Source organism: Bufo gargarizans, chromosome 3 (genome assembly GCF_014858855.1).
Source record: "Bufo gargarizans isolate SCDJY-AF-19 chromosome 3, ASM1485885v1, whole genome shotgun sequence".
Classification (NCBI taxonomy): domain Eukaryota; kingdom Metazoa; phylum Chordata; class Amphibia; order Anura; family Bufonidae; genus Bufo; species Bufo gargarizans.
In genome coordinates, this window is record NC_058082.1 from 55,192,128 (window position 1) to 55,435,920 (window position 243,793).

Below are 243,793 nucleotides of genomic sequence, written 5' to 3' on the forward strand. Positions count from 1 at the left end.
GTTTCAGCACTTATCAAAACAAGAGAATTAAAAGGGTGCGTCTGTGACGGCAACCTTGGTGCATAAGTGTTAGGATATGTCGATGCTCAAGAAGGAGATCCCTTGATAATAACTCCTATATTAGTAAGAATAAAGATGTACTGTCAAGCAGCGGCTTTTAAGACTCATTCACACATCAGTGTTTTGGTCAGTGATTTCCATCAGTGATTGTGAGCCAAAACCAGGATTGGAGGCTCCACAAACATAAGGTATAGGGGATGATCTGCTCCTGTTCTGTGTTTAGAGCCGCACCTGGTTTTGGCTCAAAATCACTGATCGAAAACACTGACCGATACACTGACGTGTGAATGAGGCATTACTCTGGTAAACTTAAAGGGGTTGTCCCCATCTGAATACTTTTGTAATTGCATGTAATTTAAATTTTTGTATAGCCATTGAGTTATTCAACAAAATGTATCTGTATAGTGCCACTTAATTTCTCATTTCTTTGACCTGCTCACTGAGATGGCCGCACATGCTCAGTTTCATCCTTCAACTCCCTTCTGAGCTGTGATCGGGAGAGCTGAGACGCCCCCTGAGCTGCCAGCATGATATAAATCTATCACAGCAATGAATGGGGAGATCTCTGGATCCATGTATAAGGTACAGGGCTGGTTCTAGCTTTGTTAGAAAGAGTTTGTCATATTTTATATGATGTCTGATTTTCATTTTTTACATTATTCATGGGAGTACCTCTTTAAGCTGAGTCCCTACCTCACTGAATTCTCATCTGATGGCCCACCTGAAGGTCAGGCATAATGAATAGTTGGCTGCAGGGAAGCAGCTACAATGTGCTAGACTCTATACCCAAATTTTGAGAGAGAATAGACTTTCTGGCAGAGATGCAGAAAAAAAAAAAAAAAAACTTCTGAGAAAACTTACAACATGACCTGACAAATAAACAAATTGGGAGTGGGATAGAGGTAGAAAACACCGCCAGTAGAAAATACCAGACCAAACCCCCACCTCTTAAAGGGGTTGGGTTTAAAAATCTCAGACAAGCTTTTCACTAAAATAAAAAATTATGTTATGCTTGCCCATTTCCCTAGCGTCATGAAAACAAGCAGCAGCAGGTGGACCTAACTGCAGAGAACGGCACTGTAGAAAGTAGTGAGTGTAAGGCCCCTTGCAGACGAGAGTAGTCAGATTAGGTCCGAATGCGTTGCGTCTGCGATCAGGGAAAATCGTGCGAGTAGGTACGCAATTGCAGTCAGTTTTGACTGCGATTGCGTTCCAATGTTCAGTTTTTATTGCGCGGGTGCAATGCGTTTTGCACGCGTGTGATAAAAAAATTGACTGTGGTACCCAGACCCGAACATCTTCACTGAAGTTCGGGTTTGGGATCGGTGTTCTGTATATTTTATTATTTTCCATTATAACAGGAATTGAGACTGCAGACCAGAATTCTAAATTAATTGAGACCCCAGACCACAATCCAAAACTAATCAGACCTCAGATTGGACTATAAAAATAAACTGACACCCCAGACCAGACCCCTCTATTTACTGCTCGTTGCTCTGGCTTCTCTCCTAGGTGCCGCTGCAAACAAGGTCCTGACACTGATCATCATCAGGACACTGCATGAGCAACAATCTAACTCTGGCCTTGTGTGCCAGGCTATTAGAGATCTGATGTGGCTGGGGGCTTGTGGGCCCCGTATGCTATTGCGTCCGCCTCAAGGCCTGTGGTCACCCCACATGGTTGGCTGAACCTTCTCAGAGGCAGGACCCACGGTGATCAAATTAAGGCTAAGGCCACATGGAGATCTTGATCACACGACAGCTGTGGTGCCCAAATATCGCAGTGTAGTACAGCAGCCATAGAACTGAATGGGGTTGCAGCACGACTTGAATGTGTGCCACAACCACAGAATGTCAAGAAATCCAACCATGCTGGATTTTTTGTGATTATGGGGCCATGGCAAATGTGCTGCGACCCCATTCATTTCTATGGCTGCCCCGCTACACTGCCATATGTGGGTGCCACAGCTGTAACCCCAGCCTACATAGTACTACTGTTATGAAGCCACTTTAATCCACATTCTGGAATAGTGAGCCGATGCATGAAAATTGTCTTATGTTGTTTGCGGTCAACTATACATCCAGAACAGCAGATGTTAATTTTCCTTTCCACCACTGCGCCACCAATGATAGGACTTTTCCTGGGTCCAGACTTTAAGTATTAGGCTACACAGAGTGGCGCCCAGAGATGTCCCAGCACTTACTATTATTCCTGGGAGCCGTTCTGTTTGCCCGCTGTGCCCCATTACTGTCTCCTGCTCCATATGCTAATTACTATCGGAGCAATGGGGAGGAGACATCAGCTTCTCTCCTGGGCGTTCCTTCTCCCTGCGCTGCAATTGGACAGCGCTACAGCCAGGGAGAAGGAACGCCCACTAGAGAAGCTGATGTCTCCTCTCCATTGCTCCGATAGTAATAAGCATATGGAGCAGGAGACAGTAATGGGGCACTGCGGGCGAACGGAGCCACGCCCAGGAATAATAGTAAGTGCTAGGACATCTCTGGGCACCGCTCTGTGTAGCCTAATACTTAAAGTCTGGACCCATCATAAGGTGGTCTTTAACACATAATACAGGAGGCAGGTGCCGGCAGCAGAATCGCATAGCTGGTACCCTGCCTCTAACAGGGAGCTGCGATCAGCGGTAGTTAACCTCTCAGGTGTGGCACCTGAGCAGTTAACTGCCACTGATTTGCTGCCGCCTCCTGTATTAAAGGGTAATTATCATTGGTGGCGCAGTGCGCCCCCCCCATTAAAATCATTGGTGGCGCAGTGCGCCAGCCCCTCTCAATCCCCCAGTATTAAAATCATTGGTTGCAGTGGCCACAGGGTCCTCTCCCCTCCCCCTCATTGGTGGTGCAGTGGCAGCTTCTGATCGGAGCCCCAGCAGTGTAAGCCTAGGGCTCTGATCGGTTACCATGGCAGCCAGGACGCTACTGAAGCCCTGGTTGCCATGGTAACATCCCTGATGCTGTGTGCACAGCGCAGCAGAGACAATGTGAAGTCCTATTCACCCTAATAGAGATCTATCGGGGTGAATAGGACAAGGGATCAAAAGATCCCAGGTTCTGGCCCCTAAGGGGGGAAATAGTTATTAAATAAAAAGTGTAAAAAAAACAGACCAAAATATTAAGTATGAATCACCCCCTTTCCCAATTTCACATATAAAATATATAAACAATAAATAAACATATCACATATCGCCACGTCAGAAAAGTCCAAACTATTAAAATATTTTAAAAAATTTATGCGGTGAACGCCGGAACAGAAAAAATAAATAAAAACTGCGCGATTCGCCATTTTTTAAAATGCGGAATGCACGTGGCTTTTTTGGTTTATTTTTTCACGTGGTATCGAGTATCGCAATACTTTTTTATGGTATCAAAATCAAATAAAAAATGTTGTATCGCAACAACTCTACAAGAGACTACATAATAGCACTTATAATGGGGGTCATATTCAATTTTCCATGGCACCTTATATACATTATATTACTAACTGCACCTTATGTCTGAATGGAAATTGGCCCCCTAGCGGCTATTATGTCTGCTACCCTAGTAGTTATGCCCATGCAGCTATATGCAAGCTGGTCGAAATGGTTCTGCATTTATTAGGCCATATGGTATCTTTGCTGTACACCAGTGATGAGTGGCAGGGGCAATATTCAAATTCGCGATATTTCGCGAATATTCGTCATATATTCGCAAATTTGAGAATTCGTGATCTCGTCATTATTTTCTTGATTGCGAAAATTTGCTATACGAAAATTTGCGATCAACACTACTCCTTTAGGCAAGTTTCCTATTGGTTGCTAGGGATATTGCTAAATACTGATATTCGTGATAAATTCGCGATAAATTTGCGATTAGAATATTTGTGAATCTGAATATATAGCACTATATTCTAAATATTAGCGAATTCTCGAAGTGGCGATATTCGCGATTAAAATTTGCAATTCGAATATTCGCGCTCAACGCTACTGTACACCAGTTCTGCATGCATTGTCCCAGCAAAGCCAAAAAAAAATAATATCTTTTTATGTTCTGCTTGATATTGTAGAAGTGGGCAAACGTCCAAAGCTTACATTTTGATGGTCCTGGTTTGCAGTCATTTCTTTAGTTTCACTCTGCTGTGACCCTGGAATTAGAACAAATTAATTTTCAGAATTTTTAAACAACAGCAAATGGTCAAGAAGTTAAAGGGAACCTGTCATCTTTAATTTAGCTATTACACTTATCCTTTCTAACTTTGTGTTTCCCCAGTCATATAAATCACAATTAGAATTAAATCTGCTGCCGATTTAACTAACTGGGAGTCCAGAGAAGGTTATGGATGGATCGCTTGAAACTCTCATGGCAGACAAGATTTAAGGTACCTTTAGTGTAATATGTTGAAATATGGTGACAGGTTCCCCTTAAAGGGTATTCCGATCTGAACAGAGTGCTGGCTCGACTACTTCCAGCAGTCCAATAGCAGTGAATGGAGAGGTGGCTGAGTTTTTGAAGAAGCAAACATGCGAGTTGCACTACGACCCCATTCATTCCTATGTCTACACTGTGACATTTGGTTGTGCGACAGCTGTGTAGATCTACCTCTAAAGTCAATGTGCCATCAGAAAATGTTTGTTTAACAATAAAGAATTTTCATTCGATTTTTTTTCTAATTTTCATGTTACTATATATTTATTTATTTTTTATATAATCCTGTAATTTTTGCACTGACCACTACGTCATGATTTCATGTTCAGAATTACAATGACAAGACATCACCTCTACATATATAACACAGGATCCACCATTCATAATAGATGATATCACATCTCATCTACTTCCTCCTGACCTCTACACAGGTCACAGAGCATGCCTAGTAGACTCTCCCATAGAATTAGATAGAGTCAGATGCTGTCCATTGCATCTATGGATCATGTAGCTGCTCTCAAAGGACAAGTAGTCTCAATAAATTTTAGGGCTAGTGGCCAGCTCAAAAACAGCACTTTTGGATTATTTTAAATATAGGGACATGAAAATAAAAAGTAGAAAGAAAAAAATAAAATAACATAAAAATGTGATTTAAACCAGTGTTCCTCAACTCCAGTCCTCAGGGCCCACCTGCCGGTCATGTTTTCAGGGTTTCCTTAGTATTGAGAAGATGATATAATTAGTGTCAATGCATCAGGACTTATCACAGGTATTAATTCTGTGGGATATTCCCAAATCATGAGCAGCAGGTGGTCCCTGAGGACTAGAATTGAGGAACATTGATTCAAACCAGTGTTCCTCAACTCCAGTCTTCAGGGCCCACCTACCGGTCATGATTTGAAAGTGTCCCACAGAATGAATACCTGTGGTAAGTCCTGATGCATTGACATTGACACTAATTATTTCACCTGTCCAATACTACAGATATCCTGAAAACCTGACCGGCAGGTGGGCCCTGAGGACTGGAGTTGAGGAACTCTGATTTAAACACATTTCCATTAAATAACTGTTGTAGTCATCTATAACCTCCTCATTCTGCTGTGTGAAGACCTCCACTACTGCTGCTGTTTCTGAGGGTGTGCGACTAAGAATTAGAAAACAGGATCCCCTGTTTCTGCAAGTGTACTCAATGGGCGGATATCATACCAGCTATAGTCTACATCCCCTAGCTCAGACGACAGGTAAACTTTACTATACTTCATTCACATTGGTGAGAAAATAATGACCAGAATCCATTAACATCTGATGTATACAGAGATTTTCATGAGATTATTTACATAAAGAGCATTGTGAAAATGTCTCCGCTTACCTCCAAACTCTGAATATATTTGAGATAAAGCTGCCTTGTCCTCTGATCCCATAGTCTGCAGAACCTCTTCAAGCTGTCATTACAAGAACAAAAATGTTAATTTCTTCTGATGTAATTTCATAGCATGGGTTGACTAGGGCTGCACGTATAGCTTGTTGTAACTACACACACAAAAAAACCCTATCAGACTTGGGTAGGATGGTCTAAAGCAATGGAAGCAATCATTCTGTTTCCAGCTGTATGTGTCCTGCCAGCCTACAGTTAGAGACATTTCTCTGTACACCATCTATTGTACCATAGAATCTGAGTATATTGGTATCAGAGTCTTCTTTAGATCACGTGCTGGAGAGGGTAAAGGACCATCAATCAATTAAAGTGTACCTCCAGTTATAAAAAAGTTTTCATAAATGAATAGTACAAGTTAATATAAGAAACTTTGTAATATATTAAAGAATTATAAAACTGCATATTGGCAGCAATGTTTCTTGCAGAGCAGCGGCCTTCTTGCAATCCTGCAATGCACACCATTGTTGTTCAGTGTCCTCCTGATGGTGGACTCATGAATAGGCTTGAGCCTTCGGATAATAGATCCAAAGTTGATTCATTCAAATACTTACATTTTAATGATCAGTATTAAAATGTATTGTCTCCGCAGAGCCAAAGTTCTTCCTGCTGAAGTCACGTGAGGTTATCCTACTGTATGCATATCTGCGTATTGAAAAACTATTTAAAATAGCAATCCGAAGTGGGCTTTGGTAACGAGGAACCAGCCAGTAGTCCATTTTCTGAAAGCCATATATTTTTTCTGAAAGGGGCTCATTTTTTGCGGCTCATTTTTGTGGGAGACGTTTTTATTAGTATTATATTGGGGTACATATGATTTTTTGATCATTCAATATTACACTTTTTGGGGCAAGGTGACAAAAAATTGCTGTTTTGGCACAGTTGTTATTTTTTTACGGCATTAACTTTTTTCTCATTCACTCGCATTTATAGAGCAGGTTGTTACAGACGCATGTCATACCTAATATGTCTATTTTTTTACACAGTAAAAGTATACTTGAAAAGAAAAAATCTTGTTTTTGTGTAGCCATTTTCTGAAAACCATTATTTTTTTGGGCGATTGTCTCTGTAGGGGCTCGTTTTTTACGGGATGAGGTGACAGTTTGATTGGCACCATTTTGAAGTACATAAGACTTTTTGATCTTTTGGTATTACACTTTTTGTGAGGCAAGGTGACAAAAAATGGCTGTTTTGGCACAGTTTTTATATTTTCATGTTATATTTTTATTGAGCCAGTCGGACGAGGCGATACCTAATTTTGTACCTAATAATATTTTTCTTTTTTTTCTATATTTTACACTTATGTCTTTATAATATTTTTTTTATTATGAAAAACACTTTTTTTAAACTTTATTTAAACTTTGTATTTTTGTCCCATAGTGGGACTTCAACTTTTTGGGATCTGATCCCCTCTGCAACGCATTACAATACATAGTGTAATACACTGACAGACTGCCTGCAGGAGAGACCCAGGGGGCTGGATCCCCTAGGTTTCCGTAGGAAGCAAGCCCTGAGGCCTGTGTTAGGCATCGGGCTGCCATTCCTGCCATCGGGTCCCCATCCCCGCAGCGCGATGGGGACGGCGAGGGAGCCCGCACCTTCTGCAAACCCTGTGTATGCCGCGGTCAGCGCTGACCACGGCATACAATGGGTTAATACGCCAGCATCAGTGTAGTCACCAATGCTGTTGTATACAGCAGGGGCTCGGCTGTCAGGAATAGCTGGACCCTGCTGCTGATCATGTATGGCGCTGGGATCCTACAGGTTAAATAAAACAGGTCACACACTCACACCTGATTGTCATCTTATTGATTGAAAACACCTGACTAATTTTACCATCAAATTATCCGCTAACCCTAATGATTTACACACATTTGGTGTTTTTTTTTACTCTCTTTTTTGGGGGTTTTAACCCTTCAAACATAGCATTCAGAATTGATCTAGGGGGCTGTCTAGCTTCTACTTTCATAGTTACCCCTATAGCCTTAACCAATTGATCCTCATCTTAAACATCAAATAACATCTTGCCTCCCATAACATCTTCCAGAGATAAAAAATCTCCAACACAATTCCAGATTTTTCATCACTAGACACATCAGATAACCCGGAATGACGAGTTCTCGGCCCATCAAAGTTCTTCTTTAAACCCTTAAATGGTAAGTGTCATTTCAACAAACTATACATACATGAATAGTATACGTGTATAAAAGGACCATAGTACAGGGCTTGACAAATTTCCTTGGAATCTAGGAGCCAGCTAAAAAAGTTAGGAGCCAGGCAGAGCCACGTCTTAAAGCCCCCAGTAGATGCCCCCATAGTGCTCCCCCCGACTTCTCCATAGAGCCCCCCAAAAATGCATTCCAGTACATAGGGCCTCCAGTAGATGCCCCCATAGTGCTCCTTTCCCTCTTCTCCATAGTGCCCCCCATAATGTGCCAGTATATAGGGCCCCATAGTGCTTCCCCTCTTCTCCATAGTGCCCGCCCCCATATTGTGCCAGTATATAGGGCCCCCACCCCCCTTCTTGCCACAGTAAACTATAAATAATATAAACAATAAACTCATATACTTACCTTATGCCGCTGTCAGTGATGCGATGCAGGCCTCTTCCGGCCTGTGTCCCGCACTGTATGGCTCAGGCGGCGCGATTCGCCTCTCCCCTCCTCATCCGCACCATTCATCTGTATCTCTGTCCTGAGGACGTCGATACAGATGAATATTGTGACGAGAGCAATCTCGCCACATTGCATTGGAGAAGCTTGGTTGCCCGCCTGCTTCCTTTAGACTATGGCCCCATGTTGAAACGCTAGATTTTTCCCTGCAAAGACTATGTGAAAGAATTTGGCTCCATGGCAATTGAACTGTATTCGTGTAGTCTGAGTGCCATTCACCTAATAATTGAATGCATTCAGACCTGAGCTATCTGGGGATATGTTAAATGTCTATGTTTTATGCAATAGCTGCACAGTTAAATATTCTTATGTCTTTTATTGTCTTTTGCTACCATGTGGCTAATGAAGTTTTCCTCTGCCCTTGGAGATAAATTGGATTACTTCCCAATGGTCTCCAGGACAGAAGATAGTGTAAAACTGTGTATTCTCCTGCCTGTGATAATTACATTAACCCATTGTGTAAGGTAATTGTATCACAGGCAGAGGGGAGGATTTTGTGTGGGAGTGTATTGTACGGGGTTACTGGTTGTTTTACAAAACCCTGTGGGTGGTACTAATGTGTAAGAATGTGTAGATAAGAACAATAAACACACAGCTCTGGCTGTCCACTGCTTTACCCCCAACACAGAGCTTGGTCTCGTTCTTGGGGGGGTTGTATGCTGTTCCAATTCGACTGCTAGGAGTATAAACCTTTTATATGGCTTTTCCTATTCGGCTGGATGCAGCATTCATATGGTTTCCAGTTCAGGAGATTGGTGTCTTTCGTAGCTGCCTTTGCATCTAGAAAGGGAATATATCTCTTAAATGGCTTTTACCCCCTTTTATGCCCGGGGTGCCGTTACAAATATGGAGATGAGCGCTTCCACAATGGAGGCGCTCATCTCCACTCCTGCTGCCTCCGGACAGAACAGGCCCCCCTCCGGCTCTCCACACCCGTCGAAAACAGGCTGACAAATACCCAAGCGCCAGGACCAAATTCCTGATCGCCATGGCGAACTGGCGCCTGGGATTTGTCGAGCCCTGTCATAATATATATCTTATTAGAGAAAAATCCCTTCTCTTTACATAGATTTCTATGGAAAACATGTACCTCTGCCTCTTTAAATAAGCATTTTGTCTCTTCTATCTCACTGTGGCTCACTCCTCACCCTCCCCTCCCCATAGACTTTTATGTAATCTGATCCTTCAGTGAGCAGACAGCCTTCTTGTCTCTCCAGATGGACTTAGCAAAGAATGTTAGTTTAGGTGATGGATGAGGAAGGAGAAAGGAGAATTTTCTCTGACAATATATATTACAGATTATTTTGTACCTGTACTATTGATTTATGCAAAGCTTGTTGAAATAACAGTGAACATGTAAGTGAATTTTGTTACTTCCTCTGTTTTTAATACGGTTTGTTGTGGAGGCCACATTATCAATAAATGAGGAACACAGATTCTTAACATAACCAGACACCAGATTCCTTCTGCAAACTGCATACTCTTTGTTATGGGTCACAGAGGTGGCTTTTTGGGGGGCCTCCCTACACTGCAAATACAATAGGATAAAACAAGCAGCAGCAACAGAACACAGACAGAGCTCAAAAGAGCAAAACTAATTCATGCACCTCGTCCCGGGCAGGAGGGTCTGGAGTTTACTCTGCTCCATCTCCTGCAGCTTCTGACATGGTGGTGGAATTCAGCCAAGAAGTAATACACACATCAGCATACCGGTCCCCAGGATGCTGCAAGAGCTGTTCTGCTCAGTGAAACTAGGTAAAATACAGGAGTGCTGCTTCTACATCCCCCCTCCAAAAGAGGTTCCAAGCTGCCCCCTATAGAGTCTTATGATTCCCAGGAAACGCCTCTCTAGGGTCTATTCACAAGACTGTATTTCTGGGTCCGCAACTCTGCAGAATGGGTGCGGACCCATGCATTCAAACAGTGTGCTGTCTGCATCTGTACTTCTGTTCCACGGCCCCACAAAAAAGAGCGTGTCCTATTCTTGCCCGCAATTCCGGACAAGAATAGGCATTTCTATCATAGGGCTGGCATCCGGTATCCTTGTGAATGTACCCTAAATGGATCCAGGCGTAATGGATACATTTTCGCATCTGTTCCCATCTGATAAAAAAATAAAATCTGTCCAAAAATACTTATTTTCTTACTGATAACATTTATTGGTCCAGTAAAGTGCTGTAATAGGCATACCTTCTCATTACGTTTCCTTTTTGAATGATACTTTTTTCTTTTTGGAAATCCACCTTTGTAATGAAATACACATTATAAATTAAAATAATGGAATTGTCACTCATTTCTGTATGATGCAGCTAGATTTACACAAGTCATCCTCTTTTAAAGGGGTACAGTATATCGATAGGGTATTGCCAAAAATGTCCAACAGGTGCGGGTCCCACATATAGGACCCTCTCCTATTGAAAGAACAGGGCCCCGCAGTGAATAGAAAGGAAGCCGTGCATCTCTGAATATGGTCTGAATCCAGACTTAGTATATTAGAGAATGGAGTACCGCACACGGTTTTACTCTTCCCGATGCCAGCAAAGACCCGACGGTCATCCAACAATAAATATGCGGCACGCAGAATATTCTTTGCGATTTAATTTTATTTAGTGATTTTCACAAAAGGAGGTTCATGATCCAGTTTATAGGAAATTAAATGCTGCGTAACCACTATCTATATATGAGCCGGACGTTTCAGTCCATAGGGACCTTCTTCAGCGGCTTAGACTTTCTGTGGTCAGAGGTAAAGGGATATCTCTTTACTACGAAATCACAATGAGATAAAGTTGTCACCGTGATTTCGTAGTAAAGAGATCACAGAGAGGCACGGAGCATTATCAGTCATGTTAATGCTCCGTGCTTCTGCTGTCCGCATCGGGTCTTGGCTGTCATTCACGCAGCGGATGTCACGCACTGCATCCGCTCGTGTGAAACAGCCCTTATTGTGAATCCAGACTTTCACGTGGAGTGATAAAAATTTTAATGGAAGCCTCATCCCCAAACAAACTTTCACCAAAAGCACAAAATCTATCATCAGTAGAAAGAAATAGAATATAAAATACCCACTGAGAGAGAAAACTTTATTCACTTTTGGATTCAGTATAGAATCACTTTCTTCTGAAGCTGTGCCACTTTCTTCTGAAGCTGTGCCACTTTCTTCTGAAGCTGTGCCACTTTCTCTTGAAGCTGTGCCACTTTCTTCTGAAGCTGTGCCACTTTCTCTTGAAGCTGTGCCACTTTCTCCTGAAGCTGTGCCCGAGCTCATGCTGGATGTCAAATAACAATTGATAAGTTAATGGTTGAAAGAATTATAAAACGATATAAACAAGAGAACACCTCATACATACATACATATACACACACAGCTCCTCGTCACTGCCAGAAATGTGCGTGGTGCACTCAAGTGGCTGGATACGTTAACTATTTATCACTTAAAGGGGTTGTCTCACTTTAGCAAATGGCATTCATCATGTAGAGAAAGTTAAAGGGGTTATCAGACAAAAAAAACTGTCCCCCATCTGCCCGTGCCCCTCAGACTGAATCTACTTACCTGGCTCCTTGCACCGCTCCTGGTCCCTGCACTGCCGCAGCTGCTTCTCCCTGTGAGCGCGGATGAAAACATCCGGTGTCGGGGGGGAGCATCCAATGGTGGGCGGTGACGGGGACGAGCCTCCCTAGCATGGCGGGAGCCATGTAAGTAGATTCAGTATGAGGGGCCCGGGCAGATGGGGGACATTTTTTACTCTTGGATAACCCGTTTAATACAAGGCACTTACCGTATTGTGATTGTCCATATTGCCTCCTTTGCTGACCTGATACATTTTTCCATAACATTATATACTGTTCGCTTCCAGGGGTTACGACCACCCTGCAATCCTATCTAATGGCCGGGACCATGGGAGTGTGCATAAGCAGGCGCTTTTTCCTATGATGTGCAAGCATGGCCACCGTTACTGGATTTCAGGGTGGTCATAACCATGGAAATGAGCCCTGGAAAAATGAATCAAGCAAAGGAAGCAATATGGACAATCACAATACATTAGTAAGTGGCTTGAATTAACTTCATCTAGATGATAAATTCTATTTGCTGAAGTGAAACAACCCCTTTACGAGAACAGTACCTTATGTTCAAACGAGTCCACAGTGGAACCTTTGTTCAAAGCAGGGGTGCACAACCTTTTTTTTGGTCTGAGGGCCGCATTGTCAAATCGCTCTATTTCAAGGGGCCGCAAATAAAAAAAAATGTTGATTGGCGCTCATCTGCATCAGCCTATCACACAGGCCAATGTAAAGTGACTGGGGAGTCATTCCTCCTTAATTTAGTTATATTGACTATCAGATGGGCGGGCAGAGGAAGAGGCTGGGCGGGGATAAGAGCGGGGGACGCGGTGGACGCCGCCCTTGGGCACTTGCGAGCCCTCATTTACATATGCATCAAAGTTAGTTTTTCGCAGTTTTACAAGTCCACAAAAGCATATAAAAGTACCGTTTTAATCATCTGTGTTGCGGCTACAGCGCTATGGGAACTGTTAAAAAGGGGTAAATGTGCTGACAGACTCCCTTTAATATTTTTTTGGGGGGGTTTTAAACTTCTTTTCATTTAACTTTTTTTTTTAAATAACTATTAGCCCCCTTAAGGGCTAGAACCTGGGATATTTTAATCCCTTGTCCTATTTACCCTAAAAGAGCTTTATTAGGCCTCCTGCACATGAACGTGACTGTACATGTATATCCAGATATATTCCTATCAACCTTATGCTCAGAGGACACACTTTTAGCCTATGTGTTCACAACAGAAGACAACGGTTACCTTACAGTATACAACTCAATACTTTTTTGGTATACAGACATACTGAACATAGCTTCAATTAAATCTATGAAATAAATCTAAAACATAATTTACCCTTTATTACATAAAAATTGAAAATAATATTCCAGTGTAAGGACACGACCAGTGCTGCACCGCAGTGTATTTCACTTCTACAATTATACTTTTGAATTCAATAGAATCTGCAAAAACTTACTGTTGGCCAGACGAGGAGGGGCGAACTTCCTAGAAATGTAAAGCATATCATTTGTTAAACCCTGCTCCATACAGAGAGAGAATGTACAAGCACTTTCCCCACTTAGATCCTGTTCACAGAGACCAATATTTGCATTTGTATTTTTAGGCACAGTACAATAATAAAAAAATACTCACTTTTGCAAAAACTGAAATGAACACGGCTTAAAGGGCACCCATCAGCAGCTTTGTACCTATGAAAGCGTCTGACCTGTTGGGCTACTTTCACACTAGCGTTTTCAATTTCCATTATTGAGATCCCTCATAGGAAAACGCTTCAGTTTTGTCCCCATTCATTGTTAATGGGCACAAAACTGAACTGAACAAAACAGAGTCCACCAGAATGGACTCCGTTCCGTTTGGTTGCATTCCCATGACGCACACAAAAATGCTGCAGGCAGCGTTTTGGAGTGCGTCCTGGCAAGACGGATCCATCATGACTCACAATGTCAGCCAATGGGGACGGATACGTTTTCTTCAATGGTGTTCATGACGGATCCGTCAAGGCTATTTTGAAGATAATACAACGATCTGCACCATCCTGGTTGCTACACTTCTGGTCCTTTCTTAGGTGAGTCCCTCCTGCTTGTTTACTTTGTTCTCCCTTTTCACTTGGATGCTTACTGCTTTTCCAGGCTTGCGTCCAGTGCGGCTATCCACTTTAGATGTTTTGGTGTATCCACTTACGTCCATAGTATCAGTTTTCTGATATACATTGGTTCTTTGCAGTTGAGCAGTGACTCACCTTCCACTATGACCTTGTATATGCAGTGATCCTAGGTTAGGTCATTTTACTTTATATATGTTCCTATTGATCCTATACTGATGTATTATTGACCAGTGTGTTCCTCCCAGGGTGGCGCCGTTTTTTCCTTCCCTGTTCCCTTTTGTTTCCCTGTCTCCTCGCATCACATGCATTGATTTGCAATTTTACTCATCGTCATGTTAAATTATCGCTAATAAATATTTATTTATTCTCTACTTTTTGGCATTTTTTTGGCTCCTTTTCTTCTGTTATTCTGCCATTTGTACTTGGGAGCTTGTGCCGAGTTATTCTTCAGGGGTAGTATTAGTGGACACACTAGGTGGGCACTGCCCCCCTCCTCTCTATTTCCCAACCCCTGGGGTCCTCTTTTTTCGTTTGTCCAATATTTAGTAGAGCCTCCTTTTGCAGAAATTACAGCCTCTAAACGCTTCCTGTAGGTTTCAATGAGAGTCTGGATTCTGGTTGAAGGTATTTTGGACCATTCCTCTATACAAAACATCTTTAGTTCATTCAGGTTTGATGGCTTCCGAGCATGGACAGCTCTCTTTAAGTCACACCACAGATTTTCAATGATATTCAAGTCTGGGGACTGAGATGGCCATTCCAGTATGTTGTACTTGTTCCTCTGCATAAATGCCTTAGTGGATTTTGAGCAGTGTTTAGGGTCGTTGTCTTGTTGAAAGATCCAGCCCCGGCGCAGCTTCAGCTTTGTCACTGATTCCTGGACATTGGTCTCCAGAATCTGCTGATACTGAGTGGAATCCATGCGTCCCTCAACTTTGCCAAGATTCCCAGTCCCTGCACTGACCACACAGCCCCACAGCATGATGGAACCACCACCATATTTTACTGTAGGTAGCAGGTGATTTTCTTGGAATGCCGTGTTCTTTTTCCTCCATGCATAACGCCCCTTGTTATGACCAAATAACTCAATTTTAGTTTCATCAGTCCAAAATGAAGCTGGCTTGTCAAAATGTGCTTTAGCCCACTTTTTGTGCTGTGGGCGGAGAAAAGGCTTCCTCTGCATCACTCTCGCATACAGCATCTCCTTGTGTAAAGTGCGCCGAATGGTTGAACGATGCACAGTGACTCCATCTGCAGCAAGATGATGTTGTGGGTCTTTGCTGCTGGTCTGTGGGTTGACTCTGACTGTTCTCACCATTCGTCGCTTCTGTCTATCCGAGATTTTTCTTGGTCTGCCACTTCGAGCCTTAACTTGAACTGAGCCTGTGGTCTTCCATTTCCTCAATATGTTCCTAACTGTGGAAACAGACGGTGGAAAGCTCTGAGACAGCTTTCTGTATCCTTCCCCTAAACCATGATGGTGAACAAGCTTTGTCTTCAGGTCATTTGAGAGTTGTTTTGAGACCCCTATGTTGCTACTTTTCTGAGAAAATTAAAAGAGGAGGGAAACTTACAATTTACCCCCTTAAATACTCTTTCTCATAATTGGATTCACCTGTGTATGTAGGTCAGGGGTCACTGAGCTTACCAAGCCAATTTGAGTTCCAATAATTAGTTCTAAAGGTTTTGGAATCAATAAAATGACAACAGTGCCCACATTTATGCACCTGCCTAATTTTGTTTAAACAATTATAGCACACTTTCTGTAAATCCAATAAACTTAATTTCATTTCCTAAATATCACTGTGTGTGTCTCCTATATGATATATTTAACTGACATTTTTTATCGTAACAACCAACGATTTATACAGGAAAATCATGACGATTAACAAGGTTGCCCAAACTTTCGCATCCCACTGTAGTTATCAATCATCATTTCCCATATGTCTACTTTTTGGCATAATTTTGTAAATGTCATTTTATTTTTTTAGTATGTCAGATGGCTTTAAAATTTAGATGCAAATTTTAGATTTTCCAGAAATTTTCCAAAACCAATTTTTTTAAAAGAACCAATTCAGTTATTTAGCCACTTTTACGGGTTTACATGATATAAATTGACAATAAATGACCCTATTTTAGAAACTACACTACTCAAGTTATTCAAAAGTAATTTATCAAACTTTTTTAACCCTTTGGGTGTTTCACAAGAATGACATGAAAAGGAGATGAAAAATCTAAATTTTGCTTTTTTAGGCAGATTTTGCATTTTCATATATATTTTCCTGTAACACAAGGGTTGACAGCCAAACAAAAGTCAATATCTAATACCCTGATTCTGCAGTTTATAGAAACACCTCATTTGTGGCCGTGAACTGATGTATGGGCACACAGCAGGGTGCAGGGAGCAACATATGGATTTTGGAGCGCAGATTTCGCCAAGAATATTCCAGCGACGTGTCACTATTGAAGACACCCTAATGCACCCCTACACTAAAGAAATCTCAAAAAGTGACCCCCTTCTGGAAACTACACCCCTCAAGGAATCTTTCAAGGCATGAAGTGAGCACTTAGACCCCAAAGGTGTTTCCTAGAATTAGGAAACACTTGACTGTAAAAAAAAGGAACATTTTTTTTTTTTCTAGCAAAAGTGATTTTAGGCCCAAATTTTTCACTTTCACAAGAGGGAACTGGAGAAAATGCACCCCCTAATTTGTTGCCCATTTTCTCCTGATTACAGCAATACCCCATATGTGCCTGTATACTGCTATATGGGCGTACCACAAGGGTCAGAAGGAAAAGAGCACAAAATGGCTTCTGGAAGGCAGATTTCTCCTGAATAATTGACGGGCAGAAAAATATGGCCATAATTGACAACAACAAAAAAAAAAAGGGGGGGAGGGACAGGGAATCTGAAAATGCTGCAGATGAGCCAAAGATCACTGCAGCTGTTCCAGATATTGTTCTTCTTCTTCTCGTGAAAGCAGTGAAAAGCACCGATTTATTTGTTAGTACCACAAGTCCCAGCCGACAACCAGTAGCATATTGGGGAATAGGTCCTCTCTGCAAGCAGTCACCAAGCTAGAATGGCTGCCTGCAGAGAGGCAACAACTGTTATTCCAGCTGCATAGCGCTGCTATTGGCTGGAGCGTTGTTCTTCCGTTTTTTTTTTTTTGCGGATCCGCAATTTGTGGACCGCAAAACACATACGGTCGTGTGCATGTAGCCTTAAGCTTCACCCTTTGCAATTCATAGGATGAAATCTGCAGCACATTCTGTGACAAATCTGGATGTACCGAAATACGGACTGTAACCCTAAGATACTAAAGGTCACTTAGAAAATGACTGACCTCACTGTCTTCTATTTCAACAGTTGAATGAATAGCTAAAATGAAGTCTTCTGACCGTTCTTCGGGATGCACATTCTGCATGGCAGCTGAAAAATATGAAATAGGAAGAATGTCGTCTCATAGAAAGTGCCCCACATACAATGGTATGGGGAAGAATCACTCAGAAATGAAGAATTAGATATGCACTTATTCTGCTGAGCTGCATCAGTGTGTTCCAGTAGATCTTACCTAGAGATACCCAATTGTACATTCCCATTGCGGGGGTCTACAGATAATAGATGAATTGGTGGCCAGGGGTCAGCATACAGTGGGATGCGAAAGTTTGGGCAACCTTGTTAATCGTCATGATTTTCCTGTATAAATCGTTGGTTGTTACGATAAAAAATGTCAGTTAAATATATCATATAGGAGACACACACAGTGATATTTGAGAAGTGAAATGAAGTTTATTGGATTTACAGAAAGCGTGCTATAATTGTTTAAACAAAATTAGGCAGGTGCATAAATTTGGGCGCCCCAAAAACGAAATGAAATCAATATTTAGTAGATCCTCCTTTTTTCAGAAATTACAGCCTCTAAACGCTTCCTGTAGGTTCCAATGAGAGTCTGGATTCTGGTTGAAGGTATTTTGGACCATTCCTCTTTACAAAACATCTTTAGTTCATTCAGGTTTGATGGCTTCCGAGCATGGACAGCTCTCTTTAAGTCACACCACAGATTTACAATTATATTCAGGTCTGGGGAATGAGATGGCCATTCCAGAACGTTGTACTTGTTCCTCTGCATAACTGCCTTAGTGGATTTTGAGCAGGGTTTAGGGTCGTTGTCTTGTTGAAAGATCCAGCCCCGTCTCAGCTTCAGCTTTGTCACTGATTCTTGGACATTAGGGCTCTTCTCCTGACCGCCACGCAGGCCCCCCATCATGATATACTTTTTATGATAAGTATTTTGATTTTTTCATTCCTGTTGATGGATTACATGCACTTTACTGTTATCTATTAATTGATGTGGGGGTTTGCCCATATGTCTGTGGTGAGCCAGGATGGCATGTACTGATACATGGTTTACATAGCCTTGATTTGTTGTATACGACATTTTTAATCATTCTGTGTTGTGTCTGTCTTTTTCAATAAATTTGTAATATTTTAGATGTGCGGCTCCCGTTTCGGTATTCTTTTTCTTCCCTTTTGCATCGTCTATTTCATACCGTGAGTCGGCACTCTTTTTCTATTGTTGGAGGTGCCCCCAGCCATTTGTATCCCATGATTCTTGGACATTGGTCGCCAGAATCTGCTGATACTGAGTGGAATCCATGCGTCCCTCAACTTTGACAAGATTCCCAGTCCCTGCACTGGCCACACAGCCCCACAGCATGATGGAACCACCACCATATTTTACTGTAGGTAGCAGGTGTTTTTCTTGGAATGCTGTGTTCTTTTTCCTCCATGCATAACGCCCCTTGTTATGGCCAAATAACTCAATTTTAGTTTCATCAGTCCACAGCACCTTATTCCAAAATGAAGCTGGCTTGTCCAAATGTGCTTTAGCCCACCTCAAGCGGCACTGTTTGTGCTGTGGGCGGAGAAAATGCTTCCTCTGCATCACTCTCGCATACAGCATCTCCTTGTGTAAAGTGCGCCGAATGGTTGAACGATGCACAGTGACTCCATCTGCAGCAAGATGATGTTGTAGGTCTTTGGTGCTGGTCTGCGGGTTGACTCTAACTGTTCTCACCATTCGTCGCTTCTGTCTATCCGAGATTTTTCTTGGTCTGCCACTTCGAGCCTTAACTTGAACTGAGGCCTGTGGTCTTCCATTTCCTCAATATGTTCCTAACTGTGGAAACAACAGCTGAATTCTCTGAGACAGCTTTCTGTATCCTTCCCCTAAACCATGATGGTGAACTATCTTTGTCTTCAGGTCATTTGAGAGTTGTTTTGAGACCCCTATGTTGCTACTTTTCTGAGAAAATTAAAAGAGGAGGGAAACTTACAATTTACCCCCTTAAATACTCTTTCTCATAATTGGATTCACCTGTGTATGTAGGTCAGGGGTCACTGAGCTTACCAAGCCAATTTGAGTTCCAATAATTAGTTCTAAAGGTTTTGGAATCAATAAAATGACAACAGTGCCCACATTTATGCACCTGCCTAATTTTGTTTAAACAATTATATCACACTTTCTGTAAATCCAATAAACTTCATTTTACTTCTCAAATATCACTGTGTGTGTCTCCTATATGATATATTTAACTGACATTTTTTATCGTAACAACCAACGATTTATACAGGAAAAACATGACGATTAACAAGGTTGCCCAAACTTTCGCATCCCACTGTATTAGGTATGCATAACTCTATATTAACAAGGCAGGCTGTGTATGCAAGTATTCTAATGTCAAAGTTAGATATAAATACGTTATCAAACATGGGTACAAGCTAGAGCCACAATCTGTGTTTTGGCTGCAAAATGTCCAGAAAACCCAAAGGGGTTCAAATGAGTTGCCCAGCTTTTTATCATTTTTTAATTCCCAGCCTTCCCCCCGCCCCTTTCCTTTTCCACTGGATTTGTTGAGTCAAACACACTTACCTGATCCTCACCGCCTGGTTCCGGGTCCTTCGGTTTACTGCTCTCTTCGTTGCTCTCCAGTCCCAACATGTAACCTTTCAGCACAAACAGTGGTCACGGGTGACTTGCCGGAGCAGTAACGTGTGGTAGCACATGACGCAGTGATGTGCCACCCGTCATTGGCTGCAGCAGTGCATGTGACCCCCCCTGTCCATGATGGAAGTTTACAAGCTGGACCGAAGTGTGGTGGACCGAAGGAGCCAGTAGCAAGTGGTGGGGAGCAAGGAAGTAAGTTTGACTCCACTGGTCCAGCAGGAAGGGAGCGAGAAATTAAAAACGTATATGAAGATGAACAACCCCAAATGGTGAATAGGTCTGTTATAAAACACTGCAGTCAAGAATATAACATTTTAGGAAGATGAAGAATGATTTTTAGAAGACATCTCACCACTATCATCATGCTGCTTCTTTATATTGTTCTTCCTGTAACATAACACATACAGTAATTATCGTAACTTCAGGATCTCAAACCTAATCAGAACTACAAGTGTCACATGTGCATTTATATGTGGTTGCCATCCTCTCACCTTAAAGGGGTATTCCCACCTGGGACACTGATGGCATATAGCGAGGAGGTTCCATCAATGTCAGATAGGTGCCTGTTCCACCTCTAGGACCCTCCCTTATCTCCAGAATGGGGTCCCCGAAGCACAGGAAGAGCAGCTACATTTGCTCGGCTTGCTCTCCATTCATTCCTACCAGAACTCCAAAAACAGCCGAGTCAGAGTGGCCACCTCTCCATTCACGGATATGGGACTGCCGGAAATAGCTGAGCCAGTGCTCTGCTATTTTCAGAACTCCGATAGCAGAGAACGGATGATGACCGCACATGCACGGCTGCCCTCCCTGCGCTTTGGGGGCCCCCGTTCTGGAGATAAGAGTGGGTACTAGAGGTGGCACCCTGCCCCTATATGACACTGATGGAACATCCTAGCTATATAACATCAATGTCCCAGGATAGGAATGCCACTTTAATGGCATCTAACCAAAAACAGACAATACTAGGTAACACTAAGGCTGATTTTTAGAGAACTCAGATCCGTTTCCAAAAACTAGGATTTTGATACATTAACATAAAAAAAGTATTGTGATACTTGTAAAAAAAAAAAAAAAAAGGGGGTGACAAAAAAATGGAAAATCGTGTGTTTTACATTTTTTCTCTGTTACAGAGTTTAACACATAGGAGATATTTTTTAATATTATAATAGTTCAGGCTTTTTCAGAAGTGGCAGTACCTAATATGTTTATTTTTTAAATTGCTTATACACTGCCTGTCCCCCCAAAAAGTCACCACCTGGATTTAACTAAGCAAATAGTTATGAGCCTCCTATTGGATAATTACTGCACGGGCGATTATCTTTCAGCTGGCAATAAGTTATTTAACCCCAACTGGTGCAATGAGTTGCTTCTCATTTCTTAAACCACCATGTCGAAAGACACATCTCGTGGTTGTGGAAAATATGTTTTTCTGTTTCAGAAGGGTCAAATCATTGGCATGCATCAAGCAGAGAAAACATCTAAGGAGATTGCAGAAACTACTAAAATTGGGTTAAGAACTGTCCAACACATTATTAAAAACTGGAAGGATAGTGGGGACCCATCGTATTTGAGGAAGAAATGTGGCGGGAAAAAAATCCTGAATGATCGTGATCGGCGATCACTTAAACGTTTGGTGAAATCAAATCGAAGAAAAACAACAGTAGAACTCAGGACTATGTTTAATAGTGAAAGTAAGAGCATTTCCACACGCACAATGCGAAGGGAACTCAAGGGATTGGGACTGAACAGCTGCGTAGCCGTAAGAAAACCACTAATCAGTGAGGCAAACCAGAAAAAAAAGCTTCAATTTTCTAGGGAGCATAAAGATTGGACTCTGGAGCAATGGAAGAAGGTCATGTGGTCTGATGAGTCCAGATTTACCCTGTTCCAGAGTGATGGGCGCATCAGGGTAAGAAGAGAGGCAGGTGAAGTGATGCACCCATCATGCCTAGAGCCTACTGTACAAGCCTGTGGGGGCAGTGCTATGATCTGGGGTTGCTGCAGTTGGTCAGGTCTAGGTTCAGCAACAGTATGTGCTCCAAGAATGAGGTCAGCTGACTACCTGAACATACTGAATCACCAGGTTATTCCATCAATGGATCTTTTCTTCCCTGATGGCACGGGCATATTCCAAGATGACAATGCCAGGATTCATCGGCTCAAATTGTGAAAGAGTGGTTCAGGGAGCATGAGACATCATTTTCACACACGAATTGGCCACCACAGAGTCCAGACCTTAACCCCATTGAGAAGCTTTGGGATGTGCTGGAGAAGGCTTTGCGCAGCAGTCAGACTCTACCATCAATGCAAGATCTTGGTGAAAAATTAATGCAACACTGGATGGAAATAAATCTTGTGACATTTCAGAAGCTTATCGAAACAATGCCACAGCGAATGCATGCCGCAAAGGCGGTCCAACAAAATACTAGAGTGTGTTACCTTTTTTTTTGTTGGTGACGACTTTTTATTTGGACAGGCAGTCTATATTTGATATGTAAAATTGGGAAAGTGGGTGATTTAAACTTGTAATATTTTGGTGTTTTTTTTTTTTTACTTTTTATTTAATAACTATTAGCCCCAGGGGGCTAGAGCCCTTGTCCTATTCACCCTAATAGAGCTCTATTAGGGTGAATAAGACCTTACACTCTCCCTGCTGCCCTGGGCTTTGTGCACGCAGCCTATCCTGTGGATAGTGGTTAACTTCAAACAACCGGAATACCCCTTTAAAGCCGAATGCACATGGCCGTGAGCGGTCCGTGGTGACACGGCCTGGATTCCTGCTGAGAGTGTATTACTGTAGTAAATCACTGAAAAAAATGCACCAAACAGATATGTCACTGACTATACTAGCTGGTCATACAAGCAGATATTAAAAGCTGAGACTTTTGCCAATACATTCCTGTCAGGAAGATATCGGAGCCCATCATGCACCACGTCACGGTCACTCAGCATGGCAAGGGGTCCTACCACTGCGCTAACTCTGGTGCACTAACTATGGTGTGAACACGGTCTGAAGGTGATGAAATCCAGCTCACAGCCAAGCTTCCACACAACCGCACAGCAGGACAACTAATGCAATGTGAACATAGCAAGACTGTGAGCCACACCCATATCAGACCGTGTGATGGAGGTCTCCAGGTGCAAAAGAATGCACACATTAAATACATATAAACAAAACTATAGTGGCCAATATGGGGGAACCGCCCAAGCCCCAAACACTGTAGCGTGTTTTTCATTGGGCGAGCAGTCCCACCACATATGGACCACAAAAATACAGTGGCAAGTATGGGGGAGCTGCTCAAACCCCAAACACTGTAGCGTGTTTCTCATTGGGGGAGCAGTCCCACCGCATGTGGACCGCAGCAAACGACCATCCCGAGCAAATAATGCATACAAAGGAGGACGCCAGCGCGGTCCACATGCACCACAAAGGCATCCTACACAGACTGGAACATTGTGCGGATGAAAATACAATTATATAAATCACTGAAAAAAATGCACCAAACAGATATGTCACTGACTATACTAGCTGGTCATACAAACAGATATTAAAAGCTGAGACTTTTGCTAATATATTCCTGTCAGGAAGATATCGGAGCCCATCGTGCACCACGTCACGGTCACTCAGCATGGCAAGGGGTCCTACCACTGCGCTAACTCTGGTGCACTAACTATGGTGTGAACACGGTCTGAAGGTGATGAAATCCAGCTCACAGCCAAGCTTCCACACAACCGCACAGCAGGACAACTAATGCAATGTGAACAAAGCAAGACTGTGAGCCACACCCATATCAGACCATGTGATGGAGGTCTCCAGGTGCAAAAGAATGCACAGGTGCAAAAGAATGTGTGCATTCTTTTGCACCTGGTAACCTCCATCACATGGTCTGATATGGGTGTGGCTCACAGTCTGGCTTTGTTCACATTGCATTAGTTGTCCTGCTGTGCGGTTGTGTGGAAGCTTGGCTGTGAGCTGGATTTCATCACCTTCAGACCGTGTTCACACCATAGTTAGTGCACCAGAGTTAGCGCAGTGGTAGGACCCCTTGCCATGCTTTCTACAATATAATGCAGGGGGGGGGGGGAGCAGCCAATGGTAGACGCGGATGGGGACGAGCCTCCGTAGCATCGCGGGTGACGATAGGGAGGCTTGTCCCCGTCTGCCATTGGCTGCTCCCCCGCCACACCGGAAGTTTTCATCCCTGCATAGGGAGAAGCAGCAGTGGCAGTATGGGGACCAGGAGCAGCACAGAGAGTGGGGAGCCAGGTAAGTAGAATCAGTGTGAGGGGCCCGGCATTTTTTAGTCTCGGATAACCCTTTTAAGGATTTAATAGCTCCCAGCTACTAAAGGAAACATCTGCTTCCATGCCTATTTTCAGTGTTGTCCCATTCCCATTTGAGCTGTAATGTTTTGTTTTTTTATTTTCAATAACATTTGAACTTTGGAAAAAACATGAAAAAATACGATTGTGAACCCCCTCCCCCAAAAAAACTGTAGTTGTGGACAGGACAACCCTAAGGCTTAATGCACATGGCCGTCGTTTTGGTCCGCATCCAAGCCGCTGTTTTGGCGGCTCGGATGCAGACCCATTCACTTCAATGGGGCCGCAAAAGATGTGGACAGCACTCTGTGTGCTGTCCGCATATGTTGCTCCGTTCTGTGGCCCCGCAAAAAAAAATATAACATGTCCTAAGAATAGGCAGTTATATGTAAAGGCTGTCTGTGCCATTCCGCAAATTGCGGAACGCGCACGGACACCATCCGTATTTTGCGGATCCGAAGTTTGCAGACCGCAAAGCACACCACAGTCATGTGCATGCGGCCTAAGGGCAAGTGGTCAGCAGAGCAAATCCAGATTATTCTTTTTAATGATAAATTGTATGCATGCAAATCTGATGTTTTTTAAGATACAAACCATTTTCAGTAAAATGTCAAAATATTTTTTTATGTATGTCACAAAATAGCACATATTTCTACTCATTATATCGCTTATATTCAATCCCTATGTGCACATGGTGTGAACGTCGACACAAGGCAGTGGGAAAGCATTCCCTAATATTCAATTAGGACATTTTTCCTCTATTCCTTGTGGCGCTATCTGATTATTTTTTTATATGTTTTTGGAGATTCCAAATATGATGTGGCTGAAGCATGAGCTTTAGGATCTTTCCTTATAGTTGCCTTTATCTCTTTAGTGTGTCATTGAATTTATATGACAAATAGATAGGCCCTAATTTATCACAAACCGGTGGCGTATGCCGGGCTATGATAACCAGGTAAGCCTCGTCATAAATTAGGCGCAGCATCTGGCAGTCTGAGATCTGTGCCAGCAACTATGCCTGCCCGTCCCCTTCCCTTTTGGAGAAAGTGGTAAGGCCAGTGGAGTAACCGCACTTGTGTCAAAAGCGGCGCAATGTAATGAGAAATTAGGCTCAAAGTTTCTTAGACTCTGGTCATGCCACATTTGAGTCTTATGTCCCAATTATATTTTAGGAGAGTTGCTCCATGTATACCTCAGATGGAAGGCTCCAACATATGGCACGATATACGCATACAGTGGCATATGTCCCCCATATTAAAATATACGTATACCGAGCAGTATGTGTTTTATACCAAATGTCTTTATAAAACATCAAAAAAAAAAGCCCAATGGATGCCAAAAGGACACTCATGGCCCTAAGGATACTTTTGAGATATATGGCAGGAGTTTTCCCTGAGTATATAACAAATGTATTGTTGGAGTGATGTGAACAAAGGCTTACAACTTTTGATATGAATTATAATTACTGTCACATTTTTTTACATAGTTAGTATGATAGTTTATACGGTTGAGAAAAGACATACAGTGCTGCCCATAATTATTCATACCCCTGACAAATTTTGACTAAGGCCTCTTTCACACGGGCGAGATTCCCGCGCGGGTGCAATGCGTGAGGTGAACGCATTGCACCCGCACTGAATCTGGACCCATTCATTTCTATGGGACTGTGCACATGAGCACTGATTTTCACGCATCACTTTTGCGTTACGTGAAAATCGCAGCATGTTCTATATTGTGCGTTTTTCACGCAGCCCTGGCCCCCATAGAAGTGAATGGGGCTGTGTGAAAATCGCAAGCATCTGCAAGCAAGCGCGGATGCGGTGCGATTTTCACGCACGGTTGCTAGAAGATGATCGGGATGGGGACCCGATCTTTATTATTTTCCCTTATAACATGGTTATAAGGGAAAATAATAGCATTCTGAATACAGAATGCATAGTACAATAGGGCCGGAGGGGTTCAAAAAAATATATATATAATTTAACTCGCCTTAATCCACTTGTTCGCTCAGCCGGCATCTCTTCTGTCTTCTTCTTTGAGGAATAGGACCTTTGATGACGTCACTACACTCATCACATGGTCCGTCATATGATCCATCACCATGGTAAAAGATCATGTGGTGGACCATGTGATGAGCGCAGTGACGTCCTCAAAGGTCCTATTCCTCAAAGAAGAAGACAGAAGAGATGCCGGCTGAGCGAACAAGTGGATTAAGGTGAGTTAAATTATTATTATTTTTTAACCCCTCCAGCCCTATTGTACTATACATTCTGTATTCAGAATGCTATTATTTTCCCTTATAACCACGTTATAAGGGAAAATAATACAATCTACACAACCTTGAACCCAAACCTGAACTTCTGTTAAGAAGTTCGGGTCTGGGTACAACATTCAGTTTTTTATCACGCGCGTGCAAAACACATTGCACCCGCGCGATAAAAACTGAAAAAAGGAATGCAATCAACCAGCAAGTAATTTTTGAGAAAAAAAAACATTTCTCATCATTTCAGAAAATAGTGAAGAAATATCCAGCTCAGTTCAGGTGAAGTATTGTAACTTTATTCCAGTGTTATAAAATCCGTATACAAGTGTAAGTTTACGCTTTTCAGACCTCCTAGATATGTGGGTCCTTCCTCATGACAAACATTCAACCAGCAAGTAATTTTTTGACAGGAAATGACACAGGTGTCTCCCAAAAGATAATAAGATGATGTAAAAGAGGCATTATTCTGAAAAAAAAACATTTCTCATCATTTATTTACATTTGAGCAAAAAATACAAGATGTTCCGCACTGTGGAAAATCTCAGAGGACGTGGTCGGAAGCCAAAAGTCACACCTGTGCTGGCCAGGAGGATAGTTAGAGAGGTGAAAAAGAATCCAAGGATCACCACCAAGTCCATCCTGGTGAATCTGGGCTCTGCTGGTGGCAATGTCTCAGGGCGGACAATCCAACGGACACTGCACAATGCAGACCAAGAAGGAGAGCTCACTTGGCCTTTGAAAAAGCTCATCTGAACAAAGAAAGAAGAAGACTTTTGGTCTTCTGTGTTATGGTCAGATGAAACAAAAATTGAATTCTTTGGTCCCAATTATGTTTCCTTCATTTGGCGTAAAAAAGGAGAAGCCTTCAACCCAAAGAACACCATCCCTACTGTCAAACATGGTGGTGGGAACCGAATGCTTTGGGGTGTTTTTCAGCCAATGGACCAGGGAACCTAATCACAGTAAACGGCACCATGAAAAAAGAGCAATACATGAGGATTCTCAACAACAACATCAGGCAGTCTGCAGAGAAACTTGGCCTTGGGCACCAGTGGACATTTTAGCATGACAATGACCCAAAACACACCGCAAAAGTGGTGAAGAAATGGTTAGCAGACAGCAACATTAACGTTTTGGAGTGGCCCAGCTAGAGTCCAGACTTGAATCCAATTGAGAATCTGTGGAGGGAGCTAAAGATCAGGGCAGTGGTGTAGCTATAGGGGTCGCAGCGGTCGCAATTGCGACCGGGCCCCTAAGTCAGGGGGGCCCACGGGCCCCCTCAAGCCAGGAGAACGCGGCCCCAGCTGATAACTGAGTGAAATCACAGGGGGCGGAGCAGAGGCCCTGCGTGACGCGCATTGTGCAGGGCAGGCGAAGGAGGGAGGGGGGGCGGCTTCAGTTGAGGTCGGAAGACGGAAGAGGAAGCTGTGTGGGACGGTGCTGGCTGCAACCTGCGAGTGACGTCTCACTGTCTGACTGACTCCTCTCCTGGCTGAGAGCTCTCCTCCTCCTATCCTGCCTGCGACCGCAACTGCCGACTGTCTGCTCAGGTGAGCGTGGCGCCGGCGGCGTTATAAACTGACTGTCACTCACTGTTACATGTTACTGGACCATCCGACTGGACCGGGGTCCTGGTGGTCCGGTCCAGACCAGTCTAAGTGTCAGACTGTGACTGTCCCTGAATGAGTCCAGGGGCCCTAACCCGCCTGGTGGGAGCGCCGGTGGCGATGACATAGTGATTAAGCAGCCCAGCAGCAGCCCCAGTCCCCAGACCAGTCAATACACCCTCCTTTAGGAAAGAAATCTCAGTCAGTACTCTAGTCTCATCAGATGTGACTGCAGGCAGCACAGCAGCAGGCCAGCAGCGATCGATCAGCCAGGATCAATGTGCACAGCCTGGGTGGGAGGCCCTCCTTACCCTGGCCTTAGGCTAGTGACAAACTGCCCCCCCAGCTTAAACTTAGGCAAGTGACAAACCCAGCTCTGCTACATCTACAATGAGCAACTACAACAAATGCAATGCCAAACTGCCCTTCCTCTATGTGATGCCTTGGATAGCTTCCACTGGACCCACAGCCTGTGGGTCCAGTGGAAGCTATCCAAGGCATCACATAGAGGAACTGCAGTTTGGCATTACATTTGTTGTAGTTGCTCATTGTAGATGTAGCAAAGCTGAGTTTGTCACTTGCCTAAGAATGAGGGGGGGCAGTTTGTCACTTGCCTAAGGGGGGCCTCCCACTGTGCACATTAATCCTGGCTGATCGATCGCTGCTGCTCTCACATCTGATGAGAGATTTCCTAAGGGGCAGGGGCGTAGCTATAGGGGGTGCAGAGGTAGCAGTCGCTACCAGGCCCAGGAGCCTGAGGGGGCCCAAGGTCCCTTGTGCCGCATGTGAAGACAATGGTATTATAGAAAGTGCATGCTATTTAAGTTACACCTCTGGCTAGACGTAAGGGGTTAGGTCAAGAATTTGCCATGGGGGGGAATGCCGTTTCAATTTTTGCCTCAGGCAGCACAAAGGCTATGTGCTTCCCGGCCCCTGGCGATAAAGCCCTGAGAGAAGGGGGGCCCAAACTGAACTCTTGCACCAGGGCCCATGAGCCTTTAGCTACGCCCCTGGACAGGGGCGGACTGGGCCGGGGGGCAGGGGGGCAATTGCCCCCCGGGCCTCTCTGTCAGCTCATTGTCCCGGCCGGCTGGGCCGGAATTATATGTGACTGCACACTGCAGCCTGCCCTGCGGAGGGAGACGGGGAGCTGGGGAGGCGTGCGGCCGGCAGCCTATCAGAGAGGCCGCCGGACCGGCGCAGGCGACGAGATGACGTCATCGCGCCGCCTGACTGAGCCGCTGCGCGGCCGTAAAGTAAGGAGCAGCGCTGGAGGCGGGACGGGAGTATTTCAGTGAAGGTGCTGGACTCGGCTGGAGGTAGGAGGTAAGTATAAGTCTGACTGGCTTTTTTCCTCCTTATTTCTGTCACTGATAGGGGGGCCTATCTGGCTACTGGCTACTGGCACATTATAGGGGGGGGGGCCCTATCTGGATACTTGCACATTATAGGGGGGCCCTATCTGGCTACTGGAACATTATAGTAGGGGGCCTATGGGCTACTGGCACATTATAGGGGGCCCTCTCTGGCTACTGGCACATTATAGGGGGGGTATGGCTACTGGCACATTATAGGGGGGTATGGCTACTGGCACATTATAGGGGGGTATGGCTACTGGCACATTATAGGGGGGCCCAATATGGCTACTGGCACATTATAGGGGGGCCCAATATGGCTACTGGCACATTATAGGGGGGCCCTATCTGGCTACTGGCACATTATCGGGGGGCCCTATCTGGCTATTGGCACATTATAGGGGGGGTATGGCTACTGGCACATTATAGGGGGGTATGGCTCCTGGCACATTATAGGGGGGGTATGGCTACTGGCACATTATAGGGGGGCTATGACTACTGGCACATTATAGGGGGGCCCAATATGGCTACTGGCACATTATAGGGGGGCCCTATCTGGCTACTGGCACATTATAGGGGGCTATGGCTACTGGCACATTATGGGGGGGTATGGCTACTGGCACATTATATAGGGGGGCTATGGGTACTGGCACATTATAGGGGGGCATATGGCTACTGGCACATTATTAGGGGGGCCTATGGCTACTGGCACAATATATGGGGGGCTATGGCTACTGGCAGATTATAGGGGGGCCTATTGGCTACTGGCAGATTATAGGGGGGCCTATTGGCTACTGGCAGATTATAGGGGGGCCTATTGGCTACTGGCACATTATAGGGGGGCCTATTGGCTACTGGCACATTATAGGGGGCACTATGGGGACATTAGCTCAACTGGAGACATTACAAGGGTGTATTTTTGACACTGTCTATTATAAGGAGAATTATTACAACTGGGAAGGGGGCATTATGGTGGGCTTTATTACTCCCCCATGGTATGACCCCCTAGTAGCAGCACCAGCCTCTCCCTGCTCTGCTATCCCTCTGCCCCTTCTCCAAATCCTTTTTTTCATTTTTCCCATTAGGATAAAACACATCAGCTCCGCCGAGCCCCCGGACAAAGTGTGGAGGTGTCCGAGATCCCCAAGGGCCAAGCCAAGTAATTGTAAGTTTTCATATGAAATATGTTTATGTTATACACACATAGCATATACCGTGCCCCACAATATACAGCTGACGAAAGTGTCAAGGGGGGGGGGGGGGGTCAGGAGGAGGCAGGGGAAATGGGTAAGCAGGAGGGGGGCTCAGTGGGCCTCTGCGTGTTACTTGCCCCCTGGGCCAAAAGTTGCCAGTCAGCCCCTGCCCCTGGATCAGGGTGATGGCAAGAAGACCCTCGAACCTGAAAGATTTGAAGGTCATTGCTAAAGATGAATGGGCAAAAATACCTAAAATACCTAAAAAGAATAATTTTGGACTGGACACTTTTTGCTCAAATGTAAATAAAAGCTGAGAAATGTTTTTTTTTTCCACAATAATGCCTCTTGTACATCGTCTTATTATCTTTTGGGAGACACCTATGTCATTTTCCGTCAAAAAATTACTTGCTGGTTGAATAAAAGTAACTTTAAAGGGATTCTGTCACCCCCCCTAAGCCAAAAAACGATTTTAAAGCAGCCATGAAGCACAGCTTACCTGGATTAGGCTGTGCTCTTTTATCTTGCAATCCGTCCAGCAGTTACTGCAAAAAACGACTTTTATTCATATAAATGTGTCCTGAAGGTGCCCAGAGGGGCGTTTTGTTCTTCTTAGAGAGCCCAGTACCGCCCCTCTTACAGTGCCCAGCCCGCCTTCCTTGCACTGTCTAACCGCCCCCAGCCTGCCACAGCCTCTCCTCCCCCTCCCTCACGCCGAACGAACTTTCGCACAGGCGCAGTACCCACTGAGGGCTGCGCCTGTGCGATCAGCAGGAGACTGAGGATAGGAGCTTCATCCTAGTCACTGGGCATGCGCCGAGCCCAGTGACGTCCGATGCTCGCTCTTCCCTGCTGACTGAGGGAAGAGCGAGCATCGGACGTCACTGGGCTCGGCGCATGCCCAGTGACGAGGATGAAGCTCCTGCCCTCAGTCTCCTGCTGATCGCACAGGCGCAGCCCTCAGTGGGTACTGCGCCTGTGCGAAAGTTCGTTCGGCGTGAGGGAGGGGGAGGAGAGGCTGTGGCAGGCTGGGGGCGGCGGTTAGACAGTGCAAGGAAGGCGGGCTGGGCACTGTAAGAGGGGCGGTACTGGGCTCTCTAAGAAGAACAAAACGCCCCTCTGGGCACCTTCAGGACACATTTGCATATGAATAAAAGTCGTTTTTTGCAGTAACTGCTGGACGGATTGCAAGATAAAAGAGCACAGCCTAATCCAGGTAAGCTGTGCTTCATGGCTGCTTTAAAATCGTTTTTTGGCTTAGGGGAGGTGACAGAATCCCTTTAAGTCAAAATTTGCCAGGGGTATGAATAATTACTGGCAGCACTGTAAGTCCATCGAGTTCAACCAAGGGATAAGTGTGGACGCGAATCCCAAAAGGATGTGAGACTCAGATTTCTACACATTTTCATAAGCAAAGAATTCATCTAAACCCTTTTTAAAATTGTCCACTGTTCCTGCTGTGACCACGTCCTGAGGAAGTCTATTCCACAGATGCACAGTTCTTACAGAAAAGAAGCTTTGACACTTCTGGAGACTGAACTTTTTCTTCTCCAGTTGGAGGCAGTGCCCCCTTGTCTTTTGAGGGCATTTTACATAGAACCGTTTTTCACCAAGTTTTTTGTATGGCCCATTTATATATTTGTATAGATAAATCATGTCCCCCCCTTAGACATCTCTTCTCAAGACAAAATAAATTCAATTATTTTAATCTTTCTTCATAACTAAGACCCTCCATGCCTCATATCAGTTCAGTCGCTCTCCTCTGTACTTTCTCCAGCTGCAGTGCGTCCTTTCTATGAACTGGTGCCCAGAACTGAACTGCATATTCCAGATGAGGCCGCACCAGCGCTTTGTAAAGTGGTAATATTACATCCATTTACCATTCTTAACTAATTTGCCAACTTACCTTACTTTACCAACCATTTTCTGCCACCTTTTCTTGTTGTATCTCTAACAAAGAAAAAATAATCTGTGACCAGGTTTTTGGATAAAAACATTTTCATTTACAAAGGTCTTTCAGTAGGTGCACATGACTGTAGGTGAAAATAGTCCCAAAATAAGAAAACAAGCAAAGGCCAAATCAGACCTTCCTGTCTCAAATTTTCACTATTTTTTAAAAAGGTGTGTTTGCCCCTTAAAGAGGTTGTCTCACGAAAAATATTCTATAGTTTTTAACCCAGCAATTGGTTTTGAATACTTTTGGAATAGCATGTACAATACCGTATTTTTTTGCTTTATAAGACACACTTTTTTCCCTCAAAAGTGGGAGGAAAATGGTGGTGTATCTTATAAAGCGAATACTAGTGAGCGATTTCACTATGGAAGCACTCACTAGTATGCAGTAGGCTCGGGCAACGGTAAGTAAAGCTCCATTCACCATTCCATGGTCTTCTCCGGGTGCCTCGCTGCACGTGTCCTGAATGTATACAGAGTCAGGACATAGTGTGCACACTATGACCTGATGCTGCGCAACGTCAAGTCACAATGCAGTGCAGGCCCGGAGAAAACGAGGGAGCGGAGAGTGCAGAGTTATTTTTGGTCTGATCTGATGTCTGACGAAGATTGGTTGACTGGTCTAAGGTCTGATAAAAAATTATCAATTAAAAGTTTAGTATAGTCGCTAGTCGCCAAGTTATTCCCTGAAATCTACCTGTATAACGCCACCTGCTGTTTGCTTTTTTTCTACATTCTTTGTCCAGCTCATTGAGATTAAAGCCCAAGCTTAGTTCTATCCTTGAACTGCCACTAGCTGCAGCAGAATGGACACACCCCGAGAAAGGAAACACACCCCTGAGCTGCCAGCTTGAAATAAATCTAGCAGAGCAATTGGAGTAATGAATGTGGAGAAGGTACAGGGATCCATGTAAGGGTCGTCTACTGTATTATGTCTGATTTTAATTTTTTACTTAAATCATGTGATAACCCCTTTAATTCTCAAGACATTGACATATTTTGGAAACATGGCTCTGGAAATATCACCAATCACCAAAACATTGACTAAGCAAATTTTCACAAATTAGCTGATCACTAAGCCAAAAGTAAAATCACTGTATCACTGTTGTATGCGACCCAAATGAATTGGTTAAAATGGAATCTGCTCCTTATGCTTTCTGCTCTAGGACTGATGTGGCAGCAGGGAAAATGCAAAAGAAATCCAAGAGGTATATAAAAAAGCAGTGTTGGCCAGCAGAGAAGTGAGGGACCAAACAAACTCTGGCCCGTAGAATCGTAGTTTCCCTACAGCCTTGTGAATGTATGCAAACCCCTTTTATGAGCTGGGTGACCATTGACAGTGGCGACATGGGCAGAAAAAGGGGAAGCAGGGTGCAGTTAGTGGTAGCCGCTTCCAGGAGTATGGGTTGGTCCTGATGTGCTTTCAGATACAGAACACTCAGAAGGATGATGTCCCTTGATTACATGATTCCGCTCAGGGAAGCAAATAGATCCTTTAAAGGACCACTAGGGGATCATTTGAAGCAGGTGGTTATAGAAAATATTTGGAAGTGGCAACATGTAGAATTTTTTCCTGTTTGAATGCTTTATTCTGGAGAGGGCAAAACAAGGGACTAGCAAGAAGGAGGAAGAGGAGAAAAGGAAGTACCGGTTGTTTCTTAGGACATTTTCTAACTCATTGCAGGCCTTTGTTATCCTGACCAGTTGGGAGAAAGGATCCAAGAATTGTATGGCCTTTTTTTTTGCTATATACAGTCAGGTCCATATATATTGGGACATCGACACAATGCTAACATTTTTGGCTCTATACACCACCACAATGAAATTTGAAATGAAACGAACAAGATGTGCTTTAATTGCAGACTGTCAGCTTTAATTTGAGGGTATTTCCAAATCAGGTGAACGGTGTAGGAATTACAACAGTTTGCATATGTGCCTCCCACTTGTTGAGGAACCAAAAGTAATGGGACAGAATAATAATCATAAATCAAACTTTAACTTTTTAATACTTGGTTGCAAACTTGCAATTTATTTGCAGTCCATTACAGCCTGAAGTCTGGAACGCATAGACATCACCAGACGCTGGGTTTCATCCCTGGTGATGCTCTGCCAGGCCTCTACTGCAACTGTCTTCAGTTCCTGCTTGTTCTTGGGGCATTTTCCCTTCAGTTTTGTCTTCAGCAAGTGAAATGCAAGCTCAATCGGATTCAGGTCAGGTGATTGACTTGGCCATTGCATAACATTCCACTTCTTTCCCCTAAACTCTTGCTTTTGCAGTATGCTTTGGGTCATTGTCCATCTGCACTGTGAAGCGCCGTCCAAAGAGTTCTGAAGCATTTGACTGCATATGAGCAGATAATATTGCCCGAAACACTTCAGAATTTATCCTGCTGCTTTTGTCAGCAGTCACATCATCAATAAATACAAGAGAACCAGTTCCATTGGCAGCCATACATGCCCACGCCATGACACTACCACCACCATGCTTCACTGATGAGGTGGTATGCTTAGGATCATGAGCAGCTCCTTTCCTTCTCCATACTCTTATCTTCCCATCACTCTGGTACAAGTTGATCTTGGTCTCATCTGTCCATAGGATGTTGTTCCAGAACTGTGAAGGCTTTTTTAGATGTCGTTTGGCAAACTCTAATCTGGCCTTCCTGTTTTTGAGGCTCACCAATGGATTACATATTGTGGTGAACCCTCTGTATTCACTCTGGTGAAGTCTTCTCTTGATTGTTGACTTTGACACACATACACCTACCTCCTGGAGAGTGTTCTTGATCTGGCCAACTGTTGTGAAGGGTGTTTTCGTCACCAGGGAAATAATTCTTCGGTCATCCACCACAGTTGTTTTTCGTGGTCTTCCGGGTCTTTTGGTGTTGCTGAGCTCACCGATACGTTCCTTCTTTTTAAGAATGTTCCAAACAGTTCTTTTGGCCACGCCTAATGTTTTTTGCTATCTCTCTGATGGGTTTGTTGTGTTTCTTCAGCCTAATGATGGCTTGCTTCACTGATAGTGACAGCTCTTTGGATCTCATCTTAAGAGGTGACAGCAACAGATTCCAAATGCAAATAGCACACTTGAAATGAACTCTGGACCTTTTATCTGCTCATTGTAATTGGGATAATGAGGGAATAACACACACCTGGCCATGGAACAGCTGAGAAGCCAATTGTCCCATTACTTTTGGTTCCTTAACAAGTGGGAGGCACATATGCAAACTGTTGTACTTCCTACACCGTTCACCTGATTTGGATCTAAATATCCTCAAATTAAAGCTGACAGTGTGCAGTTAAAGCACATCTTGTTCTTTTCATTTCAAATCCAATGTGGTGGTGTATGGAGCCAAAAATGTTAGAATTGTGTCAATGTCCCAATATTTATGGACCTGGCTGAAGATGCAAAAGGAGAAGCTGATAGGGTTTATGGGAGATAGGTAGTTTGTGCTTCGACAAACATATTCTTTCTAGGCACGGTCAGGGCAAAAAAACAAGGACACATGAACAGCAGTGGGGCATCCCACTGAAAACAAATGGAGATCTGGTGGAAGTCTGTGGGTTATTAATAGGGATATGTCGCATGGGTTTGCTCACTGGTTCCTTTCAACTAGGTTAATGGACTGGAAGTAAATTACATTGCTGTCGGGCCGACCGCCCACCTCGGATGTTTACTCAGTAAATGCTTATAATGCTATTATCTGGTTGGATGCCATGCTTATATTTTATGTTGTGTGCCTTATTGTGGCATGTAATATTGTATTAGCTGAGGCCCTTCAATAAAAAGGCTGCAGTGGCCAATAAAATCAACTCATTCTTTCATGTTGTTATTAGGGTGGAAGATTATGAGATTTAAGGTTCAAGGGGGTGTGTGTGTGTGTGTGTGTGTATTTATATATATATACACACACATATAAATACACACACCACATGTCAGTAGGTAAAATGGTCGGCTGCTGTAGAACCACGCTTGTCACCAGTCTCATGATATCTGTGGCATCTCCATATGTGCCAGCAATTTGAAGAAAACATTTTTTATGATATGCAAATTAACCCCTAGGCTCCACTCCCTGTCTACTATGCCACACCCACACCGCTTTGACTGAGGCCATTCACACTTGGCCCTGAAGCCGTGCCAGAGCGTGTCCAGCACATATGTTGTACAGGGATTCGAGACTTTAGGGTCTGGCATGAATATGTTTTCACTGCCTGACCTGTCAATCAAAATGGGTGGGGCCTGGTAAAGCAGACAGGGAGCGGAGCCTGTGGGTGCAACGGCACCGCCCTCGTTTCACCTTGGGGTAATTTGTATACCATAAAAAAGTATTTTTTTTCACCGGATTGCTAGCACATATGGAGATGCCATAGATAATCCGAAACTCTGCTGACAAGCGTGGATCTACAGTGGCAACAGTTTTATCTACTGGTATGAGAAGACAGATGCCCTTTAAAGGGGTTGTCTCATCATGGACAATGGGGGCATATCACTAGGATATGCCCCCATTGCCCTTTAGGTGCGGGACCCATTCCTGGGACCCGCACCTATATCGAGAACGGAGCCCTGCAAGGTGGTGGATGGAGGACTCTGGTCCGGCCACCACCAAGCCAGCTCCCCATAGAAGTGAATGGGAGCTTACAGCGCATGCGCAGCCCCCACTCCCATTTATTTCTATGGAAATAGCCGAGCCAGCCCTCTGCTATTTTCGCCGGCCCCATAGAAAATCAATAGAAGGCAGCTGCGCATGTGCAGTTCGCCCGCCTTCACTTGCGGGGCTCCGTTCTTGACCCACACCTATAAGACAATGGGGGCATATCCTAGCGATATGCCCCATTGTCCATGATGAGGCAACCTCTTTAAGGGAAACCTGTTGACAATTGCCTTCAATGTACCTGTATACACTTTTTAGCTTTTCCATGGATGTCCTTTGAGTCTGTAAAAATATAAACACAGCAGTGTTAGGTGACAAAACAGATAATGAATGGTAGGTGAAAAGAATTATTTAAAATCTATAAACAGAATAATCCACGTCTCAGTCCAGTCTAAAAAGGACATGACAATTCTAGAACATAGGTTTGGTGCGATAATGAGGAGATGTTTAAATAGTTTCATAAGAGACAGCAACTTACTTCATAATACAGACACATTTTCTAGCTTTTTTTACCCACAGACCTCACATTGGAACTTCGGAAACCAAGTCTAACAAAACAACTCACCACTCCTCATCTTCTCCTGGAGCCGTGCTGTGTCCTGACTGCGCACAGTGTCAAGACGTAGTGTACATAAGCGCACACTATGACCTGACGCTGTGCGATGTTAGGTCACAGAGCAGCGGAGCAGGAGGAGCAAGCTGGATCTCCCTAGTGGCAACGCAGTCCAGAGCAGGAGAGTTTAGTTATTTTATATCTCATTTGAGATCTGATGAAGATTTGGGGTCTGGTCTGAGGTCTAATGAGGATTGGGGGTCTGATCTGAAGTCTGATGAGAATTGGGGGTCTGATGAGGATTGGGGGGTCTGATCTGAGGTCTGATGAGGACTGGGGGTCTGATCTGAGGTCTGATTGAAGGGGTTGTCCGGGTTCAGAGCTGAAGCCGGACATACCCATAATTTCACCAAGGCAGTCCCCCTGACTTGAGCATCGGAGCAGTTCATGTTCTCCCTTGTCCTGCGCAGGATCGCGCAGGGCAAGGGCTCTTTTATTTACAATAACACACTGCCGGACGGAGGCTTCTGCCCAGCAGTTTGTATGGTGACGTCACTCGCTCTGATGGGCCGGCTTTTCCCGCTGCCCTAGTCGTTTTACAAGCTAGGGCAGCACTAAAGCCCGCCCATCAGTGTATGAAGTCACCGGGCTCACTGCTAGGCGGAAGCCTCCGTCTGGCAGCCCTAGAGGGCCCCATACGTCGCCGGAACACCACAAAATGCCTTTGCCCTGCGTGATTCAGCGCAGGGCAAAGGAGAGCATCAGAGCATTAACTGCTCCGATGCTCAAGTCAGGGGGGCTGCTGGGTGAAAATGGGGATATATCCGGGTTCAGCTCTGAACCCGGACAACCCCTTTAAGATTGGGTGTCTGATTTGAGGTATGATGAGGATTGGTGGTCTGATCCGAGGTCTGATTAAGATTGGGGGTCTGATCCGAGGTCTAATGAACATTTTTTAGTTTTGTTATTTTCTTCCTCTAAAACATAGGTGCGTCTTATAGAGCGAAAATCTGGTAAATAATATAGGGAAAAAAACACCATAAATGGCATTGGTACACATTCTACACTGTACAAAAAACAAATCGGTAAATCTTGTTTTTGTGTTGCCATTTTCTGACTGCCCTATTTTTTTTTATTTTTTGGACGATTGTCTTAGGTACGTTCTAATTTTTTACGGGATGAGATGACAGTTTAATTAGTACCATTTTGGGGTACGTACGTCTTTTTGATCGTTGAGGGAAATGGCTGTTTTGGCACTGTTTTTTTTATTTTATTTTTTACTGCATTCACCTGACAGGGTGGATCATGTGATTTTTTTATAGAGCGAGTCGATACGGACGCAGCAATACCTAATATGTATACTTATTACATATTACTTAATTATGGGAAAATAATGCTTTTTTTTTACTTGAAACGTGTATTTTTTTATTATTCAAAACTCAATTTTAACTTCTTTTTTTTTTACATTTTTTTTCCCAAAACTTTTGTAAAGCACTGGCTGTAAGTGTATTACCAGTGTAATAAACTTCCTGCCTTCCTGCCTGTAAGAACCAGGGGGCTGGATTTCACAGGCTAACAGGAAAGGCATCGGGCTGCCGTCCCAGCCATCGGGTCCCCGTCACAGCAGCTAAGGGACCCGATGGGGATGGGGAGGGAGCTCCTTCCCTCCACACACCACCGCGGCATAGTAAGGGTTAATGCGCATACAGCAGGGGTCCGGCTAATGGGAACAGCCGATCCCCTGCAGCTGACTGGGCGCATGCAGCAGCCCGATCAGCGCGCCGTAGTACTACGGCGCTGGTCGGGAAGGGGTTAAGTGTACCTCACAAAGGGTTCGGATGATATTTTCCCTCTCCCACACGTGTTCCTAGAATAGTAAAATATGTATTTTTTACTGCATCATTTCTGCCCAAATATGTTTTATTGAAAGAGTCCATTTTTGCTACAATACCATAACCTTTTTATTTTTTCAGTTTGTGTAGTCGTGTGAGGGATTGTTGCCGTAGAACAGGTTGAAATTTGTATTGGTATCATTTTGGGTTACATTAGTTTTTGGACTCATTTTTTATTTTGTAATTGGAGTAATGTAATAAAAACAGCAAATCCACACTTTTTTAAACGCCATGTGCTATATACATGTTTTATTTCATCCACAGGTTGCCAGATTGTTGCGATCTTTTTTACGGTAAATTATAAAAAAAAAACTTTAATAAACTTTAAAAAGTTTTTTTTAGACCCACTAGATTAGGTGACTTGCAGCTGCGATCCCTTGATTGATTGTACAATGTCTTGGAATACTTGGCCGATGTCTGACCTTTGGGACTTTATCACACTCCCATGGTAACCCACTGGCACTCGCCAGTGGGCTAATAGTGTGAGCCAGCTCCTTTTGTCAAAGATCTTAGGTGCTGCGGTCAAAATTAACTGTCTGGCTGTGTACAGAACACCGGCGCTCCCATCGCAATCTCTTGGATTCACTAAGCATGACTCTTTGCAAGATCTTTGTGACATACTGTATCTGTCAGAGAGCAGAAACTAGAAGGTGTGTGTATATCATCACTAAGGCTAGGTCTGCCTGGCGACATGTATTGAGCGACAATAAGGAAGCCATTACTCCGCGACATGTGTCGCCCACCATTTTTTGTATTTATAGACAATGGTGTCGCACTATGGATAGGTTATCAGTATCTGATGGGTGGGTGTCCAAAACCAGGTACAGCTGTTTGAGAAGGCACTCGCGGTTGCGCTATGGCCTTCTCTCAGCTTAGCCTATGTAAATAGTCATGATCCTCTACACCAGTGTTTCCCAACCAGCGTGCCTCCAGCTGTTGCAAAACTATAACTCCCAGCATGCCCGGACAGCCTTTGGTTGTGCGGGCATGCTGGGAGTTGTAGTTTTGCAACAGCTGGAGGCACACTGGTTGGGAAACACTGCTCTACACGACTGTATTTTTGGTCCATGTCCGATCAGCATTTTTTGTTGATCGCACACGGACCCATTCATTTTTAGGGGTCTGCAAAAAAAAATAATGGACAGCACACGTATGTCTTGCTAATATGCTAATATCCAAAATTAAGCAGCACTACTGTTAAGTCCAAATTGGACAGTCCCTGAAGTGGCAGTGCCAGTGCCTTAGCCCAGCAGTCCCCTGATAATCAAGGATTTTAGAGAAATACTGCAGCACTCAATGTCTTTAATGCAATTCCTAATTTATTCACTAAGAATGCAACGTTTCGACTACAATGAGTCTTTTTCAAGCCGAGTCAGTCTTCTTGAAAGAAACTCATTGTAGTCGAAAAGTTGCATTCTTGGTGAATAAATTAGGAATTGCACTGAAGACAGAATGCTGCAGTATTTCTCCCAAATCCTTTCGTTTGCTGCTTGCATCCGTGTGGCTGGGCCACAAATTATAGAACCTGTCCGTTTTGGGGACAAGAATATGCTTCATGGCGGACTACATCTGCATTTTGTGGATCTGCGATCTGCGTACCGCAAAACTGATACAGTTGTGTGCAGAGGGCCTTAGGGTTTATCCAACCATCTTTGGTATATCCACTGAGCACATGTGCTGGGAAATACCCACAAGGGGTACAATTTCTCCTTTCATAGAGATGTCACTGGTGGCTTAGCAGATATCCCAAGTCACATTTCAAGGCTCTTTAATAAGTAGGTCACTGACTTACAAGGAAGCTACCTATAGGTGGTATTAGAGAGACAGTCTTCTCCTTCCTCCTGAAGAAGAGGAAATTAACCTGACTGTCCATAAACTCCTATAGATCAGACTGAGGCCAAAAACTGCCTTCTTTGTTTCTTTAGACTTGGGCTACACGAATACAATAAGTTGCGTGACAAATAGGGCACAACTACACTGCAACATGTGTCGCGCAACAATTTTTATAATGGTAGTCTATGCTGTCGCACCGTGACAGTCGCAGAAAAATCCATCTTGAATGTTTTTTTTGCGACTGTCGTGTCGCAGTCGCAGCATGTCGCAGTTCAACAGCATAGACTACCATATAAAAAGTGTTGCGCAACATTGGTGCGACAAATGTCGTCGTGTAGCCGTAGCCTATTATAAGGCAGCTTATGAACAATACATACAGCTGCATACAGGGGGCGGACTGGCCGTAGACCCCACAGGGAAATTTCCCAGTGAGCCGATGCATATGTCAGGGGGTTATGTTCAGATCAGATTTTGGGAGATTTTCCTGATGTACAAACTGGATGTGAACATTGTTCAAGGTGGAAATATACCATTATAACCAACTAACAAAAACAGACAAAACAAGTAACAGAAACTGCAATAAAGACTTACCATTAGCATTTTTTTCCCTTGTATGGTGAAAACAATATACACTGCAAAACAGATTCATTGTGATTAGTTTATATTTAGAGAAATATGCATTTCATTTAAATGGAACCTGTCACCTGTACTGTCACCTGTACTGTGCTGTCCTCCGTGGTGGCAGCATAGTGTAGTGACAGACCCGCTGATTTCAGATATCTGTTACTGTTGCGGAATACGTGCGTTTTATAAAAAATTTTAGCTTGGATTCCAGTGTGGAAAAAAAACTGCGTATTACAGTACCAGCAAAGTGTATGAGATTGCACTAATCTCTTGTACACTTTGTGGATTTTTTCATGCGGAAATTGACCTGCTGTGCGGTTTTTAAATTTAATAGCATTTCAATTATATCACTGGCATCAAATCCGCACCAAAAAAACACTGTGGGACATGGCAGATTTTGGTGTGGATATGCCAAAGAAATAATATCCGCACAGAAATTTATATGGATCTTATGTTCGTTCACCTCCATCTGTGGGCAACTGGCCTTAGGGTGCCTGTATACAGTGCAGATTATGCACGTATTTTTTTCTGCACAGATTTTGTGTGGAAAAACTGCAGTGTAATACCGTACCAGCAGTGAGATTAGCCACATTTCATCTGCACTCTGCTTATTTTTAAGATGCGGAAATCGACCTGCTGTGCAGCTATCGAAATCCATAGCATGTCAATTTTTGTTTTCTTTTGCAGATTTGATCCTTTTCAAAGAAAGAATAAGATCTTCAGAAAATCCGCACAAAAAACTGCATAAAAACCAAACATAAAAAAGGAACACCTGCACACAAACCTGCACCATGTAAAGGTACCCTTAGAGTACTAACATGCTAAACCCCGCAATGTGCACCAGCACTGAAGGGGAAAGGAGTATGATGGGGGTTGCTGTCCCCACCTCCAGACAAGTCACAGGTTTAATTCCTATGCACACAAGGAAAGAAACCTGCCAGCCTTCGCCCGGAGGCGGAGAAAGCGACGGACTCCTCTCCCCTGCAGCGCTGACGCACAGTGCCTTAACAAAAATACACACAATTTGGCAATTTATTAATTGCATGGCTATTCCCTAGTAGTCTTGAAAAACAAGGAATTATGTGAATTTATGAATCACTACAGGAAGATGAGACTGTAGTCATGTGGTACAGAGGCAGGGCACCAATGTCTAGACGGGTGGTTTATTTCCCATGACACTGAGTGACGCCATTTACTTGGATTTACTTGTCTTACAGTCTAAAATTTTACCTGAAGAAGTTCTGACCATCTGAAGTGGGTGTGTACAAGTATGTACACATTAACCCCTTCAGCAACATGAAATTTTGAGTTTTTGAGTTTTTGTTTTTTTACTCCCTGCCTTCCCAGAGCCATAACTTTTTGGTATGAAGGCTTGTTTTTTGAGGGACAAGGAGAACATTTGAATGGCATCAAACACAATTCCACCACAGGGAAGACATCTTTTATTCACGTGAACAACTAAAAAGCTCAACCAGTATGTACTGGATCTCAGCCCACCAACTACCAATCAGTCATTATGGCATAAAACACAAAAAAACTAGCTCACATTCAATTTGCATATAATTTTACTATATCAATCCAACTGTATTACAAAAAACAATATTCCAATTAAAATAACAATAAAAATTATGTTAAAACATACTCTCTGTCCCTTTATATATTTCTGAATGCGGAGCTCACGCCTAAAAATGTATATATAATAATAATAATAATAAAAAGGCACGGCTTTGTTACGCTTATAATTCATTAATTAGGTATGCATGCTGTTTATAGAGGCTGAATGGTGTTTGTTAGCGTTTCTACTGGGACTTATAGTGCAATTAAAGTCTTGCTTTGATGTGGGATAATATTGAATTATCCTGATATCTGATATGCAAGAAAAAGACTTATCTTATCTTTATAGAGTCTTAATAATGTTCAATTTGCTAGCGCCCCTGGGCTTGTGATGGGACTTGTAGTGCTATTAGAATCTTGCTTTGATACAGGATATTTATGAATTTTCCCAATATCAGTTGCACTGTGCCCAGTAAGATGACTCCTTAGATTGTCTTGCAATAACTGTTAATGTTGGCAGTAATTCTGGGGGTTATAACTCACAAATCCTTCAGTGGTGTGGTCCTCCCTCTATGCTTCCATTGGCCGTTTGCTCTGCTCCGTGCCGGCTTAAAAGGTTTTACTGCGCATGCGCGGCTGGTGCTCAGCGACGCCAAAGCCAACGTGGAATGTTGCTGTATAGATAAACTTCAGGTCACTTGCAACTGTATACCTTCAATGTTCAACAAGCCGTACCCACCAGACGCGTTTTGGAACGTAATGTTCCTTCCTCAGTGGTAACAGATTATGTTTACTATAGGGACCCAAACTTTTTGTGAGTAGTATATATATACAGTACAGACCAAAAGTTTGGACACACCTTCTCATTCAAAGAGTTTTCTTTATTTTCATGACTATGAAAATTGTAGATTCACACTGAAGGCATCAAAACTATGAATTAACACATGTGGAATTATATACATAACAAAAAGGTGTGAAACAACAGAAAATATGTCATATTCTAGGATCTTCAAAGTAGCCACCTTTTGCTTTGATTACTGCTTTGCACACTCTTGGCATTCTCTTGATGAGCTTCAAGAGGTAGTCACCTGAAATGGTCTTCGAACAGTCTTGAAGGCGTTCCCAGAGATGCTTAGCACTTGTTGGCCCTTTTGCCTTCACTCTGCGGTCCAGCTCACCCCAAACCATCTCAATTGGGTTCAGGTCCGGTGACTGTGGGGGCCAGGTCATCTGGCGCAGCACCCCATCACTCTCCTTCATGGTCAAATAGCCCTTACACAGCCTGGAGGTGTGTTTGGGGTCATTGTCCTGTTGAAAAATAAATGATGGTCCAACTAAACGCAAACCGGATGGAATAGCATGCCGCTGCAAGATGCTATGGTAGCCATGCTGGTTCAGTATGCCTTCAATTTTGAATAAATCCCCAACAGTGTCACCAGCAAAGCACCCCCACACCATCACACCTCCTCACACCTTCACGGTGGAAACCAGGCATGTAGAGTCCATCCGTTCACCTTTTCTGCGTCGCACAAAGACACGGTGGTTGGAACCAAAGATCTCAAATTTGGACTCATCAGACCAAAGCACAGATTTCCACTGGTCTAATGTCCATTGCTTGTGTTCTTTAGCCCAAACAAGTCTCTTCTGCTTGTTGCCTGTCCTTAGCAGTGGTTTCCTAGCAGATATTCTACCATGAAGGCCTGATTCACACAGTCTCCTCTTAACATTTGTTCTAGAGATGTGTCTGCTGCTAGAACTCTGTGTGGCATTGACCTGGTCTCTAATCTGAGCTGCTGTTAACCTGCGATTTCTGAGGCTGGTGACTCAGATGAACTTCCCCTTCGCAGCAGAGGTGACTCTTGGTCTTCCTTTCCTGGGGCGGTCCGCATGTGAACCAGTTTCTTTGTAGCGCTTGATGGTTTTTGTGACTGCACTTGGGGACACTTTCAAAGTTTTCCCAATTTTTCGGACTGACTGACCTGCATTTCTTAAAGTAATGATGGCCACTCGTTTTTCTTTACTTAGCTGCTTTTTTCTTGCCATAATACAAATTCTAACAGTCTATTCAGTAGGACTATCAGCTGTGTATCCACCTGACTTCTCCACAATGCAACTGATGGTCCCAACCTCATTTATAAGGCAAGAACTCCCACTTATTAAACCTGACAGAGCACACCTGTGAAGTGAAAACCATTTCAGGTGACCACCTCTTGAAGCTCATCAAGAGAATGCCAAGAGTGTGCAAAGCAGTAATCAAAGCAAAAGGTGGCTACTTTGAAGAACCTAGAATATGACATATTTTCAGTTGTTTCACACTTTTTTGTTATGTATATAATTCCACATATGTTAATTTATAGTTTTGATGCCTTCAGTGTGAATCTACAATTTTCATAGTCATGAAAATAAAGAAAACTCTTTGAATGAGAAGGTGTGTCCAAACTTTTGGTCTGTACTGTATATATACTACATATATATATATATATATATATATATATATCGGTGACAGGGGGCGTAGTTTAACTTTTTACTTTATTTTTTACACTTTTATTAAAGGGGTTGTCTCACTTCAGCAAATGTCATTTATCATGTAGATAAAGTTAATACAAGGCACTTACTAATGTATTGTGATTGTCCATATTGCTTCCTTTGCTGGCTAGATTAATTTTTCCATCACATTATACACGTCTTGTTTCCATGGTTACAAACACCCTGCAATCCAGCAGCAGTGGCTCAGATGCTGTGGTCATAATTGACCACAGTATCTAAGGAGTTAAGTGTCTGCAATCTGCGTTATCGCCGACCGCAGATATTAGCCTTGGGTATCTGCTGTTTAAAACAACAGAAACCCGGTGGCTATGGTGCCCGCAGCGCTCGCAATAGGGCCACATTTTTAATGACTGGATTTCGCCCATACATGTACAGCAGAGGTCCTGAAATGGATTAAGTGCTTGCCCAGCCTATTTTAAGTGATGGCCTATCCATCACTGTAGCGCTGTTCCCACTACAATGTTTAAGGTGCCCTTCAACATTGTAGTGGGAGCAATGTTACAGTGATGAGCTGAGAGTGCCCTGTAGCTCCGGAGATAGAGCTGCACAGAACTGCTAATTGGCAGAGGTTCAGGGTGCCGGACCCCTGTCAATCGCCTAGTGATTGCTTGTCCTGAGGATAGGTCATCATTGAAAAAAGGCTGAACAAATGTTTTAGGATGATCATATACAATAACTGCAATTAGTTGAAAATGCATGCATTATCGAAGCACGTAAAAGCACCTTTAGCACAACATATTGTGTCGGCACTTGTGAATATGCATACACAGCTAAGAAAAATAACTTACACAAATTTTTGGGGATAAGAAGAACCTTTAGCTTTTAGTACACACGGATAGTGATATGTTCTCCTACAAGATATGACATCACAGCCGGCAGTCGCTCCTCGCTTCTTACATAAATTACATCTCTGTGAATACATACAATTATTATTATAGAAAACGTGAAACACAATTATGCTTCATATAAAAGACATTTAAAGTGGTTTTCAGAGTTATGTAAAAAAATAAACAAAATAAAAATATAGCACTGTAAGGCCAAATGCACGTGGCCGTGAGCGGTCCGTGGTATGCCGGCCTGGATTCCTGCTGACAGCAGGAGCGCACAGCGTCATTGGTTGCTATGACGCTGTGCGCTTCATGCCGCCGCTGCACTACAGTAATACACTCGTATAGATCATACGAGGGCATTACTGTAGTGCAGCGGCGGCATGAAGCGCACAGCATCATAGCAACCAATGACGCTGTGCGCTCCTGCTGTCAGCAGGAATCTAGGCCGGCATACCACGGACCACTTATGGCCGCGGAACACGGTCGTGTGCATTCGGCCTAAATCTGATGGTCAGCAATATATACATAAGCAAGATTTAGGCAAAAAATGATCTATTTCCTCATCTCCCTGGTTCTCCTCTGGCCTCTGTTTACCTGCAACAACAACAATCTCTGAGGTTTTCCTCATTAATATTTGTTCCCTTCCCCTTGTTCTGCAAAGGGAGTAAATAAAAGTCTGCCCTGAGTGAAATGTCTGCCTGCTGGGATACTCAGCAGCATGTTGTATGTGTAGGACTACAAGTTGTACAATGACACTGCTGATACTCACAGGATCTTTCCCCTACCTGTTCTTGTGCAATGCTCTGCAGAACTCCTCCAGTCTGTCAGCTCTGTGTCTGCAGGATAAGGAAGGCAGATCCTGTGTCTCTTCACTGCCTGCAGCTGCTCAGCAAACCCTCCAGCTCTGAGTCTGTGTGCTGGGGTTAATCTATCCTGAAGATTCCAGTGGGAGGGAGACACAGGGCAGACAGCAGCAGCCAGTGCAGGAAGTGTGGCCAGCGCAGTGTTGACTAGGCTTGTGTACAAGACTAGGGTTGAGCGAACCCAAACTGTAAAGTTCGGGTTCGAGCCGAACTTTAGGATTTTTGGACCCCGGATCTGAACCCGAACTTTTCAGTAAAAGTTCGGGTTCGGTGTTCAGCGAGTTAATGGTGCTTATTGAAAGGCTGCACAGCAGCCAATCAACAAGCGTTTTACTTGTGTGCCCTTAGAAGCCATGACAGCCATGCCTACTAATGGCATGGCTGTGATTTGCCAGTGCAGCATGTGACCCAGCCTCTATATAAGCTGGAGTCACGTAGCGCTGCACGTCACTCTGCTGTTACTAGTGTAGGGATAGGATGCTGCTGCTGTGAGGGAGAGAATAGGACAGAATCTTTAATCTGAAGTGCTTGTTAACTCAGCGATCTACCTAGATTGTGTTTTGTGGGTGCAGTGCACAATCTTTTTACCCTACTCTGAGCCCAGTGACCCAGAAAAATAACTCGTATCTGTCTGTTAGTTCGGTGGGCAGTGGCGGCGGCTATTTTATGCAAGTTCTGTGCACCAGCACAGCATATGTGCATTTGTGACAGTCAAATAGAAGCTTGAAATACTGCAATTATATTCTGGGTTTAAAAAAATCATAAATTTTTGGCAAGACCCTACATCTGTGGCATTTGCAGCATTTGTCTGTGTGCAATTTAGGCTTGAAATACTGCAATAATTGTCTGAAAAACACCTATTTTTGTCAATACCTTCCATCTGGGGCCTATGCCGCATTATTCAGTGTGCAATTTAAGCTAAAAATACAGCAATAATTTTCTGGGTTTTAAAAAACATATTTTTTGGGCAAAATACTAAATTTTACAGCCCTTGTTGCATCTCTCAGTGTGAAATACAAGCGTTAGATACTGCTGTCATATTCTGTTATTAAAAAAACATGCTTTTTGGGCAAAATACTAAATTTTACAGCCCTTGCTGCATCTGTCAGTGTGAAATTCAAGCGTTATATACTGCTGTCATATTCTGTTACTAAAGAAACACCAATTTTGGGCCAAATACTAAATTTGCGGTCTTGTCTGCATCTGTCATTGTGAGATACAAGCTTGATATACAGCAATAATATTCTGGGTTTAAAAAAAAACACCCATTTTGGGCAAAGTACTTACTATTGCAGCCTTTGCTGCATCTGTTAGTGTGAGATACATGCGTTAGATACTGTTGTTCTATTTGGTTATTTAAAAAAACACCCATTTTGGTCAAGATCCTAAATTTGAGAAATATGAGGAGAGCGTCAAATAAGGGACGTGGCCCCGATTGTGGTGCTGCTGGTGGAGCTCCTGTTGCAGGGAGAGGACGTGGTTGATCTGTGCCAGCTACATGCTCAAGTGACGACAGAACCTTCAGCGGTATTTGGCCAGGCCTAATGCGGCTCTACGAATGGTGAGGCCAGAACAAGTGCAGGCGATAGTAGATTGGGTTGCTGACAGTGCCTCCAGTTCCTTTACATTGTCTACCACCCAGTCTCTTGCTGAAAGATCAGAGTTGGCACCTGCAGCCGATGTCCATCAGTCTTTCACCTCACCGGCTTGAAAATCAGCCAAGCAGTCTCTTCTGCTTTTTGATGACTCTGCTAGCAGGGTTTCCCAGGGTCATCCACCTAGCCCTGCCCCAGAAGTGCACCGATGCGCAGCCACTTATGTTTCAAGAGGAGTACATGAGAGGACCACCGCAGCACGTCTCGGATGATGACGAAACACAGGTGCCAACAGCTGTGGCTTTCGAAAGTGTGCAGACCAACAAGGAGGGCAGGGGTAAAGACTGGGTGGAAGATGATGTGGAGGACGATGAGGTCCTCGACCCCACATGGAATCAAGGTCATGCGAGTGACCTGTGTAGTTCGGAGGAAGAGGTGGTGGTCGCACAAAGCCACCAGCACAGCAGAAAAGGGAGCAGGGTGCAAAAGCGGAGCGGCCATCCCCTAGACAGTACGCCTGCTACTGCCCACTGCAGCAAGGGACCGAGCACACCAAAGCCAGCTCCAAGGAGTTCCCTGGCATGGCAGTTCTTCAGACAATGTGCTGACAACAAGACACGAGTGGTTTGCACGCTGTGCAATCAGAGCCTGAAGCGAGGCGATAAACGTTCTCAACCTGAGCACAACCTACATAAACAGGTATCTAATTGCAAAGGACGAGCTGCAGTGGAGTAGACACTTCAAAAACCAAGAAAGGTCTCTGGCTCCTCCTGCTTCATCTTCTGCTGCAGTCTCGGCCTCTTCATCCACCTCTGGAGTGACAGTGCCACCTGCCACCCCGCGAACAGAGCACCTGCCAGCAACACCAACACCTGGGTCACCAAGCATCTCCACAATGTCCCTCTGAAGCGTTCAGCTCTCCATCTCCCAAACACTGGAGCGGAAGAGTAAGTACCTCTCTACCGACCCACGATCTCTGGCCCTGAATGCCAGCATTTCAAAATTACTGTCCTTTAAAATGCTGGCATTCCGTCTGGTGGAGACGGAGAGTTTTAAAAGCCTTATGGCGGTGGCTGTCCCACAGTACAACGTGCCCAGCCGCTACTACTTTTCCAGGCGTGTCATCCCTTCCCTGCACAACCAAGTAGGGGACAAAATCAGGTGTGCACTGCGCAATGCCATCTGTGGCAAGGTCCACCTAACTACGGATACATGGACCAGTAACCATGGTCAGGGATGTTATATCTCTCTAACAGCACACTGGGTAAATGCAGTGGCGGCTGGGCCTGAGGCGGATAGCAGTTTGGCGCATGTCCTTCCGAGGATTACAGGGCACTTCTCTTTGGCTCTTGTTGCTTCCTCCTCCTACTCTGCTTCCTCATCCTCTACCGGCTCCTCATCCGGTCAGCATAACACCTTCACCACCAACTTCAGCACAGCCAGGGGTAAACGACAGCAGTCAGTTTTAAAACTTATCTGTTTGGGGGACAAACCCCACACCGCGCAGGAGCTGTGGACGGGCCTTGAACAACAGACCGATGAGTGGTTGGTGCCAGTGAGCCTCAAGCTTGGCCTGGTAGTGTGCGATAATGGGCGAAATCTCGTAGAAGCTCTGGGACTAGCCGGTTTAACGCACATCCCTTGCCTAGTGCATGTGCTGAATTTGGTGGTGCAGAGGTTCCTTAAAAATTACCCCGATATGTAAGAGCTTCTGCATAAAGTGCGGGCCGTCACCCTGCTGCTGCTCGCCCTACTGCTGCTCGCCTGTCAGCACTGCAGCGTAACTTCAGCCTTCCCGCTCACCGCCTCATATGCGACGTGCCCACAAGGTGGAACTCCACCTTGCACATGCTGGACAGACTGTGCGAGCAGCAGCAGGCCATAGTGGAGTTTAAGCTGCAGCACGCACGGGTGAGTCGCTCTGCGGAACAGCACCACTTCACCACCAATGACTGGGCCTCCATGCGAGACCTGTGTTCCTTGTTGCGCTGTTTCGAGTACTCCACCAACATGGCCAGTGCCGATAACACCGTTCTCAGCGTAACTATACCACTTCTATGCCTCCTTGAAAAAACGCTGCTGGCGATGATGGAAGAGGATGTGGCACAGGAGGAGGAGGAGGAGGAGGAAGAGGGATAATTTTGTAGGGTTTACGGCCAGTCATTCACAAGTGGCTCCGAGGGTGGGTTCCTGCACCCACAAACACCAGGTACACAATTGTCCAGCCAGGGCACAGTTCTGGAGGATGACGAAGTGGAGGATGAGGAGATGGAGGAGGAGAAACCGTGTTCACAGCAGGGTGGCACCCAGACCAGCTCATGGCAATCACTGGTGCGTGGCTGAGGGGATACAGAGGACACAGACGATACACCTCCCACAGAGGACAGCTTTTCATTGCCTCTGGGCAGCCTGGCACATATGAGCGATTACATGCTGCAGTGTCTCTGCAACGACCGCTAAGTTGCCCAGATTTGAACTTGTGCTGATTACTGGGTGGCCACGCTGCTGGATCCCTGTTACAAGGACAACATACTGTCCTTAATTCAGTCACTGGAGCGTGATCGTAAGATGCGCAAGTACAAGCGCACGCTGGTAGACGCGCTGCTGGTGGCATTCCCACCTGACAGCGGGGGCATAGTGGAAGCACAAGGTGAAGGCAGAGGAGGAGGAAGAGGTCGCCAATGCAGCTGGGGCACCACCAGCACCTTAGAAGGCAGGGTTAGCATGACCGAAATGTGGAAAAGCTTTGTTAGCACGCCACAACAACCAGCACCACCAGCTGATATGGAACGTCTTAGCAGGAGGCAGCATTTCAGCAACATGGTGGAGCAGTATGTGTGCACACGCCTACACGTACTGAATGACGGGTCTGCCCCCTGCAACTTCTGGGTCTCCAAATTGGGCACATGGCCCGAGCTTGCTCTTTACGCCTTGGAGGTGCTGGCCTGCCCTGCAGCCAGTGTATTGTCTGAACGTGTGTTTAGCACGGCAGGGGGCATCATCACAGACAAGCGCAGCCGCCTGTCCACAGCCAATGTGGACAAGCTCACGTTCATTAAAATGAACCAGGCATGGATCCCTCAGGACTTGTCCGTACCTTGTGCAGAATAGACATGTATACCGGCCTTAACCAGCCATTGTTATACTACAGCGTAATTACTCATTGTTGTATTTTGGATATTTCACACTTTTTTGGAGTGTACCCTAAAAAAAAAAAAAGGGAAGCCAAAAACCACGTCCACCGCCTACTCAAACTCCTACTCCATATGGACCTCCACCTCATAAATCAAGTTGTTTTTTTTTGTACGTATTTTATTTTATGTCATTTCACTAATTTGTCTGTTACATATTCGGGTAAAATTCACCAATTTTTGGGAGTGATATACCCCTAATCTACCTAGCAGACAGGTAACATTTCACTAATTTGTCTGTTACATATTCGGGTGAAATTCACCTATTTTCGGGTGTGATGTGCCACTGCTATACCTAGTAGACAGGTAAAAAGATTTCACTAATCTGTCTGTTACATTCTTGGGTGACATTTGACCATTTTTGCCGTGATTAAACCCCTGCTCTGCATAGGTGATAAGGATCGTCTGTTACATTGTCAGGTGACATTTTACCAATTTTGCCGTATACAAACCCCTACTCTGCATAGGTGACAGGGAATTACATTTCTAAAATTCTTCTTTAATTGATGCGCGCGCCCTCCTTTCATTCAATGCTTAAACTTTAACAACTTGTCCCACATTTGCGCTTAAATAATTTGTCTCACTTTTCTGCTCGATCATATTTAATTTCAAGCAATTAACCTCTCTTGGATGTGGTCTCTCTTTCTCACGCTCCCTCTCTGGTGTGGAACCCTGATTCGCCGCTAACAGTGATCAACATGGCAGGCGCAGAAAAGAACATCGAAAGTTGATAGAGAAGATACCCAAAGGGATTGTGAACATCACGGGGACGTGCGACATGGTGGGGCAGTATGTGTGCACACGCCTACACGAACTGACTGATGGGTCTCTAAATTGGGCACATGGCCTGAGCTTGCCCTTTACGCCTTAGAGGTGCTGACCTGCCCTGCAGCCAGTGTATTGTCTGAACGTGTGTTTAGCATGACTGGAGGGGGTTATCACAGGTTATATTTCCCAATGTTTTGGGGTGTACCCTAATTTAATCCTCCTCCACATCCACTGCCTCCTCATCCTCCTAGATCAAGATTATTATTATTATTATTTTTTACGTATTTTGTTATGTAAAGTCATTTCCCTATCCACATTTGTTTACAGAGCACTTGCCATGCTCTTAACCACATTTTGCTGGCATTTGCAGCCCTCTAGCCCTTTCCATTACATTTTAAGAGCCATTTTAGTGCTCAAAAGTTCGGGTCCCTATTGACTTCAATGGGGTTCAGGGTCAAGTTCGGGCCCCAACTCAAACTTTTTTGTGAAGTTCGGCCGAACCCGAACATCCAGGTGTCCGCTCAACTCTATACAAGACCTCATCAGAGCAGGGAGAGAAGCTGACATAACAGGTCATGTGACCCTCAGTGAAATCTGAGAAAGGAGCCACTGCAGATTAAGTAAGTCAATTGTAAACTCCTTACATTTGATTAGATAGAAACATACAAAGTACAAAAAAATAACTCAGACAACTTTTTTAAGCCTATTAATTATCTTGCCAGTAAAATCAGCAGAGAAGCTGCCAAACTGATTTTTGTTTAAAAAGTATTAATACCATTTTTACGGAAAAATCGGAACACCAAATGAAAAAGGAACCATGAATCACTAGCACTGCACATATTAGTGCAAGTATGCACGCAGTACATGGAGAATGCAGAAGAGCTAAGACATGACAAAACGAGAGAGAGAAAAAACATGCAGTATCTAAACACACACTGGTGCTTCCAAGCCTGTGAACCCTTGAGAGTTTTCTATATTTCTGCATAAATTTGACTCAAAAGCACAAAAAATAAAATAAATGAGACAAAAATATTAGACTTGGTCATTTATTTTTTAATAGAATTTTTTTTATTTAATAAATGTTTTTTTTGTTTCTTGTTTTTACCACTTAATAGTCCCACAAGGGGACTATAACAGACAGTACTTGCTTTTAAAATGCAATGCATTATCCCTATAGTGCATTGCATTTTAATGGCAATGCTATTCTAACATTGACCAGCAGGCTGCACCACAGAGGCGCAGCCTGCTGAAAATTACTGAAGGCTGGTCTGGGGCTTACATCCGACCCCTGCCAGCCTTCACACACATCAGCACCCCGCGATCGCATTTGTGGGGTGCCGATGGGAGACAGAGGGAGTCTGCTCCCTCTATAAGCACTTTACATGCAGCAGGCGCAATTGCCCACGGCATGTAAAGTGTTAAACAGCCAGGATCGGCACTCCTGCCAGTCCGGGCTGTTAGAGCAGGGCCGCGGCTCTCATGTGAGCCTAAGGCCCCTTAGTGACCGCCGTAAAAAGGCGCATGGGTGGTCACTAAGGGGTTAACCTTTGTTTTGGTAGAACTACTTGTTTGCCTAGGGTTGTTGTCTTGCCGCAGAACACGTTTTCTTGAGATTCAGCTCATGGACAGATGTCCTGACATTTTCCTTTAGAATACATTGTTCCATGAATGATGGCAAGCCATCCTGGCCCTGAGGCAGAAAAATAGGCCCACGATACTAGTATCGTGGTGAACTAGCAAAACCATTAACAGATTTATTTAACCAATCACTGGCAACAGGAGTCGTCCCAGAAGATTGGAAATTAGCAAATGTTGTGCCCATTCACAAGAAAGGTAGTAGGGAGGAATCGGGCAACTATAGGCCAGTAAGCCTGACATTAATAGTGGGGAAATTAATGGAAACCATACTTAAGGAGAGGATTGTGGACCATCTAAATTCCCATGGATTGAAAGATGAAAAACAGCATGGGTTTACTTCAGGGAGATTATGTCAACTAATCTTATTGATTTTTTTGATTGGGTGACTAAAATAATAGATGGCGAAGGTGCAGTAGACATTGCTTATCTAGACTTTAGTAAGGCTTTTGATACTGTCCCACATAGAAGGCTTATCAATAAAGTGCAGTCATTGGGCTTGGACTCCCATATTGTTGAATGGATTAGGCAGTGGCTGAGGGACAGACAACAGAGGGTTGTAGTCAATGGAGTATATTCAGACCAAGGTCTTGTTACCAGTGCGGTACCTCAGGGATCTGTTCTGGGACCCATATTGTTTAATATCTTTATCAGCGAAATTGCAGAAGGCCTCGATGGTAAGGTGTGTCTTTTTGCTGATGATACAAAGATTTTTAACAGGGTTGATGTTCCTGGAGGAATACACCAAATGGAAAAGGACTTAGGAAAACTAGAGGAATGGTCAAAAATCTGGCAACTAAAATTTAATGTTGATAAGTGCAAGATAATGCACCTGGGACGTAAAAACCCAAGCGCAGAATATAAAATCAGTGATACAGTCCTAACCTCAGTATCTGAGGAAAGGGATTTAGGGATCATTATTTCAGAAGACTTAAAGGTAGGCAGACAATGTCACAGAGCAGCAGGAAATGCTAGCAGAATGCTTGGGTGTATAGGGAGAGGCATTACCAGTAGAAAGAGGGAGGTGCTCATGCCGCTCTACAGAGCACTAGTGAGACCTCATTTGGAGTATTGTGCTCAGTACTGGAGACCATATCTCCAGAAGGATATTGATACTTTGGAGAGAGTTCAGAGAAGAGCTACTAAACTAGTACATGGATTGCAGGATAAAACTTACCAGGAAAGGTTAAAAGACCTTAACATGTATAGCTTGGAAGAAAGACGAGACAGAGGGGATATGATAGAAACTTTTAAATACATAAAGGGAATCAACAAGGTAAAAGAGGAAAGAATTTTTAAAAGAAGAAAAACTGCTACAAGAGGACATAGTTTTAAATTAGAGGGGCAAAGGTTTAAAAGTAATATCAGGAAGTATTACTTTACTGAGAGAGTAGTGGATGCATGGAATAGCCTTCCTGCAGATGTGGCAGCTGCAAATACAGTGAAGGAGTTTAAGCATGCATGGGATAGGCATAAGGCCATCCTTCATATAAGATAGGGCCAGGGGCTATCCATAGGATTTAGTATATTGGGCAGACTAGATGGGCCAAATGGTTCTTATCTGCAGACACATTCTATGTTTCTATGTTTCTATCACGGTGTTTCACACATGAGATGAGGATTTTATGCAGCAATGCAGTGTTTTCCATTCTGCAGGCCTCCATAAGAAATGGATTTCTTCAGAGACCCAGATTATTGCAGAAAACAAACAGCTTCCCAGATTTCACCAAGGTGAAACCGTTCAGCCCCTGCGAGTGCAGCTCTACCGGGGAAAGCTGCCTCAGATGCAGAGTTCACAATTGACCATGGCATCTGAAGGGTTAAATGTATGTGATTGGCATTATCGTTGATCGTAGACATTATACCAGGGTGTCTGCAGCTTTTTTTTCAATTAGATAATTATTTTATTAATTTATTATAAACATTGTACAGAAATAAAACATAACAGCACAACCAGTATCAAAACCTTCTCCTTTCCCCACGCCCATACAAACGTAAAGACACTACATCTCAGATCCTGAAAGATGTCCATAGGCAAAGAGCCACAGTGTTATTAAGGTAAAAGACAACAAAACTGAATACACAAAAGGGATTTCAGGTTAGAAAATTTTGCACAGAAGAAGAAAACTATCGCTCACGGAACAGTACAGGTCAAGTAGACACCAGATTTACCTCTCACATACATCCAGACACAATAAGGGGTCCCATACGTAGTAACATTCTGACTCTAATATTAGATATTACCGATTTGGTATTCCTGGCATGTATAACCATTTGCCCCAAATAGCCTCAAATATGGTATCTGATTCCTTTTAAGGTATACTCCATGCTCCAACTTAATAACTTCATTCATTTGAGAAAGGAACTCCTGACCAGTGGGGGGTTCAGGGGCTATCCACCTGGCTTCAATCACTTTACGGGCTTGATAAAAAATCCTCTGAATACCTAGATCAACAGTTTCCTCCACATTATTGAGCTCCAGAATCCCCAGCAAACATAGCCGGGGACTCGGGGCCAAGGCAGTAGAAAACACTCATTAATAAGACTAGGGCTGCAACGATTAATCGATGTAATCGATTATATTCGATAACTGGATTCGTTGTCGACGAATCCAGTTATCGAATAATCGCCGATTCGTTGCTATGCGGGCGGGCGCTGCATCTTTATTTTACCTTTTTACAATGACGCTCCCGCTCCTGTAACAGCCAGGCAGAGCGGACGGCGGCGTAACGTCACTCAATCACGTGACGCGCCTGCTCCGCCTCCTTCATTCATGAAGTGGGCGGAGCAGGCGCGTCACGTGATTGAGTGACGTTACGCCGCCGTCCGCTCTGCCTGGCTGTTACAGGAGCGGGAGCGTCATTGTAAAAAGGTAAAATAAAGATGCAAGCGCCGGGGCTGTTAGGGGGAAGGGGGGTCTGTGTATAGCACTGCTATGGGGAGGGGGGAGGATCTGTCTATAGCACTGCTATGGGGAGGAGGGGGGGTCTGTGTATGGCACTGCTATGGGGAGGGGGGTCTGTGCACTGTTATGAGGAAAGGGATCTGTATCTGTGCACTGTTATGCCCATAACAGTGCACATATCCCCCTCTCCATAACTACGCCGTCCACAGATCCCCCATAATAGTGTCGTCCACAGATCCCCCATAATAGTGTCGTCCACAGATCCCCCATAAACGCCGTCCACAGATCCCCCATAAACGCCGTCCACAGATCCCCCATAAACGCCGTCCACAGATCCCCCATAAACGCCGTCCACAGATCCCCCATAAACGCCGTCCACAGATCCCCCATAAACGCCGTCCACAGATCCCCCATAAACGCCGTCCACAGATCCCCCATAAGTGTCGTCCACAGATCCCCCATAAGTGTCGTCCACAGATCCCCCCATAAGTGTCGTCCACAGATCCCCCCATAAGTGTCGTCCACAGATCCCCCCATAAGTGTCGTCCACAGATCCCCCCATAAGTGTCGTCCACAGATCCCCCCCATAAGTGTCGTCCACAGATCCCCCCATAAGTGTCGTCCACAGATCCCCCCATAAGTGTCGTCCAAAGATCCCCCATAAGTGTCGTCCACAGATCCCCCATAAGTGTCGTCCACAGATCCCCCATAAGTGTCGTCCACAATTTGTTTTAATATGGCCTTTGAACATAATTTTTCAAGTAAGATCATATAAACCTCTGTTTTGTAATTTTGTCGTTTTTCCCGATTAATCGATTAATCGTAGAAATTAATCGGCAACTAATCGATTATTCAAATAATCGTTAGCTGCAGCCCTAAATAAGACCAACCACTCTTTCCAAGAAGGACCAGATTCCCAAACCATATGCAAGATGTGAGCATTTATCATACCACATTTTGGACAACACAAATCTGAGATGTCTGGTGTGTAAAACAGAAGAACCCCGGTGGCTATAGCGCCTGCAAGTGGGCGACATCTTCAAGGTCACGGCTTCCGTTGTACATATGTCACACCTGTGACAGGTGTTAGAAGGTCTGAAAGACTGACTGCACATGGGTAATCTGACAGCCTCTTTTGGTTTCACTTTGTCTGTGTGTTGCTGGTATGTCCACACATCCGGTTCAGGTGTGGATCATGTGACCTTTACCTCTCCCTATTTAGTCTGACTTTACCCATCACTCCTTGCTCTGGATAGCTTCATTTGGTTTTGGAAAAGCTAGGGGGTGGTTCTTGTTGAAGTCCTGTTTATCCATCATCCTCAGAAGTTAAGTGTTCCGCTTGTTGTGTTTTGTATTTCCGACCCCCCCCCCCCCCCCCCTGGTTGTTTACTAGGCCTCAGTGAGACGCTGGTAACTTCACCAGGGAAGAAACTGGTTGTCTCTGCCCTGTCATTACCTTTAGGGCTTTTGAGGGTCACCAGGGTTTTCTAGGTTCCTGTGTATGGGCATCTCTACTATCGAGAGGTGCCCTTACGGAAGGGAGTTAGGACAGGAGCAGGGTTTTATAGGTGGTGACCCTTTTCCTTCCCTATCAGTGAGGCTTAGTGTCTTTCCCCTTCCTTGTTGTCTTTTGGTGTTCTCCCTTACTACATCCGTGACAACATATACAGCGGCGATCAATAAGGGTTTAAATAATAAAAATCGTTCTATTTCTTGTATTTTGTTCCATTAGCCTTCTGGCTCATCCATGTGATCTTTAGTAAACTGCAGATGGGCAACAATGTTATTTTTAGAGAGCTAAAGCTTTCTCCTTGCAATCCTGCCATGTACACCACTGTTGTTCAGTGTTCTCCTGATGATGGACTCATGAACTAATGTGAGAAATGCCTTTACTTGCCTAAAGGTTACCTTGGGTTCCTTTGTGACCTTGCAGACTATAAGCTTTGGTGCTGGTGTAATCTTTGTTGGTTGACCACTCCTGTGGAATAATTGTGTTCTTGAATCTCCTCCATTTGTGGAAAATCTGTCTTGAATGTAAAATGGTGGTGTCCAAACTCTGGATTTGTAACTTTTTCTAGCCTGATGAGAATCAACAACTCTTCATCTCATGTCCCCAGAAATCTACCTTTGTTCGTGCAATGATACACTTCCACAAACATGTGTTGTGAAAATCAGACTTTGATATATCCCTGTTCTTTAAAGAAAATGGGTCTCCCATTCACACCTTGTTGTCATTGCATTTATTAAAACCACCTAATTTTACTTAAAATTATCTGCCAATTCTCACAAGTACAGCAGGTGCCATAGCAGCCGGGTTTCTGCAGTTTCAAACAGCAGATGCCCGGGGCTAATGTCTGCGATCAGCCATAAGGCCGATCGCAGCCATTTAACCCCTCAGATGCCATGGTCAAATGTGACTATACCATCTGAACTATGAAGATGCGGGAGCCGCGTTCTCCAGGAGCCGTAGCAGCCTTCCCCGGCTGAGATCAGGGAAGCTGCTATATGGCAGTGGTAGCTCAGAGCTTCAAGCAGGTTCAGATACCTATCACTAGCTGGTGGCAGCACTGTTTTGGAATATAGTGAATAGTGTGTTCTGTGATGGATAAATACCCATCACAGAATACAATTGGTAAACTAATGATTGCTGGTTATAGTCACCTTGGGTGACTTAAAAAAGTAAATACATTTTTTTAAAATATTTTTAAAAATGATAAAAGTTCAAATCACCCCCCTTTCCCTAAAATTAAAATACACAAATAAAAAAATTATTATAGGCTATGCTGCATCCAAAAAGGCCATTACTATTAAAATATAACAATATTTATCCCATACAGCAAATAGCATAAAGGATAAAGATTCAAAATGGCCAATTCAGCTTTTTAATTTTTTACTTTACCTCTGCTAAAAAAATGAATAAAAAGTGATTAAAAAGTTAAACACACACCAGAATGGTATCATTGAAAAGTACAGCCCTGTATGGCTATCTGAACGTAATGCCCTACCCCAAAAAAATAGGTTAAAGAAGTTTTGTCACTTCAGAAAATAGCATTTATTATGTAGAGAAAGTTAATACAAGCCACTTACTAATGTATTGTTATTATCCATATTGCCTCCTTTGCTGGCTGGATTCATTTTTTCATCACATCATACACTGCTCGTTTCAATGGTTACGACCACCCTGCAATCCAGCAGTCCAGCAGCGGCGGTCGTGCTTGCACAACATAGGAAAAATGCTAGCCTCTCTGGTGGGTGGGACCATGGGAGCATCAACTGGCTTGGGCGGGGCTAAGCTCCATTTAAGTGAACAGAGCTTAGCCGCTCCCAGGCCAGTGATACTAGTCGTGACGTCACTGGGCCTGCGGTAAACAGCGAGAAGGCCGCGGCGCTCCTGGAGCGCCGCTGCCTTCTCAAACAGCTGATCGGCAGAGGTCCCGGAAGTCGGATCCCCGCCGATCACATGCTGATGATCTATCCAGAGGATAGATCATCAGTTTAAACAAAGTGCAGAACCCCTTTAATGAATGGAGCTATTCATATGGGCGTATAATTTCGGTCAGTATTTGAAATACGCATGTCCATGTTTTGTGCGTTTTTTTGTTTCCAAATACGCACATTACAGTCCGTGCAGTGCATAAATGATGAAGGAAGGAAGAAATACGCATGTAAATCCAGATGAAATCCTGAAGCAATCCTGATGGTATATTACCTGAGGCAGAATACTGACGGATTTCAATACGCTCACCTGAAAGCGGCCTGTCTGTATGACATGGTGCATTGTCCTGCCGTCATAGTTGGGGAATGTATGTGGCTTTGTATGTGGCTTGATTCATGTGTCCTTCACTAAGAAAAATCTGCCGATTCCAGCCTTGCCGAAACACCCCCACATCACCACCAAATTTCACAGAAGGTACAAGACACTGGCTTGTAGGCCTCTCCTGGTCTCCATTTAACCATTACACTACTTGGTGTTGGGCAAAGCTGAAAATTGGACTCATCAGAGAAAATTTACTTTACTCCAGTCCTCTACAGTCCCCTTCTAATGGTCTATGCAAACTTCAGCCTTTGCTACCCAAGAAGCTGTAATTGTTGTCAATGGGGCTTCAACTACTGTAAGTACTAAGTAAAGGGTCTGAGTACTTATGCCAATGCAAGATTTTAGGTTATCCTTTTCAATAAATTATGTTTTCACTTTGTCATTATGGTGTATTGGGTGAAGAATGATGGGGAAACCTTTATTTTTTTTATGTTTTTTTTTTATTTTAACACAAGGCCACAACATAAAAAAAAAAAAGTTAAATGATGTGAAGTCTTTCTGAATGCACTGTATTTGAAATATCAGACATGGGATTTCATAGTATGGATTGTTCTAAATGCAGTGAATAAATACATCTGTATAGTTTTTATATCTATTTTTCCTACACATTTTTAATGTGGCTGATTTGTTTATTTTACTTTCATTTTAGTTTTCATACATCTGAACACTTTTTATTTATCTATTTTTTTCCAATATTTTTTAGTCCCACAAGGGTATTTTAACCCTTGATCGTTTGATTACTTGCATAATACACTGAACTACTTACCGTATGTAGTGTTGTGTATTATGCCAGTCTGTTGGGGTATTTAAAGGGAACCTGTCACCTCCAAAAACCATCCCAAGCCGCCAGCAGTACCTGACAGTAGCCAGCAGCGTGTTTCCGACGATAATTTTCTTCCTGAAGGCCGATGCGGCTAAAGCTCAGAAAACGTTCTTTTATTCCCTGCCCGGCGCGCTTCTCTAGTCAGGCTTGAAGGCAAGGGGGCAGCGGCCTCCTTGCTTCAAGTCACGGTAACCACGCCCCCTTCCCTGTGACTGACAGCGCTTATGCAGAGAGTTCGGCAAAGCCAGCCAAACTGCCGGCTGTCAGTCACAGTGAAGGGGGCGTGGTTACCGTGACTTGAAGCAAGGAGGCCGCTGCCCCCTTGCCTTCAAGCCTGACTAGAGAAGCGCGCCGGCAGGGGATAAAATAACGTTTTCTGAGCTTTAGCCGCATCGGCCTTCAGGAAGAAAATTATAGTCGGAAACACGCTGCTGGCTACTGTCAGGTACTGCTGGCGGCTTGGGATGGTTTTTGGAGGTGACAGGTTCCCTTTAATATTGCAATGTGTTTTATTGCTTCATTTTATAGTTCTATATTCTGATACATGTCCTTTATTTCTACCATTAGTAAAGCAACTTACCAGCTCTTGCCCTCTTTCTATTTCACGTTGCACAGAGCCAATATCAAAATTAAATCCTTGTATATCCTCTTGTGAATCTATTGATATCACTTGTGGGGAGTATAGCTGAAAAAAAAAAAAAAAAAACATTAAAAAAAAAAAACATTAAAAAGGAAAATTTGTCAAACTTAAACATTAAATCAATTTTTTTTTCTTATTTTTCTAGAACTGCAGAGAGCCTACTAGCATAGTCAGCAGTCATGTAGTGGTGGTACTCGTGCATCCCAACATTTGAACTGCATCCTACATAGGAACTTCCCTAAAAATCCCTTGAAAAAGTATTTTTACAAACATACATAATACATATAACTGTTACACCTTTCAGCAAAAATCTGGATTGTCGGTAGATATAGGTGTGGTGGTGGTACTCCTTGGGTGCTAGCCTGGCCAGGACCCATTGTGATTGGATTGTTGTTGGCATGATGGATGCACATTGATTTTTATCACAGACTTCCATGTTTTCTCCTCTTTGTCACTGGCATACGGCCTGGCAGCTGCCGTTAGGTGACTGTTAGGCCCCTTGCAGACGAGCGTGTCCGGATTAGGTCCGGATGCGTCCCGATGCATTGCGGCAAACCCGTACGAGTAGGTACGCAATTGCAGTCAGTTTTGACTGCGATTGCATTCCGTTGTTCAGTTTTTATCGAGCGGGTGCAATGTGTTTTCCATTCGCATGATAAAAAAACTGAATGTGGTACCCACACAGAAGTTCAGGTTTGGGTTAGTTGTAGTGTAGATTGAATTATTTTCCCTTATAACATGGTTATAAGGGAAAATAATAGCATTCTGAATACAGAATGCAAAGTACAAAAGGGCTGGAGGGGTTAAAAAAAAGTTTAAAAAAAAATTTAACTCACCTTAATCCACTTGTTCGCGCAGCCGGCATCCCTTCTGTCTTCTTTTGTGAGGAATAGGACCTTTGGTGATGGATCATGTGACGGACCATGTGATGAGCATAGTGACGTCATCAAAGGTCCTATTCCTCACAAAAGAAGACAGAAGAGATGCCGGCTGCGCGAACAAGTGGATCAAGGTGAGTTAAATTATTATTATTTTTTTAACCCCTCCAGTGCTATTGTACTATGCATTCTGTATTCAGAATGCTATTATTTTCCCTTATAACCATGTTATAAGGGAAAATAATAATGATCGGGTCCCCATCCCGATTGTCACCTAGCAACCGTGCGTGAAAATCGCACCGCATCCGCACTTGCTTGCGGATGCTTGCGATTTTCACGCAACCCTATTCATTTCTATGGGGCCTGCGTTACGTGAAAACCGCACAAAGAGGAGCATGCTGCGATTTTCACGTAACGCACAAGTGATGCATGAAAATCACCGCTCATCTGCACAGCCCCATAGAAATAAATGGGTCCGGATTCAGTGCTGGTGCAATGCGTTCACCTCACGCATTGCACCCGCGCGGAAATCTCGCCCGTGTGAAAGGGGCCTTATAGAAACACATCTCACCCTTAAAGGATATTTAGCTTCTTCTGGTGGGTTCTCCCTCTGCCAAGCTGGCCAGCCCAAGCTAAACCCTGTTTCCAAATTAAGATAGTACTTTAATACCGGAAAGTCACAGAATATTGTAGAATTACAAAATACTGTTACTCTAGTAGCACCAAGGGCCCATGTTCTCAAAAACACTTTTTATCATACACCAGAAAACGTGCTACCAGGTCATCAGTCGGTAGAACGGCCAAGGTACTGCCTGAGGGTCCCCTAGTAGAAAAGGGACCACCAGCCTGTGCAGTGCAGGGTATTGCTTCTGCAAAATAGCTAATGAGAGTATTCATCTATTATTATTTCAAATAACTTTAAATAATTACCAGGTTAGTGCAGTGCAAGTATACTGATGATCCAAAAAAGATAATCGCCACTATTCGCGTTACGTGGATTGTTTGTAGCCATAATTACTATAATTCAACATTCTATGGAATATAATTGATCCAAGAGACTACAGGTATATTGAATGAATTACTTATATATATTTCTACAACTGTTTGTATACATTAGCATGTCAGCATTTGTTTTTAAATGTTTTATTCTAATAATCTACTCTTCATCCAGTAGTTAAAAGGTAAGGGTATGGTTTGTTCCATCCCCCAAACAAGTGCAATCAATGTTTGCAAATGTGAGTGAATTAGAGTCATTGGCATATAGAAGATCTATAATGAAGACTGTGTCGGAGATCGAAATGCGTAGGTCACAATTGCTGCATCTTTGCCTATGGAACGTCTTTATTAATAAAGTCTACATTCTTTTACAGTCCTGGTGCTGGATTATCTTTTTTTTATGGATCATTGATACTCACTGGAGCAGAATCCATGCACTGGAACACAATCAAGGTATCTGGCTAGTTGGCGTGTTTCCTTTACGCTTTGAATTCCAGTTGCTGCCATGCTGAACAGTATGATTATCCATAAATATACCTTTTGTTCCATGGCTAGTGCTTGTGATACAGGCTGTTTTGTGACTTACATACACTATAAGTTATAGATACCAATGAGGAACGTACGAGACAAGAAAAGCTGCACTGCTGTTTACAGGCCATTCTTCAACTCAGGAACATTTGGATTTAAATGTTAAAGAGGTTGTCTGGGCTCAGAGCTGAACCCTAACATACCCACATTCTCACCCAGGCAGGCCCTGTGATATGAGCATTGGAGCATTTCATGCTCAGATGCTCTCTCTTGACCTGCGTCGTATCGTCCAGAGAAAGGGCTTTTTTTGTTTGACGTCTCCAGCTCTGATGGCCGTTTTACAGGCTAGGGTAGCTCTAATGCCCGCCCATTTGTGCCGGTGGCGTCACCGGGCTCACTGCTGGGCGGAAGCCTCTGCCTAGCAGTCCTTATGGAGAGCCCAGTACGTCACCGGAACTCCATAAAATCCAGATCCAGCGCAGGGTAAAGGAGAGCATCGGAGCATGACATGCTCCGATGCTCATAACAGTGGGCTGCCTGGGTGAAATTGTGGTTATGAACGGGTTCAGCTCTGAACCCAGACAACCCCTTTAAAGAGGTTGTCCCACGAAAAATATTCTAGTTTTCAATGCACCTGGATCTGAATACTTGTAATTGCATGTAATTAAAAAATGTGTATAGCCACTGAGTTATTCAATAAAATGTATCTGTATAGCGCCACCTGCTGTTTGTTTTTGTTTTTCTTACTTCTCTGTCCGGCTCACTGAGATGGCCGCACATGCTCAGTTTAACCCTTCAACTGTTTCCTGAGCTGTGATAGGGAGAGCTGAGACACGCCCCCTTGAGCTGTAATAGGGAGAGCATGGACCCGCCCCCTGAGCTGCAGCAGAAAAGACACTCCCCTTGAGCTGTCAGCTTGATATAAATCTAGCAATCAATGAATGCGGAGATCTCTGGATCCATGTGAGGTACAGGGCTGGTTCTAGCTTTGTTAGAAAGAGATCGTTTTATGGTTTTATTGGAATCACATTTACAAGTATCACCAGCAGATAATAACAAAATAATCCAACTTTACATCATCTATCAGACATATCTCACACCAACTAGGCTATATAGAATGGGTAGAGCACCATCCACGGCATGTCCACGGTGCGGGGAATTGGAGGCGGACTTCTGGCACATGATGTGGAGATGCAGCCCAATTGCCACATCCTGGAAGGAGGTAATTGCCTTTCTTTCCAACCTAATGCCGGTTCAGGTGGCTTGCACACCTGAGATTTGCCTGCTGGAAATACTAAATGAGGATAGCTGGGATCATTACATGACAACATTTTTAAGGGAATCGCTATTTATGGCCCATAAATGTATTGCTTTGAGATGGTAAACCCCATTACACCGAACTTGGCCATGTGGAAATTACAAATAAACCAGAACCTACCATATATAGTGTTGGTGTATAAACACCCCAATAAACCTCAAAAATCTGACAAGGTTTGGGGTCTATGGTGTGGGTCACCCCACTCTATGTACTCATCCTTGAGACTGCAGCAAGATTTGTCAACGGCTCGGGGATTAATGGTTCAGACGGTTTAGTGGGGCCATCTGATTGTATAATGTAACGCCAGCCAAGGAAATAAGGGATTTGCAACTGGGCAGTGGGTTTTTGAAGCAATTGATAAAAAGGAAGCTTTATATCTGTCTGTATTATGACATGTAACAGGAATGTATGATGTCGATGTTATTTCTATTCTGTTAATAAAAGAGTAAATAAAAAAAATTAAAAAAAGACACATCCAAACGAAGGGTTGCTTTCAGCTCATCGGAATTGGATTCAGGTGAAACTGCATCAGACAACACAGATAAACACAGTGATTTCATTAAATCAGGTGCTACTCAAGAGAGATACATACTATAAAAAAAAGAAAAAGAAAAAAAACATAGAAGGGGTGGGTAGAAGCACAGACGAGTTCTCATTAGTACTGCCCCTCTGTCTGAGGAACAGATAATGGAAGCAAAGGGACTACATGTATTAAAGGGGTTGTGCAGCCAGTTATATTGATGACCGATCCTCATCAATATCTGATTGGTGGAGATTCATCTCCAAGCACCCCTGCCAATCAGCTGTTTGAAGAGGAGGCGGCGCTCAAGCAAGCACGGTTTTCTCTTCAAGATTACACTGCGCGTCGTCTCGCTTGCAGTGGCGGCACACAAGGGCTCGTTCTGCTCAAGTAAATGGAGCAAGTACTTGTAATTACACTGACACTTCAGAGACAACGCGCAGTGTAATCTTGAAGTAGCGCTTGCATGAGGGCCGCCTCCTCTTTCGCTGATGTCGGGGGGTGTCGGGAGTGGTCTGCTGCACTGTCACCAGACCAGATGGATGTACTATCATTAGGTCTCAATTTTGTTCCTGCTAGAAATTTTTACCTGTTTTCTAGCATAAAAGAAGTAAAGAAGTTTATGCCTAACCTCAACATTATACATCATTTTTTTGTGCAACATAATGAACATTGTGATGCTCTGGTTGTAGAGAATGAATATGACAATCTGGATTTTTGTGAACAAAGAGCCATCATGCAATTAGTCTGCAATTCACAGAGTCACATTTTAGTATCAGTCATGCGGGGTCCTGTAAAGAGTAACTAAACCTTTGTAACAATTTTTATAATATGTCCCTAATTAAACTATTTTTAATGTACTTTATTAATGAATTTTGTAATTTTCTTAGTCTTTTACCTCCATGAAGAGCACCATTCCCTGTGCGCTTAAAACTCAGTTCTCCGTACACAGCTGACATTTTATCAATGGAGCCGCAGCAGCGCTGTGAGTACTGGCAGGGGCGGATTACTAACTCCTGGCATAGTATATGGGTACTCTGCAACAATGTGCTATGCCAGGATTAGCTGAGCGGAGCGACACCTGCTTCTGCCTGCTCCGCCAAGCCAAGAGTCCTGCATGTCAGTGCTTACCTTAGTGAAGCAGGCACAGGCAGGAGCCCGCTCCGCTCAGCTAATCCTGGCATAGAACATGTGCTATACCAGGAGTTAGTAATCCTCCGGCTGTGCTGTGACCCCATTCATAAATTTCACACTCCGTACTCCGCTGAGCTGTCGGCGGTGTATGGAGAACTGAGTTTTAAGCGCACGGGGAATGTTGTCCTTCAGGGAGGTAAAAGACTAAGAAAATTACAAAATTCATTAATAAAGTACATTAGACAAAGTTTTATTAGGGCATTAGGGACATCTTTTTAAAAACTGTTACAAAGGTTTAGTTACTCTTTAAAGTGACTAATCAGTTTTTTATTCAGTTCAATCCAGGATCTGTGCAAATATCAGAACGGAACGTTTTTTGGCCAGAGAAAATACCGCAGCATGCTGCGCTTTTTGCTCCGGCCAAAAATCCTGAAGACTTGCCGCAAGGCCGGATCCGGAATTAATGCCCATTGAAAGGCATTGATCTGGATCCGGCCTTAAGCTAAACGTCGTTTCGGCGCATTGCCGAATCCCACGTTTAGCTTTTTTAGAGTGGTTACCATGGCTGCCGGGACGCTAAAGTCCTGGCAGCCATGGTAAAGTGTAGCGGGGAGCGGGGGAGCAGCATACTTACCGTCCGTGCGGCTCCCGGGGCGCTCCAGAGTGACGTCAGGGCGCCCCAAGCGCATGGATCACGTGATCGCATGGCACGTCATCCATGCGCATGGGGCGCTGTGACGTCATTCTGGAGCGCCCCGGGAGCCGCACGGACTGTAAGTATACCGCTCCCCCGCTCCCCACTACTACTATGGCAACCAGGACTTAAATAGCGTCCTGGCTGCCATAGTAACACTGAACGCATTTTGAAGACGGATCAGTCTTCAAATGCTTTCAGTTCACTTGCGTTTTTCCGGATCCGGCGTGTAATTCCGGCAAGTGGAGTACACGCCGGATCCAGACAACGCAAGTGTGAAAGAGGCCTAACCAATTAGTAAGCATGAAGTCAGGCACAGTGGCGGTAATGAACACTGAATTTTACAGAACTAGAGTAAGGCCGCTTTCACACAAGCAAGTTGTACACTCTGACAGGTTATATTTTTTCGACGGACTGAAACCACGGATCACGGACACGGATGACAAACGGTGCATTAGCTGAGTTTTCAACAGACCCATTGAAAGTCAATGGGTCCGCAGAAAATCACGAAAAACTGAACAACGGACACGGAATGAAACAACGGTCGTGTGCATGAGGCCTAAAGCTGACCATATACAGTCGTGGCCAAAAGTTTTGAGAATGACACAAATATTAGTTTTCACAAAGTTTGCTGCTAAACTGCTTTTAGATCTTTGTTTCAGTTGTTTCTGTGATGTAGTGAAATATAATTCAAAGGCTTTTATCGACAATTACATGACATTTATGCAAAGAGTCAGTATTTGCAGTGTTGGCCCTTCTTTTTCAGGACCTCTGCAATTCGACTGGGCATGCTCTCAATCAACTTCTGGGCCAATTCCTGACTGATAGCAACCCATTCTTTCATAATCACTTCTTTGAGTTGGTCAGAATTAGTGGGTTTTTGTTTGTCCACCTGCCTCTTGAGGATTGACAAGTTCTCAATGGGATTAAGATCTGGGGAGTTTCCAGGCCATGGAACCAAAATGTCAACGTTTTGGTCCCCGAGCCACTTAGTTATCACTTTTGCCTTATGGCACGGAGCTCCATCATGCATTGTTCTTCACCAAACTGTTGTTGTATTGTTGGAAGAAGTTGCTGTTGGAGGGTGTTTTGGTACCATTCTTTATTCATGGCTGTGCTTTTGGGCAAAATTGTGAGTGAGCCCACTCCCTTGGATGAGAAGCAACCCCACACATGAATGGTCTCAGGATGCTTTACTGTCGGTATGACACAGGACTGATGGTAGCACTCACCTTTTCTTCTCTGGACAAGCCCTTTTCCTGATGCCCCAAACAATCGGAAAGAGGCTTCATCTGAGAATATGACTTTGCCCCAGTCCTCAGCTGTCCATTCACCATATTTTCTGAAGAAGATCTATCTGTCCCTGATGTTTTTTTTGGAGAGAAGTGGCTTCTTTGCTGCCCTTCTTGACACCAGGCCATCTTCCAAAAGTCTTCGCCTCACTGTGCGTGCAGATGCGCTCACACCTGCCTGCTGCCATTCCTGAGAAAGCTCTGCACTGGTGGAACTCCGATCCCGAAGCTGAATCCTCTTTAGGAGATGATCCTGGCGCTTGCTGGACTTTCTTGGATGCCCTGAAGCCTTCTTAACAGGAATTGAACCTCTTTCCTTGAAGTTCTTGATGATCCTATAAATTGTTGATTGAGGTGCAATCTTAGTAGCCACAATATTCTTGCCTGTGCAGCAATTTTTATGCCACGCAATGATGGCTGCACGCGTTTCTTTGCAGGTCACCATGGTTAACAATGGAAGAACAATGATTTCAAGCATCACCCTCCTTTTTACAGGTCAAGTCTGCCATTTTAACCCAATCAGCCTAACATAATGATCTCCAGCCTTGTGCTCGTCAACATTCTCACCTGAGTTAACAAGACGATTACTGAAATGATCTCAGCAGGTCCTTTAATGACAGCAATGAAATGCAGTTGAAAGTTTTTGGGGGGATTAAGTTAATTTTCATGGCAAAGAAGGACTATGCAATTCATCTGATCACTCTTCATAACATTATGGAGTATATGCAAATTGCTATTATAAAAACTTAAGCAGCAACTTTTCCAATTTCCAATATTTATGCAATTCTCAAAACTTTTGGCCATGACTGTACAGTATATACTGTATATTTATATACTGCCCTGTCCAACATCGGTACACTATTGGCAGTAAGCGCTGACAGTGGTCTGCTATCTGTATGCTCAGGGCGCTCGCTAACTAGCTTCCGGGAGATGGAGGGGTGCTGCCAGTGATCTCCTGCATCTCCCAGCAGATAGTTAGCTAACGAGCCGGGCGTACAGATCGCACGGACACTGTCAGCACTCACTGGTGATAGTGTACCGATGTCAGACAGGGCAGTATAAATATATATATGGGGTCATTTATCAAACTAGTGTAAAGTAGAACTGGCTTAGTGTCCCATAGCAACCAATCAGATTCCACTTTTCATTTTTGAAAGCTCCTTTAGAAAATGAAAGGTGGAATCTCATTTGTTGCTATGGGCAACTAAGCCAGTTCTACTTTACACCCAATAGTGTTTATGGTCAGCTTTAGCCATACAGTGGATATAAACAGTCCACACACCCCTGTTAAAATGTCAGGTTTCTGTGATGTAGAAAAATGAGACAAAGATAAATTATTTCATAACCTTTTCCACTTATAAACTGTACCACTCAATTGAAAAACAAACTGAAATCTTTTAGGTAGAGGGAAGAAAAAAAATATAAAAATAAAATATGGTTGCAGAAGTGTGCACACCCTTAAACTAATGCTTTGTTGAAGCACCTTTTGATTTTATTACAGCACTCAGTCTTTTTGGGTATGAGTCTATCAGCATGGCACATTTTGACTCTTCTTTGCAAAAACACTCCAAATCTGTCAGATTGCGAGGGCATCTCCTGTGCACAGCCCTCTTTAGATCACCCCACAGATTTCCAATCGGATTCAGGTCTGGGCTCTGGTTGGGCCATTCCAAAACTTTAATCTTCTTCTGGTGAAGCCATTTAATTGTTGATTTGGATGTATGCTTTGGGTCGTTGTCATGCTGAAAGATGAAGTTCCTCTTCATGTTCAGCTTTGTAGCAGAAGCCTGAAGGTTTTGTGCCAATATTGACTGGTATTTGGAACTGTTCATAATTCCCTCTAGCTTAACTAAAGCCCCAGTTCTAGCTGAAGAAAAACAGCCCCTTGGCATGATGCTGCCACCACCGTGCTTCACTGTGGGGATGGTGTTCTTTTGGTGATGTGCAGTGTTGCTTTTGGGCCAAACATATCTTTTGGAATTATGGCCAAAAAGTTCAACCTTGGTTTCATCATATCATAACACCTTTTCCCACATGCTTTTGGGAGACTTCAGATGTGTTTTTGCCAAATGTAGCCTGGCTTGGATGTTTTTTTCATAAGAAAAGGCTTTTGTCTTGCCACTCTACGCCATAGTCCAGACATATGAAGAATACGGGAGATTGTTGTCACATGTACCACACAGCCAGTACTTGCCAGATATTCCTGCAGCTCCTTTAATGTTGCAGTAGGCCTCTTGGTAGCCTCCCAGACCAGATTTCTTCTTGTCTTTTCATTAATTTTGGAGGGAGGTCCAGTTCTTGATAATGTCACTGTTGTGCCATATTTTCTCCACTTGATGATGACTGTCTTCTCTGTGTTCCATGGTATATCTAATGCCTTGGAAATTCTTTTGTAGCCTTCTCCTGACTGATACCTTTTAACAATGAGATCCCTCTGATGCTTTGGAAGCTCTCTGTGGACCATGGCTTTTGCTGTAGGATGCGACTAAGAAAATTTCAGGAAAGACCAACTAGAGCAGCTGAACTTTATTTGGGGTTAATCAGAGGCACTTTAAATGATGGCCGGTGTATGCTGACTCCTATTTAACATAATTTTGAATGTGATTGCTTAATTCTGAACACAGCTACATCCCCAGTTATAAGAGGGTGTGCACACTTATGCAACCACATTACTTTAGTTTTTTTAGTTTTCTTCCCTCCACCTAAAAGATTTCAGTTTGTTTTTCAACTGAGTGGTACAGTTTATAGGTCACATTAAAGGTGGAAAAAGTTCTGAAATTATTTATCTGTCTCATTGTTTTACAGCACAGAAACCTGACATTTTAACACTGTATATGAGGGAGGCAGTAAGTGAGGAACGTCTTTACTGTTCAGTACTGCGCTGAACAGTGAAGATGGGCAACTCACTGACAAAAATCTAATTCAGGGTCGGTTTTTCATATAAATTACAAAATGAATCAGTAAATCATATAAAAAAAAAAAATGTTCATTATCACTTATCCTACAGTTACTATAAAACATGCTACCCGGGCCCCTCATATAGATTATACTTACCCCCAGGGCCGGACTGGCCATAGGGCAGACCGGGCATTTGCCCGGTGGGCCGGGCCGCCTGGTGGGCCGGGCCGAACACAATCAGCCGTTTTTTTTATTTTTATTAATGTGGCAGGCAGCAGCCAGCAACAGGACGGCCCGATGTGGGCGGAGCTATCATAGCCACGCCCCTTTTCTACCCGCGAAGCGATTCCTGCAGCCTGAACCTTTCCTGCCCAGCAGCATGCTGAACATCAGTTGGATTGTCACCAGTTAACTGCACCAGTGATGTGAGTGGCAGGGGAACTGGGGTTATATTCAGCTTTCCCAGACTGTGCACATGTGACCTGCAGTACAGTAGGAAAGCTGGGTGAATTATATCATGAGATGTCATCCAGCTTCCCTGCTATCCTGCATGGCACAAGTGCAGAGGCATTACAGTATGGGGGAGAGGCACAGCAGGAAAGCTGGGTGTCTATATATGTGTATGGTATATGTGTGCATCCATGTATATGGAGAGTGTGTGTATGTGTGCGTCCATGGATGTGGAGAGTGTGTGTATGTGTGCGTCCATGGATGTGGAGAGTGCGTCCTTGTATGTGGAGAGTGCGTCCTTGTATGTGGAGAGTGCGTGTATGAGTGCGTCCATGTATGTGGAGAGTGCATGTATGACTGCGTCCGTGTATGTGGAGAGTGCGTGAATGAGTGCGTCCATGTATGTGGATAGTGCGTCCATGTATGTGGAGAGTGCGTGTATGAGTGCGTCCATGTATGTGGAGAGTGTGTGTATGAGTGCGTCCATGTATGTGGAGAGTGCGTCCATGTATGTGGAGAGTGCGTCCATGTATGTGGAGAGTGCGTGTATGAGTGCGTCCATGTATGTGGAGAGTGCGTCCATGTATGTGGAGAGTGCGTGTATGAGTGCGTCCATGTATGTGGAGAGTGCGTCCATGTATGTGGAGAGTGTGTGTATGACTGCGTCCTTGTATGTGGAGACTGCGTCCATGTATGTGGAGAGTGCGTGAATGAGTGCGTCCATGTATGTGGAGAGTGCGTGTATGAGTGCGTCCATGTATGTGGAGAGTGCGTCCATGTATGTGAAGAGTGCGTGTATGAGTGCGTCCATGTATGTGGAGAGTGCGTCCATGTATGTGGAGAGTGCGTCCATGTATGTGGAGAGTGCGTCTATGACTGCGTCCTTGTATGTGGAGACTGCGTCCATGTATGTGGAGAGTGCGTTTATGAGTGCGTCCATGTATGTGGAGAGTGCGTCCATGTATGTGGAGAGTGCGTCCATGTATGTGGAGAGTGCGTCCATGTATGTGGAGAGTGTGTGTATGACTGCGTCCTTGTATGTGGAGACTGCGTCCATGTATGTGGAGAGTGCGTGTATGAGTGCGTCCATGTATGTGGAGAGTGCGTGTATGACTGCATCCATGTATGTGGAGAGTGCGTGTATGACTGCGTCCATGTATGTGGAGAGTGCGTGTATGAGTGCGTCCATGTATGTGGAGAGTGCGTGTATGACTGCGTCCATGTATGTGGAGAGTGCGTGTATGACTGCGTCCATGTGTGTGGAGAGTGCGTGTATGACTGCGTCCATGTGTGTGAAGAGTGCGTGTATGAGTGCGTCCATGTATGTGGAGAGTGCGTGTATGAGTGCGTCCATGTATGTGGAGAGTGCGTGTATGACTGCGTCCATGTGTGTGGAGAGTGCGTGTATGACTGCGTCCATGTGTGTGAAGAGTGCGTGTATGAGTGCGTCCATGTATGTGGAGAGTGCGTGTATGACTGCGTCCATGTATGTGGAGAGTGCGTGTATGACTGCACTATGGGGGCATCTACTGGGGGTCCTATATACTGGCACGCATTATAGGTGGGCACTATGGAGAAGTGGGGGACAAGAGCACTATGAGGGCATTATATAGGGGCATTTAATACTGGCACCCATTTTGTTGCCACTATGGGGAAGGGAGGAAAGGAGCATTATGGGGGTATCTATGTGGGGCATTTTATAGTGCCACATTATGAAGGGCACTATGGAGATGGGGAAGGAGCACTATGGGGGCATCTTCTGGGGGGACTATATAGGAGTATTTTATACAGGCACAAATTATAAGGTCACTATGGGCACCTAAGCTCAACTGGGCACTAAGTGTTTTTTGTAGTGGACACAGTGCAGGTCATTGGAACACATGAGGGCACTCTGGGGACATTGGCTCTACTGGGGGCACTAAGAGGAGGTGTTTCTTGTTTTACTGCCACACGACTGAGCATTTTTTGTACTGGTGCACATTATAAGGGGGGGGGGGGTTCTACTGTCACACATTATAAAGATAATTATTACTATCGGGGCATTATGGTGGGCTTTATTACAACTGGGGGACTATGGGAGCATTATTACTAGTGGGACACATTACTGACTTTGGGGGCACCCTGGCACAGCATCAGTTTAGCACAGTTCTTTTTGCAGTATAGCTTTGGGGAGCACAGCTTCTCGTTATTAGGGGTGCATGATGGGATGTTAATTGGAGGATGATGAAAAGTAGGAAACTAAGATGTCTGTCAAACTCTGCAGAGACGTGAGATGGCTGAAAGAAATGATCACCGTGGTCTGGTCTGAATGGAGAAGATGAAGAAGGAGAACATCTACATCAGAGGAGACGTCACTGGATATAAGAGGTATGGGGCGCTGTATGAGGCTACTTTCACATCTGCGATAGTGATCCTGGCGGCTGTTCCAGCTGAGAATTCACTGGATCCGGCACTGCTGGATGCTGACAGAATGCCCGCCAGTCCCATTAACTATAATGGGGTACGGCAGAGATCGGCCACAATCTGGGAAAAATGCAGAGAATCAGCAGGACATAAACCGCTGCATGCTGTGCTTTGTGTCCAGTCGATTCCTTGCATTTTCTGCCGGATTAGGTGGCCGGATCGTACTAAGACCCCTAATGTCACCTAGGGACCCCCAAAGAACCTTGTGTGTTGGCTGAAGCCTTCCTATCTTACTGGTGGCTGGCCCTGCCTCTTAATTGTGCTTCCGGTTTTGGCTCCACCCCTTAGACTGCAAGGGGGTGGGGCCTGTTGTGGGTCATGTGATTGGGCTGCTCAGTCAAAAATGCCCGGGCCTATTTTTTGTCCCAGTCCGGCCCTGCTTACCCCGCTCCCCAGCATCCGCATCGCTCCTGCTCCCCGCATGGCCGCCACTGCCTATTGCACACAACTGTATGGCTTTTTCAGTATTTTGCGGTCTGCAAAAAATACGGATGACGTCCGTGTGCATTCCGTTTTTTCCGGAACAGAACAGCTGGCCCCTGATAAAACAGTACTATTGTTGTCCGTTATGCTGTCTGCAAAAAAAACGGAATGTACTCCATATGCATTCCGTTTCCGTATTTCGGTTCAACAATAGAACGTCCTATTATGGTCCGTATAATGGACAAGGATAGTACTGTTCTATCAGGGGCCAGCTGTTCTGTTCCGCAAAATAAGGAATGCACACGGACTTCATCCATATTTTTTTTTGCGGACAGCAAAATACATACGGTCGTGTACATGAGGCCTATGGCTGGTTTCACACAAGCAAGTTTCATGCTCTGGAATTGCAGCGCGAGTATCAGACAGCTCCCATCCTGACCTCCCAGCACTACCGGGGTCGCATAGCATTATATTAATTTATGATGTTATGTAAGCCTTAGGCCCCTTTTACACGGGCGAGTATTCCGCGCGGATACGGTGCGTGAGTTGAACGCATTGCACCCGCACTGAATACCGACCCATTCATTTCTATGGGGATGTTCACATGAGCAGTGATTTTCACGCATCACTTGTGCGTTGCGTGAAAATCGCAGCATGCTCTATATTCTGCGTTTTTCATGTAACGCAAGCCCCATAGAAATGAAAGGGGTTGCGTGAAAATCGCAAGCATCTGCAAGCAAGTGCGATGTGGTGCGATTTTCACGCATGGTTGCTAGGAGACAATCGGGATGGAGACCCGATCATTATTATTTTCCCTTATAACATGGTTATAAGGGAAAATAATAGCGCTGGAGGGGTTAAATATAAATTAAAAAGATAACATGGTAAAAGATCATGTGACGGACCATGTGATGACCGGAGTGACGTCATCACAGGTCCTGTTCATGTAATTAATGCTCACCCCAGGTCCTGTTCAGCAAAGGAGACAGACGGAGATGCCGGCTACGCGAACAAGTGGACTAAGGTGAGTTAAATATTTTTATTTATTTTTTAACCCCTCCAGCGCTATTTGACTATGCATTCTGTATTCAGAATGCTATTATTTTCCCTTATAACCATGTTATAAGGGAAAATAATACAATCTACAGAACCCTGATCCCAAACCTGAACTTCTGTGAAGAAGTTCGGGTTCGGGTACCAAACATGCACGATTTTTTTCACGCGAGTGCAAAACGCATTACAATGTTTTGCACTTGCGTAGAAAAATCGCGGGTGTTCCCGTAACGCACCTGCACATTTTCCCGCAGCGCCCGTGTGAAAGAGGCCTTACAGTTCTGGAATGTATTGGATAAAGGGAATATGTCTTCAGAAAATGACCTATTTTTTAAATCACATTTTTATGTTTAACTGTTTTTAACCTCTTAAGGACACAGGGCGTACCTGTACGTCCGGTGTAGTTCCGATCACCGCCGCCAGGAGATCGGAACTGGGTGCCTGCTGAAATCAATCAGCAGGCACCCTGGGTCAATGCTGAGGAGGGTCCTGTGACCCCGCGTATCGGCGATCGCTGCAAACCGCAGGTCAATTCAGACCTGCGATTTGCTGCGCTTTCGGAAGTTTCTGATCCCCGCGTCAGTGATCGCGGGGATCAGAAACTTCAAAATGCTTTTTTTTTTATATTTATCCCCCCCCCCCTGCAGCCGTCTTTGTGCTGGGGCGGCGGGCAGGCGCGCGATCATCCGCCCGCCCTTTTTCTCAGGATGGCTTTGTAAAGTGAAAATACAGTACAGTACACTCTATAGTGTACTGTACTGTATTATACAGACATCAGACCCGCTGGATCTTCAAGAACCAAGTGGGTCTGGGTAAAAAAAAAAAAAAAACACATTTATCCCTGATTAAAAAAATGTAATTCCCTACACATGTTTGATATCACTGCGTCCATAACGACCAGATCTATAAAACGGTCATGTTACTTTCCCCGCACGGTGAACACCATAAAAAAAAAGAAAGAAAAAAATATGATGAAATTTACATTTTGCCCACCTTACTTCCCCAAAAAAGGTAATAAAAGTGATAAAAAGTCATATGTACGCCAAAATAGTACCAAACTGTCACCTCATCCCACAAAAAAATGAGCCCCTACATAAGACAATGGCCCAATGAAAAATAAAAAAACAATGGCTCTCAGACTAAAACATACGGTAATTTATTTGTTTCAAAAATGCTTTTTTTATGTTAAAAGTAAAAAATATATAAAAATGGACATATTAGGTATCGCCGCGTCCGTAGGAACCTGCTCTATAAAAATACCACATCACCTAAACCCTGAGATGAACACCGTAAAAAATAAAAATAAAAACGGTGTCAAAAAAGCAATTATTTGTCACCTTACATCACAAAAAGTGTAATAGCAAGCGTTTAAAAAGTCGTATGCCCCCCAAAATAGTGCCAATCTAACCGTCATCTCATCCCGCAAAAAATGATACCCTACATAAGGCAATTGCCCCCCCCCAAAAAAAAAAAAAAAAAAAAATATATATATATATATACCAAGGAAAAATGGCGGCACTGGTACACGGTCTAGTAAAGGTAGGGTGCACGTCTCCAGGGGAATAGGCTTCTTACCCCAATGTATAGTCCAGAAAAATGGGCGGCACTCCAAGGAAAAAGACAAGTGAACTTTATTCACCCAGGTGGTGCAACGTTTCGGTTCTGCACTAGAACCTTTTTCAAGCGAGAAAAAGGTTCTAGTGCAGAAGCGAAACGTTGCACCACCTGGGTGAATAAAGTTCACTTGTCTTTTTCCTTGGAGTGCCACCCATTTTTCTGGACTATATATATATATATATATATATATATATATATATATATATATATATATTAGGGCTGCACGATATGGGAATTTTGTGCGATTGCGATTAGGGCCCTAAAAATTGCGATAACGATATGCGATGCGATATTTTAAAGGAATTGTGCTAGAGGTCTATTTGCTTGGATTTTCCCATATGAGCCGCTGACGCGGCTGGGTATGACATAGTTATGGGGGATCTGTGGATGACGCTGTGTTGTGGGGGATCTGTGGAGGGTGCTGTTATATGGGGGATCTGTGGAGGACGCTGTGTTGTGGGGGATCTGTGGAGGGTGCTGTGTTGTGGGGGATCTGTGGAAGACGCTGTTTATATGGGGGATCTGTGGAGGACGCTGTGTTGTGGGGGATCTGTGGAGGACGCTGTTATATGGGGGATCTGTGGAGGACGCTGTTATATGAGGGATCAGTGGAGGACGCTGTTATATGGGGGATCAGTGGAGGACGCTGTTATATGGGGGATCAGTGGAGGACGCTGTTATATGGGGGATCAGTGGAGGACGCTGTTATATGGGGGATCAGTGGAGGACGCTGTTATATGGGGGATCTGTGGAGGACGCTGTTATATGGGGGATCTGTGGAGGGCGCTGTTATATGGGGGATCTGTGGAGGGCGCTGTTATGGGGGACCTGTGGAGGGCGCTGTTATGGGGGACCTGTGGAGGGCTCTGTTATGGGGGACCTGTGGAGGGCTCTGTTATGGGGGACCTGTGGAGGGCTCTGTTATGGGGGACCTGTGGAGGGCGCTGTTATGGGGGACCTGTGGAGGGCGCTGTTATGGGGGACCTGTGGAGGGCGCTGTTATGGGGGACCTGTGGAGGGCGCTGTTATGGGGGACCTGTGGAGGACACTTATGGGGGACCTGTGGAGGACACTTATGGGGGACCTGTGGAGGACACTTATGGGGGACCTGTGGAGGACACTTATGGGGGACCTGTGGAGGACACTTATGGGGGACCTGTGGAGGACACTTATGGGGGACCTGTGGAGGACACTTATGGGGGACCTGTGGAGGACACTTATGGGGGACCTGTGGAGGACACTTATGGGGGACCTGTGGAGGACACTTATGGGGGACCTGTGGAGGACACTTATGGGGGACCTGTGGATGGCACTGTTATAGGGGATGTGTGGAGGACACATAGGGCCATGAGGGGGGCCAGCTTAAGACATATAGCATCTTATGCTGGTCCCCCTCATGTGTCCTAAACTGGGCACATAACTGCCCTTTGTGTGTAAAGTGTTTTTACTAGTGTGTGTGTGGGGGGGAGTGAAACACTCTCTTTCCTAACAGGTCCGGCCTCTGTACTCACTATGAATGCAATGCACTGCAGTGAGCGGCAGCGAGGTGGCCGGCCGGCGCGTGACTGACGTCACTTAGTAACGCTCCTGCTTCCTGAAGTGGGAGGAACGTTACTAAGTGACGTCAGTCACGCGCCGGCCGGCCACCTCGCTTCCGCTTGCTGCAGAGCATTGCATTCAGAGTGAGTACAGAGGCCGGACCTGTTAGGGGAGAGATTGTTTCACCCCCACACACACACACACACACACTAGTAAAACACTTTACACGAGCTGGCCGGCCGGCGCCTGACGTCACTTAGTAACGCTCCTGCTTCCTGAAGTGGGAGGAGCGTTACTAAGTGACGTCAGTCACGCGCCGGCCGCCACCTCGCTGCCGCTCGCTGCAGAGCATTGCATTCAGAGTGAGTACAGAGGTCGGACCTGTTAGGAGATTGTTTCACCCACACACACTAGTAAAACACTTTACACGCAAAAGGCAGTTATGTGCGCAGGGCCCCTTAAATAATCGCGGCATTTTCCGGTCGGCCAAATCGCCATATCGCATTTGCCGATTATCGCGATTCGATTACTTTTTCGATTTATCGTGCAGCCCTAATATATATATATATATATATATATATATATATATAGCTCTCAGACTATGGAGACACTAAAAGATGTTTTTTTTCTTTGTTTCAAAAATGATATTATTGTGTAAAACCTAAATAAATTTTAAAAAAAGTATACATATTAGGTATTGCCACGTCCGTAAGAACCTGCTCTATAAAAATATCACATGACTTAACTCCTCAGGTGAACACTGTAAAAAAAAAAAGTGTCAAAAAAGCTATTTTTTTGGTTACTTTACATCACAAAAAGTGTAATAGCAAGCGATCAGAAAGTCATATGCACCCCAAAATAGTGCCAATCTAACAGTTATCTCATCCCGCAAAAATGATACCCAACCTGAAACAATTGCCTAAAAACTGAAAAAACTATGGCTCTCAGACTATGGAGACACTAAAACATGAGTATACATATTAGGTATCGCCGCGTCTGTAAGAACCTGCTCTATAATAATAGCACATGATCTAACCTGTCAGATGAATGTTGTAAATAATAAAAAATATAAATATTTTTTGGCAAATTTTCCATTTTAATCAATTTTTTTCCCGTAACAAAGCAAGGGTTAACAGCCAAACAAAACTCAATATTTATTGTCCTGATTCTGTAGTTTACAGAAATGCCCCATATGTGGTCGTAAACTGCTGTATGGCCACACGGCAGGGTGCAGAAAGAAAGGAACGCCATATGGTTTTTTTAAGGCAGTTTTTGCTGGACTGGTTTTTTGACACCATGTCCCATTTGAAGTCCCCCCTGATATACCCCTAGAGTAGAAACTCCAAATCAATCTGCAGGCACCCTGGGTCAATGCCGAGGGGGGTCCTGTGACCCCCCGTATCAGCGATCGCTGCAAACCGCAGGCCAATTCAGACCTGCGGTTTGCTGCGCTTTGGGAAGTTTCTGATCCCCGCATCAGTGACCGCGGGGATCAGAAACTTCAAAATGCTTTTTTTTATGTTTATCCCTCCCCCCTGCAGCCGTCTTTGTGCTGGGGCGGTGCTAGGGGGGCGGGCAGGCGCGCGATCATCCGCCCGCCCTTTCTCTCAGGATGGCCGAGCGGTTTTAGCAGAGTGTCAGCACATTGATGACACTCTGCTTGAAACGGCTGACATCTGTGCTGGCACAGATGTCAGCCGTTTAACCCCTTCCATGCCGCGGTCCGTAAGGACCGCTGTATGGAAGAGGTTAACAGGGAGGGGGCTCCCTCCCTCTCCCATCGCGGGCTGCTGTGCCTTTTCATGTCCCATTTGAAGTCCCCCCTGATATACCCCTAGAGTAGAAACTCCACAAAGTGACCCCATTTAAGGCTACTTTCACACTTGCGGCAGTGTGATCCGGCGGGCAGTTCCGTCGTCGGAACTGGCCGCCGGATCCGCCGATCTGCCGCTGACTGAAAGCATTTGTGAGACGGATCCGGATGCGGATCCGTCTCACAAATGCATTGCAAGGACGGATCCGTCTCTCCGCTTGTCATGCGGACCGACGGATCCGTCTTGTACATTTTTCTCATTTTTACCGATCTGCGCATGCGCATACCGGAACGCCGGATCCGGCATCCCGGTATTCTGAATGCCGGATCCGGCGCTAATACATTCCTATGGGAAAAAATGCCGGATCCGGCGTTCAGGCATGTCTTCAGTTTTTTTCGCCGGAGAGAAAACCGTAGCATGCTACGGTTTTCTCTTTTGCCTGATCAGTCAAAACGACTGAACTGAAGACATCCTGATGCAAACTGAACGGATTACTCTCCATTCAGAATGCATGGGGATATGCCCGATCAGTTCTTTTCCGGTATAGAGCCCCTGTGACGGAACTCTATGCCGGAAAAGAAAACGCAAGTGTGAAAGTACTCTAAGAAACTACACCCCTCAAGGTATTCAAAACTGATTTTACAAACTTTGTTAACCCTTTAGGTGTTCCACAAGAGTTAATGGCAAATGGAGATGAAATTTCAGAATTTCTATTTTTTGTTAGTTTGCCTCATAAAAAGTGAAATACATAGCAACCAAAAATCATATTTACCCTAAAATAGTACCAACAAAACTGCCACCTTATACGGTAGTTTCCAAAATGGGGTCAATTTTTGGGGGGTTTTACTCTAGGGGTGCATCAGGGGTTCTTCAAATGGGACATGGTGTCAAATAAAAAGGCCATCAAAATCTACCTTCCAGAAACCATATGGCGTTCCTTTCCTTGTACGCCTTGCTGTTTGGTCATACAGCAGTTTTACGACCACATATGGGGCATTTCTGTAAACTACAGAATCAGGGCAATAAATATAGAGATTTGTTTGGCTGTTAACCCTTGCTTTGTTACTGGAATTTTTTTTATTAAAATGGAAAATCTGCCAAACAATTTTAATTCTGAAATTTAATCTCCATTTGCAAATAACTCTTGTGGAACACCTAAAGGGTTAACAAAGTTAGTCATCAGTTTTGAATACCTTGAGGGGTGTAGTTTCTTAGATGGGGTCACACGGCAGGGCGCAGAAGGAAAGGAATGCCATACGGTTTTTGGAAGGCAGATTTTGCTGGACTGTTTTTTTGACAACATGTCCCATTTGAAGCCCCCCTGATGCACCCCTAGAGTAGAAACTCCCAAAAAGTGACCCCATTTTAGAAACTACAGGATAGGGTGGCAGTTTTGTTGGTACTATTTTAGGGTACATATGATTTTTGGTTGCTCTATATTACACTTTTTGTGAGGCAAGGTAACAAGAAATAGCTGTTTTGGCACCGTTTTTATTTTTTGTTATTTACAACATTTATCTGACAGGTTAGATCATGTGGTATTTTTATAGACCAGGTTGTCACGGACACAGCGATACCTAATATGTATACTTTTTTATTTATGTATGATTTCATTTTTTAAACAAAAAAAATCATGTTTTAGTGTTTCCATAGTCTGAAAGCCATAGTTTTTTCAGTTTTTGGGCGATTATCTTGGGTAGGGTATGATTTTTGCGGGATGAGATGACGGTTTGATTGGCACTATTTTGGGGTGCATATGACTTTTTGATCGCTTGCTATTACACTTTTTGTGATGCAAGGTGATAAAAAAATGTCTTTTTTTACACCGTTTTTATATTTATTTTTTTACGGTATTCACCTGAGGGGTTATGTTATGTGATATTTTTATAGAGCAAGTTATTACGGACACGGAAAAACCTAATATGTATACTTTTTATTTTATTTATGTAAGTTTTACACAATTATATTTTTGAAACAAAAAAAATAAATCATGTTTTAGTGTCTCCATATTCTGAGAGCCATAGTTTTTTCAGTTTTTGGGAGATTATCTTAGGTAGGGTCTCATTTTTTGCGGAATGATATGACGGTTTGATTGGCACTATTTTGGGGTGCATATGACTTTTTGATCGCTTGCTATTACACTTTTTGTGATGTAAGGTGAAATGGTTTATTTAGCACAGTTTTTATTTTTTACGGTGTTCTTTTGAGGGGTTAGGTCATGTGATATTTTTATAGAGCCAGTCGATACGGACGCGGCGATACCTAATATGTCAACTTTTCCTTATTTTTTACCAAGTTTTTTTTTCTTTATTTGGGGAAAATGACGTTTTTGTTAATTTTTACTTGAAACTCTTCATTTTTTGGGGGGGGGACTTAATTTTTTCCCTTTATTTTTTGTCCCACTTTGGGACTTCAACTTTTTGGGGTCTAATCCTTTACAATGCATTCCAATACTTCTGTATAGGCACCTTGTTCTGATCACCGCCCGCTTGCAGTGGTGATCAGAAATACACAGGACGTACCGGTACGCCCTGTGTCTGGAAGAGGTTAACCGCCTCCGGACCATGTAACGCACGGATGTGTCCTGGGATTCATTCCTCCTGGACGCATCCGTGCGTCATCTCGCGAGAGGCGAGACATCCTGTGAACGTGCGCACACAGGCGCGCGCGTTCACAGAATCGCAAGGTAAGAGACAGGATCTACAGCCTGCCAGCGGCGATCGTTCGCTGGCAGGCTGTAGATGCGATTTTTTTAACCCCTAACAGGTATATTAGACGCTGTTTTGATAACAGCATCTAATATACCCGCTACTTGGTCCTCTGGTGGTCCCTTTTGCTTGGATCGACCAACAGAGGACACAGGTAGCTCAGTAAAGTAGCACCAAACACCACTACACTACCCCCCCCTGTCACTTATTAACCCCTTATGAACCCCTGATCACCCCATATAGACTCCCTTATCACCCCCCTGTCATTGATCACCCCCCTGTAAGGCTCCATTCAGATGTCCGTATGTGTTTTACTGATCCACGCATCCATGGATCGGATCCGCAAAACACATACGGACGTCTGAATGGAGCCTTACAGGCAGGTGAACAGTGACAGGGGGGTGATCAGCCCATATAGACTCCCTGATCACTTCCCTGTCATTGATCACCCCCCTGTAAGGCTCCATTCAGAGATCCGTATGTGTTTTGCGGATCCACGCATCCATGGATCGGATCTGCAAAACACATACGGACGTCTGAATGGAGCCTTACAGGGGGGTGATCAATGACCGGGGGGTGATCACCCCATATAGACTCCCTGATCACCCCCCTGTCATTGATCACCCCCCTGTAAGGCTCCATTCAGACATTTTTTGGGCACAAGTTAGCGGAAATTGATTATTTTTTTTGTTTTTTGTTTTTTGTTTTTTCTTACAAAGTCTCATATTCCACTAACTTGTGTCAAAAAATAAAATCTCACCATACCCCTCACGGAATCCAAATGCGTAAAATTTTTTAGACATTTAGATTCCAGACTTCTTCTCACACTTTAGGGCCCCCTAAAATGCCAGGGCAGTATAAATACCCCACATGTGACCCCATTTCGGAAAGAAGACACCCCAAGGTATTCGGTGAGGGGCATATTGAGTCCATGAAAGATTGAAATTTTTGTCCCAAGTTAGCGGAAAGGGAGACTTTGTGAGAAAAAAAAAAAAATAATCAATTTCCGCTAACTTGTGCCGAACTCGCCATGCCCCTCATTGAATACCTTGGGGTGTCTTCTTTCCAAAATGGGGTCACATGTAGGGTATTTATACTGCCCTGGCCATTTTTTACAGATTTTGATTTCAAACTACTTTGCACGCATTTGGGCCCCTAAAATGCCAGGGCAGTATAACTACCCCACAAGTGACCCCATTTTGGAAAGAAGACACCCCAAGGTTTTTCATGATGGGCATAGTGAGTTCATGGAAGTTTTTATTTTTTGTCACAAGTTAGTGGAATATGAGACTTTGTAAGGAAATAGAAAAAATAAAAGAAATTCATCATTTTCCACTAACTTGTGACAAAAAATAAAAAGTTCTATGAACTCACTATGCCCATCAGCGAATACCTTAGGGTGTCTACTTTCCGAAATAGGGTCATTTGTGGGGGTTTTCTACTGTCTGGGCATTGTAGAACCTCAGGAAACATGACAGGTGCTCAGAAAGTCAGAGCTGCTTCAAAAAGTGGAAATTCACATTGTACCATAGTTTGTAAACGCTATAACTTTTACCCAAACCATTTTTTTTTTTACCCAAACATTTTTTTTTATCAAAGGCATGTAGAACAATAAATTTAGCGAAAAATTTATATATGGATGTTGTTTTTTTTGCAAAATTTTACAACTGAAAGTGAAAAATTTAATTTTTTTGCATCCATGGATCGGATCCGAGGAGGTAAAATTCATTTGGGTGGTAAGTTGCATGACCGAGCAATAAACGGTGAAAGTAGTGTAGTGCAGAAGTGTAAAAAGCGGCATGGTCATTAAGGGGGTTTCAGCTAGGGGGGTTGAAGTGGTTAAAAATCTAAATTATTTTTATATGCTCCTAACACCCCTCACCATCCATACATATGCTCCCAATACCTGTTTATCAAGTCTGAGCTTTCCTTCCCCCCTAGAAGACATCACATTGTCCTGGCAGATCTGTTTACTTTCTCCCCGTCTTGTTTTGTTGAATACATAACTTTATAGATACACAAGCCTGGCTGCACTGCGCAGAGATGAGTCACACGCAGGACACGCCCCCACCACACTGCTCTGCCTGCAGCTGCTACTCTCACTACAACTCCTGTGTCCATCTTCCTGCACAGAGATGTGAATCTACTTCTCAACCAGTGTCTAAATCCCATCACTGACCGTCCACAGGCTCTGCCCTCACCATCTCCAGAGTGTGATAAACACATCATATCCAATCACATCTGTATCTAATCCTACCCTGTGTGATACAGCCTGCAGAGCGGTGTATCTAATCCTATCCTGTGTGATACAGCCTGCAGAGCGGTGTATCGAATCCCATCACTGACATTGCTAAAATGTGTATCTAATCCCATTTTGTATGATCCTGCCTGCTGAGCTGTGTATCTAAACCCTTATGCATACGACCGTATCCATTTTGCGATCCACATTTTTGCAGTCCCATTGAGTTCGATGGATTTGAGGTGCTCATTTTGAGGACCAGGATAGGACATGTTCTGTTTTTACTGGAACTGACATACGGATGTAAGAAACACGCTGATGACGTCTCTGTGCTTTCCACATCCGTATGTCAGTTCTGCGAAAGACAGAACATGTCCTATTCTGGTCTTCATAATGCAGATCTAAAACCCATAGAACTCAATGGGACTGCAAAAAAAAATGTGAATCCCACACGGACAGTAACCACATTTAGTGGATCCACGACTTGCAGACCGCAAAACAGATACAGTTCTGTGCACGAGCCCTATAACTTATACTGAGCGCCCATAACAGGGACGTCCACAGTGCCCCCATAACAGTGACATCCACAGTGCCCCCATAACAGGGACGTCCACAGTGCCCCCATAACAGGGACGTCCACAGTGCCCCCATAACAGGGACGTCCACAGTGCCCCATCGCGTCCACAGTGCCCCCATAACAGGGACGTCCACAGTGCCCCCATAACAGGGACGTCCACAGTGCCCCCATAACAGGGACGTCCACAGATCCCCCATAACAGCGTCATTCACAGATTCCCCCATAACAGTGTGATCCACAGATCCCCCCATAACAGTGTCATCCATAGTGCCCCAATGACAGTGACATCCACAATGCCCCTCTTGTGCCATCCAGCGCCCCTTGTGCCATCCTGTGCCCCCTCGTGCCATCCAGCGCCCCCTTGTGCTTACATTGCGCTGTGCAGGAGTCAATACAGGCTTCACATAGAAGCCTGTACGATACAGACGGCGGTACTGCGCATGCGCACTAGCATTCAGCCTAGTGCGCTGTGTAGGCGGCCGGGCGGAGCTTTCCCCAGCAGGAGGCAGTGACGTCATTAGTGACGAACCGTCTCCTGCTAGAGAAAGGAAGAGTGGACCGGAAGACAGGGAGACGGACTTCGTCTGGAAAAAGAGAAAAGATGGCTAGAGGGACCACGTGACCAAGATCCAGATCGCAAGAACAGCTGCACTGTGGAAGGTAAGTATACTAGTAATACTCTTTCCTCCACCGGTTAGTTATTTTTAGCAAAAAAAAAGTTTTAGGCCGGAGAACCCCTTTAAGAACAGATCAAGCAAGATGGCCGCCCCCATAATCATGTTTAGGAAATAAAATACAGAAATTTACAATCAGAAAAAACCTGATCAGAGGACCAGGAGATGTGTTACTATTTGGTGTTAACGGGCAGATAACATTTTGCTGACACATTTCCTTTAACCACTTCAGCCCCGCTAGCTGAAACCCCCTTCATGACCAGAGCACTTTTTACACTTCGGCACTACACTACTTTCACCGTTTATCGCTCGGTCATGCAACTTACCACCCAAATGAATTTTACCTCCTTTTCTTCTCACTAATAGAGCTTTCATTTGGTGGTATTTTATTGCTGCTGACATTTTTACTTTTATTGTTATTAATCGAAATGTAACGATTTTTTTGCAAAAAAATGACATTTTTCACTTTTTAGCTGTAAAATTTTGCAAAAAAAACGACATCCATATATAAATTTTTCGCTAAATTTATAGTTCTACATGTCTTTGATAAAAAAAAATGTTTGGGCAAAAAAAAAATGGTTTGGGTAAAAGTTATAGCGTTTACAAACTATGGTACAAAAATGTGAATTTCTGCTTTTTGAAGCAGCTCTGACTTTCTGAGCACCTGTCATGTTTCCTGAGGTTCTACAATGCCCAAACAGTAGAAAAACCCCACAAATGACCCCATTTCGGAAAGTAGACACCTTAAGGTATTCGCTGATGGGCATAGTGAGTTCATAGAACTTTTTATTTTTTGTCACAAGTTAGCGGAAAATGATGATGATTTTTTATTTTTATTTTTTTCTTACAAAAAACTTGTGACAAAAAATAAAAAATTCTAGAAACTCGCCATGCCCCTCACGGAATACCTTGGGGTGTCTTCTTTCCAAAATGGGGTCACTTGTGGGGAAGTTATACTGCCCTGGCAATTTAGGGGCCCAAATGTGTGAGAAGATCTTTGCAATCAAAATGTGTAAAAAATGACCGGTGAAATCCGAAAGGTGCACTTTGGAATATGTGCCCCTTTGCCCACCTTGGCTGCAAAAAAGTGTCACACATCTGGTATCGCCGTACTCAGGAGAAGTTGGGGAATGTGTTTTGGGGTGTCATTTTACATATACCCATGCTGGGTGAGAGAAATATCTTGGCAAAAGACAACTTTTCCAATTTTTTTATACAAAGTTGGCATTTGACCAAGATATTTATCTCACCCAGCATGGGTATATGTAAAATGACACCCTAAAACACATTGCCCAACTTCTCCTGAGTACGGCGATACCAGATGTGTCACACTTTTTTGCAGCCTAGATGCGCAAAGGTGCCCAAATTCCTTTTAGGAGGGCATTTTTAGACATTTGGATCCCAGACTTCTTCTCACACTTTCGGGCCCCTAAAAAGCCAGGGCAGTATAAATACCCCACATGTGACCCCACTTTGGAAAGAAGACACCCCGAGGTATTTAATGAGGGGCCTGGCGAGTTCATAGAAATTTTTTATTTTTTTTTGCATAAGTTAGCGGATATTGATTTTTTTTGTTTTTTTCTCACAAAGTCTCACTTTCCGCTAACTTAGGACAAAAATTTCAATCTTTTATGGACTCAATATGCCCCTCACGGAATACCTTGGGGTGTCTTCTTTCCGAAATGGGGTCACATGTGGGGTATTTATACTGCCCTGGCTTTTTAGGGGCCCTAAAGCGTGAGAAGAAGTCTGGAATATAAATGTCACGAGGGTATCGAGAACCACGCCTGACTCCGTTATACCCGGGGTCAGGAAGTCGCAGCGGTTGGCTGCATGCTCTATTTAAGATAGGGCTGTTTTCCTTATGGTAGCTTTCTGGGTTTGCTTTGCAAACCCTTTTGGCTCACTCAGGGATCCGTAGCTCCTTCTCCTCAGCTGTTCCTTGTCCAGCACTCCCAAACCTCCTTATATTCCTCTCTCACACTTCTCTGGTTGCCAGAGATAGAGCTTCCTGCCTGGACATCTATCCTGACCCACTGGAGCTGTGTTGCTGCGTTCTCGGATGGTTGTTTCAGAACGCTACCCTCCGGATCCCTGTTGGACCTTTGTGGACAGTTGTTGTCGTCCACCTGGGTGTTTGTGTTTGTCTGTGTTTGTCTGTCCTCTCCCTGGTGTTTCCCTCTTAGTGCAGTGGTGAGGACTAGCGATCCCACCGGCCCGTTCACTATCTAGGGCTCATTTCAGGGAAAGCCAGGGTTTAGGCACGTGATCGCCGCACGGGTGAGGAATCCGTCTAGGGACGTCAGGGCAGTCAGGTGCCAGCCGCAAGGTGAGTTAGGGGTCACCACCTTTCCCTCTCCCTTAGGCAGGGCTTTCCCTGTTTTCCTCCCTGTGCGTGACACCGGTCATTACAATAAATGTCTAAAAATGTTTACGCATTTGGATTCCGTGAGGGGTATGGTGAGTTCATGTGAGATTTAATTTTTTGACACAAGTTAGTGGAATATGAGACTTAGTAAGAAAAAACAAAAAAACAAACAAAAAATTTCCGCTAACTTGGGCCAAAAAAATGTCTGAATGGAGCCTTACAGGGGGGGGGGGGTGATCAATGACAGGGGGGTGATCAATGACCCATATAGACTCCCGGATCACCCCCCTGTCATTGATCACCCCCCTGGTAAGGCTCCATTCAGACGTCCGTATGATTTTTACGGATCCATGGATCCATGGATCGGATCCGCAAAACACATGCGGACGTCTGAATGGAGCCTTACAGGGGGGTGATCAATGACAGGGGGGTGATCAGGGAGTTTATATGGGGTGATCATGCGTGATCAGGGGTTCATAAAGGGTTAATAAGTGACGGGGGGGGGGGTGTAGTGTAGTGTTTGGGTGCGACTTTACTGACCTACCTGTGTCCTCTGGTGGTCGATCCTAACAAAAGGGACCACCAGAGGACCAGGTAGCAGGTATATTAGACGCTGTTATCAAAACAGCGTCTAATATACCTGTTAGGGGTTAAAAAAATCGCATCTACAGCCTGCCAGCGAACGATCGCCGCTGGCAGGCTGTAGATCCTGTCTCTTACCTTCCGTTCCTGTGAGCGCGCGTGCGTTCACAGGAAATCCCGGCCCTCGCGAGATGACGCGTATATGCGTCGTCGTGCGCAGGGCTGCCGCCTCCGGACCGCACATCTGCGTTAGGCGGTCCGGAGGCGGTTAAAGGGGTTGTCCGGGTTCAGCTCCCAGATTTTCACCTCGGCAGCATGAAATGCTCCGATGCTCTCCTTTACCCTGCGCTAAATCACGCAGGGCAATGGCTCTTTAATTTACAATCACACACTGCCGGGCAGAGGCTTCACCCGGCAGTGTGCTCGGTGACGTCACTGGCTGTGATGGGCGGGCTGTAGTGCTGCCCTAGCCGTGACAGCAATACACTTCAGGTCAAAGTTAGGGTTCGGTACCCGAACACCAACCCAGACCCCATTAAAGTCAATGGGGACCCGAACTTCACTTTTTTACTAAGACGGTTATAACGGAAAATAATAGCATTCTTAAGACTTAATGGTAAATAAAATAGGGCTGGAGGGGTTAAAAATAATTTTTTAAAAATCCCCTCATGTATTTGATCGCGCAGCCTGGTATCCTCTTCTTTCTTCAGGACCTGCGATGACGTCACCGAGCTCACCCCGTGGTGGGGGCAATGACATCATCGCAGGTCCTGAAGAAAGAAGAGGATACCAGCTGCGCGATCAAGTTGATGAGGTGAGTGCCACAGGTATTGGAAATCAGCCTTCTGGAGCACCGAAGAGCTGGCCCCTCTGCTGAAAATACTGCACCCCCCCCCCCCCCCCCCTTGATTGACAGGTCTAGGCTCTGAGCACAAGAGCTGCAATCCTGACTGCGCATGCGCCCTGGGTGCACCCGGGAGTGGAGGCGGCGGCTTCGGGCCGGAGGAGCCCTGTCACCTCTTCCAGCAGGTGTAGCCAGGTGTCGGCAGGGCGCCTGGTGTCAAATAGCGCTGGACGGTAAACCGCTGCATGCTGCGTTTTCCTGTATAGTGCCCTCCGTCTATAGAGCCCTGTACACACCACAGCTGCGTGACTGCCCGTGCCTGGGAACTGGTGTGACTCTTACCCCAATACACTGGGGCTTGCGGTAATGTGAGGCGGCCTACAATTCACACCGGGCCATTAACCTGTCAGTTACCGCACACGCAGCCCCTGCGCCCTGTGCTCACCATGCAGTTGTAGTGCGCCACTATCGTCCCGTCCGGAGTCCTCTGCATCTCTCCGGTCACTTCATTCTCCTTTGCCGCCTGGCAGAAGGCGCAGGTGTTCGGCGGGGACATGGCTGAGGAGTCCGGGTGCAGCCTCTCCCGGGTCTGGCGGAGGAGTCCGGGTGCAGTCTCTCCCGGGTCTGGCGGAGGAGTCCGGGTGCAGCCGCAGCCTCTCCCGGGTCTGGCGGAGGAGACCGGGTGCAGCCTCTTCTTCCAGGTCTGGCGGAGGAGTCCGGGTGCAGCTGCAGCCTCTTCTCCCAGGACTTCACTTTCGTTTCTCTGGATTCCCTCCCAGTTTCTATTACACAATCACGTCTGTGCGGCCGCCGGCAGTGGGGGAAGTCGCAGGCTCTGTGCGCCACATCACAACGGCAGAAGCCCTGACTGCACAATATACCCTCGTGTGTGAACATGGCTTAGGGTTAGGGTGCGTTACATGCTGCAGTGGTGACCAGCAAAGTGAATGAGTGTCTGCCCTAAGGGCTCATTCACACAAACGTAATCTTTGCATCCGATCTGTGAGATGTGGACCCAAAAGATGCATCCGTATGTCCGTTCCATGGCATCTGCAAACAAATACAACATGTCCGCATTAGGATCAAGGATAGAACTCTATTAGGGACCAGATGTTTGGTTCCGCAAAATGCAGAACACACATGGCGGGTATTTGTGTTTTGCGGACCGCGTCATGTGCATGAGCCCTTAATCTGCAGCGTGCCAATTTATGCTGTGGATTTCACCCCGTGCAACATTGGCAGCATAATCTGCAGTGATTCTGCAACATTGTGAACATACCCTCAGGCCTCTTGCACACAACCGTATGTATTTTGCGGTCTTTTGTGTGAGCGCACATACGGATGCAGACCGCACAATGTATTTTGTCCATTCACGTAGCCGTACGAGAGCTTGTTTTTTGCAGGATAAATTGTACTTTCTAATTCCACCGTTTAATATGGCAGACAGCACAAAGCGGAAGAAAAATTCCAAATCTGGTGGAACTGGAAAAAAAACACGCACACAACTTTACGGGTTTTGTCTCTACAGCGTTTCCTATACGGTAAAACTAACCCGTGCCCTTCATTCCCCGGGGTCAGTACAATTACAATGATGCCACATTTATGTAGTTTTTCTTGTGTTTTGATACTCTGACCCCTATAACTTGTTTTATCGCTATGTCTACGGAGCGGTTTGGGCCCATTTTTTGTGGATCGATCTGTAGTTTTTATTGATACCATTCTGGAGTGTGTGACTTTATCACATCTTATACATTTTTGGGGTTAAAGGGAACCTGTCACCTCCCAAAACGCCAGCAGTACCTGACAGTAGCCAGCAGCGTGTTTCCGACGATAATTTTCTTCCTGAAGGCCGATGCGGCTAAAGCTCAGAAAACGTTGTTTTATCCCCTGCCCGGCGGGCACTTCTCCACACAGGCTTTAGGTCAAGGGGGCAGCGGCCTCCTTGCTTTAAGTCACAGTAACCATGCCCCCTTCGCTGTGACTGACAGCGCTTATACAGAGAGTTCGGCAAAGCCAGCCAAACTGCCGGCTGTCAGTCACAGGGAAGGGGGCGTGGTTACTGTGACTTAAAGCAAGGAGGCCGCTGCCCCTTGAGCTAAAGCCTGTGTGGAGAAGCGCGCCGGGCAGGGGATAAAACAAAGTTTTCAGTACTTTTGCTGCATCTGCCTTCAGGAAGAAAGGCATCATCAGAAACACACTGCTGGCGGCTTGGGATGGTTTTGGGAGGTGACAGGTTCCCTTTAAAGGCCGATTACTAATATATTCCAGTGCAGCACTGCATTGGAATATACTGAATCCTGTATTCTCTAATGCATATATATGAATTATAGAATAACATGAAATCATTAGGTTGCATCTTGTATAGTCACTTTAAAAAAAAAAAAAAAAACCCCGTCACTAGAATAAAAAAAATACAAAAACAATAAAAAACTAAATATTATGAGCATTGGCGCGTCCGTAAACACCCGTCCTAATAAAATATAAAGATATTTATTACATACAGCGAATGGCGTAACAGAAAAAAAAAAAATCTAAATGTCTGATTCTTAATTTTTTTTTCCTGTCACTTCAGCTCCCAAAAAAGAATGAATAAAAAGTGATCAAAAGTCATACACACGCCAAAATGGTATACATAAAAACTACAGATCATGACACAGAAATGAGCCCTCACACAGCTAGTAAACATAACAAAAAAAAAGTTACAGGGGTCAGACTATGGTGATTAGGGATGAGCGAATAGACTTCAGATGAAACATCCGAAGTCGATTCACATAAAACCACGCCCGCCTGTGAAGGAGCCCAGCACCCCCTATGTCCTCCGAATCTCCTCCTTTCGTCACTGTTAGCCATAATCTCGCGCATGCGCAGTGCCGGTATAGTGTTCCTTCCCTGTGCTGGCATCAGCCTCAGGAAAGGAACTGCGCATCGCGAGATTACAGCTATCTATCGATGACGAAAGGAGGAGATTCGGAGGACGCAGGCGGTGCTGGGCTCCTTCACAGGCGGGCGTGGCTGAGCACCAGGAAGGTTCGTACAGCCCCTTGGTCACCTTACAAGACTAATTTACATATCTCTAAAATCCTTTTTTAAAGAAAATAAAAGCACACAGCCCTATAGGACCGGTATATTGCGGACATGCTAGCGGCGATCTAGCCGTGCATGTCCGTAGCTCTATAGCCTAAAACTTGGTGACAGAATCCCTTTCACTTTTTGGCAGATTTTCCATTTTAATAATTTTTTCAGCAAACAAAGCAAGGGGTAACAGCCAAACAAAACCCAGACTAGATGGGCCAAATGGTTCTTATCTGCCGACACATTCTATGTTTCTATTTATTATCCTGATTTTGTAGTTTACAGAAACACCCCATATGTGGTTGTAAACTGCTGTACAAGCACACGGCAGGGCGCAGAAGGAAGGGAACGCCATATGGTTTTTGGAAGGCAGATTTTACTTGGATAATTTTAAGTTACCATGTCACATTTGAAGACCTCCTGATGCACCCCTAGAGTTGAAACTCCAAAAAATGACCCCATTTTGGAAACTAAGGGATAAGGTGGCAGTTTTGTTGGTACTATTTCAGGGTACATATGATTTTTGGTTGCTCTATATTACACTTTTTGTAAGGCAAGGTAACAAAATATAGCTGTTTTGGCACAGTTTAAATGTTTTGTTTTTTACAATGTTCATCTGACAGGTTAGATCATGTGGTATATGAGCAGGTTGTTACGGACGCGACAATACCAAATATGACTTTTTTGAAAAAAAATTTTTTTTTGTGTCTCCATAGTCTGAAAGCCATAGTTTATTTTTATTTTTTGGGCGACTGTAGGGGCTCATTTTTTTCGGTATGAGATGACTGTTTGATTGGTACTATTTTAGGGTGCATATGAATTTTTGATCGCTTGGTATTACACTTTTTGTGATTTAAGGTGACAAAAAATAGCTTTTTTTGACACTTTTTTTTTTACGGTGTTCACCTGAGGGGTTACGTCATGTGATATTTTTATACTGAAGGTTCTTACGGACGTGGTGATACCTAATATGTATCCATTTTTATTTATTTATGTTTTTACACAATAAAAGCATTTTTGAAACAAAAGAAAATCATGTTTTAGTGTCTCTATATTCTGAGATCTATATTTGTTTTTATTTTTTGGGCAATTATTCTAGGTGAGGTCTCATTTTTGGGGGAATAGATGAGTTTGATTGGTATGATTTTGGGGTGCATATGACTTTTTGATTGCTTGGTATTACACTTTTTGTAAAGTAAGGTGACAAAAAATGGCTTTTATTACACCGTTTCTTTTTATTTATTTTTTACGGTGTTCACCTGAGGGGTTAAGTCATGTGATATTTTTATAGAGCATGTCCTTACGGACGTGGCAATACCTAATGCGTATACTTTTTTTTATTTGTTTAAGTTTTACACAATAATATCATTTATGAATAAAAAAAATTAAAAAATCATGTTTTAGTGTCTCCATAGTCTGAGAGCCATAGTTTTTTTTATTTTTTGCGAGATTGTCTTATGTAAGGTATCATTTTTGCGGGATGAGAGGACTGTTTGATTAGTATGATTTTGGGGTGCATATGACTTTTTGATCGCTTGCTATTACACTTTTTGTGATATAAGGTGACAAAAAAATTGCTTTTTTGACACCATTTTTTTTTAGCTTTTTTATAGTGTTCACCTGAGGGGTTAGGTCATGTGGTATTCTTATAGAGCAGGTTGTTACGGACGCGGCGATACCTAATATGTACCTAATACCTACCTTCTTTTTACAATTACCACAATGAAAGCATTTAAAAAAAAATCATGTTTTAGTGTCTCCATAGTCTGAGAGCCATAGTTTCTTTTTTTTTGGGGGGGCAGTTGTCTTAGGTAGGGTCTCATTTTTTGCGGGATGAGGTAATGGTTAGATTGGTATGGATGTAGTAGAGTTAACACTCATGATTTATGAGACGTGTTATCTAAACTAAATGCGTTAAGCAAACACCTTCAATTGTTTTTCAATGGCTTTTGTCTCAAGATAACTCAAATTTCTTAACTCATTGCGTTAAGAGCTCGAGTGCTAACCCTGCTACATCTGTACTATTCTGGGAGGCAAAAAAATAATTTTTAAAAAATAAAAACAGCTAAAAAAAAACAGACTGTGTTCACCTGAGGGGTTAGGTCATGTGATATTTTTATAGAGCCGGTCGATACAGATGCGGCGATACCTAATATGTTTACTTTCTTATTTTCCCTATTTTTTACAATTTTTTTTAACTTTATTTTGGGAAAAGGACATTTTTTTTTACTTGAAACTTAAATTTTTTTATTATAAAAAAAACCCACTTTATATTTGTCCCACTGTGGAACTTCACGTTTTCAGGGTTTGATCCCTGTTTCAATTCAGTACAATACATTATGTATTGTGTAGGTCAGTAAGTGCCTGCACCAATTTGGAAAACTATGGTTCGGTGACGCATGGACCCGATCTCCCCTCAGATACCTACCTGTTATGAATTTTTTCGATCGCAAGAATCCAACAAAGGATTAAAACATCCAATCCGTTTGAACTGAACACATCAAGAAAACTAACAGCCCGGCATCTCTGTATTCACCCGGAGGACAAGATACCGCTGAAGCACACGTGGGACGCCACGCCAGGAGCTGGTGAGCTCAGCGGAAAAGACCAGTACGAATCGCTGCTGAGGACTCCGGATCCATTCAACAACTACAGAACGGGTAATGTAATAACACAAAGACTGAAAGAGCTGAGATAACACACATAGTGTTAAAGGGAACCTGTCATCTGGATTTTGTGTATAGAGCCGAGGACATGGGTTGCTAGATGGCCACTAGCACATGCGCAATACCCAGTCCCCATAGCTCTGTGTGCTTTTATTGTGTAAAAAAAACTATTTGATACATATGCAAATTAACATAAAAGAGTCATATCTTACTTGTGTGACCAGAGAAGAGTCATATTTTCAAGCTCTGACTCATCTCAGGTTAATTTGCATATGTATCACATCGTTTTTTTTTACACAATAAAAGCACACAGAGCTATGGGGATTGGGGATTGCGGATGTGCTAGCGGCCATCTAGCAACCCATGTCCTCAACTCTATACACAAAATCCAGGTGACAGGTTCCCTTTAAAGTCTTCCCTGTGGATGTAATAGCTGCGTATGCTGGCAGATCCATCTCTGTTTGGTGCATTTGTTGATGTGTGAATATCGGACATATTGATTGACATATGTGATATATATACACCTAGTCCTACTTAATAAATAGCACCCCTCTACCACTCAAGCAGCGATTGGTTGAATCCTTACCTCTCTATTCCATAACGGGATTATCAACTATACCAATATAGGAGGACTTTTTTAATGTAACATCAGATCATTTAGGAAGGAACACTAATACCCGCAATTAGATGTCATTTTATCCCGATCTCTTCTCAGCTTTCTAACTCTAAAGCAACAGCACCACCTACTGAACCCAATAGTCAAAAGACTATTACCCTGAAGATATTAGTAGATGGAAAACTCCCTATGAAGGGGATTGACTCTTTTTACAAATTACGGTAATAATATATTCTTTATTTTTCGACATTTCTTGTATTTTTCTTATATTTCATTTCTTATTTATTGATTTTTTTTAAATTATTATTTTTTTGTTTTCTATTGTAAGTTTTCCATTTAAAGAAATAGGTTTAATACATTTTTACAGCAATTTTTTATAGTAATTGTTTATAACAAATATAATTGTACCTATTGATGATATGCGCATGACGCCTTTTATTCAGCATTCTAGCAAATACATTTATATTGCACCCAGATCCATTTTTATCGTTCTATTGAACTACCTAAACATATTGTGATTATTATATACAGCCAGAGATATCAGCGTGCCCCCCACATCCATAATTAGATTGCCATTATGTATTGTAAAGAATTGAACTGTCAGCGTCTTACACAGTAAGGGCTTATGCACACGACAATATTTTGCGTTCAGTATACTGGACGTTTTTTGAGTTCAGTATGCGGAACATATACTGAACCATTCATTTCAATGGTTCAGCAAAAATCACTGAAGTGTCTCCGTGTGCATTCCATTTCAGTATTTCCGTACCTTGAAAAGATTACTTGTCTCCTTTATATTCTGTTCTTGCAATAGAAATAATGTAAAATCAATAAAAAGAAGATTGAAAAGAAAAGATAGAACATGTCCTATTCTTGTCCGCAAATCACGGTGCTTGGCTCCATTCAAGTCAATGGGTCCGCAAAAAAAACGGAACACATACGGAAATGCATCCATATGTCTTCTGTATCCGTTCCGTTTTTGCTGAACCATCTATTGAAAATGTTATGCCCAGCCCAATTTTTTCTATGTAATTACTGTATATGGCATACAGAAAGGAAACGGAAACAAAAAACTGAACAACGGATCCGTAAAAAACGGACTGCAAAACACTTAAAAAGCCATACTGCCGTGTGCATGAGCCCTAAGACGCTGACAGTTGCCTAGGAGACCCAGCCTGCCGGCTGGATCTCCTGGGCTTCCGTAGCTGGCAGTCCACGTTGCCTGTGTAAGGCATTGGGGCTGCCATGGCAACCATCGGCCCCCTGTCAGCTCAGCGTGGGGGGACGATGGAGTCAAAGGGAGTCCCCCCCTTTGAAAACCCTGCACATGACTGGGGCATGTGAAAGGGTTAATCCGCCGGCATCACCGCATACACCGATGCCGGCGGATGCAGCAGGGGCCCGGCTATCAGTAACAGCCGAGCCCGTGCTGCGGCCCGATCTGATTACATCATGTACATGCACATGGGAATGCAGTAAGGCACCACATTCCCCAACGTACAGTACAGACCAAACGTTTGGACACACCTTCTCATTCAAAAAGTTTTCTTTATTTTCATGACTATGAAAATTGTAGATTCACACTGAAGGCATCAAAACTATGAATTAACACATGTGGAATTATATACATAACAAAAAAGTGTGAAACAACTGAAAATAGGTCATATTCTAGGTTCTTCAAAGTAGCCACCTTTTGCTTTGATTACTGCTTTGCACACTCTTGGCATTCTCTTGATGAGCTTCAAAGAGGTAGTCACCTGAAAAGGTTTTCACTTCACAGGTGTGCCCTGTCAGGTTTAATAAGTGGGATTTCTTGCCTTATAAATGGGGTTGGGACCATCAGTTGCGTTGTGGAGAAGTCAGGTGGATACACAGCTGATAGTCCTACTGAATAGACTGTTAGAATTTGTATTATGGCAAGAAAAAAGCAGCTAAGTAAAGAAAAACGAGTGGCCATCATTACTTTAAGAAATGAAGGTCAGTCAGTCCGAAAAATTGGGAAAACTTTGAAAGTGTCCCCAAGTGCAGTCACAAAAACCATCAAGCGCTACAAAGAAACTGGCTCACATGCAGACCGCCCCAGGAAAGGAAGACCAAGAGTCACCTCTGCTGCGGAGGATAAGTTCATCCGAGTCACCAGCCTCAGAAATCGCAGGTTAACAGCAGCTCAGATTAGAGACCAGGTCAATGCCACACAGAGTTCTAGCAGCAGACACATCTCTAGAACAACTGTTAAGAGGAGACTGTGTGAATCAGGCCTTCATGGTAGAATATCTGCAAGGAAACCACTACTAAGGACAGGCAACAAGCAGAAGAGACTTGTTTGGGCTAAAGAACACAAGGAATGGACATTAGACCAGTGGAAATCTGTGCTTGGGTCTGATGAGTCCAAATTTGAGATCTTTGGTTCCAACCACTGTGTCTTTGTGCGATGCAGAAAAGTTGAACGGATGGACTCTACATGCCTGGTTCCCACCGTGAAGCATGGAGGAGGAGGTGTGATGGTGTGGGGGTGCTTTGCTGGTGACACTGTTGGGGATTTATTCAAAATTGAAGGCATACTGAACCAGCATGGCTACCACAGCATCTTGCAGCGGCATGCTATTCCATACGGTTTGCGTTTAGTTGGACCATCATTTATTTTTCAACAGGACAATGACCCCAAACACACCTCCAGGCTGTGTAAGGGCTATTTGACCATGAAGGAGAGTGATGGGGTGCTGCGCCAGATGACCTGGCCTCCACAGTCACCGGACCGGAACCCAGTCGAGATGGTTTGGGGTGAGCTGGACCGCAGAGTGAAGGCAAAAGGGCCAACAAGTGCTAAGCATCTCTGAGAACTCCTTCAAGACTGTTGGAAGACCATTTCAGGTGACTACCTCTTGAAGCTCATCAAGAGAATGCCAAGAGTGTGCAATGCAGTAATCAAAGCAAAAGGTGGCTACTTTGAAGAACCTAGAATATGACATATTTTCAGTTGTTTCACACTTTTTTGTTATGTATATAATTCCACATGTGTTAATTCATAGTTTTCATGCCTTCAGTGTGAATCTACAATTTTCATAGTCATGAAAATAAAGAAAACTCTTTGAATGAGAAGGTGTGTCCAAACTTTTGGTCTGTACTGTACATATACATTAGTTCCGCTCGATTTCTTAAGAGTAAACCCCCATACTTATACCTTTGCATGGTTATTATTGCTTTGTTTACATGCTGCAGCAAAGCTGTGGGGGCGTGTACCAACAATGCCGAGCTCTGCCTCATGAATATTTGTGGGTGTGAATAATCTGACCTTCCCCTCCCCCTGCACAACCTAACCTCGCATACAAACAGTCACATGATCATCTAGTTCATACAGGCAGAAGATCTGCACTACATACATCACACACGTACACATCACACACTGCAGTGCATACATCACACACCACACCTGCACTACATACATCACACACGTACACATCACACACTGCAGTGCATACATCACACACCACACCCTGCACTACATACATCACACACATGTATACATCACACACGTACACATTACACACTGCAGTGCATACATCACACACCACACCCTGCACTACATACATCACACACCTGTATGTGGTGCAGTATGTAGTGAATACAGACAGGATCCGCCATATTGGACTGGACTTTATCACTTGGCTATGATTGCCTGCTGTTAGACAAGTAATGGTTCCCTGTATAAATCCCCACCACTTGGGCCACGTTCACACCAGCGCTATTTATTTCTGTTGTTCTTTTCATCTAATGGAGCAGAACAACGAAAATAACGGAAGTGCTGATTGGGTACGTAAGGGGGGGCTTTTGTCATACGATCAACAGATGCCATACTGTGACATCCAGCACCATGGAGTTCCATTGTAAAAAAAAAAAAAAAAAAAAAAAACACGTGTACCACGTTTTTCCATCCGGCAAAGTTTTTTTTTTTGTTACATATATATTTATAGAGATATTTATTTACCGATCTATATCACCAATTATATATATATACACACACACACACACACACACAATCTATATAAATGTATATAGAGCTATAGATCATTAAATATATATCTCCATATATAGATGGTATATATTATATATAGTGATATAGCTCGGTAAACAAATCTCTATAAATATATATATATATCATTTATATACACTGAGCAATGCTGCACCAGAAAAACTGAATTCTGCTACATTTGACAAAGTCAGCACTGCTATATCTCAGCTCACCTACACTTCATTTGATAAATTCAGCTGTCAAAACTCATTTAAACAAACACAGCCCTTATACGTCTCATCTTTCTTACATCTGACAAACCCAGCTCTACTGCAGATCAATCTCCTACATTGGAAGAACTCATTTTACTACAGGTGACAAATTTTGCTACTCTGAAATAAAACTCCAGCATTGTCCCATTTGAGGGCCTCTACCTTGTTACATCTCTGCTACACCTGACAAACCAAGCACTGCTACATGTGTAGAACTCAGCACTATGTGTAAAGAACTGAATTCCACTACATTTGACTAACTCAGGTCTGCTACATCTCAGCTCCTACATTAGGACACTTTCACACTCGCGGCAGAGGTTTCCGGCAATCCTAATGCAAACGGATGGCATTTGTCAAAATGCATTGAAATACCGGATCCGTCTCTCTGGTGCTATCCGGAAAAACTGATCCGGTATTATTTTTTTTTGCATTGTTAAAGGTCTGCACATGCGCAAACTGGAAAACCGGATCTGTTTTGACGGAACACTTAATGCCGGATCCGGCACTAATACATTTCAATGGAAATTCGGCATTCCGGCAAGTGTCCAGGATTTTTGGCCGGCGAGAAAACTGCAGCATGCTGTTGTATTTTCTACGGCCAAAAAACGTAAGAGGGACTGAACTGATGGAACCTAAACGGAATGCTCTCCATTCAGAATGCATTAAGATAAAACTGATCAGTTCTTTTCCCGTATAGAGCCCTTTTTATGGAACTCAACACCGGAAAAGAAAAACGCTAGTGTGAAAGTCCCCTTACATTTGACAAGCTCAGCTGACAAACTCATTTGACAAAGTCCCCTCTACTATATCTCTGCACCACATGTAAAGATCCAAAAGCCACTACATTTGACAAACTTAGCACTGCTACATTTCATCTGTCCTACATCTAACAAAACACAGCTCTACTGCTCATCATTCTCCTACATTGGAACAACTCAGTGTACTGCAGGTGACACAGTTAGCTCTGCTACTCTGAAAACAAACCTCCAACGCTGTCACATTTGAAGGCTTGTGCCTTTGATCTTTGTCAACTTCAATCATGGGCAAGGCTTACTTGTATGGGGTTGTCCGGGGGGAGGTGGCTTTGGGGTCCGAAGTGGGTGAGGGCTCTGGCGTTTTCACATGACTGCATGCACTGGAGCTGGGGGAGGGGGGCGGGCACTACAGTGGATAAGGGCGATGCTCGTTTCACAAGGCGGCTGGCACTGGTAAGGATAGATCCAGGGGGGGGGGCACACAAGGCTCTGACGTTTGGTGTACAGAGCAGGGAAAGCCTGTACACGAGACGTCATCACAGGAGCCTGGTGGATGATGTCGCGGGTCACATGACTACATGAATCCCGGTACTATAGAAGAAAAATGTACATTACAAAAGTATTATTAGATAGGTTATAAGGCACATGGGCATATATTTGTATAACTCGGACAACCCCTTTAAGGTGAAAAATGGCAAGGTCCTTAAGGGGTTAAGTTTGAGGGTGTAATGTGAATAAATTTGGAAATATTCAAGGGGTATAAATACTTTTTCAAAGCAATATATATATATATATATATATATATATATATATATATATACACACACATACATACACACACACACACACACTCACCTAAAGAATTATTAGGAACACCTGTTCTATTTCTCATTAATGCGATTATCTAGTCAACCAATCACATGGCAGTTGCTTCAATGCATGTAGGGTTGTGGTCCTGGTCAAGACAATCTCCTGAACTCCAAACTGAATGTCAGAATGGGAAAGAAAGGTGATTTAAGCAATTTTGAGCGTGGCATGGTTGTTGGTGTCAGACGGGCCGGTCTGAGTATTTCACAATCTGCTCAGTTACTGGGATTTTCGCGCACAACCATTTCTAGGGTTTACAAAGAATGGTGTGAAAAGGGAATAACATCCAGTATGCGGCAGTCCTGTGGGCGAAAATGCCTTGTTGGTGCTGGAGGTCAGAGGAGAATGGGCCGACTGATTCAAGCTGATAGAAGAGCAACGTTGGCTGAAATAACCACTCGTTACAACCGAGGTATGCAGCAAAGCATTTGTGAAGCCACAACATGCACAACCTTGAGGCAGATGGGCTACAACAGCAGAAGACCCCACCGGGTACCACTCATCTCCACTACAAATAGGAAAAAGAGGCTACAATTTGCACGAGCTCACCAAAATTGGACTGTTGAAGACTGGAAAAATGTTGCCTGGTCTGATGAGTCTCGATTTCTGTTGAGACATTTAAATGGTAGAGTCCGTATTTGGCGTAAACAGAATGAGAACATGTATCCATAATGCCTTGTTAGCACTGTGCAGGCTGGTGGTGGTGGTGTAATGGTGTGGGGGATGTTTTCTGGGCACACTTAAGTCCCCTTAGTGCCAATTGGCCATCGTTTAAATGCCACGGGCTACCTGAGCATTGTTTCTGACCATGTCCATCCTTTCATGACCACCATGTACCCATCCTCTGATGGCTACTTCCAGCAGGATAATGCACGATGTCACAAAGCTCGAATCATTTCAAATTGGTTTCTTGAACAGGACAATGAGTTCACTGTACTAAAATGGCCCCCACAGTCACCAGATCTCACCCCAATAGAGCATCTTTGGGATGTGGTCGAACGGGAGCTTCGTGCCCTGGATGTGTGTCCCTCAAATCTCCATCAACTGCAAGACAAGAGGCTATCCTATCAATATGAGCCAACATTTCTAAAGAATGCTATCAGCACCTTGTTGAATCAATGCCACGTAGAATTAAGGCAGTTCTGAAGGCAGAAGGGGGTCCAACACCGTATTAGTATGGTGTTCCTAATAATTCTTTAGGTGAGTGTATATACATACACAGGAAGCACAGTCAGAGGCACTAAGGGCTCTTTCACACTTGCGTTGTCCGGATCCGGCGTGTACTCCATTTGCCGGAATTACACGCCGGATCCGGAAAAACGCAAGTGAACTGAAAGCATTTGAAGACGGATCCGTCTTCAAAATGCGTTCAGTGTTACTATGGCAGCCAGGACGCTATTAAAGTCCTGGTTGCCATAGTAGTAGTGGGGAGCGGGGGAGCGGTATACTTACAGTCCGTGCGGCTCCCGGGGCGCTCCAGAATGACGTCAGAGCGCCCCATGCGCATGGATGACGTGCCATGCGATCACGTGATCCACGCGCTTGGGGCGCCCTGACGTCACTCTGGAGCGCCCCGGGAGCCGCACGGACGGTAAGTATACTGCTCCCCCGCTCCCCACTACACTTTACCATGGCTGCCAGGACTTTAGCGTCCCGGCAGCCATGGTAACCATTCAGAAAAAGCTAAACGTCGTATCCGGCAATGCGCCGAAACGACGTTTAGCTTAAGGCCGGATCCGGATCAATGCCTTTCAATGGGCATTAATTCCGGATCCGGCTTTGCGGCAAGTCTTCAGGACTTTTGGACGGAGCAAAAAGCGCAGCGTGCTGCGGTATTTTCTCCGGCCAAAAAACGTTCCGGTCCGGAACCGAAGACATCCTGATGCATCCTGAACGGATTTCACTCTATTCAGAATGCATTAGGATAAAACTGATCAGGATTCTTCCGGCATAGAGCCCCGACGACGGAACTCTATGCCGGAAGAAAAGAACGCAAGTGTGAAAGAGCCCTAATATATATACATTCCTTGTTGCGGTCATGGGTAAATGGGGTGATTTATCAGAGTTGCAAAAAGGGATGATTATTGGCTTTCAGTTGGCAGTGTTTCTGAAACGACGTCGTTTTTGAACGGTTTATGTGCCGCTGTGGTGTAATGCAAGTTTACAAATGGCACCATTGTGAATAAGTGATGTAGAAACTGCGGAGCACCATGTGCCATTAATGTGGGAGGTGAAACATCGGCCATGAAGGTGCACAAGGGTGACACGCTACAGTGGAACACCTCACTGCCAAAATGAACCAGGGAGCTACCAGTCGTGTGTCTAAAACAACTGCATATGGGGCTCCGGAGCAGGACGGTCACTGCACCTCTGCTAACAAAGTTGCATCGGCAGAAAAAGGCTTCAATTTTTGCCTTCTCTGATGAGTTTTCTGCTTCATCAAACATATGGATGTTGGCAAGTCAGGCAAGAAACATCTTGAAAAAATAAAATACAACCACTGCTGGAAGAACACAAGCTGGTGGTGGCAGCATTTTCAGGGCACTCTTAGGCTACTTTCACACTAGCGTTCGTCGGTCCGCTCGTGAGCTCCGTTTGAAGGAGCTCACGAGCGGACCCGAACGCCTCCGTCCAGCCCTGATGCAGTCTGAATGGATGCGGATCCGCTCAGACTGCATCAGTCTGGCGGCGTTCAGCCTCCGCTCCGCACGGACAGGCGGACAGCTGAACGCTGCTTGCAGCGTTCGGGTGTCCGCCTGGCCGTGCGGAGGCGTGCGGATCCGTTCAGACTTACAATGTAAGTCAATGGGAACGCATCCGCTTGAAGATGTCACCATATGGCTCAATCTTCAAGCGGATCCGTCCCCCATTGACTTTACATTGAAAGTCTGAACGGATCCGCGCAGGCTACTTGCGCACTTGCAAAAATTTTTAAAGTTATTAATGCAGACGGATCCGTACTGAACGGAGCCTCCGTCTGCATTAATATGATCGGATCCGTTCAGAACGGATCCGATCAAGCGCAAGTGTGAAAGTAGCCTTAACTGATATGGGTATGAATCCATCCTTGCAAACCATGTACAACCATACGTGCTGATTGTCTTCCCTTGGGGTGGGGTGGGGAATCTTCCCCCAAGACAATGCCATACAAATAGAAATGTCCGACAATGGTTGGAAGAGCATGACCCAGACTTCCAAGTACTACTCTGGCCCTCTAACTCCCCAAGACTTGAACTCAATTGAGCATCTGTGGGACCACCTCGATCGTGGTGTTCACTCTATGGATCCTCTCTCACAACCTCCAGCATGGATCCAGATACCTGTGACAACCTACCAGGACCATCTAGCTGCTGTCAGTGCTGCACGCTGGAGTTACTCTGGATATTAGCTGTGTGTATATATAATTGGGGCACAGGCATCATATACTGTATCTAACTGAGGCACAGTCAGAGGTACTACATATATACATACACAGGGGGCACAGGCAGAGGCATTATATAGAAATAAGACAGTCAGACACTACATATACAGGGAAGACAGTCAGGCATTATATATAGAGGGGGAGTAGCCAAGGAGCACTATATACATGTAGTGCCAGAGGCACTATCCAAAGGGGCACAGAGCTTGTTTCACCATATATGAGTGTGTCGCACTAAAGGGGGTACCAAGCATGTGGCATTATATACAGAGGGCATAGAGTGTGTAGCACTTTATTTTCATAGTATATGACATGATTTTATTATGGGGCACAATATATGATGTTATATTCAGGGCATAGCATGTGGAAATGAGGAGTTGGTCTTAGTAGATAGGATTCGATGTGTCGGCAAAAGGAGAAGCTGAAGAGATCTGGGCAGCAAACTCTGCAGAGACCAGTTGTGTTCAGGAGAAGTCATGACGGTGGTCTGAACCAGGTGGAGTAGAACTCTGAAGGAGACATCACCTGTAAGTCACTAAATGGAAATGTTTATTCTGCCACTGACTGTCTGATCAATGCTGTAGTCACCTGTACGATCTACAGCTGATAATGGAGTGGTAAAACAACCACTCCCAGCATACCTTTTCACCTGTTCTGGCCATACTGGGAGCTGAAGTTTCACACTATATATGTCATGATGGGATAGGGAACAGTGCAGCCCTGATCTCCACCCGCACCACTGTCCCCACCTACTAGCACGGTCCGACCTAAGCGACGGCCCCCCAACTTGGCAGCAGTTGACTTGACTAAGTGCGGGGGCTTAACCTAGAGGGGTAAGAGGGGTAAGCGTAGTCAAAGAGAAAGAAGTCAAAACCAGGACCAGCGGTGGACGTGCTTGCACACTATAGGAAAAGGTACTTTCATATAGTGTGCAAGCACGACCACTGCTGATGGATTGCAGTGTGGTCGTAATCATAGAAACGAGCAGTATATAGTGTGATAGAAAAAATGAAGTACATTAGTGTCTTGTATTAAATTTCTCTACATGATAAAGGCCATTTGCTGAAGTGAGACAACCCCTTTAAATGCCTAGTGGCCCAGGCAGTCTGTCTGCCTCCTTATATATTCTATTAATGACATCATCGTCAAATTGCATTGCATAGATTTGTGAGCTGTCCATTCTTGAGTATAATAAGAAACAGACTCTTATAAAAGAAATAATATATTTAAAGTGTATGAAATGTACATACAAATGTCTTGACAAAAGTACAGTAAATAAGTTATATGCCAAAAATAACAGTTCATATGGTCCTCAAAACGGTAAAAACAAATTTGTACACAAACATAGAAGAGGGTTCTTTACGGTAAGAGCAGTGAGACTATGGAACTCTCTGTCTGAGGAGGTGGTGATGGGGAGTACAATAAAGGAATTCAAGAGGGGCCTGGAATTACTTCTGGAGCGTAATAATATTACAGGCTATAGCTGCTAGAGAGAGATCGTTGATCCAGGGAGTTATTCTGATTGCCTGATCGTAGCCGGGAATTTTTATCCCCTAAAGTGGGGAAAATTGGCTTCTACCTCAGTTTTTTTTTTCCTTCCTCTGGATCAACTTGAAGGATAACAGGCTGAACTCGATGGACAGATGTCTTTTTTCGGCCTTATATACTATGTTTGGGTTTGCAGTTCTTACTATTTTGAGGTTGTATTCAAGAATACACTATACAATTACATTTTTGCACTCGTTATGTCCACATAAACAAGGAATCTCCCTTTCTGGTGTACTTCCAATATCATAGTTGTATTCCCAAGTCAACTCAGTCCCGGCTTTTATGAAGCTGAAAAAAAACACCAAAAAAACATGATTAAATTAAAACTGTGAATGTACTTGATGCTTTGATTTCCACATGTACTGAACTGTGAAGTGCCACAGAGTTTGTTGCAGACTCCGCACCATAAACCTGAACACATGCTGATAGTATCGGCTGTTCCAGTAGGACCTGTACAGCGTTTACCGTGTTCCATGAATCTCCATGCTTCTCTAACAGACGTACTGGGCACCAAATAAATCGGAGTACTAACCTTTTTGTGAAAAATGCCACCCATGGAAATTTTTTGGAGTGAGTTTCCACAAAAACATGCTGCACAAAAAGGTTCGGGGAACAGCTGTGCTGTAAAATATAGGGAGAAAGGGAAAGATTATAATGTATTCTGCTAACTGTTCTAGTTTGAAAAACTTTCAAGTTTAGTTAAAGCGGTTGGACATTGGGGGCATGAATAGCCAAACCAGCTGGATCGGCAATTTTCAACAGTGCCATAGGTTGGCTGCGCTTGTGCGGTGCGCTTCCCATTCTTTTCGATTAGACTTTGGCTCTGCCATAGAAATGAATAGAGGGCGGCTGTGTGGTGTGTCCTCTGGCACTTTGTGGGCTCCGTTCTAAGTATAGGTGCAGGTCCCAGAGGTTTGACCCTCACCTATCAGACATTGGGGGGCATATCCTAGCGATATGCCCTCAAGGTCCAAGATGGAAATACTCCTTTAAAGGGGTCCTAAATTCATGAATGGCTTAACACATGAATAAGAGGAATGTCAGACTGCCCAGAAACCAGCTGCAATGCCAGAGCCAGTGTATAACCCTCCTGGGTAAGAGGGGCTATACAGCCCTGGAGACCAATTCTGGGTAAGTGGGTGACAACTGTTATAGTCACAACTTTCATGCGTTTTCAAAACCATGTTATGCATTGGGTGAGGCAAAGGTTTTAGGATTCAGTATCCAGAAACATAGTGAACTCAGAACAACTACGAAATGTTCTACTTACATTTAAAAACCGACCAACGTTCCCTTCAGTTGAAGCATCTAAGAAGAAAATCATTTCTTCTGTGTTTGAATCTGTAGAGTCTGAATTCTCTGTACTGGCACACTGGACAGATGAGCTACTCTCATCGGATACATAGCCGGCTTTATCATTCCACACAATATTACCCCTTGTATGTACCACCTCGACGCTCTCATCTTTATCTTCATGGCCACCTAAGTAACAGGACGGTTAGTGTCAAAGCTACATCATAAATAACCAGTATAGCCACTGTATAATGAAGATATATTATATACACATATACACACACACACACATATTCTACCATTCACTTGTATAGGAGCTGAGCGGCAGGACTCGAGAATGGCCAATACACAAGGTAGGGAGCGGTGGTGTTCGGCTGCGTACTTCAGGAACCACGGCCGTCATGCCCACATGTGGTCCAGTGTAGGAACAATACCAGGCATTAGTGATACTCTGATATTACTTGCCACTCACGGCGAAATAGCAGCAAATACCAACAAATGTCAAAACAAAAAAATCTGGCTAGGAGGCGAGAAGCTTGGAAGCACAAAAATGTTCTAAACCAGCATAGCTTTCTCAAGCTAGCAAACCTGATTGTATGTAAGACTGAGCTAAAGAGTCCTGGTGTGCTCAAATCCATCTGCGGCACCAGAATACATCAGAAGACGACTGAAGATGAAAAGAACAGATTCTACGGTACCACAAGTAAAACATTCACTGCAATCACTGGTTTTACATTTTTGCTTTTTAATGCTTCAGTTTTCCCCATCCAAACGACATGAACCATGTCCCAAAAGCTGCACAGTCCTCTGACACTTTTTAGGCATTTTAAAGTCAGATGGGCACAGGTCTGCACCTCTATCAGCCAAAATGGCACAACAATATTGGTTGATAGAAGTCAAAGAATACACTGAGTTATAATTAACTGTATTCATGAGGGGAGCACTCCTTTGCCTCCTTTTCTCGCTGGAGACCTATGCATCTACATACACCACAGCCCATCAATCACCGGTGACAGTCTGGGGAGCATTCCCCTTATGAATACACCAGCCTTAAAGGGGTTGTGCAGTGGGTTTATACTGATGACCTATCCTCAGGAGAGGTCACCAATATCAGATTGACAGGGGTCCGACTCCCAGCATCCCCCCGCCAATCAGCTGTTTTTGAAGAGGAGTGCTGCTTCCTCTTCAAAATTACCTGCGCGCCGTCTAATTACAACTGCTGCTCCTACTTCCCTGAAATGGGACCGAGCTTGCGTGAGCTTTGCTAACCCTCATTGGCAGGGGTACTGGTAGTTGGACCCCACCCATCCCATATTGATGACCTTTACTGAAGATAGGTCAACAATATTCAGCCACTACACAGCCTCTTTAAAATTATTCTTTGATCTCTCCTGTTAAAGGGGTTGTCCAGGTTCAGAGCTGAACATCCCTCCATTTTCACCCTGGCAGCCCCCCTGACTTGAACATCGGAGCAGTTCATGTTCTGATGCTCTCCTTTGCCCTGCCCTAAATTGCGCAGGGCAAAGGCATTTTCAGGCGTTCCGGTGACGAACCGGGATCTCCATAGGGCTGCCAGGAAGCCCGGTGATTTCACCGGCACTTATGGGCAGGCTTTAGCGCTGCCCTAGCCAGTAAAACGGCTAGGGCAGCGCTAAAGCACGCCAATCAGAGCCGGTGACGTCACCGAACACAGTGCCAGGCGGAAGCCTCCGCCCGGCAGTCTGTGATTGTAAACAAAAGAGACAGTGTCCTGTGCGATCTAGCAAGGGAGCGCATCGGAGCATGAGCCTGGGTGAAATTATGGGTATGTCCAGCTCTGAACCCGGACAACCCCTTTAAACATCATAATATTTTTGGTGCAGTTTTGGCTAATAGGAAGTGGGCCAGACCCCATACTAAGCTGCATTTACAAAGTGCATGTTGTTCTGGCATCGCCACAACACAGTCGGATGTGTGATGAGCACAATCGCTGGCTGGGTTTACAGTTTACACAGATCAGATGACAATTTAGATAGTTGGAAACAAAAATGTTAGTACAGTCATGGCCAATGGTTGGGAGACTGACACATGATGGATTTCACAACGTTTCCTGCTTCAATGTTTCTAGCTGCTGTTTCTATGGTATACTGAAGGACAATAGGCATTTCATAAGTTCTTTTGTTTAACTTTTACTGAAATATCCATCAAGTTTACGCAAAGACTTAATATTTACAATGTTGACTCTTTTAAGGCTTCTGCAGTTCGCTAGATATCAGCTTCTGAGTGATGGCAACCCGTTCCTACCCAATCAGTGATTGGAGTTTCACAATTTCTGTTTGTCTACCCACTTTTTGAGGGTTCTCAATGGGACTGGGTTCTGGGGAGTTTCCTGGCCATGAACACAAAATTTAAATGTTTTGTTCATTGATCCACTTATCGTATTATTTATTCTATAAGACTGACTTTTTTGGGGGGAAATGTCAGTGCGTCTTAGGGGGCAAATACTAATGAATGCTTCCCTTATGGAAGAGCTCATTAGTACAGGAGGACCGGGGAGCAGCAAATGCAGGGCTCCCCAGCTCTGTACTCACCGCTGTGCTGTGACCTGCGCACAGGAGGATGTTGGCGTGCTCTGTGACCTCATGCTGTGCGACGTCAGGTCACAGCACAGCATGGCAGGAAGACTAGTAAGAGTGCTGGATCTCAGGAGCAGAGGCAGCGTCCGCAGCAGGAGAGGCAAGATTTTTTTTTTTTTGTCTAAATGAGGGGTCTTATTCACATTGGGGGTGGAAACTGCGGTCTGATTAGTGGTCTAATCTGAGATCTTATGAAAAATATTTTTTCTTCTTAGGCTACTTTGACACCATAAAAACTGAAGCAGCACACTTTGTGAAAACCAAAATCTGTGTCAGTCTCAAAATGTTTGTCCATGACTGTAGTTCTGCCTGAAAAATGAAGCATGCTATTATAGGAATGTGAGAAGAAAAAGTCCCGATCACCTTCAGTTTATGCATGGATCCCATACATCCACTGGTTCCTTTTATATGGTTTGCCAACAATCCTTCAATGCATCCAAATTCAAAGTAGTCTAAGGAACTTCTTTTGCTTTGAATTCAGTATAATCTTGTATTTTACTATGCCCCATTCATTGATTTGGCCCCTTCCATGTGAAGTACCAGTGATGGAGTTCATCAACATGGACGCAACATTTGCTATTCGAAAACATTTTTTAAGTGAACAATACATTTTTAGGGTATAGAGGTTGCGCTACATTTTTTGTGGCACAGTAGAAATAGTCCTCTTAGCATTTTTAGCCAAGGAGAAGTGTGAAATGTACAGTGATTCCAATAAATAATACGCAGGCACATATGATAAGGGTTCACTATTTATGCATGGAAATGTTTCTATATTTCCATCTATGGAGCTGATCGAGGGCTTGATTCTGGCAGGGCAAGCAGTAGTTTTTATTAGTACTATTTTGGGGATACCTTTTGATCACATTTTTATTTATCAGTTTTGAGTGGGGAGGCAAATGATCAAAAGAAAAATCAACTGTTTATATATTTTCTTGTTATACTTTTTACCATATACAATATATTTATATTTTAATAGTTTATACATTTTCGGATGCAGTGACACCAATAAGGCTACTTTCACACTAGTGTTTTTGCTGGATCCGGCAGGGCTCAGCAAAAACCCTTCCTTTAGGATAATACAACTGTCTGCATCCGTTATAAACGGATCTGGTTGTATTATCTTCAAAGTAGCCATGACGGATCTATCATGAACACCATTGATAGTCAATGGGGGAATGATCAGTTTTCTATTGTGTCCGAGAAAACGGATCCGTCCCCGTTCACGTACATTGCGTGTCTGGACGGATCCGTCTTGCTCCGCACCATATTGCAGTCTGCAATGGGGAGCCAACCGAATGGAACGGAATGCATTCGGGTGCATTCCATTTCGTTCAGTTTTGTCCCCATTGGCAATGAACGTGGACAAAATGGAAGCGTTTTCCTCCGCTATTGAGATCCTATGACGGATCTCAATAGTGGAAAGGGAAAGTACAGATATGAAAGTAGACTAATGTTTATTTTTGTATTGTTTACTTATTTTGATATATAAAATTGGGATAAGGGTTATTTACATTTTTGATAATTTTGTGTGAGTTTTGAATATTTTTTAAACATTTACTATAATTCTGAATCCCTTTTGGTGACTTGAACATGCTCCACTTTGATAACTTGCCATAGACTGCAATAGTATACCGTTGCAGTCTATGGGATTTTTACTGGCTTCCTATTAATTCCTCCAACAGAGGGGCTTAACAGGCAGTTTTGCTATGGTAGGTCTGGGAGCTTTCACAATTGGAACCCTGCAATTTTGCCACCTCTGTCTATCCTCTCAGATGCTGTGGTTACATGGAAAGGTCTCAGCTCGTGAGCCCACTCCATACTTCCCTTACACACAAATGACATATTGTGATGTCATTTTATGGTAAAGAGTTAGTAACAAGAAGCTCCTTACTCGCTGTGGGCACCGCCTACCATTGGCTGTGAATAAGAAGCTTTACTATTGGCTGTGTCTGTCACCAGAAGTATCTCTGAGCCAGTCGGAGTGCTCCTCTGTGTGGAGAGGGACACTTTGCAAGGTGTAAACTTTGTTATACAGGGGTCTATGATGCTTGTGCAGGTGTTATTACAGTCCCTTTATAGACCACAGTAATTATGTAGAAAATGGTCACTAGACTTTCCAAGAGTAATCAAGCTGTCGGGCACTTCCCTCCTAATAACATTTCTTATTATCACTAGTAGATCTTGGACTTTTCCATCAAAAGGTATTAATAGTATGTACAAAGACAAGGGAAGAAATGATGCATCATCCATACTTTATATCACAGTTATCACTCACCGGGGTGCTGCACCTTAGGAGAAGCAGGAGGGGTGAAAGGCTCATCATCTGAACTGTGCTGCATGGTCACGGCTCCCTGGAGTTAAATAAAACATATACATGTGTAGATACTGATGAGGTTACCGATCAGCGTAGTATTATTGGAGGCATTGTAGATACAGGTTGGTAGATCCCTCACTTTCTATTATTTAGGCCCCTATCATTTTTAACTATACAGCAAGTAAATTAATTTAATCCCTTCAGGACGCAGTCAATTTTCGAAATTACGTTTTTTTTCTCCTCACCTTCCAAGCTCAATAACTTTTATTTGTCCGTTGACACAGTCATATGAGAGCCTGTTTTTTGGGAATGTTGTACTTTTGACACAATTTTATGATCCATATAAATTATTTGTGGAGTGAAAAAAGTTTTTGTTTGGGCTTTGTTTTGATGGGTGTCACTAAGAAAAAATTATACAAAGAGCTTTATACTGCAGGTCAGTACAAAAAGTAAAAAGAAAATTTTCTGAAAAATTTAAATTTTACTTTTGTGATAAATAACTTGATATTTTAATATTTCAAACTTTTTCAGCCACAATGATCCAAATTTTTTTTAATCAGAATTTTTTTATTGTTTTTATATTTTGGGGATTTTTTTTATTTTTGAAAACATTATTTAAAGGGAGTCTGTCACCACATTTTAGCATGTTAGACCATTAAAATAGGGTTATGTGATCCAGCCAGAACATAAAAACTGTACCTTTGTGGTAGAAAACGGACTTTTCAATTTGCAGAAAACAAAGTTATAAGATTATTTTCTGAGCCCTCTCAAGTGCCCAGGGCGGTCTCTCAATCCTCGGAGCCCCAGGCTGGCACCTCCTAAACGGCTGATAACTCCGCCCTCCGTGCGCCTCTGCCCGCCCGTTTACTCCCCTCCCCTGTCCCTTTCCACTGTGGCTGTGCGGTACAAATCGTAGCGGGCGCATGCGCAATGCGATGCCCGCTCCTGGCAGGGCATCGCAATACCTATTGCGCATGCGCCCGCTACGATTTGTACCGCACAGCCGCAGTGGAAAGGGACAGGGGAGGGGAGTAAACGGGCGGGCAGAGGCGCACGGAGGGCGGAGTTATCAGCCGTTTAGGAGGTGCCAGCCTGGGGCTCCGAGGATTGAGAGACCGCCCTGGGCACTTGAGAGGGCTCAGAACATAATCTTATAACTTCGTTTTCTGCAAATTGAAAAGTCCGTTTTCTACCACAAAGGTACCGTTTTTATGTTCTGGCTGGATCACATAACCCTATTTTAATGGTCTAACATGCTAAAATGTGGTGACTCCCTTTAAGTGTTTTCACTTTTTTTTTTTTTTTAGATTGAAGACTTGAAAATGAAGTCACTTGTACTATTCACAGCAATACTTCTCTGCTGCTATGAATAGAGATTTTGCAGATATTCTATTATACCGGAGGCAGGTTGTAATAAGATTGGTAACATAACATGCCCCCGGCTGCCATAACATCCAATTGGAACCCCAGGATTGCATCACTGGGGTGCCGATCAGAGGACAGAGAAAATCCTCTTCAATCTGTGTAACCACTCAGATGCCTTAACCACTGCTCACAGCGGCATCTGATGGGTTAAAATTACCAAAATATACACCCAGTTACCCAAAGGTAACTGCCAATTGGACATTTAATGCAGATTGCTTGCAAGTTCATAAACTTCTAGTAGGAATATCAGAGGATTTGCACAATACAGAATAAAATGAATAGGTGCTCCACAATTATCATTATATGGGGAATTCAAGCAGTTACAAAAAGATGTGAGAGATGACTATTCTTCTTACTTTTGTACAAGAACAACATGCATGGGAAAAGGAGCTGGGTGTCCCGAACCCAGATTAGGGATGGTTTTGAACTTATAAGAAAGACAATATACAATGAGCAATGGCGGGAGACTCAACTGAGAATACTACACAAAGCTACGTACGCTTTTCACCTATCTTATAGGAAAGCTTTAGGACAAGCCCATTATTTAAGACCGTGTTCTAAATGCTCATTACCAAAAGCAAACCTAGTACATGGTCTGTGGAACTGCCCAAACTTAACCTCCTTAGGCCCCATGCACACGGCCGTGTGCGGGCCGTGGAACCGCGGCCTGGATCCCTCCTGAGAGCAGGAGCGCACGGCGTCACTGGTTGCTATGACGCCGTGCGCTCCCTGCTGCCGGCACAGTACAGTAATACACTGGTATAGATCATACCAGTGTATTACTGTATTGCGGCAGCAGCAGGGAGCGCACGGCGTCATAGCAACCCGTGACGCCGTGCGCTCCTGCTCTCAGGAGGGATCCAGGCCGCGGTTCCACGGCCCGCACACGGCTGTGAACAACGGCCGTGTGCATGGGGCCTTATGCTCCCAAGCAAGGGACTACATCAAATCAGTTTGGGGGGTAGATGTAGTTCTCAACCCGCAACAATGTATTTTCCAATTTATCTCTGTAGATCAGGCGGGAGGAGGGGGAAACGGGGTATCCGAAAAAGGAGGTCATATACTACTCATGTCAGTCAAGAAAGCGATTTTAAGACACTGGCTCCAAAGTGAGACTCCTTTATGGGAGGAGGTGCTGGGTATCCTGAAACATATGCTTCTCATGGAAAGATTGGAGAGGTACAAAGAAAGGTCCATAGGCAAATTTGTCAATAAATAGGGAAAATTTATTGAAGCATCACTAACAGACACAAGAATTAGGGAGCTGATGTCTCCCTTCACACAAACAAAATGGTATCTGGAGGCCCAAATAGGAGGGAAAATGGGTAAACTGGAAATCTAGGATATCAGGGAGATATGCTGAATACTAAGAGTCAAGAAGAGAGTCTATGGTTCTTCTAAAGTGGAATAAAGTAGGCATATCAGATCAACAGTCTCAATTTGGTTGGGATAGGGTGGGAAGGGGCGAATTTATGTTTGTTAATATGAAAAATCGGAAACAAATTGTTTGTACACTGCGTGGTTTTAATTCTGTAAAGATTATATTCAGAAACTATGTATAAACATATTGTTAAAATCTTTATTTATCTCTTTTTAAAAGAAGAACATGCTACATGTTATTGCATTCCAAGAGCCATAACTTTATTTTTCCATTGATGTAAATGGGCTTACTTTTTTTTCTTTGTTAGGTCCCCCTGTTGCCATGGTAACCCATCAGCATCACATCACAGAGTACTGATAAGCAAGACAAGGCAAGGAGAGTCCCATCTTTATGTCAAGCTTCTAAGATGCCACAGCCATTATCGACTGTAGCATCTAAGAGGTTAAACTGCTGAAAAGGGAGGTTTCTCGGATCCTAGCCCAGGACAGCAGGAGCTTGGTTGTCAGTCACCACCTGGCTCATTCTGTTTATCTCATGGGCACAGATCCTGAGCTGGTGTGAACATCCGGAACATCATGACATAACTGTACATCACTGTGCCTTTATGTAAGGTAATCCATGACATTCAATAATGTCATGGTGTGGTAAGGGGTTAAAGCATATATCCAGTGACTGGAACAATTAAGGAAAACAGGTTCAGGGTATGTGTCTCAGAGAGGAGCAAAGCAATTGGTACAAATCAAATTCGTTCACTGATCAGCCATAGCATTAACCACTAATAGGCGAAGTTATTAGATTGTGACAATAGCGCCTTGCAATGGGACAGATAAATAAAGCAGCAAGTGAGTGGCCAGTTCTTGAATTTGAGGAAAAATGTGAAGTATCTGAGTGACAAGGGCAATATCATGATGGTTAGGCAACGGGGTTTAAAGAGCTCCAAAATGGCAAATCTTGTGGAGAATGCAGTGGTAAGTACCTACTAAACGTGGTCGAAGGAAGGAAAAACAAGTAAACTGACAAGTCTTGGACGCTCAACAATAAGTGTGGGTAGTGGTCAGAACACAGGGTGCATTGAGGCTTTCTGCACAGGGAGCTACATAGCCACCGACTGGTCAGAGAGATGAGACTGACACCGATTTGTACCTATGACACTGGCTGACCTGTTACATGTGCGCTTGGCAGCTGAAGGACGTATATATGTATGTATGTTCCGCGATAACTTAAAAACGCAACCATCGATTTCAACAAAACATGGTATACACATCCCTTGCTACCTGGAAAGAAATCTTGTGGGGGTCACAGCTCTCTAGGACGTACCTTTCCTGACATATTCCCAAAAAATGACCTGCATTAGCCAAAACAAGTCTCTCTCTTCATATCCGAACTGCCATACACACGGTCACATGTCCCTTATCAGCCAATAGAAGCTCACAGGCCCTTAGTCTCCACATACACACAGTTTTACTCCAGGTTTCCACAACAACCCAGCCATTTTTCTTCACTGCTGTAGGTCAGCTTTAGGCTAGGGCTACACGACGACAATAAGTCGCACGACACATAGGGCACAACTATATTGCCACATGTGTCGTGCAACAACTTTTATAATGATAGTCTATGGTGTTGCAATGCGACATGCGACTGACAGTCGCAGAAAAATCCATCTTGGTTGGATTTTTTGCAACTGTTGTCGCAGTATGGCACAGTGTGACACCATAGCCTATCACTATAAAAATTGTTGAGACAAAATGTCACGCGACACATGTCATCGTGTAGCCCTAGCATTAAACGGGCAGGGCGCTGTGGAGGTCACTGTGGATAGAGAGGCCTTCACTGTGGATAGAGAGGCCTTCACTGTGGATAGAGAGGCCTTCACTGTGGATAGAGAGGCCTTCACTGTGGATAGAGAGGCCTTCACTGTGGATAGAGAGGCCTTCACTGTGGATAGAGAGGCCTTCACTGTGGATAGAGAGGCCTTCACTGTGGATAGAGAGGCCTTCACTGTGGATAGAGAGGCCTTCACTGTGGATAGAGAGGCCTTCACTGTGGATAGAGAGGCCTTCACTGTGGATAGAGAGGCCTTCACTGTGGATAAAGAGGCCTTCACTGTGGATAAAGAGGCCTTCACTGTGGAGGTCACTGTTAAGGGGGCAGGCCGCTGTGGAGGTCACCGTTAACAGATTGTTACACAGACTCCGTTAAAGGGGTTGTCCAGGATTAGAAATCCATGGCTGCTTTATTCCAAGAACAGCACTACCCCTTTCCATGGGTCTGCCTGGTATTGCAGCTCTGAAGTGAATGGGGCTGAGCTGTCATACCACACAGAACCTGTGGAGGGGTGTGGTGCAGTTTTAGGAAGAAAGCAGCCATCTTTTTCAAGTCCCGGAGAACCTGTTTAATGCTTTAACAGTTGCTTAAACTTTACCTCCTCCACAAGTTCCCGTCTGCGTTTCTGAAGAATGGAAGTCCTAGTCTTAGGTCTTTTAATACACGTGAAATCCAATTTCCCTCTTCTGATATGGCCTAAACTTTTGCTGCAGAAAAGAAAAGTGATCTTTCGAATAACTCAATGAAATCATAAGATAATAGGAAAAACACTTTGGTCTGAACAAATGTAAAACTTTAGTCATAATTTTTATGGCTGAGGCAGAAATATTACCGGACCTGTCACCACCCTGACATATCTGTCAGCAGCTTCATTTGTCCGGTTTCTTATTGTTCCTCCTGAAACTGTCTTTATGAGTGCATTCACACGACCGCGTTTTGTGTTCCGCAAATTGCGGAACCGCAAAACACCGATATCGGCTGTGTGCATTCTACGGACTGCACATGGCCGGCGCTATATAGAAAATGTCTATTGTCTGCAACTACGGACAAGAATAGGACATGCTCTATATTTTTTGAGGGTCGGAACTACGGATGCAGACGGCACACTGTGTGCTGTATGCATCTTTTGCGGCCCCATTGAAATGAATGGGTCCATACCCATTTTGCTAAATTGTGGAATTGATGCAAACCCATTCATACGGTCGTGTAAATGGACCCTTAAACTGACATCTACTTGTCAATAAGGTGTGATCCTACACAGTGTGACACTTTGGACAGTGTCAGGATGTAGGGACTGGCCACATTACCAAGGGACATATAGGGGGGCATTTACTAAGCATCTTGCGCCAGAATTATGGCGTAAAATGCGCCAAAAAGAATGGCATTTTTATTTGCACCAAGTACCGTATATCAAATTGTTTTCTCCCTAATTTTCACCAATAAAGAACGCATCACACCAGAAATTAGTTATAAATGTCAAAATGGGTGGGGCTATCAAATTGGCGCATATTACGCTTCATGTATCATCCTCTTATAGGCAGCTTATGTGGTGGTTTTGTGTAAAAAGTCACATTTATGGGAGAAAGAGGCAACTTGTTGTAAAAAAAAAAAATCGCATTTATGAAAAGGAAAAACTCGTGGTGGGAAAAAGTGATAAATATTAAAAGAGGAGGCAATTATTTTTATCTAATATAAATAAGCTAAACAGCAGGGTTTTGTCAGTAAATTGACATTCAACAAAACAATAACAAAAATCTGAGACAAAAGTCCCAAATATGGAAATGTTGCAAATATGTTTCAAAAGTTGCAAGTGCGGCAGGGTTGGCTGAAATGGCGCATTTCAGTTTTAAAAAGTTTCATTTCAGTGCTATTGGCAGTAAAATATCACAAATCGAAAGAAATAGGCAGATAATCAAGTTTATATTTTAAAAAGTGGTGTGCGCCTTTTTATATATGAGGTGAAACAAATCTCCTCTTTTGATTTGTAATGTTAGAATTTTTTTGGCACGAATTACATCATTATTGATAAATGTCCCCAATTGGGTAAAATATTTTACTAAGAAGCTGAAAAAAATAGGTCACACATTTACCTTTTCAGTTCAGTCAAGGAACTTCCTTGTAGAAGTGGAGCATTCCTAAAATTATGACTGATGCTTGAAACCGAAGAAGAAACTGTAATCTCCGAGTCTGAATGGGAACAACATCTCTTTTTGGGAACAGAGATGGAAGCGGCCTCCTTTGCATCAGCTTGCACCACAGAATCCTGACCTACGGTTTTCATTAAAATCCGCCCTGGAAGGGAAAGGGTAAAAAAACTAAAATATATTCTGTTCCCAAAACTGCAAATATTTAAAGGGGTAGTCTCACGTCAGTAAGTGGCATTTATCATGTAGAGAAAGTTAATACAAGGCACTTACTAATGTATTGTTATTATCCATAATGCTTCCTTTGCTGGCTGGATTCATTTTTCCATCACATTATACACTGCTCGTTTCCATGGTTACAGACCACCCGGCAATCCATCAGTGGTGGTCGTGCTTGCACAGTATAGGAAAAAAACTAAATCCTATATGCGCTCCCATGGTTCCAGCCACCAGAGAGGCTGATGCTTTTTCCTATAGTGTGCAAGCACGACCACCACTGATGGATTGCAGGGTGGTCTGTAACCATGGAAACGAGCAGTGTATAATGTGATGGGAAAATGAATCCAGACAGCAAAGGAAGCAATATGGATAATAACAATACATTAGTAAGTGGCCTGTATTTACTTTCCCTATATGATAAATGCCATTTACTGAAGTGAGACAAACAGGAAATGTCAAAAATATGGTGGTTTCTGCTCAAGCTTTCAAAAGAAGGGGAGCGACATGCAGCAAAATAGCCTACAGCACCAGAATGTCTAGTAAGGGGCAAGGAGAATTTTTTGCCTTGGTACAAGATTAAGTGAATTGGCACAACAATAGACAAAGTAGATAAGATCGGGGAAGGCTGTGGCGGTGTTACATTGTGGTCGACATCTATAGAAATTTAGGTGAACAATTACTTGCCTGCATAGATGCACACGAATGTTCCTTTGTCAAGATCGTCCAGGCATCGTAACCCCCAGCCCTTTCCTCTGGTTTTGAACACCTGGAGTCGCACCTGAAGGCCGTGCTGTACAACCCGGTTTTGACACATCTTGCGGTTGCATTTACATGATACATTACATTCATATAGTCTGCATTAAAGTGCACAGCTTTATCAGAGCAAACACCCAAATGACTGAACTGCTGCTTAAGAAACAATGTATAAAAGCACAGGGACATTCTGTTTCATAAATGTTGTTCACAGATTCTCTTTCCACATCACGTGGTCATAAGCCCTGATACTCACCCGGTTGGTACAGGAGATGGCAGTCGCTTATATTTATAACCTGGTGATCGGCCTCTTTTCGGTGATGTGACATCTGTACCAAGTTCACTGGCAGTAAGCTGAAGACAAGTACATTTTGTCCTAGAAAGAAGAATATATTATATTACACATGATCTAGAATATTACAACATTTATTTCAAGCTGACAGCTTAGGAGTGTGTCCTTTCTGCTGCAGCTGGTGGCAGTTGAAGGATGGAACTGAGCATGTGCTTCCGTCTCAGTGAGCAGGACAGAGAAATTGGAAAAAGAGCAAACAGCAGGTGGCGCTATAGACAGACTATTGTCCAAGTTATTTTTATTAATGACCTATCCTTAGGATAGGTCATCAATATCAGATCGGCAGGGGTCTGACACCCGGAACCCTCTCCGATCAGATGACTGAAGAGAAGGCGCACACGGTGCCAGGATAGGTCATCAATATCAGGTCAGCGGGGGTCCGACACCCCTGCAGATCAGCTGGTTGAAGAGAGTGCGCTCGCCGTCGCAATTACAAGAAGCCATCCCATGAACTTCAATGGTGTAATTATACCTGATCACTGCTGCTGTTGTGACGGGGACAGGTAAATAATGGAGAGGGCAGCACTGCCATGGCGCGTGCCTTCTCTTCAACCAGCTGATCGGCGGGGGTGTCGGATCCCCGCTGATCTGATATTGATGACCTATCCTATGGATAGGTCATCAATAAATATAACTTGGACAACCTCCTTAACGGCTATACTAAAGTTGACACTAGGGAGGCTCGTTCCCGTCGTCGCCTGCTATTGGTTGAACCCCCCGCCACATATTTTCATCCACGCAACGGGAAGATGCAGCAGCGGCCATGCCGGCATCAGAAGCAAAGTGGGTGCCAGGGAGCAAGGCCAGGGGCCCAGGAAAATAGGGGGCTTTATAGATCTTGGATAACCCCTTTAGGGAATGGATGCGGAGAGCACATGTCCTATTCTTGTAGAACATGTCCTATTCTTGTCCGCAATTGCGGAAAAGAATAGGCATTTCTATGGGGGTGCCGGCCGGGTGTATTGCGGATCTGTTTGAATGGACCCTTAATGTCAGATTGTAGTCTTGTCGCCATTTGCGCCTAGACCCTCCGCTGCTCTGCCTCAAAGAAATTTCATCCAGCAGACATCTGCTGGGTGAAGATCTGCCCGCACCTCAAACTACCCGGCATAGAGGGTGGGTGTGGCTTGGGTTCCAGCATCTTGTGCTCCCCATTCCCGGCCATTGCTCGCGCGGTCACCGCCCCTTCATGTGTATTCGCTAATGCACAAACAACGCTCATTTCTATTGGAGAGTTGCGAGTCTCCTCCTGTGCCCTGCTCGCTGATTGGCTTGTAAATGTGGTGGGCGGAACAAGCATCGCCTGTGTGTTGTCCCGGCTGGCGTGCACATAGATCCTGAGAAGGGAACTGGCCATGTTATGTGCTGGGTGTTTTCTGTGTGACAACTTTGCAAATAAAGTGACATGTTCTTGTGAAGGGACGTGCTTGTAGTGGCCTACACGGTGTATATTGACGCTGACCAGTCCAGACAAACCTTTATCTTCAAAATGGAACTCCCTCCCTTTCCTCTTGCCACACTGCATCAAATTGAAGATGTCTGCCTGCTCTAGACCTTGAGACAGAAGCTCCTCAGACTCCGGAAGCACCCAAAGGATTGCTATTGACATTCTGCAGAGCCAGGAGAACCAAACTCTTCTCAGCCAGAAGGGAGCTATAACTACTACAGTGGCCTCCTCCTCTCTGATCTTTTTGAGAACCCACGGTAAAATTTTTAGGGGGGGGGGGGGAGGCATAGAGAAGGCCCTGTCTCCAAGATTGAGACAATGCGTCCACCGCTTTCGGATGTTCCCCCGGAGATAGGGAATAGAAAACTTCTACCTTTCTGTTTGATCTGGTGGCAAAAAGATCTCTCTCCGGAATCCCCCATAATGCTGTGACCTGGTTGAAAACCCTCTGATCTAAGGACCACTCCCCCTGGTTTAGATGTTTATGACTGAAGAAGCTCGCTTTCACACTGTGCGAGCCCTTGAGATGCACCGCACAAAGAAGATAGAGAAGCCTCTGCCAGACTGAATATCTGATGGGTAAGGGACATGAGTCCCTGAGCTCTTGTACCTCCCTGCCAATTGATATAGGCTATAGCTGTTGTGTTGTCCGAGTAGATCTTTACATTTCTGCCCCTGATAACCAGAAGACTCTGTTCCAGGGCTAACTTGATCGCATTTAATTCCTTGAAATTGTGAGACTGGGATAAGGCTCTGCTGTCCCAGCTCCCCTGCAACAGAAGGGACTCCACATGGGCTCCCCAACCTGATGGACTCACATCTGTAGTCAAAGGAAGAACCGCTTCTCTGATCCACGGAACCCCTTTTTGAAGATTCTCTAAATTCATCCACCACCCCAAGGAGCTCAGAGTCCAGCGAGAGTATACATCTGTCCCATTCCTGTAGAATCTGAAGTTGTAGAATTCTTGAATGATATTGGGCCGATTCTACTCCTGGAATCGCAGCAGTCATGAGGCCCAACACAGACATGGCCTCTCTTAGGGTGACAGTGAATGTGTTGGACCCTGGACTTGATTTGCAAGGCCTTCTGAAGGGGCAACAGACACTTCTGGGCTCTGGAGTCTAGAATCATCCCTAGGAAGTTGCACCTCTGGCTTGGACATAAACTGGACTTTTCTAGATTTATCTCCCATCCTAGCTGTTCTAGAACTTCCTTCAGACAATCTGCCTCTGAAGGGCCCAATACGATTGGGACACAAGAAGAAAGCCATCCAGGTAAGGTATGATGACTCTCTCTTACTCCCTTCACCTGGGCCATCATTTCTAAAACGATTTTCGTGAACACCCTCGAAAGCCCAAAGGGTAAGGCCTGAAATTGAAGATGAAGAACTTCCTGCTCTGATTGGACTGCTACCCTCAGAAACTTTTGATGGCTGGGATGGATAGGGACATTGTAATATGCACCCCCCAGGTCCACAGTGGCCATAAAGCAGTTCGGAAAAACATTGCTTATTGCTGACCTGATGGACTCCTAACGAAACCTCCCAGACACCAGATACTGATTTAGGTACTTTAGGTTTATTATGGTTCAAAATGAACCATTTGGTTTCTTGACAAGAAACAGGGGAGAGTAAAACCCTTTTGTCACTTCCTGCTCTGGGATTTTTCTCAATACTTTTTTCTCTATAAGAGAGAGAACCTCTGTAATGATAGCTGACTGTTTTGCCGGATCTGACCGGTAATCTGTGACCACAAACCTCCCCTCTGGAACGTTCTGAAAATGTATTCTTAGGCCTTCCCTTACCACCGAGTTTATCCAAGCACTGTCGGAAATCTCCTGCCACTGATGTGTAAACAGAGACAGACTACCTCCGACGGGGGCCTGGCATCATTGGGACTGTTTCTTAGAAGCATTAGACCCGGAAAAAAGAAACCCCTTATTCTTTCTAGTGACACCAGAAAACTGCTTTGCTCTTTCCTTCCCCTTAAACCCTTCTTTATTAAATCTAGGACGGAAAGATCTCCTAGGGGGTTGACTAGCGGAGGGAAAACCTTTTTTCTTGTCGGAAGCCTTTTCTGAAAAGTTGTCAAGGACTGGGCCAAACAAAAACTCACTCTGACATGGGATAGCGCAAAGCTTAGCCTTAGAGGAAGTGTCCCCATTCCAGCCCTTTAGCCAAATAGCCCCACGGGCAGAGTTGGATAAGGCCGAAGCCCTGGCGGAGAATCTTAAGGAATCCGCAGAGGCATCAGCCAAGAAATCTAGGGCATTGTTTATAATGGGGAAGGAGGCAAGCAACTGCTCCCTAGGGGTACCCCCTTTAATGTGGGCCTCTAACTCTCCCATCCATACCTTTAGGGACCTAGTGACAGAGGTAGCAGCAATAGCAGGTTTAAAGGCTGCTGCAGAGGCCTCCAAATTTTTCTTTATGTAAACCTCTGCCCTTCTGTCCATTTGGGTCCTTAAGGGAACCCATATCTTGAAAGGGTAGAGAATTTTTCCTGGACATCTTAGCCACAGGAGCATCCAGCTTTGGGGCCCTATCCCAGGGGGCGGAGACCTCTTCATCAAACACCTAGGCCCTCAAACAGAGGTCTTTGATCATCCAATCCCAAAGTAGCTCTAACCGCCTTGATTAGGGAGTTAGGCTGGTTTCACACGGGTGTTGCGGATTGGGGCCGGATGCGTTCAGGGTGCGTTCAGTGAAACTCGCACTATTTTGCAAGCAAGTTCAGTCAGTTTTGTCTGCGATTGCCTTTAGTTGTTCAGTTTTTTCCGCTCGGGTGCAATGCGTTTTGATGCTTTTTTCACCCACGTGATAAAAACTGAATGTTTACAAACAACATCTCTTAGCAACCATCAGTGAAAAACGCATCGCACCCGCATCGCACATCGCACATTCACTTCTATGGGGCCAGGGCTGCGTGAAAAAGGAGATTTTTGTGAAACTCACCTGTAAAATCTTTTTCTCGTCTTTTCCATTGGGGGACACAGACCATGGGTATAGCTTAGAGGTATTAGTAGGAGGGACACTATGCAAATGAAAGAGCTCCTCCTCCTCGGGCTATACCCCCAGACTCCACCAGGAGGAACTCAGGCGTTGCACAAGCAGTAGGAGAAGGAGCAAGAAAAAATCATGGAAACCATCGGACCAAGCCATAAGGTCCAACCAGAAACAGAAAAACCGAACTAAAGACCCCTCCTGCAACAGGAATAATGGGTGGGAGCTGTGTCCCCCAATGGAAAAGACGAGAAAAAGATTTTACAGGTGAGTTTCACAAAAATCTCCTTTTCTCGTGCTTTTTTCCATTGGGGGACACAGACCATGGGACGTCCAAAAGCAGTCCATGGGGTGGGAAAAAATATCAGCACCGCCAGGAGGAACGCCCCAACGGTCAAACAGGAACCACAGCCTGCAAAACCCTGCGGCCAAAGCCGCATCAGCCGAAGCCAGTGAATGCTACTGACAAAAATTTGCAAAGGTATGCAAGGACGACCAGGTGGCCGCCGTACACAGCTGAGACGCAGAGGCACGACTGCGTCTTGCCCAGGAAGCCCCCTCCGCCCCAATGGAGTGAGCGGCAATTCTAGCCGGGGGAACTCCACCACAAGCGTGACAAGCCGCGGAAATAGCCAAGCAGATCCAGAGCGCCAAGAACGGCGGACGGAAGCAGTAGCCGCGAGACACACCTTCAGGACCCGTACAACATCCAGGGAATGCAGAGTGCGTTCCTTGGGGTTAGCCGGAGAAGGACAAAAGGAAGGCAGGACAAGATCCTCATCAAGGCGGAAGGGAGAGACCACCCTGGGCAAAAAGAAGGGGACTGGACGGAGCACAACTTAATCCTGGAGGAAAACCATTAAGGCTCCTGATAGGAAAGAGCGGCCAGCTTCGACACCAGTCTGACCTAAAAGCTCGTGATGGGACGTGAACTCACAGCCACTGCATAATAGCCCAGAACTTTAATCACTACGCTATGTAGCTGTATCAGAAGCTATGGTCACAAGGAAGTCCAGATGAGAACAGTCAGAGAGACCCTCCTCAAAGGCTCGAAGGGAGCCGACTGCAGAGCGCGCAGAACCAAATTGAGATCCCAAGGAGACAAAGGGGGAACATACGGGGAACCGAATGCGCCACCCCCGAAGAAAGGTCACCACCGGACCCTTAAGAGCAAGGGACCTCTGACGGCCCGCGCCGAAACCTGACCTTACAGGGAACTAAGCGACAGTCCCTGCACAAGCCCAGACTGAAGAAAAGACAGTACCATCAAGATGGAAAACCGAAGGGGGGGGAACCCCGAACCCTCAAAAAAGGATAGGAAGGCCATCCAGGTACGATAGTAAATCCGGGAGGAAGAAGACTTCCCCGGACTGATCATGGTCCTAACCACTGAATCCGAGAACCCCATCTTTATTAGGATGGCGGTTTCAACAGTCACGCCGGTAAACGAAGAGACCGCAAATTCCGGTGGAAGAACGGGCCCTGAGACAGTAAGTCCTGTCCGTCGGGAAGAGGCCATGGGGCGTCCGCCAGCAACCGAGCCACGTCCGAAAAACCACGCGCGGCGAGGCCACTCTGGGGTGATGAGAACGGTCGGAGTCCCTTCCGCCTCGAACTGGCGTAGACCCTTTGGTAGGAGAGGAAAACAGAGGAGGCTGAAGTCCTGCCACGGAGACACCTGCGCATCCATCCGTACGCCTCCGGATCTCGGGCGCGAGCCAGGACCACTGGGATCTTGTTGTTGAACCCGGACGCCATTAAGTCCACATCCGGACGGTCCCATCTGTGGCAGATTTCTTCGAACCCTTCTGGATGCAGAGACCACTCGCTTGGATCCACCGTGTTGTGGCTTAGAAAGTCCGCTGTCCAGTTGTCCATTCCTGGAATGCAAACTGCTGACAACACCGGAACGTGAGTCTCCGCCCACGTCAGAATTCACTTCACCTCCTGCATCACCATCCGGCTGCGGGTCCCGTCCTGATGGTCGATATAGGCCACGGCCGCGGCATTGCCCGTTTGAACCCGCACTGGGAGGCCCGCAAGGAGAGAGGTCCAATAGGAGAGAGAGAGCGGAAAAAATCGCCCTCAATTCCAGAAAGTTGATTGGAAGGCGAGACTCTGCCGCCGGCCAAATTCCTTGAACCGTGCGAGACTGGAAAACGCCCCCCCAACCCAGGATGCTGGCATCGGTGGCGGCGATCGTCCAGGAGAATGCGAGAAAGGAACTCCCCGACCTCAGGTTCTTTGGGAACAGCCACCAAGGGAGAACTGCCCGAACCCGCTGAAAGGTAAAGGATCTCCTGTTGCGCCAGGCGAGTGTGAAACTGGGCATATGGAAAGGCCTCGAAAGAGGCTACCATAAGACCCAGGACCTGCAAGTATTCCCGAATGGAGAGGCACGGGGAGCGCAGCAGATGCGACACTGCCCCCTGGACCTGGGAGGACTTGAAGGCTGGTAGAATACTTTGGCAGCCGAGGTGTCCAAAATCACCCTCCGGAAGGAGAGCCTCTGGGACGGGAAGAGGCAGGAGTTTGGGAAAGTTACCAGGCAGCCGAACCGTTCCAGGGTCTGAACAGTGATCCGGACGCTGTCCGTGGTCTGCGGTAGAGAGGGGGGCCTCTATCCGGATATCGTCCCGACAGGGCAGCAAAGGAATGCCCCTGGTACGAAGAAGCGCCATGAGCGGTCCAGGACCGTGGCAAGGACCCGCGGGGTGGTCGCCAACCCGAAGGAAGGGCGACAAACTGACAGTGTCGACCCATAATGGCGAAGCGCAGGAATCGATGGTGGGATTCCGCAATCGGGACATGTGATAGGCCTAGGAGCAGCAGGGCGGGCTGACTGGGCCCTCTAGTGCCGGGAAGGCTGGTGCAAAGGAAGGCCTCTTTGCGGGCGACCTGAGACCCCCGGCGGAGGAAGCAGGCGACGGCCTACCAGATGAGAAACGGCAAAAGGCATGCAGAGACGAACTCGTCCAGCTGATCCCCACAAGGCCTGGAAACCCCAAAGGGGAGATTAGCAAGGGAACGCTTGGTGGAGGCGTCAGCGTCCCACACCTTCAATCAGATCTCTTCGCGCTGAGTGACAGAGATGGCCAACCTGCGGGCAAAGAGGGAAACAATGTCCCTAGAAGCTTCGCAAAGAATGTTAGAAGCCTGAGACATCTGGAGAACCAACTCCAGTGTGTTAGTAGCCGCATCTCGTACCGCCAGTTCCTGGTGGTGGTGTTGTAACCACACCGAGAGAGCACTGGCTACCCCTGCTGAGTGAAAGGTAGGTCACAGGGACGCGCTGCCAGCGAAAAAAGGACCTGGAAGAGAGTCTATGCGTCTGTCTACAGCATCCTGGAAAGAGGAACTGACTAAGACAGGAAGGGCCACATAATTGGCTAATCCGGCCACCGGAGGATCCACCTTAGGGGGAGGAGACACCTCTCCTCGCCGTCAGCAGGGAAAGGAAAGTATATTCCTGCGCTGGGTGGTCGAGAACCTTATTAAGACCACCCCAGGCCCTGGACATGACCGCGGAAAAATCCCTCATGGACCGGGAACATGGTAGTCTCCGACTGCCTGGACGGAAAAAGGGGGAACTCCTGACCAGTGGAAGGAGGAGAATCCCCTTGGAGAATAAAGGTGTCTCGGACAGTCACCACTAAGTCAGCCACCCTGGTGGAGAGCTTAGGCGAGGGGTCCCGCTCCATGACCTAATCAGAGCCGGAATTCTCCTTCAGACTTGCGCTCCCTAAGGGAGGGGAGAATCGCCCGAACGCGCCTCTAGACGAGGGGGGGGGGGGGGGGGGGGGAGAGCCAGAGCCATCCGAGGAGGGATGCTGCTGCTCACGCTCCCTGTTAGTATTCGGGCGTCTTCTGTGGAAAACCACTTAGAGAGGTGGTTGGCGTCACAGGATTTGAAAATGCCCTATAGTCCAAAAAGGACGTGGCTCGTCCGAGCCGGATAATTCTCCTTCGGAGTACTCTCCCTAGGGAGGGGGAAGAGCAGTCCGCAAGCGCCACCGGCGAGGTGAGGGGGGTGGAGAGACAGAGACATCCGAGGTGGGATGCTGCCGCTCACGCTGCCTCTTCGTAGTCAGTCACCCACTGTGGGGACCACTGAGAGAGATGGAGTCGTTAGCGCCACAGGATTAAAGGACATGGTTGCCTTGGTGACTAAGACCAATTTAGCGGCCGCGCTGGACATGGCAGATGCCCAAGCGGGGACCGCAGGCCCCCAGGGACGTGGAGGAGGGGTGGAGGAGGGGGGTAAGGCAGGGATGCAGGTAATACTTATCTGCTCCTGCAGAACTTCTCCCTCGACTCCAGGACCAGCAGGGATGCACCTCATCAGGCTTCTGACTCCTTGTCCAGGAGTGCAGTGTTCTGGTGGAGGGTGGCAGCAGGAGACCCAGTAGCTGGTGGGATACCGGAGCTGCAGGTCGAGCCCGGATCCACTTGTCTTCTTTGGGGGGCAATGGAGGTAGCCAGGCAGCGTCCAAGGACGGCAGCGGGCATTCCACGGGGGACCAGGAAGGCGCCATGCCGACCTGTGTCCCCATCTAGAATAAAAATAACAAAAAGGAGTAGAATCAGAGAGTGTCAACCTCCTTCACCAGACACTAAGCAAAGACTGAGTTCCTCCTGGTGGAGTCTGGGGGTATAGCCCGAGGAGGAGGAGCTCTTTCATTTGCATAGTGTCCCTCCTACTAATACCTCTAAGCTATACCCATGGTCTGTGTCCCCCAATGGAAAAAAGCACGAGAAAACGCAGAATATAGAACATGCTGCGATTTTCACGCAACGCAGAACTGATGCGTGAAAAACAACGCTCATGTACACAGACCCATTGAAATGAATGGGTCAGGATTCAGTGCGGGTGCTATGCATTCACGTCACGCATTGCACCCGCGCGGAAAACTCGCTCGTGTGAAAGGGACCTTCGTGTTCTCAGTATGAAAAAGCAGTTTCCCTGTGGTCTTGTCCTCAGAAGAATCGTCCGATGACAAACACTCTCCTTCTTCCTCCAACCCAGATAGAGTATCGCTGTCACTGGAGGGGGAATCTTTAGACGCAGCAGCAGAAGTACAGGGGTGACATTTAATCAATCCGCTAACCGACTCTCTGACCTCATCCCTGATCATCTGCTTAATACTGCTCATCAAGGCTGGAGCTTCCTCCTCTAACTTGCTATCACATCTTTAAAAAGGAGTTTAGCCCATGCAGAGGGAAGCTTCTTTTTACAAACCACACGCCCCCTTTCTTTAGCTCTGGAGGTCTTCCTGGAAGACTCCTTAGACACCTAGGCACAAACAAACATAACCCCATAAGCAATACTAAATTAAAATCTGCTGGGGAATGACCCCTCTTACCCCACCGTGTTACTGTCCGCATGGCCGTGAGCTGGCTGGGCATTTTGTCCTTGGCGTGCACTGCCGGCTCCCTATGGAGACTTACCCCGCTCAGGGTAACCCTCCTTACTTGCATAAATCACCGGGGCCCCCGCAGCTCTAATAGTGTATCGGCGATCCAATTCCTTCCTGCCTCTTAGGACAGGAAACAGAACTGGAGGTGGACCCCTCTTTTAAAAAGGCGTTCTGGTTCTTGTTTCCTGTCCAGAGGAGGAGGCGGCCTCTCCAGGGGTGCTGTCGAAAGAGAAAAATTGCTTTACGGCAGCGCCACGGCCCACAGACACAATGGTCAGGAGGGGACCCCATTGACTTCTATGGGAGAGTTTTTAGGCACGCTCTGTGACCTGTGCAGAGGTCAGGATGGAGCTGATAAGCTGTGGTATTCCCCATTTTAAATGGTGGATGCTGTCTTATCTATACAGAGGTGATAACATTACAGGCATGATTAGAACGACACATAAGCAGATAACTGCAGCAAAGTGATCTGTACAGGCCAAGAAGTCGCGCCAATTATTAGGCTTAGTGGTCAATGCGAAAAACTGCAGGATTTATGGTTTTTGTTTAAATATAGATGACTTGGAAAATTAAAAATAACATCACTAAAAAAATCTTTAAAAAGTTGTTTAGCATAAAATTATACTTTCAAAAATAGATAATGTTCTGATGACACTGTCAGCAGATTTGTACCTATGAGACTGGTTGACCTGTTACATGTGCGCTTGGCAGCTGAAGGCGTCTGTGTTGGTCCCGTGTTCCTATGTGCCTGCAATGATGAGAGACGTGTGCAGAGATGTTTTATTATATGCAAATGAGCCTCTAGGAGCAACAGGGGCGTTGCCGTTACACCTAGAGGCTCTGCTCTCTCTGCAGCTGCCACATCCTCTGCATTTTGACTTTAGGAGAAGTCAGGGCCAGGTAAGATTGCGGTTTCACTGCCTGCCCTTGTCTTTTTCTCAGCAATGCGGACACATATGAACATGGGACCAACACAGACGCCTTCAGCTGCCAAGTGCAGATGTAACAGTGTCATAGGTACAAATCTGCTGACAGATGCCCTTTAGAGGACACCTCCACCAATTGAACATATCCCTTTAATAACTGCAACAAGATCTTACAAATCCTGAAGAATTGACACAAAGTATATTAGAACCCACATCCCATATGATAATAGTACTGCTGTTTCTAATCCTGGACAACCCGTTAAATGCCGGAGAATGCTATTTCTATTAGCATAATCAAAACTGTGTGCCCTTCAGTTATGAATACATACACATCCAAGCAGCCGTCAGTACAGTCACAGCATCCTAAGAACAGGTCGGTGAAATTATTGATGGAGTATCCTCGTGGCCAAGAAGACTTTCTGTACGTAAAAGGAGCTGGCCTGGTGTCATCGATCTCATTGCAGAATGGGACCGGCACCAGCTCTGCATCTTTGCTTATGTCAGCTTCCTGAAAAACGACCTGGTTCTTGACAAGGTTTCTATCCAGCTGGAGGTTAGTATTGAACGAGAAATGATCTAGAGATAAAAAGCGGCATTTAGTCTGAAAGAGGTAAGAGCGCACATCATCAAAGTCCCGGAGACTCTTTCCACAGGGGGCTTTGTAAATCACGTCATGCCTTGAGCCGAGACTGGACTTCGCACGTCGCCTCTGGAAGTGACACATAACTGGAAATCGGAGTGGATTCTCTCTTTTGCTAAAGTACGGATTCACATTAGAGAGGCACATCTGCCCACAGCTGTGCTTCGCATAAAGGACACTTGTCGCAAAAGGGGGCATTACATCATCATGGGGCTCCGGTTCTGAAAACCGTAAAGTTTCCTCTCTGTTTAAAAGAGAAAAGAAGTTTAGTTCTTTAAAAGGGGTTTCCAGTTTTTTTTTTTTTTACTGATGACTTTTCTGAATAGGTCATCAGTACCCGATCGGTGGGAGTCCGACACCCGGGACCCTGCCGAGCAGCTGTTTTGAGAAGGCAGCAGCACCCCTGTGAGCGCGGCGGCCTTCTCCGCGCTCGCCAAGCACAGCGCCGTACATTGTACAGCAGTTGTGTTTAGTATTGTGCTCAGCCCCATTCACTTCAATGAGGCCGAGCTGCTCCTAGGCCACACGACTGATTAACATGTCGTCAGACGGCCTAGGAAAAGCAGAAAGAAGGCCGCAGCCTTTTATTTTCTTATGTCACAAAACGAATACTATAAGTCTTAGACACACTCAAGAACCAGTTGCATCTGGCACAGAAATCTGCAAGCACCAGCCTTAGATGCAACTATAACCAGAATGAGCAACACTACTCAAAGGGATAAGGATGCAGAAGGCTTATGAAGATCCAGCGTCACCAGAATACAAAACTGTGAGATACTCCCTTAACCGCTTCATTACCGGAGTGTTTACCCACTCTTTTCCTTACTAGCCCAATTTTTCAGATTTAGCAGCAGGCCCATCTAACTGCAAACAACCAATTCATTTCTGAGCCAACCTACAAGTATTTGATATTACTTTTCATGGGACAACTTAGACCTTTCTTTTTGGGCAATTAGATGACAGATTAAGATTTTGGGCCTTTTTTTTTTTTTTTTTATCTAAAACAAATACCTATATATATTTTTTTTTATCAAAGCACACAAAGTCTGTTGTACTATTGCTAAAACAATTTTTATTTTTTTAGGAATGAAGAAGTGTGTAGTCTGACTGCTTTACTATTACTATAACTAGTAACTATAGCTATAACTTTTATTTTACTTTTATTAATAAAAAATAAAAAAATTAAAGTTATTTATGGGGTCATTCATCAAACTGGTGTAAAGTAGAACTGGCTTAGTTGCCTATAGCAACCAATTAGATTCCACCTTTCATTTTTGACAGCTCCTTTGGAAAATGAAAGGTGGAATCTGATTGGTTGCTATAGGCAACTAAGCCAGTTCTACTTTACACCAGTTTGATAAATGACCCCATTAATAATTCTTCCTTTTTATTTATTTTTAATGAAAAAAGGACAGGAAGACGTTAATTCACACACTGCAGGTTCACATTTCATTTTACAGCCAGTAGGGGGTGCTCTCCACTGAAGAAGACCATGCCCCTGCCGTTTTTCTTTTTACTTTACACTTCGATGGATCGCTGTACACAGTGATGCCACGCAGGGAGACCACTTTTGCTGTCGCTGGGATATTTACTATGACAGCACGGTCACAGGCATCTGCAGCGCCACAGGGCCACTTTTATACATCAGGTTACAGATAAGAGCTTACCCCCACAATGCAAATAGTCGTGCGGCGGTAAAAAAAAAGGTTAAGCAAGCTGAGCTTAGTAGTGGATTGGGAGCAGAGTCACCAGTCGCTGATGACTCTGCTCCCAATCCACCATTACAATCAGCTTGATAAAGGGTGTGCAAGCCAAAATCATCATTCAGTGTTGTATTCTAGTGAAACTCGATCTTCAATAAATCCAATTGTATCCTTATCCCTTTGAGTGTTGCTCTTCATTCTGGTTATAGCTGTATTACTGGTGATCAGTGACAGTGGATGTGCACCACTTTTTTCCAAATGGCCACAGGATGAGCAACCTCTAGCTGTGGCAATGGTGCTAGGCAAACGTACTATGCCCGAAGCCCACACTGCAGCGCTCTGAAGCCACATCTCAGACCTCTGCAGGAGTGAATTTTGGGCATTGTACAGTGTCCTCTGGTTTCATTCTGGATCTCCTGCCTTCTCTTTCAAATTTCATCAGGAGATGTGGATTGTTCATGTTCATTAACGTGATGTTTTCACATCCAAAGATTAATACAGAATTCTGCAAGATTTCTGTCGAAAGAGAACATTTGACTGTAGGGGCCCAGGCATATCCATGCTGCTGGAATCTGTTACACATTTCAAAACATCACCATTTTCACTCTTACTTAGGCAATTCCATTAGTTTCCATAGACTGAGTGCCAGTGTCCTCACTCTATTGTACGGGCATGTGAGAGCTGCGATTTCTGGGTGAAAAAGCAGTTTAAGAGTCTCCTCGGGATGCATGATATGCCATGTCTGAATAATACCAAAATACTCTGACCACAGTGTTGACAGTAAGTGTTACACACTGGAGGACACTTACTGTCACTTATAGCTGCCAAATCTGCTCTCCTCCATTTTATTTACCAACCAGGGACACGCAGGTAATAGATAGAAGGGAACAGAGGCAGCAATCAGTGCTGGCAGCAGATCAATAGTGACCCTTACGGCCCCTTTACACTGGTGAACATCGGCCATATAATCGCTAACAATTAGAGATCAGCAAATTTTTATATTTTGAAATTCGTTTGCGATTAGTTTACTGGTAAAAGCAGAATTGCGTTATGGATTCCGTTATGACGGACCTTAACGCAATTTTATGACTGAATGCATAACGGAATGCCTTTAGAGGCATTCCTTTATTCATTCCGTCATAATAGAAGTCTATAGGTTGCATAAATCACCGCTCATCTGCACAGCCCCATTGAAGTGAATGGGTCCGGATTCTGTGCAGGTACAATGCGTTCACCTCACGCATTGCACCCGCGCAGAAAACTCGCCCGTGTGAAAGGGGCCTTAAGGTGGCAAAGATTACCCGATAAACAAGCAGAGCGCTCGTTCATTGGGTACTAGGATCATTCATGCGATCAACTAAATCAGGGATGTTCAACCTGCGGCCCTCCAGCTGTTGTAAAACTACAACTCCCACCATGCCCTGCTGTAGGCTGTTCAGGCATGCTGGGAGTTGTAGTTTTGCAACAGCTGGAGGACCACAGGTTGAGCATGCCTGATCTATATCATCATTTGCCAGCAGCAGATCATGCTGTCTAAACAGCACTCTGCTGCTGACAAACAATGATTTTGCAAGGGGATAGTCGATGGCATTAGCAATTGCTCCTACCCCATACTATGGAGGAGATTGCTGCATGTAAATGCACACCTCCACTGACGAGCAGGCAATTGCTAGGAAGGAACACTGCCTTCCAGACAATCGTCTGCTATATCTTGCAGCGTAAAGCGGTCTTTAGTAACAAAGCTAGTTATACATACACTTCACTGCTGATGGAAATTGAATAAGGCTCTTCTGTCTTTACTGGTGAACTGTCCTCATCTTCAGATACTTTCTCTGCAAAATCTGTGGGGGAGGGGAGGAAAAAAATAATCACAAAAACGCTTGTGCTTTGTCCTTTAAGGTTGATTTACACGTACCAATAATCGGCCAGATTCATTCCCAATAATCTGGTCATCTAAATGTGCTGCCAATCAGCCGATGAACAAGCAAAACGCTTGTTCATCGCGTGATCCTGCCTTTCATGCAGAAACAACAGTTCATGGTTCCTGGACAGCATATCGTGCTGTCTAAACAGTGATCTGCTGCTCAAAAACCATGATTCGGTAAGGGGTCGAGGGATCGCTCATCCTCTTACAGTGAAGGAGATTGCTGCTTATAAATGCGCGGTCTCCTTCACTGAGCGAGCAGCCGACTGTTGGGAAGGAACAAGTCATTCCCGATAATCGGCTGTTCCATCGACCCGTATAAATCCACCTTAACTCCTCTTTGGCACAATTTACGTTTGGTAGAATATAGGTATTAGGGAGTCGGAAGTTTGTGAAAAAAATAAATAAATAATGGGTTCACATTTTCTGAAAAGTCTCTATAGAAATCACAATTTTTTCCCCCCTGGAAAGTAAAATATAAAAATGGCTTTGTCAGAAATTTATAGACTCTTATGGAATGAAAGAAAATATTTTAATGGTCACTAAGATTTCAAAAAACTTTTGATGTCGTAGAGAAATATCAAAGGTTTTGATTGGTGGGGAACTGGAATCAAAAGATAGGGAACCGAGACCAGCCCAGATACCTTTCATTGTTTCCCTTTCTTCTAGTAAAGAGAAAGAGTGCAATATGAGAGCGCTTCTCTCTCCTTGTTCTAGCGATCGGTAGGGGTCTCGGCACTTGGACATCCACTGATCAAAACCTTTGATATCACTATGACATATAAAAACTATTTTCAAAGCTCAGTGATCATTTAAGGACTCACACTGGATGGGTAATTTTATAAAATATTAAATCAGTTTTGTGCAATGCTAATTACCATATGATTTAATTTTATGTAGCTCATAGATTGTATGACCTGCCTGTCTTTCTGTGCGGGATAAGTAATTGGGTAATTCAATAAGCCCTCAGTGAGCTTATATGGGTGTTGCGAGGCTGAACCAAGTTACTTCTCTCTGCTCTCCCAGAGTACATAATTCTTGGGAATTTTTCCTCAATTATTGGATCCTACAGGGCTCCAGATGGCGACCAAAATGGTCACCAATGTGACTTAGAATTGCAAAATGGCGACAAGACTTTGTAGTCTTCTCGCCATTTGCGCCTAGACCCTCCGCTGCTCTGCCGCTTTAAGAAGAAAAGGTCTTGCATCCAGCAGACACACAGCAATCCAATAACAGAGCTGTGTTATTAGTGAGGAGGCTGCTGATTGGTCAGTATCAGCGTGCTGCCATGCCATTGGCTGCTCCTCACCCCCCCTTCTCCCGCGCTGAACACAGCTCCTTGCTTTTCAGTTATCAAAACGGGGAGTGCGCTCACTGCCGACTGCGCCATAGACAAGGGGCAGCTAAAGTAGACAGGTTTTTTCAGTCATGCGAGGCACAGAGGTGAGCGTTCTGCGTACTCTGCGCCATGTACTGAGGGTTCCCTGTGCCCCCCACGTAAGGGGTAAGTGGTGGAGAAGAGACGGCAATGATGGTGGACAGCTGCAGAGCGCTCAGCCACACACAGACTGCCGGGTAACGCTGGGCTTTGTCTCCTCACACCAGCAGATGAAACCGATTCCATAGCTGGTTTACGGTCACAGGGCCTGGTGCACTTTGTGTGCTAAATAAAAAAGGAATGCACTGTTTCCAGCACGACCAATCGTAATGTAGTGCAGGGTTTCTAATCGTGCCCGTGAATGGGGTCACATTGCAACCCTACAGTTGTGAGAATTATTGGGGCTGTCATGACAATGTGCAGGTCCCAAAATGACCCCTCTCACTAGTGGCAATGCTGCATTGCTACACTGTGATCTCTGGCCATGTGATGTTTGTCACAGCCAAAGGCCCCTTGCAGACTAGCGTTCCTCCCGCAGAGAGTCCGCAACGTAGCTCCCGGCCTGACCTCCCAGCGCTGCTGGGGGATCACATAACATTATATTGATTTATGACGCTATGTAACCCTTACAGTTTGTGTTATCCAATACATTCCAGAACTGTAAGGGTTACATAGCATCATAAATCAATATAATGCTATGTTATTCCAGTCAGTGCTGGGAGGTCAGGCCGGGTGCTGTGTTGCGGACTCGCTGCGGGAGTAAAGCTCGTCTGCAAGGGGCCAAAGTCACCATGTAGCCCCAGGCTTATCTAACCTGTGGTTATGTAATAAATGGTCATTGGGACAACCACTTTTACACCCCTCTTTTTTTTGTTGCACTTGGTCCATCCTTTTTGTATGCACAGTACGGCTGATGTGTAGGACGGCCAACGTCTCATCCGTAGTCGCCAATGCCGACTACTCAAAGTGCCAGAAACAGCATGGCGGGAACGGAGCCTCTGCCAAGTAAAGACCATGTGCCAAGGTGATGTCACCAGAAGTGCCAACGTGCCCTGCAGGCTTCTATCTGCTGCTGGGAGCTCAATGTGGAGGTTTATGAATGGAAAAACTATTAGCCAAGAGGCTAAAGAGAACCCCGTTTCTGACCCTTATGTTACAACAAGAATTTGGCGACAATTTTTTTTATTTGGCTCCTACATTTTTCACTGATCCTATTTTTTATTATTTTTTTTACCATTTCTACACGTTTGTTCATGTTCTGTCTTGGGATTGCACTGATCTGGTTGTCTCGCTCTATTCTTGCTCTACAACAATGGTAAATTGGGTGAAGCAGACAACGGAATATAAAAAAAAAAATTCTGTAATAAGGAGAACCATTTTTTATTTTTATTTTTATTTTTTGGGTTGTAAACTCTATAGCTGGAATTTCCCCTTTTTTTTCTTCCCAACAGTCAGCTGCTCTTTCAGTGGAAGAGACCACTGCATTTACATGCACCAATCTCCTCCACAGTATGAGGATGAGCAGTCGCTATTGCAATCACTTGTCTTTACACAGCTGCATTGTTTCCAGGCAGATCTCTTTTTAGACAGCACATTGTGCTGCCTAGAAACTGTAATTTAGGGGTCTGCACGAACGACAGGATCACCCGATGAACGAGCGTTTTGCTTGTCGGGAACGAGTGTTCACCTAAACGTTTGTTTCCGACAATTTGCCCGATTATTGCCCCTTGTAAATCCATCTTTAAGCCAGACTCTTTGCCACGCTAAAAGTCCAAACAAAGAGGAGCAGTCAGGGCAAGTAGAATACATGGAGTGACTTCATAAAATTATTTCCAGAAAATTATCCCCCCCGTTTAAAGGAAAAAAAATATATATATATCCCATAGGCTAATATGCGATTAAAAAAGCCAATGTATCTGAGATGACAATTTTAACTGATCCATCATACTATTTTAGGATCTGAAGGGTGTTGTCACACACAGCTTTTTGTGGCAGGGGTTCAGCCAAAGCCAGCAGTGGATCCAGCAGGACGGAGAGGTAGAAGTCTTTCCTTTATATTTTTCATTCCCTTGCAGCCCACTTCTGGCTTTGGCTCAAAAAACAGCCACAAAAAGCTGTGCGACACCACCCTAAGGGAATGTTTATTGACCAACTGGCAACGCCCTGTACACCGAAATGACATCAAACATAATTAAATGTTGCCATCTATAAAAGTCTTCCTGCACATTTACTAGAATCAATGCTCTGCAGTATTAACAAATACCTGGAAGAGTTCGCTGTGAGGCGCCTTCTACTAAATAATTGTTGCCTCCTAAATTTGATAAATTGTGGCCTCTCTGGATTGATATGTCAGGACGGGCATGGTGAAGATTGACGAGATACAGGATGGGACTGGTTTAAGGCAGGGCGGTGTGGGTGGTCTAATGTTCATGTGCACCTTGAGCATCCAGTATAAAAGTATGTCAGGTTAGGATACTGGATGATGCTTTTTTAGGCTTAAAGGGGTTGTCCAAGTTATATTTATTAATGATCTATCCTCAGGATAGGTAATCAATATCAGATCGGCTGGGGTCCGACACCCGGCACCCCCTCCGATTAGCTGTTTGAAGAGAAGGCGCGTGCCGTGCCAGCGCTGCCTCCCCTTCACTGTTTACCTTCTCGCCGTTGCATCTGCAGCGGTAAGCAGGTGTAATTACACCCAAGCCATCCCATTCATTTCAATGGTACGGATCGCTTCTATACAAGTGTATATGCAAAGAGTACATGAGATTTGTCTAATCTCATACACTTTGCTGGTACTGTATTACACCGTTTTTTCTGCACGAGAGTCATCTCAGAAAAAGTGTGCATAATCTGCACCGCGTGCGGGTGGTGGCCTAAGGGTTTCATTATGTGTGTGGTCACACTTCTCTGATCTCTGCAATAATAGACGACAGACACCGAGGTTACAATTTATTGGATTAGGCTCCTCTTGGACTAGTGCACCGATGTTTTGTTACAGGGAGTTGGAGAGGGGTGGTGGGTTGTTTTATTACTTTTGGATTTGAAAATTAAAAATTAATACAAATATGAAATAAATAAAAAAAATGCTGCCTTCAAGTCACTTTGCATCAATGCCATGTAAGGTCAGGGTTTGATTTAAATGTTTGTTAGTCCCATGTACGGAGATAGCTCAATTTTCTATTAAACTATTGAAAAAAAAAAAAGCTGCCAATTCTAAGCTGGACACCTGTTATTTTACATATGAATGCTGACCATACAATGCTGAACTCTTCTCCAATTCAATATTTCAATCAAATAGTCAAATGGCATACAGCATGCTCAGTATTCCAGATAATATTTGTATACACGCACAGGAGATTTGTTTCTTAAATTCCAGCAAATAAATCCATCCATGTGGATGGGGTTGTGCCACTTAAAAACATTTAAAGAAGTTGTACAGGATTGAAAAAAAGGCTATTCTCTTCTAAAAACAGCACCACCCTAGTCCATGGGTCATGTCTGGTAGTGCAGCTTAGCTCCACTGCAATACCCCACATAACCTGCGGCACAGTTCTGGAGGAAAGCAGCCATGTTTTTCTAACTCGATCACTGGTCAGCCTCTGTCAGACACGTTGTTCACCCTAATACAACACTTACCAGAATGGCAGGCTTCATAGTCCTCCAAACTTGCCTCATTCACTAAAATCCGAGCTCTCAAGTAATCTAAATGAAGCAAAATGAAAAAATGCATGAATTTCTATGAGAAATCAGTGGCCAATTAACATCTCAGGATCCCACAGGCACAAACTATCTAGTGCCTTAGACTCTGCCCATAAAGTAGGCCGCACCTTACCTGGAAATGTTCCCCTCAGCACATGCCCTCCCTTTGTACTGCCAATATGAACAGTCCTGTGTCTACAGGTAATTCTAGTCGAGACCAGAACACTATGCCAAGCATGGTACATTATTTAAACTGGAAGAAATTAAAGGGGTTTTCAGATACTCAACCCTTTCATGACCAAAGGTCATTGATGCCCCAGTGTCCAGGTCAAAATTTACAAATCTGACATGCGTCACTTTAAGTGGTAATAGCTTTGGAACACTTTTACTTATCCACGCCATTCTGAGATTGTTTCCTCGTGACACATTGTACTTCATGACAGTCATAAATTTGAGTCAATATATATCTCCTTTTTTTGGAAAAAATCCCAAATTTACCAAAAAATTGTAAAAATTAGCAATTTTCTAAATTTCAATTTCTCTGCTTCTAAAACAGAAAGTGTTACCTCATAAAAAATTTATTACATAACATTCCCCACATGTCTACTTTATGTTGGCATCATTTTGGAAACGTTATTTAAATTTTTTAGGACATTACAAGGTTTAGAAGTTTAGAAGCAATTCTTAACATTTTTAAGAAAATTTCCAAAACCCACTTTTTAAGGACCAGTGCAGGTCTGAAGTCACTTTGTGGGGCTTACATAGTGGAAACCCCCCATAAATGACCCCATTGTAGAAACTACACCCCTCAAGTTACTTAAAACCAATTTTACAAACGTTATTAACCCTTTAGGTGTTCCACAAGAATTAAAGGAAAATGGAGATGAAATTTCTAAATCTCACTTTTTTAGCAGATTTTCTATTTTATTACATTTTTTTCTTTAACACATTAAGGGTTAACAGCCAAACAAAACTCAATATTTATTACTCTGATTCTGCGGTTTACAGACACACCCCACATGTGGTCGTAAACTGATGTAAGGGCGCACGGCAGGGCGCAGAAGGAAAGGAACACTGTATGGTTTTTGGAAGGCAGATTTTGCTGGATTGGTTTTCTGAACGCCATATGTTTTTTTTTTTTATACCGATCGTCTTGTGCAGTGGCTCATTTTTTGCAGAAAGAGTTGAAGTTTTTATTGGTACCATTTTTGGGTACATAGGATTTTTTGATCATTCATTATTACACTTTATGGGACAAGGTGGCCAAAAAATTGGCTGTTTTGGAACAGTTTTTTTTTTTTTTTTTTTTGTTTACAGCGTTCATCTGAGGGGTTAGGTCATGTGACAGTTTTATAGAGCAGATCGTTACGGACGTGGCAATACCCAATATGTATACTTTTTCTTATTTATTTAAGTTTTACACAATAATAGCATTTCTGAAACCAAAAAAATCATGTTTTAGTGTCTCCATAGTCTGAGAGCCATAGCTTTTTTATTTTTTGGGTGATTGTCTTAAATATGGGCTCATTTTTTGCGGGATGAGGTAACGGTTTGATTGGTACTATTTTGGGGTATAGTCGCCTTTTTTGATCGCTTGGTGTTGCACTTTTTGTGATGTAAGGTGACAAAAATGGCTTATTTTTTACACCGTTTTTATTTTTTATGGTGCTTATTGGACGGGGTTGATGATGTGATATATTTATAGAGATGGTCGTTACGGACGCGGTGACACCTAATATGTGTGGTTTTTGTTTGTTTTTTTGTTTTTTTTTAATAGGAAAAGTAAATTTATTTTTTACATTTTTATTTTTTTACTTTTATTTTCACATTTTTTTTATCAGTTCCCTCTTGGATCTTGAAGATCCAGTGGGGCTGATAGTTGTACTATACTTTGCAATGCTCTTGCATTGCAAAGTATAATACAATCAGATGCCTGTAGGTGGCAGCACTGGACGCCTTTGCAAAGCGTCCGGTTGCCATGGCAACCATCGGGCGCTGCGATCGCAGCAGCCCTGATGGTTGAGAGAGAGGGAGCCCCCTCCCTCTATTAACCTCATGGATGCCGCTACTGCGGCATCTATGGGGTTACAGCAGTGTCAGCATAGAGCTGACACATGCTGCTGATGGCGGCGGCTCAGGAATGGAGCCGCCGCCATCACACACACAAGGGGGACCGCATCGGGGGCAGGGGACAGCGGAGAGCGCTGGACACGGGGATAGGGGGACAGCATTTTACTTACAGATGGGGGCAGGAGGGGGCGGACCGCATCGGGGGGGGGGGGGGGGGGGTCAGCATAAGAATATTGACAAGAAGGGGGCACAGATCGGGGCAGAAGGGGCGGACCGCATCGGGGGGCAGATCAAGAACAAGGAGCACAGATCTGGGGCTTCAAGGGGGCACAGATCGGGGGCTTCAGGACACATTACCGATTTCAGGCTCTGATCTGCAGAGCGCAGATCAGAGCCTGAAACCGGCATTTTAACACTGACGCGATCCGATTGGTTAGTCTGCACAGACTAACCAATCGGATCGATTGCTGGCAAGGGACCACTCTGATTGGTCCCTTGCCGGCATTTCTGCACTGTATGCAGCGCTTGGATTAAAGAGCTGCCAGAACGTTTATATACGTGGTAGCTGCACGGGGTATGTGCAGCTATCACGTATATATACAGATTGCAGACGTGAAGGGGTTAAATACTAAAAACCTAACTCCTCGACACCCGGGACCCCCGCCGATCAGCTATTTGAGAAGGCATTGGTGCTCAAAGGCCTCTTTCACACGTGGCTTTTTCAGTGTTTTGCGGTCCGTTTTTCACAGATCCGTTGTTCCGTTTTTCCGTATGGCATATACAGTAATTACATAGAAAAAATTGGGCTGGGCATAAAATTTTCAATAGATGGTTCCGCAAAAAACGGAACGGATACGGAAGACATACGGATGCACTTCCGTGATTTGCAGGCAATAATAGGACATGTTCTATTTTCCAACATAACAGAAAAATGGAAACCGAATGCATAAAGAGTACATTCTGTTTTTTTTGGGGGGGAACCATTGAAATGAATAGTTCTGTATACGGAATGCAAAAAACAGCCCGTAAACGAAAAAAAAAACAACAAAAAAAAAAAACGGTTGTGTGAAAAAGGCCTAAGCCAGTGACCTGTACGCAACTCAGCCAGTTAGACGTGAATGGTGCCGAGCTGCGATACCAAGCACAGCCACTATATAATGTATGGCACTGTGCTTGGTGAGCACGGAGAAGGCCGCAGTGCTCACAGGAGCATCGGAGCCTTCTCAAACAGCTGATCGTGCTGGTCCTGGGTGTCAGACCCCCCACTGATCAGATATTGGTGACCTATTCAGAGGATAAGTGATCAGTATGTAAATGTCAGAAAAAATATTTAAAGGCTTTGCATTTTTTTTTATGATTGCATTGTACTAATTTTGGGCTAAAAATAATTTTTTTCTGTTGGTTTTTATGGAAAAAAAAAATTCTGCAGTTTTTGTGATATTTAACCACATATATCTTTATTTTTTTTAATTTAATTTTTTTAAAGCCCAAAGTCCGTGCCTTCTTCACCCGTGCAACAAAATCGTGCAGCGTGCCAAACAAAAAAACGTGCGTATATTGCAGGCCCTCTCCAACAGAAGAAGGGCCCCCCCCACAAACCATCCCCTATCCCTCCGGGCCTATGGCTCCTGCAAGGGACTGGGACAAGTGGCAACCTGCGCTCCCGGCTTTCACCTCAGCTGCCACCCAGGGCGTCAGCCAGGAGCTTCAACAAGGTCTGGACTCTCCCTGGAAGGAGAGCCCAAGGGGGTTTGCAGGCGGGTGAGGAACCAATATGGCCATACAAACCCCCCCCTAGACCTCAAGGTGGGTTGCCCATAAGGGCGCCGCAACCTCGAATCCAGTGACTGACAAACAAACGTGTAAAATGCACACAGTGAAAACACAAAAATAAATAAGTGAATGTGTGTCGGTTACGGCCCGGACATTCAGCTGGAATTATAAAAATCCCTCATCTTGTCAAGGCCGAAGCTGAGCAAAAAGAGGTGTGTGCTAAAATTGTGAAGAAAACGAAGTTCTGTGCAAATGTGCCATACTCCGTGGGCCCAGACACCCTGTGAGTTTAGGCACCCCAGGGTCACCACTCCTGGGCACTATGCGCTTCGGGCTTTCAACACAACTACGCCTCCCGGCTTCGATCCAGCAGAGCCCAGGCCGTCTCGCACAGGGCCTCGCCATACCCTGCGCTGTACTGTTTACCGTTTCTCAATTCTGCTCAACATCCATGGTTCCCCATGAATGGAGTACAGTCCCAGGAGCTAGCTCAACTGGGTCTGAAGAACAAATACTACACTTGATCTTAGCCAAAAGGCCGAGAAGCGACCGCATATATCAGTCAATCCCTCCCGAGTCCTGTCAGCTGACAAAGGATGTGAAGCCTTATCTCTGATCTCCTGACTTCAAACACTCATTATAGCTAAACTCCTTTGAAACTGATAAGAACATGGCTTAAAGGGAATCTGTCACCATGAATATGCAAAGTAATCTTCAGGCACCATGTTATAGAGCAGGAGGAGCTGAGCAGACTGATATATTGTTTTATGGGAAAAGATTTTATAAATAACTTAGAATCTGTTCATTTAATTTCCTGCTCATTCTGGGCTCTGAAGTCAAGGAGACGGTCCTATCAGTGATTGACAGCCATCTCTGAAGTCAAGGAGGCGGTCCTATCAGTGATTGACAGCCATCTCTGAAGTCAAGGAGGGGGTCCTATCAGTGATTGACAGCCATCTCTGAGGTCAAGGAGGCGGTCCTATCAGTGATTGACAGCCATCTCTGAAGTCAAGGAGGCGGTCCTATCAGTGATTGACAGCCATCTCTGAATACACAGTCATATAGCGAAGGCTGTCAGTCACTACAGTGGCATACACCTGAGCCTTCCAACAGAGGTATATGTTGGAAAATACTCCAGACGGAAATGTGATGTGAACAGAGCTTAAAAATACAGCAAGTTATTTATCAGACCAACCTTTGTTTGTTGCCGAACCATCTTTGATTTTCTGACACAGAAGCTGCAGATTGCTCTGAACCTCCTTAAATATAACATCTATGTTCCCTTCCTTGCGCTGATTCTGCCAGAATATTTTTGCTTCGCCTAGAAAAGCAAACATCACCATTACTGTCAGTTGATAAATGCAGCTCGGCAGTACTTTCCATCAGATCCCTGACTGAATGAGCTCCCATGGGAATGCACTTTGCCTACAGAAACTGCAATCTGCTACTAATAAAACAAAAGAATAGCAAAGAAAGCAGAGAACAAAAGAAATGTAATCAGATAAAATCAAAACAATGGAGGAGATTTATCAAAACTGGAGTAAAAGAAAACTGGCTAATTTTGCCCATAGCAACTAGATACCACTTTTCACTTTCCTTTGGAAACGAAGGGTGGAATCTGGTTCTTAGTGGCAACTAAGGCAGTTTTCCTTTACAAAAGGAAAAACTTCCCCCAATATTCCTGTTTAGCCAGTGGCTTCTGATATTGGATGCATGGTATGAACAGTCCGTTTTTTTTTTTTTTTTTAAAAGGGGTTATCCCCTTGTTTACCCAGGCAGCCCCTCTGAGATGAGCATTTCATGCTCCAAAGCTCTCCCTTGCCTTCCGCTGGATTGTGCAGGGCAAGGGCTTTTTCATTAGATCTGGTGACGTACCAGGTCTCGGCTAGAGCAGCGCTAAAGCCCATTAGTGCCAGTGGCATCACCGGGAACACTAGCAGTGTAAAAATGTCAACAAAAAAAGTGCGATACTGGGCAAGGGAGGACATCGGGGCATGAAATGTGTGCATGAAATCTCAGAGGGGCTGCCTGGGTGAAGAAGGGGATATAACCGGGTTTAGATCTGAACCCGGACAACCCCTTTAAAAGTTTCATTAATTTAACAAAAAAAATATATAAAAATAAAAAATGAACCCATCACCATAAAAATGTAAAGTAAGCTTCAGGCAGCATGTTATAGAGCAGAAGGAGCTGAGCAGATTGATCTCATCTCAGATGCCGCAGTCACTACTGACCGCAACATCTAAGGGGTTAAGCTGCTAGGCTTGGTGTTATCTCCAATCTCGGGCAGGAATATGGCTATGTATTACAGCCTTAGTCCTGCTGCTGATCGTATGACCACACGGACAGTTCTGTCACAAGGGAGGCGGATCACTAAAATTAAGAACAAAATAGCGCAACATGTTTCACCGTTTTGTCTAAATAATATATATATATTTTTTAATAAAAAAATAAAAAAAGGATGTACACCATGATGGAAACCCGATGGAGCGCATTATAGTCAATAGGGTCCATCTAGTCATGAATCAGTCATTCCTATGAGAGAACAGAAGAACAAAAAGCCCAATACAGATGTGAACAAAGCCTAATACAGTTCTGTGTTTTAGCCAGTTAGCATTTCCCCCTTTACCCTTAAAAAGAGGCTGTGTAGCAGCTGGTATATCATAAGGAATAACGAGCCCCTACTATAAATTATAGGGCTCATTCACACGGCTGTATCCATTTTTGCGGTCTGGAAAACATGGATACAGTCTGTGTGCGTTCCACATTTTGCGGACTGGATGGTCTTTCTCCTGTGTAGAAAAGCCTATTCTTATCTACAATTACAGACCAAAATAGGACATGTTCTATCTTTTTTGTGGGGCCACGGAACGGAAGTACAGATGCGGACAGAAATATACGGTCATGTGTATGGCCCCTAAAGGGTATGTTCACACATGGCATAAATTCTGCTGATTCGTCACTGCAAAAGTCTCATCCACATGCTGCAAAAAAGAAGGCAACATAAAATGACCTGCGGTGTGGATTTTAAAGGGAACCTGTCACCGGGATTTTGTGTAGAGAGCTGAGGACATAGGTTGCTAGATGGCCGCTAGCACATCCGCAATACCCAGTCCCCATAGCTCTGTGTGCTTTTATTGTGTCAAAAAAACGATTTGACACCTACATATATGTAATGAGTCAGGGTCTATTCAGTGAAAAACTGATGGCTTTTCAGGAAGTTAAATCAGTTTTGTCTGCGATTGCGTTCAGTGTTTCCGTTTTTCAACATGGATGCAATCAGTTTTTGATTTGCATAAAGAAAAACTGAAGAATAACTCTACATCTCCTAACGACCATCAGTGAAAGCACATTGGGCCAGATTTATCATTACACTTAGGCTACATGCACACGACCGTATGCGTTTTGCGGTCTGCAAATTATGGATCTGCAAAAAAAAAAAAAAAAAAAAAAAACGGATGCCATCCGTTTTTTTTTGGGGCGGATCCATTGTAACAATGCCTAAAAAGGACAAGAATAGGACATGTTCTATTTTTTTTGCAGGGCTACAGAACGGACATACTGATGCGGACAGCACACGGTGTGCTCTCCGCATTTTTTGTGGACCCATTGAAATGAATGGGACCGCATCCTATCCGCAAAAAAAATTAGGTGGATTTTTTTTTTTGTCTTTCTTGATTTTTTTTTTTCCTAACACAATTTTTTTCTCTGTAGAGAATGCTAAGAAAATGGCAGTGGTAAGCCACCCTGTGAGCAAAAAACACACCCCCCCCTCCACTTACGAACAGAAATGTTTCTAGTGGATCGTATTGAAGAAATGGTAGATGGATCGGTTGCTTCTACATTTTTCTCTCTCCGTTTCATTGCTCTGCAAAAAACCCAATGCAAACACTGTAAGAAAACAAATAAGCAAGCGCTAGGAGATAAGGCTATGTTCACACTGCACTAGCCATCTGTTGAAGGCATACAGTGGCATATGTTGTTGCAGGCCCCTACTCATCTCTACAAATCTAGGGACCTCAGCTGCCAGGGACTGGGTGGATTTTTAGGGAGAGGATCAAGAGAGGGTACTTACCTGTTTTGCCCTTGCAGAAATGATTTTGTTCTGTACCTACCAGGAAAGCCTTTTTAAGGAACCAACTGCTCGGGGAAGCTCCTGCCATAAGTGACAAAATATATGGGCAAATACCCCACTGGAGCTTCACCGAGCAGCTGGCAAAAGCTATCTGAATCCTGCTGCTGTGTCCAGGGGCTTGGGGGGGGGGGGGGGACAATCAGAAAATTACTGGGGCTGCCTGGATGGAGCAGGCAGGGACTTAAAGCCCATTTCCAAAATGCAGGAAGGATGCATGTCTAGCGCTGACATATTGGACGGTTGTATAATGTGAACATTATATCTGGATGATTGTAGTGGCGCCTCGCAGCTGAAGGTTGGCTGCTGGAGAAGCTTCTATTTAAGGACAGTGATGTCACCAGAGCCTCTTGCCGCATACGTTTAATGGAGCCCAGTGGCATCTGTCACCAATAGGCTGTTATGGCATTCATTAATGCATATGCATATTTTTTTTTTTACTGCATGCTGATCGCCACTGCTCTGAGAGTCACCAACAAAGAAAAGAAGTCATACTTACGTCCACAGGACCATGCTGGTCTTGGCTTCCTGGTCCTTCTCAACACAGGAAATGCCCAATCTGCCAACCACTGGCCTCAGCCATCAGTGAAGGTGAGCACAACCATCTCCCAGATAACACCGTTAAAGGGGTATTCCCATCTCAGACATTGATGGCATATCGTTAGGGTATGCCATCAATGTGAGATAGGTGTGGGACCCACCTATCTCCAGAGTGCGCCCCTCAAAGTGAAGGAGAGCACACTATCATGGGAGTTCCGAAAATAATCAAGCAAGCGTGCTTGGCTGTTTTCGGAAATCCCATAGATGTGAATGGCGAGTGCAGTACACTAGCGCAGACACCGCTCCATTCAACCACTATGGGACTGCCGGACGTAGTTGAGCCAGTGCTTAGCTGTTTGTGAAACAACCATAGTGGCAAACGGAGGGTGGCAGCGGACGGACAGATGCTCTCTGTTCACTTCAGGGGCCCTGTTTTGGAGATAGAAGTGACTCCCAGAGGAGGGACCTGCACCAATCCGACACTGACGGCATATCCTAATGCCGAAGATGAGATGAGACAACCCATGAAGTTGCAGAACTGGTACATTTTCTGCAGCATGAATTTCCTTCAGCATTTGGAAGGGGCATCTGCACTAAATAATGATGTTCTTCAAAATTATCATTTGACACAAGAAGTTCATGAGCTCAGATGCCGCTGATTTCAAGAATGAAGGAGGTATGGCACTGTATGCAACCATATGTAATGGACCAATGCTTCAAAAAAAGGGGTTGTGTCACGAAACATATTCTACATTTTTCAAACCAGCACCTGGATCTGAATGCTTTTGTAATTGCATGTACTTAAAAATTTAGCATAGCCAGTGAGCTATTCAATAAAATGCATCTGTATAGCGCCACCTGCTGTTTGGGATTTCCCATATTTTTTTGTCCATCTCACTGTGCTGGTCCAACGTGCTCAGTTTAAGGGCCCATTCACACGACCGTATGATCGCTGTGCCAGTGCTGCGGACCGCAAATATTGGTCCGCAATGTACGGGGACGTGTGAATCTCGTATTGAGGTGCGGACCCACTGACTTAAATGGGACCGTGATCCATGTGCGGTACAGGGCTGGTTCTAACTTTGTTAGAAAGGAATAGTCATTTACTATAGGTCTGATTAAAAGAAATTTTTTACATCAATCATGGCATAACCCCTTTAAAGTAGCACTCCCACAAATGCTTAATGCTCTGACCTGTCAGAAAGGTACATGATGTAAACTGTAGTGAAGGTAATCTTACCAGATTGTATTTGTGAGCTATAACCTCCCTTCTGCTCCTCAGCTGTGTCAGGGGTCAACACTAGGGCTGCAGTAAAGGATTATTTTTTTAAGATGAATCGAGTACTCTAATAAGAAAAATGCTGTGTTTGGAAAGTCAGAGTGTTGGTCACATGAGACAGCTGAGGATCAGAAGGGAGGTTATAATTCACAATTGCAGTCACTGGTGAGACTACTTTCACTTCAGTTTACATCACTTACTTACAAGGTCAGAGACTAAACATTTTTGTGGAGTGCTACTTTAAAGTGCTCCTGTACATTGGGAAAACTTTTTGATACGTGTCATAACGACACGCCAAAAGTTTTGATGGTCGAGGGTCTACGCCGAGACCCCCACCAATCACTAGAAACGAGCTGCTATAGCATGCACTCTCTCCTGGCTGCAGGAGGCGTAATCATGGACTATTATGTCTGATGCAGCAAGCAGAGAGATTGCCATATGTGAGCGGGCTTCTCTGTCCTCGTTCTAGTGATCGGTGGCGGTCTCAGCACTTTGAACCCCACTGATCAAAACCTTTGAATCGTTGCTATGACATAGTAAAAGATTTCCCAAAGTGTAAGTGGGTAAAGCATTGGTCGCTGTAGGGCGCCCTGTGCAGGTATGTCTGCACCCAGCTAGGTGAGTATATCTACGCCCAGGGTCTGCACTACCATAGAGGCAAGGGGGGCAATTGCCCCCGGGCCCCCGCTCCTTAGGGGGCCCCCGCCCCCCAGCGCCGGCCTTACTATTATTAGACAGACAGTACTTGTGACTTGTCACACACTGTCACTGACACTCGTCTCATAAATAATCATGTCATTGTTGTGAGTCATCAGACAGTGCTGGACTCTGCGGGCAGCCGGCAGTAATCTAATTAATAAACTAAACTAACTTACTCACTGGGCGGGCCAGGGCGGCTTCTGCAGACTGCTGTCAGGTGTGGAGGGGCCCCCCGCTGGGCGCAGGCAGCTGGTTGACTGGAGTGTCTCTCACACTAATACTACTCTGCAGTCAAGTGTGGTCTGGAGGAGCCCCCCGCCGGGCGCAGGTGGCCGCTGACTGTGCCTGCGCTGCCTCTGTCTCTTTAAGAGATTCAAGAGTGTCTGGAGCAGCCAGCAGCGGCATGCACGGCACAGGCAGGCACATCTGCCACAGGCTCCGCCCCCTCACCCAGAGCAGAGAATCTTGATTATCGGATGGTGCACTGAGCAGGAGGCATTGGCAAGGAGAAGGAGCAACTAGAAAAGCAAATCAAGCAAGCGGATACGGATTGTTGGATACCATTGGCATTTGGCAGCCAGTGTGACAGGAGCGCCAGGGAAGGCCCGCCGCCCCCAGCCAAGTTCCAGTCTGGTAGGTTCATAATTTATTGGTTAGGGTACTTTCATACTTGTGGCAGGATGGATCCGGCAGGCTGGTCTCCCTGTCGGATCCGTCCTTCTGCTGTTTCGCCGGACCGCCGCTCCGTCCCTATTGACTATAATGGGACGGGGGCTGAGCTCCTGCGCAGCACGGCGAAAGCCGCCGCCGGACTAAAAAGTCCCGCCGTGCTGCGCTGGAGCTCAGCCCCGGACCCCATTATAGTCAATAGGGACGGAGCGGCGAAACAGCGGAAGGACGGATCCGACAGGGAGACCAGCCTGCCGCATCCGTCCTGCCGCAAGTGTGAAAGTAGCCTTGTTTTGTTGTTGTTAATGAATCCATGATCCATCCATCCATTCCCAGTGTTTCCCACTCACTGACTTACTTTGTCCGGCACCATCTCACCCGTGCGGGCCGTCCCAGTGTACTACTAGCCCGGCCTGCGGCCCTGGTTCTGTTTGGAGTCAGTTGGACTGGAGAAATGTGCATTTGGGGGGGGCAGTTACTGGTACCACCCGTAACTGCCCCATCCCCCCCCAAATGCACATTTCTGCAGTCCAACTGTCCAAACCAGGGCGGGCTAGTATACTGGCACTGGGACAGGTGAGATGGTGCCTGGGATGGGATGGATGGATCCGATCCAGTTTAATCAACCAACCTACCAGTAACTGGTTGGTTGATTAAACTGGATTGTGATCCACCCCAGTCTGGTAGGTTGGTTGATTAAACTGGATCGGATCCATCCCAGGCACCATCTCGCCCGTGCCAGTGGTGTACTAGCCCGGTTTTGTTTGTGTTTGGAGTCAGTTGGACTGGAGAAATGTGCATTTGGGGGGAGGATGGGAAATGTGCTGCCATGATGAAGGGGGGGGGGATAATGTGACGCGAAGGGGGTGATGACGTGACATGGAGGGGGAGAAATTTCACATTGAGGCCTGGGGGGCATCATTGGGGGCCCTTTTTACTGGCACATTATTAGGTTGCACTATGGGGGCACTTTTTTCTGGCAAATTATTGGGGGGCATCTATGAGGGCACTTACTACTGGCACATGATTAGGTGGCACATTATTGGTGGGCACTTTTGGGGCATCTACTGGGGCTACAAAGAAGTGGTATGTTATATGGAGGGCTCTGTACAGTGGCATTTTTCTACTGGGACACATGGTGGGTACTATGGGGAAGAGGAATACTATGGGGTCATCTACGGAGGGCACTAAGAAGGGGTATTTTATGCTTGCAAAATTATTTATGGGGGACACTGAGGGCATCTACTGGGGCACTATATAGGGGCATTTTATACTGGTACATTATGGGGGCACTAGGAGGAAGGGTGAGAGGAGCACTATGCAGCATTTACTGGGGGCACTATATAGAGGTATTTTAGACTGGTACATTATGGGGGCACTATGGGAACATTAGCTCAACTGGGGGACATTACAAGGGGGTATTTTTTGCACTGACACATTATAAGGAGATTTATTTCTACTGGGGGGGGGGCGTTATGGTGGGCTTTATTACTCCCCGTGGTATGACCCCCTAGAAGGAGCACCAGCCTCTCCCTGCTCTGCTATCCCTCTGCCCCTTCTCCAAATCCTTATTATGAAATCTTTCTCATTAGGATAAAGCACAACATCAGCTCCGCCGAGCCCCCGGCCAAAGTGTGGAAGTGGCGTTCGAGATCCCCAAGGGTCAAGCCAAGTAATTGTAAGTTTTCATGTGAAATATGTTTATGTTATACACATATAGCCCACACTGTGCCAAAAAGTACAGTATACCGCTAGACTGTGCCACGCAAAGTACAGTATACCGCTAGACTGTGCCACGCAAAGTACAGTATACCGCTAGACAACAGGTATACCGCTTAGACTGTGCCACGCAAAGTACAGTATACCGCTAGACTGTGCCACGCAAAGTACAGTATACCGCTAGACTGTGCCACGCAAAGTACAGTATACCGCTAGACTGTGCCACGCCAAAGTACAGTATACCGCTAGACTGTGCCACGCAAGTACAGTATACCGCTAGACTGTGCCACGCAAAGTACAGTATACCATAGACTAGTATACCGCTAGACTGTGCCACGCAAAGTGCAGTATACCGCTAGACTGTGCCACGCAAAGTGCAGTATACCGCTAGACTGTGCCACGCAAAGTGCAGTATACCGCTAGACTGTGCCACGCAAAGTGCAGTATACCGCTAGACTGTGCCACGCAAAGTGCAGTATACCGCTAGACTGTGCCACGCAAAGTGCAGTATACCGCTAGACTGTGCCACGCAAAGTGCAGTATACCGCTAGACTGTGCCACGCAAAGTGCAGTATACCGCTAGACTGTGCCACGCAAAGTGCAGTATACCGCTAGACTGTGCCACGCAAAGTGCAGTATACCGCTAGACTGTGCCACGCAAAGTGCAGTATACCGCTAGACTGTGCCACGCAAAGTACAGTATACCGCTAGACTGTGCCACGCAAAGTACAGTATACCGCTAGACTGTGCCACGCAAAGTGCAGTATACCGCTAGACTGTGCCACGCAAAGTACAGTATACCGCTAGACTGTGCCACGCAAAGTACAGTATACCACTAGACTGTGCCACACAAAGTACAGTATACCGCTAGACTGTGCCATGCAAAGTACAGTATACCACTAGACTGTGCCACACAAAGTACAGTATACCACTACACTTTGAAATTTTGAATTTTGATTCTTTTTTTGTAGCATTTATGTATTGTAATATTAAATACATTTTTACTTGTACATGTTGCTTTGCCACTTGCATTTGTTTACAATACGGGACGTTAAAGTCAGCAAGTGTCATGTGGGGGGTGGGACCCCTTATTATTTTCCGCCCCAGGGCCCCATTTCGCCTAGAACCTGCCCTGTCTACGCCCCATGTATTATATAGGGCTACATGCTGTTACAGAGGCATCTAGACTCGGGTGCACAAATAATTCATATTCTACCAAGCAGGGAGCCCCAAATGTGCAGAGCCCTTTAAGAGGCGCCATTAAGCACAACATTTGCAGCAAGCTTCAGCCTGTAGTACCAACCCCGACAACTCCCGCACATCACCCCGGAACCATGAGCCATTCCAGCCAGAGCAGAGGCGCCCGCTACAAGGTGCACACAGCCCACCACGCCGCCATCTTACGTATGGCGGCACCTAACAGCGCAGTCATACACGGAAGATCCGCTAGCCGGTCACGTGGTCTCCTGAGTGAATTCACAAGTCAATAAAGTTTTTTTTCCGCTCTGTGTTTACAAACGCCGCGGCCCCGCCCTTTCCACTCCTCCCTCGTGTCACTCATTGCTGTTGCCATGGAAGCGGCGCAGTGTCATTCACTGGGCAGCCCAGTACGGAAGCGCCGGCTCTTCCTGACACAAGAGGTGGGAGCTCGGAGTCTGCAGTGGACACGGAAAGGTCTGTTGCTCTTATTTATGCGGTGGTCCCGCGTGTGTCACAGGACTTCCCTGTGCTGTGCCCTGCCTTATTGTGGGGACTTCGGGCTCGCGGCCTTAGGCCTCACAGACAGGGTTTTTTCAGTATAAATGTTTATATATTTGTACAGCTGAGGTGGAAGCCGTGCATGGAACTACAAGTACCAGCTTACCTCAGGAGGCTTAGTGCAATCTGGGAAATGTAGTTCTATAACAGCTGGAAAGACGTCATAGTCCTTCATGTTGTAGTATACCGGTAGTTGGCCAGTGGGTGTGGCTAACTGTTGCCCAGTCAGTGGGCGTGGCTAAGAGCTTCCAGTCAGTGCGCTCCTTCAGAAGAGTCCTGACTGCGCTGCTGTGATGATGAATACATGTTCTGGGGCATGTGTCATACAGTAGTGTCCTCCTGACTGCACTGCTGTGATGATGAATACATGTTCTGGGGCGTGTGTCATACAGTAGTGTCCTCCTGACTGCACTGCTGTGATGATGAATACATGTTCTGGGGCGTGTGTCATACAGTAGTGTCCTGACTGCGCTGCTGTGATGAATACATGTTTTGGGGCGTGTGTCATACAGTAGTGTCCTCCTGACTGCACTGCTGTGATGGTGAATACATGTTCTGGGGCGTGTGTCATACAGTAGTGTCCTCCTGACTGCGCTGCTGTGATGATGAATACATGTTCTGGGGCGTGTGTCATACAGTAGTGTCCTGGCTGCACTGCTGTGATGAATACATGTTCTGGGGCGTGTGTCATACAGTAGTGTCCTCCTGACTGCGCTGCTGTGATGGTGAATACATGTTCTGGGGCGTGTGTCATACAGTAGTGTCCTGGCTGCACTGCTGTGATGGTGAATACATGTTCTGGGGCGTGTGTCATACAGTAGTGTCTTCCTGACTGCACTGCTGTAATGATAAATACATGTTCTGGGGCGTGTGTCATACAGTAGTAGTGTCCTCCTGACTGCACTGCTGTGATGGTGAATACATGTTCTGGGGCGTGTGTCATACAGTAGTGTCCTCATGACTGCGCTGCTGTGATGGTGAATACATGTTCTGGGGCGTGTGTCATACAGAAGGGACCTCATGACTGCACTGCTGTGATGGTGAATACATGTTCTGGGGCGTGTGTCATACAGTAGTGTCCTCCTGACTGCACTGCTGTGATGATGAATACATGTTCTGGGGCGTGTGTCATACAGTAGTGTCCTGCTGACTGCACTGCTGTGATGGTGAATACATGTTCTGGGGCGTGTGTCATACAGTAGTGTCCTCCTGACTGCACTGCTGTGATGGTGAATACATGTTCTGGGGCGTGTGTCATACAGTAGTGTCCTGCTGACTGCACTGCTGTGATGGTGAATACATGTTCTGGGGCGTGTGTCATACAGTAGTGTCCTCCTGACTGCACTGCTGTGATGGTGAATACATGTTCTGGGGCGTGTGTCATACAGTAGTGTCCTGCTGACTGCACTGCTGTGATGGTGAATACATGTTCTGGGGCGTGTGTCATACAGTAGTGTCCTCCTGACTGCACTGCTGTGATGGTGAATACATGTTCTGGGGCAGTGTGTCATACAGAAGCCAGTGAGGGGGCAGCTATATGACAGCATGGTGGCTCTGTGGTTGGATCACTTGCATCACTAGGACTTGGTCAACATCTGCGTGGAGTTGGTATATTCTCTTTGTATTTACTCTTTTGCCACAAAAAACATGGAGGTGAAAGGGGTTGTCCCATTAAGGGTCCATTCAGACAACCGTAGTTCAGGGTCGACATCTGTTCCACAATTTTGGTTTGGAACCATTCATTTCAATGCGGACGCAAAAGATGTGCCGTCTGCATCCGTTATTACGTTCCGCGGCCACGCAAAAAAGATAGAGCATGTCCTATTCTTGCCAGCAATCCCGGACAAGAACAACTATTTCTATCACAGGGCCAGTCATGTGCGGTCTGCAGAACGGCCGGCATCCGTGTTTTCCGGATCTCCAAAAAATGTTTTTTCCTGCGCATTTCAGCACAGGGCAAAGGAGAGCATGAAATGCTCCAACGCTCATATCGGGGGGGCTGGGGGGGGGGTGAAGATGGGGATATGTTCGGGTTCAGCTCGGAACTTGGACAACCCCTTTATTGGAACAACCCCACTGTCTGCATTAGTGACAGGGACATTGGATTGTGGCCTCATTAGGGACAGAATCTGATGGGTGCTGCTGTGTGGTGGTGACTACTGGATGACAGTGGTCCTGTTGTGCCGTCCCCACCTCTCCTTCGGATTATGGCTATGTACACAGAGCGGCATGTGATGATTGGGTTACTAAGCCTTTCCTGTGCTCTACACAGTGTTATCTGGGCATCCGGCCAAGTGTCCCCATCGTGTTATCAGCGCTTACACTGTAGTGTGCCCGGGACACACGCCGCATGTTCTGTATAGTGCAGAGCACACAATACTCGCCAGGATCGAGAACCGGCCCTGTCTACGCTCCATGTATTATATGGGTTCAGACTACAGGCAGAAATATCATCTTATACGGATCCGACTTCATAATTTGTGGGTTGTGAATGTTGTACAAAAGGCTTCATCTACGGGGACAGACCTCGTTCACATCCTGTGTCATTACTGCCCTGTATCAATGTGTTCTAATGGCAGAGACACTCCTGTGCAGCCGCTAAATCGCTCCTGCGCTTGTGATGTGAAGGGGGGGGGGGGGGTAGCATGCAGTACATGGAAGGGTACAGCCGCAGATTCTCCACATGGACACACCGGGTGCAGTCAGTTCCTATCTGGTTGCAGGTCTATAGTACAGTACTCACATGATGATGCGAGTACAGTACAATTAGACCACTGATATGTTAGGAACTGACTGTATGATAAATGACTGTGATTTAGGTTAGTCCAGGACAGGGGAGCTACGGACGACCATGGTTGATCTGGAAAACATGGTCCATGTGTCGGCCACCTCTCCCATGACTCAAACTGACTGCATCTTGGTGATTTGTGGTGCAGTCAGTTCCTATCTGGTTGCAGGTCTATAGTACTGTACTCGCATAATGATGAGCCGCAGTTGGTCCGGGATATGCCGCCGACACACAGACCATGTTTCCCAGGCTGAACATAGTCGTGTGAATCAGCCCTCTATGATAAATACTCCTTTTTTTGGCTTAAAGAAAACCCGACATAAAATCCTGAATGTGAGGCCGAACCGTAGGCTGGGTTTCTACATTCAGCTTTTGAAGCCACAACCAGGTCTGCCCTTTATATTTAGTCTTTCCTTTATGAGCCACTTTTGATTTTGGCTTCAAAAACTGTACAAGAAAACCTGAAATTGGAAACCCAGCTTAAAGGGATTGTTCACTTTTGAGAGGGCCCCCACCCCAATGCCATGGGACCTGTGGAGGCAAGCACACTTACCCACTCTACCACTGGGTTCCAGCTCTTTTGGTCCCTTCGGCTAATGTCTCGGTCCGGTCTCCGCGTGTCAACATCTGGTTTGATGTGGGTCACGTGGCCATAGGAGTAACACATGAGGGACACGTCACCCTTGTCAGACCAGATGAAAGCCTAGAATAAAATCTACCCCATCTCATAGTAAGGGAAGGGGTGTAAACGACCATAAATCTGCTGGGGCAGTGACCCTGCCCGTACCCCCTTTTTGGAAAGTGGTAAAACACCATTTGCACAAAAGTTTTTGGGGTTTCGTGCCTATGGGGATAATCATATGTACTTTCTAGCGCGCTTATGAGTGGGTTGTGTGTTCTTTGTACATGACACACTAGTGCATTGTGTTATTTCAGCTTTATTGTACCGGCCGCTCTCACTTTGGTTCTCCATCCACACCCATTGACTCATATCCGGTTCTGACTGCATTTGATTGTAGAAACCTTCCCACGGACACAAAAGATGCCACGACTAAACCATTCTGAAGTTGCGAAACATTTATCCGTACAAATTAATTTCGCTAAAGCCTCGTGCACACGACCGCAAGTATTTTGTGGTCCGCAAACCACACATTTGCAAAATCCAGATACCGTCCGTATGCATTTTCCCAATAGAGCCGCCCATTCTTGATTGAAAATTGGACAAGAATTGGACATGTTCTGCGATCTGCGGATCTGCACAGATGCGGGCACCACATGGGTGATATCTATACGCTGTCCACATTTTTTGCGGACCCATAGAAATGAATGAGTCCATGTGCGATCCTCAAAAAATACAGTCGTGCACATGAGGCCTAACAATCAGTAAAATCAGAATTTTCTGCTACTTTAACCAGTTCAAGATCAATGCCCCTTCCTGATCAGGCACATTTTAATTTTTTTACAGGTCTTGAAGTTGCGGTGTGGGATAGTACTGGAATCATTATTTAATTCGATTGTTTTTTTGTTTTTTTTCTGTTCTGCCAAGAAGATCATACAAGACCTTTGTGGGCATTTAAAGGGTAACTCATGTTTTTATAAAAAATAAAAAAATCTATTTTAGCATATGTTACTGCTGCAGCAGCATTATGCATAAAGCAATCTTTATCTTCTTCACTTACCACTGTTTTCCTTGAGTTTTTCCCTTAGTTACGGCTGTTTAAACATTTACAATATGAGGACCTTCTCAAGATGGCTCCTCTGCCAGTTCTCTGAGGCCAAAACTGCTTTCCCTCACTTCCCATACACACTTGCTGTAGCCAGCAGCTCCCTGCCAGCCAATCAGATTGGATTACTGAGAGACACGCCTCCTCACTCTGAAGCCTAATGCAGGCATGCAGTGTGGAAGACCGCCCCTCCGTCTTCCTGTCTTCTTAGGCTACTTTCACACTTGCGTTTGGTGCGGATCCGTTATTCATCTGCACAGACGAATCCGTTCAGATAATACAACCGTCTGCATCCGTTTGTATTATCTTTAACATAGCCAAGATGGATCCGCCTTGAACACCATTAAAAGTCTGAGGAGGACGGATCAGTTTTCTATTGTGCCAGATTGTGTCATAGAAAACTGATCCCCATTGACTTACATTGTGTGTCAGAATAGATCCGTTTGGCTCAGTTTCATCAAACGGACACCAAAACGCTGCATGCAGAATGGAGGCAAACTGATGCATCCTAAGCGGATCCTTTTCCATTTGTCTGTCCATGCATTTTGTGGAACTGGAATTGCGGACCCATTCATTTCTATAGGGCCGCACAATGTGCAGCCCGGATCTAGAAATGCGGACCCGCACTTCCGGGTCCGCAATTCTGATCCCGAAAAAAATAGAACATGTCCTATTCTTGTCTGCAATTGCGGACAAGAATAGGCCTTTTCTATTAAGTGCCGACAATGTGCGGTCCGCAAAATGCAGAACATCACATTGCAGGTGTCCGTGTTTTGCGGATCCATGGATCCGCAAAACACACACGGATGTGTGAATGGACCCTTAGCCGGAGACAGATGAGCCATAGCCATGGTCTTTTAAGGGAGCAGTGGAAAGGGACAGAGGACATTAATTTTAAAAAAATATAACATGTCCTATTCTTGTCCGTGCTTTGCGGACAAGAATAGGCATTTATATTGAAGGCTGTCCGTGCCATTCCGCAAATTGGGGAACGCGCACGGACGCCATCTGTGTTTAGCGGATCCGCGATTTGCGGACCGCAAAAATCACCACGGTCGTGTGCATGAGGCGTAATTCAGGTATACATGCCTGGCTGTAATAAATTAGCAAATAAAAAAATAAGACAGTTACCCTTTAACATTATACGGTATTTTTTTTGCTGATTTCTTCTGTAACAGGGGTAACACCGCAGATCTGATCGCTAGGATCGGAGCAGGATTTGTATACACAGCTTTCATTGAGCGCTGTATATACAGGAAAGGGAAGGGGCCTGGACAGTGACAAAAATGTCCCTCTCTCTGCAAGGGCGTTCAGAAATGATCTTGCAGAGCGTCCAGACATTTATAGGGGTTTGGCCTTTTTTCTGCAGTTTTCTTAACACACAAAAACTGCTTGTAGAAACATCACGAAAAATGCCCCAGTCGGAGAGTACCTGTATAACACCGGGGGCCGCTGATTGATGATCTCTTCCTCCCTCTTGACTTTGGGTCTCAGTCGTATCTGAACGGCGTACCCGCTCTTGCTGCCACAATTCGTACTCCGCGTACGGATCCCTACTGCATCTATACTATTGACTCCAGTCCTGCCGTATAGGATGGATCACAGGTTTTCTGCAAAAATAGACATATGGTGGCCATGCCTGAAGACCGGAGATATTTATACTACGCATACGTGTTTCGAATACGTCAGGAGATTTTTCCCATCGTATGTGTCATACTGAAACCAAAAAACACACTGCGGGAAATTTATCAAAATTGGTGTAAAGGAAAATTATCTTAGTTGCCCATAGCAACCAATCAGATTCCACCTTTAATTTTTTCAAAGGAGCTGTGAAAAATAAAAGGTGGAATCAGTTTTGATAAATCTCCCCCCACAAACCCAGGTTTACAAATGTGCCTTTGCCAAATTCTCTCTAAAAAGTGGCGTAAATTGGCTCATCTGGGGTTTCTACACTTTTTTCAGACATGATTAATAAGGGGTGGGGCTTATTAGAAAGAAGGTGGAGCTGTGTGGAATAGGGGAGGGCTTATAGGTGCCCTTTTGCGCCAAAATTGTGGTGTAAAAATCTGTCTCAAACCAAGCCAACCAATAGTCGTTATAGGCCTCATGCACACGTTGTTTTGGTCCGCATCCGAGCCGCAGTTTTTGCGGCTTGGATGCGGACCCGTTCACTTCAATGGGGCCACAAAAGATGCGGACATCACTCCATGTGCTTTCCGCATCCGTTGCTCCATTCTGTGGTCCGCAAAAAATATATAACCTGTCCTACTCTTGTCTGTTTTGCTGATAAGAATAGGCAGTTATATTAATGGCTGACCGCGCCGTTCCGCAAATCGCGGAATGCACACGGATGCCATCTGTGTTTTGCGGATCTGCAATTTGCGGACCGCAAAACACGCAAAGGTCGTGTGCATGAGGCCATAGAGTGAGAGAAAAGTGCCTGTCCCTGCACCACATGTTTCGTCCAGCCTGAGCCCCGGTGAGAAGTCTGCCCGTCTAAGCCTACAGCATCTCCAGACTTAGTAAACCTGGGCCAATGTGAACAGCGCCTAAGAGGTGCAGGTTTCACCCCCGCCTCAGTTCTCAGGAATATAATATTCCTGCTAGATTCCTCACTGGGACCACTCTGTGTAATAATGTCACATTGTATTACCTGCCTCGTGTAATGACGGAGATGAAGGCTTCCAAACAAAGAGACAGTGTTTTCATTTTGGAATTCAAAATGTGGAAAGAATATTAAATGTCCCATCTGAAGATTAGGAAGTTATTAATAGAAGGTAAGGGAGCGAGGAAGGAGACTTGTTTTGGAATCATTTATTTTAAAGGGGTTGTCTCACAAAGACGCCCGCTGTTCGTATGCCGTATTAAAGGAGCCAGACAACCAAGAGCCGTCCTGGACAAGAGGCTCCCGTTCCGGCAGAGCCGTCTATACATTACCAGGAAATCTTCAGGTCGCTTCGACACGAGCGATACGGATTGTCAGGATCTCTTCAGGAAAAAACTGATTTTTGCACGCAAGCTGAATCTGTTTTTTTAACCATTGCGTTCAGTGTTTCAGTTTTTTTTCCGTCTGGATTGTATCCGGATTGCATACGTTTTTCACACGGGCGATGAAAGACTGAAGAATAACAATCTACATCTTGTAGCAACTGTCCGTGAAAAACCCATTGCATCTGGATCCCCCATTCACTTCTATGGAGCCAGAGGTGCGTGAAAAGCGCACAGTATGGAACATGCTGCGATTTTTCCTGAACGCGGAGATGATGCATGAAAAACCACACTCATGTACACGGACCCATTGAAAGGAATGGGTCAGGATTCAGTCCGGATGCTACACGCATCGCATCTTAATGGAAAACTCGCTCATGTGAAAGGGGCCTTAGAGTCCTGGAATCTACTGAATTACACTGACATAATGCTGTCAGAGTAAAGCCGGGTTCACATTGGCGTTCTAGAATTCCATTATAGGTTCTGTTATAACAGAGTTATAACGGAATTCTAGGACGGAATGCAAAACGGAACCCTTTAAGAGGCATATTGTTTTGCGCCGTCCTAATACATGTCTATGGGGGCACATAACGGTTCAGTTTCTTTCAGTTATACATGACGGAAAAAATAGTTCTGTCGACAGGGACTCTCAGGGTCACATAGAATTAGAAATGTCAGAGGAGCGGAGACCTGACACGCGCTGCGAGCTCCTCACATTGACTACACTTCTGTGTGTCTGGTCTCGGGTTTTTCCCTAGAAATTGTTTTCACTGTATGACATAGTCATGCTAATGACCTCTGAAGTGTCCGCTGGGCGTATACCAGACCTTCCAAGTGTCCTGCTGAAGCTTCCCTAAACCAGCCCTTGTTTCGTCTATGTAGAAGATGCCTCCAAGGTCTCCTACAGGCTGCTCCATCAAAGAACTTCTGTGGGCGGTGGAATTGTCATTCTGCCTGTGCTCCTGTCCCCAAAGGCCCCAGAAGTGAGATGGGAACCAGTTCAATGAACAATGATTTCTCTGTATAAAAGGGAAAACCCACGGCATGTGCCAGGACTCTACTGGAGGAGCTGGTGGATGACAATGGAGGCATCTTCCATCTCAGGGGCCTCCTTAGCCAAGATTCAGCAGGACACTTGGAAGGTCTGGATATGCTGGATATACACCTCAGGGCATATTCACAAATGACGTCAGAGTTTTTTCTTGTTCTATTAGGTGTGCAGCGTTACTGGGGGACCAGTAGCTAAGGTCTAGAAAGGTCTTCTCATGTCAAACAGCATGATGGGGACAGCTTATGGCCACCTCTGCTGTACCAACAGGCTGGAGAGCCAGGCTAGCAATACCGTACCAAAACGCAAAAAGACAGATACCCCTTTAAAATCTGCATGTAGGAGTAGAAATTATATTTCAGAGTCATAGTGAAAAAAAATGGTGAAGTATATAGACAAACACATATTATTATTATTATTATTATTTTATTTTCTTTTTCTTTATGTATTTATTTATTTTAAAAAAAACTAGCTTCGCCCATAGAATAGTTTGGGTTTCAGTAAATGTCTGCTCCTATTATTCCTCGAACCTGCATGTTATTATGGAAGATGTAAACTACAGAAATAGGAAGATAATAGATTTATGACGGAGCTAAATATTGGTATTTAGACAGGTTTTTCTAGTCTAGTTTAAAATAGCTGCATGTGGCCCATACTATCCTTGTGGCGATGACTAATCTGCAGCTGCAGGATGTAGATGGTAATGTATATGAACACGTAGTCATTACTGCACTTCACTGATGACGCCCAGGAGCATAGCCCTAGATGTGGCGCTTCTAATGCTGCCTGTTCTTTTAAAGGGGTATTCTCACTTCAGTAAGTTGCATTTATCATGTAGAGGAAGTTAATACAAGGCTCTTACTAATGTATTGTGATTGTCCATATTACTTCCTTTGCTGGCTGGATTAATTTTTTCCATCACATTATACACTGCTCGTTTCCATGGTTATGACCACCCTGCAATCCAACAGCGGTGGTCGTGCTTGCACACTATAGAAAAAAATAAAACGCCAACCTATGTGCGGTCTTGGGCACCAGAGAGGCTGGTGTTTTTTCCTTTTGTGTGCAGGTGTTCCGTTATATTTCCCTAACCTCGTCACAACGACGGCGTAGGGAAATTTCACAGCAGAGTTAGCTGGACACCGGCTGACACTGCGCATGCGCCGGGAGCCTCACCAGCGGTTAGGGTAGGGAAAAATTACAGGCCAGTGCGCAGGCGTGGTGATTGGATGGATGTTCTTAGCTGGACCCCGGCCGACACTGTGCATGCGCTGGGAGCCTCACCAGCTGTTAGGGAAGAGAAAAATTACGGGCCAGTGATTTTTCCCTACCCTAACCGCTGGTTAGACTCCGAACGCATGCGCAGTGTCGGCCGGTGTCCAGCTGAGAACATCCATCCGATCACCGTGCCTGCGCACTGGCCCGTAATTTTTCCCCACCTTAACCGCTGGTGAGGCTCCCGACACATGCGCAGTGTCGGCCGGTGTCCAGCTAACTCTGCTGTGAAATTTCCCTACCCTGTCGAGCGCCTGCACGGCGGCGCGCCACACCTCCTCATGTCATGTCTGGTGCGGCCCCGTCACAGCAGGAAGTGTTGAGGGTAGGGAAATCTCGTGGGTAGGGAAATATAACGGAACACAGGCACCAGCACCACTGCTGGGTGGTTGTAACCATGGAAACAAGCAGTGTATAATGTGATGGAAAAATGAATCAAGCCGCAAAGGAGGCAATATGGACAATCACAATACATTAGTAAGTGCCTTGTATTAACCTTCTCTACATGATAAATGCCACTTTAACTTCAGGGAACGGTTGTAAAACTGCACCTGGTGCAAAGAGTGGGGTATGAAGCGGGCACCTTAACCAGTGTTGTTATATACCCTTATACAGCACACGGAGAGAGGGCACTGTTACATATGCCTTTAGCATTTTACCTCTATTTATTTGAGGCTCCATAAGGCCCCTATGTGTATTTCCATCAAAAATTATGGACACTATAATAGAAGCCTAACAGACGCAATTTAGTTCAAAGGCACCATTAAAGGGGTATTCCGGTGATTTGAAGTTACCTCCCATGCACATAATAGGGGATAACTGGTATATCAGTGGAGTCCTACCACTGGGATCACGACAGTGTGGCCCCGTACCACGCAGGGCCCTCCGAAATGAACAGAGCGGCAGGTTGAGCATGCACACTGCTGCTCCATTCATCTAAATGACAGTTCCAGAGATAGCAAAGTACAGCTATGAATGGAGCTGCAGTGAGCATGCACGACCGGCCACATTGTTCAGGGCTCCCATTCTTCCCAGAGGACCCCCACTCATGTAAAAGTTATCCCCTATCCTGTGGTTTGAGGGTAACTTCTAATGATAAGAATACCCTTTCATGTCTGTCATATGACCGATCCAGCACTGGCGTTATATTCTATATTACAGAGCAGAAGACCGGACATAAGTAATGCAGATCTGACTAAGGGCTCGTGCACACGACTGTATGCATTTTGCGGTCCGCAAAACACGGATCCGCCAAAAATACGGCTAACGTCCATATGCATTCTGTATTTTGCAGAACGGAACAGCTGGCCTCTAACAGAACAGTCCTATCCTTGTCCGTAAGGAGGACTATAATAGGACATGTTCTATTTTTTTGCGGAACGGACATACGGAAACAGAATGCAAACGGAGTCATTTCGGCTTTTTTTGCGGCCCCATTGAAGTGAATGGTTCCACATCCGAGCGGCAAAAACAAACTGAACAGAACCAAAAACGAGATCCGTTTGTGTGCATGAGCCCTAAACCTGATGAAGTGATGGCATATTGCTAGGATATAATGTCACTTGATGATTGGCGGGGGTCTGCACCCTCACAATAAAGCGGCAGCAGCGCTGCGTCCCCTCCAACTTTACTGTCTTTTCCCGCACAGTGGCACCCCGGCCACGGACCTTCGAGTGAATGGGGCCGGCTGAACTTGGCTGCGGATTTCACCCTCTTCTTTGCAGAGGGCGAAACCCATGGTGGAGATCTCCAGCATAAGTAGACATGCTACGGATTTCAAATCCGCACCGCAGGTCAAATTACGCTGCAGATGTTTTAGGCTAGGTCTACACGACGACATGTGTTGCATGACAGATAGGGCACAACTACGCTGCAACATTTGTCGTGCAACACGTTTTATAATGATAATCTATGGTGTCGCACTGCAACATGCTGCGACTGCAACGTGACAGTCGCAGAAAAATCCATTTTGAATGGATTGTTTGCGACTGTCGCAATCGCAGCATGTCACAGTGCGACACCATAGACTATCATTATAAAAATTTGTTGCGCGACATTGGTGCGACAAAATGTCGTCGTGTAGACCTAGCCTTACGCAGCATGTGGATGAGATTTTTTTCAACTAGCCAGATTACTTTCTCCCCAAGGCTACCCGCACACGTTGCTGATCATGTGCCCTTTTTCCATGCAGGACAAATCTCAAGTGCTGTACACTTTACCTTTTTTCTTCTGTGCGGAAATTGACCTGCCGTGAAGATTTTGAAATACGCAGCATGTCAACTGTTTGTACTATTCTGCGCCTTTTTATATATGGCGGTTTTCTCTATAGACTTCAGTGAGGTTGGAAATATTAACAGAAAATCCCCACGGAAATATGTGCACATGAGCGTTGTTTTTCACGCATCATCTTTGCGTTCAGGAAAAATGGCTGCGTGTTCCATATTGTGTATTTTTCACATAGCCCTGGCTCCATAGAAGTGAATGGGGCTTGCGTAAAAAACTGAAGGCACATTTAGATTACTTATGTTTTTTGGTGCGGATTTGATGCAGTTTTGCTGCAGATCTCACCCTTGCATTGAAAAGGGTAAAATCTACACAAAACAACCGCACGGCCGGTCACTTTCCACACAGAAGAAAAAAGCTAAGTTTACATGAGATTCGTCTGATCTCATACATTCTGATGGTATTGTACTACGCTGCGGTTTTTCTGCAAAGAATCCACTCGGAAAAAAACGAGAGTAATCCGCACTGTGTACAGGCCCCTCCAGTGTGAAACTATGGCATGGCCGTATCGGCAGACAAGCGGAGGATCGTCCGGACACAAACCGCAGCTGGAATCCGGTTGTGTGAAGGCATCCTAAAAGAAGTGGACAACCAAGCAGTCTGGGGAACTCTTTTAGGGCTCATGCACACAAACTTATTTTGTTTCCATGTCTGTTCCGTTTTTTTGTGGATACAATGTGGACCCACAGTGTGCTGTCTGCATCCGTATGTCCGTTCCGTAGCCCGCAAAAAAGATAGAGCATGCCCTGTTATTGTCTGTTTTGCAGAACAAGGACAGGCATTGTTACAATGGATCCGCAAAAAAAACTGATGCAATATGGACGTCACACGGACGTCATCCTTATTTTTTTGTGAATCACAAAATACATACGACCGTGTGCATATGAGCCCTTATAGTCGCCCCTGTTAACTACTCAAGGGACAGGGGACTGCTGTGAATCACATCACAGGAAGCTTTCTTGCAGGATAACTCGCTCTTTTGCGGCCAGCCGCGGTTGCATCATGTGACCTGCTTCATCGTGAATTAGGTGCTATGGCTCCCGTGTTCACCAACATTTACTTTGGAAACAGGCGTAAATGTTAGTAAATTTGCCGGGATCCAGGTCCCAGCCTGGGCCTGGACCCCACCGCTCCCAAGTGGCAAACACAGCACAAAAAAGCCAGTGTAATAAAATATTGTCGCACTTTTTTTTTTACACCTAAAACAGGCGTAGTGCACTTTGTAAATGACCCGCATTTGCATCTTTTTTTGGCAGACACAATAGCGAGATGGATGATGCATTTCACTTTTAAAGATCATCTCCACATCTGAAAATCACGTAGAGAAAAAAAAACTGATTTTGCAGCACTTTAAATGGAGAAATGTGTGAAGAATGATGTGTGGAATGTGTGGGGTGAAAGGTCCACGGCTCCGAGATGTGAGTTATTTATTGGTGAAAGAACTGAACGCTATACACACCCGTGCTCACCGCGTGGTGCTAGCTCCGTAGCCGGTTAACCCCTTCAGGACCTAGGCATTTGGGCCTTCTGGACCACACAGAATCCTTTCAGCGTAGTTTCAGCTCGCCATGTTGATGTTTATAGCTTTGCTCTGATTTCTGACAACTTGGCTGTATGAGGTCTCTTTTTATGGTAGAAGTTTTACTTTCTGTACCATTATGGGGTAGGTTACATGTTATTAGGGCTGCAGCTATCAATTATTTTAGATATTTAAGTTATCTATCGAATAATCCAACGATTAATCTAGTACTCTAATAAGAAAAAAAATGAATTAAAAGATAATTTTCCTTTATAAAAACTCATCAGCCCCCCCCCCCTCCATGCCATCATCAGCCCCCGTGCCATCAATCAGTCCTCAGCGCCATCAGCCCCCCCATGTCTTCAGTCCTCTGTGCAATCAGCTCCCCCCAGTGCCATCAGTCCTCTGTGCCATCAGCCCCCCATGTCTTCAGTCCTCTGTGCCATCAGCCCCTCCATGCCATCATGTCCCCCAGTGCTATCAGCCCCTCCATGCCATCATGTCCCCCACTCCCCCAGTACCATCAGCCCCTCCATGCCATGTCCCCCAGTGCCATCAGCCTCTCCATACCATCATGTCCCCCAGTACCATCAGCCCCTCCATGTCATCACGTCCCCCACTCTCCCAGTGCCATCAGCCCCTCCATGCCATGTGCCCCACTCCCCCAGTGCCATCAGCCCCTCCATGCCATGTCCCACAGTGCCATCAGCCCCTTCATGCCATGTCCCACAGTGCCATCAGCCCCTCCATGCCATCAGTCCCTCATGCCATGTCCTCCAGTGCCATCAGTCCCTCCATGTCAACATGTCCCCACTCCCCCAGTGCCATCAGCCCCTCCATGCCATGTCCCACAGTGCCATCAGCCCCTTCATGCCATGTCCCCCAGTGCCATCAGCCCCTCCATGCCATCATGTCCACCAGTGCCATCAGTCCCTCCATGCCATCAGCCCCCCCCCCCAATACCTTTTCTGCAAGCAATGATTTCTAGGAGCGGGGAGCTGATAGGCTTTGAATTTTACTCCTATCGCCTACAGTAACTTGTGGGTTGTCTTCTGCTTCTCTCCGTGGACATTCCTGGCCAGTAACATGTAGTATAGGCCGGGGTTTGCACGGCCTCTTGTTTTAAACCTCTTTTGGGATCATTTATCAAACTGGTGTAAAGTAGAACTGGCTTAGTTCAGGCAGAATCTGATTGGTTGCTATGGGCAACTAAGCCAAATCTACTTTACACCAGTTTGATAAATTACCCCAGTTTATTCTCAATTTCTACTTGTTTGAAGCATTGCATAGAAGTATTTCTATCCTATGAAGCAGATGTTCCATACGATGGTATCAGCCCTGATGTGCTTAGCACATATACATTTGTTAATGGCCTCGCTGACACATTCCTCCTTCCCTAGCAAGTCCCTGGAGGAGCCCGATGAATGGTCCTCGTGTACTGTACAGAACACTTATTACATTATACCATGGAAACACTGAATCACCTTTCGTGAAGGTAGATGGCCATCATTGTAGAAGGTCCAGTCCCTCTGAGACAGCAGTGAAAGCAGTCACGGTCATTTACAGGCAATGGGGGTCATTTACTAAGACAGGCCGTAAGATTCGATAGCCTGGCGTGAAAACTGGAAGCAGCTCCTGCAGTGGTTTTATTTTCCAGCCAGGGATTGCACGTCTCAAGGTAGTTTTTTTATTATCCGTGTTTAGGGGCCATGTGACAGATGCTGTATTTAGGGGTCTTCTTGCTGTCACTTGTGGGGGGTGCCCTGTGGCAGGAACTTCATATCATAATTTCTATGTCTACATGGGGACAGGAACCCATGGAAAACAGCCTTATTGGTTGTAGGGCTCATGGGCAATCCAGATAGTAGAAAAGGCAGCCCCCCAACCTTACCAGACAGCGGGGAGCTTTACTCCATAATCTGGAATCCAGTTGACGTTTTGGCGATACATCAGCCTTTGTCAAGCCTTCGCCCTTTCTGAATTTGAGCTCTGTATGAATCTCCATTTTACACGTGGCGATGATGGGGGCAGACACTTGACTCATTGTACTCAGCTGCCTAACAAAAGGACGAAAGGGTAAGGACAAACAGTCCGCCCCAGTGTGCCTGGACTTTCGGTAATGTGAAGAAGGTCGGCACTAGTGGAGGTTCATGTGGCAAGGAAAGTTCCCGGTGGGAACAAGAAATCCCAGCACTCACTTTCTCTTCAGTCTATTCATATCATTTATTCAAATATCGTGTTACAACACGGACGCGTTTCGGCCCGTCCTGAGCCTTTAGTTGACAAAGCGTAGCTAGCGTAGATTAAATTTTTGGCGCACAGACCTCTCGAGATACAGCAATATGATTAGAGTGCCTCTTTATTCTATCCTATCTTATGACAGTGGACTCTGTACTAAGACCGGCGTAAGTAAATCTGGGGGTCATTTACCAAGACCGGCTGTTTCTGGCGGTGTTAGATTCCCCCCTAGAGGCTGGAGTAGTTTTTTGCCAACATTTACGCCTTTTCCCAGGCGTAAATGTTAGTAGATTTGCCCCGGCTCGGCCCCAGACATAACGCAACCCCCCTACATCCCCATCCCACCCAACATGGCGTAAGGGCTTGGCTAAACAATGACATTTGGCGCAGCAAATTTTTTTGTAATTTTAGTCAATGGGTCCAAGTTGGATTTTTGTGCGACTGTCGCGTCGCAGCATGTCGTATGTTGCAGTGCGACACCATTGACTGTTGATAAAAAAAAAGGTTGCGTGACATTCCTTCTACCTACTGTAAATGTCACGCGAAACATGTCACGGAGTAGCCATGCCCTAAAACCGGCCACGTGACAATATTTAGTCAAGAAAGGGACTTGCGACTATTTTTATGGCTAAAACAGTCGCATGTCCTTTAATAAATGACCCCCCCTGACTGCTCTTCTCTCCAGCCGTGGACGCGTGCCATCCACGTAACATAGCCGGGCGTATAACATATCATCTCAGTGACCTGCAGCTTGATGACCAGCCTGCCCGAGAGCGAGATGGAAATGCTGAGGACCAAGGGGCACTGGTGTTCTTCAGGTATCGCTCTCCCTTCCTATAAGGGCTGCAGAATGTGAGGTATTCAGTCCCAGGAGAGGTGAAGCGGAGCCAGGAAGGCGGATCACTTCTGGAGCTCGCTCTGCGTGCTTACGGGGACTTTAACCTCAGAAGATTCTTTTGGCAAAAGCTTTATTTTGTCTTTTGTCTTGCACACATTCCTGTGATGAGCGGCTGACTTCAGCAGAGAGAGCTGGTTCAACCAGAAGCAGGACCGCCTATATCAGATAGAACAAGAGCCATTCTGAGCCCTGGAAACCTGGAGTGGAAATTTCCAGCTGCTCTCCACCACTGCAAGCCATCGATTAGGTGCAGATCGTCCAGGGGATGCTCATCGGAGGACAGAGCCGGGGATATGTAATGCGTCCCGGCACTGGATAAAGCCTTTCTCGGACAGCACTGTCTTGGAGGTTCGTCGGTAAGTACTGCCGCAGATATGACAAGTGTAGAGAACACCAGCTGTAGTACTAGTGTAAGTGCTACCATCTTTTGAGTAGAAGAGGGGACGTTAGCGCCAGTGTGTGTTAGGTTAGCTTTAGACCGCCTGCACACAGGGGCGGGTGAGCGCACATAAGATCTGCACAAATTTATTTGTGGATTTATGTGCTTTTCTGCATCATATCCGCACCAAAATCCACAATTTCTAACAGAGGGTTTTGATGCGGATTAGATGCAGTTCCGCATAGAAAAAAATCTGCACAGTGTGCATTAGATTTGTGTACTGTACTACGCTGCGCTTTTTCTCCGGTAAAACCGCAACGTAGTACAGTACCAGCAAAGTATAAGAACAGACCAATCTCACGTGCACTTTGCAGATTTGATCTGCGTGAAAACTGAACTGCCGTGCGGGTGTAGGCTAGGTCTACACGACGACATGTGTCGCGCGCCAGATAGGGCACAACTACTCTGCAACATTTGTCGCACCAATTTTTATAATGGTAGTCTAGGGTATCGCACTGCGACATGCGGCGACTGCGACGCGACAGTCGCAGAAAAATCCATCTTAAATGTCGCAGCATGTCGCAGTGCAACACCATAGACCACCATTATAAAAATTGTCGCGCGACATTGGTGCGACAAAATATCGTCGTGTAGACCCAGCCTTACAAATCCGCAGCATGTCAATTGTGTTTGTGGGTTTTAGCTGAGGATTTCACTCTTTTCCAATGAAGGGTGAGATCTGTGGCAAAACTGCATCAAATCCGTACACATAAAAGCAATTAGAAATTGCGTTTTTTGGTGCGGTTTGGGTGCAGAAACACACAGAAATCCGCTCGGATTGTGCAGATCGTCTGCGCATTCACCCACGCCCGTGTGCAGGTGGCCTTAGGGCTTGTGCAGCTGACGAATGTAGGAAGTGTTCAGCAGAGCGACGACTCCTCCGTGCTGGCAGGTGCGTCTTACCTGTACCTTCTGCACCTGCTCTGACCATTGAAGTGTGGGGAGTGTGTATCTGAATGTATGCCAGCACCTATGATTCATTTTATTTTTCTACTGTTGCATATATGGCACCAACATATTCCGCAGTGCTGTACAGAGATTGTCATCACTCAGCATCTCTATCTCACACACAATTTAGATTTTTTTTTTTTTTTATAGGAAGCCAATTAACATCACTCATTTTTTCCATGCGCTTACCAGTTGGTTACAGTGATTGTCATGAATTTATGACTTTAAAGAGGACCTGTCGCCTCTCCTGACGTGTCCGTTTTAGTAATTTTTTGTATTCCCCAAGTAATAACAATTCTGGTGCTTCTTTTCATATAACTATGTTGTGCCAGTCCTCTATTATTCCTACCAGAAGTGTATAAAGGAATTGCCAGCCGTCTGCAGTAAAGATCCAGTTGGAGATGTGTCTCCTCAGAGTCGGACACTGGCAGCACTGATTGGATTGTGTCAAACTATGCAGGGACACCCCCTCAAGTGGTAACACCCATCTGGACCTCCATTGCAGAGTGCTGGCAATTGCTTCATAAACTTTTAGTAGGAATAACACAACATAGAGTTATAATAATAGATGCCCCAGAGTTATTACAAGGGCGCAGGCACTAAGTGGATGCAGAACATATAGTAGGACTTTGGTCACACCAGGTCTTTGGTGCACATTCAGTATATATGCAAAGAAAATGTCCGCAATGCACGGGCACCGTCCGTGGGGCAGCCGCATGGGGATCGCACACCCATTCACTTGATTGGTCCGCGATCCGTCCGTTCCACAAATAGATAGAGCAAGTTCTCGTAGTGCTTCCGTAGTGTTCCGTTCCGCACCATTCCGCATCTCCAGATTTGCGCACCCATTGAAGTGAATGGGTTCGCATCCGTGATGCGGAATGCACACGGAACGGTGCCCGTGTATTGCGGATCCACAATACAGCAACGGGCAGCACACGTTCGTGTGAATGAGCCCTAAACCTGTGAGATCTTGCTAGTTAAGGCTCATTCACAAGAACGTGTGCTGCCCGTTGCCGTATTGCGGACCGCATTTGGGGATCCGCAATACACGGGCAGCGTTCCGTATCATGGATGCGGACCCATTCACTTCAATGGGTCTGCAAATCTAAAGATGCGGAATGGAAGCACGGAACAGAACACTACAGAAGCACTACGGAGTGTGCCTCCGCACCTTACATTCATGGTTGTCCAAGTAATTTTGCCTTGATGTATAACATTGTGTAAAAACTGCATAAAAGTTCACAATGTGCAGAGTTCATGCATGTCATTTATGTCACTTATGGGTAAGAGTCCTTTCTCAGGGATCCGGGTGCTACAATGAAGCAGAAGGAGTAGCCCCTGGGCCTCTTACCCCACTAAGTCCTCTCTGCTTTGCACTGATCACCCCAAAACCGCTGTCTGCAGATGAGGTACTGGCTTGGTTGGAATTCTAAGTTATGTCTCAAGGCCTGTTTAAAAGGTCAGACATGGACTTAAAGGGGATATCCAAAGTGAAAAATATGCCCCCAATGCACAGGCCCCTCATATAGATCATACTTACCCCGGCACCCGCGCCGCTTCTGATCCCCGGTCGGCTAGTGCTGTGATCTGGGGGGGGATATGTGCAGCCAATATCAGTCCGCGACGGGGATGCTAGGGTGTCTTGTCCCTGTCGTGGTCTCCTATTGGCTCCCACCCCCCTTCGCCGGATGTTTTGATCCACATGACGAAGAGATGCAGCAGCTGGCGTGCGGGATCAGGAGCGACACAGGTGTGGGTAGCGGGGCAAGTATAACCTGTATTGGGGGGTATGTTTTACACTTTGGATAACCCCTTTAAAGTATAGCGCCCTTCAAACCGGTGGCACCAAATGCACAAGTTTCTTTTCTTTTTTTGGAAAAACCTAATTTACATAACTTGAAGAAGGAACAGAGAGGATGTGATTATGAACCGTATCGCAGCCCATCTACGGTTTCTGTAATGAATAGACATCCATGTGGCGCTATACGCTGAGGAGTTTTCCCAAGGTGCATACCGTTCACAGCAGAGCACCACACAAGACCGCTCACTTGGAAGAGCCTTGTGTTTCCTTTAAAATGTCCACCTTGTCTGAACTTGTAAATGAACACATGTCCCTTCAGATTCCCTATCCGTGAAATTCTGCACTTAATGCAGCCATCAATCCCCTCACAAGTCACACTTGTTTTCTGCAGTCTCTAGGTGCACTTATCCGCGAGCAAACTAGACGTCTGGTGCCCTGTTCTGGGGTAGAATAACTATAACCGCTGTGATGGGGAGGGATGGATTCTCAAATGAGGGCATTCGAAATAGAAAAATCATATAGTAAAGGATTTCAAGAAAACCGTATACAGAGGAACCAATTCTTCCTCGGAAAACGCAGAAAGCCCCGCAGTAATGTCCTTACAACAGGGCCAGGAACCAAGGAGAACTGAATACTCGGCAGATTACGAAGAGAAATCATTTTCTATATTCAATGTTGGCGTTTAGGAAAATCATATTATCTATCGCTTGGAAACTTGAATTTAATACTGTAAAACGTAAGAGTGAAACTGGATCGCACATCCTGAATACTATGCTTTTATCTAATAACTGCTTTTCAGCATAATTAAAGGGGTTCTGAGGGGGTTCTATCCTCTGGATAGATCATCAGCATCTGATCGACACCTGGGACCCCCGCCGATCAGCTGATTGAGAAGGTAGCGGTGCTGGCAGTAGTGCCGCGGCCTTCTCACTGTTTACCGTCATGACTAGTATCACTGGCCTGGGAGCGGCTAAGCTCTGTTCACTTGAATGGAGCTTAGCCGCCCCCAGGCCAGGCTTAGATAAAAGCATAGGATTGAGGATGTACGATCCAATTTCACTCTTATATTTTACATGAATTTAATACTGATTACGGTAGTGCTCTCAAATTTCTGGGTTGGGTTGCGGGCGCATAATTGTTATGCTGCCAACTCCATATTGAGCCAAGAGGGCCAAAGGCATTGAAAGTATTCAGCAGAAGAGAGACAGATACGGACAGGTCGTGAACGTCCGGACCAACCAGTATGTGAATCGGCCTCCCTTTATGAGGACCTAGGACTGGACAGAAAATCCGTCAGTATTGACCCTGGCATCCAGTAACCCCCCAAAAAAACTGTAAGTGCGAGGAATCAACGTGGAGCGTGATAGCGTATGGCCAGTTTAACATGGACATCATGACTTCCGACAGGCTGTTCTGGCAGAGAACAGCCTGCTGGAGCTCTCTGGACCCGGCATCGCCAGATGTTACCGAATGCCCCTCTGCCCCATTGACTATAATGGGATCCGGCGGAGATCCTAACTCCACCTGGCAGATATGTCAGGATTCATCCGTAGAAAAAATGCTGCAAGGGAATTCTAGCGGGCTTTCCGGTAACATCCTGCAATGTCGGTTCCAGAGAGCCTGAACAGCCATCATAACGGCAGTGTGGAACAGGCGTATGAGTGGTAAATGGGTGACTTGTGTTCATTTTGTTTTTGTGGCACTTGTACAACAAGTTTTTGGGGCTAAATATGAAAAAAAGCAATTGGGTGCCTTCCCATGTGAGGGAGCCCTGTGCCAACTGGAATGTTGTGGCGGCTGATTCATTGTACACGTTCCAGAAGGGTCTGCATGCCTTTCTTGAAAGCAATAATATCACAAGTTACTGCTACGAGATTTCTGGGGATTGATCCAGGGATTTATTCTGGTTGCCATAATTAGTCAGGAAGGAATTTTTCATCTACTAGATGGATAATTGTCAACCATCTCATTGGGGTTTCTGGTCTCACTCTGGATCAACAGAGATTATAGGTTGGGCTTCATTGAGCTGTGCCTTGTTTTCATCATTATCATCTATGTAACAAAATCTGCTTCAAAATCTCGGAATGTGTAATCCTCAACAGTTCACGGATATCCGCTACCAAATCCCCATGCAGTTTTGCAGCAGATTTGTCCGTACATGTGAAGGCACATACCGTGTTTTTCGCTTTATAAGATGCACCTGATCAAAAGACGCACTTAGGTTTTTGTGGTGGAAATTAAGAAAATAAAATATTTTGAACCAAATGGTGTTCTTTTCGTGGGTTTTGAACTAATGGGATGGCACACTGTTATGGGGATCTGTGAAGGACGCTTTTAGGGAATCTGTGGAGGACAGTGTTATTGGGGGATTAGTGGAGGACAGTGTTATTGGGGGATCTGTGGAGGACAGTGTTATTGGGGGATCTGTGGAGGACAGTGTTATTGGGGGATCTGTGGAGGACAGTGTTATTGGGGGATCTGTGGTGGACAGTGTTATTGGGGGATCTGTGGAGGACAGTGTTATTGGGGGATCTGTGGAGGACAGTGTTATTGGGGGATCTGTGGAGGACAGTGTTATTGGGGGATCTGTGGAGGACAGTGTTATTGGGGGATCTGTGGAGGACAGTGTTATTGGGGGATCTGTGGAGGACAGTGTTATTGGGGGATCTGTGGAGGACAGTGTTATTGGGGGATCTGTGGAGGACAGTTTTATTGGGGGATCTGTGGAGGACAGTGTTATTGGGGGATCTGTGGAGGACAGTGTTATTGGGGGATCTGTGGAGGACAGTGTTATTGGGGGATCTGTGGAGGACAGTGTTACTGGGGGATCTGTGGAGGACAGTGTTATTGGGGGATCTGTGGAGGACAGTGTTATTGGGGGATCTGTGGAGGACAGCGTTATAGGGGGATCCATTTAAGGACACTTATTGGGGATCTGTGGATGACTCTGTTATGGGGGGATCTAACCCCATTACATTGTGCCCCAGTTATAGCAGCCCAGCCATCACATATAGAGTGTATGCAGCAGCCCCTAGCAGTGCTGCTTTGGTAAACTAGCTGTAATCCCTTCTCGCACTCGGTCACCCTCCGGCCCCGTCCCCTTAATGAAGTGGGCAGGACTGGAGCGTGACAGAGTGAGTGACGTGCATAGCAAGTACTGCAGAGAAGCGATTACAGCTAGTCTAGCAAAGCAGCACTGATGGGGGCTGCTGCATACACTTTATATGTGATGGCTGCTCTGACCGGGGCCCAGCTTAATGAAGTTCAGTGACTGCGCCGGGCCCTGCTACTACCCTGATAGCGCCCCTGTTTACATGTCACTGGAACATCGCAGGCTGCTATACAGCACAGTCTGCGATGTGCTGGCCATGTAATACTGCTCTATTCGCTTTATAAGACGCACGGCCACTTTCCCCCCACTTTTAGGGGGAAAAAGTGCGTCTTATAAAGCGAAAAATGCGGTATATACTTTTCCTTTGTGCCGCACGGTGTCAGCAAGACATTACTTTCTCGTTAGCTGTTGCTTTGATTTTTTTTTGTAATGGATACTGGTGAATTTTGACAGAACCCCATTGACTTAAAATAACGTCCACTGGTTTTCTGGTATTTTTGACCAATTAGTGCTCCACAGACTGTTAATCACACCAGTGTGAACAGAGCCTGTGTCTTGTCTCCTCTCGGTACCTTATATATTTTATTTATTGTGATTTATATGGTTTTTTTTTTTACTTATCTAAGAGGAAGTTTTAGTTTCATCTTTTGGCATTGAAGGACTATAGACGAAAACTACAGTAGTGTTATCCGTGTGTGCAGCCAGTACTTGGCACTTGTAACAGTGGCAGGAGAGATACCAGTAGGACTGGGAAGTAGATGTTATGCCATGTTATCTAGTGAAGATATCCAGTATCTTATACAGTATAAATGTTTTAAGTACAGCTGGCAATAAAAGTGATGTTATTAATCAGCGCATTTATAGAGCCTTCAGGCATTTATACTGTTCTGTCCTAATAGTAAACGAGAAACATCAGTGAGCTTTCACTCATTTTTATCACATATTAGCAACCTTTATGTGAATATTCTATGTACCATTTTTTTTCTGCCCTATAAGACTCACCTAGGTTTTAGAAGAGGAAAATAAGATTATTTTTTTTTATCAGAGCACCAGTGTTAAATCAGACCCCCATTCAGACCTCAGATCAGACCCCCAATGTTAATTAGACCCCAGTTCAGACCCCCAATCAGACTTCAGATCAGACCCTCAATGTTAATCGGACCTCAGATCAGACAAAAAAATAAAAAATTATTCCCCTGCTACTCCTGAGATCTAGCCCTCTTACTAACGCCAGGTCACAGCGCAGCGCTGGCAGAAGTACAGCCAGCACAAAGGGCACTGTATTCACTGCTCCCCGGTCCTACTGTACTACTGAGCGCTTCCATAATGGAAATGCTCATTAGTAATTTCCCTATAAGACGCACTGACATTTCCCCTACTTTTGGGAGAAAAAAATTGTCTTATAGCATGATTTTTTTAATATTTTTTTGTATATATAATATATATATATATATATATATATATATATATATTTATTTTTTTTAAAGACAGGCTGGTTTTCTGGACACATTTTTTGGCACTCCATGTATCCTACTTCCTGTCCTGGCTCTTTAAAGGGGTTCTTTAGCTTTTCATATTGCTGGCCTATCCTCAGGATAGGTCATCAGTATAGGATCGGCGGAGGTCTAACTGCTGACACTGCCATGACACTCACGAGAGCACTGCGGCTCTTTGCAGCTTACCAAACACAGTGCTGTCCATATGATAGCAGCTGAGCTTGGTAGGGATCGACCGATTATTGGATTTACCGATATTATCGGCCGATATTTATGATTATCAAAGTTATCGGTATCTGCATCTAACCTTGCCGATAATGCATCCAGCGCTGCTCGCTTATAAGAAAACATGGCGCTTGGCACGCGCCGCCATGTTCAGTGGCCAGAGTCAGTGGAGAAGGAGGGAGGGACGGAAGGAGGAAATCCCTCCCTCCTATGACGCGGCCGCCGCAGAGCCTAATAAAATTAGCGAGCTCTGAAGCTGCCCGCACCACTGCCACCAACGAATGTCTGGCTAATATTAAAGTAGGAGGAGGGACAGGGGAGGGTTTACTGCTGCACCGTCTCAGCTAGTGTGCTCGGCGAACGGCAGCAGCCTCCTCCTGAGTGTCCTTCCCAGAGTCAAGCATCCAGCATGGCAGGTGCCTTGCAACTGTGCCACCAATGATAATTTTAATGCACCAGTATTAAAGTCATTGGTGGCAGTGGCCACAGCCCCCCCCCCCCCCCAACCTAAGTAATTTAATTGGTGGCAGTTCTGATTGTGTGTACTATGCACAGGGCAGCAGGGACAGTGTAAGATCCTATTCACCCTAGTAGAGCTCTGTAAGGGTGAATAAGGAATATCGGTATAAGTTATCGGCTATCAGCCTGAAAGTTCGATCCCTAGTGCTTGGTATCGTAGCTCAGCTCCGTTCACTTGAATGTGATCTGAGCTGCACTTAGGCCAGTGATGGCTAACCTCTGGCACTCCAGCTGTGGTGAAACTACCACTCCCAGCATGCTCCATTCATTTATATGGAGTTCCGGGAACAGCCAAGTAGTTTTACCACAGCTGGAGTGCCGAAGGTTAGCCATCACAGACTTATTCCATGTGACTAATGAACGTGACGTCACAGAGCCTAGGCAGAGGCCTAATCTCTTATGGCGAACCCTTGACCACTTTGAACAGCTGATCAGCGGGGGTGCCAGGACTCGGACCCCATCGATCTCATATTGATGACCTATCCTGAGGATAAGCCATCAATATGAAAATCTCTTTAACTTCCTTTTGGGTTGGACTTTTAGCATGGCAGATATTTTCCCTTAAGGCCCCTTGCAGACGAGCGTGCAAACCCGCGCGAGTAGGTACGCAATTGCAGTCAGTTTTGACTGCAATTGCGTTCCGTTGTTTAGTTTTTATTGCGTTGTTCAGTTTTTATTAGTGGTTATAAGGGGAAATAATAGCATTCTTTAATACAGAATGGTTAGTACACGGTCAATTGAGGGTTAAAAAAATAAATAAAAATTAACTCACCTCCTCCAATTGATCGGGTAGCTGCTGGTCTCCTGTTCTTTCTTCAGGACCTGTCAAAGGACCTGTGGTGACGTCACTGAGCTCATCACATGGTCCATCACCACGGTGATGGACCATGTGATTGGACCATGTGATGTGACGTCACTACAGGTCCTTTATCCGGCAGCTCATGATTAAAGAAGTAAGAAGAGATTGGCAACAACGCGATCAAGAGGAGGAGGTGAGTACATTTTTTAAATTTTTTAACCCTCAATTGACCTTCTACTAAGCATTCTGTATTAAAGAATGCTATTATTTTACCTTATAACCATGTTATAAGGCAATATAATACAGTGAATAGACTTTCATCTTAGCAACCATGCGTGAAAATCACACCGCATCCGCACTTGCTTGCGGATGCTTGCGATTTTCACGCAGCTCTATTCACTTCTATGGGGCCTGCGTTGCGTGGAAAACGCACAATATAGAGCATGCTGCGATTTTCACGCAACACACAAGTGATGCGTGAAAATCACCGCTCATGTGCACAGCCTCATAGAAATGAATGGGTCTGGATTCAGTGCGGGTGCAATGCGTTCACCTCAGGCATTGCACCCGCGCGGAAAACTCGCCCATGTGAAAGGGGCCTAACTCTCTCTGTCAGGCCACCACTGTGGCCAGAAAGAGTACTGACTCAATTAGAGCATCACATATTACATCCAGGGACTATCTGAGACATGGAGGGGGTGCTGCCTGTCTTCTCCTCTTTAGGGGTATGTACCTCTCGTTGTAGCTGGAGAACTAGAAAAATAGCACATTCTGCACAATGGTAGCTGTTCCTATTTCTAAACTTGCTGATCTCTCCATGGTCTTGCTTTTTACATACGTGTTTGTACGTCAGGCCACGCTGACATACACTGGAAGCCTTTGTGGGAAGTAAATATAGCACAGTTTGCAGCTCAGCCTATTGGTATGCTGACAGCTCTACTTTCCAAGCTATGAGTAACAGTTGGCGCAGATTGGATATGCACCATGCCCAAAGCACAATATTTAGGGGGAAGCACACAGGTCCCAAAGCCTGTATGTGTGAAACCTGCTCACAAGTCTGTGGGTCAGATCACAAGTCTACAGCATTGGAGCCAATGGTCGGATCAAGGATTATACTGCAGCCACTGGTGTCATGAGTGACCGCCCACCACCTCCCTGCCCCACTGTGGACAATTTTCAGTCCCACGTGTAGCTCTTTTACATAATATGCATGGCATTTGGTGTAGAACATAAAATCTAACTTTTCCATTGCTTATAGTAGTCAGAGCCTGCAGATCTGGTCTACTGCAACTGAATAATGTAAGACAATTTCTGCAAGATCTGTCATAACAAGATGTCAGAGGTTTCCTGTGTCTGCTGCAGGTGCCATATTTATGGACATCTGAGACCTCCTCCAGTGATTGCTGTGATATCCGGTGCACAAAGTGACTTCATGTCGTAATGTTAGAACCAGACTACAGTACATTGTGAAGAGTTGCTCAGGCTACAGCACATGTGGAGAGGTACTCTGGCTACAGTACATGTGGAGAGGTAACCTGGCTACAGTACATTGTGGAGAGGTTTTCAGGCTACAGTACTTTGTGGAGAGGTTTTCAGGCTACAGTACATTGTGGAGAGGTGCTCGGGCTACAGTACATTGTGGAGAGGTGCTCGGGCTACAGTACATTGTGGAGAGGTGTTCGGGCTACAGTACATTGTGGAGAGGTGTTCGGGCTACAGTACATTGTGGAGAGGTGTTCGGGCTACAGTACATTGTGGAGAGGTGTTCGGGCTACAGTACATTGTGGAGAGGTGTTCGGGCTACAGTACATTGTGGAGAGGTGTTCGGGCTACAGTACATTGTGGAGAGGTGTTCGGGCTACAGTACATTGTGGAGAGGTGATCGGGCTACAGTACATTGTGGAGCGGTGATCGGGCTACAGTACATTGTGGAGAGGTGTTCGGGCTACAGTACTGTGTGGAGAGGTGATCGGGCTACAGTACATTGTGGAGAGGTGATCGGGCTACAGTACATTGTGGAGAGGTGTTCGGGCTACAGTACATTGTGGAGAGGTGTTCGGGCTACAGTACATTGTGGAGAGGTGTTCGGGCTACAGTACATTGTGGAGAGGTGTTCGGGCTACAGTACATTGTGGAGAGGTGTTCGGGCTACAGTACATTGTGGAGAGGTGTTCGGGCTACAGTACATTGTGGAGAGGTGTTCGGGCTACAGTACATTGTGGAGAGGTGTTCGGGCTACAGTACATTGTGGAGAGGTGTTCGGGCTACAGTACATTGTGGAGAGGTGATCGGGCTACAGTACATTGTGGAGCGGTGATCGGGCTACAGTACATTGTGGAGAGGTGTTCGGGCTACAGTACTGTGTGGAGAGGTGATCGGGCTACAGTACATTGTGGAGAGGTGATCGGGCTACAGTACATTGTGGAGAGGTGATCGGGCTACAGTACATTGTGGAGAGGTGCTCGGGCTACAGTACATTGTGGAGAGGTGTTCAGGCTACAGTACATTGTGGAGAGGTGTTCGGGCTACAGTACATTGTGGAGAGGTGATCGGGCTACAGTACATTGTGGAGAGGTGATCGGGCTACAGTACATTGTGGAGCGGTGATCGGGCTACAGTACATTGTGGAGAGGTGTTCGGGCTACAGTACTGTGTGGAGAGGTGTTCGGGCTACAGTACTGTGTGGAGAGGTGATCGGGCTACAGTACATTGTGGAGAGGTGCTCAGGCTACAGTACATTGTGGAGAGGTGTTCAGGCTACAGTACATTGTGGAGAAGTGTTCGGGCTACAGTACATTGTGGAGAGGTGTTCGGGCTACAGTACTTTGTGGAGAGGTGTTCAGGCTACAGTACATTGTGGAGAGGTGCTCAGGCTACAGTACATTGTGGAGAGGTGTTCGGGCTACAGTACATTGTGGAGAGGTGTTCGGGCTACAGTACTTTGTGGAGAGGTGTTCAGGCTGCAGTACACTGTGGAGAGGTGCTCAGGCTACAGTACATTGTGGAGAGGTGTTCGGGCTACAGTACTTTGTGGAGAGGTGTTCAGGCTACAGTACATTGTGGAGAGGTGTTCGGGCTACAGTACATTGTGGAGAGGTGTTCGGGCTACAGTACTTTGTGGAGAGGTGTTCGGGCTACAGTACTTTGTGGAGAGGTGCTCAGTATTGGAGCCTGCTAATATCTTTTACTCTAGGCCAGTGATGGCAAACCTTTTAGAGACTGAGGACTGAGTGCCCAAACTGCAACCCTACAAGCCACTTATTTATTGCAAAGTGCCAACACAGCAAGTTAACCTACAGTCCAATATAGTATATCTTCCATGTATTTTATCATTTATCTATAATAGCCTGCCTACATTCAGTGCGCTTCCTGCGCTGTTCATAGTGCGCCCTGCGCTGATGAATGGCAGGAAAAGTGTAAGGCATATTGATACACTATAGACTTTTTCCAGGGTGCGGGTGCCCACAGAGAGGGTTCTGAGTGCGGCCTCTGGCACCCGTGCCATAGATTCGCCACTACTGCTCTAGACGAATGACTGACACAGGACTGCAAGAAATTGTGTTCATATTTACTTTTATAAATTAGGGCGCATTCACATCACAGTTTTGTTTTCCGTTCTTCTGACCCATTGTCCTCCTGTGAGGAGGACTTTTTCTCCCATCTAAGATAACGGAGCTGACAAAAACGGATGCAAACTGATCATAACTGATGCTCTAAAAAAGTTGGATCAGTCAATTGTAGTGCAAACTTTGTCTACTTTCACACTGGCGTTTTGGCTTTGCGTTTGTGAAATCCGTTCAGGGCTCTCACAAGCGGTCCAAAACGGATCAGTTTGCATTCTAATGCCTTCTCGCGCTCAGAATGCATCAGTTTTAATAAGTTCAGTCTCCATTCTGCTTTGAAGATGGACACCAAGCAAGCAGCGTTTTGGTGTCCGTCTGATGAAACTGAGCCAAATGGATCCGTCCTGACACACAATGTAAGTCAATGGGACGGATCCGTTTTCACTGACACAATCTGCACAATAGAAAACGGATCTGTCCTCCATTGACTTTCAATGGTGTTCAAGACGGATCCGTCTTGGCTATGTTAAAGATAATACAAACGGATCCGTTCTGAAAGGATGCAGACAGTTGCATTATCTGAACGGATCCGTTCATGACGGATCCGCACAAAACGGGAGTGTGAAAGTAGCCTAATGCTAGCTGAGCGTAACTGATGCTCAAAATAACGGATTCATTTAATTTTTTTTTAACAGAAAACAAAACACTGATGTGAATGCTCCCTTAGCTGTGTAGATTGGTTTTAGTGTATTCTGTACTTGTGCCACACAGAGATGTTTTCCCATAGACTTTACAGAATCTGCAGTACCTGCAATGTTGGTATGCTTCACCACATGCAATATTACTGAGATATTACTCTCTAGTTAGAGGTACTGTTCCTGGAGGAAATATGGCGCCTCGTCGAGGCAGCATGGGCAAAATAAATACATGCAAAATGATCTTCTAATGTCTCATAGCTCCTTACTGAGGTGATTTCAGGATTTTAAGCAGGAGCTTCCAAGGGGTCCAGGAAAATTGAAATTCCTCTGATGATAGATTTTTTACATTGGGTGGTTTAAAGGCTTGTGATAATACTCCTGCCAAACTCGGGGGAGTCTAGAAAGGTTTAGCAGTTCACACCTAATACAGTATTTCTGGTGGTCTCAGCTGCCACTAGAGGGAGCTCCCTGCATAGGGATTTATACTGCTCCCACTGGACTCCATAAACTGTGTATAAAACTCAGTATTACTGTATATTACCTTTTATTGTTTAAAATAAGGCAGTGTTCATGTGAGGTACACTTTACTTACTGTCGAAATATTTACTGTAAGTTGCCCAAAAAAAAAAAAAAACATCACAAATCTACAACATACTCATGTCTTTTTACACCTTGGATTTCACCCTTTGCAGTGGGAGTCTAGATGGATTTTAGGGCTCATTTTGGATCAGGGTCAGATTGGCCCACCAGGGTTCCAACAATCCCCCCCGCCGGTCCTTGCTCAGATGCAGTAATGGGCGCTGGTAAATCGAGCATAAAACCACTACATTTGCAGTGACTTTGGAGCCAGCCACAATAGTTTATTGGTGTGACACGTTCTGTATTGATCAACCCCTCACTTCTATGCCGCCATGGGGGTTATCCAAGATCGGTAGACTCGCGGTGGTGATTACGGTCCCCGCTGCAGGGTTTGGTGTCTTTTGCTCCCTGGCTCGATCTTCATCTCCCTGGTGTGCTGATATCAACCTCCTGTTGACAGGTGACCACTGCAGCCGATCACTGGCCGCAGCGAAGAACCACTCCTCTCCGTGACCATTTGTCGTAGATTCTAGGTAAAAGGTTACTTCTAAAAAGCGGTTCCTGTTTCTAGTTTGAGCACCCCCGCTATCCTTGTGATAAACGCCAGATACCTGAGCGGTTACGTTTGGAGATTGCAGGCTCCTAATCCTTATGGTTTCACATGAACGTTGTGAAGCTTTAAGACAAAGAGCCACAAAGTGGGTTGGAGCGCAATTATTCATCTCGAGAGCAAATTCTTCTCCGGTGAAATCATTTGTATGCTTAATATATAATGCCAAGTTCTAAATGGTGAGATGTCAACAGAGAGAAAATACATGACCTGATCAATGCAAACAGAGAATGTGGTAATCGCAGCTCGAACTGACAATAAGTCTTCCCGGCCCTCACGCTGGCCCTGAGTCACCGCCATCATCTGCCATTTCAGTTCCTTAGTTACATATGGTGTCTCATAACTCAAACTGCTGTCACTTCAGCAACGCTCTCATAGACATGCATGAGTGTTCGTCAGAAGCTAGGCCGCAGCACCCACATCTAAAACAGACGTCTATTCAGTGCATGTCTCTTATATACCGTATAGTGTGCACAGAATAAAACCTGATTCGTTTTCTATAGTACTTACCAATACAGTTGGTGTATATTTTGTGGCGCAAATGAAGTGCGACCTGTTTTCAGCCTGGGACCCTCCTACCAGATACCTCTATGTACTAGAAGTCCTCATAACTAGTGCTCCAATAAAAAAAAAGAACTTTCCAAAGTCAGGTAAGGCTTCATTCAGTCAATGCGATACTGAAAGGGGTGAAGTCTGCTGTGAAAATCTGCAGGAGAAATGAACATTGCTTTGGACTTGAAGGGGTTCTCCACCTTTTGGGCAAATGTTGGGTCTCCACCCCCTTCCCTACTTACCTGCTCTCCGCCTTTTGTTTCCGCGCTCCACTTCCTGCTTGTCAACTCCCGTCATGGATGGGGGTCATGTGTGCTGCTGCAGCGGTGACTTGTTCCCCATGTCGCTGGGTCGCATGCCACTTTGTGGATGAGTAACTGACTGCGGCAGCACACATGACCCTTGTCCAGTTGACAAGCAGGGGCCAGACCACTGCAAACAGAAAGAGCTGGAACAAAGCAGCGGGGAGCAGGTGAGGATGCTGCAGCCACGGCGGGTAGAGGGGGACCCAAAACTTATTCAAATAGCACAACAGATCAGTTACCACACCATTTTTTTTCCACATGTGGATGAGATTTGTAACAATCCCATCCACTTTGTGCGTATGTGTTCCTCTGTGAATGTTCCTTGCAAATCTGCACCATTTCTGCAACATGTGAACGTTCCTTAAAGGGAACGTTTCATCAAAAAATGGCACATTATATGTTTATGTGACCTAATAGTCTAGTTGTAGACTGCGACATACTAAGCTTGACAGCTTGCCTTCTCTCTTAGGGACGGGGCTGTCCTCAGTCTTTTTAGAGACCGAAGTATTCTGTGGGCTCCTATCTGTTCATTGCTGCTTCCATAGAGCCTACGCTTCCTGCGGCTCTGTCTTCATAGACAATACGGGAAGGAAGTGTGTGTCTCCAATATAGCCACCCGGAAGTGGCCACTAAAAATTAAAAAGCTACAACATTTATAAAAGAATTCTAAATACATTAATTGTATTCTAAAGACTACATCCCCCATTGGGGAAGAGTCGGGAGGCCACCATACACATTAGATGGTCGGCCGAACCTGCTGAAGTTGACGGGTTTGGCCAATATGCATCTAATGTACCGGTATATGGTATTGCGGAGAAGTAGTCTTACCAGATTGGGGGTAAAATCACAATCTTTGCCCACCATCCCGATCCTCTGCCCCTACTGTCTGGCAGCTGCTTCAGTCCCCACTTCTCCCCACTTCCTGGTTTCAGGCTTAACACACCAGAAATGGCTTGGTCTATCTGCTCAGCCAACCACAGGTTGGGACAGGTCACAGGAGTGTGCAGTCCATTTCCGGGGTGTCTAGCCCCCAAAACAGGAAGTGGAGCCGAACAGGCACCAGAACATTTACAATTTAGAAACTTTTTTTGTTTGTTCAGAAATTGTATTCCAATAAATATATCCTAAGCTCTGTCCTAGTTATGGTTATTACGGAGTCGGACTGTGGAAATATATTCCCATCTCTCGGCCCTGGTATGGGACATGGGCATCTTGTTTGCCGTTTTCCTCTTTCTTTTCTTTGATTTATTAGTAACTGTTCCTCCAGAGCAGCTCTGAGGTTTACAGTGTGGCATCACCTGTGAAACATAACGCTGTCGGTGAGGCTAGCCCGGGTGCTAATGGAAAGTAGCGTGGCACGTCTGCTCGTTCCTACATCAGTGACCCTTATTGAGGGGGTGCATTCTAGTAGCAGCGCTGGCACATTTACTGCCACTCTGCTCCCACTGAAAGCTTATTTGTCATCTGCTGGTATGACATGTGTTTGTGGCTTTGGGCTTTGTCAGGCCTGCCATGTGACAGACTGGGCATCAGTTTCATGTTGACACTGCAGTCATTGTTTTGTACTGGCTCCTTTTTAATGACGCTTCTTTATACTGATTTGTGCTCTCTTTAGCTACATGGGAATGAAGCTCTCAAGTTTCACTTTATAGTCCGTTCCAGTATTTGCCCAGGGTATGTTCTCATGGGGCGGCTACTCCCTATGTTACCACAGGCATTAAAGGGGTTTTCTGAGTGTTTTATACTGATAGCCTATCCTCAGGGTAGGTGATCAGTATCTGATCGGTGGGGGTATGACACCCGGGACCCCCGCCAATCAGCTATTTGAGGAGGCCATGACCTGCCAGGGTGTGCCGCGGCCTCCCTGCAACTTACTATGCACACCTTTTTGCTGGGCTGAGAGTCTGCGTTTCACTTAAAAGTGGCAGGATCCCCGCCAGATCCCATTACAGTCAACAGGGATCCAGTCGTGCACCGCGTTACCCAGATTGGTCAGATCAGGCGAACTCTGGCAGACCGTCCCTCTGCTGAAACAGCCTGCTAAATCTGTAAACACATATATGACCGTATCCTTAAAAAATCTGCATTTTGAACTGACAGTCTGAGACTGAGGCCTCATGCACACGACCGTTGTGTGTTTTGCGGTCCACAAATTGCGGATCCGCAAAACACGGATGGTGTCCGTGTGCGATCCGCAATTTGCGGAACGGCACGGACAGCCATTGATATAACTGCCTATTGTTGTCCGCATCTTTTGCGGCCCCATTGTAGTGAATGGGTCCGCATCCGAGCCGAAAAAACAACGGTCGTGTGCATAAGGCCTGAGGTGTATAAAATGTCAGTTTTATTGTATCTGCCTCGGTCAGTTACGCTAAAGAACAGTTTGTCAGCTGTACATGGACGACAATCTGGGGCAGAGACTCCGGGGCTAAGAAAAATGAAGTTTTAATATATGCAAATGAGCCTCCTAGAGGAGGATCAGCAACCTTCGGCACTACGGCTGTTCTGAAACTACAAGTCCCAGAATGCTCCATTCACTTCTATGGGAGTTAGAAGAACAGCCAAGTATGTTTGCCTGCTGGGAGTTGTAGTTTCACAACAGCTGGAGTGCCGAATATTGCTAATCCCTTTCCTAGAGGCTCAACTCTTTCTGCAACTGCCGTACCCTCTCCATTTTGACTGACAGGGTCAGGCAGTGAAAACGTCATTACACCTGGCCCTGAAAATCTAAGCGGATAGACGCAGCAGTTGCAGAGAGAGCTGAGCCTCTAGGTGTAATGACCACGCCTCCATTGCTCCTAGAGGCTCATTTGCATATAATAAAACATCATTTTTCTCAGTAATGCGGGCACACATGAACATGGGACAACACAGATGTCTTCAGCTGCCAAGCGCACATGTAACAGGACATTCAGTGTCATAGGTACAAAACTGCTGACAGATGCCCTTTAAATTCAGCCTCAGTTTTTCCAGTCGATATTAAATGTTTGAAAGGTCATTTCTATCAGAGACTTTCCAATGACGACTGAGTCATTCGTAAAAATGAAACCTCATATAAAGCCATTAACCGGTTCTGCTTGATAGAGCCAATATTTGGCTATAAAGCTGCTGCAGGAGTCCTGTAATCGGAGTAGAGCGCCGACTATACAGAGGACATGGAGCACTCCGTCTCCTCTCTGCAGTTTTCTAACCATTTCCATATTACCAGACTGATCTGTCCACATGTCATATGATATCCGTCAAAGAGGTAGGAAGATCCAGATCAGGAAATTGTGACTCTCCCGTTTGATGATCTGTCGTCCGTAAGAAGCTGCGGTCTTCTAATAGAGCTAAGACACCGAGATGGACCAAAGGGCCTTTCATGTGTTCTTATCTCCATCGCTATATCCAAGTGTGAGAGGTATCATTCCCATCATTAGGTTATGGTCGCTGCTGTGGATATGTATCTTACATCATTTCCATCAGTGCTTTATCTGCTCCTATATCGATCAGTCAGAAGTTCTGTAAAATATATAAAACAATAAGAAAAGAAAATCAATCCTCCGGATTATGTTCATTCTGAAGGTCGGCTTTGAAGTGCCAGCTGTATGGGGGTGGATAATAAACTATAGGGAGGGTTACAGGGTTGGGGTTTGGTAGCTCTGCCATGAGCTGAGGCACTGTCAGTGTTCTATAAGGGTGCGGGATATTTCATGTCATATGGGGGGGTGAGGGATTGCTGGCATCATATGGGGGGTGAGGGATTGCTGGCATCATATGGGGGGTGAGGGATTGCTGGCATCATATGGGGGGTGAGGGATTGCTGGCATCATATGGGGGTGAGGGATTGCTGGCATCATATGGGGGTGAGGGATTGCTGGCATCATATGGGGGTGAGGGATTGTTGGCATCATATGGGGGGTGAGGGATTGTTGGCATCATATGGGGGGTGAGGGATTGCTGGCATCATATGGGGGGTGAGGGATTGCTGGCATCATATGGGGGGTGAGGGATTGCTGGCATCATATGGGGGGTGAGGGATTGCTGGCATCATATGGGGGGTGAGGGATTGCTGGCATCATATGGGGGTGAGGGATTGCTGGCATCATATGGGGGTGAGGGATTGCTGGCATCATATGGGGGTGAGGGATTGTTGGCATCATATGGGGGTGAGGGATTGTTGGCATCATATGGGGGTGAGGGATTGCTGGCATCATATGGGGGGTGAGGGATTGCTGGCATCATATGGGGGGTGAGGGATTGCTGGCATCATATGGGGGGTGAGGGATTGCTGGCATCATATGGGGGGTGAGGGATTGCTGGCATCATATGGGGGGTGAGGGATTGCTGGCATCATATGGGGGGTGAGGGATTGCTGGCATCATATGGGGGTTGAGGGATTGCTGGCATCATATGGGGGGGCGAGGGATTGTTGGCATCATATGGGGGCTAGGGATTGCTGGCATCATATGGGGGCGAGGGATTGCTGGCATCATATGGGGGCGAGGGATTGCTGGCATCATATGGGGGTGAGGGATTGCTGGCATCATATGGGGGTGAGGGATTGCTGGCATCATATGGGGGTGAGGGATTGCTGGCATCATATGGGGGTGAGGGATTGCTGGCATCATATGGGGGTGAGGGATTGCTGGCATCATATGGGGGTGAGGGATTGCTGGCATCATATGGGGGTGAGGTATTGCTGGCATCATATGGGGGTGAGGGATTGCTGGCATCATATGGGGGCGAGGGATTGTTGGCATCATATGGGGTGAGCGCTCTTGGTTTGGTGTTGACTGTTTTTATACATCCTCTGTACTTTTTTGTTGCGTTCCTAGACTAAAGAATGGATATCAGTATGTACCGATGTAGCGGTGTAATATGCTAGCCATCTGTGTATTATTTATTTACACAGTGATAGGTCCAATGCCGATCCTGATAGATATGTGTGTGTAATAATTGTAAGAACATTCATTTTTAGCAGTATTCTCTAATTATGTTTTGTCTTTCTTTTAGGGATACTTTTACATTGATACAAAACAGGAAAAACGAACAAAATGCCATTATTCAGCAAATCACACAAGAATCCTGCAGAAATAGTGAAAACTCTGAAGGAAAACATGGCCATATTAGAAAAGCAGGACAAGAAGACGGAGAAAGTAAGACCTTTGATATGATGGGACTGATAACGTGGCCATTGTGTCTGACATAATGGATGCCACGGTGGCTCATAGAATGTGTCGGCAGATGAGAACCATTTGGCCCATCTCGTCTGCCCAATTGCAGAGATGATTGAAGTTCATATCATTTCCTATGGCTTCCTAGTGTTTCCTTCAAGCATCGCTTTCCTCACACATAAAATACGTGTTGAGATTGGTGTCCGTTCTGGTACATAGAGGAGCGCTGTATCGGCGAGAGCGGAGAGCCGATGCGGTGTGCCATTTGATCTACATGGTCACCATTAGTAATATTACAGCACTCCTCTAATTTATTCCTGATGTCATTTATTGTCCGGCCATATAAAATACTTTAAAAATCACATCCATTAGAAGTAATGCTCCCCTCATCCTCCACCACTCCCGTTCTGACGCTGCCCAGGCTTCCTCGTGGTCTTTCCTTCCTGCGCCCTCTCTACATCACTGGCCCACCAGTTTAAAAAAAATTGAAATTGCTGGACCAGCTCTTTAAATAGATCTTTCTGATGCCAGTCAGAGATACATATATCTATGATGGGGATGAATGATGGCTGTAGAGATCACTCGTCCCCATACAGCGAACACTGCCCAGAGATCAGGCAGATATCGGAAATGAACGGATCCTTCACAATCATTCCCTATTCATCAGCCAGTGTAAAGGGGCCTTTAGAATCAATCCACTTACTCATTTCTTAAAGAAGACCTGTCAGCAGGATCAACCCTATAAAACCAGACGTATCACCAATTTGGGCAGATCCTGCTGATAAAAGCCATTCCAGAGAAAACTGATTAAATTCCATATGCAAATTAGGATTTCACTGCAGTGAGGGACAGGCTCTATCTCCTAAAGGGAACCCGTCACCGGGACTTTGTGTATAGAGCTGAGGACAAAGGTTGCTCGATGGCCACTAGCACATGCGCAATACCCAGTCCCCATAGCTCTGTGTGCTTTTATTGTGTAAAAAAATGATTTGATACATGTGCAAATTAGCATAAAAGAATCATATCTTACTTGTGTGACCAGAGAAGAGTCATATTTTCAAGCTCTGACTCCTCTCAGGTTAATTTGCATATGTTTAAAATCGGTTTTATACACAATAAAAGCACACAGAGCTATGGGGACTGGGTATTGCGGATGTGCTAGCGGCCATCTAGCAGCCCATGTCCTCAGCTCTATACACAAAATCCCGGTGACAGGTTCCCTTTAAGTGCCTTCCTGTGTTGGCCACGCCCCTCTTGTACTAAACCCCTAATTTGCATATGACATTAAACTCTGTTTTGTCTGGTACATCACACTGGATTTTTGCCACCCGGGTGTTGTTTTAATCAGCAGGATCAACTCTAACAGGCAGTATACCTGGTTTGATAGGGTTTATCCTGCTGACGTGTCCTCTTTGCGTATTTGCTTTGTAATAAAATCTTGTATTGAAAAATCTTTTGTTACGTTGTCCTCGTTTCCCCCAGGCTTCTGAAGAGGTGTCCAAGTCACTTCAAGCCACAAAGGAAATTTTGTGCGGAACTGGAGACAAAGAGCCTCAGACGGAAACCGTGGCTCAGCTAGCCCAAGAGCTGTACAACAGTGGCCTGCTAGTGACCCTAATTACCAACCTGCACCTCATAGACTTTGAGGTAGGTATCACTTACATGGCTAATTATATATATTATTGTGTCTGTCTGTCGATCTATGTACAAAGCAAGAAAAAAATACAGCACCGTCACTATACAGAAAGTGGGTGCAATCCCTCTGGGACCACATGCAAGGGGTCCAGAGATGATCCAAAAATTAGAAAAACGAGGCAACACTCCAACGTAGGGTGACAGGGTGTCGGACCCTCTTTCATATCTATCTATCGATCTAGCTCTGTGTATCTATATCTACAGTATCTATCTATATATCGTCTGTCTATCTATCTATCATATATCTATTATCTAGCTCTACAGTATCTATCTATATATCATCTGTCTATCTATTATCTATCTATCTCTACAGTATCTATCTATCTATATCTACATGTCTATCTATCTCTGTATCTATATCTGTATCTATAACTACAATATCTATCTATCTCTGTATCTATACAGTATCTATCTATTTATATGTATCTATATCTACAGTATCTATATCTACGGTATCTATCTATCTCTGTATCTATATCTACGGTATCTATCTATCTATATCTGCAGTATCTATCTATTTATCTATCTCTGTATCTATATCTACAGTATCTATCTATCTATCTATATCTATCTATCTATATCTGCAGTATCTATCTATCTATCTCTGCATCTATATCTACGGTATCTATCTATCTATATCTATCTATATCTGCAGTATCTATCTATTTATCTATCTCTGTATCTATCTATCTATATCTATCTATCTATATCTGCAGTATCTATCTATCTATCTCTGCATCTATATCTACAGTATCTATCTATTTCTATCTATCTATCTATCTATCTATCTATCTATCCCATTTTAATTAAATAGAAATCACTTTTAAAAACTGCAGCATACACCCAGATGCCAGTAAAATATTTCCTACCGTGACAGCAGAAGCAACACCCTTCCCAATCCTTTGATGCCCGTATTTAAATAGGACCTATCGCCTCTCCTGAAATGTCTGTTTTAATAACATTCATGTTTGTCATAAAGCAGTAATTCTGCAGAATATTTTCTTCAAACTCTGCTTTGTGTCATCCCTCTGTTATTACTCCTGCAGAAGTGCGACTAAATTACCAGCTTGTTGTTACCATATTGCTACATACCCTGACTCTATGTAATTAGTGCAGGCATTGACTGTGCCACTGTCGACAAGGTCAGTGGTAACACCCGTTTGTCAGTCTATTCATATCTTTCCAGGAGGAATAGCAGAGGAAAGGCACAACGCTGACTTCTAATAGACAGAGCTCCAGCATTGATGTGTCTTAGAGACTCCAAGAATACACTAAAGCAGACATATCAGGAGGGATGACGGGTCCTCTTTAGGTCTTTGCTGACTGGGCCTACATTTCTTGGCAGTGGGTGACAGCAGAATAGATTGTCTAACCTTCTGCATCGGAGGTCCCGTCACTGCTTCCATCCAGTGCAGCATGTGGCGCTATTCTTCTTGTCAAAATGGCAAACAGCGCCTTGGAATCCATACAGACCAGTGGTGGGGTTCCTCAGCCACCAATGGTGCTCGACTTCTGACGGAAACCACAAAGTAGATGTGAACAGAGCCTTCCTTTGTGCCAGTATGGTCTTGCCCTGTGTAATACATGCCGCTATTTAGCTCCACCGTACAAGAGTAACTATTCAACAAGTCGCAGGGTCTGCAATGGTTGTCTTTCAAAGTAATGCTTGCTTTTTGCTTTGCTCTTTTTGTCAGTGATATCTAATGACTACCATGTAATTTCACACGTTGCAGGGTAAGAAGGATGTGTCACAGATATTCAACAATATCTTGAGAAGACAGATTGGCACACGCTTGCCCACAGTGGAGTATATCAGTTCCCATCAACATATCCTCTTTGTGCTATTGAAAGGGTGAGTTATAAGTCTCAATAGAGCGATACGGGTAATAGTATTATGTCATTACTGGTAATAAGACTTAATAAGACAGTGATGCCCGAGCAAGGGATGGATCATGGCATTACTAGGGAGCCAGGTCACCCAACCCATCAGAGAAACCTCTATTCAAGGAATTGTCATTTTATGTCTTTGTAATTTTAATTTCATTCTGTTAAGCCCTCATGCACACGACCATGTCCGTTTTGTGGTCCGCAAAATACAGATGCGGTCTGTATGGCATACCCATTTTTATTTTATTTTTTGCTGACATATTACATTTTCTTGCAAGAGAGCTCTTAGCAAGCTCTGCCTCTAATGCCACCAGATGTAACACAGCTGTCTTATAAGTAAATGTTTGACCCTTGAGACGACTTGGATATTAAATAAGCCAGCATCTCATCTGCAGGCAGCTGTTTTGGGGTGATTGCTCTTCATCAGTGCAGAGCAGAAAGTACTGGCTTAACTGAGTGAGAGGCCAGGATTCGGTGGATGCCATATCTCCTTGTGGAGAGCGCCTAATCCGAAACAGCTGTCTGCAGATGAGATGCTGGCTTAATTATTATCCAAGTCATGTCGCAAGGTCTGTTTAAAAGGTTAAACGTTGACTTATAGCACAGCTACCTTACATCTGGTGGCATTAGAGGCAGAGCTTGTTAAGAGGTTAGAGGTTAGCTTGTTATGATCCTAGAGGAGCGTTGCCGCGCCTATAAGACTTTTCATGCCGATTAGCCGCTCTCCATAAGGAGATATGGTATCCCCCAACTCCTTTCTTTTTGCGGAATGCACATACATATCTGAAAAGCTCACCGATGATCCGTGTGCGTACCACACCTATATGTCTGTTCCGCCAAAAGATAGAACATGTCCTATACTTGGCCGCATAATGCAGACCACGGACCCATTGAAGTCAAGGGGTCTGCAAAAAAGGCGGATGCAACACGGACGGTGTCCATATTTTGCGGATCTGCAATTTGCAGACCACAGAATGGATGAGGCCTGAGTGTGGTAGCCAGAATGTCTGAACCCTAGTTGTATAGCTGGTCTTACGTGGGCTTCTGGAAGAACCGCTGGGCCGAGCCACAGTGGGCTACTCTAAGCCGGTGTTTGTGTCAGTGCTCTTGAAAGCCAAGGCTGTGTAGTTGCTAAAGGTAAGGCCTCATGCACACGACCGTATCTATTTTGAGGTCCGCAAAAAATACGGATGACGTCTGTGTGCATTCCATATTTTGCGGAATGGAACTGCTGGCCCCTAATAGAACAGTCCTATCCTTGTCCGTAATGCGGACAAGAATAGGACATGCTCTATTTTTTTGTTGAACAGAAATACGGACATACGGAAACGGAATGAACACGGAGTAACTTCAGGTTTTTTTTGCGGACCCATTGAAATGAATGGTTCCGTATACGCAAAAAAAAAACAACTAACGGACACGGAAAGAAAATGCGTTCGTGTGCATGAGCCCTAAGTCAAACGCACGCAGTAATTTAATGAGGTAACAGCATATCGGGGGATGCTGCTTAGGGACCGCGTCTGAAAATAGCTGAAGTGTCACATCTCTGCTGGAGGAAGTCAGAGCAGTGCAGCCAACTAAACCCCATTCTCTGTGAAAATTACTTAGTGGAAGTAGCGTCGTTAATATTTTATTGGCTCGTTAATAATTTATCATTCCAGTTTCCACATGCCTTATAGTGGAATTCATGATTTAGGTGTTTGCCTGTATGGTAATAAACAAGGATCAATAGATGAAAGAGTCACCTGCAGAACTTCCACACTGTTACCAGTTAAAGGTCAGACATTCTCCTGGCTTGCACCCAGGTTGATCCTCTCGTTCTTGTACTTAGTGATCTGAATGTGGAAACACTGGATAAATTATAATCTTGTCCAGCTATTCTTCCCTGGTCATCTTTGTATTGTATATAAATGAATGTCAGAAAAAAATCCCAGTTTTAACCCCTTAAGGACCAGGCTCATTTTCACCTTAAGGACCAGGCCATTTTTTGCAAATCTGACCAGTGTCACTTTAAGTGCTGATAACTTTAAAACGCTTTTACTTATACAGGCCATTCTGAGATTGTTTTTTCGTCACATATTGTACTTCATGACACTGGTAAAATAAAGTCAAAAAAATTAATTTTTTTGCATAATAAAATACCTAATTTACCAAAAATTTTGAAAAATTAGCAAATATCAAAGTTTCAGTTTCTCTACTTCTGTAATACATAGTAATACCCCCAAAAATTGTGATGACTTTACATTCCCCATATGTCTACTTCATGTTTATAGCATTTTGGGAATGATATTTTATTTTTTGGGGATGTTACAAGGGTTAGAAGTTTAGAAGCAAATTTTGAAATTTTTCAGAAATCTTCAAAATCCCACTTTTTATGGACCAGTTCAGGTTTGAAGTCACTTTGTGAGGCTTAGATAATAGAAACCTCCCAAAAATGACCCCATTCTAGAAACTACACCCCTCAAGGTATTCAAAACTGTTTTTACAAACTTTTTTAACCCTTTAGGTCTTCCACAAGACTTCATGGCAAAAAGACATACATTTTAAGAATTTTGATTTTTGGGAAAATTTTCCAATATAATCAATTTTTTCCTGGAAAAAAACAAGGGTTAACTGCCAAACAAAACTCAAAATGGGTTGCCCTGCTTCTGTAGTTTGCAGAAATACCCCATATGTGGTCGTAAACTACTGTTTGGCCGAACGGGAGGACATAGAAGGAGGGGAACACCATATGGGTTTTGCAAGGCAGATTTTGCAGGACTGGTTTTGTTTATACCATGTCCCATTTCAAGCCCCCCCTTGTACCCCTAGAATAGAAATTGCAAAAAAGTGACTCCATCTAAGAAAGTACACCCCTCAAGGTATTCAAAACTGGGTTTACAAACTTTGTTAACCCTGTAGGTGTTCCACAAGAGTTAATGGCAGATGGAGAAACAATTTAGAAATTTCTATTTTTTGGAAAATTTTCAATTTTAACCCATTTTTTACAGCAATAAAGTAAGGGTTAACAGCCAAACAAAACTCAAAATGGGTTGCCCTGCTTCTGTAGTTTGCAGAAATACCCCATATGTGGTCGTAAACTACTGTTTGGCCAAACGGGAGGACATAGAAGGAGGGGAACACCATATGGGTTTTGCAAGGCAGATTTTGCAGGACTGGTTTTGTTTATACCATGTTCCATTTCAAGCCCCCCCCCTTGTACCCCTAGAATAGAAATTGCAAAAAAGTGACTCCATCTAAGAAAGTACACCCCTCAAGGTATTCAAAACTGGGTTTACAAACTTTGTTAACCCTGTAGGTGTTCCACAAGAGTTAATGGCAGATGGAGAAACAATTTAGAAATTTCTATTTTTTGGAAAATTTTCAATTTTAACCCATTTTTTACAGCAATAAAGTAAGGGTTAACAGCCAAACAAAACTCAATATGGGTTGCCCTGATTCTGTAGTTTGCAGAAACACCCCACATGTGGCCGTAAACTACTGTACGGACACACGGTAGGGCGTAGAGGGAAAGGTGCGGCGTGTGGTTTTTGGAAAGCAGATTTTGCTGGACTAATTTATTTACACCATGTCCCATTTGAAGCCCCCCTGATGCACCCCTAGAGTAGAAACTCCATAAAAGTGACCCCATCTAAGAAACTACACCCCTCAAGGCATTCAAAACTGGTTTTACAAACTTTGTTAACCCTTTAGGTGTTCCACAAGAGTTATTGGCAAATGGAGATGAAATTCGAGAATTTACATTTTTTGCCAAATTTATTATTTGCTCCATTTTTTCCAGTAACAAAGCAAGGGTTAACAGCCAAACAAAAGTCTATATTTATTGCCCAGATTCTGTAGTTTGCAGAAAAACCCCCCATATGTGGCCGTAAACTACTGTACGGGCACACGGTAGGGCGTAGAGGGAAAGGTGCGGCGTGTGGCTTTTAGAAGGCAGATTTTGCTGGACTGGTTTATTTACACCATGTCCCATTTGAAGCCCCCGTAGAGTAGAAACTCCATAAAAGTGACCCCATCTAAGAAACTACACCCCTCCAGGTATTCAAAACTGGTTTTCCAAACTTTGTTAACCCTTTAGGTGTTCCACAAGAGTTATTGGCAAATGGAGATGAAATTCGAGAATTTAAATTTTTTGCCAAATTTTTTATTTACTCCATTTTTTCCAGTAACAAAGCAAGGGTTAACAGCCAAACAAAAGTCTATATTTATTGCCCAGATTCTGTCGTTTGCAGAAACACCCCATATGTGGCCGTAAACTACTGTACGGGCACACAGTAGGGCGTAGAGGGAAAGGTGCGGCGTGTGGCTTTTAGAAGGCACATTTTGCTGGACTGGTTTATTTACACTATGTCCCATTTGAAGCCCCCCTGATGCACCCCTAGAGTAGAAACTCCAAAAAAGTGACCCCATTTTAGAAACTACGGGATAGGGTGGCAGTTTTGTTGGTACTATTTTAGGGTACATATGATTTTTGGTTGCTCTATATTACACTTTTTGTGAGGCAAAGTAACAAAAAATTGCTGTGTTGGCACCATTTTTATTTTTTGTTATTTACAACATTCATCTGACAGGTTGGATCATGTGGTACTTTTATAGAGCAGGTTGTCACGGACGCGACAATACCAAATATGACAACTTTTTTTGGTTGTTTGTTTCAGTTTTACATAACAAAGCATTTGAAAAAAAAAACTGATTCTTTAGTGTCTCCACATTCTGAAAGCCATAGTTTTATTTATTTTTTGGGCGACTGTCTTGTGTAGGGGCTCATTTTTTTCGGGATGAGATGACTGTTTGATTGGCACTATTTTGGGGTGCATATGACTTTTTGATCGCTTGCTATTACACTTTTTGTGATCTAAGGTGACAAAAAAATGGCTTTTTTTACACCGTTTTTATTTTTTATATTTTACGGTATTCACCTGAGGGGTTAGATCATGTGATATTTTTATAGAGCAGGTTATTACGGACGCAGTGATACCTAATATATATACTTTTTTTTTATTTATGTCAGTTTTACACAATGATTTCATTTTTGAAACAAAAAAAATCATGTTTTAGTGTCTCCATAGACTGAGAGCCATTGTTTTTTCAGTTTTTGGGCGATTATCTTAGGTAGGGTCTCATTTTTTGCGGGATAAGATTACGGTTTGATTGGCACTATTTTGGGGTGCGTATGACTTTTTGATCGCTTGCTATTACACTTTTTGTGATCTAAGGTGACAAAAAATGGCTTTTTTTACACAGTTTATATTTTTTATTTTTTACGGTATTCACCTGAGGGGTTAGATCATGTGATATTGTTATAGAGCAGGTTATTACGGACGCAGTGATACCTAATATATATACTTTTTTTTTATTTGTCAGTTTTACACAATGATTTCATTTTTGAAACAAAAAAAATCATGTTTTAGTGTCTCCATAGTCTGAGAGCCATAGTTTTTTCAGTTTTTGGGCGATTATCTTGGGTAGGGTATGATTTTTGCGGGATGAGATGGCGGTTTGATTGGCACTATTTTGGGGTGCGTATGACTTTTTGATCGCTTGCTACTACACTTTTTGTGATGTAAGATGACAAAAAATGGCTTTTTTTACACCGTTTTTTTAATTTTTTTTTTACGGTATTCACCTGAGGGATTAGGTCATGTGATATTTTTATAGAGAAGGTTAATACGGACGCGTCAATACCCAATATATAAATATTTTTTTTATTTATTTAAGTTTTACACAATGATTTCATTTTTGAAAAAAAAAAAAATGTTTTAGTGTCTTCATAGTCTGAGAGCCATAGTTTTTTCAGTTTTTGGGCGATTGTACTATGTAGGGGCTCATTTTTTGTGGGATGAGGTGACGGTTAGATTGGTACTATTTTGGGGGGCATACGCCGTTTTGATCGCTTGGTGTTGCACTTTTAGTGATGTAAGTTGACAAAAATGGCTTTTTTATACACAGTTTTTATTTTTTATTTTTTATGGTGCCTATCGGATGGGGTGGATCATGTAATATATTTATAGAGCCGTTCGTTACGGACGCAGCGATACCTAATATGTGTGTTTTTTCTTTTTTTTTCAATTTTTTATTAGAAAATCAGGGGAATGGGGCTTTTTTTTTTTTTTTTTTTACTTGAAACTTTATTTTTTTATTCCAAACACTTTTTTTTTTTACTTTTTTTAAACTTTATTTCTATCCCACTCTGATCCCCTCTGCAATGCATTACAATACATCTGTATTGTAATGCATTGCCTGTTAGTGTATGACACTGAGTCATACACTAACTGGTTGCCTAGGAGACCCAGCCTGAGGCTGGATCTCCTCGGCTCCCGTAGAAGGCAGTTCCCGATGCCGTGCAGGGCATTGGGCAGCCTCTGCACGGCATCGGGCTGCCTTGTCACGCATCGGGTCCCCGCCACAGCAGCGCGGGGACTCGATGCGATCACTCACCTGCCGCAAACAACTTCTATGTCGCGGTCCGCGCGGACCGCGGCATAGAAAGGGTTAATCCGCCGGCATCGCTGTAAACAGCGATGCCGGCGGATACAGCAGGGGCCCGGCTACCAGGGACTGCCGGACCCCTGCAGTGATCGGGTGCGCACCGCTCCGGTGCCCGCCCGATCATCCTGCCGTACATGTAAGGCGGAATGCATTCTGGCAATGCATCCCCCGCCGTACATGTACGGCGTTCTGCGCTAAGGGGTTAATGACTAGAAACGTCAAATTGGTAGGGCCATTTGAAAAACACTATTTTAGGATGAGCCCATCAGCCCGTTGGATATGTAAAAAATGTGATAGGTGGGTAGGTTAGGAATTGTTTCTTTTTCTTTTCACAGCACGACTTCGGGGATTAGGTTGGGTTTTTTAGTAGGTAAAAATAGTTTTTGGGTGTATTCTATTTTATATATTTTTACATTTAATAAATAGTAATAATAGTATAGTAATAAATAATCCAGCATAATGGGACAGTTTGTGCCAAAAAACTGGCATTAGTGTTCTGCAACACATTTATTGTTTTAGACACTTTGCGACTCCAACAAGGGGGCGTAGCATAAAGGGGGAGTGGCTTTGCTGGGAAAGGGGCATGGCTTAAGTCTGGTGTCGTGCACCCAAAAATGGTGCATGTATTAAAGTACACTAAGCCAACAAATGTGTGAAAGCGGCCTCTACTTTTAGACAGTACTTAAAGGGGTTGTCCGGGTTCAGAGCTGAACCCGGACATACCCTTATTTTCACCCCGGCAGCCCCCCTGAGCCTAGCATCGGAGCATCTCATGCTCCGATGCGCTCCCGTGCCCTGCGCTAAACCGATCAGCTTTTTGAGAAGGCCACAACGCTCGCAGTAGCGCCACCGCTTTCTCACAGCTTTCCCTAGGCCAGTGATGACACATTCATCAGTCACGTGGCCTAGTGCAGCTCAGCCCCATAGATGTGAACTTGGCTAAGTTTCAATACAAAGCATGGCCGCTATAAAATGTACGGTGCTGTGCTTGGTGAGCATGGAGAAGGCTGCCGCTCTCACAGGGGCGCCTGTGCCCTCTCAAACAGCTGATTGTGGGGGTCCAGGGTGTCAGAGGCCCACCGATTAGATACTGATGACCTATCCAGAGGATAGGTCATTAGTATGAAAATCTCAGAAAACCCTTTTAAGTGCACTTCCGCTCCTTTGCTTTCCTGTGTTTTTGCCATGCCACTCTTGTCTTGAACCCCTCATTTGCATATAAGATTAAATGTTTTGTCCAGTACAGCACACCGGATTTTTGCCATCCGGACATCTGTCTCCTCCTTATATCTCTGACCTGCTTTCTCGATACATCCGCACACGCAGGGGTGCACCTAGCCTTTCTGCTGCCTGAGGAGAAAACTGAAATGGCGCCCCCCCCCCCCATGCCAAGCGCTCATTGCCCATGGCCCTTCCGCTGCCCCCCTCTTGCCCCTACTTGGTGCTCACCTGGCCTCATTGGTGGTGCATCCCCGCACACACGTAATCTCAGATCCTCACAGGACCTCCTCCTCTGTTCTCCAAGACTTCTCACGTGCCTCTCCCCTACTCTGGAACGCTCTAAACCAAGACATCAGACTCCAACCTCCCCCCAACATCCAAACCTTCAAAGTAACCTGAAAACCCACCTCTTCAGGAAACCCTTCATAGGCTGGTGATATTATGTCCATTGGTTACATGACCTATGTGCAGCTCAGTCCCATTCAAGTTATTGGGCCTGGGCTGCAATACTGAGTACGGCCACTATACAATGTGCGGCGCTGTGCTTCGCAAGCTTTGAGGAGACCGCAGCACTCACTGTAACGCCATAGCGTCTTCAAACAGCTGATCAGCGGGGGTGCTGGGAGGTGGATCTCCACCTATCTGATATTGATTACCTATCCTGAGAATAGGTCATCAATATTCTACTCCCAGAAAACCCCTTTAATGATTATTCTGCCCAAACAGCCATTTTTTCCTCTTGGACTAGCAGTGTTCTTGTTTTTTTTTTTTTGCCTTCAAGATGTCAACCTGGTAAACAGTGTGCTCATGGTAAGCTGCTGTGACGGCACAGGGGTGCCTGACGCCCCCTGTAGCCAGCTTTACTGAACACGTAACTTTTGGCAAATAGTCCAGGCTTTATTGCTGCACTACATACGCTTCTCTGCTGTATTACCAGGGGCTGACTGGCAACTTTTGGCCCAGGGGGCAAGTAACACGCAGAGGCCCACTGAGCCCCCCTCCTGCTTACCAATTTCCCCTGCCTCCTCCTGACCCCCCCCCCCCCCTTGACACTTTCGTCAGCTGTATATTGTGGGGCACGGTATATGCTATGTGTGTATAACATAAACATATTTCATATGAAAACTTACAATTACTTGGCTTGGCCCTTGGGGATCTCGGACACCTCCACACTTTGTCCGGGGGCTCGGCGGAGCTGATGTGTTTTATCCTAATGAGAAAAATATCATAATAAGGATTTGGAGAAGGGGCAGAGGGATAGCAGAGCAGGGAGAGGACGGTGCTGCTACTAGGGGGTCATACCATGGGGGAGTAATAAAGCCCACCATAATGCCCCCTTCCCAGTTGTAATAATTCTCCTTATAATAGACAGTGTCAAAAATACACCCTTGTAATGTCTCCAGTTGAGCTAATGTCCCCATAGTGCCCCCTATAATGTGCCAGTAGCCAATAGGCCCCCCCTATAATGTGCCAGTAGCCAATAGGCCCCCATATAATCTGCCAGTAGCCAATAGGCCCCCATATAATCTGCCAGTAGCCAATAGGCCCCCCTATAATCTGCCAGTAGCCAATAGGCCCCCCTATAATCTGCCAGTAGCCATAGCCCCCCATATATTGTGCCAGTAGCCATAGGCCCCCCTAATAATGTGCCAGTAGCCATATGCCCCCCTATAATGTGCCAGTACCCATAGCCCCCCTATATAATGTGCCAGTAGCCATACCCCCCCATAATGTGCCAGTAGCCATAGCCCCCCTATAATGTGCCAGTAGCCAGATAGGGCCCCCCTATAATGTGCCAGTAGCCATATTGGGCCCCCCTATAATGTGCCAGTAGTCATAGCCCCCCTATAATGTGCCAGTAGCCATACCCCCCTATAATGTGCCAGTAGCCATACCCCCCCCCCCCCTATAATGTGCCAGTAGCCAGAGAGGGCCCCCCTATAATGTGCCAGTAGCCCATAGGCCCCCTACTATAATGTTCCAGTAGCCAGATAGGGCCCCCCTATAATGTGCAAGTATCCAGATAGGGCCCCCCCCCCTATAATGTGCCAGTAGCCAGATAGGCCCCCCTATCAGTGACAGAAATAAGGAGGAAAAAAAGCCAGTCAGACTTATACTTACCTCCTACCTCCAGCCGAGTCCAGTACCTTCACTGAAATACTCCCGTCCCGCCTCCAGCGCTGCTCCTTACTTTACGGCCGCGCAGCGGCTCAGTCAGGCGGCGCGATGACGTCATCTCGTCGCCTGCGCCGGTCCGGCGGCCTCTCTGATAGGCTGCCGGCCGCACGCCTCCCCAGCTCCCCGTCTCCCTCCGCAGGGCAGGCTGCAGTGTGCAGTCACATATAATTCCGGCCCAGCCGGCCGGGACAATGAGCTGATAGAGAGGCCCGGGGGGCAATTGCCCCCCTGCCCCCCGGCCCAGTCCGCCCCTGTGTATTACTATGATATTTCTTGCTAATAATTGTATGTTGCCTGCTTGCTGACGTTTTCCATAACCTTATTTTCAGAACATGACCAAAATACTCTTCTCAGAAACATGTAATTCATCAGCAAATAAGGAGCCGCTGGCTCATCTCTGCTGCTATTCTCTCTGCCTATTTCACAATCCAGTTTGAAGTGTGATAAATGCACTTTGAAGTTTTTTTTGGTGTATATATTTATACATGTATTTATAATATTCAGGCAAAATATAAGAAAAATGGCATAAGTTACATGTATACTGACTGGAGTTGATTATAGTTAAGCTATAAAGGGCTTTTCACAGGACTTTTAGGCATGCCTTAAGGCGGCCATACACATTCAGTAGCTGTTGGCCATCAGTACAATATTTTGACCTTTGTCTGATGGGTTTATCACCAAAAGCTTGTATTACACTATGCGATTGTCGGGAGGGAAGTGTACCTTCCTGGCAGTCGCCTGCTTGCCAGCAGAGACCACTGAATTTACATGCAGCGATCTCTTCCACAGTATAGGGAGCGGCGATCGCTAATTGGTCCCTTTACGCGGGACGACAGAGCAGCAGATTGTCAGGAAGGAAGCGTTCTTTCTCGATAATCATCTGCTCGTCAGCGGAGGAGACTGTTGCATTTAGATGCAGCGATCTCCTCTACAGTATGGGGAGGAGCGATTGCTAATGCCATCACTTGTACCCATACTGACACAGCACGATCTGCTGCCGGTAAACGATAATTTTTGTGCGCACAAATTTTTTATTTATTTATTTTATGCACTTATATAGCGCTTCACAGACATTATCATCCAACTGTCCCCAATGGGGCTCACAATCTAAGGTCCCTATTAGTATGTCGGAGGAAACCAGAGGAAACACAGGGAGAACATACAAACTCCATGCAGATGTTGTCCTTGGTCGGATTCAAACCTAGGTCCCCAGCAAGACACCAGTGCTAACCACTGAGCCACCGTGCTGCCCACAAATGATCGAATTACCCGATGAACAAGCGTTTCGCTCTTTCATCGAATAATCACGGGGTACATTTACACCGCCAGATCATCACTAAACGCTTGTTAGTGATTATCATTGGGATTCGCAGCCATTGCTTGGCCCCATACTGGATCATTGTTTGCAGCAGATCGTGATTGCACAGCATGTGTAAAAATCTGGATTGCCCGATGAACGAACGTTTGCTTGTTCATCAGGCAATCGTCGGCAATATTACACTCAGATCATCGCTAACAAGTGTTCCTATAAGCGCTAGTTAGCCAAGATCTGGCTGAGCGTCAACCAGTGTAATATAAGCCAAAGATGAGTCATTGCTGAAGGAAATCACTGACCAAAATACCGGTTTGTGGATCAGGCTTATAAGTTACTTATTAGTGGAGGACTTGCATCTAAGCCTGCCAACTATGTAAAACATTGAGGGTTCTGATTTTTAAAGGTGTTGTCCAATCTCATTATATATGGCATATCACTGAATTGACAGGTGGCTTGCTCTCCATTCACTGCTGTGGAACTTCCAAAAATAGCCAAGTGTGCTCTCCCAGTAATTTTCTGAAGTCCTATAGCCGTGAATGGAAAGGACACCGCGCATGTGCAGTGTGCCCTCCTTCACTTTAGGGGCCTCGTTCTGGAGATAGAATGGGTCGCAAAGGTGGGAACCACAAATCTCTGACATTTGTGGCATATCCTAAGGATATGCCATAAATGTTAAGATGGGACAAACCCTTTAATGCTTATTAAACCTTTTTTTATAGGTTTCTATATCTTGCATTGGCAGTTTATGCCTTTATTCTGCTCATTCTGGGCTTTGAAGTCCAGGAGACTGTCCTATCAGTGACTGGCAGCCTTGTGTCACGGTCCCTCAGGTGACTGATGTCAGGAAATCAAGGAGATTGGCTGAGCATGGAGGAATCTAACAGCCTCCTTGATTTCTCTTGATTCAGTGTTGATAGGGTTAATGACCACTTACGTTTTCTCATCTGTTGCTCAGTGGTCATCACTTCTACCCTTTATACTCTGACCCCACCCTTCTGACTATGGGGTAGATAGCTTCATTTGGGTTTGGCTGAGCTGGTGTGAGTTTGCCTCTGGTGTTCCTGCTCGTCCATCTCTACAGAAGTTAAGTGTCGCATTTGTTTGTGTTTGTTCTATTCCCTGTTGTTTGTATCTGAGCCTGAGACAGCGACTTCCATTCGTCCATCTGGGGGGGAATGGGTTGTCTCTGGTCCTAACCTTTTCCAGGGCCTTATAGGGATATAAAGGCCTAGGTATCCTGCATATGAATATTCCTACGGAGTGCAATGATCCTGCTCTCCGTAGCTAGTTCTGTCAGGGTCTATCTGAGAGGCTGCAGGACGTGTTGGCCTTTCACGAAAAACCTGAGTTATTGAAAGCAGCTATGTCCCTTGCTGTACGTCTGCATAGACGCTTGAGGGGGAGATCTAAGGGTCCTCACCCTCAGGACGTACTGTCAAATAAGGTGGCGGCTTCCTTTGACACTTACGGTAAAGAGACACCTGTGGTTACGCCTTGTGAGGAGCCTATGCAGTTGGGGGGGCTACTCCTGGGACTGCCCTGGTCATGCCCTTTGGGTTAAACAACGCTCCAGCGGTTTTTCAACACTTTATCAATGACATCTTTCATCATCTGGTGGGGAGATTTGTTGTTGTATATCTGGATGACATACTAATTTATTCTCCAGACATGGAGACTCATCAGGATCATGTGAGACTGGTGTTACAGATCCTAAGAGAGAATAAATTGTATGCTAAGATGGAAAAATGTGTTTTTGCTGTTTAGGAACTGCAATTCCTGGGTTACCTGCTCTCACCCTCAGGTTTTCGTATGGATCCCGAGAAAGTCCATGCAGTGTTGTACTGGGATCGACCTGAAAATCTGAAAGCGCTTATGTGGTTTTTGGGATTCACCAACTACTACCGTAAATTCATCCTGAACTATTCAATTGTGGTTAAACCTTTAACAGACATGACTAGGAAGAGGGTCGATTTCTCTGTTTGGTCTGAGGCAGCATTACAAGCCTTTTCTGCTGTGAAGGAATGTTTTGCTTCAGACCCTATTCTGGTGCAACCGGACGTGTCTCGGACATTCATTGTAGCGGTTGACGCATCCGAGGTAGGGGTGGGAACAGTTTTGTCGCAAGGTCCTTCACCTAGTAAATGGCGCCCATGTGCTTTTTTCTCTAAAAAAACTCTTGACTGCTGAAAGAAATTATGATTTGGGTAATAAGGAATTGCTGGCCATTAAGTTGGCTTTTGAAGAATGGCGCCATTGGTTGGAAGGAGCAATTCATCCTATTACGGTAATTACTGACCACAAAAATCTGGCTAAACAACTGAATCCAAGGCAGGTCAGATGGTAGTTGTTTTTCACCAGATTTAACTTTATCGTCACCTATCGCCTTGGGGTTAAGAACGTCAAGGCGGATGTTTTGTCGAGCAGCTTTCCTGGGGGGAGGGGGGTGATTCTAAAGATCCTAGTCCTATTTTGTCTGATGGGGTAGTCATATCTGCCCTATATACTGATCTTAAGGCTAAGGTGTTGGAGGCCCAAGAGGATGCACCGGACTCTTATCCTTAGGTAAATTGTTTGTTCCTTCAGACTTGCGTCATAAGGTATTTGAGGAACATCACTGTACTGTCTTGGCTGGACACCCTGGGAGTAGATCCACAGTCGATCTCATCTCGTGCAGATTTTGGTGGCCGGGGCTGCATAAGTTTGTTGAGTACTATGTGTCAGCCTGTTGTACCTGTGCTCTTGCTAAGGTGACACATACTCGGCCTTCTGGATCTCTTCTTCCGTTACCCATCCTGTCCAGACCTTGGACGCATTTGTCCATGGACTTTATCACGGATTTACTGAATTCTTCGGAAAAAAATATGATGCATTTTATAGCATTGCCTGCTCTACCTAATGCCAAGAATCTTGCACAGGTGTTTGTCGATAACATCGTGAAACTACATGGCATTCCTCTGTATTTTCTACAGCTCCATTGAAGTGAATGGTTCTGCATACGATCCACAAAAAAAACGTAACGGAAGTGGAAAGAAAATGCGTTCGTGTGCATGACCCCTAACTCTGCTTGATCAATTGCAGAATTCGTTTTTTTTCTAGCCATAAATTATTGCATCTTAGGGCTCATGCACACAACCGTAGCCTGTTTTGCAGTCTGTAAATTGTGTACCCACAAAACACGGGTACTAGGGTGGGGGGGGGCACGGAACGGGCATACGGATGCAGACAGCGCATGGCGTGCTGTCCACATCTTTTGCGGCCCCATTGAAGTGAATGGCATCCGCATCTGACCCACACAAAATGCGGATTGGATGCGGACCAAAAATACGGTTGTGTAAATGGGGTCTTATCCTGGTAGAAAATTATAGGAAAAATGATGTCTGAATGTTTAGTGTAATTTCAGGCTGGCAAGGAGCTGACAAAGACTCAGACTGTGGAATAGAGGGGTCTATGTTTAGCCAGTTATATGCGCACATTGGCTATTATTTAAGGTTGCCAGGCAACAGAGTGACAGTCATGAGTAAGGGAAACGTTTGGTTAGTATTTGCATAATATTGTAGGTTTTATAGCATGCAGACAGCACAACAGCAAGGTATAAAAGAAACAAGAGAGACGCTGCTGTAAATACATGTAACACGTCTACTTTTCTTATAGGTATGAATCCCCTCAAGTGGCTTTGCATTGTGGGATAATGCTTCGCGAGTGCGTCCGTCACGAGCCGCTTGCCAAAACCGTCCTGTACTCTGAGCAGTTTGAGGACTTCTTTAAATATGTGGAAATGTCAACATTCGACATAGCTTCCGATGCCTTTGCTACATTTAAGGTAAATTATTTAATGCTCCCTTCTGTGTTTATGCAGTTTAAAATAGACCTGACCACGGTTATTTCCCTCGCTCCATCATCTCAAGGGAAGAATACAAAGCAGCAAAGGACAAGAAGACAGTGTGCAGGGACTGACGCATGTTAAAGAAATGTGTCGTAGGTTTTGAATAAACCATTCACATCTATACATTACTGTGTGTAACCATGCTTTTTAGCATTTCTTCCATGTCCATCGTGGTATTGTAATAAATACTATGTATATATGTCAGCGGAGGCTAGCATTTTACAAATATTCATTACCAAGTACTACTAGGGTATTAAACCTCCTCTAACTACCAACTAAAACTGAAGGGGTACCGAACCCTTTGAAGAAGCTTATTAAAAACTATTCTAAATGCCAAAATATGAATTTTTGTGACATACTTTATTCCCCCCCGCCCCCTGTTTTACTTATAAAATCAGCACCGGAAGTTCATGTGTCTATAGCGCTTTGGTATCTGTACACCCCTAAACGACCGACATACAGGTGTATAGGTTTATGGATTTCACTGTGGGGCCGCATCGAGCGCTGTACTGGCAGAAGCACCCATCGCTGCTCTTGCCTGTGCCAGTTCCGCTCTGCTAAAGCCTGGCATAGCACATTTGATGCCAGTGCCAGTCCTTAGTGGAGTGCGACATGCAGAAGCAGCGATCTGCGATGCAGAGCTTTTAGCAGAGAAGATTGAGCTCAGGCAGGAGCTCTGCATAGCACATCGCGCCTCTGCCTGTACCCTGCCTGTATTAGGCCCCTTTCACACGGGCGAGATTTCCGCGCGGGTGCGATGCGTGAGTTGAACGCATTGCACCCGCACTGAATCCTGACCCATTCATTTCTATGGGGCTGTTCACATGAGCGGTGATTTTCACGCATCACTTATGCGTTGCGTGAAAATCGCAGCATGTTCTATATTCAGCGTTTTTCACGTAACGCAGGCCCCATAGAAATGAATGGGGTTGCGTGAAAATCGCAAGCATCCGCAAGCAAGTGCGGATGCGGTGCGATTTCCACGCATGGGTTCTAGGTGACAGTCTATTCACTGTATTATTTTCCCTTATAACATGGTTATAAGGGAAAATAATAGCATTCTGACTACAGAATGCTTAGTATAATAGTGCTGGGAGGGTTAAAAAAAATAAAAAAAGTTAACTCACCTTATCCCCATGATCGCCTAGTTCCCGGTCGGTCTGTTCTTTAGCTGTGGCTAAAGGACCTGTGGTGATGTCAGATCACATGCTCCATCACCATTGTGATGGACCATGTGATTGGAGCATGTGATCTGACATCACCAAAGGTCATTCAGCCCACAGCTAAAGAACAGACCGACCGGGAACTACACGATCATGGGGATAAGGTGAGTTAACTTTTTTATTTTTTTAACCCTTCCAGCGCTATTATACTAAGCATTCTGTATTCAGAATGCTATTATTTTCCCTTATAACCATGTTATAAGGGAAAATAATACAATCTTCAGAACATCAATCCCAAGCCCGAACTTCTGTGAAGAAGTTCGGGTTTGGGTACCAAACATGCGCGATTTTTCTCACGCGAGTGCAAAACGCATTACAATGTTTTGCACTCGCGCGGAAAAATCGCGGGTGTTTCCGCAACGCACCCGCACATTTTTCCGCAACGCCCGTGTGAAACCAGCCTTATAAAGCACGTTAAAATTGGAAAAACCCTCCCAAAAATGTCACTTTTTTTAAATTATACGTTTTAAAATTTAAATATATTTCACGCACAACTCAGGTGACTTAACTGCATTTTAACCGACCAGTAACATTTTTTTTCCCTTGTGTGTTCCAGCGTTCTTAACTTTTTTTTTAAATGTTGCTTCGATTTAATTATGAGACCTTGAATTTGGCAGGACAAGTTGTGTTTTTTTTTTTTAGCAACCATTTTGGGGTACATATCGTGTATTAAATAAAAGTTATTGTTTATTTTTAGGGGGGAAGATAAAAAAAATGGCAATTTTAACATTATTTTATGGGATTTATTTTTATGGCATTCACGGTGTGGGAGAAATAACACCATAACTTTATTCTGTCAGTCAGTACAATAACAATGTTGCCAAATTTACATAGTTTTTATTTTGATATAATACTTGCATAATAAAAATACTTGTTTTTACAAAATAATCTTTTTTTGTGTCGCTGCATTTCAAGACACAGAACATTTCTGTTTTTCTGAGGACATAACCATCTGAGGGCTAATATATTAGATTTTTCTCTGGTGATATCACTATTAGGCCCCATTCACACAACCGTGTTTTTGAACCACATCTGATCTGCATTTTTTGCAGATCGGATGCAGACTCATTCATTTCAATGGGGCCGTAAAAAATGTGGACAGCAACCGTATGCCCGTTCCGCAGTCCCACAAAAAAGATAGAACATGTCCTATTCTTGTCCATTTTGCAGACAAGGATAGGCATTAATTACCAAATAATTAGATTTTTACTGATATCCTTATCACACAAGTTTTGAATACATTACATTAGAGTTAGTGACTTTTAAAAATACCTTTAATCTTGATAGTGCGGGTATAGGTATGTATATACCAACAAAGTGTACTACAGTTAAAAAAAAGATTAAAGGTATTTTTAAAAGTCACTAACTCTAATGTAATGCAAGGATAGGCATTGTTACAATGGGTCAGTAAAAAAACTGATGCAACACAGACATCACACAGAAGTCATCCATAATTTTTGCAAACCGCAAAATGCATAGTCGTGTGAATGCACCCTAAGTGTAGCGTGTAAAAGGTATTGCTAGAGAGTTGGTCAGCATAGTATGTATGGTAAAGATGGACTGGATAGGGGCAGTGTAAAATGGAAACTTTATTGATGTCTGTGTATCTGGGGTACTGATGCTTGGTGGGACTTATTTGACACCGTGATCCAGGCGCTGGTAAACATCTAGGTCATGGCGTCAATAAATTGCCTAATTTGGTGCAGAGGTTGATTAAATGGGCAAGCACCTATCTTACTCAGTTCCTGGAAAAAAGACTGTCATATATCAGTCAGAGGGCAAGTATGCTTTCTGATGGAGGAGAGGGGGATAGGTAACATGCAAGTCCCCCCCCTTCCCCCCGGGGTTATGTATAGTTACACAGGAAGGACGGATGTTTTTTCTCTCCTCCCTGCACCTTGTCAGCTCCTCCTTGCAACGGTTCAGGAGTGATAGCAGCTGAAACCTACAGATTGTCAGCTTTCAAACAAAACAAGGCTCATATCTCTAGCTGATACACAGCCTGAGATATGAAGGGTTAAATCAGCCCCTCAACCTGCTTCCCAAGCTCTACCCCAGCTGAACTGTAAGCTCAGGCAAAACTGGTAGGGGATTTATTTACGTACCCGGACAACCGTTTTAAGCTTTAATATTGTCCCCCATCTATGCCAAATACTAGGCATCTATACCATTCTGCTTTTTATCTCAATGGGGTTATCTGTGACTTCAGAATGGATGGCCTGTCCTTAGATTTGTGAGGGTCTGACACTCAGTTGTGTGGTGCTCGCTTCCTTCAGCTCCATACTTTAGAAGTGGCCGTGTCTGATATTACAGCTCAATTCCATTCACTTCAATAGGACAAAGCTGTAGAGAGCTATAATACAAGGCACAGACTCTATGGAAATATATAGCTATGCCCGGTAAGCAATGAGGGGGTGAAGAGCTGATCGGCAGGAGTGCCAGGAGTTGGACCCCACCATTGTAATATTGATAGCCTATTGTAAGGTCTGCACCTGCAGTGACGGTTCCGCCATCTTTTCTCTACTCCTTACTGAGCTGCCATATGTAGATTATATTTGTCCTAGTGAATGGTTTCTTGTCTGTATTTTCCTGCCACATTTGGTAGGTTTTATGCGAGAACTCGCTCCTCCTCCCATCACACCATCTCTATTTGGTTCAAGTGTTGGCATTGACTAAGCCAAAACTTTACTTTTGTTTGTCCTTAGCCTTTCAAATGTAGACTTTCTATGTAGTTGTTTGGTTTTATTTCTGGGATATCTTGTGACTTCTGAATAAGTAGTCACTACGCCCTTGGAGTGATTTTGGGTTAGGTTCACACCCCTGGGATCATTTATCAGGTTTCAACGTCTTCTGCATTGAGAAGAAGTAACTTTCATTGTGGTTTGATGGAGGCCCAGAACCTTCTCAATGGCTTTTATAGAGGCTGAAACTTCAACAGTCTTGTTTTCTCATCTTTGCAGGATTTTCTTTGCTTGCGGCACAGTTCACACTATTGTGGGGTTCAGTTTGCAGTGAGGTCTAGATTCAGCAGGGCTGGTGCCAATCAAGCCTGGTGTTGGTCATTCAGCTACTGTACATTGAATTATCAATTACATTTGGTAGCTGGAGTCATTTGTTGACATGGGCGCTGAATGACTGTTTCTTAATTAAATGCAGAGATAATTTTAAAGGGTTTCTGTCACCACAATTATGCCTATTAAACAGGTTGACATTATACATGTGCAAATGTCAGCTGAAACTAACTGTGCTATTCTTTTTCTTAGGTATGCCCCCAGTTTTGTTCAATTTTAATGTTTTATTATATGCAAATGAGCCTCTAGGAGCAGGGGGGGTCCGTTCTCCCACCTCATATCCCGCCCTGCCATCCTTGATTGACAGGGCCAGGCAGCGTTCACCTCCTCCTGCCGGGCCTGTGCGCTGGGGAAATCTTGCGCCTGCGCCGTATCGTTCAGGAGGAGGTGAACGCTGCCTGGCCCTGTCAATCAAGGATGGCGGGATATGAGGTGGGAGAACGGAGCCTCTAGGAGCAGGACCAACGCACCCCCCCCCCCCCCCTGCTCCTAGAGGCTCATTTGCATATAATAACACATTAAATTGCACAAAAAAGGGGGCATACCTAGATTCAGCTGACATTTGCACATGTATAATGTCAGCCTGTTTAATAGGGATACTTGTGGTGACAGAAACCCTTTAAACTGTCATAAATTACTTTCTGAAGACACTCAGTGTGAGATGCAGAATAGGCAGATCTGTAGGTAATTATTTTATTTGAAAGGTTTATCCTACAAATTAAAAAATATCTGTAGAAATGCACTCCATTATCTTAAAGGGGTAGGCCACTTTCTGGTCACTGTTGACCAATGTGTTTGTTAGATGATTATATGGCACTTACTAATGTAGGTTTTGTTGAAATTCTGCACCATTTTATAAGGTGTGTTCCCTTGTTTACAAAGTCTTTTGTGCCGTCCACACAGAGGTCCTGTCCATAAGATGGCCACTGATGGAGGGTCATGTGACCAGGCAAATCGCCTCCATGTGATGCCTCCTCCATTCAAATACATTGCACCTGCCATCTCTACTTGTTCTGTTGGAAGTTTAATGCAGGTGCAATGTATTCGAATGGAGGAGACATGAAATGACCCTCTATCAGCGGCCATCTTATGGACAGGACCTCTGTGTGGACAGCACAAAAGACTTGTAAACAAGCGGAAATGCCTTATAAAGTATAGAAAATAGTGCAGAATTTCAACAAAGACTATATTAGTAAGTGTCATATAATCCTCTTACAAGCACCTTCCTCCTCCGCATTGAAAATAGTTCCTCACACATAGCCCCGGTGATCCCACTCATAAGTAGGTATGTAATGCCCCCCTACCTCACAATTTCCTTCTCCACTGTCTAGAGAGAGATATGGCTATAGATCTATGAATTTAGTAGTCAGGATGAATGAATGAGAGGTGTCTGGGCTGCTTCTCCTGCTTCTCTATGAGATTACTACTACACTACACAGATGGGAAGAGAAAGGAGAAGGGAAATTACTGAGCATGTCAGTCCACCACTGTATGCAGTAGGAGGTGGACCAGAATTTTGGCCACAGGAGAAACAACAGGGGGCGCCAGTGGAGTTGCTAGATTAAAACATTCTGTTTTGTCCCAGGCCCCAAATATCCTTCCTGCCAGCTAGATACAACTGTATTGCTGTCCTCAGGATGCACAATTGAATCTAATGCACTGGAAGAGCTGAAGGACCTGTGGTGACATCACAGGTCATGTGACCAGTAAAACAGGCAGTGGTTAAAGGGAACCTGTCACCTGGATTTTGTGTATAGAGCTGAAGGCATGGGTTGCTAGATCGCCGCTAGAACATCTGCAATATCCAGTCCCCATAGCTCTCTGTGCTTTTATTGTGTCAAAAAAACAATTTTATATACAGGTGAAACTCGAAAAATTAGAATATCGTGCAAAAGTCTATTTATTTAAGTAATGCTAATTAAAGGGAGTCTTTCACGCAGATTCACCCTATTAACCTAATAACAGTGTTATGTCCACGGCATCCCCCCTATTAAAACGGTGCTTACCGTTTGTTCCTTGCTAGCATCGTTGTGGAGAAAAACACTTTTAATCCGCATGCAAATGAGTCTGTGAAGTTGCCTAGGGGCGGCGGTACAACGGCCGGTGCCCAGGCCCCTGGGTCATTTTCATACGAAGGTAGAAAACGCTGGACTCATCTTTCAAGCATGGAGGAGACAGGACTCTTCTAAGGTTCATTTACATATCTATAAAATAGTTTTTTTGACACAATAAAAGCACACAGAGCTATGGGGACTGGATATTGCAAATGTACTAGTGGCGATTTTGCAGCCCATGTCCTCAGGTCTATACCCAAAATCCAAGTGACAAGTTCTCTTTAAGAAGGACCTGCGATGACGTCACCATCATGTGACCAGTGCAGGAGACGATGGCACTGAAGAGGAGAAGAAGCTGTGGTGATGTCTGCTACATGAGGAGAGGTAAGTGAAGGGAGAGGCAGAGCAATGCTGGGAGTTGTGGTTAATTAACTGGGACTGTATGTGAGAGCTGAGGGGAGGGATGTTGTTTACATGGGACTGTATGTTGGATGTGGCTGTGGGAGGGAGTGATGTTATTTACATGGGACTGTATGTTGGAGGGGGCTGTGGGAGGGAGGGATGTTATTTACATGGGACTGTATGTTGGAGGCGGCTGTGGGAGGGAGTGATGTTATTTACATAGGAGTGTATGTTGGAGGGGTCTGGGGGAGGCAGTGATGTCATTTACATGGGACTGTATGTTGGAGGGGTCTGGGGGAGGCAGTGATGTCATTTACATGGGACTGTATGTTGATGGCGGCTGTGGGAGGGAGTGATATTTACATGAGACTGAATGTTGGAGGGGGCTGGGGCAGGGTGATGTTATTTACATGGGACTGTATGTTGAAGGTGGCTGTGGGAGAGGATGATATTATTTACATGGGACTGTATGTTGGAGGGGGCTGGGGGAGGCAGTGATGTTATTTACATGGGACTGTATGTTGGAGGGGGCTGGGGGAGGCAGTGATATTATTTACATGGGACTGAAATGTTGGAGGGGGCTGGGACAGGGTCATGTTATTTACGTGGGACTGTATGTTGAAGGTGGCTTGGGGAGGGAGTGATGTTATTTACATGGGACTGAATGCTGAGGGGGTGATGTTTACATGGGATTGCATGTTAGAGGTGGCTGGGGAGGGGGTGATATTATTTACATGGGACTGTATGTTGAAGGCAACTGAGGTGGAGGTGATGTTTTTTACATTGGACTGTATTTTGGAGGGGGCCATAGATAGAGAGGGATGCTATTTACATGGGTCTCTATGGCGGAGGGAGAAAAATAGTGTTATTTACATGGGACTATATATTGGAGGTGCTGAAGGTATGGGAGTGATGTTATTTACATGGGACTGTATTTTGGAGGGGGCAGGAGAGATGTGTGATGGTATTTACATGGGACTGTATGGTGGAGGGAGGAATATAACTGCAGGGGGCATTATAAATACTGGGGCACTTCAGGATGAGCATTATAACAGTAGGGGGGCAGTATAAATACCGGGGGCACTCTAGTGGTATTATAAATACAGGCGTTCTTATTACTACTGGGGGCTCTATAGGAGGGACCTATAGATCCACCTTATTTCTACTAAGAGCACTATGGCGGGCCTTATTACTACTGAAGCCTCTCTAGAGAGCTTTATTACCACTGGGGGAACAATAGTGGTGCTTTATTTCTACTGGAGGCTCTGTGAGGGTATTATTAATACTGGAGGGCTCTTCTACTAATGGGGGCACTCTTGGGGAGCGTTATCACGGGTGGGGGCACTGTAGGGAGCAGTATTACTAATGAGGGCATTCTTGGGGAGCATTATCACTGTTGGGGGCACTGTGGGGGGCAGTATTACTAATGGGGACATTCTAGAAGGGAATTACTATTGGGGCTTTAAGGAGCACTATTACTATGGGGGGGCACTCATTTTTCTTCAGGATAGTATTTGGGGGTATTGGGGAGCACAGCGAGCAGCAGGTTAACACTGTGGGGACTCCATGTTGGGGGATGATGATAGAAATGTGAGGAAGCTAAGATGTCTGTGTGTCACACTGTGCAGAAACGAGGGGCGGCTGAGAGAAGTTGTATGGACCAAATGGAGAAGATGATGAAAAGATCTACATCAGAGTACACCTCACCTGGGAGGCCCTGGATGTGACAGGTACAGTTGCAAGAAAAAGTATGTGAAATTGGTCATAAAATGTGATCTGATCTTCATCGAAGTCACAACAATAGACAATCACAGTCTGCTTAAACTAATAACACACAAAGAATTAAATGTTACCATGTTTTTATTAAACACACCATGTAAACATTACAGTGAAGGTGGAAAAAGTATGTGAACCCCTAGACTAATAACATCTCCAAGAGCTAATTGCAGTGAGGTGTCAGCCAACTGGAGTCCAATCAATGAGATGAGATTGGAGGTAATGGTTACAGCTGCCCTGCCCTATAAAAAACACACACCAGTTCTGGGTTTGCTTTTCACAAGAAGCATTGCCTGATGTGAATGATGCCTTGCACAAAAGAGCTCTCAGAAGACCTACGATTAAGGATTGTTGACTTGCATAAAGCTGGAAAGGGTTATAAAAGTATCTCCAAAAGCCTTGCTGTTCATCAGTCCACGGTAAGACAAATTGTCTATAAATGGAGAAAGTTCAGCACTGCTGCTACTCTCCCTAGGAGTGGCCGTCCTGTAAAGATGACTGCATGAGCACAGCACAGACTGCTCAATGAGGTGAAGAAGAATCCTAGAGTGTCAGCTAAAGACCTACAAAAGTGTCTGGCATATGCTAACATCCCTGTTAGCGAATCTACGATATGTAAAACACTAAACAAGAATGGATTTCATGGGAGGATACCACAGAGGAAGCCACTGCTGTCCATAAAAAACATTGCTGCACGTTTACAATTTGCACAAGAGCACCTGGATGTTCCACAGCAGTACTGGCAAAATATTCTGTGGACAGATGAAACCAAAGTTGAGTTGTTTGGAAGAAACACACAACACTATGTGTGGAGAAAAAGAGGCACAGCACACCAACATCAAAACCTCATCCCAACTGTGAAGTATGGTGGTGGGGGCATCATGGTTTGGGGCTGCTTTGCTGCATCAGGGCCTGGACGGATTGCTATCATCGAAGGAAAAATGAATTCCCAAGTTTATGAAGACATTTTGCAGGAGAACTTAAGGCCACCTGTCCACCAGCTGAAGCTCAACAGAAAATGGGTGTTGCAACAGGACAACGACCCAAAGCAGAGAAGTAAATCAACAACAGAATGGCTTAAACAGAAGAAAATATGCCTTCTGGAGTGGCCCAGTCAGAGTCCTGACCTCAACCCGATTTGAGATGCTGTGGCATGACCTCAAGAAAGCGACTCACACCAGACATCCCAAGAATATTGCTGAACTGAAACAGTTCTGTAAAGAGGAATGGTCAAGAATTACTCCTGACCGTTGTGCACGTCTGATCTGCAACTACAGGAAACGTTTGGTTGAAGTTATTGCTGCCAAAGGAGGTTCAACCAGTTATTAAATCCAAGGGTTCACATACTTTTTCCACCTGCAAAGTGAATATTTACATGGTGTGTTCAATAAAAACATGGTAACATTTAATTCTTTGTGTGTTATTAGTTTAAGCAGACTGTGATTGTCTATTGTTGTGACTTAGATGAAGATCAGATCACATTTTATGACCAATTTGTGCAGAAATCTATATCATTCCAAAGGGTTCACATACTTTTTCTTGCAACTGTATGTGCTGCTGTATAGCGAGTACAGCACAATGCGGTGTGCGGGGGAAGGGTCGATTTAGAGAACTGGGCCATATTCATTGGGGCTTGGGCCCCGGATCTTTTGAGACCCTAGCAACGCGCCTGGAGGCGTTACCAGAGAGGACACTGTAATGTACATAAGAGTACAGTATTTCTATTGCATTTATGAAGCTTCACTTGGAATACCCTATTCATTGCATAGAAATACCTCTCGTGGGATAACTCCTTGAAGGATTTTGGCAAATTCTCAGTTTCTTATCTAAACAAGACACAATTGTTAATGAAAACGAACCATAGGGTGTACAATATAATTTCCGCACAATTCCTTAATTATTGAAACCGCCACATAACATCTGTCTGTGCGGGTGCGGTCAGCCGGCCGCCACTCTCCACTGTGGAGAAAGAACTCTGCTTTTGTTCCAGGAGTAGTGCAGCATCTGTTTTCAATTTATAGCAATTTCTTGGACCTCATCTTCTGACAAATATCAGACAAAAGCAATAGGATTCATTTCTATATAACCAAACACTATAATTCACCCACTGACTGGCCCATTGGAATGGATCCGTGAGGGGTAAAAATACTGAATTGGAAAATTACAATAGGACCTACATTCAAGGCGGGACTGGCCCTGCCTTTCCATTATCCTGTTGAACGGCTAGATCAAATGTTTTAGCATTTTATTCATTTATATGTCACCAACATATTCTGCAGTGCTGTACAGAAATTTGTATCATTCTGTGTTGTCCTTGATCAAATTTGAACCCACCGCTGCAATCTCTGTACATTCAGCATCGCTCAGATATTGTCACCTTTTTGTGTATATTTGGGGACAGTTTATCAGTATATTTCCTGATTTTACTTAGCTCAAGTTCTCAGTAACAGCACTTCACCTAATAGAAATCAGAAGTGGGCCATGTTGTATTGGCATCAGTGCAATCTTTGGGTTAGCTTTTATCTAATGTGTATGGGCACTATAAGAACAACTTCCACTGACTACAGAAGAGACTGTTTGGCTTGTAACTACAGAATTTACACCTGTAGAAAATACATACATAGGGGCGGACTAGGACCTTATAGTGGCCCTGGAAAAAATACTAAAAATGGCCCTGTTTTGTAGTTGGGTCCAAATTGATGTAAGGCAGGGCTATCAATACCATATTGCGGCACATTATACCACCCCAACAGAGCCAAATACCACAGTCCATCACAAAATACTTCCAGCAGCACAAAATACATCCCCAAAAACTTCTACTGGCCAGTCGTGAGGAGGGCCCAGGCAGCCCCCGGGCATCGGCCCACCTGGAAATTTCCCTGTAAGGTCTATCCGCCCCTGTACATACATGAGTGAAATATGACTAAGGAGACAAAGTAGGTAATTAAGAAGAAGTTAGAGCAGTTTTGACTGAGGAATTGGCAAAAATCCCAGTGTCTAGATGAGCTAAGCTAATAGAGTCACTCCAAGAGACTTGCATCCGAAATTGCAGTAAATGGTGGCTCCACGAAGTATTGACTTTCATTGGGTGAACACTTAAAGGGGTTCTCTGGTAATTAAGAAAATTAAAATACTTAAAGGGAACCTGTCACCGGGATTTTGTGTATAGAGCTAACAGGATAACAATCCCCGACAAGCAGATCATAGAGGAAGATGAGGCAGTTCTTCAGTGTTGAGAAGTAACTTGTCCTGCTATGTGATTAGGACAGGTTTTGTGTGTACTAATAGGACGGCAGCCATTTTATTTTTCCTAATGATTGCTCCCTAGACAAAATGAGCCATTATAACTAATTAAAGGTATTTGAAAATATACTTATAATAAAGTAATATTTAAGTATTTTCATTTTCTTAATTCCCAGAGAACCCCTTTAAGCACATTAAAATTCTGTTTTTGTGTCTTAAAGGGGTTGTTCAACCCTGGGGACCTTTTCTACAGACCCCTCTGTGTGGCTGGACCAGCGGCGATAATCATACTTATGCCACACGTCACCGCTGCAGCCAGTCATTGACTGCAGTGGTCACATAACCCGATGTTGACATGGGGAGACCTGGGATTTGCATAGCCAGCCAGGTGGCGATTAGGCCGCGACAGAGATCAGGTAAGTATGATTACCACCATGGGTCCTGCCACATTGTAGGCTCTGTAGAAACAGTCCCTGGTGGTTAACAACCTCTTTTACTTATTGTTTGTGTCACAGTAAAAATATTTTGTACCTTTAAAGTGGTAGACGTGCTGTGTAGATCAAATGGTACAACCCCTCATCTCCCCCCCCCCCCCCCCCCCAAAAAAAAAAAATACATTTTAATCCCAGGTTGTAATGCAACAAACTAGGAATAACTCCAGAGGTGTGAATACTTTCTCAAGGCACTGTATACTTGTCTTGTCCAGCTTTTGACTCTATTAATGATTTATTTGCACCTTTTGTCTAAGATATTTAATTCTTCTCATAGGCTTTGTGCTAGGCTAGATCTCCTCGGGGGAGATTTATCAGTAACATGAGAGGTCTGGAATTGGGCAGGAAATATGAAAATAAGGCCTCGTTCACACTTCAGTGTTTGGTCAGTGATTTCCATCAGTGATTTGTGAGCCAAAACCAGAAGTGGAGCCTCCACAGACATGAGGTAGAAGGGAAAGATCTGCTCCTGTTCTGTGTTTAGAGTTGCACCTGGTTTTGGCTCACAAATCACTGATGGAAATCACTGACCAAACACTGAAGTGTGAACTAGGCCTAATTGAGCAGATTGTACATACGGTACCTGAAGGATTTCTTTGTATTGTACATTTGGTATACAATGCTAAGCAGGGCGCGAACTGAAAGTGGCTTAGCCCTAACAAGCATTTTACTTTGTGCTTTGGGACCGATTAGGAAAGTGGTATTAAATTTGCTTGTCGTTCCAGTAAGTACTATTAACAGCCATGACAACAGTTAGAGGTTTGTTGGGTGAAAAAAACATTTTTGGAATTTTTTCCTATCTAAAGCCAGCCATACATAAGATAGCGCTCGTTTTTCAACTTTTTCTCCTGACTCCACCATACATTTTTGTCCGAGAGTGCTTGCTTGTCCGAAGATCTATGACCGAGTGTTTCGCTTGTTCATCGGGTATTTGGCGGCACCGTTAAACGTGCAGTTTATTCCCAATGAGCGTTCATACAAACGCTCGTTAGCGATAATCTTCCCAAATATCAGGCAGTGTAAAGGGGTCTTCGTTGGTAATGGACATATCACTAAGCAGCCAGTAATGGGCGCTGTATACACCATATAACACTAGGTCATGGCAGCGTTATCTACCACTCACCTTCAGGCAATGGAATTTTCCTATACTACTTGGCTTGCAGGATGGATATTGCATTCTCCATCTCCAACTTTTTTTTTTCTAGTATTTCATGAAACTTTTTCACCAGGCTTTGCCCTCCGCCTTGTACCCTAGGGCCCATACTTTATATATTCTCATTACTGTACATACTCTGAATCCACAAAGCTGCTTCTGTTTCATCCCATTAAATTTGCATTATGCTATTAAGTTAATTACACCATGGAATGTGTGACTGCGTTTTGCTGTTTTTGCCAGACGCCTTGTAGACATGGGTGCTAAAGGGCATATTCTTAACCTCCGCAGCAGGTTATTGAGCATCTGTGAGCAGGGGTTTTGAATCCTTCTTTGCTGTGATACTGCTATAATTAAGGGCATGTATTCATTGTGGTTTTCGACAGATTTTTAAACATTTTTTAGTAATTTTACTTCAAACCAACCCTCCGACCCAAACCTAAAGTTTTACTGTACATAACAAATGTATAGTCAACATATCTGGCGCCTTCCATTCCGGCAATCCTACCTGCCATCCTCCATTTTGGTTCCCCATCGATGGCCGCCAACCTCTGACTTCCTCATGCAGAGCACCGTAGGAAAGACACACACATGGTGATTTATAGATGGTGCCTGATAAGTCACCGCACTGGGAACTGCTCAACGTTTTTTACCATGGTTATCTAGTCCTGACTAAGGGTCAAAAATCTCTGTTCACATCATTTTATTGTGAGATGAACAAAGCCTAACAATAAAACCATAGGAGTATAAACCAGGGTGAGGCAAAAGTAGGAGACGCCCTGTTAACTGGCGTACTATGAAGAAGATTGACTTCCAGTGTGTGAGAGTGTTAACTGGGGGGTAGGCTGCATTATGTGGTGAAGGAAATGTTTTTGGGTGCCATTTTGAAATCTGCCATATTGAATTCAGCTCAGGTTTTACTAGTGGGAAGTGGGGCATGTAATATATCAATCTTGGCTAGAACTTACTTAGAAACACACAGGAAGTGTCAATTTTGACTGATCTTGACCTGTTTAGGAGTTCAGCAAGGTCAGAGTTTCCTAAAGTGCTTTACATGACGTTTTCTATGTGTCCACCTTTTTGCCGGATGCACCTGGGCTAGCGTTTAATCCAGTCTTCGTGTACACGCTGAAGAACCGCAGGTGATACTTCTTCACAGCTTTGTAGGATTCTCTATTTCAGTCGAGCCATACTGAGTATGTTCACAAAGGTCGGATTAAATGTTTAATTCGTTCTTCGTGAACATACCCAATAGGGCTCACCTAAAGTGGCGAATCCTACAGTTCTGAACTCTGAACCAGGTAAAGACAGGTAAAAACTGACCCTTTCAGCGTGTTTCTGTGTAAATTCTAGCCAAGGTTGATATATTACATGCCCCCCTTCCCATTGGTAAAACCTGAGCTGAATTCAATATGGCAGATTTCAAATTGGCGGTCCAAAAAGTTTCCACCACCAAATAATGCAGCCTCCCTCCTTTCCTAGAAATGACATCAGTTAAAAGGGTGTGTCCTTCCTTCAGCTCCTTCAGACTTCAGCCTCGCCCTGTACAGTATGCAGTTATTATATGATGCTAGCCTTTGCTACCTGTAGTCATTTTTGTCTATATTTCTCGTCTCGTTTGTTTTTGCAGGACTTGCTCACACGGCACAAGCTGATAGTAGCTGAATTTCTAGAGCAGAACTACGATAGAGTAAGTCTAATCAGTTAAAAAAAAAATGTGTATAAAATGGTAATAAAATGTTTACATTGTGTTCAGAATTATTTTTAAAGGGTTTTTCCAAGACTTTAGTATCTGATCAGTGGGGGTCCGACACCCGGGAGCCCCCGATCAGCTAATCGATAGGGCAGAGGCGCTCACGGTAGCATCACGGCCTTCTCTCACACGTCACGCTCCTAGCGGTGCTGCCACTGTGTTCCAGCATTTGGGCCACTGCTGAATCGGATACTGGTGGCATAGCCTAGTGATTATCAGGTAAAGAATTAAAACGCTATAGGGGAAAACTGGTGTAACGGAAAACTGGCTTAGTTGCACATAGCAACCAATTAGATTCCACCTTTCACTGAAACATGTAAGGTGGAATCTGATTGGTTGCTGTGGGCTACTTAGTCAGTTCTACTTTGCACCAGTTTGATAAATCCCCCCCAGTGTTTTAAAAAGTTGCTGAACTTTTTATTATACAATAATTCAGGAGTTTTCTTGCCACATGGACATCATAGAGGAAGTCCTCTGCTTAGGCCGATAGTTTATGATCATTAAATATATACTAGCATAGTACTTATTGTTTTACATTGGACTTTTACTTAAAGGGGTTGTCCCTTTAAACATTTTTTCCTGAAAAATATTCAACCGTTTTCAAACTAGCACGTGGATCTGAATCCTTTTGTAACAGCATGTAATAAAACACTTAATATAGCTACCGAGTTATTCAATGAAACTATCTGTATAGCGCCACCTCCTGTTTGCTCTTTTCCTAATTTCTCTTTCCTGCTCACCGAGATGGAAGCACATGCCCATTTCCTTCAACTGCCACCAGCTGCAGCAGAAAGGACACGCCCCTAAGCTGACAGCTTGAAATAAATCTATTGTTGTAGACAGTTTTTAGTATCTAAATAAATCTAGCAGAACAATTGTAAAAATCAATGGGCAGATCTCTGGATCCATGTTAGGGTACAGGGCCGGTTGTAGCTTTGTTAGATATTGTCATGTACTATATGATGTCTGATTTTTATTTTTTACATTAGTTATAAGATAACCCCTTTAATACAATTTTCCACCCTAGTGTGTTCACATATGTCTCACATGGCTTTTGATGGTAAAGTCCAGAGATGGGGTTTTAGGATACGATCACGCACACACACACAAGCCTTTGGTCCCTGTACTTCATACATTTATGTAAAGGGGTATTCCAGTTTATCACTGAATAGGTGATCAACGCTAGATCAGGGAGTGTTTGACCGCTGGGACCCCCACCAGTTGTCAGAACGGTAAGAGTTTGACAGTTCAAGTTGGAATGCCCCTTTAATTTCTCCTAGCTTCTTCCCTCTCTGATTTATAGCGCTCTTATTTAAAATTACAATTTTTCATGCCGCCATGCCCATCTCCACATAAATGCAGAGCCAGCTGACCACCCTGCCAAATATATTCACTAGGGTCCACCAGCTCCTCTCTTGGCTTCATCCCTCAGGTCTCTATTTTTATATCCACCCCCAGCCGTCTACTCTGCCTACCCTTGTCCGACCCTGACCCTGTCCCACATCCTTATCTGATTTCCAAGAGATACTTAGTAAAGGTCCTACGCTAATAATGAGCAAAATCAAATTGTGGTGACAAATTGGAAACCGAAATCCTGCTTTGACCTTGCTTTTTTCCACTGCAGTGTCATGTCCCCTTGTAATAGAGGCCTGGCACACGATGACAGCTCCTCTCCAAAAATACTACACTACAGTCAGATTTAGAAAACCTGCATTTTCGGGACAGAATCTCTCCGCAGAGAAGTATTTGTTTTGTGGTTGCTGGATTAATGATGAATTGTAGGTTTGGGATCCCAGGGTAGCACCTGCTGTTTACTGGTGTCGGAACTTACAATGGGAGCATTAACCGTAGCTGCATACTTTCCTTCCTCTGAAGTTTTCAGCATCTTACATATAAATAATGCTCGGGGACATCATACGTACCAGACGCACACAATGTATGGGATCACAGTTTATAATAAGGATTGGGGCACATAATTCATGTCTAGTTCTCAGGATCCAAAGGATCTACATGTGTATATTAGAAAAGGCATAAAGAGCAATTCCTCACATCTACTATAGAGGTAAAAGCTTACATAAGAACGGAGACACTGTATAGATCTCCTATACCTACCCCACCCAGTATATAGGTTGGCATTGGTCTATATTCTATAAGCAAACACCCCAGACCGCATCCTGCTTTTTTATTAGATTAGCCAAGCTCATAGGAAAGAATACTGAAGATATGGACTTGTATTAGAGAATTAAAGTATTAGAGCGCTGCCTTCTCTTCAAACAGCTGATAGGTGGGGGTGCCGGGAGTCAGACCCCTGCCAGTCTGATATTGATGACCTATCTTGAGGATAGGTCATCAATAGTATGTTGTACACACACACACTTAATTACAGGCTGCAGGTTCTCCGTTCTCCTACTTCTCCGCTGGTGTCTTTTGGAGGCTAAAGGACCTGCGATCATGTGACATGATGACATCATCAAAGGTCCTTTAGGTCCATTACTATTTATCAAAGGTCTTTTATACTCTGGTGTGTACACCTATGCAAGGTAAGGGCCCCTAATGTGATTGTATCTGGAAGGGGCCCGGCATGGCATGAATTGTACTAGAAAAGACATTGCTCCCGGGCCCCTTCTCAACTCAGGCCCCAGGGCAGCCGCTTCCCCAGTAGTTAATTCACTGACGCGCGTGGACATAACATCACAGAAAATAAGGCGCTGCATGGACATGGTCATGTGACCACCGCCCAGAACAGAAGATAGGAGCAATAAAGGGAAAACAAATACATTACAAAATTACAGCGACCTTCATAAATGGGTATTTTAAGCAATGTTGATGCAAACAGGAAAACCCCTTCACTATGTAAACTGTAATCTGTGAAATGTCAGCTGTTTGTTTTACTTTGGCATTATACAGCTGGGAAATGGGGCATCGGAGATCTATACCAGCTGTATGAAAGAATGGAGCGGAGTCCTGATATATGGGGCTTCATGATTTAAATGCAGCCTTTTGAAAACACAATTCTTTGTGTCACCTTAAATGGGTTGTATGAGAAAAAAAACATGGGGCAGCTTTCTTACTTGAATGGGCCTATGAACAAGACCATGAACAAAACTAACACTGCTATGTTCTTTAGTTACATACATCTTAAAACTAATACTTGTGATCAGTGCACAGAAGTATGGGATGCATCCCTACATAGACCATGCTGATTGTTTCCATGTAGCTCCTCTTTAGACGACGAGCACATAGGAGGAGACATTTTCTCATTATTAGTAATAAACTCTTCTTTTTTCTAGATATTTAATGACTATGAAAAGCTTCTACACTCTGAGAACTATGTAACTAAAAGGCAGTCATTGAAGGTAAGTGGCTCATATAATGCCGATTGGCTTTTTGTGTACAGTTGTGGCCAGATGTTTTGAGACTGACACACATTTTGGTTTTCACAAAGTTTGCTGCTTCAGTTTTTATGGTGGCAATTTGCTTTAACTCTAGATTGTTATGAGGAGTGATCAGATGAATTGTAATTACCGTAATTGCAGTCACTCCTTGTCACCTAATCACAATAACCCCATTTCCCCTGCATTTCGACCTGCCACAAAATGACCTGCTAACATAATTTCAGTGATCTTCTCATTAGCACTTTAGAAGAAAGTGTTAATAAGGACAAGGTAACCAATATTACTCAGTCATACTGATAGAGTTAGAGAGCAGACTGGTTGATTTAAAAGGAAGGTGGTGGTTGAAATCAATTTCATCCTTTTTTAACCATGGTTACCTCCAGGGAAACATATGCAGTCATGATTGCTTTGCTTTAGGAGGCAACAATATTGCTGCTTGTAAGATTACATTGCACCTAAGTCAGCTATACTACTTACAAAAAGTTAGGGATATTTGGCTTGTGGGTGAAATTTCAGGACGAACTTAAAATGCACTCTAACCTTTACAGGTGAACTTAATGTGACCTTCTCTAAACCTTTGAATGCACGTGTCCAGCTGTTCAATTTTTCAGTACCTTTTGCACAACTTGCTGTTCTCTAACAAGATGCTTAACGGCAAAATTCCCAGCAGGTGTTTGATCCATGAATCGCCCAATAAGGCACCACGCACATGGCCGTGTGCGGGCTGTGGAACCGCGGCCTGGATCCCTCCTGAGAGCAGGAGCGCACGGCGTCACTGGTTGCTATGACGCCGTGCGCTCCCTGCTGCCGCCGCAATACAGTAATACACTGGTATGATCTATACCAGTGTATTACTGTACTGTGCCGGCAGCAGGGAGCACACGGCGTCATAGCAACCAGTGACGCCGTGCGCTCCTGCTCTCAGGAGGGATCCAGGCCGCGGTTCCACGGCCCGCACACGGCTGTGAAAAACGGCCGTGTGCATGGGGCCTAAATTTCCTGGTTCAATTAGAATTAGTATTTAAACAGTCCTCCTCATCATGTGGTTCACATTTTGACATCATGAGACCAAGACTACACCTTACAATTGATTAACAGTACCTCCTCATTGCGAGGCTTCAAGCAGGGTGTTCTCAGATGGAAGTGGCCACTGAGCTTAGTGTGTCGCAGTGTCATCAGCAGGTTGCAGCAGAGATACTGAGAGGCTGGAAGAATCACAGAATCGGATAAAGCATCCTGAGACCATTCATGTGTGGGGTTACTTCTCATCCAATGGAGTGGGCTCTCTTACAAGTTGACCTAAGAACACTGCCATGAATAAAAAATGAGATCAGAATCAAAACATCCTCCAAGAGCAACTTCTCCCAATGATCCAGGAGCAATTTGGTGATGCATAATGCTTTTTCGAGCACCATGGCACAAGACAAAACTGATAGCTAAGTGGCATGGTGAACAAAACACTGACATTTTGGGTCCATGGTCAGGAAACACCACAGATCTTAATCCCATTCAGTATCTGTGGTCAATATCCTCAAAAAATGCGTAGAAAAATAAAAATACAGAAATTGTTATAAATTCCAAGCACTGAATAGGTAAAAATGGGTTGCCATCAGTCAGGATGATATCCAGCATGCCAGGGTGAATTGCAGAAGTCTTGAAAAATAAGGGTCAAAACTAGAAATATTGAGTGTTTGCATAAACTTAATGTATTCAAAAAACAGTACAAAATGATTTATAATTGTCCTTCTTTATACTATCAAAACATCTAACGAGATCCCAAAATTTTGTGAAAACCTAAATTTGTGTCAGTCTTAAAACTTTTGCCCACAACTGTATATGTTTTTAAAGGGGTTGGCCCATATGGGACATTGATGGCATATTGCTAGGCTATGCCATCAATGGCATGTAGGTGTGGGTTCCAACCCTGGGACCTGTTCCTACCTAGAGAATGGGACCAATGTGAAGGAGAGCACACTTTGCGCGCTGTCCATTCATCGCTATGGGAGTTCTGAAAACAGCGAGCAAGTGCGCTTCTCTATATTTAGAAGTCCCATAGTGGTGAATGGAGAGCACACTACGCACTGTTCAGAAAGGAGGCACGTCATAAAGAGTTCAAGGTGTTGACTTGGCCTCGAAGCTCTGACTGAGAATCTTTTGTACAGTGTGCTGGAAAACAAGTCTGATCCTTGAAGACTCAATTCACAGGACTTAAATGATCTGCTGCTAACGTCTTGATGCCAGATACCGCAGAACATCTCCAGAGGTCTTGCCTTGACTGGTCAGAACTGTTTTGGTGGTACTTAGAGGAAAAAACACAATATTAAACTAATTTAAATAGGTTCTCCTTATTTTCTTATTTATGTTGATCACTTTAATATAGCGCTAACATTATCATTGCTTGCTGTCTCCAGTGGTGCTCACAATCTAAGTTCCCAATCAGTATGTCTTTGAGGTGTGGGAGGAAACCAGAGCACCCAGAGGAAACCCACGCAAACACGGGGAGAACATATATGAACTACATGCAGAGGTTGTCCTTGGTCAGATTCAAACCTAGGACTCCAGCGCTGAAAGGCACCAGTGCTAACCACTGAGCCACCGTGCTGCCCGAGGTCATATACAGGTCCTTCTAAAAAAATAAGCATATTGTGATAAAGTTCATTATTTTCTGTAATGTACTGATAAACATTAGACTTTCATATATTTTAGATTCATTACACACCAACTGAAGTAGTTCAAGCCTTTTATTGTTTTAATATTGATGATTTTGGCATACAGCTCATGAAAACCCAAATGTCCTATCTAAAAAAATTAGCATATTTTATCCGACCAATAAAAGAAAAGTGTTTTTAATACAAAAAAAGTCAACCTTCAAATAATTATGTTCAGTTATGCACTCAATACTTGGTCAGGAATCCTTTTGCAGAAATGACTGCTTCAATGCGACGTGGCATGGAGGCAATCAGCCTGTGGCACTGCTGAGGTGTTATGGAGGCCCAGGATGCTTCGATAGCGGCCTTAAGCTCATCCAGAGTGTTGGGTCTTGCGTCTCTCAACTTTCTCTTCCCAATATCCCACAGATTCTCTATGGGGTTCAGGTCAGGAGAGTTGGCAGGCCAATTGAGCACAGTAATACCATGGTCAGTAAACCATTTACCAGTGGTTTTGGCACTGTGAGCAGGTGCCAGGTCGTGCTGAAAAATGAAATCTTCATCTCCATAAAGCTTTTCAGCAGATGGAAGCATGGAGTGCTCCAAAATCTCCCGATAGCTAGCTGCATTGACCCTGCCCTTGATAAAACACAGTGGACCGACACCAGCAGCTGACATGGCACCCCAGACCATCATTGACTGTGGGTACTTGACACTGGACTTCAGGCATTTTGGCATTTCTCTCTCCCCAGTCTTCCTCCAGACTCTGGCACCTTGAATGAAGCAACAGTCCAGTGCTGCTTCTCTGTAGCCCAGGTCAGGCGCTTCTGCCGCTGTTTCTGGTTCAAAAGTGGCTTGACCTGGGGAATGCGGCACCTGTAGCCCATTTCCTGCACACGCCTGTACACGGTGGCTCTGGATGTTTCTACTCCAGACTCAGTCCACTGCTTCCGCAGGTCCCCCAAGGTCTGGAATCGGTCCTTCTCCACAATCTTCCTCAGGGTCCGGTCACCTCTTCTCGTTGTGCAGCGTTTTCTGCCACACTTTTTCCTCCCCACAGACTTCCCACTGAGGTGCCTTGATACAGCACTCTGGGAACAGCCTATTCGTTCAGAAATTTCTTTCTGTGTCTTACCCTCTTGCTTGAGGGTGTCAATGATGGCCTTCTGGACAGCAGTCAGGTCGGCAGTCTTACCCATGATTGCGGTTTTGATAATGAACCAGGCTGGGAGTTTTTAAAAGCCTCAGGAATCTTTTGCAGGTGTTTAGAGTTAATTAGTTGATTCAGATGATTAGGTTAATAGCTCGTTTAGAGAACCTTTTCATGATATGCTAATTTTTTTAGATAGGAATTTTGGGTTTCATGAGCTGTATGCCAAAATCATCAATATTAAAACAATAAAAGGCTTGAACTACTTCAGTTGTGTGTAATGAATCTAAAATATATGAAAGTCTAATGTTTATCAGTACATTACAGAAAATAATGAACTTTATCACAGTATGCAAATTTTTTTAGAAGGACCTGTAATAGCTTAGGCCATCATTATCTGACCGATGGGGGTTCCACTCCCCGTACCACCACCAATGCTGTACCTAAATATCCCCAGTGCCAGAACTACACAGCACTGTCCACTGTGTGGTGGATGGAGCTAGTTATTGCTCCTGCTCAAGTGGAATGAGAGTAGTGCTGTAGTAACCAGTTCCAGCACCTATTTCCAGTGCCAACGCTATTCAGGAACAGCTAATCAACTGAGGTGTCGGACACCCAACGATCAGATATTGATCTTGTATCAAATAATTATACCTAGAAAACCTGCACTCATCATCTAAGGGAATTGATCAATGAGGATATGCATTGCCTTTAAAATATTATTTAGGATTGAGTTCTAGTGCTAGCAACAAATGCCATTGGTCTTATTTCATGTCGTATGAGACACAGTGATTTGCTAAGTATAATTGGTGTCATCAGTTTTCTCCTTGAAATTGGAAGGTACCTGTGCATATTTGTCCAGGGACCTCTCCCAATCTTGATCCAGCACTTAATCTTGTACTGTAAGTCAGGTAGTTGATTCCCTTTTCATATAAAAGCTGAGATCAGTATAGGGAACATCTCTGCTCTTCCCGTACCTCTCCTCCAGCATGTATTTGTATGTTACTTATTGGGTTTACTTCTTCTCATTGTGTGTGTAGCTGCTGGGGGAGCTAATCCTGGACCGACACAACTTTCCCATCATGACAAAGTACATCAGCAAACCAGAAAATCTGAAGCTGATGATGAATCTGCTGAGAGACAAGAGCCCCAACATCCAGTTTGAAGCGTTCCATGTGTTTAAGGTGAGGTGTGGATCACGGCGCTCTGTGTTTTGTCAGGGACAGCGCACAACATTTTATAGGAGAGCTCTAGACAGTGTACTCAAGGCACCGGTCCAAAATCCCATGTACGTCACAGGTAATGGAAACATGTAACTAGGATGTGTTTTCCTAAGCTTCTTTTGAGCATGATAAATGGGGGGATATTTATCTCCCTTTTATCATCTAAAATATTGCATGTTAAGCAGGAGAGAATGATGTTCCTGGCGTTATGCCTTCTGTAGCATTTATATGATTTAATACTTTTTCATAGTAGTTTAGTTGCTTATAGCTTATAATATGTTATACAGTAATCATTCTGCTCTTGCTGTAATGTAATGTAATTCAGCTCTCCCTGAACTGACTTTCTGCACGTATTCAAAGCAGCCAATCTGAAAAGACAGGGATGCAGTGTAAAGTTATTAGGTTACGTAACTGGGCATCTGATTAAAGGGATTTTTCCATCTGGGCATTTATGGAGTATCAAAAGTATATGCCATAAATGTCTAATAGGTGTGGGTCCCACCTCTGGATCCCACTGCTATCTCAAAAAAACTGGTTCCTCTGTAAATAAAGAGCATGCCGCCGGTGAGCAGCGGCCTCTCCATTCTTTGCTATTAGTCTTCCAGAAATAGCCGAGCCCCCAAGTCCCATATCAGAGGACAGAGAAAGAGGCGCATGGGTAGCATGCTCTATATTCATGTAGGGGTGCCGTTCTTAACATAGCAGCAGGTGTCGTGAGGTGGGGCCCGCACTTCTCGGATATCCCTGCCATATCCTGTTGATACGCCATAAAGGCCCAGATCAGAAATCCCCTTTAAATCTAGACTGTATTTTAGTTTTCACTATTGTGCAGTGTCAGTTCTTCGGCTGATTTTCTTGATTCAGGGCCCACCTCAGAGTGTCACTCATTTAATTTAATTTATTAACTTAAAGTGGCATGATGTGAGGAGGAACCATAATTTAAAAAATAAATGATGACTTCCATGCAAAACTTCCACCTGGGTTATCTCACATCCCAGGGTTAGTCATTCTTACTTGTTCTGAAATACACATCCAAAGTGCTCTGTACACCATAGATCCTTAGAAGGCTTTTCCCCACACAGGACATTAATGTTATACCCACAGGATATGCGATAAATGTCTGAGGTGGCATAAATGTCCCATTGGGTTAAGTGACCCCAATTCTCCACATAGCCCAGAAGTTGGATCTGCATCTGTCTGACTATCCACAAGATATGCCATAAATGTCTATCGATGCTATAGGTGGGAATAGCCCTTTAAAGCCACAGGGAATAACTAAATGGCTCCAGGTTACTGGGCTAACCAGAAGTTGCCAACAGTACCTCATACTTTGACTTCACCGAGGGTTTGCATTCAGAAGGTGGACAGATTTGGGAAGTCTTGGAGGTAAAGATTCAGCTAATAGCTGAGGAACTGTTAGTGATGTCAGGTAGAGGGCAAATTCTTCTGCTGGTTCTAGTTTATATCCAAGACATATTACAGGGCCAGACCCTCACTTACAATGTAGTCACCCAATAGGTGGCCGTCTGGACAAAAGCTTATTTAAATTCTTTTTTCCCCCAGGGAACATTGCCTGGCTATAAGACTTCCTACACCAACTTGGTGGTCTCTTCAAGATTAAACTTAACTTCCCTCAGCCCACATCAAAGATCTCTGAGCAAAACACACTAGTACTCTGCTCTCCACTGATGAGGGTCAAGCATCCCAAAACACTGGTCTGTGAATGGGTGTCTTTAGTCTTATGGAAAAGATCTTGGCCATGTCTCAAGGTCTGTTTAAAGGGCCAGATACTATCTTACAAATTGGTCAACCAATAGGTGGCACTAGAGAGCCAGCTTGTGTCCTCCTGGATAAGAGCTTATTTATATTCTGTAACTAAAAGGAACATCATTACTAAAAGTTGTGTCCTCCCCTTACTTTTTCAGTTACTTATAAATAGATTTTCTGCAGTTTCAGTCAAAGGAAATGTATTTTCGTACACTTGATGTAAGTGAAGTGTCGTGGAGGCTGAATGAAGCCTTTCCATCTGTTGTATCATTTACATCTACAATGACCACTCATTAATAGTTTTTTCTGTATGCTGATAGAATTCATTTAGTTTTACACTTTGAACATCGTGTCTTTCCCAGGCTAATCTTTCATCTTCTCTTACGTCTTAGGTATTTGTAGCAAATCCAAACAAAACGCAGCCCATCGTGGACATCCTGCTAAAAAACCAGACCAAGTTAATTGAGTTCCTGAGCAGTTTCCAAAAGGAGAGGACGGATGATGAACAATTCTCAGATGAAAAGAACTACTTGATCAAACAGATCCGAGACTTGAAAAAACCCAGCCCATGATGATCTCCCGCACTGCATCCACCACCGATCATCTGATTAAGTGTTTTACGGAATTGTCATGGCATTGTCAGTGCCTACGTTTTTTGTTTCTGTTTAGTTTCTTAGCTGCCAAGAGTATAAAGGTTTTATATTAAAACTTAAAAAAATATTTTCTTTATAATCAGTGGGTATGTGAAATTTACAGTTGGATGCGAGAGGTCTCATTGTCCTCACAATCACTAGGGACGTTCACTATGATGATGAGAATCAGACGGAAGTAATGATTATTATTTATCTATAATGTCACTTTAAACTTTCCAGTGTGCACAATTAGAAGTAATAATGGCATCCATGCAGAACGTCCTGCAGGTAACAGCATGGTATAATCGGGGGTTCTGCTGTAGACAATCTTTTATACACCGTTGTCAGTAGGACAGTTCTCTGAATGTCCTCAGTAGCAGGCTCTCAGTATAGTTACAAGAATTGGATCGTCTTTCCCCATCGGTAACAGAAATGTAAAAACTGCTCGGGGGTCTGTTAACACCATGATGAAATATCCGCCTCTTAAAAACTGATTTTAGGTCCAAAATTCTGTGTTGATTAATTTCAGAGTATTCATCTTTAGAGTATATACACATGGGGCACATACACCACAGATTGGCCACCACGGATTTATATGCAGCCAATTTGCAGCATATTACAGTAGCAGAAAAATGGGTGAGAATTTAAGAAATCTCCTCTACATGCTGTGAAAAAAAATCAGCAGCGTAAATGAACCTATCCGCAATAAAATTATTCTGCGGATTTGCACCACGAATTTCAACCTATGCATTGTACGAGATGAAATCTGCATCAAAATAACACATGTAGATTTTGTCTAGGATTCTGTGACTATTTTACTACTCAAATGCATCAAAAACACAGCGCAGATTCCACCCCATGTGGTTGTACTCTTATAGTGGTCGGAGCTCCAGCACTTCGAATTTTTCTGCATGGTTATAGATTTAAAAACTTCATTAAGCTGCCACTAGAGGGAGTTTAGGAACCTACCACATACAACCCCACGTTTGCTAAAGTGGGTGCGTCTAGATTTTGGCATAATTTGCACCAAAAAGTTGCGTAATTTGGTGCCTCTAGGTGTATAGAAAGTTTTTGTGTCTAGTCCAAAAGGGGCCACAACTTCTTTATTTTAAGCCACAATTTTGGTGTAAAATTCTGTCCAAAAATGTCTAGACTTGTACCACATTTATAATCCAACATGACGCACTGTTACATATCTAGACCCCCTGTCTAAGTTTACCCTATGTATAGGATTAGTAAATCTGCCCCACGGTTTTATTATTGAGTCTAATGTATAAGCAGTATGCAGTAAGCTCCTCTGCTCCCTCTAGTGGTGGCTGCCAGATTGTTACTTTATAAACCTATGGGTATATTTGGAGCTCTGATGGTGCTCCAGCCAGTGTAAAGGTATATTCTGAAAATAACTGGCACACATTCTGGACCTATTTAGATAAAGACAAATGGTGTTTAAGGGTCAAAATTCACTTTACAGCCTATGAATTTCAATATTGGACCTACTAGCCTACAGCATTATAGCTGCATTTCTAAATTCCCATGGACTTCTGTATACATACATGAATGTCTTGCATTGTCATTGTAAATTGATTGTAAAACCTGACGATGGTAGATTGTATATACAACTAGCTGAAGGACCCGGCTTCGCACGGGTATATTTCATCTATTTAATTTAATGTTTGTGTATGTCGTTAAAAGATATCGACAGTATCCATTATAACAGTGACATCTACAGTACTCCTCCCCCTTAACAGTGACCTCCACAGCCCCCTACCCCTTAACACTGACCCCCCCACAGTGCCGTGTCTCCTTAAAATGGGACATCCACAGTATCCCACCCCCTTAACTTTGACCTTCACAGCAGCCTGCCCCTTTAACAGTGAGTCCCACGGCACCCCACCCCCTTGACAGTGACCTCCACAGGGGCCAGCCCCTTAACACTGACCATAGGTTACAGTCCCCTTAACTGTGACCTC

General features: G+C 44.7%; 4 protein-coding genes and 1 pseudogene across 8 annotated transcripts in view; 1 reads left to right on the forward strand and 4 right to left on the reverse strand.

The window, feature by feature from the left end:
* The window catches only part of LOC122932145, a 31,119-nt gene extending 26,928 nt beyond the window's left edge, over positions 1–4,191 (reverse strand). For both annotated transcript variants that reach the window (XM_044286394.1, XM_044286393.1), the window contains exon 1: positions 4,142–4,191. In XM_044286394.1, the coding sequence (XP_044142329.1) occupies positions 4,142–4,168 (27 nt within the window). In that variant the 5' untranslated portion in view covers positions 4,169–4,191. The remainder of the gene's footprint in view (positions 1–4,141) is intronic.
* Positions 4,192–5,770: 1,579 nt separating this feature from the next.
* Positions 5,771–94,590, reverse strand: LOC122931366. Its single transcript, XM_044285436.1, has 12 exons — positions 93,733–94,590; positions 63,619–63,723; positions 47,400–47,521; positions 42,478–42,518; positions 37,850–37,890; positions 32,913–32,956; positions 20,615–20,649; positions 17,599–17,684; positions 13,604–13,632; positions 11,646–11,845; positions 10,770–10,822; positions 5,771–5,917 (listed from the first exon to the last, which is right to left on the reverse strand). The coding sequence occupies exons 1-12, from the start codon at positions 93,841–93,843 to the stop codon at positions 5,771–5,773; spliced, it is 1,014 nt and encodes a 337-aa protein (XP_044141371.1). The 5' UTR covers positions 93,844–94,590.
* Positions 94,591–110,509: 15,919 nt separating this feature from the next.
* SETDB2 (SET domain bifurcated histone lysine methyltransferase 2) lies at positions 110,510–159,766 on the reverse strand. 3 transcript variants are annotated; one of them, XM_044286415.1, is made up of 14 exons: positions 159,715–159,766; positions 152,595–152,680; positions 150,008–150,133; positions 144,907–144,972; positions 139,722–139,806; positions 135,952–136,506; positions 124,735–124,854; positions 124,410–124,579; positions 123,453–123,654; positions 121,961–122,069; positions 116,694–116,769; positions 111,781–111,992; positions 111,043–111,131; positions 110,510–110,798 (listed from the first exon to the last, which is right to left on the reverse strand). In XM_044286415.1, exons 2-14 carry the CDS (start codon positions 152,674–152,676, stop codon positions 110,681–110,683), a joined length of 2,010 nt encoding a protein of 669 aa, XP_044142350.1. In that variant the 5' UTR covers positions 152,677–152,680; positions 159,715–159,766; the 3' UTR covers positions 110,510–110,680. The 3 variants fall into 3 exon arrangements, with proteins under 3 accessions (XP_044142350.1, XP_044142348.1, XP_044142349.1); XM_044286413.1 differs by lacking the exon at positions 159,715–159,766 and adding an exon at positions 159,154–159,297; XM_044286414.1 differs by lacking the exon at positions 159,715–159,766 and adding an exon at positions 155,639–156,164.
* On the reverse strand, positions 149,278–149,362 carry LOC122933587 (annotated as a pseudogene).
* On the forward strand, positions 159,442–243,562 carry CAB39L (calcium binding protein 39 like). Of its 2 annotated transcripts, none has more exons than XM_044286417.1 (9): positions 159,442–159,524; positions 197,014–197,156; positions 198,657–198,821; positions 200,603–200,721; positions 215,611–215,779; positions 230,886–230,945; positions 234,299–234,364; positions 239,242–239,385; positions 241,584–243,562. In XM_044286417.1, the coding sequence occupies exons 2-9, from the start codon at positions 197,055–197,057 to the stop codon at positions 241,761–241,763; spliced, it is 1,005 nt and encodes a 334-aa protein (XP_044142352.1). In that variant the 5' UTR covers positions 159,442–159,524; positions 197,014–197,054; the 3' UTR covers positions 241,764–243,562. The 2 variants fall into 2 exon arrangements, with proteins under 2 accessions (XP_044142352.1, XP_044142351.1); XM_044286416.1 differs by lacking the exon at positions 159,442–159,524 and adding an exon at positions 176,494–176,725.
* Positions 243,563–243,793: the final 231 nt, after the last annotated feature.

Coding starts and splice junctions, on each gene's coding strand:
- SETDB2 (XM_044286415.1), bottom strand. CDS start 152,676: ATGAAACGGAGAGAGAAAAATGTAGAAGCAACCGATCCATCTACCATT. Junction 136,507..139,721: donor ATTTCCATCAGCAGTGAAGT/GTATGTATAACT, acceptor TCTTTTAAACAG/AGAGGAAACTTTACGGTTTT. Junction 123,655..124,409: donor ATTCGTGTGCATCTATGCAG/GCAAGTAATTGT, acceptor TTTCCCTTCCAG/GGCGGATTTTAATGAAAACC.
- LOC122931366 (XM_044285436.1), bottom strand. CDS start 93,843: ATGTCCCCGCCGAACACCTGCGCCTTCTGCCAGGCGGCAAAGGAGAAT. Junction 37,891..42,477: donor AAGGGAAAAAAATGCTAATG/GTAAGTCTTTAT, acceptor ATATTTTTACAG/ACTCAAAGGACATCCATGGA. Junction 20,650..32,912: donor AAAATGGTTGGTAAAGTAAG/GTAAGTTGGCAA, acceptor GTTATGTTACAG/GAAGAACAATATAAAGAAGC.
- CAB39L (XM_044286417.1), top strand. CDS start 197,055: ATGCCATTATTCAGCAAATCACACAAGAATCCTGCAGAAATAGTGAAA. Junction 234,365..239,241: donor CTAAAAGGCAGTCATTGAAG/GTAAGTGGCTCA, acceptor TTGTGTGTGTAG/CTGCTGGGGGAGCTAATCCT. Junction 239,386..241,583: donor AAGCGTTCCATGTGTTTAAG/GTGAGGTGTGGA, acceptor CTTACGTCTTAG/GTATTTGTAGCAAATCCAAA.